Source organism: Crotalus tigris, unplaced genomic scaffold (assembly GCF_016545835.1).
Source record: "Crotalus tigris isolate CLP2741 ecotype Arizona unplaced genomic scaffold, ASM1654583v1 scf7180000024370.6872682, whole genome shotgun sequence".
NCBI lineage: Eukaryota > Metazoa > Chordata > Lepidosauria > Squamata > Viperidae > Crotalus > Crotalus tigris.
The window spans coordinates 2,652,499-2,856,117 of NW_024100540.1; the positions used below are offsets into that span (position 1 = coordinate 2,652,499).

General features: G+C 39.4%; 5 protein-coding genes across 12 annotated transcripts in view; 1 reads left to right on the forward strand and 4 right to left on the reverse strand.

The window, feature by feature from the left end:
• The first annotated feature begins 354 nt into the window (after nt 1–354).
• Nucleotides 355–76,472, forward strand: UNK (unk zinc finger). Of its 3 annotated transcripts, XM_039327959.1 has the most exons (17): nt 366–1,497; nt 38,247–38,456; nt 40,651–40,827; nt 42,635–42,765; nt 42,898–43,033; nt 43,906–44,023; nt 46,252–46,336; nt 47,891–48,033; nt 48,904–48,951; nt 49,514–49,714; nt 51,727–51,795; nt 53,078–53,252; nt 55,718–55,819; nt 57,978–58,166; nt 64,172–64,353; nt 67,798–68,055; nt 70,361–76,472. In XM_039327959.1, exons 1-17 carry the CDS (start codon nt 1,400–1,402, stop codon nt 70,514–70,516), a joined length of 2,478 nt encoding a protein of 825 aa, XP_039183893.1. In that variant the 5' UTR covers nt 366–1,399; the 3' UTR covers nt 70,517–76,472. The 3 variants fall into 3 exon arrangements, with proteins under 3 accessions (XP_039183895.1, XP_039183893.1, XP_039183894.1); XM_039327961.1 differs by lacking the exon at nt 70,361–76,472 and having other exon boundaries at nt 355–1,497; nt 67,799–67,998; XM_039327960.1 differs by lacking the exon at nt 55,718–55,819 and having other exon boundaries at nt 368–1,497.
• UNC13D (unc-13 homolog D) lies at nt 74,047–143,400 on the reverse strand. Of its 4 annotated transcripts, XM_039327956.1 has the most exons (35): nt 143,279–143,400; nt 139,851–139,991; nt 135,788–135,833; nt 124,506–124,538; nt 122,774–122,881; nt 121,587–121,646; nt 121,267–121,333; nt 119,444–119,636; nt 118,429–118,473; nt 117,338–117,406; nt 117,110–117,179; nt 115,688–115,792; nt 115,081–115,173; nt 112,447–112,550; nt 111,408–111,525; nt 110,621–110,745; nt 108,946–109,036; nt 108,443–108,499; nt 107,289–107,386; nt 102,741–102,792; nt 102,030–102,160; nt 101,449–101,569; nt 99,990–100,133; nt 97,793–97,891; nt 97,501–97,707; nt 96,113–96,181; nt 95,420–95,499; nt 93,068–93,173; nt 92,896–92,967; nt 90,711–90,794; nt 88,630–88,750; nt 86,518–86,641; nt 86,036–86,241; nt 82,696–82,843; nt 74,047–82,448 (listed from the first exon to the last, which is right to left on the reverse strand). In XM_039327956.1, exons 4-34 carry the CDS (start codon nt 124,536–124,538, stop codon nt 82,737–82,739), a joined length of 3,159 nt encoding a protein of 1,052 aa, XP_039183890.1. In that variant the 5' UTR covers nt 135,788–135,833; nt 139,851–139,991; nt 143,279–143,400; the 3' UTR covers nt 74,047–82,448; nt 82,696–82,736. The 4 variants fall into 4 exon arrangements, 3 of the variants coding, with proteins under 3 accessions (XP_039183890.1, XP_039183892.1, XP_039183889.1); XM_039327958.1 differs by lacking the exon at nt 135,788–135,833; XM_039327955.1 differs by lacking the exons at nt 135,788–135,833; nt 139,851–139,991; nt 143,279–143,400 and adding an exon at nt 129,832–129,982.
• A 3,264-nt stretch (nt 143,401–146,664) lies between these two features.
• Nucleotides 146,665–165,120, reverse strand: WBP2 (WW domain binding protein 2). The gene is made up of 8 exons (XM_039328049.1): nt 164,947–165,120; nt 163,645–163,753; nt 162,215–162,350; nt 156,171–156,263; nt 154,201–154,338; nt 153,542–153,661; nt 150,066–150,142; nt 146,665–148,300 (listed from the first exon to the last, which is right to left on the reverse strand). Exons 1-8 carry the CDS (start codon nt 165,003–165,005, stop codon nt 148,247–148,249), a joined length of 786 nt encoding a protein of 261 aa, XP_039183983.1. The 5' UTR covers nt 165,006–165,120; the 3' UTR covers nt 146,665–148,246.
• A 2,818-nt stretch (nt 165,121–167,938) lies between these two features.
• Nucleotides 167,939–189,196, reverse strand: TRIM47 (tripartite motif containing 47). Of its 2 annotated transcripts, none has more exons than XM_039328022.1 (6): nt 188,284–189,196; nt 179,166–179,261; nt 177,117–177,347; nt 175,740–175,935; nt 172,169–172,243; nt 167,939–171,695 (listed from the first exon to the last, which is right to left on the reverse strand). In XM_039328022.1, the coding sequence occupies exons 1-6, from the start codon at nt 188,947–188,949 to the stop codon at nt 171,070–171,072; spliced, it is 1,890 nt and encodes a 629-aa protein (XP_039183956.1). In that variant the 5' UTR covers nt 188,950–189,196; the 3' UTR covers nt 167,939–171,069. The 2 variants fall into 2 exon arrangements, with proteins under 2 accessions (XP_039183956.1, XP_039183957.1); XM_039328023.1 differs by lacking the exon at nt 188,284–189,196 and adding an exon at nt 179,442–179,614.
• A 2,203-nt stretch (nt 189,197–191,399) lies between these two features.
• TRIM65 (tripartite motif containing 65) overlaps nt 191,400–203,619 on the reverse strand; it is a 23,920-nt gene continuing 11,700 nt past the window's right edge. For both annotated transcript variants that reach the window (XM_039328052.1, XM_039328051.1), the window contains one exon: nt 191,400–192,291. In XM_039328052.1, the coding sequence (XP_039183986.1) occupies nt 191,747–192,291 (545 nt within the window). In that variant the 3' untranslated portion in view covers nt 191,400–191,746. The remainder of the gene's footprint in view (nt 192,292–203,619) is intronic.

Consider the following 203,619-nt stretch of genomic DNA (forward strand, 5'->3'; position numbering starts at 1 on the left):
GGAGAACTACACTGGAGAAAGCTTGACCGTGATAGTTAACTTAAAGAATACAGTATATTTAAATTATTAAAGATGCTAAAGAACTAAGAAAGAATATCAAAAGTCTTGCTTAGATGTTTGAAAATGGTTCAATTCTAAAAATGTTTGCTTTAGAAACAACCAAACAAAATATCTATTTAAGGGGAAAATACATTAATGTCCATGAAACAAAACATCACAGTCTGAGATCTCAAATAAATGCATAATTTAAACTCAATATGTATACTAGGACTTACTTTCAAAGAACACAGATGGAACTTGGCAGTATACAGATAACATGGTATTACATGCTTATTGGAAAAGGGTAAATGTTTTGACTCATGCCTTAACTATAGGGACAAAGTAAGAATTGTAAAGTATTTTATATGTAAAGTATAACCATATGATTAAATGCCATCAAGTCATTGTTGACTCTGCAACCATACAGATTTTTCTGTGAATAACCATATGAGTAATCAAATACTGTCATGACATGTTACAACAAAGATGAAGTATTGTTGTGGCAGAAATTTGTCAAGGTATGGCTAACTTATAGTATTATCGGCAAGTCTTGTGATACTACTTTTATTATGGCAAAATACTTGATAGATCAGAATCCAGTATTAGATATATCAATTTTAACAACTCAAGTTTATCAAATTAAACTTTTGCTTTAGGATCAACAATCCCTCTATTGTTTTTATAGTAACATACACAATTTGTAGACTTGTGAGATAATTTTGAGGGCACTGTCTCTCTGTGTTGGAATACCAATCTATTATCCAAAGAAAAGATCACACCTAGCCTGTTTTTTTTTCTTTTTAATAAATTGGACTTGTCCTTAATTTGCAATTACTTTAGTATGACAGCCTATCCATCATCGTTTAGCATAATCACCTACGGTACATTGCACTCTTAATTCACACTCAGTAGGAAACCTTACAGCATCTAACGACATTTACTTCCAAATTAATAATGCTAACATCGCGAAATAGAAATAATTGGGGGGAGGAAATGTAATTAAACGATCCATAGCTGGCGAAACAGCAACCCTGCTTACGTTTTCTCGAGGGCAATCCATGGACGGATTGCTTCTAACTACTACTCCTATAAATCCCTGCGCTATTACAATATCCGGGACAGCAAGTGCAGAGCCCCTCTGTACTTGTAGTTTCAAGGGCCGGAAGCCTAGTAGAAGAAAAGGGGGATTTCCCGCCATCACCGGGACTACAAGCCCCAGCATGCTTTGGGTAACCCGGGGCGGTAATGGCGGCGGCAGCGCCTGCGCATTGCGGTCTCCGTGCGGACCGCGCAGAGTGAATAATAAAGCTCTCCTCCTCGGTGGTAGCGGGCGGTGGAGGAGGGAGCGGAGGGCAGGAGCATGTCGAAGGGCCCGGTAGGGACCGGGCCTCCTGCGACCGGGCCGGTGGCGCCCGCCAGCGCGCTCCAAGCGCAGCCCGAGAAGCCGCAGCACTACACGTACGTAGCGAGAACACCCGCAGCCGCTTCTTACTGCTGCTGCTCCCGCCGCCGCCGCCGCCGCCGCACCCCTCCGCCCGGCGCCCGCCCGCGCGCCACACACGCCTGACGTCAGCGGGCAGCGTGCGGCACGCGCGCACGGAAACAAACGGCCCGCCAGGAACCGGATGAAACCGGTTGTGGTCGGCCTGGGCCGGAGGAATTTCGGCTGTGGGAGGGGGCAGGGAAGGAGCGGACACCCCCTCGCGCTTTTGGTGCGGACGGGCGCGCGCGCACCTAACCGCCCCATAAACACAAACACACCCCACAGACAGGCGCGCAGTGCCCATGATGCGTTGCGACGCGTTCGCCCTACGGGTCCTCTGCTCCTCCGTTGGTTTTTGGGTGGATGGGGGGTGTCCGTCTCGTTTCTGTCCCTTGAGAATCCCCTTTTTCGCCGTCACCCTCTTTTTTTTTTGTTAGCCAAAGGGGACGCTTTTTTTTCGTTAGCCAAAGGGGACGCTTTTATGGCCGAACGGTTGACAAAGTGATTTTTGTAAAATGAAATTCTACTCGGGTACTCAGAAAGTTCATGATCCGAGGGTCCTGGTGCGGAAAATTGGGGTGTCTGTCACCAATCTTAATAACGGTCTTTTCTATACTAATGGTCTGTCTCATGGAATCAAGAGCATCCTAAGTGAAACACTGTATACAAAACTACTGTGACTTTTTACTCGCCATTTTCTCTTGCTGATGGTTGTCATTAGAGGGGGTGGTGTTTCTGGCCAAGCCTACAAATTAAAACTTAAAGTATAAATGGAACTGCACTGAGTTGCTTTTTTTTTTTTTTTGGTTTGAATCCACTGGAACAGTAGTTCCTTAAGGAATTTTGAGTCCTATGGCATATCATGAGGAATAATTCAGCTTGTTGTTAAAATAGATGGTCTTTGCAAAGTAACAAGCATAAATAAATATTGTTCATAGAAAATATTTTAATAGCAACAATATAAAGAGTTTCATTAAGTATTAGAATAAGTTGTCTCTTATATTTATAGGTTGCCCTCTTCTGTTCAGAATTCCTAATAATTTCGTATATCTGAGAGCAGTTGCTGTAGCAGGTACAAGTATTTTAGATCTGTTGGTAAATACTGTGCTACTTGGGGACCTTGTAAATACATTATTGGTGACAATTTATGATATTGTTATTTTGTAGAATAATTACTGTACTAGCAACACCTATTCCTACATCTATTTTATTGTATCAGGCAAAACTTGTTTTGCAATGAATTGATCATAAATATGAGCCAGCAGTGTGCTGCAGCTGCCAAAAAAGCCAACACAATGCTAGGCTGCATTAACAGGGATAGAATCAAGATCACGTAAAGTATTAATACCACTTTACAATGCCTTGGTAAGGCCACACTTGGAATACTGCATCCAGTTTTGGTCACCGTGATGTAAAAAAGATGCTGAGACTCTAGAAAGAGTACAGAGAAGAGCAACAAAGATGATTAGGGGATTGGAGGCTAAAACATATAAGGAACGGTTGCTGGAATTGGATATGTCTAGTTTAATGAAGAGAAGGACAAGGGGGGACATGATAGCAGTGTTCCAATATTTGAGGAGCTGCCAAAAAGAAGAGGGAGTCAAGCTATTCTCCAAAGCATCTGAGGGAAAGACAAGCAATGGATGGAAACTACAAGGAGAGAAGCAACCTAGAACTAAGGAGAAACTTCCTGACAGTTAAAACAATTAACCAGTGGGACAACCTGCCTCCAGAAGCGGTGAATGCGCCAACACTGGAAGTTTTTAAGAAGAGACTGGACAGTCATTTGTCCGAAATGGTATAGGGTTTCCTGCCTGAGCAGGGGTTGGACTAGATGACCTCCAAGGTCCCTTCCAACTTTATCATTATTATTATTAATCTGAGGAATTCATTACTATGTGATGGCCACTGATTCGGATGGCTTTGAAAGGAGTAAATAAATTTATGGGGACATTCAAAAGCTATTTATAATGTTATCTCCACGAGGGCACCATGCCACCAAATAACAGCTGGATGTGATTGGAAAAAGAATATGAAGAACTCCATGTCATAATTGTGAGCATCCTAAAGACTTTTGGTTGGAGGCTGTGAGAAGCAGAATGATAGACTAAAATGGGTCTTAGCCTAATTCTGCAGGGTTATTCAGATCAGTTGTGCTGCTAATGTCTCAAACCTGGTAAAAGCATAATAGAAAACTTTTAAATACATGCAATACTGTGTGTGTAACAGGATGATATAATAATTACTTAGTTTCAACCTGTATGAATGAGATTGTCCTTAATTGCAAAACAGGAAGTCTTTCTATAATTAATCTCATGTATCTGCTGTACGTCATCACAATTTTGAATTGTTGATAGAGATCATGCATGTGATTATCAGACAGCATGCAAATTGCATTTGTAATAAAAGTCAATATTGTGTTAGCTGGTTTTTTCCTGGTTTCCATCACCTTCCTCACTTTCCTTTGTATTCTCAAAATGTATTGGGATATTGGGAGAATTACACAGAGATGACACTTGGTATATATGAGGAGCTATAGAAAAGAAAAACTCACTCTCTCCTTGCTTTCACTAATTAAAATATCAATGAAAAAATCTGATTGAATTTCACTCTGTTTATTTCACAAAAATAACATAAACAGTGAAATAAATATGTTTAAGAAACAAAAAAGAATAGCCATATGAGCTGGTAATAATCTGATTCAAAGCAATGAATATTTTATTTATTTTTTAATATGTTTATGCTGGATTCTATTACTGTATTTAATTTACTGTTTGCAAATGTACAAATTAAAAATGAATTTCTTGTTAAAATTAGCTTTGACAAATTTGTGATGTTGTAAGAAGCTGATAGTACTAAATCCAATTATGTGCATCTTCTAGTGGAATAACATCTGTACCATAATGGGTTCTCATTCATCCCAGTGTCTTCCAGAATAGTTCTAGAAATTTGGGAGAAAATCTATAGCAAATGTTGGAAGTATATAAGGAACTTCAGGATTAAGAGGAGGAGGGTGGGAGACTAATATATAACCAAATGGACACATATATGGAAAGTGTGTAATTAATAGTTTGGTAGCTTTTTCAGATATTTATACACATTTGGATCACACTTTCAAATGCAACAGATTCTAGCTTTGATGCAGCAAATGTATTTGCTTTCACAATTTATATTTTGCTTATGTTTTTGCAAACAGAGAATGTGTCTTCTGTCACTTCCAAACCATACCAATGTAGTGTTGCTGCAATTTGTCACTTATGCTTCTTCTGTCCGAATGCTGCTGAGGCATATTATTATAGTCATAAAATATGTCCATGTGTGTGGGATAATTTTTTTTGATAGTCTTGTTTCTTGTAGGAATATTTATGAATTATTACATACAGCATTACAGTGTGAATGATACCAATCTTAAATAAGAAATTCAGTTCATGTACCAAATTTGTGTGTGTACCTGTGTGCTGACTCCTGGTGACTGCCTGATCTAGTCCTTCAGGGTTTTTTAGAAAGGTTTTTTTTTAATGGTCTTGAATTGCCTGCTTCCTAGGGGTGAGAGAGAGTGACTGGTCCAAGGTCACACAACTGTTTTTGTTGATACTAGGATTCACAGTCTTCAGGTTTATAGCCTGGTGCCTTAATCACAATACAGAACTGGCTCTCATATGCCATTTACTCAAGACTATTACTGATTTGTAATTTTTGTTATTCTCTATATTTTTAAAGTAGAAACTTTCAGTTGTGAAATAATTATGAATATACAAGATGCATACTATTGAGGGAAGAATGTCCTTATAAAGAAAAACTTCAAAACTTGACTTCTTCAAGCCAGATACAAGATAATAACTAGCCTGATATCTACATACTTAATGCAATATTTTGATTAAGATTATATTTAAAGTTGAGTACAAATATGCTGATCTACTTCTACAGCTTCAATATAATTTGTATTTAACTGTCAGGCTGATGCATATTTTGTTAAGGCTTTCAGAGGTGAAAATTGAAAGAATTTTAGATATCAAAATAAGAAAATGTGTGGAACTTTTGTTTGTAGCTTACTGTATTTAAAAACAAGACAATGTAAGTAGAATGCTGCCCATAGCTACTGTCCTTTTTGGGCTGATTTTAATTAGACAAGAAAAAAAGGACTTTTCTAAGAATTTGATACTGTATTGAAATAGTGAGAATGGGGGGGGGGAATAGTCATGAAGAATCTACTAATGCTGAAACTGTTATACATGTAATTTAAATATGTAGGCAATTGTGTTTCTTGTATGAAAAATATTTCTGAGCTATCAATTTTTAAGTCATAAATTTAAAGTTGCAGTGCATGTCCACTAAGTCAAGATTCAGACTCCTTTTTTATGTGTAGTTGGCTTTTTTCCTTTCTGAGTTTAGGCAAATCATATCTTATTTGTAATGACAAGATAATAGTTTGTGCTATTCTGCAAAGCATATTAAATACATAAATAAAATAATTGGAAACCAGGTTCAAAGCACACTTCTAATCAAGAAGGAAGCCAATAGAAATGCTGTAAATCACGGGTGTCAAACTCATGATGTCATGTGATGTGTCACGCCATATCGCGACTTTTTTCCCATTGCCGGCAATTGGGTACGCGCAGTTTTGGTGTGACGCATCCTGCCTGTGGGCCGGCAGTTTGACATCCCTGCTGTAAATGATTGTTAATGTAATGTCATGGGTTCTTATTTTTACCTGGAGTAGACTTCTTATGATATGTTCCTGTTTAATATAGCTCTTACTTGTATATAAAAGTCTTTTAGTGACCATAAAGAAAGTTTCTTTTTCATCTCAATATTTTTTTCCTATCATCTGAAAGTAAGGCTAGGATATTATGAATGTTAAGGGTTTTGAAAAAAACCTGCAATAATTAAACTGATTTTATTTGACATAATTTATCTTTTTTGCTATTGAAAAAGTAATTGTACTGTTTTAGATCATGGAGAAAAACAGAGTACTGGAATGCATTTATATCCTAGCCACTTATAAATAGGGTCATAGTTCCTATTTTGAATCTGAGTTTTCTTGGAATTTAGCTGCCTGTTTTCAAGAGCACCTTCACATTGCAAGTATTAGAAATAGCTTTTTTCACTCTCTTTACATAAATGCTAAACTTCGTAAGAAATTGAATTCTGCTATAATGTCATGTGGTCTAATGTACACTTCATGATTCATTAAACTATAGTTTATTAGATAAGGAATGGTTGTGGATTGCATGTTCTTATTTATTGTGATATACTAGTTTGTAGAGAATCAGAAACAGCTATTGTCAATTGTACTTTAAAGAGATCACAACATTCAAAGCAGAAGGGTACATGCAAGTTTATGATGATCCTACAATCATAGTGTATTCTGCATAGTTGTGAAATCGGCATATGAATATGAATATGCTAACTGGAATCTGCATCAGTTGGCCATTGACTAACTCATTTGTAATCCACAGAGCAGGTTTATGTAAAAAAAAAAAGTTTGTATAAGAATAGAATAGCGCTGGTAGGGACCTTGAAGGTCTTCTAATCCAGACCCCTGCTCAAGCAGGAGAACCTATTCCATCTCAGACAAGTGATTGTCTGGCCTCTTCTTAAAAATCTCCAGTGATGGAGCGCTCATGATTTCTGGAGGCAAGCTGTTCCACTGGTTGATTGTCCTCACTGTCAGGAAGTTTCTCCTTCATTCTAGGTTGCGTCTCTCTTTGATCAGTTTCCAACCATTGTTTCTCGTCCTTCCGTCTAGTGCTCTGGTGAACAATGTGATCCCCTCTTCCTTGTGGCAGCTCCTCAGATACTGGAATACTGCTATCTTGTCTCCCCTATTTCTTCTTTTCTTTAGACTAACGAAACCCAAGTCCCGCAGCCATTCTTCGTATGTTTTAGTCTACAGGCCTTTAATTGTCTTAGTTGCTCTTCTCTGAATTTTTTCCAAACTCTCAACATCTTTTTTGTGATATGGTGACCAAAATTGGCTGCAGTATTCCAGCTGTGGTCTTACTAGGGTTTTATAAAGCAGTACTAATACTTTGCCTGATCTTGATTCTATGCCTCTGTTTATAAAACCCAGGATTGTATTAGCTTTTTTGGTTGCTGCTGTACACTGCTGGCTCATAGTCAAGTGATCGTCCATTAGGACCCCAAGTCCCTCTCACAGTTAAGCCAGATCTTGCCCAATCTGCACTTGTACCTTTGATTTTTCCTGCCCTCTGCAAATTTAATGAGTTCCCCTTCAATTTTCTCATCTAAGTCATTAATGAAGATTTTGAAGAGTACTGGGGCTAAGATAGAGCCTTGTGGTACCCCACTGCTTACTTCTCTCCATGTTGATGTGGTGCCATTGAGGACTACTTGTTGAGTACAGTTTGCCAACCAGCTACAGATCCATCTGGTGGTGATGCCTACTTTATCAAATGCCTTACTGAAATCTAAGTATACTATATCCACAACATTTTGCTGGTCTGCTAGTTTAGTCACTATCAAAAAATGGAGATTGGAAAAGCTTTTGATGGGATAAACTATAAATGGTAGCAAGATTAAAATGATGATATTTTCATAATATATTTGAACTCTATAGTTACAAAAGAGTTATAGTAGGATGACTCAAAATACTGTGCAAGAGTGATCAGAGTTTATGTTCTTCAGAACATTTCCTCAGGCAAAGTGATATATTTGATAAAATCCTTTCTGCTTTCTGTCCATCTTCTGGGCAGGTTGTATATTTAGTTATTTATTACTCCGCGCAGTGTATAGTTCCCCAACTTTTTTTCTAAAAACAAAAACCAGACAAAATAATTGTCTTTACTGTAGTAAAGTACAAATATTGCACTGAATTCTGGAGAATTTGAAAGTGGGCCTGCTTATTGTGGTAGTTTGGTTGATCATAAGGAAGCTATTAACCAATTAGCCAACAAATAATTTTGTTTAATGTAGTCACAGTATTTGTTTTTGTTTTTGTTTACAAAATTCTTATTGTATTAAAGATTTATAGAAAAACAATTACTGGCATGATATGTATGCTTCCTAGTGATACAGTCAAATAAAAATTTTATTTGACAGAGATTTAACAACGTAAGCAACTAAAGATTTCACTACTACTTTAGCTAGATTTCTGCTAATGGCTTGAGTTCTACTTAGTATTTTGTGAAAAAAAGAGTTCATTCCATCTGTGGAAGGAACCCTAACAAGAAAAGGCTTTCAGCAAAGAGGTGCGAAGTGTGAGGCAATGTTCATAGATTTATCTTTCTCTGGAGCTTTCTTTGTTACTTCTTATGCCAATGGTGGCGAACCTATGGCACGGGTGCCAGAGGCAGCACTCAGAGCCCTCTCTGTGGGCACATGCGCCATTGCCCCAGTCTTAGGCCTTCAGCTGGGTTTTATAAAACCTTTTCGCTTTAGGCCTTCGCCACCATTTACAAAAAAAAAAGTTCAATCAACCAGTCAATTTCAACTTCTTGCGGGGGAAAAAAAAAGATCTTGCAAAGTTGGAATTGACTTATTGAACTTTTTAGTCCCCTCCAGTCTGCTGTTACCACCGCAGCCATGCCCACCCACTGGGCCACACCCACCCGGCACCGACGATGCATAAGTGGGTTTTGGGTTGCAGTTTGGGCAATGGGTCTCTAAAAGGTTTGCCATCACTGTCTTATGCTGTTCTAGTCAACCTTAATTTCTAGTCTTATGGAGCAGATTTTCAAAGATGCAAAGCAAGATCTTGGAATGTTTTCAGGCTTTGAGTTCTCAAAAATTGTCTCTAGTTAAATGAGTCAAATATCACGAGATCACCAAGTTTGGTAATTTTTTTTCCTGTAAGATCTCATGAGATCTCACTCAAGAACACTGAAATTGTATGCAATTTTTTAGCCATGTAAAAAGTGGATATTTTCCCCCTAATGTTAGGGGGATTCTGTAAGTGCCATTTTGATGTACTATAGATTCCCTGACAACCATTAAGGTAAAGTTATTATTTTTGGTGCATGGAGATAGGAGAAAACAAAAATGCAACCTTTCTTTATCAATAGGAATGACCCATGTCTGACTTGGTACAGTACAGTACCAAGTATTGGTACATTACAGTATCTTAAGGAAGGTAACTTGAAATGAAGGTCAGAACTACTGCCTAGCTGCAGAATAAAGCACATCAGAATTTTGGATAGCTCAGTGTAGGAAACTGAGGTAATCCTCAGTATACTAGCTCTATTGTTTCACCAATTGTCTAAGTTTAACTATAATCCTAAACTAGAAGAAGCAGGTGGTTACCTTGATGTATGTTGCTTACTGTTGAGTTTGGATTTAAAGACCTCTCCACCCCCAACAATTTCTGAAATCTGAAGTTCCTATGTTGCTGGATAATCCCAGAAACTATGGAAATTTCCAAACAATGGGGATGAGAGGGGGGATGGGCCATATCCTTAGTCTGGCAAAGATTGCATTCAAATTAAGGTAAACTGAATTTGTTATGAGCATTGAAATGTTGCTGGGCTCCTAGTGACTCCAAAGCCCCATGAATAAAATGTCTACTAGCAAAACATTAGGGTCCACAAACAATGATGTTTAGGTATGAATTATTAATTCAGCATGGCTTCCTTTTAGATTTTGACCTTAATATATTTCCCTTTATCTAGGAAATAATGAGCATAGCTACTCAGAGTAAATATAATATTTATAGTATTATCTGCAAGGGATGATGGTGACAATCTTACACATTTAGTCCCATTGCTGCACATAGGTTTAATTTTCCCATTGTACATGTGGATCAAAATGCTTCACATGTATGGTTTTTTTGTCACTGGAGTAAAATAATTATATTCAAATTACTTATTTCAAGATTACTGTCCAATAGATGTTTTCCTGCAAGATCCTTTTATTTGAAATATCTCAATTGATTGCATTTTAGGCTACAAGACTCAGACTTAGATTTTAATTACTGTAAACTATTGGAATTATTCTGTAATAGTTAGGTTTTATATTAAGTCAACATTGTTTACATATTATATCTTGAGACTAAGGTAGTATTGGCATTTGTTTAGTGCAATTTTGGCTGTAATATACAGAAGCATTCTTCAATATTATGTTGGAAGTAGAAGTACATACAGTATTTCTTGTGAATTGAAATGGATCATTGTGCTAGACCTAGCAGAACTTCTCATTTAAAGAACTGGCTTGTAAGAGAAAGAAGTACAGTGGTGTAAATTCTGCTTTTCTGCTATAAAATGTTTGCAGAAGTAGGAGTGAATAAAAAAGTTATTTATAAAACTGTTGTGACTGTTTGAAGATGCAGCGGCACTGAAAAAAGTGACTTATGACTGTTTTTCACACTTATGAGCGTTGCAATATCATAAAAGGTCATAAAATGGGGCAAAATTCACTTAACAGCTGTCTTGCTTAGTAACAGAAACGTTGGGCTTAATTATGGTCATAAATCAAGAACTACCTGTAGTAAAGTTAGTATTCATGGTCATGGTTTTGGTTTCTTATCTGGGCTACCTTGGAGGTTTGATATCAGTCTTGCAGATCCCCTCCTCTCTTTTTAGAGACAGAAGACCGCCACCCCCTTTGGTCTTTAGTAATCTGCCTAGAGTACTCTGCCAATCTGCCAAGCACATTGTTTAGCTGAGTGTTGTTACAACATCAGCAGCAAGTGCATATACAAATTACCAATTTACATAATGCCATGATGCAGCTAACATAATAGTTGGAACCAAATTTACTCAGTGTGAACTGTTTGTGGTTGGCAGAACTAGCGGAATTTCCCACAAATTGGAGCAAGATAACTTTTGTGCTACGTTTGTGAACGGAAGGAGCAGCTAAATGATCCATACTGATCATTGAAGGGCAACAACCTGCTGCTGGACAATTGCCGAGACTTCATGCAAAAGTTCAAAAGATACAAGAGTAATTTGGAAATAAATCTCCATTTGGTTATCAATGACAGATGCGAGCAGATACAGAACTTTTATTATACACATTAGAAAACTACAACATTACATTATTTTTGATATAATTGCCATTCAAATTGAGGCACTTGTCATAATGTCTTACAAGGTTTGAAATTCCTTTTGCAAAAAAATCTCCTGCCTGGAAATGAAGCTACCCTGAAACAGCATCGTGAGGCGCACTGTCATCGTCAAACGGTGTGACAAAAGCCACCGTTTCAGGTGCCTGAAGAGGTGGTAGTTGCTCAGCACAGAACTTGTGGTATCCCAAATTTTTTGTCACTATCTCGTACAAAACAGTCCGAGAAATTTGGGGAAAGTGTAAAGAAAGTGCAGATATCGTGAACCGACAGACTTCACGGACCTTTTTGTCAATTTCCTACATGAGTTCATTGATGAACTCAGCATGTCCATCTTTAAACATGCGACATCATTGGCGTACGGTATCTTCTCTCATCATGTTTGATCTGTAAACATTACACAGTTCGTGATGAATTGTAGCTGCCGAAAGTTTTTCTGCAAACAGGAATCATATTGCATGCACTTCACATTTGGTGGGATTTTCTATAACAGGGTTCATTTTCAATTGACCTAGCAGACGAGTCAACTGCAACACAACCTTCTCCTTCCACTCCTCACTGCCTACTAGGCTGCCTTGCTAGGCTGCATTAACAGAGGGATAGAATCAAGATCATGTGAAGTGTTAATACCACTTTACAATGCCTTGGTAAGGCTACACTTGGAATACTGCATCCAGTTTTGGTCACCACGATGTAAAAAAGATGTTGAGACTCTAGAAAGAGTACAGAGAAGAGCAACAAAGACGATTAGGGGACTGGAGGCTAAAGCATATAAGGAATGGCTACTGGAATTGGGTATGTTAGTTTAATGAAGAGAAGGATGAGGGGGGACATGATAGCAGTGTTCCAATATCTCGGGTTGCCACAAAGAAGAGGGAGTCAAGCTATTTTCCAAAGCGCCTGAAGGCAGGACAAAAAGCAATGGATGGAAACTAATCAAGGAGAGAAGCAACCTAGAAATAAGGAGAAACTTCCTGACAGAACAATTAATCAGTGGAACAACCTGCCTCCAGAAGCAGTGAATGCTCCAACACTGGAAGTTTTTAAGAAGAGACTGGACAGCCATTTGTCCGAAATGGTATAGGGTTTCCTGCCTGAGCAAGGGGTTGGACTAGATGATCTCCAAGGTCCCTTCCAACTTTATTGTTATTATTATTATTATGGATCATCGCACAGTAAGCTAGATGTTCAGACTGGATTTGGCATTTTGTCTACCTATTGAATCGTTACCTAGGACCTGGGATAGGCAGATGTGGATGTTTGATGGTATTACAGATATCGTCGCAGGATGGAAGCAGTTCCTAGTAAGGCCGCCTTTTGCAATTGACTAATAGCAAATTTGTCAATGCCATTGGTGTTCAAGTGGTGCTCCAGTTGTTTTAGGATTGCACCCAAGGCACCTATGACTATTGGTACTACCCTTGCTTGCTTTTGCCACAGTCTTTCTATTTCTGTTTGTAGGTCTTTGTATTTTGTTATCTTCTCCAGTTCTTTCTCGTCTATTCTGCTGTCTCCAGGCACTGCCACGTCCACTACTCAGACTTTTTTGTCTTTCTTATCGACAATTGTTAAGTCTGGGGTGTTATGTTGCAGGTGCTTGTCTGTTTGAATTCTGAAGTCCCAGAGCAGTTTAATTTTATCATTTTCTATGACTTTCTCTATTTTATGACCCCACCAGTTTTTGCTTACAGGCAAATGATATTTTTTGCAGATCTTCCAATGCACCATTGTTGCTACTTTTTTTTTTTTTTTTTTTTTTTTATTGAAATTTTTCAAAAGTTTTACAAATAAAAATCCACCCCCCCCTCCCCAACCACCCCACCCCCCCCCGACTTCCCAGAACTGAATATAGGATTATTTAACAAATATTTTAAAAATAAAATTTGCAATTTATAAAATAATTAATAATAATAATAAAAATCACAGTAATAATATATATAGAAATAATATACATAACATAAACTTTAAAATGAATAATATATACTAAAAAAGAAAAAAAAATAAAAAATAAAAAGAAAAGAGAGAGAGAGAAAGAAGAAAGAAGAAAGTAGACGAAAAATAAAGCATATATATATAAAAAAAAAAAATATATGAATAATAATACATTAAAAATGTATATATATAAAAAAGAAAAAGAAGAAAGAAAGAAAGAAAAAACACTCATTACAAATTATAAAAAGGCTAAATAATATTTTTCCATATCCAAATTATGTTGTATAAAATTTATCCATTTTTCCCATACCGCAAAAAATTTTTCTTGAGATTGCTCCTTTAAGAAAGCCGAAATCTTTGCCATTGTTGCTACTTTGTCATGCCGCTGCTTGTAGTCAGTCTGTGCAATCTTCTTGCAACAGCTTACCAGGTGGTCCACTGTTTCTTCAGCTTCTTTGCATAGGCGACACTTACTATCTGTTGCTGTCTTCTCAATTTTGACTTTATATGCATTTGTCCTTAAGGCTTGGTCTTGTGCAGCCAGAATTAGTCCCTCGGTCTCTTTCTTCAATTTTCCTGCTCTTAGCCATTGCCAGGTCTTGTTATTATCTGTTTTCCCAGCTATTTTTTTAATGTATTGGCCATGTAGTGCTTTGTCTTCCCATGCTCTGTTCTGTTCTTCATTTGGTCTTTCTTGTAGGCCAGTTTGGCCTCTCCAGTAGTCAGTAAGCCTTCCTGATATACTAATTAGAGTGCATCTTCATCATTGTTCTTCAGATATTCTTCCAAAACCATTTTTTCTTCTTCAACCATCTGATGTACTTGTAGCATTCCATGCCCACCTATTTGCCTTAGTAGATAAAGTCTGTCAATGTCACTGCGTGGATGAAGGGCATGATTCATTGTCATTATTTTTCTGGTCTTCCTATCCATTGCTTTTGTTCTGCTTGAGTCCAGTCCACTATTCCAGCTGTGTACCTAATGACTGGAATTGCCCAGGTGTTAATTGCCTTTATGGTATTTCCTCCATTGAGTTTGGACTTTAAGATCTTCTTCATTCTCTTTGTATTCACCGCTAATCTTTTTCTTGACTTCAGTGTGCTTGATGTTGTCAGCTTGAAGGATACCCAAATATTTGTAGTAATCTTCCTCATCTAGACTCTTAATGTTATTTTCGTGGGGCATCTTGATTCCTTCAGTTTTCACTATTTTTCCTTGTTTGATAGTAAGTGTGGCACATTTGTCCAAGCCAAACTCCATAACAATATCTTGGCTATATATACAGTGTTGAGCAGCGATTCTATTTCAGATGATGTTTTTCCATACAGCTTCAGATCATCCATGTAAAGGAGATGGGATAGTCTGGTAGATGTTTTTGATGTTTGATATCCATGTCCTGAGTTATTCAGTATTGTTGACAGAGGAAACAGTGCAATAACAAATAGTAATGGTGATAATGAATCTCCTTGAAATATTCCTCTCTTGATATTAACCACCACCACCACCACCACCATTATTATTATTATTATTATTATTATTATTATTATTATTATTATTATTACTACTACTACTACTACTACTACTACTACTACTACTACTACTACTACTACTACTACTACTACTAAACTGCGCACAGCATCATAGGACAGGTGTTGCTATCCCCACCTATTTCTTGTACATGCTGAAACAGAGTTTATTTCCAAATTGCCCTCGTACTTTGAAGATCCAGTACGAAAACTCACAGTGAATTAAGAAAGAAAGATAGAGGAGAATGAATTATTCATTTTAGATTTTAAATTATTTGCCAGAGATGTGGGATGCAATGATATGTGGGATGGAAAGCTGTCTCTCTCTCTCTCAGAGACCAGTTCAGAGAAGGGCTTGCTGAACACCTGAGAGATGAACTGATGGGCAAGACACCTCAGATAATTTGAAAGACTTGGTTCAATATTGTGTAATAATAGCAAGCTGAAACAATTGAGACAGGGAAGAAACCATAAAGATCTTGGTTTATTCTGAAAATACCTCCTTGCAGGAGTTGCATGTCGAAACACCCTACAAAGGCTCTGTGAGAGCAAGCCATTGGCCAAGTTGGTGTGCATTTGACCTGCCTCAATTAGACTATTTGGGGTATAGGATCTCAACTGAAAGCATAGAATTGGATCTTGCAAAGATACAACATATGTATACACATAGAACAGATGTGCAGTGTTTTCTGGGCTTTGCTAACTTATACTGGAAGTTCATTCCTAATTTTGCTGACTATATAAAACCACTGTCTCAACTTTTTAAAAGGGGTTGGGAATTCTTGTAAACTATTCAAGAACAGAAGGCATTTCAAGAGTTAAAAGAACTTTTTGTTTCACAACTTCCTCTAAATCTAAGGCTTCCTCTGTGGCCCGATACCAGGCCATGGCATGCCAGCAACTGGTCCACACAGACAAGCAAAGCCCCATCCATGGGATGCAGGCAGCACACAAAACCAAGCACTGTCCGGTCCATGGAAAAACCTTTATGGAACTGATCCCTGGTGCCTAAAAGGTTGGGGACCTCTGTTCTAAGGCACCCAGATCCTATCCATCCATTCATAGTTCAGACTGTCACTTCAGATGTAATAATAGGAGCAGATAACACTTCAAAGAGAGAAAAAAGCAGGGGTCAAATCTACTGCCGGGTGCCTTTTCTCTGGGATTCTTCTCCCAGCAGAAAATGAACCATGATATTTTCAACAAGGAATTGGTTGCAGTGAAAACTGCTTTTCAACAATAACTGGCCAATACATATTCATACAGGTCCTAAGAATTTAGAGGTTTTGCAGAATGCACAATCCCATCACCTCTTGACAAATCAGTTGGGCACATTTTTTCCCCAAAAACCATGCTGCAGCCAAGTAACTTCTGAGTCAATTGTAAGTCATACCTCCTTGAAAGTGTGGGAGCAGAGACTTTTGATCTCGTAAGACAGATTAGAGCAGTGGTTCTCAACCTTTTTAATGCCGCGACCCCAACTGGTCGTAAATCGAGGACTACCCAACCGGTCGTAAGTCGAGGACTTTCCCTGCCCGGGAGTGCCGTGCATGTGTGGTGCCGCCCCCTGCGCCGGCCGAGGCGTAGCTGGCAAGGGGCAGCGACGGCGCAGGGCAACCACTGGCTGGGCCACCAGCTGGCCCAGCCAAGGGAGGTAAGGCACCCGCCGGGCCCCACGCGCGCCAGCAACCCTCCCTGCGCCCACCGGCCTCCCACCTCCCACCCCCCTGGCCCGCTTTTACTTACATTTTTAGTAGTTGCTCAGCAGGGAGGGGTGGAAGCTTCCAGACAGCTCGCCTTCGCTGCAGACAACTTGCAGCACCGTTTGCAGAATGGGACTTTTGGCAGGCTCAGCAGGGCAGAGACAGCCTGGACAATTCCTATTGGCTTTTGAAAGCCAATAGAATTAGACTCTATTCAAGAGAGGCTATTCTATTGGCTTTCAAAAGCCAATAGAATAAAAGGGAGTAGCACAGCTAAGGAAAAGGGGGAAAAATGGCGGATTGCATTGTTTGGTGACCCCCGTGAAATGGTCGTTCGACCCCAAATGGGGTCGCGACCCACAGGTTGAGAACCACTGGATTAGAGCATAGCAGCAGCAGGATCTATATGTTAGGGCTTGACCGTTTACTATACAGGAAGGGCAGCTGTTACACAATGGTTGTTTGTACACTCCCCTTCCTCTAAGACAATAAGTATTACAACACTTCACAACAACAAAACAGCAGTACAATGGCAGGGAGGTGTTTAAAACCCCATCAAGTCCTTAGGGGCTTCTTGTATCTAAGGGTAATGACAGATGTTAAGAATTGTGTTTCTTGTCATATCTGCTGTAAAGCAAAACCAATCCCTAGAAAGCCATCTGGCATGCTGCAAATTTTAAAGATTCTGTCATGGCCCTGGGACAACAGATCACTAGATTTTATTACCAACTTACCCCAGTGCAGGTACTGACCAATGATTTGGTAGTTATGAAACTGACCTATTTCATTCCTTTCAAGAGCCATCAACCAACCCAGGAAATAATTTAGCTTCTTTTGAACTATAGGTTTAGGTATAGAGAATTGGTCAATCACATCATTTTGGACAGAAGAAGTCAGTTTACATCCAAATTTTGGAAGGACCTTTTCCACATTAAATATTAACCTTCATTTGCCATATATATGCATCATCCAGTGTTAATTGGAGAAACTGAGAAAATTACCCAATATTTGCAGCAATATTTAAGATGCTACATTTCCTATCAACAAGACAACTGAATTGAAATTCTATCCTTTGCAGAATTTGCTTACAACAGTACATTTTTTTCCAGTATGTCCCCATTTAAGACAACTTTCAGCTTTCACCTCATGTGCTCCCCTCTACCACTCATAAATGCAATTCCCCACATCTTGGATTTCTGCATAACAGGCAAGTGGCCCAATGCCTCTTAAAGGAGTAACTAAAAATAGCATAACTATCTACTGAAATGTAGCAGATGCACACAGAGCTAAAATTGCAGGAGATTTGGTGTAACTTTCTACAGTTTTTTTTTTACATTATTGATTCAAAGTTTATTGGCCCTTTCCCAGAGATTAAACAAATTAAAGCCTGTGGCTTTCCACTTGCAATTGCCAGGATCAGTGAAAGTTTATCTGGTATTCCATTGGTCTTTGCTGATGAGAGAGGCATTGCCCTGCACTTTTCATATGTAGTAGCTCTCCTCTTATGACACAATTCGGACCGGAACTTCAGTTTCTACTCAAGGCAGTTAATTGAGTTGCATCCTATTTTATGGCCCTTTTTGCCATTGTTAGGTGAATCACTGCAATTAGGAAGTGAATCATTAAGTGAATCCAGCTACCCCCATTGTCAGAAACTGGCTGAGAAGTTCGCAAATAGCCAATACATGATTCCAGGACTCTGAAATTATCATAAATACATGCCAGTTGCCAAGTGCCTGAATTTTAAACATATGACCATTGGGGTGCTGCAATGGTTGTAAGTGCAAGGAGCAGTTTTAAGTTACTTTTTTCAGTGTAACTTAGAATGTTCATTAAATAAATGGTTATAAGTTGAAGACTACCTGTAGTGTCTTTCTTTTTGGAACCATGTTACACATACCATTGTTATATACAGGGTTCTCCTGATCATGAATTAATGCCGACATGTTACACTGGGATTCTTGAGACCTGGTGGAGTATTGCATGTCAGGCTGTTTGTGTAAGCTTGGTTGGTCAGCCATTTTAAAAAGGATACCAATGGTGTTGAATTTTCTCCATTTGTACATAATCTAACTGATGGTGGAGTGATAGAGTTCAAACTCTTTAGAAATAGTTTTGTAATCTTTTCTAGCCTGGTACTGCTACCTGCCAACTCCACTGGCTCCATCTTGCTGCCTACTCCCTGACTTGGCCCAGTGACTTCTCAATGGCAGATGAGCTCCACTACTCTGCCGTGATCAGGGCTTGTATCCTGAGGCTGTGGCCTCACTCAGTTCCTTTATCCCAGGCCAGTGGCAAGAAGAAATTACAGTAAAAGTTAGCTGGGGGAGGCAGTGGTAAGTAGTGGCAGAAATTAAGGGGAAGTTAGGTGAATGGGGGGGGGGGAATTGAAGTGCACACTGTAGTTATAAATACAGGCCAACAGGCAGATGCCTGTATTTTGATCATGTAACTGCGTGGATGCTACAATAGCCATATCTTTGAGGACTGATCAACTTCAAACAGTTACTGAATGAAAGGTTATTAAGTGAGGACTACCTGTGGCTTCCTTTTGGCTTCCTTTAATAGGAAGCTCTTCTTAAAATAGTGACTTGCTCTCTTAGTGGTTATTTCAGCAAGAAGAGTAGGGGAACTCTCAGTTCCATCAGTAAAAAAAGCTTTTGTGGCTTTAATTTATAGACAGTACTATTAAGACCTGGCCCTTTTTTCCTCTCTAAGATAATTTAAAGTCACATGAGCCAGAAAAAGAAAAAAGAGTTTTATCTGGTCTTCTGAGCAAATCCCCATCATCCTAAGGAGAGATTTTGAAATAAGTGAAATGTGCATCAGAATGTTTATTTAACTGAATTTTAAACATAAACAACTCTTAAATATAAAAGGATAGAGAGCTTTTTTAAATCACATACTATGTTTGGCAGTGCTAGGAAGCAAGTCTCCAAGTCCTCTATTAGGTGGATAAAAGATTGTGTTATCCTGGGGTATTTTGTCAATGGTTACAGGTACCTTATAGTTAAGGCTGTTAGAAAAGTAGTTCCCATAGTGCTTTTTTTCTTAGAAGAAATTTGCTGAGCACCAACTTGCTATGAAATGTCTACTTTCATTAAACATTGTGAAAGTGATAGATTCATTTTTGTGAATGCAGAACTGAAGAAAATTATGTGCTGTCTGCAAAAATTACTACTCTGTCAATAAGGCAAGTGCAATTTACTTTACCTTACACATAAAGTAGTTCTGTGTACATATATGTGCCTGCCTCACATTGTAGAAGAAAATAAAGTTTTAGACTGAAGGCATATAATGAATTAAGCTGAAGGCTATTGTTTACTCGCTTCTTATTCTTCATGAAAGCAGTTCGCCAGGATTATCTGTCAGTAACCGCTGCTTTGAGTTCTTGTAAATGTGTGCTGATGATATCAGTGATAATATTCAGCGATCATATATTCCACTGGCCTTGTTTTTGATTGCTTTAGATTTTTCCAAACATCAGATTCTTCTCCAGTAACTCTTGCTTCTGCATTATGGGTCCAAAATAGTTAAGCTTTAGCTTCGTTATTATTCCTTTCAGTAACTGGTCTGGTTTTACTTCACCTAATATTGAATGATTTGTTCTTGCCATCCAAAGTAGTCTCAAAAATTCTCTTCAGTACCACTGTTCTAAGACATTGATTTTTCTTCATTCAATCTTTCTGATAATTGAGGTGATTAAAACATATGTTGTAATTGTGAAGACCTTGATTCAGACTTGGATGTTAGTTAAACAGCAGTTGGTTTTATGTTTCAGGACTACAAAGAGATTGTTTCAATGAGAGTGAAAACAATGTTTTTTTTTATTTTAATCTTTAGAATAACATTAAGAAGATGCATAATTAAATGGAATTCTGTGAGAAGAAAATGCAGTTCATACAATGTGTGTGTGTGTGTGTGTAGGTCTTTGCTGAAAACACCAGCCTGAATCGCGAAGACACTTCCAATTTTACGCGGGAGAAAACCCGAATAACCAAAGACGTACATACAAACACCCGCGAAAACCTCAGAAAACATACATACATACATACATACATACATACATACATACATACATACATACATATATATATAGTTTTATTTTTATTTTTCACATTTCTGAACAGCCCATCTGTCTCATTTTAGCACATGTTCTATTCTGCATTTAATATGTTCATTTCTAGTTTTCTGATAGAGTTGCATTACCGCCTGCTCTTTTTTTTATTATTATAGCTGTTTTTCTAGTAATTAGCAGACCAGGGACTCAAAACATTTTTTCTATTCCCAGTTGCAGTATTACTAATATTGCTACTACCGTATTAAGGAGGGGAAGAGGGTAAACTATCAGCCACTGATGTGGGTTTTCCCAAAACAATTTGCACTAAAACATTTTCATTAAATGCAATTAAGGTGCTAAATTTCCAGGAGATTTTCTAATGTGAATTGAATGTTTTTCTGTCATGAATTACCATAACTTAAAAATATTTTCTTCATGCTGCTTCTTTTATTGTCCTGTTTTGTTGTTGTTGTTGTTGTTGTTGTTGGATCATCCTTTCAGAGATATTTCTTTATCCGAAACAGTACATTGGAAGCTCTGTCATTGTTGAAGGCATTGACAGAGCTATCTTCATTGGAAAAACTGGGATACATTCAGAGATGTATCTGCCTTGAAAATAGCCCATGTTGAATAGTCAAACATCAGCACAGGAAATATTTTATTTCGTTTTGCATTACAGGTAGTCCTTGACTAATGCCCACAATTGAGCCCAAAGTTTATATTGCTAAGTGAGGCAGTTGTGGACTTGCATCTCATTTTATGATCTTTTTTGCCACAGTTGTTAATCGAATCACTGCAATGGTTATAAGTCTGAAAACAGTCATAAATCACTTTTTTCAGTGCTGTTGTAACTTTGAACGGTCAGTAAAATAAATGGTTGTAAGTCGAAGATTACCTCTATATGATAAACTGCTCCATGATCATATTTATGTTATAAAATGTTTTATAAAATTTGCCAAATTTCAGTTGCACAACAGTCATGATTCCCAGATTTTGGATGCATTGATACATTTGATGAATCAAAAGTTCAAAAAGTGTTGCCCTATGGTTCACTGTTTCAGCCATTTAGTAGAATATAAATGTATATAACTCCCAATGACTGAACAGCTTTAGAACTTTATGTGTCCTTTATGTGCTACTTTAAGTCTTTGACAGTGAAATTTCAGATGTTTAAACATTTTTATTTTTATTACTCATGCTATCCTTTGAAAGCACTTGCCACTTAAAAGTTGCTGCTCCCGGATGCCGAACCTGAAAATGTTTTGCATGAATGGACAGAAACTTGCTTTACTAAGAATAGCATTAACTTTAAATAAATTTTTATTTCGAGTAATGCACATATGTTTTAGTATTATATCTATGAGTTGTTCCTCATTATTGTTTTGAAGCTCTGAATTATGTCCCGGTACTGAAAATATGTTTTGGGGCTTATCTTGAGATCTCTATATACTATTTTTCAACCGGACTTGTTTACAAAACACTTCCCTGAAAGGTACATATATACATAAACCATAGGATAAAATTGTTCTAGATATTAAATTAAAGTAAAATACAATATTTTTTCATTACCACATTTTTAATATTGTTTCTTGTTTCCTAAATTGGTAAAATTATTCAATATATCTTATACTTTATTGTTTGTAAATATATATTTACTGGGCATGTTCTACTGAGTAGCTGAAGACTATCCACTTCTTAAAATTGTAAATGTTAAAGTCATCATTTTAAATAATCAAATCCAAGATTAAGACAGGCAATTTATTAATCCAGGTCAAGAAATACATCATTTGAATCATGTGTACTTAGGGCAAATACTTCTGAGATGCTTGAAAGAAAAATGTTACACTTCATGTTACTGAGGTAGCAATGAGCTCTGTATTACTAAGAGTTTCTGTTAAATACCAGCTTTTCCCTTCAATTAGTTATTACTAGGTATTTCAGTTTCGTGAATTTTTTTCTCTTGAAATCTGAACCAACAAAGTAGGGAGGAGATAAAAATTCAGAACTATGGCCAAATGAGGAACACCACATGAAGTGTCTCTGTCAGGATCCTGACTTGTCTTTGCTTTTGTTTTTTGAAGAGCAACCACTGAAAGCTGTGAGTGAAGCTGTGGTAGAGGTAAGAGAAGGCTGCTTAAAACATCAATTTTCAAATGTCTTTTTGCTGGGGGAGATACAGGTATTCCGGTGAATTTTTCACTGCAAAACTGTCAGGAAATTGTTACATGTGCCTGTCATATAATTTTTCATACCAATCTTGTGGTATTGATCAAAGCAAATTCTTCTATTTTCTGAAGATAGCTAATATCCAGCATACCATTTGGTATTGCTTGAAATAACCATAGAGGTATTTTCCCCTCTTTTGTTCCTGTGCCAATAAAAAAATAAATGCAGGTAAAATGTTAACAGAAGTGTTTCAATATTAAATTGAAATTAGGGCAGGATGGCTGTATGTCAGATTACTTAAAAGATGAATAGTGTTATATTTTAATAATTTATTTTAAAGCAATAACAGCTCCCTGCTAAACAGATGAATAATGCCTTTGTTTGTTTGTTTGTTTGTTTTGAATAATGCCCACATTTATTTCTTAGTTTGTTTGTTTATTAAATGGAATTCTTCCCAGAATTGCAAGAGGGTCTGACATTCAGTAAGAGGCATGTTCTTTTGATGGTGGCCTAATAGTTTGGAATTTGCTTCTTAGAAGAGGCATTATTAGTACAAATCTTGCTTGTTTAGTGACTGTTGAAGCATTAGAGAACCCTGCTAAGCTGAATGTTTATTATAGATCATTTACTGCTATTTAAGTCATTGTTATAAAATTCATTGAGTACTGATAAGGTCAAATCCCAATATTCTAAGTCACTGGTTCTCAACCTGTGGTCCATCGTCACAGAGGATCTGCGAAGGCTTGAAGAAATGTTATAATTTAAATCTTGAGTTAAGTCTTGGGAGTTGTTGGCTGTAGTTCGTGGCCACAAAAGGTATTTAAAAGGGGTTCACGGTGAAGAAAAGGTTGAGAACATAACATAATGTGAAATTGGGGCAAACTGTAGTGATCATTTTCAGCTGGGACCAATGAGGTATTTGCAGACCAGTTAGAATCCTATGGGTATGAACACAAAAACATTCTTCATATGTTCATGAGCAGAGAAAAGTACTACCTTCAAAACTGAAATTAATATATACCTACTTGAATGGTAGCTACTAAACCAGTGGTTCTCAACCTTTTTAATGCCGCGACCCCAACCGGTCGTAAGTCGAGGACTACTCAACCGGTCGTAAGTCGAGGACTATTCAACTGGTGCAGCACTGTTTGCAGAATGGGACTTTTGGCGGGCTCAGCAGGGCAGAGACAGCCTGGACAATTCCGATTGGCTTTTTTTTTTAATTGAAAATTTTTAAGTTTTACAAAACAATTCCCTACCCCAAACCCCCCCAACCCTCCCATACCCTCCCCCGACCTTCCCAGAGCTGAATACAGGCTTAATTAATTTTTTTTTAAAAAAAATCTTAAAACACATATAAACCTTAAGCAAATCTAAATACATTAATTAAACAAATTATAAAATAGTTAACAATAATATATAAAAAGAAAATACAAGAAGGAAGGAAAAAAGAAACAGGAAAAAAAATCAAATAAGAAAAAAACAAAAAAAGAAAAAGAAAATTAAAAAAAGAAAATGTCTATAAAATATCTTAAATTTTAAATATAAATTATTCAAAAACTAAATAATATTTTTTTATATCCAACTTATATTGTATGAAATCTATCCATTTTTTCCATACCAGGAAATACTTCTCTTGCGATTGATCTTTCAAGAAAGCCGAAATCTTTGCCATTTCCGCCAAATAAGAAACTTTAAGAAACCACTCTTGCAAAGTAGGCAAAGATTCCTTCTTCCAACATTGCCCTACTAACAACATGGCCGCTGTAATTAAATTTAACATCAATATAGTCTCTTTACTATCACAATCAGAAACAATGCCTAACAAAAACAGTTGTGGGGTAAATTTTACCCTTCTTCTGAAAATTCTTTGGATATTCCACCATATCTTAATCCAAAAAGCTTTTATATTTTTACATGACCACCAAATATGATAATAAGTAGCATCCAAACATCCACATCTCCAACATTTAGGCTCCAAGTCAGGATACATACGAGACATTTTTTGTGGATCAAGGTGCCATCTATAAAACATTTTATAAAAATTTTCCCTTAAATTTTGGGCTTGTGTGAATTTAACATTCCTCACCCAAATAATTTCCCAGGTATCTAATGAGACCGGTTCATCAAAATTTTGTGCCCATTTAACCATACATTCTTTAACTAATTCTGCTTCTGAGTCCAGTTCTACTAACACCCCATAAATTCTCTTAATATGAGTTCGTCTTTGATCTTTTATTTGTTTTAATAAATTCTCATCTTCTCTGAGCAAACCCACATTACGATCTATCTTCCACCTCTCCACTATTTGTCTATAATGAAACCATGAATAAATAATATTTTCTTGTGTTAAATCTTCCAAAGATTTTAATTGCCAGTTTTTACCATCCCATCTAAGTAATTGTGCATAGGAAACACTATCCATCTTGACTCCTCTTCCGATTGGCTTTTGAAAGCCAAAAGAATTGGACTCTATTCAAGAGAGTCTATTCTATTGGCTTTCAAAAGCCAATAGAATAAAAGGGAGTAGCACAGCTAAGGAAAAGGGAAAAAAATGGCGGACTGCATTGTTTGGTGACCCCCGTGAAATGGTCGTTCGACCCCAAATGGGGTCCCGACCCACAGGTTGAGAACCACTGTACTAAACCAATAATAGTCTTCCACAATTTTGTCTCATGAGCTTTAAAGCCATCACTCTGTCTTGTACAAAGTTCAGTAGTTGAAGGAGCATGATGCAATGCTCCCTTTATTGTGATCTAAAACTTCTAGTATTCTATTTAACTGTATGCACCAGATTCTAGAAAAAGAAAAAGAAAAAAAATGCATATATAATTATATTTAACTGCATAATTACTTTTCTTTTAAAACATCCCTCAGTGTTGTAACCTTTTTGTAATATAAGAGTCCTTTGATTATCTTGATATTCATTTTTGCATCTTTTTGAACTCTACAATATCAATAAAAAATATACAGAACTGAATGCAGTAGTTCAAATATGGTTTTATCAAACATTTTTCTAAGTTATATTTACAGTTCTAATTTTAATATCAACTTTATGCTGTATCTGTATTTACTCAAACTATCTAGTAGATTGAAAAGATCCTTTAAGGTATAAAAGAATTATTTTCTATCACTTTTATATTTACCACCCTAAAAAAACAATTGCTCTCAAGTGACAAACATCTATCTTGGATTTTATATTAAAACACTTCTAAAATTAAATGTACGTAATTATATTACCTTAATTGCCACCTTAAACTGAAATGTTACATACTAAATATTATAATAATTGTTCTTATGATGATATGTCAAGGAAACATTGGTGAAGTACATTTCTTAAATTGGTAAATAAAGATAACATTGAAATACATTTGAAATAAAGCTTAAGATAGAATTTTAAAAAACATCAGTTGGAAGATTGTAGCAGACCCATGTTCTTTGTATGTAGTTTTTATATAGCATTTTTGTTAACTAAGAATTTCCTCTCTTGATTCTGATTTGCATCATTGGAAGTGGTCTCATTCCAGTGGAATTCAGATAAAAGGCCATCTGTGTCTAAAATTAGGGATACATACAGAATGAGATTCTGGATAGAAAGGGAGGAAGTATCTAAGAGGATAAGTGACTGCCAATCTTTTAAAATATAGAACATAGCATTCTGAATTCTCTAAAATTTAAGGCATTGATCTTTGGGGTAGAAAGACCAGGAATTAAGCAAACCTAAAACAAACATAGAGAAAAGTAGAATTGTGCTGTTAGTATTGCTGGCTAGGTGCAAAAACATATCATTAACCTACATATTTCTACCACTTCAGTACAATCTTCATTCTAGCGTTCCTTAGGTCCGCTTTGTGGATCAATAAATGCCATTTCACAAGATCAGATGTAGCAACCAGGTTCAACTGGATAATTTTCATGTCCCAGTTAATTTGTCCTGCCAGCTTTGTTTTGGTTTTCCATATAGGCATTTGCTATTAATGTTAAACTGGTAGGCAGTGTGGGCTATGGTGTGGGATGCTGCTTTTAGAACTTGGCCATAGAACTATAGTCTTCTTATCCTTCCACAACATTTCTATCGGTTCAGACTTTTTCAAAACATTAACTTTCTTTCGCTTTGATCATTCTTTGGTCATGTGACGTGTGTTTTGGATCATTGCCTTGTTGCTTGACCTCTTTTCTCTTGAGCTTCAGCTCTTTGAAGAGTTTGTTGATACAATTCTGAATTCATTGTTCCAACAATAATGGCAACCTCTTCCTGGTCCAGAGGCAGCAAAGCAGACCAAACCATGGTATTGTCACCCCCATGTTTCACAGATGGGATAAAGTTTTTCTGTAAGAATGCATGTGTATGCAAACATAATGCTTTTCATTCAAGCCAAAAAGTTCTGTTTTGGTTTCATCCATCCATAGAACATTCTTCCAATAGCTTTCTGACATCATGTGGTATTTCATGAACTGTAGGCAGGCAGAGTGGTCTGTTTTTGGAAAGTAGTGACTTTCTCTTGCAACCCTCCTAGGCATACGTTGTTAATTCAGTTTTCTCCTGATAGTGGTGTCATGAACACTGACATTCGCCACTAAGGCCTTTAGTTCTTCAGACATTACTCTGAGGTTCTTTGAGACTTCCCAGAACATTATAGACCTTGCTCTTGATGTGATTTTGGTTGGTTGACCACTCCTGAGGAAAGTAATAATGGGATTGAATTGCCTCCATTTATATACAACTGCTCGACAGTGGGTTGATGTGGTTCAAAATCTTTGGAAATAATTTTGTAATCTTGTCCAGCCTGGTGAGCATCAACAATTATCTTTCATATGACTTTTATTAAAAGTTTTAAAGGGTATGTAAAAACTAACTCAAATACAGAATAAAGAGAACTAAGAAAGAGAGAAAAAGATAATGGTGCAGAAAGAAAGGATAAAAAGAAATAAAAGAAGCTTCTCATTTCCTTTGCAGCAAATAGATGTTTGATTACGAAGTTATCTCTTATTCAATGATTACAAAAAAGCTCACTTTTTTCTATTATACATTTTTTCTAAATATCAAAACCACAATTCATAAATGCATTTTTTCTGTTTCATAATTAAGAAGTTAATTTAGCCATCTCTGCAAGTTCCATAATTTTTACCAACCATTTTTCCTTGTGGGTAATGTTAAACCTTTCCATTTTGAGATTATGATAATCACAGTGCAGTTGTCATATTTAAAACCAAATTCCAGGACTTCTAGTTCTACTCTGTGAGTCCCCCAAGAAAAACCTCAATTGTACCTTTCAATTGTACTTTAGTTTTTTAAAATTTTCTGAATTAATATATTTTTAGTCCATTTTTTTAGGACAACTGTCTTTCAGGGATCCTCAGAAACCTCTATTGTAGAAGCTATGACAAACTATCACGTAGCTGTGTTGTGAAGCTCAGACTTTGGTAGTGAATACCCAGAATTCTGTTCATAAAATAAGGCAGGACCTCCCACATTCCTGATTATAATCTCATTGATTGAAGCCCCTGACTCTAATTTCCCCTTCAAATGAACTGATAAGCTTTGAGTTTACATACTTTTGCACACACAGATATGTAACTTTGGATCATTTTCCTCCAGCCAATAAGTGAACAAGTATAATATTGTTGATTCACTTATTTAATTGGGTTCTCTTTATCTAGTTATTCTAGAATGGAATATTTATATTATTTCAACTTTTGTCTTACCTAGTCATTGGTTGGTTTGGGTTTCCACAAAATTAAGTTGTAAAGTTTTGAATGGTTCCGATAGCTATTTAAAAAGTTTGCTGCATTTTGCCTTTTCTTTGGGAATAAAATAATGGCTTGTAATAAGTGTTACGCCTAGAAAAGAGGCAAGATGACCTTTTAATACAAAAAGGGAGGTGGAAGATTTAGCATTCAGTTACTTAGATGAAGATGCCAATTTGCTTTGGGTGCCTGGCTCACAGATGTTTACTTAGGTGGAATATGAGAATAGTATTTTTTATGAAATTATATATCACAAAAAGTAAGAGGAAGATGTCAAAGCTTAATACAGATTCATATTTTCCAAGCTGAAAGGTTCAACCAATAGGAAATTGGAATCTGCTTGTTCTTGTTATATTTTGCCTTGTTATATATATATATATTTATATTGGAGACCCAGTTTGAAAACTGGAACTGTGGAACTGTGAATTCTAGTCTTGCTTTGGGCACAAAGTCAACTGGATGACCTTAAGCCATTCATTCTTTTTCAGCCCTAAGTAGAAAGCAATGGCAAATTACTTTGGAAAATTTTGCAAGAAAACTGTAGAAACTCATTCAGTCAATCATAAAAGTCTGATTTAACTCAGAGGCACTAACATTTTTATATCTTACCTTTCTTTCAAGATCTTAAAACAGCTTACATGGGGATCACCATTTATCTTACAAAAGCAAGCTTCTGCAATATGTTGGGCTGAGACTGACAGACCTAAAATCACACAGTGAATTTCCTTTACTTAGAAGTGGATTTGAGTCTGGATCTCAGTAGTTCTAATCCAAAACTAACTTTACGTTATAGTGACATTCCACTAATACTAGTGGAAGTTAAAGCTGAATGAAATGTATTGATGATGAAGAATTTGGCCAATATGTTGATTCTGCAGATTATCAGTAGTAAGTCAGGCTTCAGAAGGGTAGCTGATATTGACATTTCCATTTAACCAAGATACTGGAATCTCAAACATTTTGTTGTTGTTGTTGTTGTTAGTTGCGAAGTTGTGTCTGACCCATCGCGGCCCCATGGACAACGTTCCTCCATTTAAGCTCACGCCTACTGCTTCAGTGACTCCATCCAGCCACCTCATTCTCTGTCGTCCCGTTCTTCTATTTCCCTCAATCTTTCCCAGCATCAGGCTCTTCTCCAGTGAGTCCTTCCTTCTCATTAGGTGGCCAGAGTACTTGAGTTTCAACTTCAGGATCTGGCCTTCTAAAGAGCAGTCGGGGTTGATCTCTTCTAGGACTGACCGGTTTGAACGCCTTGCAGTCCAAAGGACTCGCAGGAATCTTCTCCAGCACCATAGTTCAAAGGCCTCAATTCTTTGGCGCTCAGCCTTTCTTTTTTTTTTTTTTTATTAAATTTTTTTCAAAAATTTTACAAATAAACATCCACCCCCCCCTCCCAAACCACCCCACCCTCCCCCCCGACTTCCCAGAACTGAATATAGGATTATTTAACAAATTTTTAAAAAAATAACGTATACAATTTATAAGATAATTAATAATAATAATAAAAATCATAATAATAATATATATAATAATAATATACGTAACATAAACTTTAAAGTAAATAATATATATTAAAAAAAAAGAGGAAGAAAAAAGGGAAAGAGAAAAGAGAGAGAGAAAGAAAAAAGAAAGAGGTAAGCGAAAAATAAAACATATATAGAAAAGTATATAAATAATAATACAAAAGAAGAAAGAAAGAAAGAAAAAAAAACAATCATTACAAGTTATAAAAAAGCTAAATAATATTTTTCCATATCCAAATTATGTTGTATAAAATTTATCCATTTTTCCCATACCGCAAGAAATTTCTCTTGAGATTGCTCCTTTAAAAAAGCCGAAATCTTTGCCATACGCTCAGCCTTTCTTAAGGTCCAACTTTCACAGCCATACATTGCAACTGGGAAAACCATAGCCTTGACCATGCGCATTTTTGTTGGCAGAGTGATGTCTCTGCTTTTTAGTGTGCTGTCTAGATTTGCCATGGCTTTCCTCCCCAGGAGCAAACGTCTTTTAATTTCTTGGGTGCAGTCCCCATCTGCAGTGATCTTGGAGCCCAGGAAAATAAAATCTGTCACTACCTCCATTTCTTCCCCATCTATTTGCCAGGAATTGAGAGGGCCGGATGCCATGATCTTGGTTTTCTTAATGTTGAGTTTCAAGCCAACTTTTGCACTCTCCTTCTTCACCCGTATTAAGAGGCTCTTTAGTTCCTCTTCACTTTCTGCCATTAGAGTGGTATCATCTGCATATCTCAAACATGAAGAAGTAGAATTAGATTATTGTGGTTATTTGCACATTGAAAACTTAGAATCACTTTTTCTAATGAAAGAGATATTAGGGGTAGATTTTTCAGCCTTCTGTATTGGTTCAGAAGCAATTAACACTTGGAATTTTAGCTTCCTAGTCTGGGATTTTAGTTAGCATTTATACTTTGTTGAGAATAGATATGGCCATTAGTTACTATTCTAAGGATGCATGCTAATGATCCTCTTGTTAACGTTGTACTTCACTATTGTCATATTCACGTAATGTTCGCCTTGTAAAAGGGTACTTCCAATTACTGTATATTCTTTGAAGTTGGTCACACAACCAAGTGAATGTACTTTTTTCTCCTTATCATCATGTTCTACAAAAAAGTAAAATATTTTGGTTCTTACTGAAAGCAAATGTCTCAAGCTGTCCTTGAGCTGCTATCTAGGCTTTTTCCTACCTTGTTAGAAATATGTGAGTTTTCAGCAGTCTTCACACTATCAGAAGACTTATTCTTTCTTCCCCTAACCTACATATTTGCTTGTTAGATAAAGCAAATTACTAGAAAGATTTTGATAAAAGTCAAGCACAAGACCAAAGTCCTCCTGTAGAAGACTTGATGACTTTTATGGTTTATCCTCTGAGGCAGAACCACAGTTCAGCTTTCTCTCTCTGAGGCTACTTTAAAAAGCAGTTACTGACCTGAAATTGCTATGCAATTTTTACCATTTATGACTAATTTAGCAAGATGGGACAATTAAAAATGATAACGTTTCTTCTTCTATTAGAAGCTACATAAAAATAAAGATGGATTGGTACATGAGAACGCAAATACAATCTAGATATGAAAAAGATGTTAAAATAGACGGTGTTAGTTTGGGGACAACAGAGTTAGATGAAATACTCACAGGAACGGAAGAAAAATGGATTAAAAAATGTACAGTTATCTACTACATATGGAGTTAGAGGAGGAACAAGTGAAAGAGACAATGATAAAATGGACAAGGAATTTTAGATACACAGTTGAATTACATAGATGGCAGCAACTATGGGAAAGAAACTATAAATTGACAATGGCGACTGCATATAAAGAAAATATGTACAAAATGTTTTACAGATGTCACATGTCTCCAGAAAGATTAGCTAAAATGTTTAAGGACAGGTCTATGAAATGTTGGAAATGTCATCAGATACCAGGTTCCTTCTACCATATGTGGTGTAGAAGCTAAAACTTATTGGAATATAATTAGAACATTAATAGAAAAGATGATACAACAACGTATAGAACCAGAAATATTCCTGTTGGGTATTCTACCAGGAAAATACAATAAAGAGAAAACATATTTAATTATTCATATAATTACGGCAGCCAGGATTGTGTTTGCACAAAATTGGAAAGCACTGAAAGCCCCCCCAGAGGGAGAGGTGATTGGGAAAATACTGGAATGTGCAGAAATGAATAGACTAACAATGACAATTAAAGATAAGACAGAGTCAGACTACTATGAAATCTGGGGAACTTTTTATGATTGGCTGAAAAGAGAATACGGTTAAACGATAGTTAACATCAATTTAGATGGAAGAAGAAGGAGCAGATAAGGAGCGAGACCCAGGCGACACAGTATTGAATAACTGGAGGTTGTATAAATATTTATAGAAGTATATACCGAGAAGGTTAGATAAATAGAAGTATTAATGTAAGAGAAAATTAATCCTATTGTATATAATACAGACAGGGAAATTTGGAGAGAGGAGTTGCTCGGACATTACCCCTGAATTGTATCTGAAGAGGAATGAGAGGGAAGAAAGGAGAGGAGAGAGAAAAGAGTAAAGGAGGGGAGAAGGAAGTAGAAAGGTTGGAGGAGAAGAGGAGAAGTGGGGAGAAAGGGGAGGAGAGTGATGAAGAAAAGAGAAGAGGAGAGGAAGAAGAGGGAAGTAGGGAAGAGAAGAAAGGGAGAAAGAAGGTAGAGAAGAAGGAGTGTGGATACAGTGAAAGGGGAAATGGGCAAGCAACACCAAAAGTCATGTGTATGTATTTATTTCATTTTATTAAAATTATATATGAATGTAAAAAGAATGTATGTTAACATCTGATAAATATCATGGTATATGTATGGGGGAGTTTGGAAAAATAAAAAATAAAAATTATTTAAAAAAAAGAAGCCACATTTTATGTATCCATGATGCTTTTAAAAACTGCTTAAATTGATTCTGAGCAAATGTAGTATAAATATTTTATACCGTGCTTATATGATCAAGTTATTGTTTAAGAAAAAAAAAGTTCTGTAAAATGTTAAACAAACAGAATGCCAGAGTTTAAATCCATTGCAGTTTCAGAACTATTGCTGATTAGGTTCTAACAGGCATTTTTACCAACTTACTTTATTCTCAAAGTTGGGTTTGCTGTTTATTTTGCTTGATATGAAAATAAATCAGACTGTATGTTTTAGATAAAAGGAAACTATTGCTTTCTTTAAGGCCTCTCACTCAGTAATAAGGAGTGCTAATGCATTCTTTTTGGGGGGGGAAAGAACTATTTTTTGCTTTCTTGAAGACTGTGACTTGAGATCAAAATAACCGAGAGCAGAGATTGAATTCCAAAGGTCCATTGTGTCAAGAAATTGTTTTGGTTATTTGGATGTTAGTATTATTTTATTTCTAAGATTAATTTTTGCAGAAATTACAAAAATGGTTTAGCTAAATGCCAAGGACAGTAGAGCTTTTACATCTTTAGGTAGTGGAAAGGATTTTCTCAACCAAGTAGGGTAAGCTCCACCTGTCAACTTTTTCTCTGTACAACTGCATAAAATCCAGGAGGGTGGATTGCAAATTTCTGCTTATTTAGCTTATAAATAATCAGAGTATATTAGACTCAAAGGACATATGTTGCAGCTAACAAAGGAAAACAAATCATTTAGCTTCTCAGATGAAGTATTTTGCTTCTTGCTGACTCCTTCCACTTTGTCAGCTAAATAGGACATAATGCACAAAAAAGAAACTGATGAGATATTCTGGAGAGACATAAAAATCTGTATATGTATGTAAAGACCTTAGAAGTATATTGAGAAATGTAATGTAGATTCTTCCCATATATAAATAAATTTCAGTTTTACACATAGACTTGTAACAAATTATCATGATACTTCTATAACATTTAGTGCTGTTTAGCACATTCATCCTCATGGCAGCTTCAAACTGTGATGAAGAAATAGTACTTCGGGGACAATCTTTTAAACTTGAAATTATTACACAAGAAAAGGGGTTACAACTCTTAGTGATTCTGGGCCTTGTCACTTTGTTTGGTTATTATTCTTAAGAGAGAAATGAAGTGCACCCCCAGGTGCATTCACAAAATATGAAAATGAAAAAAATCAAACTCATTTCATTTTCAGTTACTTAAAATACAGACTGAAAATTTCAGTATTCCAGACTCTAGAATTCCCATATTAGACCGTCAGACTGGGAGATAAATCTTAAATAGAGAGATTCCTCAGTTACCTGAATTAAAAATAAATTAATATACCGTATTCAAGATGTTGAGTCAAAACAAGCAGAAGTTGTATTTCCAAATCAAAGGCAGGACCACAGTCTTGTTTTACATCTTGTGGTATATTGCATTAAGCCAGTTTTTCCCAAATTTGACAATTTTAAGGCATGTGGACTTCAACTCCCAGAATTCCACAGCCAGCGTTGCTGGCTGTGGAATTCTGGGATTTGAAGTCCTCATGCCTTAAAATTGTCAAGTTTGGGAAACACTGCATTAAGCCATAATGAAGTTTGTTTTGTTTGGTTAAGAGTACTGGGTAAACCCAGCCACTGGTATGTTTATTCCTGTCATAAAGTACAATATGAGGCCTTTATGCAGTTCGGAAATGCTATTACTTTGTGGTCCTGAAAACTCTTTTCCCTCTTCAATTGCAAAAAATTGATGGCTCCCTCTATTTTGAGGCAAAAAGTATACAAGAACTGTAGTAGAAGCTTTACAATTACCCCCATCCCAATTCCAGGCAAAAAATAATAATCCCGTTTCTACTCTCATTCAGAAAGCCGTTCTGCTTTCTTTATATAACTATCTTACTGCAGCTTTGCCTCAGAAGTTAATTAAGTGTTGTCCCCAGATAGCAATATGTTATGCATTCCCAGATAGCAATATTTTATGCATTATTTTCTAAGTTTATTTGCAATTCAGGCCACTTCAGCTAGCTTAACAAACCATGGTCTAGTGCAGGGATGTCAAACTGCCGGCCCGCAGGCCGGTTTCATCATACCGGAGCCGCGCCCACCCCATTGCCGGCAACGGTGAAAAAGCTCTGATATGTTGCATGACGTCATGTGACATCGCGAGTTTGACATATCTGGTGTGGTGCAATATGGAAATCCAGACATTAAGCACCAACATTAATATATTATAAGGGATATAAATGTAATAATTAATAAAGCCATGTATCTTCAGAAACAACATACTGAAATATTTATCTGCTACTTTAAAATAATGGAATAAATAATGAACAAAGATTATTTGTAACCAGATATGCGCACCAGCAGGGAAAACATCATAATCTGAGACTTATTTTCCTCACTTGCTTACTTCTGCCATGAATCTCCTGTAACAAAAAGCCTCCTTAGATCTACTAGAATATAGAAACATGGAACAGTTCTGCAAATACTGCATACATCCTGTTTAGATTTCTATAGAAAGCAGTTTACCTGATACATAGTTTGACATTTTTTTCCTTTTTCCTGTTCACATTTGATTATATGAAATATCATACTAGCTTTGTGATTTAATATTTGATTATGTTTAATCATATCAAGAGTCTAAGGAAGTTGTCTTATTTGGGTGGGGTTTGGAGCCTTACTAAGCAATTTATTTACTGTATGACAAGTGGCTCATCCGTGAACATATCTTGTAATGTTCACACTGTAATGCCTCTAGTTGTGTCCATATTTACACATACATTATTTCTTACTTTAAATTTGGACCTGGATCATGATGATGATGGCCAAGCTTAATTTGCATTATTGAGCTTTATTGACTGGCTGTTCCTATGTAAAGTTTGTTAATCCTTTGGGAATAGGTTGCTGATGTAAGAATTCTTTTTCATTTGCAATAAAAGTAGTATACATTATTACATGATGTAAATACTGAAGTATGCTTGCTTGTTTCCCTGCTTTAGTTCAAGCAATATTTTAGATGCTTTTTAAAAAAAACATGTAATTCGTATCCATAAAAACCATTGCAAATAAAGGTGGTTTTTATTCTGGTGGTTAATAATGAATGTGGAATATTAGACTCCAGCCAAATGTTCAAAAACAAAACTGTTCCCTTGTGTTGAGCAGACAAAACTGTTTATAGAATTCTGTACATTCAGAAAACCCTTGATTTTTGACAGTATAGGTAATCCTCGAGTTACAACAGCAATTGTAAAGCACAACATCATGTGACTCCATCGCTTAATGACAGCAATCCTGGCACTCCCAGTTGCTGTCATAACCCCAGCTTGTGTGTGGGTTGTTAAGCGGGGAAAAAGCAGTGGGAAGGTACAGGTGCCATGGGAGAGGTGAAGGTGCTGGAGGCAGGCACCAGAGAGCATGGGCAGGTCAGCAGAAGCTGCAAGGGGGCTGGCAGAGGCTCAGGTGGGTCAGGAGAGGCTGCTGGGCATGACCTCAGGTGGGTCAGCGAAGGATTCAAGAGAGCAAGGCACACATACACTATGGAGTGTAGATGGACGGGATTGCTACGAAATACCAGATTCCTGGAAACGTGCACTCTGTAACAAGCTCCTCAGGAGAAAAAGCAGTGGGAGCAACTTACTAGGGCAACTTGCAAACTTCCCTGCTGGCTTCACCATTGATTTTGCTTGTGGGAAGCTAGATGGGAAGATTGCAAATGGCAATCACACGATGTGGCTCATTGCGATGTAATCATGAGCCAAGCATCTGAGTGTGCAATCACATGACTGCGATGGCTGGAATTTCAAGGAATAGTCATAAAATCACTTTTTCAGTACTGCTGTAACTTTGACCTGTCGTTGAATGAATAGACTAAGTCGAGGACTATCTGTAATCTTTTCGTGCTTGCAATTAATTGTATTCATTTAAAAGCCATGTGTTAATAAGAAGTATTTGAGAATCCGGAATTATTGAATCAGAATAGTGCAGATGGACTCGAGCTTTTAAATCCTTCAGTTTACATTATGTTAGTAAACATTGAAGCAATGCCTCTTCAATTGTTTTACACTTTGTTTTTTAAATAACCTGCCCAGTTTCCTAAGAAAATGCAAATGTTTTGAGTAAACAAAGATGTATTCCTGTACCATGAATGCATATGTTTGCTCACACATACATCAAAGCAAAATTGTATAGAACTGTGTCTAAAATACGGGTATTCTGCTATAAGTGTAGGATTCCCAGTGAAGCTTAAAATAGATGGAATTTCAGGCTATGAGCCATCTACCTCGTTTGGACCAGTTCTCACTTCTCTAGTTTCTTCACTGCCTTCCAGCAAAACTAAATAATATAAGTGGAAAGGCCTGGAAAGCAACAGGGGTTAACAAACAATATCAAATGAAATATGAAAGCAGCATTATCATGAAGTTTTTAAAAATTAATCTACCTTTCCTTATAATAAATCAAAATATTTTCTTGCTTTCTTCTGAATCTCATTTCATATTCTTGAGCTAGGGTAGGGCAGGCAGTTTGCAGACTGCCCTACTCTACCCTGGCAACAAAGTAAGTGCTCCAGTACCAGACCTGGCATCTTTTTTTCTGCTCCTGCAAAATATACTCCTGAGTATTATGAGGACAGTGAGAACTTCAACTGATAGAAATACTCGATGCCTTTCCTTACTCTTCTCATATAGTGCAACTTCTCACTTCTTTGGACTGTAGACTTATTAGTAATTAATGCAAAAAAATTTTTTTATAAACTATCGGCCTTTTCTTTATCTCTTGATTCTTTTGCTCTGGCATTCATTTGACAGCATGTAGCTGCCACAAAGATGGTAATCTAATTTAACTCATCTGAAACAAGATCCAAGAATGTAGAAATTAAACTGAGTGTTTTATTGCTCAACTCAACTGGTTTCCTTGTGGGAAGCAAAAGGCAAATGGAAATACACGAAATTGGGGAAGAAATTTTGATTGCTAAGAAGAGAATAAATAATTTATTCACACCTGCCATATGTTTGCCCAGCTTTTTTGTGAATATATTTCAATTTCAAACTTAAACAAGAAGGGCAGAATGATTTGGTGTGAATCTGTTGTGGGGCTCAGTTGAGCTGTCTGGCTGTAACTCAAACCAGTCTCTTTCTCTTTGCAGATACCTGAAGGAATTCCGCACAGAGCAGTGTCCCCTGTTTGTGCAGCACAAATGTACTCAGCACAGGCCCTATACATGCTTCCATTGGCACTTTGTTAACCAGCGTCGTCGCCGATCTATCCGCCGTCGGGATGGCACCTTTAACTACAGTCCTGACATTTACTGCACCAAATATGATGAGACCACAGGGATCTGCCCTGAAGGAGATGAGTAAGTTACTCAAGGCTGTCTCTTATTTGACCTGACGGAAAGTCCAGCCTGCATTAACAGAAGGAAAATTCATCAATTCAGCTTTTAAAATCTTGCAGAAGAGCTTATCAAGAATGTGGAAAAAGCTGTGGTTCCTCCTAAAGTCAAGGCTTTATTTCAAAGTTTTGTGCTCTGGAATAATTCTGGAAAAATTAGTGAGATTTATCATAAAGTATTTGTTTAGAGGATTGAATCCTTATATACAGTAAAACCTCTGAAAGTTGACCACCCAAGAGACTGAACAAAAATGGTCAACATACGGAACAACTGTACTGATATGTACACATGCCTCATTTTATTGTAAAGCTTTTATTATAGAATGTCATACAGAAACATACATAATGAAAACACAGGAAAATCATTCATCAATACTGTATTACACAAAATTAAAGTGTAGTCATTCTTTCTGGAAAAAAAAGTCAATTTTAATCTGTTTCTTATTCTCTTTATGAAGTTAAGCGGAGAAAGCACTCTCAATGCTGGCTATACCACTCAGCATACCTGGGCATTTTTCCAGGGCAAATGACTACCATGTTTTCCCGAAAGTAAAGCCCACATCAACAATAAGCCCTAGTTTGATTTTTGGGGGGGTGGGCCTAATAGAAGCCCTATCCCCAAAATAAGCACTAGTTTGGAGGCGAGGCACAGAATTAAAAATCAAGCTAGGGCGGGGATAGGGTTGTGGAGCTCCCCCACCTGCCTCGCACCCACTGACCTTACAGCCAGGCCTCTCCTTGCTGACCCACTTCTTCTTCTGAGGCCCCTTCTGCAGCCAGGCCTGCATTTCTCAGTCACAGGGCTTTCCAGAAGGCCTGTGCAACCAAGAACTGAGCTATGGATTCAATCCATAGCTCGGTTCTTCAAGACCTCAGCAGCCGAGTACCAAGGTATGGATTGAGGCCTGACTGCAAAATGCAGGCCCGAATGCAGCTGCAGAACTTCAGTCCCAGAAGAAGTGGACCAGCTGGATGGGGTTGTTGGTGCCTACCCTGAAAATAAGACCTGGTGCCTCTTTTGGAGGGAAAAAAAAAGACCTGGTTTTATTTTTGGGGAAACATGGTATCTGCAATTTCTGTGTCCTCCTCACTTAATTCTTCTGCTTTGTCAGTTGCTTCTAGCACTTTTCCGCAGGGTTGTACCTCGGTTAAGACTGATTGGAAAATTGCTTCGGGGTCAGGGTTTTGCTTCAGCAGAGAGACCATAGGTTTGTGTTTTAGGAATGACCCACTGCAGAAGCTGAGTTTGGTAATGCATTTTGAATGTTTTGATTATGCCTTGGTCGAATGGTTGAATTTTTGATGTAGCGTTTGGAGGCAAAAATTTCAGTTTCATGTTTATAAGATGATTCACTTTGGGATGACTAGGACAATTGCCCACTACAAGGAGAATGGACCATTTCTTCTTCTTCATTTCTTGGTCCACTCCACAAATAGAGTCATCCATGCAGGTTTGTTAGATTTCCAGGTGGCGGGAATATCTTTGGGCTGCAGGTTCTTGAATGAGCAAGGCTTTACCGAAGGTTTATAGCTTCTCTCCGGTTAAGCTAGCACACAACAGAATTCTTAAAAAGTTCTTTAGAAAGTTTTCCACTCCTACATTTGTCACCCCTCGTAATGAGGCTCCTGTCAGGCATCGCCTTGAAAAAGAGTCCACACTCGTCAGCGTTAAAGATGTCATCAACTTTACTGCCGAATCAAAGTCAAAAATATTGTATTCTTTGATATTCTTCTGGAAAGAAATTCATTACTACCAATTCTGCATTTCACTTTTCTTGCCCTTGGTGCAGACTGGACTCAGCTGGTCAAGTTATAGAGAGTAACTTAATATTATTTATCAAGGTCCAGGTTGCCAAGATATAACTTTCAGAGATGGTCAATATAAAGAGGTTGGCTTTCTATTGTGTACATATAGCATGTGTCCGGCCTATGAAAATTAGGTCAACTTAGGGAGGTGGTCAATGTAAAGAGGTATTCAAAATGGAGGTTTTACTGCATGTCTTTAATTTACAAATGGAATTATTTTCAGAAGGAAAAATGCTGGATTTCTCAACCCTGTTGACTGTTCATTTAAAAGGATTTTGATTTTTTTTTGGTTAGAAAGCATGTTTGAGATTTTAAGTTTTTGTGAGCTCTTTCTTTTTTTCCCTTCTCCTTAGGTGTCCATTCCTGCATAGAACTACCGGTGATACAGAACGGCGATATCATCTACGCTACTACAAAACTGGAATCTGCATCCATGAGACTGATTCAAAAGGAAATTGCACCAAGAATGGCCTTCATTGTGCTTTTGCTCATGGGCCACATGATCTACGTTCTCCAGTTTATGATATCAGGTTAGTAGGGAATAAATTCTGTGATATTTACTTGCTGAATCTAAATGGAAATCCTGGAATGTAAAATGCTAATCAATGCGAAGTTCTTCAACATTAGAATATTTATTGCGTTAGATTTCTCTCTCTCTCTCTCTCTCTCTCTCTCTCTCTCTCTCTCTCTCTCTCTCTCTCTCTCTCTCTCTCTCTCTCTCTCTCTTTAAGAAAAGATGTTTAATCCAAGTATTCTAACAAAGGTGCTTTTTTGGACTGTTATGCATTGAAAGGTGACTTTGGCCATTACTTTAGGTAAAGAGCCTTATGAATATGGCTATTGTGAATGGAATGAATACAACCCAATGTGGCACATTACAGAATTTAGATAAAATTCAACCATTGCACTGACTATAGGTGTGATAACACGTTAGCTAGAGAGATATTGAGCCTCTTTCTGAGGCAAATACTTTTGTAGATGCCTGACAAGAATCAAGTTTCAACCGAAAGAAAGTAAAAGCAATTGTGGATTTGTAAAAATACTGTAAGCAACCTAAAGTATATGTAATGGCCAAATTAGATAACTCGTAGTAGGTGCTGGTCTGGGACTTGTAGGGCTTTTCCCACACCCCTGGTGTTGTGCCTTCCTCGCATTCTCAAGATGGAAAGAACACATACAGATCAAGAAATCACTGCCTCCTTCTTGCTGCACCTCCAAAATGAGAGCAGCAGAGTTTCTGCCCTCTCATGAAGGCAGTTCTGTGGCTGTTGAGGACTGCTATAAAAAGCAGCTTGGAGGTAAGAGCAACTGCAGGAAAGGGGAGTGGAGTAGGGAAGGCAGAGGAACTCTGTCTCTCTAGATTTTTTTCCTTTCCAAGAGGTCTTTACACCTACTGGAAGAGACATATTGTCACCAGTTTTTCCTCTTCTCTTGGATACTGAAAACTAAGCAGTGGAGGTTACTAGTAGGAATAGCAACTTCATGGAATATGTTCCTACCTGAGCCTAAAAAAGAGAAATAGTTTTGCTTGCTTGGCCTGTTTTGTTTTCTCTTAACAGCCCAACTAAAAATGGCCATGGAGTTATAGAGCTCTAAGGCAGAGGTCCCCAACCTTTTGGGCACCAGGGACCAGTTATGTGGAGAGAGGTTTTTCCACAGACCGGAGGGGGTGTAGTTTTGTGTGCTGCCTACATCCTGTGAATGGGGCTTTGCTTGTTTGTGCGGACCAGTTGCTGGCATGCCACGGACCAGTACTGGTCCACGGACTGGGGGTTGGGGACCCCTGCCCTAAGGCGTGCGTAGGAAATTGTACTCTGTTTTCCATTGGAAAACATCACTTTTTCCCCAGAACAACAGGTTCGCATTGAGATGGAGTCCATGGTAAAAATATACAGTACACTCAATAAACAGCACACCATTTTGCCACTAGGTTGAGGCAGATGTGTGAATGAAGCCAAATAACCAAAGGGTTAAGCATTTCTCCCCCATGCACCTCTAATCTGTGAAGAAATGCTTAACCCTTTTTCATTCTCTTCATCCTACTGCTTCTTCCATGATGCAGCCAACAGACACCTGGGATCTGAGGGAGAGGAGATACCCAAGGGGAGAGAACAAAATCAGGGGAAACAGTTAAGAACGATAAGCTCTGCAAATCACACCCTTTTCCATTGCAATTTTGGCAATGATGTTTTTTTTTTCCCTAGGCTGCCTTTTACCTCAGCTTTTAGTAGGATTCTCAACATTATTAGAAAGATTTTTTCAAAAAGCCGATAGGCACATATGTTTTTCTTTAAGTATCTGTACCTGCATATTGCTAATTTATCTTTGTTCCCTAAGGGAGCTTCAGGCCATGGAAGCTTTGCAGAATGGTCAAACCACATCAGAAAGTGGCATAGAAGGTCAGTCTGCAGTTGCCGCTAGCCATGCTATGATAGAGAAAATACTCAGTGAAGAGCCAAGGTGGCAAGGTAAGTTCCTTGGGGTTTTACACAGTACTGAATCCAATTATGCTTGAATTAGTCTCTCCTCTAAAAAAAAAGCCTTGTATAGAAATAAGTATGCTTAGGATTTTAATTAATTAATTATACTTATCTTCACAGACACAACTTATGTTTTGGGAAACTACAAAACAGAACAATGTAAGAAGCCCCCACGCCTCTGTCGCCAAGGTTATGCCTGCCCTTATTATCATAATAGCAAAGATAGAAGAAGGAGCCCTAGAAAACATAAATACAGGTACAGTGCTTCAAAACCTGGTTATAAAGGGCCAAGGCTTGACGTTTCCTTCGTTGGGATAGTAACTTTAATCTCAGTGTAATAAATACATCAGTCATAGTGGGAAGACTGTATTTCACATTAAGTAGTTAATTCATGGGTCAGAATTACATCTGTGTAAATGCTGCCATAAGTAAGGGTAAGGGTGCATGTGCTTTAAGCCTGTTGCACTCTATTACAATGTCAGCATGAAAAAGAAAATAACCCTTGTTGCAAAATAAGTTCACATATAAGTAGGTGGCTTTCTATGATATGAGGGGATTTCTCAAGTTGTAGTTCTCAGCCTATTGCCACATTGGAGTTACATTCTAAGAATTAATCAGGGAATACTTATCGAGATGCAGCTATTCTGTTATGATGTTCAGAATATTGTTTCCTCAGGAAAACTGGAATGAACATCAAACCGAATGGCCTCAGAATGAAGACTTTTTGAAACAGCACCTTTCTGAGAAGTGTATTTCAAGAAAAAACATTATACTTCCTAATCATATGCTGATTAGCAGTTATTAATCTCCTTTGCTTATGTTCCTGCTGCCATAAGCTTTCCTTTTCTAAACATTAAGCACTCTTTTGGGGACTGTTTCAGGGCTCAGCTATAACCCAACTACATATTTATAATCTACTTGTCCTTGACCAATTTGAATTAAATAGAAGTGATTTGTATTAGCGTTGTTTGATGAAATGCAATTTGTCCTTCTTGAGGAAGACTAGCAAACAGTAAAGGTACTCAGTGTCAGAAATAAAGCTATACAACTATTGTAGATACGGTTTTTCTGTTTGGCTCAAAAATTAAATGACTTTCTAACTCGTTCTTTTTCTACTTATTGCTACAGATCCTCCCCATGCCCTAGCGTGAAACATGGAGATGAGTGGGGAGATCCTAGTAAGTGTGACAATGGAGATGCATGCCAGTACTGTCATACCCGCACAGAACAACAGTTTCACCCAGAGGTAAAGACTCTTCCTTGTTGGTCATTTACCTGATAAATGCAGAGATTACACAATTTACTGGAGATGATAAACCATACAATTTGTTGTTGTTGTTAATTGCAAAGCCATGTCCGACCCATCGCGACCCCATGGACAACGTTTCTCCAGGTCTTCCTGTCCTCTACCATCTTCTGGAGTCCATTTAAGTTCACACCTACTGCTTCAGTGACTCCATCCAGCCATCTCATTCTCTGTCATCCCCTTTTTCTATGATTTATACCAGAAACTATTTGAGAGAATACATCTGACTGTCTTCTTGATGGCTTTTGATATCATCTGGCAAAATTGGGCCTTGGAAACATTGCTCTGCAGCAGTTTTGGTCTTTCCTGCCAGAAGGTGCCACAGGGGGACTATGGTTTGACCTCCTAGGATGTTGACCTATAGTACCCCATAGGACTTGGCTTGTCCTTCTGTGCTGTTTAAAGCTACACGAAACTCCAGAAGGAACTCATTCAGAGCAGGAATGTGTTGATGACAACTTGCTCAATTGATGACAGCCTGCTCAATTGCTCCCTACGTTCTAATTCCAAGAGGCAATTGGTCTCTTTGAAGTTTGCTCATTATGATAATAGACTGGATGATGACAGAGAACAAACCGAAGTTAAATCCAGAAGATGGAGGCACTCTTAATAAGGAAACATTTTGGTTAAGGAGAAAGCTAGACTCTGAGACTGAGGTATTCTGTAGCCTCATGAAGATACAGAGGCTTTACTGTCAGGGAAAATTTTTCTCTTGTGTGCTTCCCAGGCTATGGAATGAGCCCCCCCTACAATGAGTTGGGTTTTGATTTTAATCTTGTTATGTTTTATATATGAATGTTTTATTGTGTGTTTGGAAATATAATGTATAGATGCAATAATATATAAAACACAAATTCAGTGCATCCTGTTTACAAGCCTTTCTGTTGTTTAGCTATTGTGAAATTGCTTAAATTCTCACTAGAAAAATTTAAGCTTGGACTCCCTAATAAGGGTGCTTCTGAAATGTACTAGAGGATTCCAAGTTAAGGAGGACAAGGCAGATTGAAGCAAAGTTTGGTTGATGGGAAAACAGCTTTCCAAAGGCCACAAAATTTCAGCAATTGAAAACAAAGTTTGTGATGTGAAATGTCTCACGAGGAGTCAAAAAATAATCAGCTCAGCTGTCCCGGAAAGAAAATGGCATGTGATCATAGTGACATATAGGAACTGTGCCAAAGCCATATGTGGAAGTGCCAGGAGGATGTGGCTAGCAATTGGTGGGGCAGTGCATCTGGATTGATTTCCAAGTATTTGAAAAGTTTTCTTCCGAATTACTTCTTTTGCTGAAAATGCATTGCCTAAACTGAAGTAGGGTTCATGGATAGTTCCATTTGATGGGACAATCTTTGAGTAAATTGCAAAGATAATTAATACTATAGTCCTATATGCACGTTTAAGGGTAAGCCGTTAGAGGTTCTGTGTGAATAAGAGTAGATTATGCTATAATTCTGCCCATATGTTATGTATATGCGTGTATCACTGGAAACAGTTCTTTGAAGATCTAAGGTACAATTCTGTACCTCCAAGCATAGGCTGGGGTTCAGGATTATATGCAGTCCTCAGTCCACCAGAATCCTCTAACTTTTATTTTTAGAATGATTTTTTTTTTTGCCTTCAAGTTAGTCTTTGATTCCTGGAGACTTCCTGGATAAATCCCTGCAATTTTCCTAGCGATATTTTTAGAAGTGGTTTGCCATTGCCAACTTCTTAGATCTGGGGGAGAGTGACTGCTCTATGATCACCCGATTAGCTAGAACTAATTAGACTAGGACTAATTAGACTAGAACTCACAGTCATTCAGTTTCTAGCCTGGGGTCTTAAACCATTACAACACAACTGGTTCTTTTTTGGAATGGCAGGCAGGACAAGTTATTGGAGTCATATTATCCATATCTAACTGATTGAGTTAATTAAATTATATGAAACTAAAATTATATTTATTTTAGATCTATTTTGGGTTTTTTTGGAATGCTGCCCATCCCAGCATGCTACTCTAAGACCCAACATAGCCTCAGTCTCCACAGATTTATTCAGTCTACATGCAACCGAAACGTCAACTATCTATTATACTTCTTAATACATTTCTCTCTTTCTAAATCCATCGTAAGCAGCTGAGTTTGAGCAGCTTCATCTTGTCCCAACTTTCTTTTTATTTGTATTTTTCCCAGATCTACAAATCAACAAAATGTAATGATATGCAGCAGTCTGGCAGCTGTCCCAGGGGACCCTTCTGTGCCTTTGCACATGTAGAACGTAGGTGGTCTTCTCTTTATGTAGCAATAATCTGTCTACTGAATGTTATTCCGAGTCTTGTTTAGAGTACAACATTGCTTGCTATATTAAACAAGGCAAGTACAATTTTAAGCAATCAAACTTCCTTCCTCCCCCATAATTAGTCGCATAGGGGGAAAAAACCCAAAAATAATATATAGTGAATTTTATTTCAAACTGCATATATTTTTTTTAAAAAGTAGTCTTCAGTCATCAGATGGTTGATAGCCCTGCGCTTTGTTCTCAAAGCAGAAGTGACACCCAGTGGCTAGTTAAAGATACTGTGAATGCTACTGTGTACTACTTATTTTGAAGTTGTAATTTGCTATTGGTATGATCTAATTCTATGGAAGAAAAGGGGACAAGTTTTTTACTATATTGTTTGTCATGCTCTTCCTTCAACTATAAAACAAGGGCACAATGAAGAAAAAAAATGCAATTTTTTAAAAAAAACTTTTGACACCGACTTCTTCCCAACAATGAACATATCCATAGTTGCTTTTAGAAATGCCTAGAGCATCCAGATATTATTATTCAGTCATCTGTTTATATTGTCTGTTTTTTTTCTTTCCTTTTAAACAAGGATAATCACTTGAGACAGAACAACTTGGAACGAAAGCACAAACCTTCTAGAGGTTACTCCCTGAACACTACTTGCCATCATAGACATGGATGGTTTTTTTCATTCCTAAATGTGCATCGCTTTTTGTACACCCCAAATTCCAGAATTTTAAATTAGTATACATCCATGATTTTCAGATTAGGCCTCTTCCTGTCAACCTTTTGCATTGAGAGTGGGATAAAGGTGGTCGGCCTTTTCAAACAAGCTATGGTGTAATATATGCAAAGCCAAGGTCTCATGAAAGAACTACAGATAGAGCTTGTGTTTTGAGGTTTCAGCTATTTTTAAGCTCAAAAAAATAAAAATAAACAGTCTACTAACTGGTAACCAATTCTGTGATCATATTATGTCTACATTTAAAGATCAATTATTTTTCAGTCATAAATAAAACTGTTTCTAAATTTTGAAAACATACATAATTTCAGAGTTGATTACATTTTTATTTCAATCTGAAGCTGTTTTTATATTAAAGTTACCCAGGTGATATGAAAGGAATTTCAGCCAGATTTTCCCAATCTGATTTAGTTAACAATTATTTAAAATGTTTATATTTTATTAGTAGTTGTCTTGAAGGCCGTTTAGGGAGAAAGGTGGAATATACATTGAATAAATAATCTTAAGTGTAATAAACTAGGGCAGCATAAAGCCTAATTAAAGCAGCTACTATGAATATATATCTGCTATTCTTTAAGACTATCGATATAGAAAAAAAAGGAAGATGTTACATTCTCTCCCTTAGTCTTATGATGCCTTCTTGTTTTTTCTATAGTGATTTGTAGATTGCTGCAGCTGGAAGATTAGCCCTTAGAACTGGTGCTAGGCATTGCCTGTTTAACCTTTGTTCTTATAGAGTTGTTTGTGAACCCATTTTTGTAACTGCATTTATCCTGTGGTTTGTTTTCTGTTTCTTATAGAACCTCCACTTAGTGAAGATTTACAGCCAACATCTGCTGTCTCTAGCCCAACGCAAACTGGCCCTGTAATGTACATGCCCTCAGCAGCAGGCGATTCTGTTCCTGTCAGCCCTTCTAGTCCACAAGCCCCAGACCTTAGCAATGTATGTAAAATTGTTACAAAATTCCTCACTGAGCATGTGATACTGCAGTTCTCTCTAAATATAAGTTCTTTCTAGATAGAAGAACATTGCTGATCCTTTTTTGATCCCAAAAGCTTGAGCTTGTCTTTGTGAATAATGGCAACTGCTCCTACGTCATGGGTATTCAACCTTTTGGCTTGTCTGGGCCACATTGAGTGAAGCGGAATTATGTTGGGATGCAAATGAAACATATAATAAAGTTAGTATATATAAATAACAGATAATAATCTTAAAAGTTTATGATCTTGTGAGGCTGCATTATTAGCTGTCTAATAACCTGTATCCAACCTGTCATGGCCCACAGGTTGGATACACCTGTCCTAGTTAAAAGCTTAAAATAAAATAAAATAAAATAAAATAAAATAAAATAGATAAAAGCCAACAGGATCGCCAACATGATTCTGAACATCCGATAACAGGTATGGCACAAGAAGAAGAAGATAAAAGTTTAGGATTACAGGCTCAGAGCTAGCTCAGCATCTTTGTAGCATTTAAATTGCATAAATTATACATTAGTTCTAGTTCAACAGAATCTTGCCACTTTTCAATTGAATAAATCCAACCAATTCTTAGAAGTGATATTGCTACTACCTAGCATAAGTTTTCACCTTGGGGGATTTTGAAAGGTAGATTATAATACTGCATGAGATCTTACACATATCTTAGTCCAAATTTGTATCATAATGTGACACTGTAAATGTAATATAGCTGACAGAAAAAAATAAAGCTTATTTTAAGTAAAAATATGTCCAAGTGAGTAAACCTGTGTGTCTCCCAGAAATCTGTAGCCCATGTCACATATGATATGTTTCATTTATCTTTGCACTGTAGGTATGGAATAAACCAGGAACTCTACCAACTAGCCCTACTTCTGCTACAGTAAGTATTCTCTCTAGGGGAAGAGGCATTATTTTGAATTGGGGAACATATTCACTCCATTATTGTGATAAGCATCTCCAAATTGCCTGCTCTCTGAAGCAAAAGCAGGACATATTTCATGGGTTTACTTTTTCCACTGTGAAAATTCCAAACCACTTTAAATATGAAAGCATCAATTTACAGTAAGAAATGTACTTGATTTTGCATTAGAAATTTGTATGATATATTGAGATTGTGGCAGTTGATGCAGTATTTGGATCTCTGAAGGTCACAGAAAGCTGTTACAGCATATGAACTACGGAGAACAATCAAAATTGCAGTGAAGATATTCTCATCTTTAATAATATGGCTTTGTTGAAAAAAATGCTCAATATTTCTAAGACACTGAGGCAAAATATAATTATTTGGACTTTTATTAAATTGTGGCTTTATATATTTCAGTCACCTGGTTGAATTTAACAACTTAGATTTTAGAAGTTTACTACCAGCTGTGGTACAAAGGTAGAGAGTGTTACAATCTAATACACAAATTATCATCTTTTTTTCTTCCTGCTTCTGTTAGATTCTCTGTAGAAATAGCAGTCTTGGAAGCCCATCTAATTTATGTGGATCCCCTCCTGGTGCAATTGGAAAACCCCATAGTTTGGAAAGCATTGGTTTTCCCACAGATTCAGTAACTAGTGCAAGTAGCTATAAGAAGGCACCTGGATTTGAGCGGGAAGACCTGGTTGGAGCAGAGTACCTAAAGAATTTCAAATGCCAGGTAGGTCTAAAATACTAGAAAAGGGTATGGGATGTATGTATGATAAACTGTTATCATTAATGATATGGTATATCAACAATATATTAGCTCTGGAACCAATTGTTGATACTTCATGCTAGATGTGTAGTGCCTGTGGGTGTCTTAACACCTGCTGATAAATCCCTTGGGATCTGCCTGTCCATCCTAATTTTATAAAGCTACATTAATATTAGTTTTTGTTCTATTGCAAGTTGGATGCACTGCAAAATGAAGAGATGCCTTGCAGTATGCTTTTTACTTCCTTGGAATATCTCTTGTATTCCATAAATAGAAAGCCTTTACATTCCACATGAGCATAGTGGCGTCATTGTTAGGAAATGACTATGATGAATGAATTGAAAGGCATACATTCCTTTGAGGTGTACCCAGGCATTGAGAAAATAGTGTGGCAAACACCTCCCTGTCTCTGCATTGGTGATTGCTATAAAAGTACTAACTTATGTAGATTGGTTTTAGAGCTGACATGCAATCAAGTAATGCATATATAATTGTTGCAAGGTTCGTGTCATGGATCTCTGTATAGTATTGTGGGAATCCAAGAGGTGCAGGTCATGAAAACATAAGTAAATACAAGCAAGTATAAAGAGGCTTTTGAGGAAGAGATAATGACACTGCTGGAAAGGTTTTGTATTTTAGAGAAAAACAAATCTCAGAAGAATTGGAAGTCTGGGATAGGAGATACTCAGAATAAATTTTATATTTGCTCTGTTTAGTGTGAGTTAGACTTGGAAGCTTCAGAAATGATTCATAAAATGTACCAAAGTAAAAATTATGCAAATATAAATGAATTTCTTAGATAAGCAAATGAGAATTTACTCAGAATATAGATAGTTCTTGCTTACTGAGTGCCTGATTTAATGTCCATTTGAAGTTACAGTGGTGAAATAACATAGCTTTGCATCCAATCCTTGCATTTATGATCATCACAATGCTACTGACTTGCAACAAGCAAAGATCATAGAGAAAGTGGAAATAAAATTGTAAGCTGCAGTTATGTAATGTTTTGCTTAATAACCATGTTTATTCACTTAGCGAAGTGAGATTGTGAGCCTGTTGCAGTCGCATGAAGTTGTACAGCGTCAGAATTTAGTGACTAGAGTCACTAAACAAGGACTACTTGTAAAATCAGTATTTCCTTAAAGTTCATTTTTTTTGTCCTGAGACCTGTTTTTGATTTTACGTGTACACTAAACCCAATATTACAGAAATATAGATTCTATTCTATCCAGCATGTGTCAATTATTTCAGTTAAATTATTTTGTCAAAAATTCAAAGCAGCAAACGGCATATAGCATGGGTCTTCAAACTTGGCCCTTTTATGACTTGTAGACTTCAACATGCCTGGCTGAGGAATTCTGGGAGTTGAAGTCCACAAGTCATAAAAGGGCTAAGTTTGAAGATGCCTGCTCCAGGCAAATCCTCTTTCTACTTCTGTTGTATCAGTGCCACACCAGGTTATAATAATGGCTCCTATTAATTGTTTTCAATTAAATGAACTGTTTTTTCTTCAACAATTATGGCCATACCTCAAGCCCATTTCATTGATAATACAGTAGTATTATCCTGTATATGCAAAGGAAACACTGTTTACTTTGAAGTAAATCATACTGTTTCTAAAGTAATTTGTATCTTTATGCATAGCATATCCAGATTTTCGTTCTCCTTTACAGAACTTTTTAAAGTATACAAACAACACTGTCTTCAACTTGTTATCCCCTTGTATTTCCCTACCATTTATCCCATCTCTTCTAGTTTTTTAAAAAATAGATGTTAAAGAAAAGAGAAAATGTTGGTACAATATCTTTCAATTGCTAGTTTCAGGAGTCCCTTACATGAAGCACTCTAGCCCTTTTCTTTGTAGAATCTGATGTTACCAAAAGCGACAAAATAAGAGGTAGTGCTGTAAACATCTGAAGAAGTTGATAATTTCTGTCGTATTTATTGGGTTTTTTTCCCCCTTCTACTTACTGCAGCAGGCAAAAATCAAATCCCATTCCATGGAACATAGAACCCAAGAACAACCTCTGTTACAACCCAAGCAGGTATGCTACTCCAGAGGATGCTGTTTAGTTTCTGAAGGTTCATATAGTCTCATGTGTAAATTTCAGTTGGTGAAATATGTGGAAAGGAGGGTTGAAAGGGTTTTTGACACTTTCCTAAGTGTATAAGAATCAGTCTGGTTTCTTTCAGATAAAAAAAAAAAATTGAAGTTGATGTGAATAGAAAAGTATAAAGTCAGAATTTTTGAATACTACTTGAACTAGATGGATCAGTGATGGCGAACCTTTTAGAGACCGAGTGCCCAAACTGGAACCCAAAACCCATTTATTTATTGCCGGGTGCCAGGTGGGCGTGGCTCACTGGGTGGGCGTGGCTGTGGTGGTCATGGTGTGGACAAGGTGGGCGTGATCACCTCGATGTTGCTCATGGCGAGGAATGCTTGTGGGGGCCGGGCAGGGTTGGGGAAGATCCAGGGGGTCTCTGGCAGGTGGGGCGGTGGGCAGGAGACTCGTCCTGCTGGGTGAGGCGAGGCAAGGCGAGGCAGGGTGGGGGTGCCATTGTCACAGGGCAAGGTGAGGCCAGGGCGGCTGCTCCTGATACCATCGGCCCCTGCACACAGAGGCCAGCGAGCGCATGGGTGCAGGGATGCATCTGGCAAGTTAGTGGACAGCTGGTTGAAGAGGGACGGTTGCCATCTTCGGGGCATGGCGCGCGTGCCCACAGAGAGGGCTCTGAGTGCTGCCTCTGGCACGCGTGCCATAGGTTCGCCACCACTGAGATTATTGGAGGAAGGTTCACTGCAGTTTACAAATCTTCTTTAGTTTGAGCCTCCTTTGATATTCGAATGGCAAGATTACACACAGACATCTTGAATTATATAACTTGGTGATGTGATGCAGCTGACAATATACAAGAACTGTTAACAATTAATCAATGGAACGACTTGCCTCCAGGAATTGTGGGGGCTCTGACATTAGAGGTTTTTAACAAAAGATTGGACAGCCATTTGTTACATGGTTTCCTGCTTGAGCAGGAGATTGGACTAGAAGACCTCCAAGGTCCCTTCCAACTGTTATTCTGTTCTAAAAGAGTTCCAAACAGTCTTTATTGTGTTGTGTTGTATTGTGTTGTATTAAATGCTAAGAACCAATCAGCTGCCCTAAGTGTACCTTAGAATTGAAGGGTGAGATATAAATGTTAGGAAGAAATAAAACTTATTTATGACAATATATCATTACTTCTCTCCGAATATTCTGTTGCCTCATAGGAATACATGAGTGTATTTTCAATACATCAATACATGAATGTATTTTCCTCTTTCAGGATATATTAGGGATTCTTCCAGTTGGCAGCCCATTGACATCTAGCATCTCCTCTAGCATTACTTCTAGTTTGGCAGCAACACCACCAAGCCCAGCAGGCACCAGCAGTGTACCAGGCATGAATGCCAATGCCCTTCCTTTCTACCCAACTAGTGACACTGTGGAGTCCGTGATAGGTAATACTGCCTATGCACATTGATGGTGCAGGGAATCCAGAAGAAGAATATCCATTATGGGTGGGAAGCCTTTGGTTGTTTTATTTAGAGAACTTACAGTAGAAATTATGCTTTATTGCTTTGTGACTTGGCTGATGACTTGCATTTAATATGAACTCTTTCATATTTCATAAATTAAATTATAGAACAATATTACACAACAGCTCCCATAGCTGAATTCTGTAAAAATATGACAAAAACCACAAGGAGTCCTTTATCTTCTTAAAGGCTAATAAATTTATTGTGATATAAGTTTTTATATAGCAATAAACTTATTGGATTGTGACATGGCTCTGCTGTTTTTGCTAGAGCAGACAATGTGGCAGGATAGTCAATGAAAGATCATGATTGCTTCTAAATCTCTGTGTATATGTGTGTGTAGATCTTGTTTGATGTTCTTCATCTTATCCTATATTTTCTAAACTCATAAGTCACCAAATTGGCTCAGTGTACCATTGTGTGGGTCAATCCACTAAAAATTCAGTCATGTGGCATGCATAATCTGTTACTGAGCAGCTATTTTATAAATATTAAAAAGATGAACATTTCCATTCACGATAGCAATAACAAAACATTTCAAATGCAGATTTTTAAAAGATTTTATTTACATTTCTGTTTAAGGGCTCATGTTACCATATTTAAATTTCTAAATTTAGTGGATTTCCAAGAAGAATAAGAGTGCGTATTGTACAAGGATGGGCATTTCTCTCTTTTTTTAATGTATTATTGTCATTTTTATGGTTGATTGCACAGTCAACCAGATTTTTAAAGTGGATTTGGGATTTTTGTCCATTGAGTCCTTCCCAAGGACCTGTGAGAGGCAAATATTATTTTATAATATTAAAATATCATTGCAGGATGTATGCTGTTCTGAGTAAAGCCTTTTGCAATTATTATTATTATTGATATTTAGCATTGTTTGATACACGTCTCTTATTTTCCAGGTAATCTGTTACCATTTTTATTAACTGTTGGTGTTCTGTTACAGGCCTGGAATGATACAAATAAAAGAGACAACTCTTGCCACTAAATTAAAACACTTATGAAGGATCTGTTGGGGGGGGGATATGTTTCTTAATTCTAGATGGGTACTTTCTTAACATTTTCTAATAGGAAATTGTTGAGGAAATCTGAAATTCTTTTATTGCTTTCTGAATGCTCAAGAAGTAACCTTCTAGGCCAGTGATGGCGAACCTTTTAGAGACCGAGTGCCCAAAAACTGGCCCCACCCCCGCTCTGCCCCACCCCGCCTGACCGCGGGGCCACTCACCGCCTCCAGGGCCCGCTGCTGATCATCCAGCAGCGCCATGGCGGCCACACCCTCTACCCACATCCCACAGCATCAACTGTGCAGGATAGGCAGTGAGGGCAGAGTCTTGTCTATGCTGCCTGGCTGCCATGTCCTTGGCTACACTGCTGTGCATGGGCCATGCTCTCCTCCAGGGGGGCTGCTGGTGAGGGGGTCATGGGGGAAGCAAGGCTGGGACAACAGCAAGTGTGCCCACAGAGAGGGCTCCAAGTGCCGCCTCTGGCACCCGTGCCATAGGTTCGCCACCACTGCTCTAGGCAGTACTTCACAACTGAAGATAAACTATGCAGGAGGGGGAGGGGAACATCCATTTTCAGCATCTAAAATTGTTTATTATTTATATTATAGTCTTACCTTTCTGAAACCACAAGAATGTCACAAATAGAGCACAACCCATGTGATGCTTTATGAGACAACATTTGACAAGACATAATACATTGGCTAGGAATACCCCCAGGGATGATCCTGTGCAGGTTTGCTCCATCTCATCCCCAACTGGCAGTGTCCGTGCTACGTGGCTGGCTCATTATTGGGCCACTGCTGGCTATAGCTTGTTTCATAGGATATGCTCATTCATTTTCCCCTTCCTCCCCCCTACACACAGCCTCTTATATTACTGCCATACACACTTCCCTTCTTTGCACTGTCATACTTGCACCTCATTCCTATTGTCATCTCCTCTGTCATTAATTGCAATCCAAGTTGCTCTCCACAGTGGAATTCCTAACTATAGCAATAGTGAATTCCAATCACTATGCATCATGGACACCTAGGTTGCCAGGTGACTGGGACGGGCACCTGTTATTAAAGCCAACCCTGGATGTACTTCTACCCAAGGTCAAGCTGTACAGCAGGTGTGCAGGGAGATCTGTTTTGCATTGCTGTTATTTCCAGTGTCAATCTATGGGATCAGCCTGATGCTGAAAGACCTAGGATTCAGATCAGGCCATAGGAAACAATATTGAAAGCTGATTCATTTAAACAACTATTGGCAGCCTTGCATTGTAGATTCTCCAGTCCAGAGCAGTGACATCTCTTTGTGAACTCTTTGGACTTCCCTTTCCCTTGAAGTTGTTGGTCCTTTTTGTAATATATAATTGGTGCCTCTGTCTGGCAGAGTCTGCCTTGGATGACCTGGACCTGAACGAATTCGGAGTGGCTGCCCTGGAGAAGACATTTGACAGCAGCTCGGTGCCCCACACGAGTGGCATCATGATAGGTACATGAAAGCAACAGAGCTTTCTTTGATCTTCTGCCAAGCAGGGTTTGCCCCATCAGCTGGCTGAAGCAGCCTAGCAAGCTCTCAGAACCAGCCCTTACATGACATATTGGTTAACAGCCAATGGGAGACCTTAGAGCCAAAGGGCCCTCATTGGTTAGCGAATTGGAAATATCTTTCACTGGTTTCTGATGTCCCAATTATGTTTACGAGATAGGCATGGCTTATTTTGCTTTACAATATCTTAACAGTGGCACACTAAACATGTTCACAAAATTCTGACACAAGACTATCATGGAAGAGGGGGAAAAATCGGTTTAAATAGTAGGAAACAAATTGGATTGGTATCACTGTTCTGCTGTCACAGGATCATGGCAAGGCATGTCGCCACACATTGACAAACTACCGCTTGTGTATCTCATCCCTTGTATGTGGTCATTTCAAACCAGTGTCTTCTTTTTTTTTTTTTTTTTTGCCCCATGTCTTGTTTTCAAGTGAATATAGTCTATGCAACCTTGCTATATTCTAAGTGTACATATCCCATTAGTAATTGACAAAACTTTTCTTTGGGAACTGAAACTGTGTGCAAATTGGTAAGTGCCTTACTCACTGCTGCCACTACACTTTTTTTAAAGGCACATCCATTAGCTTAAACCACCTTGGTATCAGGTGTTTTTCTATTGCAAAACAGTTTGCAACTGTCTTTCATCAACACATAGTTTTATTTCAGCATATCCTGTTTTTAGTGTTGTTGCTTCTGATTTGAGTAGCTGTGCAAATTAGAATTAGCCTACCCAGCATATTTTCTGCTTTCTCAAAAAGTGGTTCTACTTTGAGGAGATAGTATTCAACATAAAACCATTTGGCAGAAATGCTATGGCCATATTGGTTTGGGCTAAGATCAGTTTGGAAATAAATATGGAGAATGTGGCCCAGTGCTGTTTTTCCTTTACAGTTAGGCCTTGTTCCCATAAGCAGCATCTTCTTTAGTCTCGTATATATGAATGAGAAATTGGTTTTTCAGATTATCAGAAAACTTCGTCGTCATGCAAGCCAGCTCAGTATACCATAGCCAGAAGAACATGTTGGTTGATCTACTGTTGCAACTTTTAGGGTAAAAGAAGGATGGGAAGTTCTGTGCCACATAGGAGACCCTTTAATCTGAAGCTTTCAAGGCAGTGCTATGTGTTCTCAAGCATTATTAAAACTGAGAAAAAAAGTATTCTTGCAACACTAACAACTTTCATGGACTAGTGAGTTTGATTTCTTTTCTGTGCCATGCAATTGGGAGTCCTCTAGCCAAATGGGAAGGTGATTTACCCTGCTCCCTTTCCTGTAGATGAAGCATAAATAATTGCTGTGCCACCAGTTTACTGATCTCTTCTGCTAGAACATCTTATGAGTGTGTTTCTGCATGTAGAAATTAAGCTCCATTTTTTTTCCTTTGGCACAGTGCCTGAATACAGAACTCTGTCCCATTTGCTGTCTCTTAACAAATTTTTATCCTTACTGTGGAATGGGAGGTTCAGCTTGCAAGAATATCTTTGGCACAGTCTATAAAAAGTGGAGTTGCCATTTAATTCGAACGACTGTCCTTGAAAAATGTACTTCTTAATCTATATGATTTGATGAACACATCTCTTCTGAAAAAAAGCATAAATCATAATTATACTCTAATTATTATATATAATCATGATAATCATTACTAGATACTATAGTTGTCATAGAAATGTAGTTTCTTGCACGAACAAATAATGGGGATAGTAGAAAATTAATTTAAACATGTATATAAATAGTGTCATTATGGAGCTACAAGAATTGAAAATCAGCTATCTAACTATCTCTTAGATTGTAAGCTGTCCTTTGCGTACTGGAGAACTTCGGATTCTTAACTCTAATCCTAACCCTGGCTCCCAGTGTTTTGCAGCTAACATTCAATAGTTTACTTTTTAACCTTCCTTGGCTACAGGGACAATTCTTATAATACCAGCTCTGAAGGTGTAGAAAGATATAGATTAGAGGAATATTCTGGATTCACCCATCCTTTTACTGGTGCAGAGAGTGAAGCAAACACCTGCTGCTCAAATTCCTGTGCTGTGCTTCCACTCATAATTCATGGCTTCTACATTCCCATACTTTCTGTGTGTTCTTTGTCCAGGTGGGAGTTTGCTGCAAAGTTCTGCTCCTGTAAATATCCCTGGGTCCCTTGGAAGTTCTGCCTCCTTTCACTCTGCCTCTCCTTCTCCACCGGTCAGCTTATCATCGCATTTCCTCCATCAGTCCCAGGGACACTTAAGCCAATCAGAAAATACTTTCCTGGGGACATCAGCTTCTCATGGATCATTAGGTAAATGCCCAATGTAAGCATGAGAGTATATCTGTTAACATGTTCACTGTCTATGCCATGTAAGTATTTTCCTTTTTTTTTTAAATTAACTTTCATTTGAATGTTCACATTTTTGTTGCCATCTAACATAATGTATTTGTCCAGTCTCTGTAAAATCAGAAAAGATTAATTAGATCTAAGTTATAAGGATTTGACTTTTTTGAACAGGACTTTGTTGCAGACGAAAAACCAATCAAATAAATTTAGTACAGGTAATCCTCGACTTACAACAATTTGTTTAACGTACGTTCAAGGTTACAATGGAATTGAAAAAAAAAGTGACTTACAAGCAGTCCTCATACTTACAACTATTGCAGCATCTCCTACCGTCACGTAATCAAAATGTAGACAATTGGCAACTGACCTGTTCTGTGATAACTGCATTGTCCCAGGGTTGTGTGATTGCCATTTGCAATCTTCCCAGCTGGCTTCTAATAAGCAAAGTCAGGGCGGGAAGCTGGATTCACTTAACAATGGCATGATTCTCATAACCACTGCTGTAATTCACTTAACACTCGTGCCAAAAAGGTCATAAAGTCGGGCATGACTCACTTAACAACCACCTCGCTTAGCAACAGAAATTCTGGTCCCAATTGTGGTCGAAAGTCAAGTATGGCCTGTACTGTAGAAGACTAGTAATAAAGGATAATTACTAATTGGGCATGGATTTCAGAGGAAAGGCTGAGTCTTTGAACCCACATCTGATTTAGCTTGGATAGATGATTTCAGATTGCAACAAAGTAAATTTCAAATATGCAAGTAGACCCATTCCACAGACTGAATGTAAAAGTTCAGTAAGTATATGAACAGCAGTTCAGTTCCCCTGAATTCCATACTTCAGTTCTTGACTGAGTGTTTGAACTCCATAGGAAGATCTGTGGCAATATACATTTAATGAGTCCCAAACAGGGTGAAATTGGTTTACTGATATGTATATTAATGATTTATAAAAAAAAAACCTGTACAAATATGAAATGTCATTAGCTATCAGCTTTTAATTCACTCAGAACAAACTTGTGATGCCTACATTGCTTTCATTTACATATATGATTCCTATAAACAAATATTCTGACAGCACCTGAACAAAATATTTCTCTTTATATGTCAATTTTAAAGCAGCATCTGTATTATTTTTGTGTTTATCTTACATAAGTATGCATAGAAGCATTCATTATTTGATCAGATGTTCTAACATTGAACTCTGGCATTAAAATGAGGCCTTGGGGCACATTTTGTGTTTAGTGAAGGAAGTACTAATAACTGTAGCGTGCTTTGCAAATTTGAGCGATGTGCTGCTTCTATTATATTATATATACTATGTATGTTAGACTGAGAAATTGAAGAAACATCCCAGAAGAAAACAGTGGCAAACCAGTTCTTTATGTTACCAAGGAGACAACACAGACATATCCATATAATTACCAGGAACTGAGTTTGATTTGATGGGAACTTTATCTCTTTCATTCTATTTAACCAATCAGAGTCAGATGTAGTCATTCTGTGAAATCAGCAAAGGAGTTGTGGATAGCTTAATGGTTTCAGTTTACTAATTTAGTCTAATGTTTTATATCCACAAGCCAATATTTACCTAATGTCCTCTACGTAACCGATTTTTATTCCACAATAGGTAAGATATATGAATTAAAGATTAAGAATTGATTAAAAATTAAGAATTGATAAAGGAATAAGGCAGGAATGTTGTTTCGAGGGTGGGGTGAAGAGACCTTAAAATCTGTCGTATGTTTTCACATGTTCATTCATACGTGCCTGTCATATTTGTAATCATTTACTTTGAACAAACTCATGCTCCATATATTGCAACACTTTTGATTTTCAGCACTGTACAATTTACACACTTTAGTAACTAGGGATGGCAGATCAGGCAGATTATAAGAAATGATTGCAGAAAAGACAAATGCACCCCATTGTTCAAGAAAAAACAGAAAGTTTAGGATATGATTGAAGGTCCTAAACAAATATATTACTCTGAAATCAATACTCAAACATTCATTTCCCAGGATTCCTTATACAGTAATGCAACTGCATTGATTTTTCTATAAGGTCATTATACCCAGTTTGGAAAAACTCTTTTCCCTGAAAGAGGTCCACATATATATCATATATCTGTGCTCGGTTTGTATCATCCGTTATTGCATATATGCAGGGATCTCTAGCAATGAGCATATGAGCTATTCTTATTGCAGTTGTATACACTGTGCTTGTCAGAGTATATAGCTATCTGTTCAGAGTATATAGCTAGCTTAGGAATTAAGAACTGTCTCCTTAAGGGATGGCCTTCTGGATAATGTAGTTTATGTTATCTGGTAGGTCCTAATTTAATTAAAATGGAACTGATTTCTAAACTGACATGTAAAGATTGCACTGTAAAAGGCATCTCATGAATGGGGCTGCATAAAGCTAATGGAGAGAGGAAAAGATTATCTTCAATGAGTAATTTTGCTCTAGAATTTTTGTTCCTGCCAAAAACATAAACAGCTTTCATGCTTACAAAAACAGTGTCAGCAGTAACATGATAGCAAATCAACATGATGAATGTCCTAAAATATGTAGAATTTTTAAGAAGTAAATTTTGTTATAAGCATATTTCTTTATGCTTTGGGTTCTTGGGTTCTGCAATGTTGTGTGCCTTGGATTTGGCAATTCTGTTGTGGTCAATTTATTTCAAAAGTATAGCCATGCTTTTTATATTGCAGCTTAAGCATTGCTGCTGAACAGCAGCCTTAAATTGAAAGTAAACTATAATTTAAATTCTGTGTGGAAAAAAAACCCATTTTCCTATGATGCAGAGAGATACCTACAAAAACTCATTTGATTTACAGCATCTTTCCTTATCTGAGCAAATGTTTGGTAAGAAATAGATTCTTCCTCATTAGAGGAAGGAGTCTCCATTGTTCTGCATACTTGCTGGATCACTCTTATTTTCTAAAGCTAAATACTTCACTCATAACCTTTCATTTTTCTGCATGATTTCTGGCAGAAAACAGAAGAAAAATAGTTTACAGTGAGGGAAAAGATTATTTGATCCCCTGCTGATTTTGTACATTTGCCCACTGACAAAGAAATGATCAGTCTATAATTTTAATGGTAGGTTTATTTTAACAGTGAGAGGCAGAATAACAACAAAAAAATCCAGAAAAACTCACTTCAAAAAAGTTATAAATTGATTTGCATTGTAATGAGTGAAATAAGTATTTGACCCCTTCGCAAAACAAGACTTAGTACTTGGTGGCAAAACCCTTGTTGGCAATCACAGAGGTCAGATGTTTCTTGTAGTTGGCCACCAGGTTTGCATACGTCTCAGGAGGGATTTTGTCCCACTCCTCTTTGCAGATCTTCTCCAAGTCATTAAGGTTTTGAAGCTGACGTTTGGCAGCTCAAACCTTCAGCTCCCTCTACAGATTTTCTATGGGATTAAGGTCTGGCGACTGGCTAGGCCACTCCAGGACCTTAATGTGCTTCTTCTTGAGCCACTCCTTTGTTGCCTTGGCCATGTGCTTTGGGTCATTGCCATGCTGGAATACCATCCATGACCCATTTTCAATGCCCTGAGGGAAGGAGGTTCTCGCCCAGGATTTGACAAGTACATGACCCCATCCATCGTCCCTTTGATGCGGTGAAGTTATCTGATGCGGTGAAGTTATCCTGTCCCCTTAGCAGAAAAAACACCCCCAAAGCATAATGTTTCTACCTCCATGTTTGACGATGGGGATGGTGTTCTTGGGGTCATAGGCAGCATTCCTCCTCCTCCAAACACGACGAGTTGATGCCAAAGAGCTCGATTTTGGTCTCTCCTGACCACAACACTTTCACCCAGTTCTCCTCTGAATCATTCAGATGTTCATTGGCAAACTTCAGTCAGGCCTATACATGTGCTTTCTTGAGCAGGGGGACCTTGCGGATGCTGCAGGATTTCAGTCTTTCATGGCGTAATATATTACCAATTGTTTTCTTAATGATTATGGTCCCAGCTGCCTTGAGATCATTGACAAGATCCTCCCGTGTAGTTCTGGGCTGATTCCTCACCATTCACATGATCATTGAAACTCCACGAAATGGGATCTTGCATGGAGCCCCAGACTGAGGAAGATCGACAGTTATTTTGTGTTTCTTCCATTTGCGAATAATCGCACCAACTGTTGTCACCTTCTCACCAAGCTGCTTGGCAATAGTCTTGTAGCCCGTTCCAGCCTTGTGTAGGTCTACAGTCTTGTCCCTGACATCCTTGGACAGCTCTTTGGTCTTGGCCATGGAATCTGATGGACAGGTATCTTTTATACAGGTAACAAGCTGAGATTAGAGCACTCCCTTTAAGAGGGAGTTATCTGTATAAAAGACACCTGGGAGCCAAAAATCTGACTTGATTGATAGGGGATCAAATACTTATTTCACTTATTAAAATGCAAATCAATTTATAACTTTTTTGAAATGTTTTTTTCTGGATTTTTTGTTGTTGTTATTGTGTCTCTCACTGTTAAAATAAACCTACCATCAAAATTATAGACTGATCATTTCTTTGTCAGTGGGCAAGCGTACAAAATCAACAAGGGATCAAATAATTTTTCCCCTCACTGTATCTCCACCAGATACGGAATGGTTGTATGCTGTGACTTAAATGGAATAGATCCAGAAGCCTACTTTATATCATTTTCAGCAACAAACCAATGTCTCTCAGCAGAGCAAATTAGCCAGTCCTTGCTCTCTCAGAAGTATCTCTGTGTGATAATGGATTTTTACAGTCACACTTTAAATACTATAAAATATAGTGGGTGGTATATCTTTTCCCCTTAATAGCAGATTCTGTGCCTCATTCCCGTGCCTTATCTAAAGACATATTGGTCTGTTGTGATGAAAAGATTTCTCAAATTAGTTGAGGGCACTCTCTACATTATTTTAAATTAACTGATGCTGAATAACAACACAACAGAAATAACATTACTATAGTTTAATATACTCTATTATAATTTTCCCTTGGAATGTCCAGAGGGAACTTTGGTCTATTAGCAATTGTGTATTTGAACTGAAAAGGAAGATACTGTGATAATAGCGGATGTAATACTAAGAAAAGTGTGTCGAGTGTATTTTCAAAATTAAATGGGTAGAGAAAATTTGAATAAGTGCCAACACATATTCAGATCCAAGTTTTTAAACTTCTGGTTGCATCATGAACTAGCTGTATGCTGATGCTTCCTACTTTAACTTGGCTTCTGCCCTTAGGAGCAGCTAAACAAACTCAGATTCTTCCATCTCTCATTTTCTTAATGTGTGATCTGAGGTGTCTTTATTTCTTTTCTAATAAGACATATCAACCATAGTTTGTTATATGTTATGATTCTGGCTTCTTTACAGCTAAACAAGTCAGAATTTTCAATTGGCATTTAATGGATGGATCTCAGTGATTTCTTTAACTGTTCCTACTAGCAAGAGTAGGCAGTCAGGATTGGCCATGTAAAAGACAACAGATCATGCCAGAATTCTAAAGATATCTATCTTAATATGGCATCAAATGTCGTCCTAAAGATATTAACAAAGTACAAAATAATGGGTGACTGTTTCATTTTGTTCTTAAGCATCTGTGTGCTGATTGCTGTTCCCTGAAGCCTAAGCCTTTACCGAGAGTTTATGGTATATTCGTTCCTCATGTGCTCTGTGTGAATCTGCACTAGGTAATCCTGTATCTATCTACACTGCATTTGTGGATTAAGTGTACTACAGAACTGCTTCTGGGCATCGTTTGCACAAGATTGTCAGCTGCCATTCTTTTTTGCTAAAGCTGAAGGGGCAGACTGACAGTGCAAATGCATGCATATCCCTCCAAACGGTTTTCAAATGCAGTGTTGCCCAGTAAAAAAAAATGGCAGCATTCTATTCTAGTTTTCAAAAAAATAGTTTGGGACGAGAAAAAGAAATGTGAAATAACATGTTTTTCTTATCTCCACACGAAACAGGTTTAAATGGAATGAACAGCAGCATATGGGAGCATTTTGCTTCAGGAAGTTTTTCACCCAGTACTTCACCTGCATTTCTGTCAGGTCCAGGTGCTGCTGAGCTGGCCAGGTTGCGGCAAGAATTAGACGAAGCTAACAGCACGATAAAACAGTGGGAAGATTCTTGGAAACAAGCCAAACAGGTAGTGTGGTTGGCAGGGTGTATGCGTGTGTGTGTGTTTGTGTGTGTTTGGCTGGTTGGTTTCCTAAAGCATTAATAGCAGCCCTAAACTAATGAGTAATTTGGGATCTAAGAAAGTACTCAGCTGGCCTAACTGATTTTTGTAATGTAAACTCGCCACAGATCTTTTTACTAATGGACAAAGAAAAAGACGGATATCTTAGGTGTGCAGAGGAGTAGATTTCAAGTTGTGATGCTCAGCACAAACATTCTTGAGTTCCTCTATGACAGAGTTCCCCAACCTTTCTGGCTTTGCGGACTGATGGGGGGGGAGGGGATGGTTCCGTAAATGGAGCATGGATGCACACACTTGCCTGCTGCTTGCACAAGTGGGGATGTGCGTGCATGCTTGCCCGCCACTTCCGCAACCCAGTTCTGAATGGCTCAAAGCCCGGTAGCAGGCTGCGGGTTGGGGACCCTGCTCTATGAGTCTTAGCTTTTCTAATTTGAATTTGGATTCATCTGCCTAAAGGTTTCATGCAGCTTAACTTGTGCTTCATCTCTAAAATGATACTCTCTTTTCCTTCACAGTCTCCAATATACTATTTATTTTATTTATTTGTTAATATGCTGATGCAGTGAGTGATATTACTATTGTTGACCTAGGGCACAGGTCGGCAACCTGCGGCTCTGGAGCCGCATGCGGCTCTTTGAGCCTTCCCCTGTGGCTCCCAGCCTCCTCTGCCTTTGCAGAGAGAGACAGAGACAGAGAGAGGCAATTGCGCTTCCCTGCTTCTCTCTCTCTCTGTTTGTGTTTTTGTGTGTGCGTTTGTGTGTAAAAGAGAGTGCACTCACAGTGTTCTCCGAGGAGCTGAAAAGCTTCCTGGGCGGAGCTCCTCCCTTTGCTGCGTCTCTGCAGGAAGCAGGAAGCAGGAAGGGCAGGAGAGAGCTAGCTAGCCCAGCTAGGCTGACTCAGGAATTCTGGGAGTTGAAGTCCATGAGTCATAAAAGAGACGAGCTTGCTTACCCGAGCTTGTTGGACAACAGCTTGAAGCTTGCCAGGTGAGCAGCAGATAGGAGGGGGGGGGAGAAAGAGAGAGAGAGAGAAAGAAAGAAAGAAAGAGAGTGGGGGAAGAGGAGTGGCAGACCAAGGGCAGATAGAGAGGGAGGGAGAGAGAGAGAGACAGACCCTTTTGACATCTAAAATGAAGATAACACTGCATATATCCTTTTTTTTACCTGTGTGTGTATGTAATTTTATTCTCTTAAAGTATTCTCTTGGTGATCATTGTTTTAATAGTATGAATATTCCCAAGAGTCATATTTTTACTTTTATTTTTAATGTGTGTGTGTGTGTGTATACACACACACACACACACACACACACCTATAATAAAGGTAAAAAAGGATATATGCAGTGTTATCTTCATTTTAGATATCAAAAGGGTTTTGCGGCTCCCAGTGTTTTGTTTTTGGTGGGAAACGGGTCCAAGTGGCTCTTTGAGTGTTTTGGGTTGCCTACCCCTGACCTAGGGGAATAAGAGGGTATGAAGTGGCAACTCCTCTAGAAACATCGGCTAATATTGATTATTTGAACTATTTAGCTTTAGATAGGCCAGTGATGGCGAACCTTTTAGAGACCGAGTGCCTAAAAACTGGCCCTACCCATGCTCCGCCCCCTGCCCCGCCTCCATTCCTCACCACCTTCCTGCAGGGCCACTCACCTCCTCCAAGGCCTGCCGCAGATTGCCCAGGCAGCCCAGCAGTGCTATGGCGGTCATGCCCTCTGCCTGCGCCCTGCAGCATCAACTGTGCATGATGAGATGTGAGGGCAGAGTCTTGTCTACGCTGCCTGGCTGCCATGTCCTTGGCTGAGGTGCTCCGCGTGGGCCATGCTCAGGGGCGACTCTCCTTCAGGGGGGCTGCTGGAGAGGAGGGGTCATGGGGGCAGGGGAGGCTGGAGCAACGGCACATGTGCCCACAGAGAGGGCTCCGAGTGCCGCCTCTGGCCACCACTAAGATAGGTGATGAAATTAAGGCTGTTTTGCCAATTTTGGTAGATAACCTTTCTGGGAACTGGATGCAGTGAGTACTGCACCATTGGTTCTCTTGGAATTGTCAACCATAGTTGCAGCGTAGTGGAGTTGCATCCTCAAAGTCATATCCTGTTGTTAGATTATATCCAGAAGATGTTGTAAGGTGGTCTTAATTTATCATCACAGAAGTCTGACCAATTCTTTAAGTGAGATATAGATATATAGACATACAGGTAGTCCTTAATTTACAACCATTTGTTTAATGATGGTTCAGAGTTACGATGGCCCTGAAAAAAGTGATTTATGACCCAACCTCAAAATTACTACTCCCACATCACCACTACTATCACATAATCAGAATTTTGGCACTTGATAACTGAATGACGTTTATGACTGTTGCAACATCCTGTGGTCTCATAATAGTGATTTGTGACCTTCTCAGCCAGCTTCTGACAACCAAATCAGTGGGGGAAGCCAGATTCATTTAAGAACAGCATCATTCACTTAATGATTGGGTGATTTGCTTAATGCGCAGTGACAATGGTCTGGCCATGTGATGACTTGCTTAACCACCCACATAGTGATCAAATTTCTGGCCCCAATAGCAGTCATAAATTGAGGACTACCCGTAGACACAAACTAACTGCTGGAAGTAATCAACTGCAATTTTGAACTGAAGTGCCTTTATTTTATTGTTTTGTGTTACCCAAATAAAGGGTAACACTTGAACATTACATAGATTCAGAAAAAGATTTTTCGCGAAACTGAATGAGATTACACTTTCTCTGAGATCAGGTGATATACTGTGAAAGTACTCCTTGATTCTTGCTATGTTGGGGGAGAATCACATGGATTCTTCTTACCAGATTGATCCCTGGACTAGCTGGAGAAATTGCTGCCTGTCTGCTGCTGTTCTTTTCTGTTGAGCATAAAAGTTACGTTAAAGTTTAGGTGTTTCTCTTAGATAATCTTGGTGTCCATTTTGGTTCACAGACTGAGAAGGTGCATGTCCACAAAAGTGTGCCAATCACCTCTGAGCAATTGCTATCCCCCCAATGAGTAAACGCAAATGGAGTACTTATTCTAAAAATGGTTTGAAGTGCTGGCCAAGCTCTAAACCAATTGATGTATATACACTTGTAAGACAAAAGGCAGAGTTAAATGTGCTTCTCCTGTTGATATTTTGCTCCGCAGATTTTCTTAGAAACATGCCCTGCATTTATCTGATAATATTCACGTTTGAATGGGTTTGCTTTGCAGAAATTTGTACAGATAGGAAAATTGATCTGCATACAAGGTATTTGAAAGGATAGGCATAGGATGTGACAGAATTCTGTCCCCAAAGTACAAATGGCTAGAAATAGCTATTTTTTTTCTCATATGAAATGATTAAGAGAAGCTACTAATATTATTTTACTTTGGATGCACAGGCCTGTGATGCATGGAAAAAAGAAGCAGAGGAAGCTAATGATCGTGCTAGTACAGCAACCCTAGAATGTGAGCTTGCCCGGGAGCAGAGAGAGAACTTGGAACTGCAAGTCAAGAAACTCCAGGAAGAAATCGAGCAGATCCATACTGGCCAGGACCCCCAGTTCCTGCACTCATTCTCTGATTTAGATAATCTCTCCTTGTCCACACTCTATAATCTCCAAAAACAGTTGCGTGCCAATTTAGAAAGAGTTGATAAGGTGAGTTTGAAATGGAGGTACGGAAGTTTTACTTCACATTTAACTCATGATGGATTTTTAATAAATTAAATAAACAATGAAGTTTAAATGTTGGGCCATATTTTTCTGGAAGGAATACCGTGTTTCCCCGAAAATAAGACTGGGTCTCTTTTTTTTTTGCCTCCAAAAGAGGCACCAGGTCTTATTTTCAGGGGAAGTCTTTTATACTCACCTCCGGCACCGACAGTCCCACCTAGCTGGTTCACTTCTGGGTGAAGGAGCAGCTTCATTCTGCAGCTGCATTCCGGCCTGCATTTTGCAGTCAGGCCTTTCCGGAAGGCCACTGCAGCCGAGTACCAAGCTATGGATTCAATCCGTAGTTCAGTTCTCGGCTGCAGAGGTCTTGCAGAACTGAGCCATGGATTCAATCATGGTGATGTGACCATGGAATGCTGGAAATGGCATAAAGGTGAACCAGGTGAACCATTCAGTTCTCGGCTGCAGTGGCCTTCTGGAAAGGCCTGTGACTGAGAAATGTAGGCCTGGCTGCAGAAGATGCTGCAGAAGAAGTGAGCCAGTGAGGAGAGGCCTGGCTGCAAGGTAAGTGGGTGTGGTGTGTGTGGGGCAGCTCCACACCTCCACCCCCACCCTAGTTTGATTTTTAGGTGCCACTCCGCAAAACTAGGACTTATTTTTGGGGTAGGGCTTATATTAGGCCCACCCACCCCAAAAAATCAAGCTGGGGCTTATTTTCAGGGGTAGGCCTTACTTTCGGGGAAATACAGTAGCAGAAGATTTTTCATCAGGAGGCAGCTCTTCTCAGCAGAAGAGGGAATTGAGGTGGTGGTTCTTCAGGCATGATGAAATACAAGGAAGTTGCTCTTCAGATCAAAGGCCTTTTACCTTGAAAAACAGGCTCAAGTACAGGAAGGCCTCAATTTACGACATGTTATTTAACTATTGTTCAAAGTTAAGATGGACCTCCTGTAAACTACTTACAACACATTTTTGGAGTTACAACCTGATCGCATTTTGGGCACTTGGCAACGGGTTCACTTTATGCCATTTCCAGCATTCCACAGTCACATCACCATGATTTGCACCAGTTTTGGTTGGTTTCTGACTTCTTGGTGCCAACAAAAGTGCTTATTGGAGAAAATGGATTCACTTAACAATCACCATGTTCATTTCATAATGGCAGTGTTTGATTAACAACCCTTGTAAAAAGAACAGTCCCATGATGCCTCAACTTACAACTGCAACAACTTAAGTCTTTAATTCCAGGTTCAATTATGGTCATAAGTCAAGGACTACCTGCAGTGATTAAAATCTTCTCTCTAATGGCAGAGAGAAACCAATTATTTGGTTTCTCTCTGCCATTATTTTAAGAGACTAAAGGCAAAAAAAGAGGGACTTTTGTCATAAATTTTAAAAAGAAAAAAAATATTATCCTTACAAAAAAATTTCTCTGTCTCCAGTTATATTATATTTTAGTAATGTGAAATGTCTAGTTAGTGTAAATACTGTAGGAAAATCATGTGAAAAGGTATGAACCTCTTTCACCCCAAACTGTAAATAGTCAAAAGATAAAGTATACATTTTCTTTGCATGTGCTTCCCCTCAAGCCTTTAGTTTATTTTGTTTGGAGTTGAGGAGGATGAGGATAAATTCAGTCATCTGCTGATTAAAAACAGTCTGCCAGTCTGCTTTTATGCTTGGCAGTAGTTGGTAACCTATTCTGCATCATGGAGTGGTAACTCAGTCTCTCAAGCTGCTGGTGGCTTTTCAGTGGTGACATTTAACCGTGTGTGTGTGTGTGTGTGTGTGTGTGTGTCACGCGCTTGTACTCCCATTTTCACTCAGACAGCAGAAAGCTCCCCAAATCAAGCAAAAACTGCATCGTACAAACCCAGCAATTTTCACCTTATTTTAGGGGTTACGATGGAGTGCCAAAGTGGCTATGGATTGCCCATCCCTCATATTCTTTATGGTTCCAAACCAGACCATTTTTCATCTAATAGTTTCCTGGATCAAGGGGTTAGTCCATTTATTTGACAGCTCTGCTAAACTGCAAAATAAGTTCCAGAAAGAGGATAGAGAAGGAGGAGGAGGAGGAAATTATCTACTCCAGCTAGAGGAATACACGACTGGACTGCTACATAGAAGAATGGGCTAATGAAACGTCCTTCTCTTTTAAATCCCCCTCCCGCAGCCCCTTGGACTGCTCCTTCAGGAGTTGCCTATTGAGCATAGAACAGTTGTCCTGTTTTACTAACAATCCCCCTTGCTTCTCCTTTCTCCCCCACCCCACTTCTTCTCTTTTCAGGCAGTGTTTCAAATGCAGTCGGTGAAATGCCTCAAGTGCCAGGAAGAGAACCGGGTGGTACTACCGTGCCAACACACTGTGCTGTGTGAAACCTGTGCCGAGGAGGGTGAATGCCCCATCTGCCATCCCAACAGGCCACTTGCTCTCCAATCGTGACTGTACTAGGACATTTGTTTAGCATATCACATAGAATTTTTAAACTTTTCTCAGATATATATATATATATGTCTATATATATCTGTGTGTGAATGTGTGTGTATATATGTACATATGCACACACACACACATAAAAACAAAATATTAGTTGCAGAGCACTTTTTAAATACTTTGCATCTCCCATTTAAAGGATCCCTGCTCCCCATCCCCACGGTCCCATTAATTCTAATTCATTAGGGACTTTTAGAGCAGTTTTTTAATATAGATCGAAGAGCCATTTGCAAAATCTGTTTCTCCTCCCTCCCTTTTTTATTTAGGAAATAATCTTTTTTTAGCCTTTTCTGGAGAGATATTTAGAGGGAGGACGAAGAGAGTTTGCAAGTGATTTCCAACCTAAGGATTGGGCTTTGGGGGAAGAGAAAAGATAGAAATCAATTTTCGATTCATGTCTTCATTTCCTTCTTTCATCCTATAGTATTTTAGTATTTTTATTTGTATCACAACCATTACAGGTGTGCAAAGCCTTTGAAGCAACTCTTTTGTAATGCCCCAAAAAGGCAAGACATTTTTCTTTGAATTGCTAAAGCAGCTTTTGCAATGCTCACTTCAGGAATGGCTTTCAAAGCTTCTGGGTAAATCTTGCAAAAGATTAATTTGCTTTAACAATTGGAAGAGCAGTGCTTTCTTCATGCTGTGTGCTTTCTGAAACACTGCTTTCACAGGCTTTGTGTAGCCATAATAATTTTACCCATGCCAGTCAGTAGTCCCTGCTTATGAGCCTCAATTATTCAGCATTCTCGTGGCCTCCAGTATCGTGAAAGTTTCTTGACTTGTCTCTTGGAAAACCAAAAGCTCCTCTTTTGAAAGTCATTTTGCATACTTCTTTAATTCTGTCTGAGGAATAAAAACACAAAACACACTGTAGAGGTAAGGCCAATGTTAAGATACTTTTTGTCATCGCCACTACTCTGCAGTAAGACTTTGAGAAACATCTGAGTGGGACTTTGTAAAGAGAAAAGTTCAAATTTGTAATCTGCATTATCATGGAAGTGGAGAAGGGCTTCAGAATCAGGCTTTGACGGTGGAGCCACTTGGAGTTCTTTTTGGTCTGTCTAAGAGACATTTGTAACTCACCAAACAAATTACAATCCATTAAATTTCCTAGCTTTTGCTTACCTGCAGAAATTGAGCATTCTGGTTTAAAAAAAAAATCAAATTACAGATTGCAATACATAGTGGGCTGTGCTTGGCTCGGTTATCCAACTTGTTTAGTATTGAATACTTGGTATTTCTTGTCAGTAGACAGAAACAAATCAACACATTTCCTTTATCATTCTTATCTATGAATGGTGCTGTTACAAGTGTTGTATTTAAAAGCAAACTATTCTATAGTTCAGAGAAGGATGGCTCTTTGTGCATTCAGAAATGGGGAATATGCAGATTCGCAGCACAAAATCACCTTTCCTGAACTGTGCAGCACTTCATATTGTTGGTAAGTTGTCACCAACACAAATATAGGCAGAATGTCATAGAGAAGATAGTTACTTGCTATATTTATATCTGCCTATCATAAGGCAAAGTGGTTTCTTTTCCTATCTTTATCCACGTTTAATACAAGAAAGCATCTGATAAAGTTTACATAGCATAGCTGAGGACTTTTGTTAGAGTTGCCAAATGAACTAAACTTGGATTCGTTAAACTAATAATTTCTGCAAAAACACAGAGATTGTGGTGGGAAAAAAAAACAGAAAAAATACACTTTTTCAAATGCTTAGAAGCCTTTGTATGTGTTTGGTTGCAGGATGCAAGTTCTCAAAATGTTTCATACTGAACATAAATAGCTAGAAGAGATTATTGCAACAGTGCAGGATAAAAATGGATGAAGAATGTAAGATGTTATAATATCCTCCCGTAAGATTAGTTAGCTGTTTAGTAATTAAAGTTCTTGTGATAGATTTATCATGAATACCACAAGGCCACATTTCACCACATGTAAGAGAAGAGAAGGGAAAATTGTGCTCAGAATCCACACTGCTTCAGTTCCAAAATACATTCCTTTTTCCTTATTACTAGGAAATTTTCTCATTTCCTTCAAGTTTCTAAGCTTTCCTTGAGCATCTACATTAGGTGTTCTTCAGGGATCAATTATGTTAATCCCATGTTTCACTAGTCACCTTCTTGTGACCATTCTCTTGCGTATGGGAATATATTTTGAGCCTGCACAGGATACCCTGTGTTTGGAGAATCCAAAGAATGATTCTAGAGAGGAGAGGAGATGGGTCTTTGCTCTCCTGCACTTCTGTTTTGGCATTTATACCGCCAATGAGAAATGTTTTCTTTCCTACTGCTCTGCTTTTCTTCACAAAGTATCTCCTAACTTCACCCTTAGTTTAGCATCACCATTAACTTCCCTGGTTAACTTGACGTAAGTGCAAATTCCCTTCTTGGCTGGGTACCTGCCATCAAACAACTTCAATGAAGATAGTGTATGTCATCCCCAAATGACTAAAATGTCTGAATCTCTAAACATGGTGCTTGGCATGGACTTACTAGAGAACTATATAAACCAAACAATATGGGCAATCTTGTGTCTTAGATTGAAATGACCATTTTTATCATCCACTTTCTGGATGCAGTGCATCCAGTCCAGAGGAATACGTAAATTTGGCTTGTTGTTAAAACAGATGGACAGTAACTAATTGTCTTGAGTCCCAGGCAACAGTCAGCTGGGTTTGCAGGTGTAGTCATTTATTTCTCATGCTTTTGTGGGCCAGCATGAGTCAAAAACTTATTGAAATCAGTTTTTTAAAAAAAACGTGGAGTAATTCTAAGCATGTTTACACAGAATTTAGCCCAACTGAACTCACTGGAATTTGCTTCTTAGTAAATGTGCTTCAGATTGCAGCACCAGCGAATCACTTCCTTTGAGAATTCATTTGCACTCTCTCCAGAGTGTTTTACAAAGGAACGTCAACTCACTGATTATGTTGATGGTTCAATTATGTGTGTTAAAGTTCTAAATAATGATACTGGGGCCTAAATCCAACTGACTTTCATTGAAATTTAAGGTTTGGAATATTTCTGTTTTAAAACTTGTATCCAGTGAATGTGTTGTCCTACTGTCCCTGAGTGGTAGAGCTCTCACTGCAGTTCGTTCTTATTCAGACAGCGCAACAGCTTCCAGACAATAAAAAGCAACAGTCCAGTCTAGAAGGACTCTAATCTGCCACTTTGCACTGGGAGTTGTTTCATGTGTAAAAGTGTAATATTTAGAATTTAATCTCACTCCCTTGCTCACCAGTCTTTGCTTTGTTTGCAGTAGCTGACCCACTTTTCCCTAACCTGAAAAAGCACTGGAAACTCTGTCTTCATAAGAGGGATCCAGCCATTCACCATCAAGATAGCTTTTTCATACGTAATTCAAGTACATTAGATTTGCTTCCATAATTCCACCCTTCTATATTTGTGGGGGTTAAATATGCATTCCCAGATAATCTCAAAGTGCAGCTCTGGTTAGGTTTTTTTTTTAATTAACTTTTATGTTTGATAAAACTGCTTTTTTCAATGTGTATGTTGTACTAGTATCTGTTGTTTTCTTCATTTTTTAAAAAAAAACACTTAATTGGCTTTTTTATGTATGGAGAGACACTGCTGGCTGACTCTTGTAGCTGTGTTGTTTTTGGTTATAGCCTTTGAATGTCTGTGCCATGAGGCATCCCTGGTCTCTGTGGTCAGGACACATGCTTCAGTCTTAAAGAAAGCTTGTTTGTTTAAAATATGTGAACATTTTTTTAAAAAAAATACATACAGATACACATACATTTAAATTATGGGGAATAATACTCTGCTGGAAATGTACTAAACTATTTTGGTAACTAATTTAAAAATAATAGGAAATAAAATCTTTGAATCGGGTCTATAGTGTTTATACAGAATTGCAGCCATTTGCAGATGCTCTGGTGGTGACTGATTTGTAACACTTACTTTTGTAAACATTGTGTTTTATTGCTTCCTCTGCCTTTCTATGTGATTGTCCATAGTGAATTGTTGACTTTGTGGGATGATCTGATTTACCCTGAACTGCCATAATTTTATTAAATTCAGCAGAATTCTTTGGGAAAAATGTATCACCAATACACTTGGTGTCACTTAAATTTAGATTTTTTTTAAAAAAAATTTTTTTCCCAAGAACTGACAACTCTATACAATATTGTTGATTACCCTATTCCTATCCCCAACTCCATTAGCAAGTTGCTGGTGGAATATGAAAAAGAAATTGTGTGTGAAGCCGGCTATTTACATCCATGCCACAACTTACTCTGTCTGTCTTATTTTGAAGGACCAAAGAATACCAGAAAATTTGAAAATTTCCCCATTCTTATAAATAGCTTAACAGATTCTTATCCAATTATGTCCCCTTCACCTGCCTCATAGATATCAGTATTATACTTGGGCAAGAGAATATAACAGTAGATTGGTTTTATCTAATAATCAGAAGGACAAATATATCTCTATCCCACTCTTTTAAAAAGCACTTTTTTAAAAAAATGCTAGATTTCTATGAATTTTAATATTGAAAATGAAATACCTGAAATGTGAATGTTTTATTAGTTATCAAGTGGAAAAGCAAAAATGGCTTCTCTGTTTTTTAAAGATTTAATTCTGTATTAAATTTCTGTATAGGCAGTTTTGTTTACTGGGGTGCTTGAGAGCAAGTCTGCTGTATCCTGCCAGCAATTGTCCATTAGAGGATCTGCGCAGTTCCTCTATTTTAAACCAACAGATTCTATAGTTTCTGCCTGTCAAAAATTGGGTTTGTGAGTAAATCAACCCTAATAAAATGCCGAAGGAATTGTGTTTGGATTATGGAATTCCCCACACAGTTGAGTATAAAGCCTCTCATCTCCCAACTCTGGTTTTTGAGCAAAGTCTTTACTAGAAAAATGTAATGCATTTCCACTCTCCAAAGGTCTTATGGAGTTGGAGGTCCAGCTATTAATACTATTCACCAATCCAAACTAGACATTTTCGTCTTGCTCTGAATATGAGAAAAATGAATACTGTAGGTCAGTAAACCTACTATAGGAGGTATAGGATAATTGATTAATTGAAGAATTAATAGGGAAGCCTCTAAGTGCCCACATGTGTTCCTTCCTTTTAAGATGAATGGTTTCGTGAAGATGAGGGATTGCACCTTTCAGTCAAGCATTGCTCCCTATCTGCAGGGTTCCAAAAGAAGAAATAGTGGCTCCCTTGCCTATGTTCAATGCTGCAATTCATCCATGGTTTAATAAATCCAAGAGGTGCATACCCTTTCCTCTTCCTCTTCTCCAGTGCAACTATGAAAAGGAAGTTGACCTCATCTACATCCATTTGAAACACTCACAGCTTGCTGTGCTGTTTGAACTTCTACAACTGCCTTTAGTGTTAATTGTGGTTAATGGAAACAAACCATCACTCAAACATAGCTTGAGAAACTAATTCATTTTTTTCACTAAGGTTAATTGCAGATTCGTATTTAGACATAATACAAAAATGTAATTAATCAAAACTCAAAGTAGAACCTTTGAAGAGAAATACACAAGCTCAAAGCTAATGTGGGTCACCTTGTTTTATTAAATCACAGTTCAGTCATAAAGACAGAGCAGAACAGAGACTCCACATAGAAGCCTTGCAACTATTTTCTAAATATAGGCAATACATTTCTTCTTTTTATGACCAGTGTGTGTGAGGGAGTTTCTTCATCATAATTTTTAATTCCCCCCCCCCCAATATATCAACCTTTGGAGTAATGCAATGAGAACATAGATGTTTCTAGTGAAAAGTATTATAAGTGAAGTGTTCCCTCAAATCTGGTAACTATGGATCAAAAATCTCTATGGGGCTTCCCCACTTTGTAGCTTCCAGTGTTTTAAACAGAATGTAAATAATACAATATAAATTCTTAAAAACTACACACTGCAGTATTTTTGGTGGTGCTTCTTGACCAGTCTCTTTCCTTGGATTTTCCATGGCTGGGAGGGTGGCTGGTGGAGGGAGAGCCATTCCTATCTGTGTAGAAATCAGCCAAAAGATAATAATAATAGATGGTGTGTACAATGTGGTGTTTGATTACATTATTATAGACTGTAATGCGGAACTGTGATTTCAGCTATTGTTCTTTCTCGTACTCTGTATATATGTGTGTTTGGCTGTCCAGAAACCTAATTTTAGACACACTTTCTTGGCAAAGTGAATTTGCATGTGGAGCTGAAACAAAATGCTGCAATCTTATGTCACAATTTCCAAAGGCAGGATGGATTTTTTTTAGAAGACAATAAATTTTTTTATTTTTTTGCTAAGAAAAAAAAAGGTAGCCATTTTGTTTGTGCACATGTTTGTCTGTATTAGAATGTACATGTAATGTCCCTTGGATTTTAAGAGAATATTTACTTCACGTTTAGAAGGTAGGGAAGTAAGGAACTATTCCCTGCACATCACTGATAAAGTATCTCACTAGAACGGTTTTTTCTATTCAAACTTCATAGAAGTAAAAAGATAGTAAGCGATGGCAAAGCTTGACAGAGCTTGTGGCTGAAGAGTATTTTGTGGGTTGTATGCCAAGAAACCTACCTATCGCCTTTTTAGTTTTTGATACTATGGAAACCATAATACAGTTTTGGAGACTTCTGAAGACAGTGTACAGTAAAATGAGTTAATATTGTATTCGTATACTAAAATGAGTTAATATTGTATTCTATAATTCATTCCCCATTCTGTATAATACAGATGATAGGATTTTAGGAAGTTTTCTAAAAAAAATATGTTTATGGTATAAAGACAAAATTAAAAGAGACTTGAGCTTTTTCTCAAATCCTAAATTCTCATTCTAAAAAAAAGGTCGTTACTGCCAGTATTCCCATTCCTAAGAGTCCACAGGGAAAACAATTCTAGATCTAAGAAAGTCTTCCTTCTTGGTGCTTTGTAGTGAGTACCTCTTTTTTTTTCTTCACACAGTAATAACTTTGGTACTGCTCCCGGAGTGCAGCAGATTCTGTACTAGCTGATTCTGTAGGCAAGCTGATTTTCTTTCATCCAACTGCCTAAAATCTCAAATCACACATTTTAATTTTGCTATTTGAGACATTAGAAGTTCTTTAGGTTTGGGAGTGGGCTGGTTTTGGGCTTCATTGTAGCAGCTTTGTGCCTTCAGTCAGGTCTTTGGTTGAAGTTGGTCCAATAGCAATGGCTTTGGCTTTTTTCCCCTTTTTTCCCCTGCCATAAAAATGAGATATGGACAGGGACAGCAATTTTGGCACTCCCCTTCACTAGTGGACTCTAGTGAATCTTTGTAATGGCTGAAGATGAGACAATTGCAGGCTGTTGAAGACTTAGCTTGAAGGACTTAGAATGGTAAGTGGAGATGCTGGCTTTCCGGAAGTTTACTCAAGCAGTTTTTCCAACATCCAATTGTAAATAGTGGAGAAGTCTGCTAACAATATTAGCTAGGAATTTTTCACATTTCTTCATTCCAAACTGGTATCCCATCTATCTGCCCATCACTTTTGAAAAAAAGAAAACAAAAGGCAGGCCTGTTTAATAAACAGATTACTGCACTGTAATATCTGTCTCTTCATAGGAGCTGGACAATTCTTACTTAAATAATTGCTGCTAATTTTAAGATCGGGGATTTAAAACTGAAGGCACCATCACGGAAATTTAGCAATCATAAATTTAATCATACTGAGATTTATTGATAGCAGAATAAATCAGTCATAAATAACTTGAGAGTCAGTAAAATTAGGTGCAGTACAGTCATTTTCTCTGGATTGAGCTACACTCCCTAATGATATTTGTACTTGCACTTGTCCAGATTGTCTTTTATTTCTGTCTATAGTGACTCCGGTTTGTCTTCCTTGGTGTGATGATATAATTTGAGGTGCTTATCTTTGGATGAATATGGTCCCATTTCATACAAGGCTAAGAATAGCTGGTGGCTAATTGGACTGTGGGACATTCACTCTGCATTAGTAAATATAGCTCATGGAATAGGGTTTGTAAGATGGATAGCTCAGGAGAGGGCCAATCAAAAATACCACAAGACACTATAAAATTAGTATGAAATTATTGAGTTGTTTCTATAATAGTTTCACATTCTCAAAGCTAGGACTATAGCAGGTCGGAGTACCATGGCTTTGCTTATTTTCTACTGAGCAATTGCAATTCTTAAAGTAAATTCTCAAGGTGAAAGAAGCAGGACTGTATTGACTCCATTTCTTAAGTAGCTGGATATCAGTCATTTTGGTCCCTAACCTTTTCTTAGTGCTATTGCAAATGATAGGGAACATTCATTCATTTATTAAATTTTTATTTATTCTGCCTTTATTACTTTATAAGTAACTTGAGGTGGCAAACATACCTAATATTCCTTCCTCCTTTTCCCCACAACAACAATCTGGTGAAGCGGGTTTGGCTGACAGCAAGTACTGTCCCAAAGTCAGCCAGTTGACTTTAATGCCTAAGGCGGGTTTAGAACTCATAGTCTCCAGGTTTTTAGCCTACTGCCTTAACCACTACACCAATCTGGCATGATTGCATTTCCTGGTGTTTCTGGAACTTGTAATCCTAACGTATCTGGAGGTTATATGGCTGAGGAAAAGAAATTCAACTGACCTTTTAAAAAAAAGGGAAAATTATTGGTTCAAGGTGGTTGTGAAAATGAGATAGCCAAGCTCTTAGAGGAGCAAAGTTCTTATTGCAAGTCTTCTCAAAACTCTGGGAAATTCTTGGAGGGGGGGGGGGGGAGCAGAGGAGAAGGGAATTTTCCATCTCTTCCATGGTTTCCCCTTCCAAAAATTAGCTGAAAATGCTGATGTTTTGGCAAAAATAGTTTATTCCTAAAATCACCTGCACTGAATGTTGCATTAATTTTTTAAAGGAATTGCTGCAGAGAGAACAAATGATCGGCTTGATAGTTAGGATTAAATCCATGGCAGGTCAATCTATAGATGGAACTGTATTATTAGCATCATTTCTTTGACTGAGGAAAATTTCTGTTCATTAGAATTTTTCTCCCCATTTAGACATCAAACAATTGGCTTTTCAAAATATTTTTGACAGTTTTTTCCTGTAAAGACTCCTGCATAAACGAAGCATTCATGAATTAGAAAGCTGTCTTCTTAGGAATCAGTAATTGATTAAAGATGACATAGCAGTTACACATATTGATAACATTTTCAGTCAGTAAGAGGTACAGTACTATATTGGACAGATGATTTAATTTATTCTTAAATTATCTGGAATGCACCATTGTTTTGGAGGACACCAAATTATTCAGAATGGTGGTTTAAATCAAAGCAGCCTGAAATTGATTTCTCTATGCAAGGTAAACAGACAGCTGAATTGAAATAAAATCATATTAAGCATAAGTTGAATCACATTGACGCTAGGGAGATTCCTAACTTTTCATATACACATATCGTAAGTAATGGGAAGTCTCCTGGAAATAGGTCTGCGGCAGTGAAAGGCAGACCAAAGATGATAATGCAATGGGTTGCAATACAGTGAATCCATCTATATCCCACTAAAATTCATTATATGTTTAACTGGGCAAAATGGTGCATTTTGGGCAATTCTTGAACCAAGATACCCCAAATGGGCTTACTTACAGAATGCATCCAAAATCTGGGACACATGACTTCTAAGGGAATGAAATTTGGGGATGTTTTGGCTGTTCCAGTGGTACTGGTTGCTACTGTGGTCATATGATGTTCATTTCCAACATTCTGTGACAGTTTCCCAGCCAATCTCACAGTCCCTCAGTCCCTCCTCCACCCAGCAACAGCCATTATCTGCCTGCTAGGTAGGGAAGGGATTAAAGATTTCTGGTGCTCTCTGCTCTCTGCCAGATTTCCTCAAGAGACTCAGTGAGGAAGCTGGCAGAAATCAGAAGCTGCTGCTGCTCCCACTGCTTTTTTTCCCACCCTTGGTCATCTGTTTCTCGTTTGGATAAGAAAATCTCTCTGAAACAATGATCCCATGGGGTACATATCTTGTATTTTAAAAGGAAATGGAAAATAAAACCCCTAGTATAACACTTTTGTTTTAGAGCTATTGACGCTGATTGAACTTTTAAGTAAGGATGTCCCAGTTGGCAAAGATGCAAAAATACTGTCTTACTGAGGGCAGAAAAATACTAAGTAGCAGGAACACGTTATATTTACAAGTAAACTCGGGATGGTAACTAGCTAAAGATAAGCATTTCACACAGCATATGAGTTATGGAAGGCACATCTGCAATACACAGCTGTGACTTTAGCGTGAAAGCAGATTTATTTATGAGGAGCAGATTTAGCAAGTGAAGGGGTTGACTCCTAACCCTGAGGCCCAGCTGTGCTCTCCACACTTCTGCTTGCCTGCGAATCAGAAGAGGCCTGTGAGGCTATGCCAATTCCCAGAAAAATAGTAACATCTGCTCTGGTTGCATCTGTAGCGATTTAGGCAGCAAGTCTTTCTGGAAGCAAATCTGCCTCCAGTGCCTTTCTGTGACTTCCTAGATAAGTGGTTTAGAGCAATACATTTTAGCCTGCCTGAATCTTATTAGTGAAAAATGTGCTCTAATTATAGGTAGGAATGTTTAAATACCCTTAAATGCATTCCAGGCCTGAGTAGCCACATCTACACTCTTGTGGAGAGGATAAAGAGAAGTGGATCTAAGGCAGTGTTTCTCAACCTTGACAATGTTAAGGCATGTGGACTTCAACTCCCAGAATTCCACAGCCAGCAATGCTGGCTGTGGAATTCTGGGAGTTGAAGTCCACATGCCTTAACATTGTCAAGGTTGAGAAACACTGATCTAAGGCTACAAATATGCAATGCTGTTTTCTAGTCCTGTGAAAAATCTTTGAAGTATGACGGCTTTAACATACTTGAAGCAGCCATCATGAGGCTTTGAACTTCCCCTTCCCCCGCTTCTTCCCTACTCCTGAGGCCTTGATTCCTTTCTCACACGGTGAAACAGTGTGCCCTAGTTTTATTTAATCATTTTGTAGTCTTGCTGTTTCTGATGGGAGAGGGGAAAAAAAAATAGCTGAGAACCTTAGTCTATTAAGTAATTTTCTTTTTTTATGGAAACCTTGTTTAACTTTGGACCCGGGGACATGAAAATGGGACCTCTCAGAAGGAAGAGCACACGAAGCTGTAATATCGTCATGGGAACACGGGTCCTGGCACAGAAAAATTATAAACTTTGAAAAAACTGAAATGTATTTCTGAAACATTGTTACTTGTCTTCTTTCCTGCCCCTGAATTTATTTACCTGAGACTAATTCACAGCAGCATGACTTTTCCTTCATGCTGTGGAAGCCGAGACATTTTGTTGCCCTCGTCCTCTGAAATTCTGCTTTTGTAACACATGTCATCTCCAGCCCCAGTGATCCCCTAAGAGAAAAGTAGCTTACAGCTATAGCAAGAACAGCACTGTTGGTAGAGGTGAGGATTGTACAATAATTATTCATTCATCCATTGCTTTCAACCACATGGGGTTTTCAGACTTTGCTGAGCTGCCTTTGCAATTATGAAAACGGTACCCTGGATATAAAGAGACCTGGGAACTGTTACCAGCAGTTTTTCAGGGTTTTTTTTTTTTTAATCAAGCTGCTTAAGCAGAAGGCAGTCCCAGACTCTGTAACAGGATAGATAACACACCCATTTTTTTCCTCTTCCAAAATGTTTATTTTCTTTCCCTCCGGAGCCCCTTTCCTGTGCCATCTGGAGCACAGAGTAAAAATTTCCTGCAGAAGGTCCACAAGAGGCTCATCACAAGCTTCACTACTCAAGCAGTCTGGTTCTTCCCAGCAGAGCTGCATTGCACACATAATGACGGGCATAGATCAGCTTACGACAGCCTGCAGCAGGTTTCGACGTTCCCCTTCTTTTCGTACTTTTCAAACTCCTGCAGCAAAGAAAGAATATTGAGTGGGGAGTGGGCTGGGTGGGATGGCTCCTTGCTATTGTCTCTTAGATGAAAATACATCAGTTGTTCATTGAAACACAACCGGCAGTTTCAATTTGCACAGATAAAGAGCCTCCAGTGTCTGGTTTGTTGCATCAAAGCCAACAGGAGGAAGAACAAGAGCCTCATGGCTTCCTACACTCCCATATGATCAGCTGTTGCCATGGCAGCAGAACTTCTGCTGTACCTTGGTTCAACCTGTGCTTTAACCCATTTTGCTTGACTGCATCATGCCAGCTCCTTGGAATACTTTGCTCTTTGTCTGCGTAGCTTCACAAAGGCTTGTGCTTCCTTGTCTCCTTTCCGGGTCCCCAGGAGCTTCAGGATGTCATTGCCTAAGAGGGAAGAGATGATCTGCATTTCATGGAAGTATAGCAGTACTACTATAGTATACCTTTCTCAGAAAATTAATACAAAGTCACTTTCCTGCCAAACAAAGTTCCATTGTTCATTACCCAGCTGTCAACAGAGACGCTGTCTAGATCAGTGGTTCTCAACCTGTGGGTCGGGACCCCATTTGGGGTCGAACGACCATTTCACGGGGGTTGCCAAACAACACAGTCCGCCATTTTTCCCCTTTTCCTTAGCTGTGCTACTCCCTTTTATTCTATTGGCTTTTGAAAGCCAATAGAATAGACTCTCTTGAATAGAGTCTAATTCTATTGGCTTTCAAAAGCCAATAGGAATTGTCCAGGCTGTCTCTGCCCTGCTGAGCCCGCCAAAAATCCCATTCTGCAAATGGTGCTGCACCAGTTGAGTAGTCCTCGACTTATGACCGGTTGAGTAGTCCTCGACTTACAGCCGGTTGGGGGTCGCGGCATTAAAAAGGTTGAGAACCACTGGCCTGGATGCTTCTGAGCAAGGCTTTTAGAAGAGAATTTTTATTGTATACCATGATAAAAAAAGATGCTGAGGCCTTAGAAAAAGGGCAGAAAAGAGCAACAAAGATGAAAAAGGGCCTGGAGGCTAAACTGTACAATGAACATCTAAGGCAGTGGTTCTCAACCTGTGGGTCGGGACCCCATTTGGGGTCGAATGACCATTTCACGGGGGTCGCCAAACCACGCTGTCCGCCATTTTTTTCCCTTTTCCCTAGCTGTACTACTCCCTCTTATTGGTGGCCACACCCACTTGGGGGTCAGCACAACATGGGGAACTGTATGATGGGGTCACGGCATTAGAAAGGTTGAGAACCACTGATCTAAGGGAACTAGGTATGTCTTCCCTAATGAAGAGAACACTTAGGAGTGACATGATAGTCCCCTTTCAATACCTTGAAAGGTTGTCATGGGGGAAAAGGGATCTACTTTCCAAAGTGCCTGAGGCAGGACAAGAAGCCATGTGTGGAAGCTCATCAGAAGAATTTCCTGGCAGTGAGAACAGCTAGTCAATGCAACAGCTTGTCTCACGGAACTGTCGGTGTACCATTCCTGGAGGTTTTCAAGAAAAAAATGGACAACCATTTATCTGGAATAGTAAAGGGTTTCCTGCCTTGGGTTGGAGAAGACCACCTCCAAGGTCTCTGCCAGCCCTATGATTCTGTGTGGAAAAAATGACTTGGCTTCTTCCGTGCAATCCCAAGAGGACAACATTGCTCAATTTGGCCTTCAGTATTATGCCTAACTCACTACAAATTTCTGTTTGTATGTATTCTGTATCTATTTGCCTACTTTTTTCTTCTTCCTATGGAAAAGTCTTTTAAAGTAATACAACTTTTGTGCAATTTGTTTTGATCGGGGATGCTAGGTTCCTTGTGAAAGCATATATTCTACGTGGATGTCAATCACAAAAATTGAGAGGGATAATTTGGGGAAAATACTTCTGTAGAAGTAAAAACTAGAAATATTTAGTGGTGGAAAAATGTGTATTAAAATAATGGACATTAGTGAATAATACATATAGCAAACAAGACATGGTTTTCTTTAAAAAAAGTTGTTTTGATTTCTTCCTCTAGCCCTAAACATTTTCTTCTGATCCTCTTTAGTCTTGAATTAATCCATGTTTCAGCTTGGGAGAATCTTAAAGTACATTTTTTAAAGGGGTGGATAAAGTGAGATTTAATTGCTAATCTAATGTCTTGAATGCAAGGAACTTAAAATGCACAGAGTCAAGAACCATAGGAAATCTCTACTTTTTCTATGAACTTTAAGAAAATTCAAAAGCAACCACTGATACAGGCTGGGATTTGTAACAGTCACTTGGATAAGAAGGAAAGAGCTAAGAAAGAAAGAAAGAAAATACAGTAATCAGCAATTTGGAATCGTTTTTGCAACATGCCCCGAGTTTATCTTTCTCTAAAGGCCAGTGCAAGCCTTAATCCTCACTTCATTTCATCATGTGCTTCATCCTTACATCAGCACTTCTTCAATGCTCAGCCAACAGAAGAAAATGTGCTCATTATATAGAAAGAGCAGCAAAACTGACCCCCTAGAGCAATTGAGGAGAAGCAGGTGGTGGGCACAAGACTCACAAAGCATGGCCAGAGGAGTCAGGGAGAGATGAAATCCCAATCCCTACCAATGGGAAATCACTTTATCTGCTGCTAAAGAAGGCAAAACTGTTTCTGCAATTGCTGAGGCAATAGGTAATCAGCTTATCTTTCCAAGCCCATGGTGTGCTAAGAATTTAAAACCTGGTATCTACTGAAATCTTCAGAAAATATCCATTCTCAGTTTAATAATGCAAAGCTTAAATCAGGTTTTAACCCATTAACGAAAAGAGAATTGCATGTAATTTCCCTGTGGATGGAACAAGAACAAGATCCAGGAAGAGCGAATAGTCCATTTTCAGTAAAACAGATGAAAAGCAGGCCAATAGAATTTTCTTAACTCTACCTTTTTTAAAGACATTATAGGGCAAACTTTTCTAAGGTTTCATCTCATCATTACAACAGGTTACTCAGAACATACAAAACACGTGTGGCTCTTGATGCTATGTCACTTTTCAATATTTCAGTATTTCAATATTTAGTGGTATTAAAAAAAACTGGAAGTATATTAAAATATTACAGCCAGTTTCTTTTCCACCTTCACAATTACTTGAGAGAAGTGGTACAGTAAGATCTTTGTGGGCAAGAAATTCATCTGATATTTCTTCTTTTTTGATAATGTACATCTCCAATTGCTATTCTACATTTTATAGTGTTATAAATGTAGCATCCTATATAATTGTAGAAGGGCATTTACTTTACCCAATTTTTTTATGGAAGTTTCAAAACAAAAGATATTTCATGCAAATCTATACCATTGCTTGACAAAGGTAGAAGAGCCACCAGCTAGATTAAAATGACTAATGAATTAATTCCTCAATTTAGCATGCTATAATTATAATCACTTCTATTTTAATTCACAGCCTTCTCTCCCTTTCTGTAGCAAAACATAAATAATATAATGAATATTCTGACTTATTAATAGCCTGGTTTGTGCAACAGAATAAATAAAATTGTTTTTTGATCCTGTTTGAGATGGATTGTTAACCAGAATGTTTTCGTTCCAGAGGATAGCATGAAGGATGAGAGAGATAGTTACCAGCAGTTCCCGGATGAGTTAAAGATAAACGGATCTGTGGTACTCTGGATGGGTTGATTGACTCTTCGGGCTCATTCAGTCCCAAGACCCTGCAGAGTGGGAGGAAAGCTTCTCCTTCCAGGTCATTTTTTCCCAAGGTGTCATAGTCAAACACTGTAAGCAGCAGACATGCTCCCTCTTGCTGACATTTTTCTGGAGGAACCAAACTGTAGGGAAAAACAATATGCCAATGGTGAAGTCATGATACGGCAAGTCTTCAAATAGAAATAGGACAACTTAGTATATTATCCCCACCTCCACCTCCAGTGGGGAACAGAGCTCGACCTCATAGGCAGCTTTCTTAACAGTACAACTGTGATATCTACAAAATGTCACCCAAAGGAAGGTGAGGAACATATTAAATTCATGCTCTAAGTAAGATAGCTGTGTAATCTTGGAAGATGGCTGTAGTACAGGAAAGAGGAGTGGCTCTTCATACATACAACTCAAAGTCTTCATCAAACAGAGGGTGGAGATTGTTCTTTATGCACTCAGTTGTCCGTGTTGCAATCTCAGGGAACTCATGATGTGGCTCCAGAGTGAGTTGGATGAAGGGGTCACTTAAGCCTATATTGGGGAGAGGAGAAGGTGTAGAAGAAGTAACAGAGCAACAATGCAAAACCTATTCATCTATCATGAACATTTGTTTCTCAGAAAAGCTTCCAAAGTAAGCCACATTCTATTCAACATCTTGTAATACACAAGATTAGGACAGAGGTAAAGTTCTTATATTGTTCAGTTTTATTAGAATGTTTGTAAACTGAGTTCAATGGAATGGAATAGTTCGTTATTGGTCAAATATGATTGGACAACCAAAGAATTTGTTTCTGGAGCACATGCTTTCAGTATACATACAAGCAACAAGTGATAAATCATAAATCATAAGACACAACCAACAACGTTATAGTCATAAGATATCAATAGGAGTAGGTAATAGGAAAGAAGAGAAGGATAATACCGGTAGATATGGTTAGATATCTGTAGGCATAGATAGTGCTATGGGAACTATACTTTAGCAGAGTGATGGCATGGGAGGGAAAAACTGTCTTTGTGTCTAGTTGTTTTGGCATGCAATGCCCTGTAGTGGCACTCTGAGGGGAGAAGTTGAAACAGTTTATGACAGGATGTGAGGGGTCTGTAGATATCAAGTATCACTTTCTTCTCCAGTCCTTTCCTGTATGATATGGAGTAGATGGAGCTACTGTTTTCTGAGTCATTCTATTGGTCACTCTTGAGTAGGGCTGTCTGTTGATATGCAACAATCCTCTAACATCTAAATCAAGAATCGGGGGAAATTCTTTCTCACTCCTGTTAACTAATAATGACAGTCCTGAACGTTACGTACATTCCAGATCTTCACAACCTGATGCTCCCCAAATATTGAGAACTGCAATTTCCTATCTTCTTCTATGCCAGGGGCAAATTATCTTCATTGCAGTGCCGAGATATTTGGATAATGTGAAGTTGGAGAAAGTTGTATGTGCTGTATTGCTAAACTCTGATCATTCTTAAATTCAACTTTGTATTTTCAAATAAGCGAATCCTCTTTTCCTTCATGATCTTTTTTCCCCCTTTTGATCTTTTTCATCATCATCATCACTATTATTCCAAGCTCCTGGAGCACAACGTGTGATTCATAGCAGCTTTTTAAAAAGACAAGCACAGCCAGAAATGCACTATTTGCAGAGTTTCAGCAGCACTCAGTCAACATCCTCCTCTTCTGGAGAGCTGAATGAAATGCAGGCAGCCTATTCTTTTCTCCATTTAAGAAGGCACCAACAGGACTTTTGACAGCTTGGCATCTTTCCCTAACTGCGTGTATTGACATCCTTAGAATAGACACATCTACAATTAAGAAATATAATGTTGGAAGTGGCTTTCTTTGCCTTTGATTTTTAGTGGCTAAGATTGACTGAGATAGGAATGTGCTGAACATTCATTTTTAAAACTTTCCTTCATTTTCTCCAATACTGATTTTATTGGGAAAGATAAAATACTGCATTCGTGCTCCGACAATGGCTAACACATCCAGCTCCTTGCTGGCTAGAATGCCACAGCAGAGGAGAAAATCTACAGTATGTGTTTGCACAGAGCAATATACCGTGCAACTTGACATTGACAAAAAACCTAGCGATAGTATACCAACCTCCACCACACATGCACCCTTGTAATAACCATTTTTTAAATTATTTCTATACAAAAAAAACATAACAGTACAGAAGGCTGTGATAGTTCATTCGTAAAATATATGATCTAGACTGAGTGGGGGTATTCTCTGCAGAACAGATTAACGTGATCCTAGAAAATTCAAAGCTATTTTTGCTGTCTTTGAATTCTTGACCTGTGACTAGATTCTACAGTAAAATCAGTTCCATTTGAATCAAGTCTGTCCATAAATGTCAATAGGTGGCTACACTCAAAACTAAACAGCAATATGCTAAATAAGTGTATCTTTAAACTCAACAGTGCAGGCAAGGATCAATTTCATGCCCCACACTAATGAGGCTAACAATATATCTCAAATTATTCAGCAATTTACCCAAAAGTTCTCTTACCATTCGAGTCCATGGGAAGAAGATTAACCGCATTGAGTACTTCAACATACAGTTTTTGTTCTGAGTGACGGTAAAAAGCTTTGATAGTCACAGCACCATATTTTTCAGGAGTGGCCTCTTCCTAAGAGAAGAACAATGAGAAAAACTGTCAGGGAAAATGATGATGTGCTGTCAAAGATAAAAAGGCCAAAGTATTAAGGAAGCCAGAAGATAAACCATCTATCCAAAATCAGAAAGTCTGATACCATTGCATTGTTCAGTTTTATAACTCATATTACCTGTTCCTAAATAATGTACAAAATAATTAACTGCATAATTTCCCATATTAAAACTATTGATCATTGGATGTCTTAATTCCTCTTTGGCTAGCCGATTATCAAAGGATTAAATTCCAGCATCCATTATTTATAGCCAGCACGGACTATGATGAGGGAATCTGATATCTGGAAGGTCACATTGTCCAAACTTCATTTTGCTTAAATAAGTATTTTTCCTTTTCTATATAGCAATTTGTGCATGTTTTTCTTTCAGAGCATTATCAACTGTGATGGGTAGATTTTAATTCCATCCTGAATAGTAGTAAAAATTTAATATATTTCCTACAAAAATATTTAACATTTGCCACTGATCATGTGGGTCTTTTTCAAAATCAAACAGCACTGTGATTTTTAAATATAGTGATCAAATTTTAAGAAGCCTGAACCACTGCTGTATCTCAGACTGTAAATACTGTTTGATAGTAGTTTCTTCTGATCTATGCAACTAATTTCAGAAAAAAGTGCAGTTTTTTCATATATATTTGAAAATGTGTGCATCTTCTCTTAATTTACATGTTAACATAAACTGCCCAATAACAATTTTTAAATTGGAAATAAATTTCATTTTGTCGACAGTCTTATTAAACATGTCTTCCTGATAAGTTATTTTCTAACATAACAATCACTTTCATATAATTTTACATAGCTTCCTCCCTAAACTTAAACTAAGAAGGGTGGGAAAATGTATGCTAGTGCAGAAGTCCCCAACCTTTTGGGCACCAGGGAACGATTCCGTGGAGAGAGGTTTTTCCACAGACTGGAGGGGGTTGGTTCTGTGTGCTGCCTGCATCCCACAGATGGGGCTTTGCTTGTTTGTGTGGACCGGTTGCTGGCATGCCGCAGCCCAGTACTGGTCCACAGACCAGGGGTTGGAGACCCCTGTGCTAGTGGACTTTGTTCAATGTTAGTATTTTCTTCACTGTGAAATATGGCAGGACCAAAATGCCCAAATTGTTTCCACCAGTATCATGGCAGAATTTTTATCACTCTATAGTGCTTCAGCATACTAAGCTTGAATAGGAAGCAATACAATTCTAAAAGAAAAAAAATTCTCATGGAAATTTCAAATACCAGCTCTGGCTCTTGATGATTCTGGCCAATTCTAACACTTCAAATTTGAAGATGTAAATCAGTGGTAGATAGCCTGAAGTTCCAACATCCATTGTGGTTACCTTAACTTTTGTCTGTGCTTGTGTGCTGCACATTATTCTGAAAATCGGAGGTATGGTTTACCACCAGTTAAAGGTAAGACATCAATAACAACTAAATGTATAAACTCTACAAGAATTTTCAACATGTTTAAAAAACAAACTATTCCAGCCTACCTTGCCAAACCCAGAGAAAGCAACAACTCCTGCCCCAGTTTCTATAAGTGCGGTCCTCCCACTTCTAAAAAAAAAAAAAGTAAGCGCTGCTCCATTTATGAAAAGATTGTTTGCCATGCTGTAAATCAATAGTCATGGCTGTATCAACAACTGAACTCAATTAGATGAGCAAAAGGAAGGAACAAATAAAAAGGAGCTATAATGGTGCAGTGGTTAGAATGGAATATTGCAGACTAACTCTGCCCACACACGAGGAGTTCGATCCTGACCGGCTCAAGGTTGACTCGGCCTCCCATCCTTCCGAGGTCAGGAAAATGAGGACCCAGATTGTTAGGGGCAACATACTGACTCTGTAAACAGCTCAGAGAGTGCTGTAAATCTAAGTGCTATTACTATTGCTATTATCATATTATTAAACCAGAGCTAGGATCGGCCTCACCTGCTGCTGGATTCGAGCACTGAAATACTTTTCAATAAGTTTTCTGCTGGTGGAGGAGCAAAGATCCAACTCTTTCTCCAGAGCCTATGAGAGAAATGAGTTTCAGCAGAAACACCAGACTATGAATAAAATAATTAATACATGAGTAAGAGAGAGAAATAAAAATCGAAGTTTTCCCAGATAGGAAGTATTGCTACATTAGACACTTTTGACGTTGTGATCTTGTTTGTCCAATGTCAGGCCACACACAAAATTGCAGTTGAATGCATAGTGCTTTTAGTAATTCCTTCTTCCTAGGGCTGAGATAGAATGACTGGTCCAAGGTCACCCAGCTGGCTTCATGCCTAAGGCTGGACTAGAACTTACAATCTCCCAGTATCCACCCTGATGTCATAACTACTATACCAGACAGGTACCCTATTAGTTAAAGTAGAGTTTATTAAATTATTTTCATATAATAAATCTTTGGGGGTTTGATGAACAATCTGAAACTTCATGAAGAGGTCAATGAGCTGCAGAGTTTGGGACCCCCTGATCTAGAGCCATTTTATCAGCACGTTTATGTTTAACGTCAGAGTGAAGTGAATACTTTCACCCAGTGATTCTGATAATTTCAATCAACAGCTACAGGAGAACAGTACAAATGACCTCCCTGTTCCATGCACAGAAGATTACCACTGGCTTAACACTATTTAAAATGAAGTGGCATCTTCAAAACGCACAAAAGCTTTCCTTCCACTTCACATGTGAACTAGATTCATAGTTTGAACAGGATGGATATTCTGACGGGGCAGCACGTATGATACCACAACACAGGTGGGCAACTTTTGCGTAAGTCATAATCTGCATTTTTTTAAAAAAACTTGTTTATGTCTGGCTAACAGATGCAGTATTTGTGGTCCTTAAGGGGTTATGTTATGTGAGTCAGCAGGGAACATATGGGATGTTCATGTAGGGGTTTTGTATGCAAAGGTAGGTTGATGCAGGAATGGATAGAAAAGGTAGGTTATGTCCTATTGTTTTTTTAAATGTATTTAGATATGTAAAGCCAATGTTTGTGCATGCTTAGAGTGCCTATTGCTCAGACGTTTTTCTGTAAAGCAGGCCTGTACAACATGTGGCCAGCCAAGCAGTCCCATATGGCTCATTGGCATTTTTTAAAAAAGTAATAAATTAACCACCACCACTGTTGCTGGCTTGAGAGGCACACTGCAGAATATCTCAAAGTCTCACCACTGCTGCCAGTTCCAGGGTTGCCCATTTCACTAAGCCACGGAACAGCTGATCAGCATGCTAGCTACCGCATTACTTTGGGGGCAGTGGTGGGATTCAAATATGTGAACAACTGGTTCTCTGCGTGGGTGCTGCTTCCAGTAGTCCATTCTGGGCCTGGGCAATAAAAAAAATTAGCTACTGATTCTACCGAAGTGGTGCGAACCGGCTGAATCCCACCACTGTTTGGGGGCCAGAAAGATTTTAAATCTATCGATGTGGCTCTTTCTCCTTTGCAAGTTGTACAGGCTTGTTATAAGGGTAGTGTTCTGTCCCAACCTACGTACGTCTTTGTTACTTCACAAAGACAACCCCTCTTTTAACAGTAGACTGGAAAATAAACCCTTTTTATTTGAGTTACAGACCTGATAATTGTCCCAGAAAAACAAAAGCAACAGAACACTTTTCCAATGGAGACCTTGTCCAAAAACAAAACGGAGCACGAGTCACAGGCAAAATAAACACACCATGGTCTCTTGACATTGAAGTTTTTTGCAAATGGTTGCCTCCAACAACCAGCCCTGCCCACACATTCCCTTTTTGTTACACAGCCCCCAAGGCATGGCTTCTCCCTGCTTTCTCCTCCTTCCCTGGAGTCGTCCCATTGCCTCCCTCTGTCCTACTCGTGTGACCTGTCTACGTTTACGAGCGTCTCTGAGGTCTTCCAGCTGTGCTTCCTCCAAATCTGACTCAGCTTCCCAGCACAGCTGGCTCTGAGCTTGATCACGAGTGGAAGAACCAGCCTCTTCATTAGTTTGTAAGTTCTGCAGCACATCAGAGTCTCCCTCTGACTCTGATGGCTCTCCAGGCCCCTCCTCCTCCTCCTTCTCCTCCTCTGATTCCCCAGACTCAACTACCGGGATCACAGGCTGGCATGGAATCACAACAGGTAGCAAGGGCTTCAGTAGCTTACTATAAAAGCTGGTGTGTGAAGGGCCTCTTTGGATAGTCCACAGCCTTCTCCGTAAAAGCAAAGTTCCAAGCTCTGTGGGAGAGATGGAGAAAAAGAGAGAAAGCAGCAGGGTGCTGGAGCACCCCATAAGTCATGCCTTTCCTCCTTGGTTTCACTTTACACCCCTAGGTACCTGGAGGGCAAATTGGAATTTCCTAAAGTAGTCCAATTTTCCAACTTGGTGTTTTGTAGCGTCTTTTAGCAAGTCCAAGGTGTGATTCCACAGAAGCTCCAGAAGACTGTTTGGGAAGAACCAAAAGAAGTAGAGTTGTACAACAGATTGCTAGACAAGGCAATTTTACTAAGGCTCAGCAAAGTCTAATACATTTGACTCTGGAGCCGGACCGAAGCTGCTCAAATTAAGGATGAGTGGATTATAAATTCAACTTTTTCTCTATTTCTAATGTTTAAAGATCTGTAATGTTTAAATCTGTTTTATCTTCATTGCATTTTAAAGTTCCTTTTATCCCACTCTATTTGAGCTATTTTCTTCATTTTGTGTTGAGAAATGTATCATTTTGGCAGGATGCATTTCTTCAAACGCATGACTTTGGTTTGCAGTTTTATCTAAGGGGGGCAGATTTTGCAACCAGTGTTCTCATTTCTGCGTAACATTTTCATAAATAAATCGCCTTGGAAAATTTAGAGAATGACTTTGGAAAGATAGCTAAATTTCAGTGTGCATTGGTTAAAACATGTGATATCAAAAGTTTGCATTAAAAAAACTACAGTAATTAAATTATATCCCTCCTCCCTAATTCACACCCATTGGTCCACCTATATTCTAACACACACACATACACACACACACACACACACACGGTCTCAAGAAGGATTAATTGGGGGCAAATGAATACTAAGGAAGATAAGGCAGCAAACCAACAGTTTACCAAGTTTCTAATTCATAGAGGTTTAAGAAATATTCCATAGGAGGACAACATAAGACAGCCAAAAGACTGATATTAAAAATAAAACATGCAGATTTTTAGTGGGCCATGAAAGAGCATCAGTTATTCTAAACCCAAAGGAAAAGTAATCACAGAAAAGGGACATTAATATTCAAAGGACAAAATAAGATGCCAGTACTTTGTTTTAACCATTTACAATATTTATACTTCTCTTTTCCTGCATTCCATTCACAGCAAATGCTAGTACCTAGCCAACTTTTGCTCATCTCAGAAAACCAAACAGGGCTAGACTGGGTTAGTATTTGTCCCTTTCAATAGGACACCATTAAGACATACCATGGCTTTAAGTTCCATTGAGAATTTACACAGAAGAATTCAAAAGCACTGTTTTATTTAGTTAAAGACTTTATTGAATTTAAAGAATGCTCAACTCCGAACAATTCTGGGTGACTGATGTGGTAAACTTACATTAGAAGGAGGAACCAGAGAAAGAAAAGGAAAAGAAACACATGCATCCAAAGACATTGGTATTGTTGCTAAGGGGGTCACCAAAAGCTGGTCTCGACTCAAGGAAGCTCTGTGTCTTTTCCATTTTGACTAATTTTGTTTCTCATGCCCATCGCATCCTAAAAAGCCCCAGAGACAAGGATGCATAGATAAAGAAGTGAATGTCAGAACGTGGAGAATGGCCACCATGTCCTAAATAAACACAGTTAATGCCTTCTTCGTCTAGGATGGTTTTTGGATCCTACCAATGATTTCCTAATGTACTATCTATCAATTTAGAAATCAGAGTTCTCTTTTTTTCCCTCTTGTCCTTTGATCCTATTCCTCCTGTGCTTTACCCTGATTTCCACAAACTGGCTCTTTCTTCAGTTGGATGACCTCAATTGTTATGGCTTGTTCAGATGCTTTCCTTCTCCCTTTCCCCCAGCATTTGTTATTTTTAAATAGTAGACCAATTACACCAAACTGTGGCTTAAGAGAGATAAGAGCCTTGCTCTTCCTTCTGCAGATGCCCTAACTCAGCGGTTCTCAACCTGTGGGTCGCGACCCCATTTGGGGTCAAACGACCATTTTATGGGGGTCGCCAAACAACGCGATCCGCCATTTTTTTCCTCAGCTGGCGGCACCGCGCATGCGCACCGCGCATGGGGGCGGCGCTGCGCATGGGGGCGCCGCCATGCATGTGTGCTGTGCATGGGGCAGGGCCATGCATGCGCGCCATGCATGGGGGTGGCGTCGCACATGCGCGGCGCGTCCTTATGACCGGGGTCGCCGGTATAAAAAGGTTGAGAACCACTGCCCTAACTAGTGCCAACTATGATCCTTAATTCATAACATGGCAAGACATCTCTGCAAAAGCCATTTTCCTCCTTATGTGAAATCCTTTTAGTCTAGGAACACATAACATGTGGTTCTGTTTGTATTGCTGGAATGTAGCTCTCATCATTCCTTAACATCACCATGTTGTCTGTGGCTGATTGGAGCAGATGTTCAGCAATAGTTGGGCAACCACACACTGCTTTTTATGTAGTTGAATAAAAGATTCTCACCACGCCAGCATCCTGCTTTACCTGTTAAAATTTTCCTGGACAAGGTTCATGTTTAGATACTGAAGCTCATACATCAAGAATCTCATTAAAGGTGTGATGCACTAGAAGAGGCAGAAAAAGATCTACAAAAATTAAGTGACGGGAAATAACATTCATCAGCTATGAAACTAAATTATTACATATGAAACTTTCAAGGAACATGACACAAGAAATACAAAGTACATCATCACCAGGATAACATTTTAAGTTGATTATATGCTGATTACTGACCCAAATTCATCCAGGATGCTTTCAGATCGAGATATTTATTGTGCAATTATCCTGTTATAAAAGAATTTTGTGGAAATTTCCAACAAATATTTTTAAACCATTTTTAAATGGTTGCAGTGTAGAACACTGTTTAACTCCTTTTCACAAACTCATGTGGAATATATAGGTTTCTCCAAGTCTGGATTCTTATCAGTGTCTTACCAGATTCTCCCCCATATGTAACCAGATTGAAAGCCAGGAAGATAAAAGAGGGAAAATATGGGATATCTTAACAATAATAATATTTTATGGAGAGAGAAAGAACAGAGAAGTAGATACAGATGTGAGTAGCATATCGGTTACGGTTATGGCTTTTTGTGAATCACCCCCAAATAGTTAATATAGGAACAAACCAAGAGGAAAAAAGTGATACCTACAATATTTAGCGAGCAATTAAATACTCACATCCTCTGGGTTATCGGTGTCACTGCAAACAGACAGTTCCTGGATGTGTTGGGCAATTCTAGCATCCATCTATCAAAAAAAGAAAGAAAGAAAGAAAACTCCACATGTTTTTAATGCCATTAAGTGGAAATACAATATTGTATAAATATTAAAAGTTCTAGGCCGGGGTAGGCAACCTTGGCTCTTTTATGATTCGTGGACTTCAATTCCCAATTTCCTGCTGGCTCAGGAATTCTGGGAGTTGAAGTCCACGAGTCATAAAAGAGCCAAGGTTGCCTACCCCTGTTCTAGGCCATTCATATCTACATCATTTCAGGCATTCCATACTGCATCTTAGAGATTTTTGCAGGAACAATCTAAAGCTGGGCCATTCGTATTTTACACATTTAAACTCCTTGAACGTTTAAGATAGAAGGTATGAGTTTTCTCTCTGTTCTGTCCAATGCCATTGTCACACATCACATATACCATTACAGACAGAATTTCTTCTGTAGGGTTGAGTTTCATGTAAACAGGCTGGGGGATTCAGCAACTTGTATGAAATATTCTAGTACAGATAGTCCTCAAATTACAATCACAGCTGAGCTCAAAATTTCTGTTGCTAAGCAAGATGGTTTTTAAGTGAGTTTTGCCCCATTTTATGCCTTTTTTGTCATAGTTTGTTAAGCAAATCACTGCAGCTGTTAAATGAATCATGCGGTCATTAGGTGAATCTGCCTTCCCCCACTGACTTTGCTTGTCAGATTGCAGCTGGGAAACTTACAAAGGGGGATCATGTGACTCCAGAATAGTGCAACCGTCATAAATATATGCCTGTCGCTAAGCATCCAAATTTTGATCATGTGACCCTGGGGTTTCTGCAACGGTCATAAATGTGATCTATGGTCATAAGTCACTTTTTTCAGCACCATTGTAACTTCAAACGGTCACTAAACAAATGGTTATAAGTCAAGGACTACCTGTAGTGTAAAACCTAAAGATCTGTAATGGGTAAAGGAGGGAATGGAGTAAGGTAGGAAAGGGCATCAGTGGCTAATTGGCTCCTTGAACATTTAGCATGCAGAAAATGCTAACAATGACCAGCTCTGGCCAGTAATTCCCCAAAATGAAGCAATCCTGCTGTTTTCTTTTTTTCACAAGTGCCTTTGGTTTTGGCATTCGTGTTTTTTCCACTGTCTGTCATTCCAATACCACTGACCCCCACTTCTCAGAGGCATAAAAACTCAGTGAGTTTTGTCTCTGAAGAGCCAGTGGTTCCTTATAGGAAGCAGACCAAACAAATGTGGGATGGCACTTTGTCACTGGACTTTCACCGTTCTAGTCACGCTCTTCCCCTGACCCTTTAATGCTGCTGGAGGAAAAGAGGAAGACTGAGCCTGTGAGGTTACTTTGATTCCCAGAGTCTGCACCACTCTTCGGATCTCATTGTTGAGGCAGGAAATAGAAGCCTGAAGCTGATGGTGCAGCGTGTGCTGGATCTGCTCGGGGGTAATGACAGGTCCGGCGTTCTGTTCCAAGCTTGCCCAGTTCAGCTGATTGGGCAACTTCAGGATCATCATCCGAAGCTGCTCAATGTTGTTCACCACAACACAGAGCTGGAGGATGGGAGGAAGGTAGAATCAGGTCAGTCCTTGTGTTCAACCTTGTTTCTCATAGCCCAACTCTGGTTCTACCACTTACCCTGTTTGCTGCTTGTCCTGCGTCATTTTGATTGGAAGACAGTGCCTCTGCCCTTCCTTTGATCATCTGACAGTACATCAGAGCAAGTTTACACGTATCCTAAGAAGTCAGAAAAGAGAAAACTGTTACTGATCAGTCAATGCTGTAGGTGGGCTTCGCTGCCTCCTCCAAGGACCCTTGACCGTCTTTGGTCCCTACAATGTACAATGTAATCAAGCAGAGTTGATTCTTTTGTAAGGAAGCATCAGTGACTGTTCTGTAAGGAAACCTCAGGGATGACTGAGTCATACAACTGGAATGTAACAGGTCCTGAATTCAGAGGTTCTAATCTTCTAATGCTGCAACTGCACAGTCTTTTTTTTTTTCTCTAAGAAAACGAATCTGCCTTTTGTTCTTCAATGAAAAAGGAAACAAAGTGAAGGACAAATAACATAACCTTTTGTCATTGCTTGATTGGCACATTCCCTGAATGTATTAAGAGTCTTTAATTAAACATAATTCCAATGATCTCTTCCCTGTGCAATACGTGGTCCCTGGAAGGAAAAGTTATTACTAGTATTATAGAAGATTTCGAGCACAATCATAATATTCAGCAGAATAATACAATTTTTTTGAAAGCATGGTAAAAGGCATATTAATGACATCTGGGTTGCAAAACCAATTCTTCCTTCTTTCTAATGTCTAATGGTCATCTAATCCTACTCTGCTGTCCCTTGTGAGACAAGCAGAAATAACTGAAGACAAGCAATTCTGCAAATAACTCAACTCTGTACCGCGAAAAGTTTTGTAGGTAAAAACCTACACTTCGAAATGCACCCAGAAGCCTTTGACAGAGCCAACATAGCTCACAACGTAGTGGTATTACATGGTCATACTGAATTGCACCCATAACTACTTCTGCCATTGTATTCAGGAACGGCTGCAAATTCCAAGAAGTTTTCAAAAGCAAATCCTACGTACAGCATATTGCAGTAATTTGGAGAAGAGATGACTAAGGTGTAAGTGACCATGAACAAGGCCTCCCAATCTAGAAAGAGGTGCAATTGGCACACATATTTGCAATTTCTGCAAAGACACTCCTAATCACAGATTTAATCTGTTCTTCAGACACGTTGAGAGTCCAAAAGTTGCTCCAATTGCAACCAATTCCACCCCATCCAGAAACAATGATGGCAAGTACCCAGATCTAAAACCACAACCATTAGGCTTCGCTACATTGAGCCTAAACCTGTTCTCCTCTTCCAATTCCCACAGCTTCCAAACACAGAGAAAGAATCTTAGTGGTCTCAGGTGATCAGTCAGGTGTAGAGATCTATAACAAGGCATCATCAGCAAACCAATCCTGTGCCAATGGAGGATTTCACACAGCAGCTTCATGTAAGTGTTAAATAGGAGGGAAACGAGTACCGCCTGAGGAATCCCACAAAGCAGAGGCTTTGGACCAAAACCTCTCCTTCCAATGCTAATTGCAAGTGACTTGAAAGAAAGACCCACTGCAATGTTCCTGCTCCCTGAGCCAATCAAGAAGGATATCATGATTGATAGTACTGAAAGTTGAAGACAGATAAAGGACAGTCAAAATGGTTGTACTACTACCAATTACTACAATTCAATCTTGCCAGGGGTAATCCACAAGCAGTATCAATGTTTCAGCACTATAACCAGATCTGAAACTTGACAGAAAGGGATACAGATAATCCACGTGGTCCAGAGTCTTCTGTACCTTCAGTCCAACCACCTTCCTCCTACTGAAGACAGGCTGATAATTGTCCAATATCATTGGACCCAGTGATGGTTTCTAAAGGAAGGGACCACCACTGCCTCCTTAAGTGCAGACAAGTTCATCCTCTCACTCATGGATGAATTTATCTCCATCTGGATCAAACTGCACATTCTCTCATGGGGGGGGGGAATCTTGACCAATAGGAGAGACATGAATTTGACACAGAGCTGGTCACACTTACAGTAATCTTTTCAACTTTCCATATAGTCTTCAGCCTTAAAGTTTTCAAGGTGATCTCATTTATCCAAATTGCTTTAAAAGTTGTACGGCACATTGTATTTGTACAATCTGCAATTTTCCAGTGTGGTTTTTACACTGATTTTTCTTTAAACTATTGCAGATTAATAAACAGTGAGATAGAAGTGACTTCTAGCACAGATTAGAATGATCTGAGCTTCCTTATTCTGCACATACCTCGACAAATTTCACCATGATCATAAAGGCCTCCTCAGGATCAGGCCAATCCAGCTGTTGCCAGGTCTTCACCATCTGAGCATAACAAGTGGATAGGTCAACAATGGATGTACTGTGTTTATTCAGGTCTCCCAGTGGTGTCAACTGAACAGAAATGAAACCAGAGAAAGGGAGCAACATCAGATTATTAGGGTCAGAATTTAATCTGGAATGTTACAGGATGAGCTTTTGGCTTCGATTGGAGTTTTATCGGACCCTGAATATCCCAGACAGACAATGGGATTTTAACACCTGAATTTTCCTTCTTCCAATTACTGGACTCAGAACATCGTATCTACAATTTGCTCAGTACATCTGGAGTAAGTCTGGAGCAATCAGACTTTTGGAGTGTTTTGTTTTTAGAAATGTTGCATAGCAATTCTGTGCAGAGATGCCTGAAAGGGTAACATCTCTGCTGCAAAGGCCTCCAGTATGTTCATGGGAAAAGTATTCTGGGATCCAGGGATACCTCCTACAGTATTTTCATGAGTAGTAAGAACTCCCAAAATGGTGTTGTGGAAGTGTGTTGGAGGCAGTTGCAGATCCCAAAGTGGCCTAGCCTGAAGCGAGTACCATTTGTTTTCTGTTCAGTGGGTTTCAATGGGAGGGAAAAAAATCAAAGAAATAAATTTTCAAGACATTCTAGAAAATGTTGGCCATTTCTGATTCATTATTTCTATCTCTTTCTTATATCCTGCACTGCCCATTGTTAAAGTTGTGCATTTTGTCTTTTTTCCAGGATCTTAAGATTTCTCTCTACACTTTTTTACCTTTTACTAATATATATTTTATTAAACAACATGTCATCTTTTCTTTTGTCATTTGAAAACCGCCAAGATAAAAGAATAGAAACAATCATTGACAATTATCTGAGTTAAACAACATTTTTTAAAAAGTATCTCATAAGAATGAACATCCGTTCTCTTAACCAAAGTAGCAGTAGTGTCTTTATCTGAACAACACAGGCATTGTGAAAGCATTATAAAATGATTAGCTGTCTTCACACATTAGCTAATGTGTGAAGACAGCAACTAGTTCAAGGGATCTGATATAAGCTCAATAAATCTTACATGGATCTGATGTAAGATCAAGTTGCTGAATTCATTGCTGGATAATTACTCAGATTCAGATAATTCCATAATTGCCAGCCACAGGTGTCAGACTGGATTAAGATATGTTAGCAAATAATTCACATTAAGATACCTGCTTATCTGTAAAAAAATTATACACACAATGTAATTCACAACTTTCATTTGTTAATCCACAAGCAAAATTAAGTGATGGTAGTATCAGGGGCTGATATGAAAGTGGTAGATATTATACATCAACAATTAAGTGTATGAAAGTAGAAAAACATTATCCAGGAAAAACTGGGAAATAAAAACAATTGAGCAATGCTTTCCTTTCTGGGTGGGATTACCTGGTCTACTTGGATGGCTCTTTGGGTCCTTTCTAGAGCTATTGTGTAGGTCTTCTGTAGCCACAAGGGAATGGCTTCTTTAAACCATAAGTGGAAACCAGTCAATGCAAGAGGGGTATCCCTGGAAATACAAAACAGAAGTGGCTTGAAATCTCACGAGGAACTAGTTCTTCTTATTTCCCAAACATTCGACTTAGTTTTATTCGAGAGGATATTTTTGTTGTGATGATCAATCACAAACCTGTCTCAACAAACCGTCATTGGTTATAAACAGTCAGCAATTCGTCTACAGAAGAGTTCACACAACACGCTAAGCCTTTGCTTGTTTAACAGTATTTTACCAAATGAATCATAATTAGTCTATACAGCACACTATGCTTAAACTGGGCTTGCAACTCACACTAACTCAAACCCAAAAAACCCACATTTTTTTAGTGAAGCTCACAAATCAGGCCCTAGTTTTGGCACTGATGATTCAGTGATAACAATACTTTATAAGAGTAATCTCAAAACAACCGCCATAATGTATAAAACAGCCTAAAGACTGAAGGCCAAGGGTTGCTCTCTGCAGAGATAAACACCTGCTGCACACAAAATCCTTCATGCGATAGAGCTCCTTCATGCTGAGATAAAGTTGGAAAAGGCTCTCTGCTGTTAATTGGGACATGCCGCTGTCAATCTTGCTCAGCTGCTCTTTGACATAACGAGAAACCTGCAGGAGCATTAAAACAAAAAAGTATAATGGATCAAGTTTTTGGACTGGATATTACACATTTTGGGTTGATACACTGAAACTGAATCAGAAAGATACCACTAGTGCAGTGTTTCTCAACCTTGACAATTTTAAGGCATTGCTGGCTGTGGAATTCTGGGAGTTGAAGTCCACATGCCTTAAAATTGTCAAGGTTGAGAAACACTGCACTAGTCGGTCCTGAGTAGAAATCTGCAAAAACTGGCTCAGGAACTAGTTTCATCATCAAAGTGAAACTGATGAATCCTCACCACTGATTAGAGTGGCTCATACAAAGACGAGTTCCTGTTCTTTTCCTTACTCCGGATGTACTCCAGATATATAGACTTAGCTTCTAGAATTCTCCAGCCAATATACTGTATAACCATTGCTGAGAATTCTGTAAGTCCGCATGGCATCACTATTGGAGAAAGCTGCCTTAGAAATTCTGAAGTAATTGGCTTATTCTTCCACTAGTCATTTACCCCAGTATCTTCTGAACTTGCTATAGGATATAAGCCTGAGGTCCTCTTTGACACAAAGCAGTGGAACAACTACTCACCAGTTCCTGCATTTTAAGATATGCAATTGAGAAGAGATCTAGTCTCATGGTGCTGCATTGGAGGAAGAAGGAGAAAGACACGATCAGAAATTTGTTCATGGGTTTTATCTGCTAGGTTTATCATTATGTACGAAAGCAATTTGGAAATAAACCTCTGTTTGGTTATCAATGACAGATACTCGCAGATACAGAACTTTTTTTTTTTTTTTTTAATTGAAAATTTTTACATTTTACAAAAACAAATCCCCTTCCCATACCCCCCCCACCTCACCCCCCCCCTTCCCAACCTCCCAAACCCTCCCCTGGACTTCCCAGAGCTGAGTACAGGCTTAATTAAAAAAAAAAAAAAAACTTAAAACACTTTTAAAACCTAAACAAATTTAAATACAATCATCATTCTATATAAGCTCCCTCCAAAAACACAAATTTAAACATTACTTTCTTTGAATATCTATATCTATAATATAAAATCTAATTTCTCCCTCTTTCTTTATCCTAAAACGAAAAAATAAACATACAAATCTTTGTTATACCATTAAAGCTAAATACTCTTAAAGAACTTAAAGTAAGTACATATTTCCTTCAATCTTCATAATCTTCTCTCCTATCCAAAAAGAAAAAAAAAAAAAAAAAAAAAAAACAAAAACTTAAAAAACCTATAAGTCCTAAACAAATCTAAGCACATTTAATTAAACAAATTATTTTGTCTTAAAAATATTAATAATAATATTTAAAAACTAAAAACACTTTTAAATCCTAAACAAATCTAAATACAATCATCACTCTATATAAACTCCCTCCAAAACCACAAATTTTTAAAATTTAAAACATTAGAATCCACTCACTAAAATAAGCAAATTATAATCCCTTCAAAACACAAATTTAAACAATATTATCATTAAAGGTTCAAAACTTAAAACAACAAAGTTAATAAACACATTAAACATTTCAATCTTCACCAATAACTAATTCCATCCGTAAAAAACTACATCCTTATCAATCTCAATTATATTAGTATTATTAATTATTCACATTCCAGTTTTTTCCATTCTCCATTCTTCCATTCTTCCATTTCCCTTCTCCATTCTTGTATCAAACTCGTAAGAAATGCTGCAAGTTCTGCCTTAGGAGACTGCTCCAAAATTCCTGAATCTCCCATCGACTCCGAAGCCAATAAGGGTTCCTTAAATTCCTCCTTGTATTGATCTTTACAATTGTAAGTTGTACAAGTTATCCTCTGCCCGTTCCTCTCTTGTTGATGCCCCTCAGACTGAGATTTCCCAGTTTCCATTTCAGGCAACAATTCCACCCTTAAAGATTGCTCCAAAGACTTTGTAGGTCTAACATCTCCCAGAGATTCAGAAACCACTAAATATGAAACTTCCTTAACCTTCTTCTGTTGCTGCTTTTCTTTGGGATTATATACTGCACAAGTTGTCTTCTGCTCCTCAACCTGGACTTGTTGAGGCCTCTCACACAAAGATTCTCCAGTTTTCATAAATATAGGCTCTTCAAACTGTGATTCTACATTCTTTTCTTCCAAAGCTTTAAACTTAATTGATGGCGATGCACATACCCCCAGGACCGAAGTATAAAAATCTTTTGCTTGAGAAACAGTATTAAGTCTATAACATGTCCCCAGGTAATTCACCACCATTCCAATCGGAACATCCCATCTGAATGAAATTTTTCTCTTTTTAAGTTCATTTGCTAAAAAAGCAAACTCCTTTCTTCTTCTTAAAATTTTAGATGGGATCTCTTTAAAAATTATAACATCTTGTGAAGCAATTTGAAATCTCTTCTTATAATAGGCTTGCACAATTTCATTGCGTAAAGATCTTTTACCAAAGTAAATTACCACATCTCTTGGCAGATTCTTCTGTGCTGCCACCACAGAGTTAACCCTAAATAATTTTTCAATTTCATTAAGTATTCCCTCTTTTTCTTTATTCAAAATCAATGCAAAGTCCTTTGCAACCATCTCCTTCAGATCTCCTTGCAAAGACTCTCCCAGGCCTCTAATTCTTAAGGCATATTCCATTTGTCCATATTGAAGCATAAGAATCTCATTTTCCATTTCTTTTTCCATACTTTCAATTTTCCCCTCCATTATGTCCACTTTTTCAGCTACCTCTTCCACATGGGAGTTCACCTTTTCAAGAACAGAAGCAACACCTTCTAAAGCCAAAACAAAATCTTGTCTCAAGATCTTATTGTTTTCCTCTAAAATCTTTTTCATTTCTGCCCTAATTTGAATTATAACATCTCCCATCATGTCTTGCAAGTCCTTCATAGTTATTAGCTGACCCCCAGAAGAGGGTGAAACTGTTGATTTAGAAACTGTAGAAATCCCTGGACGCTTTGGAGCCATCTTAAAGAAAAACCTTTAGTCCTTCTTAAGAAATTATAAAAATTCCTTCAAAAATCATAACTCCCTCCAAAGAAGGTCATTATAATAAAAAGAAAAAAGGGAAAAAAAGGAAGAGAAAAAGAATTAAAAAAAAGTTTTACTCCTTCTTAAAAATTACAAAAAATTAAACAGAAAAAAAGTCCTTCAAAAAAGGGTCATTACAATAAAAAAAAAGGGAGTTCAAAGGAAAAAAAAAGGGAGAAGAAAAAAAAAAAAATAATTAAATAAAAAAAGTCCGTTCCAAAAAAAATACTTAGAGATACCAAAAACAACCATTCCAATCATAAGGAAATAAAAAGAGAAAGGGAAAGGAAAGAAAGAAAAACACCAAAAAGCCTGCCGGTCAGCATTCTAACTTCCAGAAAAAAAAACACCGAGGAGTTTGCCGATCGCCATTTTACTTTCCCTTTCAACAAAGAAAAAAAATAAAAAGAGAGAATAAAAATAGAAACAAATCTTAAAACTTAAAATCCAAATAAGTCAAAGAAAGCAAAAACTAAATCCTCTACTCAGCTCTGTCCATTTAAAAAAAAAAACTCACCAGTTCTCTTTAAGCACGGAGGTGTTTGCGGCGGCTCGTTTTGTCCCTGAGGACAAAAACAGCTGGGAAGCGGAGACAAGTCTGAACTCCGTGGGAGCACTCCTTTCACCCCCCCAAAAAAAAAACTTGGGGGGTGCGAAAGAGGCTCTACCACTATTCAGACACTCTCTACCCCCCCCCTTTGCCCGGGAGGGGGATTTTGAACCGCTGAACAGCTGATATCTGCTGTTCATAGCGGTTCTTACACTTACCCAGGAGGACGGCTACAAAGTAGCCGCCATCACGCACGCAAAATCCCCATCACTCAGATACAGAACTTTTATTATACACATTATACCAATGCCACACCAAAAGTTAGCATGCCTCAACACTTGCTATGGATGGCTCGTCTGAGTTTTCATAACATTTCACAGTAGATGTCTGAACTGATGGTCGAACCACGCTTCATGAACTTCACTAGCAGTACTTCTTTGGCATCTTCACATTTGGCAGGATTTTCTATGGCACCACTTCCGGTGTGATGTTGGTTCACGATAATGCTTGCCTGCACACCGCTAGATGCACCCAAGAACTTTTGAAGCAGTTGCGTTGGGATGTTTTTGATCAACCCTCCTATAGATTTGGTGCCAAGCAACTACTACTAAGGAATTTCAATCCTTGTAAGATGTTATGACAAGCGCTTCAATTTGAATGGCGATTATGTCGAAAAGTAATGTAATGTTATAGCTTTCTAATGTGTACAATAAAAGTTCTGTATCTGCGATGTTTTTGATCACCCTCCCCCATAGCTCAGATGTGGTGCCGAGCGACTGCTACTAAGGAATTTCAAACCTTGTAAGACGTTATGAAAAGTAATGCAATGTTGTAATTTTTAAATACGTATAATAAAAATTCTGTATCTGCGAGTGTCTGTCATTGATAACCAAACAGAGGCTTATTTCCGAATTGCTCACGTATTTGAAACTAACAGCACTAATTTAATTGATGCATCCACATATAACAGATTAGTTACTATAACAGCCCAGAGGCAACCCAGAACCAGCATTCTCACTATTGCTAGCTGAATTCTCATAATTGGCAACAAGAAAGACAACCAGGAAGTTGAAACTTTGACTTGCTGACAAGCCTACTTGGGAGGATAAGAAGAGACCTAGAGGCTTGTCTTCTCAATTAAAATAATCCACCCACAAAAAAATAGTTGCTGAGCAGGGAAATACAATGACAAAAGTCTCTAACCAACCACAAGAAAATTTCTAGTACAGTAAATACCGCACAGAGGTCTGATCTAACCAGTTTTATTATTTCTTCCTTTCTTTAAGCCCAACAGGCACATGTATTACAATGTGCATTCATTTAAATAACCGAAGTACACAGCATCCAGATCCTCTGGGTAGAACTAGCAAGCAACCATATCATTAGAATGGAATTTTGTACTTGCTAAGCTTGTTCTCTTATCACTTCTGTGATCTGGATTCAGCCACTCACTTTAGTAGCAACTCTCTGTGGCCCTTAGAAGCTACATAAACATCTGAAGAAGCAGTTTGTGACCAATTGGCCAAAGCTGGGAATGAAGGAAAAATTTCCTTCAGGGACTTGCCTGATGAAATATTTGTTCCAGGTTTTGTGGCACTCTTGGAGATCTGCATTCACCTCCAGAAGAAGACAGACCAGAGCTTTGCCACATTCCTCCATATTCTATGGGTAGAAAAAAAAGAGAAACATGGGCAGAGAGCTAGCATGACCTTTGTGTCTCCCCAGAACCAAGACACTTTCAGACTAATGAACTTCTCCTAGATTTCTATACTATTTCTCCAGGGCAAGAAGAGGCTGTTTCACTCTTCTGCCAATTACTGCTATTGTTGCCATTGCTCATTAGTAATTCTTGATGTTAGAGAAGTTGGCTTAATTTACTCAGTGGCGTCCTGAGCGAGTACAAACTGATTTTCCATGTTACAGAAGGGCCTGGTCCAAAAAACGGAGTTCTCGATTTTAGGTGACATCATTCTGATATAACTTCAAGCTTCATGTTCTGAGAAAAGTAGGAAGAGCAAGAATATTAAAAGCCATCAAGAGGCTTAAATGGCAATGGTGGGTGGGGATTAGAGCCAAATTACCTGGATTCTAATTAAGTGAGCAAGCAATGCTAGTTTGACCAAGCTTTTTCTCTGTTATTGACATTAGGAATTATATGCCATTCCACATACTAGGGATTGATACTCTAATAATTAGTCTTTTTATTCTTTTGTAATACAGTGCTGTAAAATAAAGTTTCTGTCATTTACTCTGCAGAGTTGCTTTCCAACCAACTGTTAAAACAACTATGGTTTTTCTCCCCTTTTAGTGAGAATATAGTTCAGGACTGCTAAGTATGTTTCATAACTCTAGGAAATATCTATACAGTTGCATATTCATGATAACATGTCTCATGTACATTTATGAGGGGGACACAAGTAGCAGCTAAGTCTTGATTTTGACAAATTTAATTCCTTATCTAAGGTCAAGCTACAGCAGCCATATCTGTGTGTTTGGGAGAAAAATGTTGCCATGGTCTTTATCCAAAATTGTTGTAAAAATGAATATGATAGATTGTGCAAATACACAATATAATACAGGAGCATTTTTATCCTGGCTGGGCTAGCAGACGTTTTGCAAATGCTAATGTTATGCCCTTCTACAATCAATAGGAAACACAGTTCAACAATCCCTAGAAGATTCTAACATAAACTCTACTAGAATGTCATGAAGACCTACCTTTACCATTGGCTTCAAGTGTTGCTTCTTCATGTAAAACCACTCTGCTGTTCCAGCCTGAGAAAATAAATAAGAGAATAAGTTCCACAATAGCCCTCCCTATGCTTGTCTGCATATTAAAACATACACACACACACAAAGGCAGACATTAATCATATCTATACCTATCTATCTATCTATCTATCTATCTATCTATCTATCTATCTATCTATCTATCTATCTATCTATCTCTATCTCTATATAAGGTCCAAGAATAGAGGCCCTGAGATCACAGCTAGATCTTCAGAGCATTCTGCGAAATATAAACTGTAGCTGAAGAAAAATAGAACTGTGCATTTCTCCATAAAGAGAACCATGTGTAAACCCAGATGATGGATTTTAACAAAGAAACAAAATTTAAAACTGTTTCTTTTTACCTGTCCCTTGAAGACCTCAAAAAGCACTAAGAGCAAAACTGTAGGGCTGAGAAAAGACAGCACAAAGATAACAAGATGGCTTTGTACCTTAAGTGCCTCTATTATCATTTCTTCAAGATCAGGAGTCGGAGTACAAAGTTCTTTGAAGGCTTTCATTTTACACATTTGAACCAAAACCCTGTGAAGATGAAAAAATCATGACTGAAATCCAATGCAATTCAGAGAAACGTTTTGTTTCTCTTTTTCATGTCCCACATGAAAAAGTTACCGCTACTTTTTTTTAAATCAGTCTCAAATGCAAAGATCCTGAATCCATTCACTGACTACTCTAGGGAGAGCTGAGGAGAAAAAGAAAAAGACTTCTAAAGACCCAAACATTTGTTGATAAACAGCACAGAACAATACTAAGAAATATCAGTGTCCCCCTATAAAGCAGCTTCTTATGTTCCTGTTGACCCCAACATTGTTGTTCGATCCCTTTCTTTAGGATATATTATAAAGAGATCAAACAGCAGCCTGATTTCCAGTGACATGGAGGTGAATATTTGTCAGCCCTTACAACATAGACCAAACTAAGAAACTAATGACAGGTAGGCCAAGACTACTTTTATTGTAATAACTACAGTAACAGAATCATGAAAGTCTGACTGTAGTTCCTCTCTCCCTTACTTTATCTTCATGTAAACTGGGACGAGTTTATCTCAGAGTTCCAAAGGTGCTTTTTTCACGAGGCAACTGGACTTTCTTGTCTTTCTTTGAAGACGTTTCACTTCTCATCCAAAAGCTTTTTCAGCTCTGACTGGATGGTGGAGACCTGAAGAAGCTTCTTGGATGAGAAGCGAAACATCTTCAAAGAAAAACAAGAAAGTCCAGTTGCCTCACGAAAAAAGCACCTTTGGGACAACCATGACCTGGATGGCTGAAAATCTCCATAGATGTTTATCTGAGAGATTTTCTTATTATTATCTTCATCTGGGCTCAAGACTCTCTTATCTGAACATTGCCTGCCTGACTGAGGTTCTTCCTCCTGTCCTTCAAGGCCATTCTCATCTTTTCTGTAGGAAACACTTCCAGGAAGTGCTCTGGAGAGACTTTTGCTCTACTTCTTATCTGCTTCGAGCTTCTCTCTTTTCCTGATGCTCAAGGAGATATCAGGCTCTTTCTCTTTTCATCTTCTGGTCTCACAGAACTGGCAGAACTGTTGAACACATATTTTAAAGTGGTTCTTGGAAGACAGGGATCACCAAACTTGACCTTCATTCAAACAAGACAGAGGTAGGGAAGACTGCTAATATGACTGGAGGTTTAGAACTGATCTTGCAAAGAATACCAAAATCCAGACAAATAAGACCGATGCTTTGTTTTGTTTCACATTTGCTTTCTGTTCACCATTTCCACTAATATAATAAAAAGTAGCCCCTGCAGGGGTCTTGACAAGTGCCAAGGGATGGATACATTTCTATCTCTTGATACTATTTGGGGGAATCGGGGCATAACATACAAGCTTTGGTTCATGAAAGCTTCTATCATAATAAATGCTTTGGTTCATGAAAGCTTCTATCATAATAAATGCATTAGGTTTACAAAGTCTTAGGTGTTATGTGAAGGAAATATAGTATCAGTATTTCAAATATAAATCATGATTCATCATTTATGTCCACTTAACAAAACAGTAATGCTACTGAGAGAATATCCATGCTTCAAAACTATTGGTAGTTTTCCTTCTGACTATGTGCATCCCAGAAGGTTTCTGATAGCTCACCTAAGCAGTGACTGCAGTCTCTGTGTAGATTTGGGTGAGGAGAGTGGGAAGACGATCCGGAACCTTTGAAGAAGAGAAATCCCATAGTTCAGTAAGGACTGGAAAGAGTCTTCCAATTCAGCTGTCTGCAGGAAGTAATCAACATGCCGTAGATGTAAGAAGACTTAGTTCTGCTCGGTAATATCTGTATCATTTCAAGATCATGATCTACTAACATTATGCTAAGAGAGATGTATTTCAATCCTGTTTATTGGACAGGGCACTGCAAAACTATACAACGCACATAATGGATACGTATCTGATGTTAGAACCAAGGATGTCTTTACCTGGACAGGGAATGTTCCACCAGCCCTATACAGACAGTCCTCAACTTACGACCACAATTGAGCCCAAAATTTATGTTGCTAAGTCAGAAACTTATTAAGTGAGTTTTGCCCTATTTTACGATTTTTCTTGCCACATTTGTTAAGCGAATCATTGCAGTTATTGAGTTTGTAACACAGTTGTTAAGTGAATCTGGTTTGCCCATTGACTTTTCTTATCAGAAGGTCGAAAAAGGTGATTGTGTGGCCCTAGGACACTGCAACCATCGTAAATGTCATAAAAGTGAGTCAGTGGTCAAGCATCCAAATGTAAATCATATGACCACGGGGATGCTGCAACAGGCGTAAGTGTGAAAATTGGTCATAAGTCACTTTTTTCAGTGCCGCTGTAACTTCAAACGGCCACTAAGTGAAGTGTTATAAGTCGAGGACTGTCTGTAGTTCCCCAGCTCTTCCTTTCTTACCTGCTCAGATCGTAATCGGCCTTGAATCCATTGATATTCTATGCTGGTAATCTGATGGAGCAGGCAGCTGCTGTTGAACTCCAAGAACTGATAGAGCTTGCTGTAAGCCAACCAGTGCCTAGGTGAACAAGGGAAGGAAAGCAGCATTGAACACTCAAGGAAAAACCTGCTAAAAGTACAATTAGAAACAAAAGCATCTCGCATTAAGTGGCCTAAACAAACTACAGGTAGCCCTTGACTTACAACAGTTCGTTTAGTGATGGTTCAAAGTTACAACGGCACTGAAAAAAGTGACTTATAACCATTTTTCACACTTATGACTGTTGCAGCATCCCCAATGGCCATGTGGTTTACATTTGGATGCTTGACAACTGGTTCACGTTTATGACGGTTGCAGTGTCCCGAGGTCCTGTGATCACCTTTTGCAGCCTTCTGACAAGCAAGGTCAAGGGGGAAGCCAGATTCACTTTACAACCGTGTTACTAATTTAACAACTGCAGTGATTCACTTAACAAACGTGGCAAGAAACGTCGTAAAATGGGGCAAGATTCATTTAACAAGTTTCTCACTTAGCCACCTAAATTTTGGGCTCCATTGTGGTCGTAGGTTGAGGACTATCTGTATATATAGATTAGGTATCTAGTCAAATTGGCAGGTTTTGCCAGTTTGCTGGGAAACATCTACTGGTTTAGAGGCGTAGTGCAGAAATGGAAGTTAAAAACGGCAGAAATTGTAGCATGCGATTCCTTGGCAAAGCCCATTGCAAGAATCACATTCAATAGGCAGGATGTAGTAAAGCATTAAGGAAATCCCAGTTAAAAAGAAAAGTCAAAATTATTGAATTCATGGACGGAATTCTAGGGATAGTACTAAACCTGGTCTCATGGCATGCCTGCACATTTTAATAAAATTTCAACACTCTCAGGCAATAGAAAAGAACCCTCCCAATTTTTTTTAAGGGGGTGGGTGGACAGAAAGTGCCAGGAACTTTTGGTTTCCAGAATGTTGCCCTGCGGGGAAGCATGCAGGTGATATTTACACCAAGTCTTGGTGGAAATCCGAAATGTCTTTTTGAGTAGCGTGTAGATACAGGATAGTACCGGCATATTTGCTTAACTCTCCATCCCACGAAGTGCTGCCAGCCTGCAGTGAAAAAGAACAATGAACGGCTCTCTGTGATATCAGATGGGGGGGGGGGGAAGACAGTATATCCATTGCTTCACCGTTTTGCAAATACAACAATTATTTGTATTATGTCCAGGTTTTTCTTTCTTCTGAAATTTAGTTCAATGCAATTCCTATCTACCTAGCATTTTTAATTGACTAAAGAGTAAATGGCTCCATTTCAGCTTGGAGGAAATTATCAGGATGATAAGATATCTGGGAGGAGTGACTGATATTTTAGTGGAAAGGGAGAAGATTCAGCGGGATATGGATAGGCTAGTATACAGTAGTGGCCAAAATTGTGGAGACCTTCTGGGAAAAGTGTATTTTTGAGGTTTGATGGCTAATAACACCACTTTTTTTTTAGTAGTACCATAAAAATATATATCAATGGAAATATAATTTAATCAAGAATGCAATGCAACATAGTTTGTTCAATTATCTGTACTGTATTCTATGAAAAGTTATAGCCAAATAGCCATCAAAAGGAAGCATAACTTGCTTAGGTTGGTATCAGGTAGCTTTCCTTCATCTGATTGTAGCCAATGAGCATGAGTGTTTAGAGAGTCAATCAGGTGTCATCTTGTTTTGGCAATGAGCCAATCAGATCACAGTAGGATTCAGTTATTGATGTCATGTATTGAAGCTGAGAGGAGGACATTTGTTAGTGTGTTATGTGATCACTATCAACTTGGTTGGGTTTTTTTTCCCCTTTCATTTAGTGAGCTTGTAAAATGTAATAAAATTAAAGTAATGGTGCAAATGGTGACTGGTTGCCCAGAAAGTGATGTAAAATAGTATTATTAAGTGAACAAGGTTACTGTTATAAAGAAATTAGAAGAAAAATTGGTGGAAACTTAACAAAGGTGGCATTTCTACTGTACACTTTTCCCAAAAGGTTTCCACATTTTGGCCACTATGCAATTTAACAGGTAGACATGTAAAATCTGGCATCTCTGCAGGAAAAATGAAAGGCACAGGCATAGGATAGGAGAGAACTGGACTGGCAGTATTAAAGTTAAATATGAGCCAGCACTTTGAGGCAACTGCTATGCAGGGTGCATTAACAGGAGAATAGACATGAGCTTACAGGATGTAATTCACTCCACACTGATTCCACTTGGAATAGTGTGTCCAGTTCTCTGTACCAAAAAAGACTATCGATAAACAGGAGCAAGTTCACAGGACAGTGACTCAAATGGTGAAGGGTCTGAAACCAAGTCCTATGAGGAACAGGTAAAGAATCGGAGTATATTTAGCCTACAGAAAAGATAGCTAAGGGGAGATATGACAGGAATCATCTGTCGTAACAAAGAAAGGGGAGTAAACTTATTTTTCCCCAAGGGAGCAGGTCCAGAACAAGGATCTGAGTCTATTTAGCCCATAGAAGAAACTCCTGAAATGAGTCACGAAAGATATTTTCAAATAACTTAACACTTGACAAAGAAGAAGTGGCCTTATTTTCCTGCTGCCCCAGAAAACAGGACCAGAACCAACAGGTTAAAACTACATGGGAAGTAGATTCAAGCTAAATGTCTGTAGGAATGAGTTCTCAGTCAGTGGAACAGACTGCCACATGAAGTGGTGAATTCTCATTCTCTGAAGGTTCTTACAAAGGGTGGATGGTCATCTGTTAGAAATGTTCTAGTGGATCTTGCATTAAGCAGCATGTTGGACTAGATCAGTGATGGCGAACCTTTTAAAGACTGAGTGCCCAAACTGCAACCCAAAACCCACTTATGCATCCTCGGGTGCTGGGTGGGTGTGACCTATTGCGTGGGCGTGGCTGTGGTGGGACAGACTGAGTGGGACTAAAAAGTTCAATCAATCCCAACTTTGCAAGATCTTTTTTTTCCCCACAAGAAGTTGAAATTGACTGATTGAACTTTTTCTTTTTTTTTGCACACAGCGGTGGAGGCCTAAAGCAAAAAGGCTTTATAAAACCCAGCTGAAGGCCTAAGACTGGGGTGACGGCACGCGTGCCCACAGAGAGGGCTTTGAGTGCCGCTCTGGCACCTGTGCCATAGGTTCGCCACCACTGGACTAGATAGTTTGTAAGATACTTTCCAACTCTGAATCTTTGGTTCCAAAAATGGGAGAGCAAGTAAATTGCATAAAAGCAATTTAATCACTCTCAGGAAAGCTATTAGGATTCAAATAGGAAAGATCTATTGTGCTATTCCAAGATTGTAGGAATCTGTTTTGCAATTGGTCGTCCATGGAACAGATACAACTTCATCAACTCAGAGTAAAGTTTCTACAGTATCTTTTAGATGTATGAATCAGTTTACAGTCCTGAAATTTTGCCCTAAGTCTTCCTGTGATTTCAACTGAGGGCAGAGCTTGGGCTTCAAACCAAATTTGAGTCTTGACTTCAGAGAAGAGCTGAAAAGGGCAAACAAGTCAGATGAACTGACTGCTATATGGAGTCCACTTGTCTTACAGAGAACAGCTGATTATATGTCACTCTGTCATATTCCACTTAATAGTTTCTTGTTTATCTATTTACCTGGTACTGAAGAATCTCATATGAAACAATCTGCTGAAGAAGTTGCCGATGAACTGTGTAATTTGTCTGTGTCTTGCTGGCTGAAGTAGCTCTCTAAAATTTTTTTTAAAAAATACACAGATCAAGCTCTTAGAAGATATTAGAATACTTACATATACATCCATGTTCACAATTACAAAAACCACATATCATTGAACATTTAAACATGGTAACAATAAGTCCTTGATGCATTAGTGTAAGATATATTTATCTTTCTCCAAAATGTAAGCTAAAGCAGACTCCAAATTTATAAGTCAATCTTTCATCAACACAGTTTTAATTGGCTCTTAAAGTCATAAAATGTCACACCAGAAGAGCAATTTAGAATATCTGAGTTTCTTCTTTCTTTGTGAAGAAGGGGGGGAAGAGTTTCCCAACCAGCTTCCTACAAGAAAAAAAGATCCTGTCCTATCTCAATGATAGGCCAACCTTGTCTCAAAGATTGCAGCAAATGAAGGCAACTGTCCTGAACAGGTCTTAAAATTTAAATGAATCAAAACTGTTGAAATAAAAATTTATAAAGTACACTTCCTTTCTGTAATGGGAAATTGATTCCTCTTAATCCTACCTTCTTATGTACCAAAAGAAACTGCAGGTGGCAATGCCCTCGGTTGGGGTAAGTATCAGTGCGAGGTTCCAGCCTGTACCAGCGATCCTCCCGACAATGCAGGTCCTACACAAGTGTGGTGAAAAGTCTTAGCTCAGAAGTAATGAACCACGTTACTTCTTCAAAGTGCCGTTTCTCCATTTCTACTACATTTCCATAAAATGGTTCTTCATGTAGTCCTCAACTTTGACCACAACTGAGCAAAAATTTTCTGTTTTTAAGTGAGTTTTGCCCCCATTTTATGACCTTTTTGCCACAGTTATTAAGTGAATCACTGCAGTTGATAAATTAGTAACGTGGTTGTTATGCGCATCTGACTCCCCCATTGATTTTTGCTTGTGAAAAGGTTGCCAAAGGGTATCACACAACCTTGAGACACAGCAACGGTCATAATGCATGAACCAGTTGCCAAGCATCTGAATTTTGATCACATGATCATAGGGATGCTTTAAAGATCGTAAATGTGAAAAATGATCATGTCACTTTTTTCAATGCTGTCGTAACTTTGAATGGTCATTACATGAACTGTTGTAAGCTGAGGACTGCCTTACTTTCATCAGGAAATGCAGTGTCTCAATTAATTTAGAAATTAAGAAATTGAGCAAGCAAGAGGAATCTCTCAAATGGACCCACCTATTTTACCTCATTGTATTGTAATTGAATTTCAGCACAAGAATGAATGGCTTCAACTGGACTTTCTTGTACTCTCAGTTATATCGGTAGTAATGATTGATTCATGAAAGTTCTGCAGATATATTCCCTAGTAACAAGCACCACATTTGTGGTTTCCAGCCCCCCCCCCATTTATTGCACTCCAGATATATTAAACCAAATCCACAATTCTGATGCTAGCTGGGAACTGTGGGACCTGGAGTCCAAGATATCTGTATGGCATCTGGCTAGGAAAGATAAATCTGTTCTTGAATTAAGTTGTAGTTGGCATAGCTGAAGATCTTTATAGAGTCACTCAAGTTCTCATAAACCCTGGTCATGTACTATCCAGAGACCAAATAGAAATTGACACCGAGGCCTGCAATATAGGCCTTTTCAGTATTTTTCAGTTTACTCCAGCAAAATCTATCGTTTTCTTACAGCATTTTCATCAGGTCTAGTGTTTGTAAAAGGAGTCTCAGATTTATTTACAGCAAGGTGACATATTCTGCTACCAACTTGTTTCATGTCACATAAAAGCCACACTTCACTTGAAATTTCAGTTTACCTTTTCATTTAATGGCATTTATGTTGCCGTCTAAGTGTCTAAGGGCCTAGACAGATCAGAGCTAAAGAAATATTTCTCTGCCCAAGATCGAGGTGGTGGTGGTGTGTGTGTGTGTGTGTGTGTCTCCCAGCATTATTCTGGCAACATGCTATTCCCTTTCTTACCTGCAGACGAATGACCACATTCCCCAGGAAATCGTCTTGTCCTTTATTTTTACGAGCGTCCTTAATAATTCTGAGTAGAAAAAAACAGAACAAGGACAAAGATGATAGAACATTTCTCTCGTACCAAAGAGAAACAGAATATGCTGCCTTACTCAAATGTTTTGTTTAGCCTTGTCAACTGAATTATGTAATTAATAGAATTTAATATACAAAAGGCTCAGCCCAAACCTCTTCAGTCCACGGAGGTCAGTCAGTTCTTCCAGTTTCTGCCGTACAGGTTCAACAGCATCAAAATCCCTTTAAAAAAGCAAATAAAAATATGCTGTGATACTCCTTTTCAATACCTCTGGGAAACAGAAAGAAAAGAAATCAAGCAAAAAGAGCAATTGTTTGATTATATGCTATCAAGTGGGGGTTGACTCTCAGAAACCACCTAGATATCTACCTTCTCCAAAATGATCTGTCCCCGAGCTGGCACTTCTTCTAAAGGTGGAGAAGAGCAATATCTGGACTTAAAATAACCTCTTCTTATTTTGCTTACTTAGGGGAGGTTCCAATCCCTCAGAGATGTTTAAAAGTGAACCGTTTGCAGCCCATAATCCCTTGCCCCTTTTCGAAGACCTTAGAACATCCTCTGAGTAATTTTTGAAAACTGACAGCACAGTTCTTTGATATTTTCAGAGGGGAAACAAACTATAGCTGACATATTAGAAAAATAAAGAGAGCCCCTCCTCCACAACTATTGCTTTACTTACATCTGTGATAGCCTCGCTCACTTTATGGCTGTTAGCCTATAGGAATATTAAATGTTCATCTAGGCAGAAAAGTAGTTCCCTTAAGAATTTCCTTGTTTGAGACATAGCATGAAAGAAATGTAGTGAGAGGTTCCGCTTACTCAGAAAAGGATTTATTGACATTAAGCATATTTTTTGGAGATGATTGACAGTTCTAGGGCACTATAGTGCCTGCCACAGGATGAAATATCAAACCAATCACTGTTATCTGAAAAATATGTTTATATATTTTTATCTTGTGAAATCATTAAATAACTGGAGAAAGGATGCAGAGCCTGGTTGATAAAATCCTTTCCAACCCCTTCATGAACCGTGGCCTTATACTTGTGGGTGCACACATGCACTGGAAGCTCAGTCAGGTTGCATATGCTCCACTCTGGTCATCCCTAAGTGGTCTGCTGCTACCCCCTCATTATGTTGGACTGTGTTTGCCTGATGAATCTGTCACCTTTCTGGCTTCCGTTTCCTCAAATTTTAATGAGATATAATGAAATTCCGTAGGAATGAAGAGCTAGTTCTGCTTACCATATATCTAGCTGGAATTCAGCGTTTTCTATATCTTCAAACTCCCTGGAAGAAACAGTTTAAAAAACATGACCAATGCAAAGGAACGCTGGAGTGGGAAGGTGTACACAATCCCCTTACCTGCAAAAATAGATCAAATAGAGCTAGACCCACCCACTGTCACATGCCAGCAGGAACAATTATCCATTCACTGAGCCAATGTAACAGGACTACGTCCGCCTACAGATGTACATCAGGATCCTTTTCTGCTAAGTGATAAGAAAAGTGCATTTGGGTGGAGCTAGTGGATGAATAGGCTTATAGAGATGATGGTCAGCAAATATGAACATAATTATATGAACAAAGAATGAATGAGAAGAATGGATTCAGTTCACCATCCCCTTTCATAGCTAATGATAGAAATGAAAGGTTAGAAAATATAGCAGCTGATCTTAAAAACCAAACATACCAAACTTTCCCAACCTACGTTCTCTGGATACCTCAAATTATGACTCCCAGAAGGTGAAGTCCAATCCATCTGGAGCAGTATTTTTCAACCATGGCAACTTTAAGACATGTGGACTTCAACTCCCAGAATTCCCCAGCTAGCATGGAGAAGTTAAAGTTGCCAGGATTGAATAACACTGATCCAAAGGCTTTCAGGCCACCCTATACTACCAGCTTAAAAACCAATGGCTATTGTACAGGAAGAGGTCTAACAGTGTGATTACACTTTCCCAATATCTGTACTGTAACCCACGAAGGCCTCACTTCTCTCAGGCCTTGGCCATAAAAAAAAGCTATCAGATGCCATTTGCCTTATGGTAAACTCTTCCTGGGTTTTTAACTTCAAACAACCACCTGTTCATCTCTCTCACCTAATTTTTTTCCCCCAATAGTCAATCAAGAGCTTTTCCTGGATATAGCATTACATCATTTTCCAGCTTTAAAATTATCTTTGAGTTTCATTTTCTAATAAGTCCAATGTTCTGTTAAGGCCAACACAAATCAAATATGCTAAAGAGATGGGACATACAGAATGAAGGTTTCATCCCACACTGGATTTAATGTCTGATGGATGACTTGTGTGCGATGGGTCTGGTCCTCTGGCAGCAGGTTCTTCACCACACCCTTAGATCGCCTTTTGTTCTCCTGATGAGGAGAACCGTGGGCTGAAGAGCCCTGTTTTTTTCTTTCTATCCCTAGGAGGCAGTATGGATCACTTAATCCTGAAAGCAAAGAAGAAATTCTAAAATGTGCAGGGGCCATGCACTATGTTAAGGTTTTATAATGAGTAGCAGAACTATGGCAGAAGTCCTCTAAACTTTTCTTTCCCCATTCCACTATTAATCTTGATATTGTGCATGGTCATTATTTTCCACTATCCCTGGAAATCCAAGAAAAAAAATGTTGCATTAATTTGCTTCATTCATTTTCCACCGTCAATTAATTTACACCATGCAGGCAACTTCTTTTAATCAGAGGGATCATCATCTACTTCCTCTTTCTTCTGATAATTACACTCAGCCTCCTCTAAATACTTCAGGCAACAAAAGATTGCTCACTGTTATAGTATGGCTTAATTGTACTGTGTGAACTAAGTTCAGGAATCATGATTAAAACAAGGCAAGGCTTAATGGGTATCAACCCATTAAGATCACGTGAAGTGTTAATACCACTTTACAATGCCTTGGTAAGGCCACACTTGGAATACTGCATCCAGTTTTGGTCACCACGATGTAAAAAAGATGCTGAGACTCTAGAAAGAGCACAGAGAAGAGCAACAAAGATGATTAGGGGACTGGAGGCTAAAACATATAAGGAACGGTTGCTGGAATTGGGTATGTCTAGTTTAACGAAGAGAAGGATGAGGGGGGACATGATAGCAGTGTTCCAATATCTCAGGGGCTGCCACAAAGAAGAGGGAGTCAAGCTATTTTCCAAAGCACCTGAAGGCAGGACAAGAAACAAAAGATGGAAACTAATCAAGGAGTGAAGCAACCGTCGTAGAACTAAGGAGAAACTTCCTGACAGTTAGAACAATTAACCAGTGGAACAACCTGCCTCCAGAAGCAGTGAATGCTCCAACACTGGAAGTTTTTAAGAAGAGACTGGACAGCCATTTGTCCGAAATGGTATAGGGTTTCCTGCCTGAGCAGGGGTTGGACTAGATGACCTCCAAGGTCCCTTCCAACTTTACTATTATTATTATTATTATTATTATTATTATTATTATTATTATTATTATTAACCCAATCAAAGTGTTGTTTAGGATTACCATGAGAACTATAAGCAAACTGTCCAAATCATAAGCCTTTCCCTTATGCTCCCCAACTAAAATAGTAAGCTGCCTTGTGGGGAACAATTTGTAGAAGGTGATATAACAGAACAGGCAGAAAAGCATCCTTCCTCCAGACTTGAAATTTTATATTCATTAGTATTGTTTTAATAGCATAGTAATATCTCTCTCTCTCTCTCTCTGTCTCTCTCTCCGTCTCTCCATCGTCTGTTGTCTGTCTCTGCCTCTGTCTCTGTCTGTCTCTCTGGCTGTCTGTCTCTCTCTCTCTGAATTTGTCTCTCCCAAGTGGCATTATATGAAATTTTGTACGTTCCATTTAGGAATATGCCTGATACATGTCAACGATTCCTTAAGATTAGTGGGCAAATCTTACTCAACTTGTCAGAAGGCAGAAAATGCCCATGAGTATGCAAGAAACGAAAGGATTTAAATTTCCCTTCCTAGCAGACATCTCATGTACGGTAGTATCTTCTCTCCACAGATTCCTTCAAAATGTCCCTCCCTCCCTCCCTCCCTCCCTCCCTCTCTCTTTTGAGCTGTGGTATATTTTTTCTACTCACCACTGACATCTTTACCCAGAATATTTCTGGCTTGCTTCACCGTGGCTTTAAGACAAAAAATTGGCCTCTGAAAAACGAAAAGAGAAGATCTTAACATGAGGACCTAGCTAGCAGGTGAACAGAAGGGATCTGGAATGTCAAGGTTGATATAATCATTAAACTGAGAAAGGCTAATGATGAATAATCATAACATGAATAATTTAGACTAATCTGGAATATAAACAACAAAACATACTTGGAAACCCTTTTGTGACAAAATGAATAGAACAATTCCATAATAACAACCTACAAGTGAATGGAAAATTGGAGTTAGATCTTACCTCTAGCTCTTTGACCCTCTGTAATATAATTTGATGCTCTTCTGGATCAATACTGAAGGCCTGATTTGGATGTTAGGAAAGAAATTTTCAAAGTGAGAATATGATTTCAATATTACCCAAAATAGGAAAGCCCCCAAAGTAAAAGCAAACACACACTAGAACATGAGTTTCTTTTAACAAGGAATTAATATTCTGTATCCTGAAGTCATATCTCCCTCATAATTTCAAAAGCCCTTGGTTTCTAATCTATTAAAGCAGTGGTTCTCAACCTGTGGGTCGGGACCCCATTTGGGGTCGAACGACCATTTCACGGGGGTCACCAAACAACACAATCCGCCATTTTTTCCCCTTTTCCTTAGCTGTGCTATTCCCTTTTATTCTATTGGCTTTTGAAAGCCAATAGAATAGACTCTCTTGAATAGAGTCTAATTCTATTGGATTTCAAAAGCCAATAGGAATTGTCCAGGCTGTTTCTGCCCTGCTGAGCCCGCCAAAAGTCCCATTCTGCAAACGGTGCTGCAAGTTGTCTGCAGTGAAGGCGAGCTGTCTGGAAGTTTCCACCCTTCCCTGCTGAGCAACTACTAAAAATGTAAGTAAAAGAGGGCCAGGCGTGGGAAGTGGGAGGCCAGCGGGTGCAGGGAGGGTTGCTGGCGTGCGTGGGGCCCGGTGGGTGCCTTACCTCCCTTGGGCTGGGCCAGCTGGTGGCCCAGCCGGTGGTCGGCCTGCACCATCTCTGCCACTTGCCAGCTACGCCTCGGCTGGCGCAGGGGTCGGCACCATGCATGCCCGGCGCTCCCAGGCAGGGAAAGTCCTCGACTTACGACCGGTTGGGTAGTCCTCGACTTACGACCGGTTGGGTAGTCCTTGACGTACGACCGGTTGGGGTCGCAGCATTAAAAAGGTTGAGAACCACTGTATTAAAGCTTTTGGCAAGAAGGCCAAAGACAGGGTGATGGGGGGGCAGGAGGAGAGGAAGACAGGAAGGGAGAAAAACAGAGGCATGGAGTATCCTGCCTACAAACATAGTTACAGGACCATACTGCAGAGAGCAGCTATTTGTTTCATTAGCACTTGGAGAGAGAGAAAACACACACACTGAAAAAGAAAGAAAAGAATGTAGTCTTAAGTGCAGCCTAAAGCCTTGAAGATGAATAATAAGATACATGAATTTGGTTCTTTAACCCAACCTTTTGCACATATTCATAGAGCTCATCTGAATCAGTAACATGATTCTGTTCCACTTGGCCCACACGATGGAGAATGGTGTAAAGGACCTCTTCGTACAGCAGGGTGAGCTGCAACAATAATTAAACAAAAATTAAAAACAGATCAGAATCAAATCAGCATAATTTGGATTAGCAGGGTTGCAAACTATTTTACAGTTTGCAAATATTTTTTTACAATTTAAAAGCAATACAAATTTAGAAAAAAAAGGAAGGACAGTAAAGAGATAAGTAAACAAGAAAAAAAAATTGAAGAGTCCATCTAAAAGCATGAGCATGTGGGAGTACAAAAGCAGGCTAAGATGGACTAAAACAATGATGTGTCAAAATCCAGCAGAAATTCAAAATATGCCTAATGGATAAAAATATAAGAGCCGCCCAAGCAAAACTAGACTCCTCAATTTCTCTTCTAAATTGTAACAATAGTCTGTGGCAAGATGGACGAAAACTAGCTGATCAGAGTCCAATACACTTAGATTAGGAAATGAAGGGCTGGGGGGAGAGAAGCATGAGAAATGTGTAACGATAGGTAGGTAGACTGGAAGAGATTCTCTCTTCTATAGTTAACTATTTTATTTTTGTCTGCTATTTCTTTTACTATCTTTTCCACATTAGGAAATCTTTCCTGAATCAAGGTACTACAAGACAACTTTTGGTACCTACTTGATTATTAAATCATTAACTGGATTACTAATAAGATAACCTGCCTTCTTTCATTTATTGGGAAGAATTGTGTTCATCCGTGATGGGTATCTCTAAGTAGTTGTGCTGAAAAGAAGGAACGTACTAAAGAGATAGTCGTATTCAAGCTTTTAATTCAATTGATACAATTGTAGTGTGCATTGTTGCCTCCTGTGCTGATTGTGCCCACCAGGGACATAGGGGAGGACATAAATTCTCTAAGTTCACCCCTCCCAAAGGTTACCATTGCAAGCCAACCCAACATGCTTTCTAAATCCCCAGCAGCAAGCAGAGAGGAGAAATACAGTATGAGGTCATTAGGCAGAAGGGAGTGGGAGGGTAGTGACTGAGAAGCCAGATCGCCTATATTTAATATGGTACTTGCTAGGCATTCTTTCATTTAAACCTGTCAAATTGTTCCTGGGGACCTGCTTATTGAACCAATCTGTGACTGATTTTATAATAATGGTGGTTTACTTTATATTGCATTTCACATAGTGGAAACTAGGTGCTTGGGCAGAACATCTAGACTCTAGAAATTCAAATACAGTACAGCCTTTCTTTTTTAAAGGAGCAAATAATTCTAATCAAATGTTTTCATTAGGAGTTTACCCAGTGAAACTGGCAGGACAGTCTGAACTGAAAAGGGTCAGCATGATTTAATGACCGTTCAAAATTATAACGGCACTGAAGAAAAAGGACTTTTGACTGCTTTTCACATTTATAACCGTTATATGGTCACATAATCAAATTTTGGGTATTCAGCAACAGGCATGTATTTATGACAGTTGTGGTGTTCCATTTGTGTCCCATGTGACCACCATTTGTAACCTTCCCAGCTGACTTCCAACAAGCAAAGTCAGTGGGGGAAGCCAGATTCACTTAAAAAGCAAAGCTCAGTTAACAACTGAGGGAAATTTTGGGCTCAATTTGTCTGTAGGCCAAGGGCTACTTTTGATCTTTTCTCTGATCCAGTAGAATACATCTTATGTTCAGTAATGAATGAGATTCTTACCTGTCTCTTAGATAATTTATGGGAGAGATCCATCTACAGAAAGGAAAAAAAACCAATTTCACTTGATCTGCTGTAAATTCAGTTTTTAACACGCCTATGGTGTAATAGTTTTTTGGTGCAAAAGAAGAAATACCATTTCCCATTACCAACCTGCACATACTCCCTTATCAGCAGCACATCTTGTGGGTGTAAATGAGAAGGCTTTTACATCCAAATTGTACACTGGAATCAATTGCTGGCTTTCAGGCACCAGCTTAAGGCATTGTTTATTTACCATACATTTTAAAATATTGGTGGCACTTCTACATGCTTTTTGTGCTTTTATTTGCTGGTTTTATTTATTTGTTACATCTATCATATAGAGGTAGAGCAATTTATTTTATATCAGCAAGGAACCAGATTTAATGATGGATATTAAAATTATTTTAAATCAATCCCTCAAGTTTTCTTGAATTTAGTTTTACTATTTTTTAACACAGATACACCAAAAATAGCAAAGTTTCACTTTATAAATTTTATATTAAATTATTGAAGCAAATGCATTATGCTTAGTACTGCTTAAGTACTACAAATATCTATCTTAGGGGAACATATTCTATACAACTTTCTCCTCAGGAACACCATGTTATATATACTATATATATTATATATACCTAATTTAACAGCTGTGAACACATCATAGCTATTTTAGCCATTGCTAACAGATAAACTGCTACTTTCTTTGTGCTAATTTAATGTAAACGATATGATTCAATTATTAAATCTTCTGGAATTTCACATCCCATGATGCCAAATGTATGGCTTAGGACTGTTCATAATGAAAAGTAACATAAAAATGCTTTGAATACATACATTAAAAATACATACATAACCATCATATTCCATGACCGAATAAACAGCATGATATAATGTTCAGAAGAGGATTCAGAACTAGTAAGCAAAGAAATTTAAATACATAATAGAAAAAGTCGCTAACTTTATTTTAAACTCACTTCATTTATTGTAACTCTCCATACAGTATCACCTTATATTGCCTTTTGTTTCTTAAATTTCTCTGTTTTTGATGATCAACCACAACTTTCATGGTCTTCCTTTTGACCCCCCCAATTCTTAATTACATAATAGAAAAGATCACTAACTTTATTTTGAACTAACTCCATTTATTATTTATTCTTCCTTTGCATCTGTTTTGCAATTCATTCCTCGTGACAAACCATCTCTGCATACTCCCTTCATCCTTTTGCCTTCAGTCCACTTTCATCTAATGCCCTATTATCCCTAACCACCGTCTTGTACGTCTTAAGCGTTATCAGAATAGTATAGTCCACCTTCCTTTAAAGTTTCAGAGAATAGAGATACAAGTGTGACATTATAGCATGTCTCCCTGTACAGGATTTTATATGACTTCTATACCCTTTATTGGGACTCAGACATGGTGGAATGTCATAATGTAGGAGCTTAAAGGAAAGTAGATTATATAGACAATTCTGATAGTACTTCTAATTATCTCTTCCTGCAACTGGAAAGGACTTGTATTGCTTGTAAAATGAAAGCATATGTATATGATCATTTAAAGTGTAGAACTCTGAGTTGAAATTCTAGGTTTGAGTTCTACTGAGTACTATCTATCTGTATCTGAAATCCTGATATGGATAAAGCTGGTCACAACATGTGCTCAGTTCATTTTTCTGTTTCTTCTAACATATACATCTTTCATTTCCATATAAAATAGTGTGCAAAAGCCTACTTTTATACACATTTTTTATTTTGAGAAACACTCATTCTCAAAATATACTATTTGCTACTTTCTACCAGCACTTGGTCTGATGGGATGTTAAAAGTGACCTCATTTTCTGAGGTTGCATCCTGGTCCTTAAGAGTGGGGCTCCGTGTGCAGAACCAAATACGGGGATATCTTGGGTATATTTAGCAGACAGTTAAAACCAGAGGTTATGATTCCAAGACAGATCTAGAGTTAGCTGTATATCAGAATCACGTTAAAATTGGATTGGGTTAACTTGTATCTCATCTGCTGTCAGAGCTACAAGTTTTGAGATATAATATGTAAGACAAAAGAATACTTTATTTTTTATAAATCACCAGACAAGAAATTCTAGAAATAAATATTTATTGCAGACAGTCTTAAGGCATCCGTCTGCAGGCACTGGGAAAGTTGCCCAGAGGGCCCACAAGATGGGGAATTTACAAATATAATCCATTGCATTGCATTCTACAACTTGCAGAGTAAACTTGTTGGGCAAAAAATAAACACACAAAGACTCAGGACAGGAAACACGTTTAGCTACAAGAATTGTCAGCTATAACAAGTAGCTTTAAGAGCTGGTATTTAGTCATGAAGACTAATAAAAAGAAATCCTGTGAAGCTGTTCTTAAAATTAATAGGACAAAACATGTTTGGTGTGTGCCTCCCATCATAGTTCAAACCTCTCCTATTAATATTGCTATTAGCTGCACATGGGCCCCTCCCAAAATGGGTCCTGCAAATAATTCTGGATTTTGCATTCTTTTATAGCAGAATAACCCAAGCCCTATTTTAATTAAATTTGTCCTCCCCACCCCTGAAAAAGTAGAAACCTCCCACTCTACTTGCCACAGTAAGCATCAGAATTTATTTTGTAACTCTTATAGGTAGTCCTTGCTTAATGACCATTCAGTGACCATTTGAAATAATAACTGCATTGTACATGTGATAGTTATGACTGCCCCTCAAAATTACTATTGTCACAGCATTTCCCATGTCACAGTATCGTGAGAGCTTCCCACAACCAAAGTCAATAGAGAAGCCAACAAGAAGTCAAAAATGGTGATCATATGTAAGCCTCACTTAATGCCCTGTGGTGATTTTCTTTAGAATGGCAACAGGGGACTGCCTGGGATTGCCATTGTTAAGTGAGGTGGTTACATGACATTGCACTTTACCCCCCCCCCCCATCACTTACCAATGGAAATTCTGGTCCCCATTATCTTCATTTTAATTATCACCATTAAGTGAGGACTATCTGTAATACATTGACACTACCAAATTTACAAAACAAGGTGGGGATGAGTTTTAACTGAGTGAGGAGAATTCAAAAAGGTAGAGTACTTCTAGCTTAGCTCTTGGTGACCACAGGGATAAAGCTGCATGGTTGTCTTGGTAACAAGTGGCTTGCCTTGGCTTTCTTTTGGGATACATTAATTTCCCAGTCTAGGCAACAGCCCTGGAATCTCTTAAGACATCTCCCATTCAAGTACTCAATATCTCACTCTGATTTGGCGTTGTTGTTTTTCTGAATCAGTTGATATCAGTTAGATGCTGTCATCTGTGATGAGCAATTTGCCTCTATTCACATTCTTCAAGATTTGCACTCACAAGTCAAATCAGACAACTTTCTTCCTCTACAAATCAAGCCAGGATTAATACTGCCATTGAAAGACAACAGGGCTGTGCAATGTCTTCTTACATCTAACCTGTACAGTCCATCTATCAAAAATTACCCTAGTTTGTTCCTTTAAACTCCATGCTAAAGTAGGAAGTGGAACCTGCATCCCATCAGATGCAGCTGAACTACATTTTTCCAGCATCTCACACTATATGTTCATATTAGTCATGTTTAAGAACCAACTAGGGTGGGGGTCTAATTCTAATTTTCTACAATTGCAATCAAGAGATGAAGCTGTCTCTTAATTCTACTTCCAGTTTAAGAGACAGAACTAGAAAAAAATGGTTTCATTATCTCTGTATGTTCCTTACCTTCTCCAAAACTTTTTAATGTTTTCAAGCACATTTCTTTAACAGTCAATATTATTATAAGGATCCTGAGGCATTCCATGGAATCTACTGAAGTGTGACTTTAAGTGTGATTTTGTTTAGAAACAGAAGTGCCTTAACACCTCCACAATGAGTCAATATTTATTTTAAGCAGACTTACACAATTGAATTTGTTGCAAGAAAATATGAGCAACCAAGACGCTATCAGGAGATTGGAAAAAAATAGCTTGAAAATGGGAAGGAGATTTTTTTTTGATGGAGTAGGCTTTGCCTTACATTATGCAAAAGATAAAAAGTGCAGCAATACATTTGCTACTTCTGTAATTAAGACAATGAGGGAGGCTGGAAGGAAGATTGTGGACTCTTGGTGCCCTACCCAATTATATTTTGCTTTTTGAATAATAGTTAAAAGCCCAATTTGGAAGCTAGTCTTCCAATTTCTATCTTTCCCACCTCAGAAATCAGTAGTTAAAAGAACAATAATCAGATAGGCTGACCATAAAATTGTTTGATGAACACAGAGTTCAGATGTCATACAAAGATAGAATGTGGTTCGATTATAATTACTATTTAGTGTGAACTGACTACTGTGGCTTGCAAATTATGGCTTACTGCTTAAGAGCCATGCTCTCTAATCCCTTTGTGGTTTATATGATACATCACAGTTAAACCATGATTTAGAGCAATGTGCAAACTAAGATGAGAGTAACTAACAAGGCCCTGAGCAAGTTAGTCACTATTTATTTATCAGAGTCATTGAGGAACCTAGAACCAGAGGAAGTTAGCTATTGAGAGGAATTCCATACTCAGAAATGTTTAATAATGGTTAATAATATAAATAAAAATGCAATGGAGTGTGAATCTACTTAGCCAACATTTTCAGGACAGGATAGTAGTGTTCCAATAGCTAAGGGACTTCCATAAAGAAGAGGGATCAACCTATTCTCCAAAGCACCTGAAGGCAGAATAAGAAGCAACAGATGGAAACTAATCAAGGAGAGAACTAACCTAGAATTAAGGAGAAAGAACAATTAATCAGTGGAATAACTTGCTTCTAGAAGTTGTGGGTGCTCCAACACTGTAAGTTTTTAAGAAGAGACTGGACAACTATTTGTCTGAATAGTAAAGGGTCTTCTGCTTGAGCAGGGGGTTAAGCTAAAAGACCTCCAAAGTCACTTCCAGCTCTGTTATTCTTTTCCATGCTTGTCTGATTGATCACATTTTCAACATTCAGGTTTGCATGTTGTTTCTTTTTACTAAAAGAAAAACAATATGCCCCTCTCTAGATAGGAACCAGCAAGGCTACAGTATTGGAGCAGGTCCTAATTCTGTTCTGAGCCTTATTAAATAGCCTTTGGCAAGTCATGAGCATAGCCACCTCCGCAGACTTTGGTATACTATTTCAGAGGTCAAACCAAGAAAGCAGCTTAAAAACCATTCTGGTATCTAATGCACTCCAAAAGGTTTTAGCATATTTTCAAATTAAAGCAGAATGTGAAAGAGAAAGAAAGAAAGAAAGAAAAAGGCCGGTCACAGTTAAGCAGCACCACCTACATTTCCGCTGTCTTCTTGGGGGTTTTCCATCATTGGGGTTTCACTCTCAGGCTCCATGCTGGGATGGACTGGGGAAGGGGTAAGCTGAATGGAGGAGGCCATCAGAACATGGTCATGTTTTCAGACAGAGACTGACATACAAAGTCAGAAATCTGCCTTTCCTAGCTTGAGACTCCCATCGGCTCTCACATGCTGAAGAGGAAACCACACTCTTTTATCACTCTGACCATTGTAGCAACAAACGGAAATTGAAGCAGGGCTCTCTTTCTCAGCTCATACCTTGCAGTTCTCTAAACATGGAGTCCTCTACCCAATGCTGAATATACCCTAAAAAAATTACTTATCCTCCTCTGAGGGCTTCTCTGCAGTCACAATTCCTTGGAGCTAAATCTGGATGCAAACTCTCTAGAGCAGGGGTCTTCAAACTTGGCCCTTTTATGACTTGTGGACTTCAACTCCCAGAATTCCTCAGCCAGCGTGTTTCTCAACCTTGGTGACTTTAAGATGGACTTCAACTCCCAGGATTCCCTAACCACCCATGCTAGCTTGGTAATTCTGGGAGTTGAAGTCTACAGACCTTAAAGTTGCCCAGGTTGAGAAACACTGCTCTAAACAGATTAATATAAATTAATATAAATTTGCAACTCACATTGTCCCAAGTAGAAAGGACAACAATGGTTTCTAAGAGAGCACTAAGAGAGCACTTCCAGAATCTAACCAGACCAAGCACCTCAGCCATCCAGTGGCACCGCGAGCTGCTGTGGATGGTCGCCTGCTTGGTGGAGACCGTCCCGGTCCTCCAGCTGATCGGCAGCTGGCCAAGCAGACCTCCTGGCTGTTTGGCAGTGCCGCAGCTTTGCAGGTTCCATCCTAAGCCATCAGCTGATCAGCAGCATCAGAGATGATGCTGTAGGTCTCCTCTCAGTGGTCTGCAGCTGCGCGGAGGCCGTCCCAGACTGCCAGCTGATCGGCAGCAGCAAGAATGGGCCAACGGACCTCTCAGCTGGTTGTCTCTGCTGGCGGAGCTGCCTTCGGCATTGTGCTGGTTCCCCCCTCTTCCCTTGAGTGTCGAGCACATGGGGCTTGACAGGCAGCTCCCTCTACCAGGGACTGGGGTAGGTGTAGCCATACAATCACTGGGTTGATGACCTGTGTGACCTGGAAGGGCCCTAGGTACTTGGGAGTACCTAGAGAGGTTTTTGAGGCCTTCGCTTCCTGTCGGCCTGTGCTTTTGTGTTTTGCTCTGCTTTTACCAAAGCCCTTTTTGCATTACCCCACACACCCCTGATGTGTGTTATCCACTCTTGGGGCTGGCAGGGCGAGGGGTCCCCTTGGTTGTATTCAGAGATTGGGACGAAATCCAGGCCGTGCATCACCTGAAAGTTGGCAAACCTGGTGCTACTGTGCACCGCATTGTTGTATATCACTTCCGCAAATGGCAGGAGGTCAACCCAGTCCATCTGCTGGTACACACGTAGCTCCGTGGGTAACGCTTCACCACTGCATTCACACGTTCTGCCCCTCCGTTGGTGCTGGGGTGATACGCTGAACTAAGACCCTGAGACGACCTGATGGACCAGATAAATGTTCGCCAAAACCGAGCCATGCATTTCCCGGTCTGAAATGATCTGCCAGGGCACTCCATCAAGCGATAAATGTGTTGAATAAAGAGGTTGGCCAGAATTCGGGTGGACAGTAGCCCCTTACATGGGACGGAGTGAGCCTGCTTGGAGAAGAGATCTATGACAGTCCAGATTACGGTGTAACCATGACTCTCTGGTAGCTCCACAATAAAGTTCATCCTGATATCCTCCCATGGCCGGGTTGGGTCCGCTACCAACTGTAACAACCCTACCGGCTTCCCCGTTCAGTGCTTTGTGGTGGCACAAACATGGCAACCCCACACGTAGGCCTCTAGGTCCACTTTCATGAGCAGCCACCAGAATTGACGCCGTACCAGGTGTAGGGTTTTTAGAAACCCATAATGTCCCGCTTGCTTTACATCATGGCACCGTCACAATACCTCTTCACATAGGGCTGTGGATGTACAGCTTGTTGCCTTTCCACGCTAGGTCATGCCTGCTACGTTACTGGCGTCAGCCTGCTACGTCACTGGCGTCAGCCTGTACCACAAATGGCATGTTGGGGTTTGGGTGGACCAAGACCAGTTCCCTTGCGAACAGGCCCTTTAGGTCCTCAAAAGCCTTTTGCATACCATGGTCCATGCTAGTGGCTGACCAGGCCATGGCTTCATTGTGGTTTGTCATGTGTGGAGCAGGTCTGTCAGGGGTAGAGCTACCGCTGCAAACGAGGGGATGAATTGCCTATAAAAGTTGGCAAATCACAGGAAGCTCTGCAGTTGATGACGGGTCTGTGGCGCTTGCCATTCCAGCACGGCCTTGACCTTGTTGGGGTCCATTTCCACCCCTTCCCCTGATCCTGTAGCTCAAGAAGTCCAGTCGGGTTTGATGGTAGTTGCACTTGGAGAGTTTGACGAACAGGTGTGCCTTCAATAGTTTCACCAGCACCTGTCTCACCAACCGAATATGTTCCTCCATGGTAGCGGTGTATATTAAGATGTTGTTTAGGTAGACTAGCACCTCACAGTACAGATGTTTGTGCAGCACCTCACTGAAGAGCTGCATAAATACTGTGGTGGCTCCCTGTAACCCAAATGGCATCACCCTGAACTGGTAGCTATCGTGGGCAGTTGATGGCCATCTTCCATTCATCCCCTCATTTGATGCGGACCCTGTAATATACCTTCCATAAATTCAGTTTGGTAAACACCTTCCCCTTCGCTAGATGAGCCAACAGGTCTTTCATAAGGTTACTTACAGGACCGCATACTGCCGCATAGTTCCCAGAGGGGTGGGGTCCCACAGATTGGGCCTCCTTCGGGTCCCGTCGGCCAGACAATGTCGGCTGGCGGGTCCTTGGGGAAGGGCCTTTTCTGTGGTGGCTCCGACCTGGTGGAATCAACTTCCCCCAAGATTCGAACTACTCCCACCTTGCCGACCTTCAAGAAAGCCATTAAAACTCTCCTGTTCCGGCAGGCCTGGGGTTGATGTCCCCGGGGGGGGGGGGGCGGGATACGATTGGGACATGCTGTGTGAATGTACTTATTTTTATTGTTATATTTATTGTTTTAATTTTGTACGCCACCCTGAGTCCCTAGGAATTGGGCGGCATATAAATTTTATTAATAAGTAAATAATCAGCAGGGGGTACATATTCTCTTTGTTTCTGGTGTCAATATTTCTGGTGTGTATTTATACATTGCCTTTGCAATATCGTGTCTGTTGACACATGTTCATATTAAACATTAACACCTGGTGTTAGTTTGTCTGTCTCACAGACCATGACACAAGTCAACATCTTTTCCACTACCACCTCAGGCTTCACTGTAACCCCTTGGCTTTTGCAGCTTCTTTTTTCTCACTCGAGTGCCCCATTGACCAAAGACACATGCAAATGAGCAACAAAAGTGAATAAAAGGCATTCAGCTGCCAAAGACTGCTCACTCATTCTGATTTATCTGCCTAGGGGCAAAGATTAAGCATAAACCTGTGTTCCCTGGAGATATGTTGAGCCAACTATTATATACACCTATTATATTGCACTACACTGATTGGAGGGAGGAATCTGTTAGCATTGACATTTTAGCACTACATGACTTACTGACCACAATGGGACAGTGTGATATGGAGAGTTAAAGATTTCCTCTGGGTCTGTAGTGGCGAACCTATGGTACACGTGCCACAGGTGGCATGCAGAGCCGTCTCTGTCGGCATGTGCGCCATTGCCACAGACAGAGGGATGCAGGACCGGGCTGCTCCCCTCCCCTTTTCCACGCATGCGAGTCCAGGAACAGCTGTGAGAGCTGGGCGAGGTGAGCAAAACCTATAAAAGGAGCAGGTTTTGGCGGGAGAGTGAGTGAGCGGCCTTTGGAAGTGACCAGTGGTGGGTTTCAAATCATTTAACAACCGGTTCTCTGCCTAGCCTTCCCTCCGTTTTGATTGGGCTGGGGTGCTCGGGGTGCTCAGCTGGGGTGGGTGCAGGAGGGTGGGCGGTCATCAGGTTCTGGCTGGGGGAAGGTGAGGGGGTCTGGCTGGGGGAGCAGGAGGGCCAAGATGCCTCCGCGGAGGAAAGACGCCCCCCGCCGGCTGAACCTTTCATTCACACTGCAGTCATGTAGGATTGCATAGAAGGGACAGAAGGCAGGGGGCTGGGGGGGGCGGCTGGCAGGGGGAAATCAGAGCCACCATCTTCCTTCCACAGTGCAGCCCCATCGGTGTGGGCAGAGACAGCCCCAGGACGACCGGAAAGGAGTTCTCACCCGGTGTGGGCCCTGTCTACATGGTGGCTCTGATGGGGGGGGCTGCTGCTGCTGCTCCTGCTGCTCTGAGCCCCTTGACCAGCCAACCACACAGGGGAACAGGAGGTGGAGGCCAGGTGTCTGGAGCTGTCTCGACTGCTCGCTGGCCGCAGCCGATCCTGCCTCAGCAGCCCAACAAGGCAGTGGATCTTGCACACTGGTTGCCCAGCCTTGTGGGACAGCAGCACCTGGGCAATGTGTGGGGCTGGGCAGGAGGCGGTGGCAGTGATCCCTGCATCGCCAGGCCCAGCCAGCACCAGATCTGGAAGTGAAGCTGTGCCACTCACATTCGCGCTGTTGGAGGCAGCAGTGGGGGAAGGTGAACTGTGGCGCACACCCACCCCTCCCTGCTGCCATCCCACATTGTCCCACATGCACATCCTGGAGGTGCACATGGGAAAATGTGGAGCAGCAGTGGCAAAGGGTGGGCGCATGCCAGATCCCACCTTCCCCCTGCCGCCGTCCCCACCAGCGCGAGGATGGGTGGCACAGCTTCGCTTCCAGATTTGCTGCCTACACCATCGACCCCTGCACACAGAGGCCAGCGAGTGCATGGGGGCTGATGGTATCTGTCAGCAGCCACAGCCTTCTGGCTCTCCTGCATCATGGTGAACTGGCCACATAACCCCATCAGCACGGGTGGAGACAACCCCGAGACGGCCAGAAGGAAGCCCTTCCCCAGCCTAGGCCCCATCCACTCGACGGTTCTGACAGGGGCGGCAGCTGCTGCTGCTCTGACCGTCCAACCACTCAGGGACGCAGGAGGAGGTGGAGGGGCAGATGGTGCGCAAGATCCGCTTTCTCGTCGGGCTGCTAGTGAATTACAATGGCACTGAAAAAAGTCACTTAGGACCATTTTTGACACCATTGCAGCATCACATGACAAATTTTCAGACGCTTGGCAACTGACTCCTATTTATGATGGTTGCTGCATCCTGGGGTCATATGATCACCTTTTGCTACCTTTTGACAAGCAAAATCAATGGGGAAGCCAGATTCACTTAACAACTATGTTACTAGTTTAACAACTGCAGTGATTCACTTAACAACAATGGCAAGAAAAGTCGTAAAATGGGGCAAAATTCTTAACAACTGTCTTTCTTAACAACAGAAATTTTGGCCTTAATTGTGGTGACAAATTTAGGATTATCTGTAGCTAGCTAGTTGATGGACTTAGCTCATCTCCATTATACTCTAGTTACTATATAAGACCTATGATACTTTATTAATCGTTGCTCAGGGCAGATTCCTGCTCACATGTGGGATTAGCAAAAATATGTAAATGTGTTTAAACTCCATTAAAGTCCTTTGAACATGGGTACTGTGATACCTTTCCTAAATTCACCAATCCGCTACTGAAAAGCCCCACCTCTACCTGACAGAGCCAAGAGCTTTGACATTTTTTTATAATTCTACCATCCATTAATAATATTTCCTTGCTGGCATAATTATTGTTATAACAGCCTGCATATATTTGGAACCTCTTATATACACAGCTATTAAGAAGAATCCTTTTTTTATACTACATTAACCTGAATTTTTGAAAAACTTGTGGGGTTTACACAAAATTTGGCTTACCTCTCTTGTGTTGATTGTCTGCAGATCTGAATTTTCTTAGATTTTTCTAAAAATAGTTAGAAATAGAAGAATTTGGCTTTGTATATTCTCAGTCATATCTCAGTCATATATGGGAAATTTTTCAAAATGATTCACTTCTTTTTAGCCCGAAGCTAGAGGGGTGGTGTGGGGGTGGTAAGTTAAATGTGATAATTACGCAAATGTCAATGATACTCAAGGGAAAACTTTGCAGTGTAAAAACCAAAATCACCTCATTTCACAATAAACAGCAGATGTTGAAGAAAAGCCATTTATAAGAAACCAAAACGTTTTTCACTGCTTCACTACATCTTCAAAGGGAGCTATATCCTATCTCCTGAAAGCCATATTATTACTATTACTATATTACTATAAAACCAAACAGTGTATAATTTCAGGGCATGTCTAATTTTGAAATGAATTGGGTTGATTTATATACTCTTAGCCACCTTTATGATGGTCGTTCATTGTAAAGCCCAGGTGAAACCGCTACTTTCAAGAGCTGGAAACGTGGCTTAAAATTATTTTCATTTGAAGGAAGTATGACTTCGAGAAGAAGGAATGAAAAATGAAGAATAAAACAATGTTTAACATATGTATCCAATAAACATATTTACAATAGCTAGCCAGCTACTCTAATTTCTGGGTCTGGATGCCCGCCCTTCAAGGTAGTCTAAACAGAAAACTAAAATAGAAATACTAGCACTACCTTTATTGTAAGGCCACAGGAACAAAATCGTGCAAGTTTGAAAGTACTTCTCTCCTCCTTTGCCTTTAATTTTTAGAGAATTGAGGAAGGTCCCTTGAGATGCTTTCTCCATCCCCCATTTCTTCTGTGGGCAGAGAAACTACTTTATCAGACCATTACTCAGGTTGCTGCTCTTCTGTCGCCCAAGCTTTTGTGTGTGTGTGTATGGAAAGTTCAGTTTGCAGATCACTGAATAATAATGACATTCAACCAAGCTAACAGCTGCTAATTGTATAGTAACATGGTTTAACAGCACAGAAAACAATGCTAGAATAAAATGACATAAAATACTATAATATTAAAGTGTATGAAAATGCTAAAGTGTCAATGAAGATGAAGATAAGGAAGCCTGAATTTTTCTCCACACCGTATTTGTCACCTATAACTCAGCTTGGGTCCTGTTTCAGGCTTATGGATCTGGTGTGTGTTTGTATTTAAATTAAAATATATTTATTGGAATTGCTTTCTTTTTTAAGCCCATTTCAATTTCTTCTTTTATGAAGATCCAGGAGCCAACTGGTCTCCTTCAAAGATTGGGGGAAAGATTGATCCTATCTGAACACTTACTTTGGTGTAAAGAGGATCAGTTTGGGGTTTTGGTCTGAGAAAACTGGAGAAAAACTATTTCTGTGCTAAGTTTTAGCTGGAATAAAACAGCATTATTCAGCTTGGAACATTGGATCAAAAAGAAGTCTAGAAAAGAAATATAATGTTCTACCTTCGTTTTTTGAGCCTCGAAAAACAATTTTGTCTGTTATTTGATAGACTGCCCCTGGCCCAATTCACTCAGAACAAGGCTTGCCAAAGACAAATACTGGAGTAAAAAAAATGGGATTGATAGGAGTATCTTGGAAATATGTAAATAATCCATTGGCAGTTTGCAAACTTATACTAGATGTATGATTTCTAGGCAGATATAAAACAGTTTAAATATTGCTCCCCCCCCAAAAAAAAGAGGGAAAAAATTAATACTAAGATTGTGTATGATTGAGACAGAAGGCTGGGCTAATTAATTCCTTGCCTACTTAGAATCTCTATGCTTTCACAATACAGCACTATTATTCATCCTGCCCAGTTGCAGGAATACAGAACAGAAAATCAGAGTGATAGCTTCCCAAAACATCATATGAACAGACCTTTCTTGCAAATGAGAAACTAGGAAGAGTGATAGGCAAACCTCCCCTGAATCTTCTCTCAAAAGCCCCAGAATGTGAAGATGTGTAGTTATTTCTTTAGACATTATCTAACCTGTAGAGAGCCAGATTGGTGTAGCAGCTGCTGACACTGAGTAGAAACTATGGTTGGAGACTGTGAGTTCGAGTCCCACCTTGGGCACAAAGCCAACAGGGTAACCTTGGGTTACTTACTCTCTCTCAGCCCTAGGAAGGAAGGAAGGGCAAACCACTTCTGCAAATGTTATGAAGAAAGCTGCAGGGACTTCTCCATGGAGTCACCAAGAGTCAAGATCAATTTAAAAGTGTGTGTGTGTCTGTGTGTGTGTGTACGAGCACATGCGCGCACACACACATACACAACCCAGGCCTATAAGATATTGCTTAGTACTACTTCCTTCCTTGGCTGAGTAGTCTGTAAAAACCAAACTGCAGCTATTATGTAGTGTAAGCAACCATGTTAAATCAAAACTGATGGCAATTGTATTTTAGTTGCTACCAATCCTGCAGAAGCAACGGATGGAAACTAATCAAGGGGAGAAGCAACCTAGAACTAAGGAGAAATTTCCTGACAGTTAGAACAATTAATCAGTAGAACAACCTGTTTCCAGAAGCTGTGGGTGCCCCAACGCTGGAAGTTTTAAAGAAGAGATTGGACAGCTATTTGTTTGAAATGGTATAGGGCAGCGGTTCTCAACGTTTGTGTGACGGCGCCCCGTCACACAAACGTTATGCGCATGCGCGGCGGCGCCCCCCACGCGCAGCGTGCATGGGGGCGCCCCCCCCACGCGCGGCGTGCATGGGGACGGGGCCCCACGCGCGGTGTGCATGGGGACGGGGCCCCCGCGCACGGCGCGCATGCGCAGCGCCACCCCCCGGAGGTGCGCCGCCGCCCCCACGCGCGGCGCGCATGCGCGTCGCCGGCCCCCAAAGGCGTGGCGCCGCCCCCCAAAGGCGTGGCGCCGCCCCCACGCGCGGCACACGTGCGCGGTACCGCCCCCCGGAGGCGCGGCGCGCCCCCGGAGGGGACAAAATGGCAGATCGCCGCCTTTGGCGACCCCCGAAAAGAGGTCGATCGACCCCAAATGGGGTCGCGACCCATAGGTTGAGAACCGCTGGTATAGGGTTTCCTGCCTGAGCAGGTGGTTGGACTAGATGACCTCCAAGGTTCCTTCCGACATCATCATCATCCTCATCATCATCACCACCACCACCACCACCACCATCATCATCATCGTTATCATCATCATCATCATCATCATTATTATTATTTTAGAACAACAGTAGGACTCTTTCCATATATAACGGAATATTTGGTCTCCCTTTAGCTTGCTCTTGCACATAATCCTTAAGGATCCAGAGACCCTTCCTCCAATTCTTGAAGACCATACATCTTCCAAAGCACAGGCTCTTGCCCCGACACAGTAGACTTGCTTTCAGCTACCATTGTGCTCACGATCTTCCATCTCCATGAGGGCCAGAGAAGCCATACAGCTGCTAAACTGCATGTGACTGCAGAAGATTGGTTTGTACTCTGACTTCTGGAAAGCCAGGGGACTGTCAAAGCCAGGGGGAAAGGGTTGCTCTGTTCAGTCCCTGCCCATCTTCTCCTTCTGAAACTGACCGTTCTGTAGCTGTTGTTCTTCTAGAGAGACCCCAGGACAAATACTCTAGGAATGCACATTTTCCCAGATCAGATCAGTCAACAGGTTTAACTTGTTACCGCTGCAGTTGCTACCATGTGAAAGTGATTTGTTACCCACGATAAGCTGCCTGATTCTCTTTTCCCTCAGGTGATACATGCAAGGTATATGTGAAAGAGGATTCTAACTAATGCATCACCTAGACCAGACAGCCACTTGTCTGAAATGATATAGAGTCTCCTGCTTGAGCAGGGGGCTGGCCTAGAAGACCTCTAAGTCCCTTCCAGCTCTATTCTATTCTGATCTTGATTCTATGCCATCAAAAGTAACTCTGACCATTATTAGCTCACATAGGAGGAAGTTTTTCTCCCCTCTTTCCAGGCATTCATCCATCTCTCTAGAAATATCCAAATAAGTTGAGTTATTGTAAAAGGTACCCACAAAAATAATCCTCTCCAATTACCAAGTTAGTTAATACTTACCTAAAAAAAATCACAGGGATCTATCCAAGCATTTCTGCAAGCAGCAACAGCCTCTCTGACACATTAAACTAAGCGTTGCCCGTTTCCCTGCAGGACTGGTAGGACTGGTCGGCAGCTCGCTAAGGATCATATAATCCCATTCTGTGGAAGGCGGAAACATACATCAATTGCTTATTTTGTTATCAGTTGATTATTATAAAACAGATAGCTAGTCATCTTTCTTGTCAGGAAGTTTGCCCTTGGATTTTGCCAGCAGCCCACCAATTATGATCCTGTGCAATTTCTGTTACTGCTAGAAGCCAAGAAATGAACTAATGCAAATCAATTGGCCGACATTTGGTCTCCTCTTGAATCCTAGCAAAAGAGGGGGGAAAAAATAAAGAGAAAGAAAAAAGAAAGTTAAAACGTTAATTTAAGGTAGCTGCCTGGCTCATTTTCCAAATCGTTGAGTACTTTAACGTTTTTGGGAGAAGGAAGTTACAGATTATACCTCCAAATTCAAAGTATGAGTTTGCAAAAAAAAAAAAAAGAAGCAACCACCGGCAGCTACATGCATGTGACCAAAACCAAGCAAATAACAGCTTGTCTGTTGCCAGAAGGATGCTTAATTTTATTGGCTCCGTACTGTTTATACCAAAAACATATTGCCCAGGCAGAGGCTGATCAGGTCTTTTTTGCTTTTCAAGGAAGAAGCTTTCCCATTTTATGACAGCAAACAGGCAGCTGTCTAGGACTGTACCCCTCAACCTGAGGGATGCCACACTGACTTCTCCACTTAGAGATTATGTCCCAATTGGCAACTCTGTAATCAATGGGCAAGCCCCTCCCCATTCAGTTGTAAATACCCACAGCATGCATCCCAAATACCTGATGATAACCAATAATCAAAATTGGGATGAGATTTGCTAATCAAATCTAATGTATATTGGCCTACTGTTTCAGAATGTACAGTATTTATTCATTCATTCAATTTGTATGGCCACCTCCTCTTCATAGTGACTCTGGGTGACCTACAGCATATGAAAATATGGTCCCTTCCAACTTTATTATTATTATTATAAAATAATTTTTAAAGATCTGCAACAATAAATAACAATAAGATCAGCTCCAAATCCATAATTCCAACAAACATGCCTATTTCCAAGTTTCTTTTTTCTTTTTCTCAACAATTTCAGGCTTTTCTTGGTTCTGTCTGATCCTGCTTTGAGGACTGGTAAATCTAAAATTAGAGCTAATATATCTTGATGTTAAAATCCAGGTGAGTGCTAGATGGCAACAAAGATATACCAAAATGTAAAGTGCAAATATGATAGCTCAGCTGAAATAAAACACTAGCATTCAAGTCAGGGTCACATGAATAATTCAATTCTTACTCAAAATTGAGTCAGGATTTTTCCAGATGAAAACGTTAAAACAAAGGGTTATCAAAAATGTATTACAGAAGTCTTATTTAAAGAACAACAGGGGAAAATCCATATGTTTAATTGTGAAACTTTTGATTCTGCTGCACTTAGATGACTCTCTACCCAAATTTCTGGTATTTTCCATTTCTGGGGGGAAAAAACCCTCTGGAAAGCCACTATCAGTCAAAGTAAACAATTTCAGGTAAATTCATCTATTTTAATATACCCACAAGGATCTGATCTTGTGCTTCTAACAGCTGTTCATCAGTAGATATTCACATTATTGTATACCACTTACCTCCCTGCTCTGAATCAAGATTAAACATTTGCTAAAGGCACAGGAACACATAAATGTTTTTTTTTTCTTGGTGGTTAGCAAACTTTTTTTATTAGAATTACTATTCTCAAAATCCAAAAACAAGAAGTCCCAAGAAGTTTTATGTTTTCACAGCTATTCTCAATGAAATTGAGAATTTGTATCTGTAGAAGCTCCATTATTCACAGGAAAAATAGCTGCACGAGGCTGTGAGGGGCAAGGACTGCTCTCTGATTATCAGTATTTTTCCAGAGAGGGGTTCTGTACTTTTAACATGGAAGAAAGAGGCTTGTAATTTGTAGTTCACACCACAACAAAAATCACTTTTGCTGAAATCTAATCACGAACCAACTAAAAATGTAGAATTTCCTAATAGAAAATTAAACTGGTATCCAAGATGATTGTAAGCTTGGGATATACGGTATCATATCCATGCAAGAGTATAATCAAAAGTAAGATACATCATATAGCATGGAACAATATTCAGTTCTGTCAATTAATTTCCCTCCCTGCTATAAGACTTAAAGGGAAAATAATACTGATTGTAACTAGTCATTCTCAGATATGGACTTTTAGATGAAGACTAAGTACAAATAATTTGATTATTTCACTGACTTCAAGGTCAAGAACAGAAAACAAACTACATTAAGGTTTAATGTGTTATATAAACCAGGTCTGTGAAACCTATATTTATTATTAGCTACCTAACAATTGTTTATGAATGTTCACAGTTAATAATTGGCTTCTTTCTTGCTATCTTATATCCAGATTTCCACATAATCTAACATTTGGATTAATCTGTAAACTTTCATCGACCACAGTCTATAAAGGAAAGTTTATCCTGTGTTAGAATTAAATATAATAATTTTGTATTCCCAGCATTTATAATATTAATACTACTTATTAATTTATAGTAATACAGACATAGCCTGTATTATTAGCAATAATATCAAAGAGAAATGAAAGATAGCAAGAAAGAGGCCAATTATTAACTGTGAACATCCATAAACAATTGTTAGGTAGCTAATAATAAATATAGGCTGCAAGTGTATAAATAGTCAACTTAGCCAAATGTAGTTTGCCCGTTTATGGCTTAGCATATTCTGTGAACTACCCAACAATACTATGTGAGCGCACTGATTTTATCACACAATGTGTGTTAAAAGCCTTTGTCCCCTATTCAAGCCACAGGAAATAAAGGGATGTCCAGGAACAATTTTCTAAAAAACAAACAAACCATTAAAAGATCATAATTAATTTGTCCTAAGGAAATATTAATATCATGTCTTATTTGACAAGAAACATGTTTTGTAATGTGTCTGTAACATTTTACCATTTGATACACGGAAGCAACCTGCTTCTAAAAGTACATTTTGAGATACCTCTGAAGAGGACTAAACCGTATATAAACTCATTTGGCATCATGCTGTTTTTTTTCCCCCCTCAAGCACTTGCATTTTTTTGAAACCTATGGCACATGCTGATTTAATCTGACCATCTGGGTTAAGTAATCTTCTCTTTGCTTGTCAAACTGAAACCCATCCCGCCCTTCTCTAGCTGCCTCATCCAAGCGGCCTGTGCCCATAAGCTCTGCTCTCTTTCAGGCTTTTCACTGCGTCCGCCCTTTAGGGACGATATTCCTGCTTAAAGTCTGAGCTCTTAGTAACAGAAGCAGGCAGGATAGAAAGAAAGGGAAAGAGAAAACTCACCTTGGTTCTGCATCAGGTGCCTTTCCTTCTTAAGCAGAAGAGGTTGACAGCTGTAGATCTTTATTGACTTGTTTTACTGTAAAGGGTTGGGCAAAATGCTATGAGGCAGGAACACAGGCAACCCTACACCAATAAAAATCCCTCTGAGATTATTGGTAGGGAGGAGACAGGTTCGTGTTGCGTGAGTATGTAAATAAAACTTGTGGAATCGTCTATACTTGGCTCTAAATACCCCAAGTAAACAGCAAATTTCTTTACTTTGCATTGAGAATGTGTTTCTTTTAGCCATACAAGTTTTGCAAAAGGTCCCAGCAATGAAAACATTGCTACCCAAGCCATCACTTTTCAAAATTCAGCTGATGCCCGCTTCCAAAAATTGTCCTGGTTTGCACAATTAACTAGGTTAATACATACATACTGTAGTTGCCTAGTTTGTGTCTCATAAGTGCACCTATAATGTTATACAAATTCAGTATCTGTAGTTGCACTATATTTCAGCCTAGCTTATATGAATGCAACCTATGGAATTATTTAGTTACTATGTGAACCCCCAAAACTGACTTAATTATGGATCAATTAACTAGAGGTAAGAGTCTTGCACAATCTTGACATTATCTTTCTGGGTGTATTGCTGATACTTCTCATCTTCTTGGGTGTGTATGCCATTGTTTATCCCACTTACATGATGGAAGAACCAGTAACAAGAGTTATTGGTGTTGGCAATCAGCAGCCTCAGGAGGAACAATTTGGCTTTACTAGTGCTTACATAAGCTTATAGGCCACCAACCCTTCAGTGTACTGCAGCAAATGTCACATGACTCATACCAGGAAATGAAATCAAAGAGCCATGCTATTGAAATGTTGTTTGGCCAACGCGCGGCTTCAGGTTAAGTGCTTTATGGGCAGTGCGCAGCCCCCTCTGAGAGCATTATCAACAGGAACCCTTTCCTTTCTCTGAAGCAAATGCAGAGGTCACTCTATGGTCACTGTGCAAATCAGACGGATGAAAGCAGTACCTAGGACAGTGATGGCGAACCTTTTAGAGACTGAGTGCCCAAACTGCAACCCCAAACCCACTTATGTATCGTTAGGTGCCGGGAGGGCATGGCCCATTGGGTGGGTGTGGTCCATTGGGTGGGTGTGGCTGCGGTGGTAACGGCAGACTGGGTGGGACTAAAAAGTTCAATCAATCAATTCAAACTTTGCAAGATCTTTTTTTTTCCGTGAGAAGTTGAAATTGATTGATTGATTGAACTTTTGTTTGCACACAGCTGTGGAGGCCTAAAGCGAAAAGGTTTTATCAAAACCCAACTGAAGGCCTAGGACTGGGGTGACGGTGCGTGTGCCCACAGAGAGAGCTCTGCGTGCCACCTGTGGCACGCGTGCCATAGATTCGCTACCACGGACCTAAGAGGTGCCAAGTTGGTCCCATGGTTCCCAAAGAAGGGAACTGCAATCTCATGAAAGACATAGGCCATGGGTCTTCAAACTTGGCCCTTTTATGATTTTTGGACGTCAACTCCCAGAATTCCTCAGCCAGCATGCCTGGCTGAGGAATTACGGAAGTTGAAGTCCATAAGTCATAAAAGGGCCAAGTTTGAAGATCCCTGGCCTACACCTTTCAATAAAATGGGTTCATTGAAAAAGGTGCTATCAGGCTTCTCTACATTTTTTGCCACCAAAAATTAACACACCTTTCCTCCTGCAGTGATGTTTTAGGAAGAACCAACATAATTGCTGTGAAAGTGACCAGCAGCAAGGCAAGTGGAGAGTAAGTTGATTGTGTGCCTATTTATAAGCAAAGCCTACTGTAAAATAATTGCATTTATGCCTGTTCAAAAGTTAGTCACTGTGAACATAATGGAACGTCTGCTAGACACAAGGGTAGGGATCCTGTGATTCTCTAAATCCTCCCAGCCAGCATGGTTAATAGTAAGGGAAACTTGAGGACTATAATTCAGCAACATTTAGAGCCACAAGTTCCCTTCCTTTGTGGAGAGGATAACCAAAGGTCAGTATTTTCCAATCTCAGCAACTTTAAAATATGGGTACTTTGACTAGAAGACAAGCCAATACCACCTCTCCGGTCTAAACCCATAGTTTTCAGCTTGTTTTAATCTTCTGTAATTTTAATTATTTTTACTATTTATAATTGTTTTTACTTCCATATGTTTTATTATAAGCCACTCAGAATCATCTCAAACTGTGAGATGAGTGGCATCTAAATTTGATAAATAAAGATTAAAAATAAAGTCCCAGAATTTCCTAGTCAGCATGGCCATTGCTAAGGAATTGAAATTCACTCATCTTAAAGTTGCTGAGGTTGGGAAACAGCCTTAAAAGGAAGACTGGGCTTTAAACTGGCAGCCTCTTTGAAATCTCTAGAAGGCTGATAGCAATTCAAAACATTCTACCTGTCTCATTCAGGTCTGAACAGGTAAAATATTACCGGTAGTCCTCAACGTACGACCACAATTGAGCTCCAAAACATCTGTTCATAAGCAAAGCAGCTGTTAAGTGAGTTTTGCACCATTTTACAACCTTTTTTGCTTTCGCTAAGCGAATCGTGCAGTTGTTAAGCGAATCTGGCTTTCTCCATTGACTTGTCAGAAGCTGGCTGGGAAGGTTGCAAATGGTGATCACATGATCCCAGGACAGTACAAGTATCATAAATACATGCCAGTTGCCAAGTGAATTTTGATCAAGTAACCAGGGGGAAGCTGCAACAGTCATTAAGTGTTGAAACAGATCATAAATCACTTTTTTCAATATGTTGACCCACTGAACCAAAGCAATGTGATGTCATGTATTTTATTTCAGTCTCAGCAAATCAAAAGATAGCCTCACATTCAAGAGAGCCATTTCACATCCATATTAACAAAAATTTCTCCAAAATACATACTGGTTTTTAATATAACAATTTTGTTACATCACTTTCGTTTAAATAGCAAATCTAGGGGAAAAAATGCATGGCTTTTAAAATATATCATAGGTCAGCTAGAAACCATTTGCAAAAACCATACCGTATTAAAGAAACCTAAAATAGGCTATAGTCAGTCTGCAAACCTAGTTATCAGTTAAACGGTGTTTCAGTTTCTAAAGCAGTGTTTCTCAACCTTGACAATTTTAAGGCATGTGGACTTCAACTCCCAGAATTCCACAGCCAGCATTGCTGGCTGTGGAATTCTGGGAGTTGAAGTCCACATGCCTTAAAATTGTCAAGGTTGAGAAACACTGTTCTAAAGGAAAGAGTGCCGGAACACTTTTGCTGAAAAAGCAGCTGAATGTTTATGCTGCAGTACTTCCAACCTGAACTGAGATGGCTGTTTCTCAAATCCACAGACGTGTAGCAGTGTTCAGAGTAAAGCAAATGGGTCATAAATAAGTTTGCTTGTTCACAAATTTTAATAGCAAAATATTTGTGCTAAGTCAGGGAAGCAAAAACTAAGCATTGCAGAAGCATGCAATAAGATCATCCTATTCGGCCATGCTCTCTTTACCATATGCTGTGTTTTGCCCCAGGACAATCTGGAGCAAAAGTCAGGAAGCAGTTTGTATCTACTGTCGAGCAGCAGAGAGCAGAGATGCGCCCAAAGTTGGAAATAACCGGTGCTGCTTCAAGCACTACATACTGTAGAACTTGGACTGAAGCCAACAGCGAAAATATTGGCAGTACTGGAAATGGCAATTTCAATTTTTTTTTATTATCAAGGACAGTAGTTTTAAATAGTTTTGAATCTATTTCATTTCAGCATTAAATCAGATTCAATGTAGATTTTCATTGATTCAGACGGATGAGGGGATGCCAGCACTAGGATTTCAAGTTTTCTGATAAGTTTCCAAAATGTTTGGAAGCCATACATCTAAAGACCTACTGCCATAGAGAATTCCTAAAATCCTACCTCTTCCCTTCCCCCCCCCATTTTGTTTCCAGAAAAGAATTTTGCCTTATTGTGATTTGTGTATGACATTTTACTGATAAGAATTGTACTTGAGGAAAGAGGAAATGCACAAACCCTTTGACTTTTTTTTTAGCAAAGCCTTTGAATTTGTCAAGTTAAACCAAAGAGTTATTGAACTGAAAGATAATCTGATGTTCACCACATCAGTGAGTGATGGCTGAAAACAATAAAAAAAAAATCTGTTCCTTCAAGCTGCAATACACTCAAAATAAAAGAAACAATATCTAGGCAATAATAAATTAAATACATAAATAAGCTTATATATGACTATTTTCTTTCTTAGAAACCGTATCACCTACTACTAGGATGATCAGCCATTTGGTCAAATCAACTACCCTGTTAACTATAGAGGTAAAGATGCTTTCCTGGCTAAAACTACGCAGCCACCACTTTGTCACTGTAAAACTGAAAGAGCCAAGGTATTAAAGGAATAGACAAGACTGTCCATAGTGTGAAGCATTTGTGCCACCATACATGCATCTTGTAGAAGAAATGGCAGAAAATTCCATTGTCCAAGTAGAATCAAATGTCTAATACATGCTGTTAAATTTGTCAGAAGATCAGTGAACTTCTTTAATCACAGGATGGCAGGGTTCATGCAACGAAGAACCAATCAAAAGATCACAGAGATAATTTTCTTCTGAAGCTTCACGGTGAATGAGCACCTAAAATATCAACACCTACTAAATTCAATAGCTGCTGATGAGTTTCAACTGAAGTAGTCTTTCTTCAAGAAAGAATGTTCTCTGGGGCAATTAAAATGTGGGATGGGGAAAAGAATTCTTCATTATATCATACAGAGGAGAACGAAATATTAAGTGTCTGTGCATTATCAATCCAGAAAAATGTTAGAAACACTTTCCTACTGGCCCATATATCTATCATTTCTATCCATGACAGATACATGTACTGGGGGGGGGAGACAAGGCGGCTCTTATCGCTGTCATATCCCTAATCAATATTTAGCCATATGGCAATAAAAGATGCAACGTGTGATGATGTTTCTCTACTGGGTTTTCTTGTCCTCTGGAGGAAAGTAAGGAGGTGGAGGAGGCTGGTCCTAAAATGTTTGAGAGGGGAAACAACAACAACAACTTCAGTTTATTATTACACATATTTCAACTGCAGAACATTGTTGTAAGCTTTATATATATAACAATATATAAATTAGACTTATACTGCATGAACCATGTTCTTGAATTGACAGGGAGATTTCTCTTCTGCTATCATGTAATTTTAAAAAGCTTGTTTTTTGTCATATCTGAGGCACCTTTTACGTCATCTATTCTTGCCTTACTGGAGTCGGGCAGTGTTAAATAAATAAATATGGCTCCCTAATAATTAGGCTCAGGTGCTAAGTGTTCTTGTATATATAGATGTAAGAAGCTATTACGTACAAGTTGGAAGATTATTTAAGGCAATAGGGACATACATGATAAAGGGCCCTTGGATATGGTCTGAGGGCATACATTGCAGCCAACTTGCTGAACTAAGAAATTTAGGCTGAGTTAGTGCCTGGGCAGAAGAGCCCTTGGGAATCCTTTCAAAGTTGCTGTGAGTTCCATGATGAAAGAAAAGATGGTACCCACGAACACTGTCAATCAAGTTTGTGTTAAGGGCTGTTCATGTCCACGAGAGGTACAGCAAAGGCAAAAGCATTGTGGAACTGGATTTTTTTCAAAAGCAAATCAATTCCCCTTATAAAGTCTCTGCAATATAATCTTATTTATTAAAATTAAGTAGATAATTATGGAAAAAATACAATTTCTGTAAAACATTCTCAGGTAGAGCAACACATCTGTTAAAACCAGGGGTCGGCAACCTTAAACACTCAAAGAGCCACTTGGACCCATTTCCCAGAGAAAAGAAAACACCGGGAACCTCAAAACTTGTGCACGCACACACATATGCGCACGAGGGAGGGGGAGCTTGATTGAAGAGTTTAATTAAAAAGAAATAGAGGCTGCTATGCATGAGTTCTCTCTCTCTCCTCCCCCTCTCTCTCTCCCTCTCTTTGTCTCCCTCCCTCTCTCTCTCTCCCCTCCCATCTTCTGCTCACCTGGCAAGCTGGCTTCATGCTATTCTCCAACAAGCTGACACACATTCTTATTGGGCTGGCTCTCTGGACCAGTGTGTGTGTGTGTGTGTGTGTGTGTGTGTGTGTGTGTGTGTGTGTGTGAGAGAGAGAGAGAGAGAGAGAGAGAGAGAGAGAGAGAGAGAGAAGAGAGAGCTGCTGCTTCCTGCTTCCTCCTGAGACGCAGCAAAGACAGGAACCCCGCCCAATAAGCTTGTCAGCTTGTCCGAGAACAGCGTGAGGCTGGGAACCGCAGGAGAAGGCTCAAAGAGCCACATGCGGCTCTGGAGCTGCAGGTTGCCAACCTGTGGTTAAAACTATATACACCTAATCACCACCTGTATCTCCCTCATTCCCCAGCCCTTTCTTTAAAGATCTGAGCATACATATATTTATGTCCTCCACAACAAATATAGACAGTAGATTGGGCAGAAAGCCAATGAAGCTGCAGTTGAGAAATCAGAAAGAAGGAAGTGGAGAAGGCTGGAACACAGAAAAGAAGAAGTGGAGGATACATAGGCAAATACCTATAAAAATTTACAGAGAAGAGGAAATTATCATTGGGATGGGAAAATGCAAAAAGACCCCCAAAACAATAACTCGCCAAGGTTAAAGGCAGAAGGAAAAAAGAAGAAAAAGAGAAAGCAGCGTGTGTTAGGTGCTTTCAAAGAAAGGACATGTGGAAGTTTTGAGCTGCAACCAAGAGACACACTTGCTTAACACTTGCTCTAAATATATTTTTGAAGGTTACCATGGGCATGTAGACATTATGAGGGTTCCCTGGGTTGTAATATGCACTGGCAGCAGCTTCTGCAGCCTTAGCTTCAGCTGCAAAAAAAAAAAAAAAAAGTATTAGTGATTATTATTTAATTGATTTATATAGCTGCCCATCTCACACTTGTGACTCCTAGGTGGTTTACAATAAAAATAGATAAAACAGATACAGTATACCAAATAAAAACACATAGCACCCGAGCATCCCACAATTGTATAATAGCTGTTTTTAGGATGAGTTGCATAGATTCAAACAGAGAGGAAAAAAAAAAACAGAGCACACTGGAGTTTGGAAATAAGAGTTGGGTGTGCACGTTGTACTCAGCTGCTGAATAAAATGATTTGTTTTCGTTTTGGTTAACATGTTGCGTGAATTTATATATATTATGACTTGTAAACCGTGATTTATGTTTAGCACGTGGTAGGAATCTAGGTAGTTTTGGTTTATTCAAGAAAAAAACTTATACATCATATTTAAGTCTGATTGATAACTATTAAAGTGGAAATTAGCATTCAATCTGAATGTACAAATCATTGTCATATGCTGTGCTAGATCAAACCAAACAGATCACACCGTTGTTTAATACAATGTATAATCCCTGTTGTAATTCTCTTGCCATTTTCACCCAAAGCTGCCATATGTTCTTTCCTAGAGGAATGCAATCAGCTATTCAAATTCTGTGAAATCTTCTAAAGCAGGGGTGTCAAACTGCCGGCCCGTGGGCCGGATGCATCATGCAGAAACCGCGCCCCACCCTAGCTCCGGCAATGGGGGAAAAGTTGCAATACGTTGCGACACATCACGTGACGTTGCGAATTTGACACTCTTGCTCTAAAATTATTCAAAGGACAAGGCTAAAACAAGGCAGCAGTTTGTCTCATCCAATTCTTGCTTCAAAGATGGAATATTGCTTTAGCAACCACTTACAGTATTTTAAGTCATCCGCTTACAGTATTTAACTCAATTCTCATTCTTCCCTAAATGCAGCGTAAGTACAGAAAGCCTACTATCCCTTAATCACATAATAGGATTATTCTGTTTAGCTAAAAAGAGCTTGTTTCTACCTACTTCCAATAGCAAACAGAGCACCATTCTATATTTCGTTATGTAGTCCTGCTCAGTATTCAACTCACACCTACTGCAGGAATAGGTTGCAAGAACTGTGATACTTACTATTCTAAAAAACTAGACATTTTTAAAAACTATAGGCAAGATAAAAAGCTGAAGTCTTTCCTGATTCACTTCTTCTCCAAGCAGATCTCAAGTTTTTTGTGCACAAGAGGAAGATTATACCTTCTGACATACTGTCACTTTATAACAATAACGTGTCAGTTGCCAAATACTGACTCCAGCACCAGACACCGGATTTGCCTCTAAAATTTTCTCTCTCTAGTTCTTTGCTAATAGTAAATATTATATAGTGAAAGTTTCCTCTTTGATTTGTAATATTTGTTGAAAATTCCTAGTCTGTGCTGTTGGACAAGATTATAATATGGTGTCAAATGAATAAGGAACAGTTTAACACAGTGATGGCAACCCTTTTAGAGACCAAGTGCCCAAACCGCAACCCAAAACCCACTTATTTATCACAAAGTGCCTGGGCTGCATCAGCATTGTGATGCCCTCGGAGGATGGGGGTGGGGCGTGGCCCACTGAGTAGGCGTGGTTGCGGCGGTCATGGTAGACTGAATGGGCGTGGCCAGGGTGGGTGTGGCCACCTTGATGTTGCTCGTGGGGGGGAGACCTGTGAGGGCTGGACAGGATTGGGGGAGACCCAGGGGGTCTCTGGTGGGTGAGGCAGTGGACAGGAAGCTCGTCCTGCAGGGTGAGGCAGGGGTGCCATTGCTATGGGGCAAGGCGAGGCAGAGGTGGCTGCTGCCTGACACCCTCAGCCCCCACACAAAGAGGCCAGCGAGCACATGGGGGCGTGCTCTACCATCTCTACTCGAGCTTGCTAGCCAGCTGCTTCCCCTCCTTTGTGCTGGGTGGGGCTACCACTCTGGGCACCAGCAATGGCATAATGGACCTGTGTAAGCTAGCAGCGGCAGGTGTGCCCACAGAGAGGGCTCTGAGTGCCACCTCTGGCACATGTGCGATAGGTTCGCCATCACTGGTTTAGGAGAAAAGGAAACCAATTCAAGTATGTAATGTTATTTATATAATAAACTGTCTATGAGGCCTGACTTTTGGCACACTTTATATACATATATACATAGGAATATATGCCCTGCATGCATTTCTTTCTCTTGTACATTTTTTCTTATTCTTCTTTTTTGATAACTGTGTGGTTTATTGTTTTTATTTTGTATTCAATTAAAAACATGTTTAAAAAGTCATATAAATAAAACTTGTGCTTACAAAAGTATACAAAAATATCATATAGCTTTTTCATAAGTTTTATTTTTATATATATTATAGATATCTTTTTTGTATATATAAATATAAAGTTTTTAATTTAATTTTTATTTTTTTTTATTGCTTAAGCCTATATTCTGCTCTGGGAAGCTCAGGGGGGGGGGAAGGGAGGGTTTTTGGGAGGGGTGTGGGGTGGGGTTTTTTTTTTTTATATGTATTGTTTAATTTTCTTTTTCTTCTGTATATGTTGTTTTTTGTTTTGTATTGTCCTTGTTTTTCTTGTAAAATTTATAAAACTTTTAATAAAAAAAAAAAAAATAAAACTTGTGCTATTATTCTGTCTATGTAGAACAGTGGTTCTCAACCTGTGGGTCGGGACCCCATTGGGGGTCGAACGACCATTTCACGGGGGTCGCCAAACAAGGCTGTCTGCCATTTTTTCCCTTTTCTTTGGCCACGCCCCTGGCACCCGGTGATGTATAAGTGGTTGGGGGTCACCACAACATGGGGAACTGTATTATGGGGTCGCGGCATTAGAAAGGTTGAGAACCACTGATGTAGAAATTAATCACCTGCTATCTCTACTGAAAACTCAGCCCTTCCTGGATTTATGTATGATGAAATTTGCTGGATGTTTTGCCTTTTTGTCGGTGATATATAGGGTTTTAAAAAAACCCTTTTCTTTTCTTTATGAACTGGATTTGCAAAGCTTGGCAATAACAAAAGGCAATTCCTTTATAAATAGAATTAGTTTGAGGTCCTACAAAGGAAATTAATAAAGCTTCAACTGAGCCATTGTTAGAAATTAGCCACCTGAGTTAAAATTACATCTCTACAGAATGGCTTTCCAAAATATATTTTCTTTTAAATGGGTTTTATAAACAAAACAAATGCTAATACAGTTTGCTAAGCCTAGCACAGCCTTTCCCAATCTGGTGCCTTCAAAATGTGTTGGTTGGGATTAATAGATAGTATACTAACATTCCAGCATGCACAAGTCAGAAAGGTTATATATGTGAACCCTGATTCAAAGGCTTTGCGCCATTCTATCATTGTTCAGAATATTTCTTACCTTGGCTTTTGTGCAAGCATCTTACCTGCTGGAGTGGTGGGAAGATCTGGGCCAGCAGCAGGTGGTTCCATAGGCCCAGGATAGGGAGGAGGTGGAAGCTGCATGTATCCCATAGCACCATCCACTGGTGGACCAGGATACAATTCTAGGACAATGGAAAAAGACAGCGTAAAGCACTGCAAAAACAATTAGCTGAGTCAAACCCCAGAATCACTGAAATACTTGTTCTCAAACTGACCTTTTTAGGTATTTTAAAGAGCCCAATTTATTTTAAAAAAAGAGGAATTCAGAAATTGATATGTTATATCATAATATAGCTCATGTTGCAATCAGAGCTATTTCAGATTTATTTCTGACCATGATAACTGCTTCCAGCTTATCCAGATTGGCTCCCTAGTGATTACATGGATCTGAAAACTTTAATCAACCTATAAAAGGTATGGAGAAGTATTGGGATGAGAATGAACCATATATTCCTCAGTAGAAACTTTGTAATAACTAAAAGTAAGTTCTTATATACACAAAACAAGCCTTGCTCACACTTAACAAGGGTGTTGCCCATTTGGGTGGCAATTGAAAATAGGATGAAATCAGGATGAAAAAGTGAACCTTATTGGGTTTCCCTATCGTATTTCTAAATGAAACATTAATTAAAAGTTGCTATTGTTTACTTTCAAAACTCACCAGGTGGTGGTGGTGGATAAGGGTATCCTGAAGGAGGAGGAGGATACATTCCATTGGTAGCAAGTGGTGGGAAGGTATAGCCCCCATTTGGCATGTATGAGTAACCATAGGCTCCATTGGGAACTTCCCCTCTTGAAGCTAGAAAACAAAGATGAGTGAGTTAATTCAACCAAACTGACACAAAGTGTTTCAGGAATACAACAGCCAGAACCCACTTCCACAAGACAATGGCACACATGAAGCTCACTGAGATTACAATGCCAATTAAATCAACAATTAGCAATATCAGTAATACAGGTCTTGAGTCTCCTCTAGCACTCTTATACAGATAGTCTTGAACTTACAACCATTTGTTTAGAGGTCATTTGAAGTCACAGTGGCACTGACAAAAGTGACTTACAACCAATCCTTACACTTATGACTGTCACAGCATCCTGTGGGTGCATTGCAACTGCCATGTATTTATGACAATTGTAGCGTCCTGAGGTGATGTAATCACCATTTGCAACCTTCCCAGCTGGCTTCTGACAAGCAAAGTCAACAGGGAAAACTGGATTCACTTAATGACTGCATGATTCACTTAGCAACTACAGTGATTTGCATATCAATCATGGCAAAAGAAGGGCATGCAACTGCCTTGTTTAGCAATCTAAATTGTGGTTTCAATTGTAGTTGTTAAGTCGAGGACTACCTATAGTTATGTTACATTCTTTAGTTCTATCACTTCCTTTTCCATGTTGACAACTGAATTTGGAAGCCTGGTACAGCGACAAAAAATGAAGCCGACAGCAGCGTTAACACAGTTCTGGCCTTACGTTTAAAGGCTCTAACAGATAAAAACAGAGTAGAAACGCAGAGCAAGCAGAACCGCCTAAGTCCAGCATTGAACTAGTTAGTGGAGGAAAACAGGACACCGGAGAAATGAAACTTTTCTCTGTCTCATGAAAGTCAATTTGGTATTAGAAAGAGTTCAGAGGCAGCAGGAGAGGCCAGGGCAAAAGAGGCGGTTCACTGGAAAAGTGAGTGAAAAGGAAGGCTATAATTCTTCCCTCAGCACAGGGGTGTCAAACTCGCTGTGACGCGTGACGTGTTGCGACGTATGGTGACTTTTTTCCCCTTGCTGGAGCTGAGGTGGGCACGGCTTCCGCGTGACGCATTCAACCCGTGGGCCGGCAGTTTGACACCCCTGCCTTAGCAGAAAGGAGATCTGAAAACAGAACCCCCCAACTGATAAGCCATAGGTTTATGGAATAACAGACACAGGTTGTCCTTGACGTCTGACCATAGCTGAGCCCAGAATTTTAGTCATAAGTTGTTACAGTTGTTAAGTGGGTCATCACGTGACCTGACTCAATTTTACAACCATTTTTATGATGGTCATTATAAAACCGTAATATCACTACAGCTGATAAGCAAACTATGTGGTCATTAAATGAACCCAATGGCCGGGGTTTTTTTTGCTGAAAAACAGAAAAATAAAACATTGCAACTTCACAGTCACAGGGACACAGGATGCTGCAACTAATCGTAAATGTGAGCCAGTTGCCAAGCACACAAAATGAAATTTATGTGATGGAAGTGGAAAGGGGGAAGGGGTACCACAGTCATAATTTTGAAGATGGGTAAGTAGCTTTTTTAAAAGCCATCACAACTTCAAATAGTCACTAAATGAGAATTGCCTCTATTAAGTGAGGACCATCTGCATTAACAGCACACATAAGACTTCTGTTGTAAGTGCTAAGCCAAGAGTGAATGTATCTACTGGGGTTCTCGTGATAAAAAGAGCAATTTTGAGATAGGAATACCAAAATAAGCAGTTATTTTGTAATGAGTTTTATTTTAATTCCCTCAACTATTTTAAGTAATCTAGGTACGTATGCTAATCTGAAACACATTTTCAACTCTTCATCAAGGCACACCCGGATTTCTCTCCCACCAGTCCTTAGTAGTTCTACTTCTGTTATATATACCTTGAGATGCTACTTGCAACATACGCTGTCCAAACTCAATGGCACCTCCAGCTGAGAATGTCATTTTGAACGTTGCGGATCCTTCCCAACCACCTAGTAAAATAAGATAAGATAGGTGGAAAAAGCAAAATAAGTTTGTCTACTACCAGGTTTATCTTACAAGGCTCCTGAAATCCTTATAAGGCTCCTCCTCTATCATCTTTCCATTAAGTTTCAGCCTAAGTCTTTTAGAGTAAAAAGCAATTCTAGAAAATGAGGGTCATGTTCTCTTTTTCTCCTCCTTATTGTACCCCAATTTTGTTTTAGACAATATATAGCTCAAGGTGGTGAATCTACCTAATATTCCTGTATTTTCCTCATAACAACAATCCAGTGAGGTGAGTTGGTCTACGACAGCGGTTCTCAACCTTGGCAACTTTAAGACTTGTGGACTTCAACTCCTAGAATTCCTCAGCCAGCAAAGCTGGCTGAGGAATTCTGGGAGTTGAAGTCCACAAGTCTTAAAGTTGCCAAGGTTGAGAACCCCTGGTCTACGAGAAAGTGAACCAGCCCAAAATCACCCACCTGGCTTTCATACCTAAGATGGGACTAGAACAGAGAATTTTCCTGCTTTCTAGGCCAGCATTTAATCACTGCACCAACATGCTCTCTACGTGTTGCTACTTTTAAGAGCAGATACACACTTTCAAACTGTGGAACCAGAAATATTTTTTTTTATTTAGATAATAAAACCTGAGACCTAGCTGATTCTAATCATTTGTGAATATAATTGTTCCTATCTCTATAAAAAAATATAAAAAACTAGTTACTATTTAATGGCAGGGAGAATTGAGTGAAATCTTTTTTCTATAATGGTTGAGGCAAAGTGCAAAAGTGTAATTGAGTAATATACACACACACACACACACACACACACACACACACATACACACACATATATACATACATACATGGGGTCGCGATGGGTCGGACACGATTACGCAATTAACAACATACATACATACATACATACATACATACATAGTGGCATGACACTAACGTTACAGGGAGATGGATTTTAAACAACAAAAAAGATCTGTGCCTTCAAAAGTCATCAAAGGCCAGGAAAGAAAAACAACAATTTGCAAACAATAACATTACACAGATTAAATTTGTTCTGAGAGAGCCAGGGCAAATTTGATTTGTTAAAACATCTTCACAACTACTCTTCAGATAGCCATAAATCAATCTAGAATGGCAACCATATGAAGTGAAATTAAATAACAAATATGATTATATCTGGGCTAAAAATTATATGGATTATATAGGAACAATTTAGAGCTGCATGACTGGAAACAGACCACTGAACATATCATCAACGTGGCGGTAGTCCTTTAAATTTGGGAACTTCCAGAAAAGGGGGCTGTGTTTCAGCCCTTGATCCCTAGGCCTCATCTATCACGTAAAAATCATGATAAAAGTACGTTTCTGAATTATTTAGTTGACCTCAACCTCTATGTATGGAAAACAATGTGATACCCATGGAGGTCCATGTGCACATATCCTGGATATCCACATATCCAATCATCCAATGTGCATTTCAGTTAAAAGAAACTAAATGGGAAGTGCACATACTGAAAAGCAAAACTTCAGTCTCTGCTGTTATCGTTATTAACAACAACATCTTTGTATTCCATATATAAAGGGGTAGTAACTGAGGCTAAGTGCTGGGTTTAGAAGTCTGTCTATCTCCCCATAAAAAGATACAAGTGTATTGGGGGGGGATAAGAAATATCCTGAGGGTCAAGATACAATGAATTATTTTGCCTCCTGGAAAATAGGTATATGTGAGTAGTCATAATCACACATAGACAGCCAGTTTTCAGTAGCCATATCTCCTCTATTGTAGACATTTTCTAACAGTATACACATATAGTATGTTTTCAAAACTCCAAATATGCTCATCAGCCCCAAATCATTGCCCAAACACCACCCTAAAAGTAAAATACTAAAAAAATATAATCAATATAATCAGATACTTTAAAACAGTGGTTCTCAACCTGTGGGTCGGGACACCATTTGGGGTCGAACAACCATTTCACGGGGGTCCTCAAACAACGCAGTCCACCATTTTTTTCCCCTTTTCCTTAGCTATGCTACTCGCTTTTATTCTATTGACTTTTGAAAGCCAATAGAATAGACTCTCTTGAATAGAGTCTAATTCTATTGGCTTTCAAAAGCCAATAGGAATTGTCCAGGCTGTCTCTGCCCTGCTGAGCCCGCCCAAAGTCCCATTCTGCAAACGGTGCTGCACCAGTTGAGTAGTCCTCGACTTACGACCGGTTGAGTAGTCCTCGACTTACGACCGGTTGGGGGTCGCGGCATTAAAAAGGTTGAGAACCACTGCTTTAAAAGATCCTTTATCTCTCAACTAAACTGGCAGATTGGATATTTGAAGCAGACGGATACTGAGCATCACTCAGAAGTAAGGCTCTCAGCTCTTTTAATACAATATAAAATGGCAGAAATGGACATTGTCATATTCCATTCTGCTGCTAAGACATACTTCATAGAGGAAAAAAAACTGCTTAAGAGCCTTCAAGTCAATTAAATATGAAACTTGCAATCAAACAGAACTGCACAGCCATCAAAAAGCAACCAAGATAAGAATCCGGTTATAGATTAATGGACCTCTGTGGGATCTCAGAATGCTGCTTGTCAAAAGCCATTTTACCTAAACAGATGAAGTAGTGTCTGATTTAGCTTTACTATAAGAAATAAAAAATTGAGATCCATTTTTGTGACATCTTGCTTTACCATACTTAATGCAAATAGACAGTGAGGTGGTCGATGTTTTCATTAGAGTTTTTATTAAACTCTTTAAAAGTTTCCATACTCTGTATTATGATTTTTTTTCTAATACTTCTAGTTGAGCTCTATAGTCTGCAAAGAAGTTTGGGGGGGAGTGGAGAACAGATCATGGAAGGGAAATCCATTCTCGATTTAAGACAGGCAGGTCAAACTGCTGGCCTGCGGGCCGGATGCATCACACCGAAACCGCGCCCACCCCATTGCTGGCAATGGGGAAAAAGTTCCAATACATTGCATGACGTCATGTGACGTTGCGGGTTTGACATGCCTGATTTAAGATAAAAATGTTAAAAAGTTCAAAATTAAAATAAAATAAAATTTGAAATATAAAATAAGAATGCATATTTTATACTTCACGTAAGCAAGGAGCACTGGAGTTTCCCTAAATCAGCGGTTCTCAACCTGTGGGTCGCGACCCCATTTGGAGTCGAACGACCATTTCACGGGGGTCGCCAAACAACGCAGTCAGCCATTTTCCCCCTCTTCCTAAGCTGTGCTACTCCCTCTTATTCTATTGGCTTTTGAAAGCCAATAGAATAGACTCTATTCAAGAGACTCTATTCTATTGGCGTTCGAAAGCCAATAGAATCTATTGGCTTTCGAAAGCCAATAGAATAGACTCTCTTGAATAGAGTCTAATTCTATTGGCCTTCAAAAGCCAATAGGAATTGTCCAGGCTGTCTCTGCCCTGCTGAGCCCGCTAAAAGTCCCAGTCTGCAAACGGTGCTGCAAGTTGTCTGCAGCTAAGGCGAGCTTTCTGGACGTTTCCACCCCTCCCTGCTGAGCAACTACTAAATGTAAGTAAAAGAGGGCCAGGGGTGGGAGGTGGGAGGCCGGCGGGCGCAGGGAGGGTTGCAGGCGTGCGTGGGGCCCGGCGGGTGCCTTACCTCCCTTGGGCTGGGCCAGCTGGTGGCCCAGCCAGTGGTCGCCCTGCGCCCTCGCTGCCGCGTGCCATGGCTGCCCAGGAGCGCCTGGGCCTGCCTGCCGCCCCACCGAATGTGCGGTGGCCAAGGTAAGGCTAGCGGGGCAGAGGCGGGCACAGGGAGGGTTGCTGGCACGTGTGGGGCCCGCCAGGTGCCTTATCTCCCTTGGCCTGGGCCAGCTGGTGGCCCAGCCAGTGGTCGCCCTGCGCCCTCACTGCCGCTTGCCAGGTACGCCTCGGCCGGCGCAGGGGGTGGCACCACGCATGTGCGGTGCTCCCGGGCCGAGGTGGTTGCTGGGTGACGGCCTGCGTGCACCCTCGGCCTGCGTGCACCCTCGGCCTGCCCAGCATGCGCTCCAGCCGCAGGAGAGGCGGAGCGTGCGCACCTCCTCCTGCCCCGCCCGCAGAGAAATACAGGTAGTCCTTGACTTACGACCACATGGTTGGGGGTCGCGGCATTAGGAAGGTTGAGAACCACTGCCCTAAATTATTATTATTAGCAGGATAAGACCAGAGTTAGAGAATTGAATGGGAACAATACTGTTGATCTTAGAGGTCCCTCCCATCAGTTCAGGTACTATGGAAGACCATTCCCTTCTTTAGCATAGACCATGGGTTCCCAACCAGGGGTGCTCGCATCCCCTGGGGGTGTGAGACGATATTCCAGGGGGTGCGAAAACTTGGGTTTTCAAAATTATAGTGTATATGCATAATTTGTTGCCGTTATTTCAAACTTTTGTAAAGGGGTGTGAGAATGTATCAGAAGCGTTCTAGGGGTGCGAGGTATAAAAAAGGTTGGGAGCCGCTGGCATAGAAGATTTGATTTAATCATGACTGTTGAGACAAACATGCTTATTTGGTCTTTCATTATAAGTAAAATATCAAGACGAATATTCAGAATAATAGAGTTGGAAGGGACCTTGGATGTCTTCCAGTCAAACTCCTTGCCCAAACAGAAGATCCTATAGCATTCCAGACAAATCACTCTCCAACCTCTTCTTAAAATCCTCTAATGATGGAGCACCCAGAACTTCTGAAGGCAAGCCGTTTTATTGATTAATTGTTCTCACTGTCAGGAAATTTCTCCTTAGTTCTAGGTTGCTTCTCTCTTCGATAAGTTTCCATCCATTGCTTCTTGTCTTGCTCTCAGGTACTTTGGAAATAGGTTGCCCCCCTCTTCTTTGTAGCAGCCTCTCAAATTTTGGAAGCCTGCTATCATAGTACCTCTATTCCCTTTGTTAGATTAGACATACCCAGTTCCTGCAACCGTTCATATGTTTTAGCCTACAGACCCCTAATCATATTTGTTCTTCTCTGCATTCTTTCTAGACTCTCCACACCTTTTTGTATTGTGATGACCAGAACTGGACGCATTATTCCAAGTGTGATCTTACCAAGGCAATATACAGTGATACTAACACGTCACATGACCTTGATACTATCCCTCTGTGGATGTAGCCTAGGACTCTACTGGCTTTTTTGGTAGCTGCAGCACACTACTGGCTCATATTTAAGTGAGTGTCCGCTAGGACTCCTAATTCTGTCTCACAATTACTACTGTTGAGCCAGGTATAACCCATTCTATACCTGTGCATTTGATTTTTGTTGCCTAAGTATAAAACCTTAATTTTCTCACTAGTTATCTGCATTTTTTTGGATAGGGCACAGTGTTCAAATCTATCAGGATCTTTCTAGCTCTTGAGCCTATCTTAGTATTGGCCATTCCTCCTAGCTTGATGTTGCCTGCAAATGTGATGCGTCCCTCTTCTATATCCTCATCTAAATAGTTTATGAAGATGTTGAAGAATACTGGGTCTAAGACAGAAACTTGGGGTACCCCACTACACACGTCCATGTAGTTCCATTGAGGACTGCACTTTGAATGAATCCAGATATGAATCCATCTGGTGGTGATGCTGTCTATCCCACATTTTTCTATCATACCAAGAAGTAATTTATGCTCTACTTTGTCAAATACCTTACTGAAGTCCAAGTATACTATGTCCACAGCATGTTCACCCTCCATGTTCTCTATGTTCACCCTCTGAATATAACACCCACATCTGTTATTACAATGCATAATGATTCTAAACATTTCACTAGCATAAAGTAATTACAGTACTCACAACTCATTTGTTATATTTTTGTAAGTAAATTAAGATGAATTCAGAGTTCATCGCAAAGATGACGGAGCAGAATAATCCCAATAATTTGTGGATTGATTTTTGTAAGAACAGCATAAATCAAATGCCAAAAACATAGGGGTACTTACCTCCTGCCTCTGCTTTTACAATGCATTTGATGTAATTTGCTCCAAACACGGGTTGCTTAATTTCACATTCTTTCATTAAATAAAAGGGCATCATGAAAGACTGCATTGCATCTTTTCCCTTAGATACAAAAATAACCTGCAGACAAAATGAGTATAGATTTTTAATGCTTAGAATCAGAAAAGCAAAACACTAGATTTCATTGCTACACACTAACTAATCTCAAATGATGTAACTAATGTTTCAATTAATGCTTCCAAAATCTTAGGAAAATAGGAACCAACAATTTATTTGATTGATTCTATGAAGCAGCAATATTAATCTATTTCTAAATAGCTTTTAAATTCTCAAGATGCTCAATTGATGTACAGTATTCATCAAATAGCAATAGCAATAGCATTTAGGCTTACATACTGCCCCATAGTGCTTTATAGCAGGGGTCCCCAACCCCCGGTCCATCGACTGACACCAGGCCGCGCAAATAAGCAAAGCCCCATCTGCAAAATGCAGGCAGTACATGAAACCATGACCCCTCCACTCCACAGAAAAACCTCTCTCCACGGAACCGCCCCTGGTGCTCAAAAGGTTGGGGACCTCTGCTTTATAGCACTCTCTGGGCAGTTTATAACATTGAGGCGTTATTTGCATATTGCTCCCTACAATCTGGGTCCTCATTTTACCAACCTGGGAAGGATGGAAGGTTGAGTCAACCTTGAGCCTCATCACGGTGAACTTCTGGCTGTGAGCAGAGTTTGCCTGCAATACTGTGCTTAACCACTATGCCACCAGGGCTCTTATCCAAAGTGCTTGAAATACCCACTGCCCATGGGTATTCAAGTTACTGAAACAATTCAACTATTCCATCACCTCTTTTTACTAGCTTCAGCTTGCTCCACCAACATAATTCTAGTACTGCTCCATACTGCAACTGAGAATTCTCAAACAAGCCACTGGAAATGAAAACTCAACTCATCATAAAGCTTCAAGGGATAAGGGCGCTGCAAAATCATGCCATCTGTTACAAGCCCAAATCTTTTTTGTAAGCCCTCAGCCATTGATTCATGTTGCCTAGAAGATCTGACCTTCAAATTATGGGGCAGAAAAGGAGAAGAAAGGATAAGGCCAGCCTTACAGTTACCACCTTTGCCGCTCCTATTTTACAGTTCAACTCATTTTATATTCGTTTTCATTTGGCTTTTGGACTTACCAAGCATAAAAATGGTAATTCCAAATGTCAGTCACATTAATACGAAAATTAAATGCAATGACCCAGTTTTTAACAGAAGGGACTACATTGATATGTATTCTCCCACATCAAAATAGTTAAACCAGAATACAGAAGGTATAGATAGAAAGAGAGAACTATCAGGAGCTTAAGGATCTTTTTCTCTTTCCAAGCGTGCATGTAAACAAATACAGATTGCTGACTTACTCGATACGGAGTCATGAAGACACTGCCTTTCTTGGTCCCTTTAAATGCCTCTGGCATATGTTCCATATCATGGAATGTCATTTCAATGTGCTCGTAATTCATCAAGATGCTATATTCAAACAAAACAGACAACAGATACTAAGATTTACTTCCTAGAAATTCTTTTACATCTAAGACAGATAATATAAGCTTTAATACCACTGGCACAATAGTTCAACAAATGCAACCTGTAGATTACTAAATACAAACATGCACACAATGATTATCAGTGAGGTTGTCAGCAACCCGTTTTGTTGAAAAACATGAACATGAAAACCATCACCAAAAATGTAAATCACATGACCATGGTGATGCTGCAATGGTCATAAGTGTGAAAAATGGTCATAAGTCACTTTTTTCAGGGCCATTGTAACTTTAAATGATCACTAATGAACTGATGTAAGTTGAGAACTACCTGTAATTCCTGTTCCCCCTTTACATTTACAAATGGAATATTGCCACCTACATCCACTGTCAATGTTCCAACTTTTATTCTCATTTGTTTTCTGAATTTTACTATTTATTCTCCCAACTCTGTCCTTGTTTGCCCCAACTAGTATTCCTTCCAACTTCTTTCTCCAAAGAGTGTGTGGAAACTGTGACTTTTAAGCTGATTCTTGAGCTGGCTTGCATCTATTGACTTGCCAACTGCTCAGATTTGAGCATACTGACAACAATGGAAAAAAGATATCTATATTATTGATATTTATTACTCGTAATATCATCTTGCTATGTCAAAGGGAATACGAAAGAAATCTTATTTATTTCAGAGTATCTTCATGGGAAATGAAGTAATAAATTAAAGTCCTTGGAAACAAAAAAAAACGCTCTTTACCAAATTTTACAAGCTGGGGATATTTAGGAAAATATGTTACGCTCAGGACAAGTTCTATTACACACAATTCTTAGTCGTTTTTCCACTGTTAGGTAGCTAATTTCATTTTCATCTTATTAAGCCCTCAGCCACACAAAAGAAATGTCCAGGAAAATGACCATATTGCAGCATAACAAAAAAGATGATAGTACGCTAAAGATTATGTATGATAGCAAGGATCAAACGAGACACAGAAAAAGCAAGAAAAAAAGAGATCGGGGCGGGGGGACGGCGACGAGGAACTTTCTCTCTCCCCCCCCCCTGGAGGCGGGGCACCTGCGAAAGGGCAGGGCCCCGGGAATCAGGAGCCGGGGAGTAGAGAGGGAAGAGCCGCTGACGCAGTATGCTCAGACCGGACCTTTACGAGCCGCAAATGCAGCCCCCAGTACCTTTCGCTGTTATTGATAATGACGCCGCCTCCCTCCGAATGGTTCCTGTTCAGCGCCATGTCCGATGAGCAACTGCTGACTTTTTACTTAGCACCCGCTGGACTGAGATGCTCTAACCTAGCCGTTAATAAAGCGGCTCTACGCAAGTTCTGCGAGCGACTTCCGGCTTAGAGGAGCTCTAGGCAACAAACCAAACCGGAAGAGGAATAAAGCAACGGGGGCGATGCCAAGGCATGATGGGAAATGTAGTTCATTGGTTGAAAGGTTGCTTTTGACCGCTAAAATTTGCGGAAAAGTGGGAGGGGTGAAATTTCTAATCACGAGTTCCTGTCTGTAGTATATGACATTGGATAAATACACTGGATTCTATTCATAATAGTTGATGCTTTAGTAAACGCAAAAGTGTAATGTCGGAATAAAGTTTAAAGTTACATAATGCTAGTCTCTTAAACTTGCTAATTAGATACAATAGTTTCAGATTCTGATAGTACTAACTTCACATACTACTTATTTCTCTTCATTAAACCTATCGCTGGTGCATTTTGGGTCACTCTTGCCTATTTTGCTGAGTGTGTCTTTGGACTTCTGCAGAAAAGTGTTAATGGCAACTCACATGAGAAGTTGCAAAAATAAAAGTCAAGAACGTAGGACATGATGGAAGTTGCCTGAAGGCAATTTGTAATCTAGACACGTTTATAAAGATAGGTCGCCTTGCAACTCCTGTTCCATCTGGAGAATATTGAGTGAGTACTAAACCTATTTCTGTTACACAGGCACAATTGAAGGTTAAATGGCTTGCAATCTGATTCTCAGAGACTGCTGATGATGCTAGGACAACATCTAGCTCTAGCCCAGGGGTAGGCAACCTCGGCTCTTTTATGACTCATGGACTTCAACTCCCAGAATTCCCGAGTCAGCACAGGAATTCTGGGAGTTGAAGTCCATGAGTCATAAAAGAGCCGAGGTTGCCTACCCCTGCGTCTACCCAGTAAGAGTTACAAGATAAATTCTCTGATGTCCTTTTGTCAGAGACTCATTCAACAGTATCTTGACACATAGAAGAGGGTTTAATTCTTGTATTGCTCCTAGATCGTAAAATGGCTTCTTTCTTCCATTATAAAGGCAGCTCACATCATTTTAAGGCCCATCCAATCTTCATGTGGTCAGTCAAAAATTAGAGATCAAACATAAGTGTCACCATGCATACAATTGCATTTTATTTTGAAGGTGACTTTTTTAATATGTGTGTGCATGCATCTTCAGAGCCCTATTAGTTCAGCCCTCCACAACAGTTCGTTTCTTACAATATCTCTTGGGAAAATTAATTGCCTATCCCTGCCCAGATGCATCTCTAACTAAGCTCTTCTAATTAATGCTTTTTTAAAGTTTTAATGTATACCTTTTGCTTTTTGTTTTGTATTTTTTTTAATTGCCGGATGCTTTCAGGGCTCAAGTAAAAATGTGTAGTTTATTTCAGTTTGGCTCATTCTATTTCATTTCAGAACCTATTCTGTGGTTTATATAATCCTGTGTAGTTTGTCACTCATACATATTTGCTTAGTCACATGAATAATGATTTTCACTTTAATTCTTATACATATTTGTGCTCTTCCTTAAAGGGGCCGTCCATCGATAATATAAACAATAATTTGGCACTGATGCCACATCCTCCTTTTTATACAACCAAGTTGACTTTCTTATGATTTGTCTGTAATGAGCAGGCAAGAGCAAAAAGTCTGTTATCTTTCTGCCACTTTAACAGAAAGAATGTGGAGGCAGATAATTTTCCCATTCACAGGTTGCCTGAACTAAGATCTCTTAGGCAAACTTATCATGAAACCCTGCCTCCATCCTTTTTTAGTTTTATAATCTATATAATAATCCCTATTAGTCCTCTTGGGTTCCTATTATTCTTAGTGGGGCAGCTCACAGTGAAAACTAATTTGTAGTACCTTAAAGGCTTGACAATGATTATTGTATAAGCCTTCTAGTCTATTTTGAATTTCATTCAGTAATTCAAGGGAAGATTTACATACATAAAATCTATTTTATGTACATTTTGTGTATAAAATACAATAAAACCTCAATATTAAATATATTATTAAAATATATTTTAATATATTAAGTTTGCACTTTTTGCACTTTCCAAACTATTTCCAAATTATCACTCTTTACTAAATGGTTATATAATAATGCAATTTAAATTTCCTAGATACATTAAAAATAGGTTTTCAGCTGAAAAGAGAAGTGGGAAAATGATTGAATAGTGAAGGAAAAAACAAGCAAACTCAAGAACCAATAGTGATATCAGTGAACGCGATGATGTCCAATGTACCTGGTGATATTATGTGTTAACCTAAATAAGCTTCTAATATCTGATACAAGCAGGTAACTCACAGCATCTGCATATTATACATGTTTTGTCATTTGCCATTACTCCACTCCTATGGATTTCTCCAATTCTTAAAAAAATGCAGCATTTATATAATGGGAACATAACTTCTCTGCTGTTCTTATTGTGTATAAAACATACATGCTTATACGAGAAGCTCAAGAGCATATATAGAGAATCTATTTGGCTTTACTCTTGTCGTGATGCCAACAAGAATAATCGAATAATGCCCTCCTCTCCCATTTGCTGCTACAACGCTTTGGGGAGGACATTAAGTTAACCATTAATTATTAGTGTGAATGGAAAGAGAACAACTCATGATTTTGAGTCTGACCTTTTAGCTAGCTCAATGATTTTGAACCATCAGATGTCATTAATCAGATTTTTAGTTTTCTCAAACACCAGAATTAACTTGCTCACTGTTTCATTTCATCCTCCTTCAACATTACTGTGGGTTTTTTTTACAATAAAATGGATTAAATCTGAAGGCCACATAAAGGTAGCAGGAAGCACATATTAACTGTTAGACAAGCTTGACTTTCAGTCTTTGCCACATAGAACAGGCACATATACTGCCAAAGCAAAATAAATAAAAACATCTTTTTGTGGTTTTGTGAACTACTTTTAATTCCAGTTTATTGTGGTTTATGCCATGGGTTTTTATAACAAAATTTCCTGGCTGGCCCAGCTGTGGATAAAAAACATTTTTCCAAAGCTTTCTTCCAAACTAAATGCTCTGAGAACCTTGTGTACAAATGAAACCTTATGATCAGATGTGGAAGAATAATTAGGCAATACCAGAATGTAATAAATGAGAACCTGAAATGTTAATTTTTAACCAGATTCTGACAAGATTTATGCTGCATCGTTCTGAAAACTTAGAATACCTGCTGTATTTGATGGTGTCGGAATAATTATCATGTGATTATAAATGATTTCATGCCCTAAGGCTTTGTATTGTTAATCTTTAACCAGGAAATATAAAGGAATTTCCAGTCTGCAGCCTCTCACTGGTGTCTAGCTTCCATATTTCCTTTTCATAACATTTGAAGCTCCCTCTGTATTATCAAACTTGGCAGCATGACTGATAAAATATAATGATGTAGTTTCCTGAGAAGCTGAAGTAGATGACTCAAAAAAAAAAAGCCTACACTTTAAATCACCTTAATGCATTAAAAAAATTCAATTCTCATCCTGAATGGTTTTGAAAAAAGAAAATCCTGTCGCAGTCATATATATGACACAACTCTGTGTTTTGGTAGTATTTGAATCCAATTGAACAAACTTGTTCTCCCAAAAAATTAAGTGTGGCATTGTTCCCATCAACCAGTTGTTCAGTAAATCACAAACTATAGTACCTTCCCCCTTATAATAGCTGCATTATAAAAATGAAGGCACAAAATGTCTACCTCCCCTAGCTGGGATCCTCTCCTCACAGAACTGGGCCTTCTATTCTGTTAGGGGCAATGAGATCTTCTCAACCATCCTGAGTGCCCCTTTGTCAATCCTGCAGTGATGGTTCCATCTATTTTATTAACTAACCATCTTTAAATATTTAAAAAGTCCTAATTTCAAAGTAGAGTAAATTACATCTTACAAATTACAACATGTATCTTTATTAATCCCTGTAACCTTCCTAACACTAATTAATTGGGTATAAATTTAAGATATTAAATTCCAGCATGCAATTCAATACGTACATCATATATGTATCATTTTTCCTTTACAGAAAGATGAAAATTTTCTTTGAAAAAAAAAAAACCACACTACATGTGTAGTTCAGGACTATGTTGCAGTGCTTTCGGAAGGACACACAAACTATAAGGCCTCACTTTTTTTTTTTTAATGAAAGGCAAGAATATTTCAGTAGGGACCAGCAGCAAATAAAATTCTCTTACTAAATTAATTTCATAATTAATCAAATCTATTATACTTCCAGCTTGAATACAGGATATAATGGTATTTATTTTGTAAACAAAACATATTTGGGAGACAAATAATGTACTGATTAATACTGCAAAACCCTCTTGTAACAATGTAATCCCGAGATCATGAAATTAATTAAATGGGCTAGCATTAGATTAATGCTTTAAAGAACAAAAATATGCTGTGATTGCAAAACAAAATCTCTCTCTAAATTTTCTCCTTGTTCAGTCCTAGTTTACATTATACTCACAGCCTATAATCTTTTAGAAAGAAAGGAATCCAATGGATGGTTTATTCAAACTGTCAATCCCATTCTAAACAAAACAATCTTTAAAAAGCCACAAAACAATTTTTAAAAAGCCTAAGCCTAAAGAAAAACTTGGGTCTCCCCATAGGTTAACTTGAAATATTTTTTTTTTAACAATAGCAGTTAGAATTTCCTCACCACTCCTGTATTCTATCAGCATGACTAAATTATGATAAATTTATAAATGTTTACAGTGTCTTCTTAGTATATTTGAAAGAATGGATTTTATACACTTGTATCCTTGTTATACCTGAAAGTTCAATCCCCATTCTGCATCTTAACCAAGGGTCTTTCTTCCATTGTACTCCCATGGATCTGTATTCAAAATACAGTGACAAAATACAGCAGAATATATCATAGAAGTAGGGACCTGAAGTCCTTCAGAGGCTAATAAGCCTCAATTTTCATCAGATTCAACAAGCCAATGACTATTGAATCTCCATTTTTATAATATTTCTGTGCTTGTAAGATGCTTGTAAAGAAAAGAAAACATGCAACCCAGTGTTTAAACGTTCTGCTCTCTTGTGCAGGTACTCATCTCTTGAGTACCTCATGTTCAGATTTGCAACTCGGTTTTTACTTTGTACACTTTTTAACCCAATATTAATAAACAGGCATATAGAGCATTAAAGCACAGTGTACACAGTATGCAATGTGACCATGATGGAAATATGCAGCAACCATTACCTAAACAAAAGTTAACAGGAACACTTTTTAAGTCCAAAACAAGGAGATAACATTTGGAAGCTGCTCAGGCAAATGGCACCCTAATTCACTGAACTACAAAGAGGTGGTGGTATAGTACAATCAGACTTGCTTCAATTATTATAGCTGATCTCAGTAAAAATTTTATCCTTCCTTTGGAGTTCATTTCTTGAACTGGTCTAACTAGTGGGGCTGACACACAGCCACAGATGCTCCATTTAATTTCAAAGTTATATTTCTAATATTTAGACTAGAATTTAGATTTAAGCTAAAAGTCAACTAAAGCTCCCCACAGCCCTGTACGATTTTTCTTGCTATTATAATCCAAAACAAAGATATATTTGTTCATATATCTCATTTGCTATGACGTAACAGTTGACACCAGTTTTCTCCAGTTGTTTTTTTTTTCCAAATGCAGTGGAAGAGCAGCATTCATCTAGCGACACATTATGAAGATGGGTTTCCATGGTATTGTTGATTATTTATCCATGTATTTCTTGTGAAACAGCACAGTCTCTGGAGATACCATTGTTTCATATAGATGAAATGGAGATGCCTTTTGCTTTAGATCAAGCCCTTTGTAAATGATCCCTAATTATGTCCAAGAGAAAAAAATGTTTTGCTGGAAAGTGCTTCTTTAAACTCTGATACTTATCAAATAAGTAAAAAAGTGCAGTATCAAGTATGATTAATTCGCCAACACTAACTCAGAAAGATGACACAGTGCTCCAGCAGACATGTCACAAACTTCCTACTTGTCAAATTCTTTACTCTTGGTCATGCATAGACCAAATTATCGCCGCTTAAGTACTGAAACACAGTCTTTCTTCAAAGGCCCGAGCTGCATGTGAGCATCTACACTTTCGAGAAAAAAAGCTGGCTTGAGGTTGTGTGTGAACAGTGTTGGAAACTGGTGGTTGATCTTATTCTGGAAAGGGTCAAAATGTCCCTTTTTGAAACGAGCCACTTTGAACTGCTGGAGACAAGTCATCTTGGAATCTTTGACTCCATAGAATGTCAGCACCTTCTCTGAATACTCCAGGTACACCCCAATAGTATGAAAAAATGGCTGCTGTATAACACAATCAAATCCGCCAAACCACGCAACATAATTCTGGCCATTCCATTGTAGACAGCATGACTTCTCATTCCTGCCTAGGCGGCCCCGGTCATACGACTCCTGGGAGTTGAAGTTTTCGGTGATTATTCCAATGCTCACCCAACCATCTATGAGCTCCACTTCCCAGTAATAGTTGCCACGGTTCATCAGATTCTCGCCCAGTACTTGCTCACAGTTGATGAACCTAGTTGAAGTCTCAGGATATGCAATGGGATTCAGCACACGCTTAGCCCCCTTCGTCCCAAAGAGTTGGATGAACTTGTCAGCAGTATCACTGTCCAAGTCAATGATGAATGCAGCTGTACAAAAGCAAATATATAAAGTTTGAAAATGATAAACAAGGAAGACATATGGCATAAGCATGTCCCTCCAAAGCAGTGTTCTCATACTAAACCATGGCTTGATTAATCTTGATTTACGAAAGGGATGTTTAGAAATTCATATGTAATATTTGAAGAGGATGTTGCATTTTCAGAGTGGCAGGAGCATTTATTTTAAAATGCTAGTTACTGTATTTAAAATATTCATATACTACTTCCTATTTAGACATCTCAAAATGGTTTGCACTAAAAAAAATCAGCAAATAAAACAAAACTAGGTAACAATTAAAAACATACCTTTAAACATTACATAAAAGCTATAGTGCCAAAAAGTTAAATAAAGATATCTCTCTGCAGACACCGCGGCTTAGAGTTTTATATGATGTTTCAATCCATCAGCCAATAAAAAAGGCATGAAACCAAGAACAATACAGAAAACAGAATGTCCTTACATTTGAGAAAATAATCTCGTGATTCCAAACTGGCAGGATTGATGCTCCTTTCTGAAACCTGTGGTTCAATTGTGACTGTGAAAAGAAGAAGTTGTCATCAATATATACTGTCAACATTGCAGAATTGAAAATATCATCACCATAAAGAAGCCTTTTGTCCCAAAGCAGTAACTACTCCTGGTTTTAGAGGAAGGCAAATTGATATCCAGCCAGATGGGGGCATATCTTATGCCTTACATTTTGTAATCTTCACAGAACATATATAGGCTTAAAAATTGCCTGCTACATAAAACACTTTTAGGAATGAAGGCAAATATACGTGTCCCAGGATAACCTTGCAGGATGCAATCTGGGTCGGTGCAATTCACTTTCTGGTGAGAGAGAAGTTCCCTGAGTATGGGCTCCAGCATGAATCTGAAAGCTCGGAAGACTAAACCTCTGGTCCTGGTGACTGACCCAGATTGGATCCTGAAACATTTTTAAGCTGATAAGGCATCAGAGGAGAACAGCCGTATATGTTAACATGAAATCCCAATTCTAACACTGTATTGTGAACTCTGTATAATTCGCACACTACAGTCAGGGATACCAGCAGGAAACTCAGTTACGCTGGCAAGTTTTCCTTGATTCTATAAGCCAGTGATGGCAAACCTTTTAGAGACCGAGTGCCCCAAAACCACCCCACCCTGCCCATCCCCTTGTGCTCCGCTTGCCCGCAGGGCCATCCACCGCCTCCACGGCCTGCCACAGATCGCCCAAGCAGCCCAGCAGTGCCATGGTGGCCACACCCTCCATCCGCGCCCTGCATCATCTGCGCGTGACAGCGCGTGGGCGGAGTCTTGTCCCCGCTACCCGGCTGCCATGTCCTTGGCAGTGCTGCTCTGCGTGGGCGGTGCTCAGGGGCAACTCTCCTCTGGGGGGACAGCTTGTGAGGAGGCTGTGGGGGGCAGGTAGGGTTGGGGCAACAGTACGCATGCCCACAGAGAGGGCTCTGAGTGCCACCTCAGGTTCTCACCTCTGAGAACCACCATAGGTTCACCACCACTGCTATAAGCACTTGTCCCTTTCTATATAAAATGCACAACTTTTTTAGACTGGGCATAAGTGATGGAGCCAATTTTCAAAGGACTCTGTGGGTCACTGCCAAGACTTTGGCGGAATCAAGAAACTCTAGTATTTATAGGAAAATCTCCATATTCCATGTTCCATTTTGTGTTATGTGATCTCTAGTAGCTAAAAGAATTGCCAACCTGGTTTGTTTTTTGAGAGCTAACAAGTTTAGAGGAGTATGGGGAGATCTTGAATAGGATATGTGGCAAGTATTGGGAAAACAGGACCTTAGCCTGGGAAAGACAAGAGAAAAAGTCAACACGGTCCCACTTTGACTCTCTTTGGTATAAGGGAGAGGAGATGAAAAATGTCAGGTTTTCAAGTGTCTATTAATATAGCCTACAGTTTATCAATAGAGTAGAGATCTACTTATTTCTTGTGCTGCTGTTTCCTGACTTGGCCTACATCCAAGGGCTGACACAGGCTCTGGAAACTGTTTTTACCATTTGCAGGAAAAAAAATTGCCTCACTCTGCTTTCTGCTTGTTGGCCTGAGCAGATGTCTCAGAAAGAAAAATGCTTTTTCATAAAATCCATTTCCATTTTTGTTTTGCATATGATCAAACAAATGTACAAAACAGGATGTAAAGATATGGGTGGGGTGGGGAGAGGAATGCAAACATTTTATTTTCCTTCTTCATGGAGTGTTGGTGATTACATGGTCATGTGATCAACATTCAGATTCTTGGCAACTGGTTCATATTTATGACAGTTGCAGGGGGTCACATGATCCCCTCTTGAGATCTTCTGACAAGTAAAAGTCAATCAGGAAGCCAGATTTACTTAACAACTGTGTTACTAACTTAAACCCTGCAGTGATTCACTTAACAACTGTGGCAAAAAAAAAATGTCGTAAAAATGGGCAAAACTCACTTAACGAATGTTTTACTTAGCAACATAAATTTGGCGGTCAATTGTGGTTGCAACTCGAGGACTATCTGCAGTTCTACCTAAAGGTAATGGAAGGGGGGAATGTAATAATGCTGGCAAGATGGCGAGGTGACAATATATACTGTAAAAAGCTCTGGCAGTTCTTTTAGGTATTTCTATTTAATTCCCTACAGAAGATAAGCGTTTGTTAATTACGATTAAAATCTAAACTTCCCTGCCAGTGGCTGTCAGATGAGGAACAGCTCTAATGTAATAATGTTTTAAAGAGCTGTACAAAGAAAACACAAACAACTGAGATTTCAGACTTAGAAATGAGCCAGCAATCTTCATATTCAACTGAACAAGCAACATGAACTTTGAATCTGTCAGGATAAGAGTCTCAAAATAACTAACAAATAAAAAAGCTTTCTCTATTCTGTTATTTTGGATATAGTTCCCAAACCACCAGTAACCACACCTAGTGATGTCTGTTTGTTGCCTGTTTATATATTTGAGTCATTTTTGAAACATCTGAATGCTATTAAAAGCCTAAATAACTAAGGCCACTTAGATTCTGCCTATCTTGCAATTTTTGTCAGTTGCACCTCTTCACAACACTTTTAAATGGTGCCTATCTTGCTTTTTTTCACTTTGAAAGGTCGGCATTTCATTTTGATCTGCTAATCACAAATGCTAACTCAAAACTGTTTTTGTGCCCCTTCTATACAGCCACAAGGGACTTAGAAAAATAAATTGCTCCCAATGGATTTGAATATTCTTCCCCCATCTAAGTTCTAAAATAAAGACTTATCAAAATTCCACAGAATGGTTTACCATAAAAAGCAAAGCTTGCATGCCTCTGTTGCACAAGAAAAAGAATTAGTACTTTCGAGGGGAAAATCAGAGAATAAGATGAAAGCTATAAATATGAAACTCTGAAAAGTTGCATGAAAGGAAAGAAACAAGAATCTCAGTGACAACAGTTGACAGACCTTCATGTAGATACCAACAAAACTGACATTTTAGGTCAAGTATTATTAATACTTTATCATAGTGTGCTGAATAAGCCACGAATTAAACAGGCAACCCAATGAACTAAGCCAAATTGAACAAACCATACTATGGCTTAGCACAGGGGTCTCCAACCTCTGGGCTGCGACCTATTTGGAACTGGCCATGTGAGTGGCGGGCTGGCACACATGCATAGCTCTGTGCACAAGCAGCGGGCCAGCACGTGTGCACATGCAGGCTGGCCCACCATTCATGAAACTCAAGCTACTCATGCATGTGCACTGGGCTGCTGCTTGCGCGGCCCAATTCCCCTCCCCCCCCCAGCAGCCAGGCCACCAAGCCACAAAGGTTGGGGACTGCTAGCTTAGCATAATGGACAGACTCAGTGAATGGATGCCAGGCTCCAATGCTGATATAGAGCTCCTATTCCATAGCCACATAAAGATCCAGTACTTCAGTTGAAGGGCAACTCTTGAAGAATAAGAATTCTACCTAAGTCTCAGAATGGAACACAAAGGGAGGGCTTCTTCCATTATGAGATAGGTGGTTATAAATATTCAATAAACCAATGAATTACAAACCTTCTGGTATCCCATGAAGAAAAGGTCCATTCTCACCCTTCCCTGACAGTTGGTCCCATTGGTTCTTGCAAATATTTCCCAGCAGCTCTTTCACAGCAAACACGGCCTGACTGGATTTAATAAAACTCAGCTCTCTGGGGAAGTCTGGACACGCAAGGTTTTTTTCCTCAGCTGCTGTTTTTAATGCCTGGAATTCCTGGTCAAGAAAAACAAACAAGCAATTGTTTGACTATAAGGTCTATTCAGCAGACACAGCTCTTCTCAACTAACACTTAAAATCTCCATAAAGATGTGGCAGGAGATAGAGTGGGAGGAAGAAGAAGTATACACAGCTCTACTGGCTGTAACTACAGTCACACTCTGTTCCTAGATCTTCATCTGGAACAGCATCAAATCCAAGAGAGGCTTCTTCTGATACTGTATGGCCCCTTTGCCTCCAAGAGTGAAAGAAATGAGGAAACACTTCCAAGTACAGATGTTGATGGGACACAACATGTGATCTTGGATGAATAAGAAGCAGACAAGTGGTGGGACAATAAAAGAAAAACAAACGCCAATGCAGGGGCACACTCACCCACTCATATGGAACCACCCCCTGGTAGATGCAAACTATTAAGCATACTATATTTCCCTGAAAATAAGACCTAACTTGACTTCTGGGGGTGGCCCTAATGTAAGCCCTATCCCAAACAGAAGCTCTACTTAAGAGCCTGAGCAGCTGACCGCCTGCCCATTCCATCACACCACCTGGTTGCTAGACACGAGGTGGGAGGAGGTAGAGAGAACTGTCCCACACGCCTTGCAATCACTTACCGTGCGAAGGACCCCTGTAGCCAGAACTATGACACCCGACACCTCTTGTGCCTCGCAATAGTGGCATCGCAGCCCCGTCCAGAAGCCATGTGGCCGCCGCAGACACATGTTTGTGCCGCCACCACGAGGCATGACAGGTATTGAGAAAAAAATAAGACATCCCCCAAAATAAGACCTAATGCCTCTTTTGAAGGCAAAAAAAATGTAAGATTGGGTCTTATTTTTGGGAAAACACAGTAGCATCCTTTTTCACTAGCCCTTTATATTAAAAACAAATGCACACAGCTGTTGCTGCCCTATGACTATATTGATGGAGACACTTGGATTCTATTTCACACAATGAGCTTATTAGGTACCAACCAAACACATTTGTACTGTGCAAATAGATAGGGATATGGAGTTGGTTCTTGAGCAGGAGCTCAAGTTACTGCTGACCTTCTCTAGGGAGAGCTACTGGATCCTGGATTTCCTAGTCTTGCCCAGGTGGAGAAGAGATACAATGAAGCCTATGCTGTCTCTCTGCTGGCAGCGGAATCACCTACAACAATAATTCTCGGAGCATACCTGGAGGAAAGTGATGGTGTCCATGCTGGAGACTTTCTCCAGGTTCCGCTTGTGTTCCATCAGCAGGGCACGTCGCTCTTCTTTATGCCGCAGTTCCTCCCCTGCTCTGCCCAGCATGGCTCTTTCATCTACCTCAATGAAACTAAGCACTTCCTTCTTAAATGTTGCCAGGACCTTGGTGGCCTCAGCAAAGAGACTGCTGACCTTTTCCTTCTCCTTCTGAGCAGTAGCCTTAAAAAATAAAGGTGGATTTATTCCAATAAAAATCCTTTGTCATATTATCATTGCCTAAAATGTAAATAAACCAAATCCCTTTCCCAAATAAGAAGAAATGGATTATCACGTGAAACCTACATTCAAGGAGTAGCCTGAGAAAATACAATATGGAACCCATCAAAAGAGGAATCTATGGGGAGAGTAGGCAGCCAATAAGTTTTACCCTTCCTTCCAAACTCTACGTTCAGGTTTGGTTATTATAAGAATCAGGGGAAGCAACTCAGCCTTCCAGTTGCTGAAGGTTCCAGAAGGCCTTCCACTGGTACAGCAATGATCCAGGAGGAGCAGGGCTGAAGATTTGGTGAGTGTTTTTAGAACTTTCAAGCAGGTTAAAGACGGGAATGGGAACAGAAAGCTTCCTATCCTTATTCAGCTTTCCTAATCAGAGAAAAGTATGGCAAAATTGCCAATTTTTATAGATGTGGTTCATTTGGGGGACGTTTATGTGGGTAGGAACGAGGGCACATTTCCTGAACAGGGAAAAAGGGAGAGGGGAGACAAACAGTTGAAATTCAGCTATTTTGCTGCCAAATGTAAGACAAATTATCTTCAGATGTCACTAGCAGCAGATGGAGGGTTGTATGTAACCCATGAAGTCACCTTTACTTTTCAGTGATAAACACCAATCTCACCCACTAACTTGGTTCTTAAAAAGATACCCATTGGATGGGAGGTTTTTTTTCCTAAAACGGGGATTTCATGAGAACATGTTGGAGAAGAAAAACATAAGCTGCTTCTCTCTGAATTTTTTTAATAAAAGCTGCTCCTTAAGTTTTCTAAAAATTCATTTAGGGCTGTATCTCTTGGCAAACTGAGTTCAGCTAAGGTCTTTGTGTGTTTCATTTCTTTCCTTGTCCTTCAGACTCACACAACTTCTTTTCCATCACCCATTTTAATCATTTTTCCTAATTCAATTTACTGCGCTGTTCTCTTTACAGGCTAACCATATTGCTACAGAAAACTTAAAACTAGCATTAAAGTGGAATGTAAATGCTGAAAAAAGAAGAGAGGGATAAGAGAGTACTCCCCATCTCTTAATTATGACTAAGAAACTGGAAGAAATAAAAAACCAACCATGGCTGTTCTAGAAATACTGCAAAAAGTAGCAATTTGGGAATGGCATGTTCTGGAATTATCAGGAACATTCAGTTCCCAAATTGAGGGAATTTTCACAAAGTTGTAGAGTTTTGCAGTTTCTAAGGAACAGTATCCAAACCTTACTACATTTCATAAAATAAGGAAGCTTTTTCCCTGTCATGAAAGTTATCCATGAACTTTATCTTCGCCCTATAGCAGTAGTACTTTTCTATGGATATGGGGTCCCAACTCCAGGGATCAAACATTAAACACTGTCACTATCTACTATTCAGGGAAAGAAACCTCATGTGATTCTGTTGCATTTGTAATTTAGTTCTCGGGAAAATATTTGCATAAGAAATGGTGGAGCAGTACAATTCTTGTTTATTAATATGCAAATTAATAAAAATATGCAAATTAATAAATTAATACAGAAAAGTATAGAAGAGACATATAATCCCCAAGCAGACACTTCTTGAAGACAGCATTCCTCAGATTTTCTAGATATGTTGGGACTGTGGTCTCTTGTCTCTAGCATTCTGATAGTTGCCCCCTTCCTGAGGGGAAGGATGGCCTATTTTTGTTACCTCTTGACAACATACAATAAAGGGAAGAAGGTCTGTGGAAAGGAAAGGTTTCAGGGGAGGGTTCAACATTTTGCTTTTTACTGAGGGTAAAATAAATATGGTGAAATACTTTGATGAGGTCCACCATCCTCTTCATCTGCGCTATTGCGGCTCCCAGTTCATCCAGCTGAGTTTCAATATTGTTCAGGATTTTTGGCCTCTGAGCCTTTCAGGCAGGAAAAAAAGGAGAGAGACTCAGAATCTCAACTTTATAGAAATTTACATTTCACAATTATTTTTTACACAATTTGTATAGAAATTGACATTTATATTTCAATCATCACAACTACACACATATATTTTATAACTGTCCTGTTTTTTTAAAGATTAAAATAAATCCATTTACCTGGAGGTGCAAGATGCAGTCAGAGATCAGGTGTAGGATTGCATTTTCCATTGTGTCTCATCTTTTTCTCTTTCTAAAGTCCTTATTATTGCTTATATACACAACCAAGTGCTCTAAAGCTCTCTTTCTCAATCTTACTTATTTTGTTTTTAAGTAATACAAACATAAAACAAACCCTCTGCGTGGTGAGCAACTCAAAACACATGGAGTTGGTTTAGAGTTGAAATCATGATTGTCATGAATTACTTGGGCAAAAAGCATCGCTCACCTCCCTACAAGGCCTGTAAAACCAGGCTAAATTTCCTCTTTCTTTATCACCCAGTATTTGTTATATTCTGATTGGAATTGAAAGGAACAAGTGCCGCATTTAGACCTCTTCTACTCCATGAGGCCATGTGCTAGACCGAGATAAAAGCCAGACCTGGACAGAGATAAAGACCAGACCAAGTGGGCTGCCCTGAAAAGAACAATTGTTGCATTATCGAGAAAGAACCAGGTCAGAATGAATCAACACCCTTTTTCTTATTAAAAAACAAAGAAATTAGAATGGTAGGAAGAGAGCTTATCTGCTGCTGCCATAATAACCCACTGATCTCTTAAAACAAACCCAGGAGAGGAAAAGAAAGAGATTAAATGGTAAAGCAACCTAGGTTGCCCTTTTCTTAAACAGGTTCTGAAAACACAACTGTTTCCCAGATCGGTGACCAATGTGCTCCTTAGTGATATATACTAACTACAAAGCCTAGAAAATATTTTGCTGCTATCATTAAAATAGTACAGGAAAAAAGGTCATGTTTGCTTGATACTGATCTTGCACGAAGATAAGACTCCCTGGGGATCAAATTCAATTATGCATTTCTCAGAAATAACAAGGACTGCATCTTGCCACTGGATTTGCTGTTCAGTCCTAGGATTTCCTGGTGATTTCCCATCCAAATTCTAAGTCTGTCCCTTGTTTTACGTTTCAACATCAGCCAGGATTAGCAGGTGCTGCCACCTGTTGTGGGTAGCCAAACAGGTAGCAATTCTCTTAGGAAGAATTCTGAATTTTAGGTTGTTTCTGTATGTTTTATATATGTCTCTTATACTCACTCATAAACTACCAAATTCTATTTCAGATTTATCTTTAAACTAAGACAACTTATTTAAGCCTTTCCAAATGCAGTCATCTCTGATTTTGAGCCAAAAGCCATCTATTTTTGCCAAACAGGAAGACCTTTGCTTCCTCTGTTCCACCAGGAGCGATAACATTTTATTCCCGCAAGAAAACAATTAATAGATGTGTTCCTTTTCATTCATCAGCTTCAAACTGTTTTGGTTTCAGAGCTGGAGGCAATTTATGGCTCGCTGGCTTAGGAAAAAGAATTGGTGTCTAGGATACAAAGGACTGTTTTATTTTAACTAAGAAAATGGTCCACCTATTCCAGTAATGCCTACCATGATTAAAAATGGCTTTTCATAGCCTCATGCCAAAGTCTTTCCATGCGTTGCAACTCATGTTTCTATAATTAGAGCTGCTGGATAATCAACCCAAGAACTTCTACATGTCAAAGATATACAATACCACTGAACTATTAGCTTGCTCCTGGTAGGCCTCAGTTAGTGGCTGGAACAATCCAGCCTCTTTTGGAAAATTTATCTGAACGGAATAAGGGATGCAGAAAATATAAGTAGGCAATTTATCAGAAAATATGAGAATCAGAAACAAGGAAAAATCTCTTATGAGAAGGCAGCATAGCAAGAGATTATACAGTGTTTGAGAGTTAACCAAGTATATTACTGTTCCTCCTTGTTCAGGGGCAATCAACTATTTAGTTCCTAGATACCATTAGAGTAATAATCTAGTCATGTTTGTCTCAGTGGTAGCCAAGCAGTCTATAGCAGAAGTACTAACCACATCACACCTGAATTCTCTCTCTTTGCCTGTCTTCTTGCAAGTTTCTGTTATCTGAAGTGGAAATGCAGTATAAAATCAAGATTTTAAACATAGTTTAAAATTCTCAATCTTTCCAAAAAAACTAGAAAAAACCCTGGGCCCTGGAAAATCCTAGTTATCATAGTAGTACATATCATAGCTATATAATTTGTGTCATGGCATTACCCGCTGGGGTCCTTTTTCACCAATACTATGATAACCACAGGCATTTGCTACAGCCTTCAGCAATCTCTTCAACTATAAGCTTATTATAAAAAAAAAGCTGATTGATTTTCCAAGTATATCAATAGCACTTGGACTTATATATTGCTTTACAGTGCTTTATAGCCCGCTCTAATTGGTTTAGAGTCAGCATATTGCCCCCAACAATCTGGGTTCTCAATCTGCTATCATACCCTTCCTATCATGTCCTTACATTTTTGGAGCACAATTCCCAACATTTGAGCTAGTCTGCTTGATGAGCAAATTCATCTGGGCATCCAATAAAGTAAAAGGCAATGATATACATTAGGAACAATGAAACAAATTTTCTTCTCTCTATATCTATGACTGCCTGTTTCTACTATAAAGTTATAATGATTTCCATCTCTATGCAGGAATACTTTCACCTTCCAAGGATGGTGGAAGGTGTCAGTGTGTATAATATAACCCCTTGAAATTATATTAATCAGTTTTACAACCCCGCCTTTTGTACAGAAACTCAGTGTAATGTATATAATGTACTATACAGTAGTGGAGGTATCCTTCTCCTCCATTAGGAGGTAAGTTGGGCCAAGAGCATGACTAAGCCCAAATCACCCAGTTTCTGTGGCTGAGGATGATCTGGGTCTCCCCACTCCTAATCCAATATTTAACCACTACACCATACGGGTACCTAGGTGTGGCCAATTGAGAAACTCACCAACACTTGATTCTCTGATTCCCTGTTAATGCATTCTTTGTTTTAATGACTTATGAAAGTACTCCCTAAAAACCTTTCCAAGTTTAGCAATCCTTCCAAAGTAGTCCAGCACGCCCACAGAATGTTTGGAAATGGGATTTCCCGAGTAACACTATAGAATGATTTAAACTAAAACTGACAGGAGTTTAGTCAGAGCCATCTGGGAGGGGGAGTGTCTGAAAAAAATAACCCCAGTAGTGCAATCTGAAAGACAAACGAACCAAGGACTGGAACCTGGGAGAAAAGCCAACGGAAATAAAGGACCTGGATTGAGACACTGTGGGAAAGAGCTACAAGGGAAGGAATGAACTCCTGCTGCCATCACACTGAAGTAAAGCTATCAGACTAGGCTGGACCCAATTAGCATCAGATGGAATTAATCACAAGCTGTGGCTTCCCTGCTCCTTGTTTTCTTCAGCTTTCTTTACAAATCCAAACAAAATAGATTACTTTTATGTGTATGGTTTGACAAGCCAGGCACAAATCACCAGAAGTTCAAATAAACTTTGGTCTTTGCACTAGAAAGACCTTTCTGATAGTTTGAAACACTAATTTCTGGCTTCTCTTGATCCCCAAACAATTCTTTCTAGGGAGGACTATTGAAAGCTAAGTATTCAACCTCTCTTTTTCCTTCCAAATAACTTCCTGAGTAAAATCACCTTCGTATGCTTTTCCTGATTGTTCTCCACCAAATCCACCCCAAAACTAGGATGTGACCTCAGAAAGGCGCTCAGGACTGATCTATCATTTCATGGCTGGGTACTCACAGGATGCTAAACAAACCTGATTGTGGGTGGCTTAACTTGCATGACCCAGACTATCATCTAAACTTGCATCTAATGATTTATTTTTGAAAATAACCAAACGCCATAGATTACTGCTTAAGAAAACATCAATATGATATTAAAAATTGCAGTTCTGATGGTACTATAGTCCTGACAGTTCTTTTCCCTGATTAACTCTGTAGTCCTTACCTCCTGGGAAGTCCTTCCTTTTCAAATTGTTCCTATCCATATATTGCTTCATCCAGTTATATACATTCCAAACTTTTTAGACAATACTTTAACACAGTGGTTCTCAACCTGTGGGTCAGGACCCCGTTTGGGGTCGAACAACCATTTCACGGGGGTCGCCAAACAATGCAGTCCGCCATTTTTTTCCCCTTTTCCTTAGCTGTGCTATTCCCTTTTATTCTACTGGCTTTTGAAAGCCAATAGAATAGACTCTCTTGAATAGAGTCTAATTCTATTGGCTTTCAAAAGCCAATAGGAATTGTCCAGGCTGTCTCTGCCCTGCTGAGCCTGCCAAAAGTCCCATTCTGCAAACGGTGCTGCACCAGTTGAGTAGTCCTTGACTTACGACCGGTTGAATAGTCCTCGACTTACGACCGGTTGGGGGGTCGCGGCATTAAAAAAGGTTGAGAACCACTGCTTTAACACTTTTTAGATTTTAAAGTTCTTCTTCTCTAGAAGCCCTTTTTACACCTTTATCACCTAACCAAGTTCTTTCTGCATTAGAATATTCTTTTGCAATATCACTTACTTTCTAATAAAACAGACATATGATTCAAGATTAGTCTGCGTGAAATAGATACTATTTCCCTAGTTTAATGCAAACATCCACTAGCATGCCTTTTCTCTAAACTGAAATTCAACATGATCTGTACAGAATTGCTTGTACAGCTGGGAAAAGGTTTAATGGAATTAGCAGCATAATAAAAATACCACAATGGTTGTGACTGACATCCGCTGGCTAGTTCCTATGTTTAATATTTCTTTTCTATGTCAAGTCAGTTTTGGATTTTTTATTCATATTTTTTCAATGTATATAAATGGATGCATATCTTTACAGATCCATTCACAGCCCAATCTTAGAATCTTGTCTATTCAAATTTCTACCTAGATATTTATTCCCTTACAGGTTAGTAAAGTCAGCACTATTTTAAATGGAAAATAATAGCGCAAAATTTCACTTCAGAGGAAAATTGACTACACCCAATTTTTTTCCCCAATTTGTTCCAGTCATTGTGACTTTTGTATTTACTTGTCTGGCTGCCATTCAGAACTCACGAGGCTTTTCCCTCCCAAGCACAGTTTTCCCATTCATCATTAACTACCTTGCACAGGGCCAAACCCCAGGCTCTGTGACTGCAAATACTTCCATATAAGTTAGTGTGCAGTTGCTTTTGCCCTAAACAAAAATTATTCCTGCAACTGAATAATCTGATAAAAATCCCCAAAGACTGCAGTCTAAAACAGGTATCTAAATATCTAAGTCCCTCTGGGTGCTTGCTAGGTAAACTTTCAAAGCCACATAGGGTTGGAAGAGACCTTGAGTCCAAACTGCTGCTGGAGGTAGGAATCCTCAGACCATCCCAATCAAATGGATGTCCTGAAAAACTCCACGGTGGATCCCCAACCCATGACTCCAGGAAGCACGCTTTTCTATTGATTAATTGCTCTTCAAGTTAGGAAATCCCCCATGTTGAGTTTGGATCTTTATTTGTAAACAATTGTTTGGACATTAGTTCTGCCCTATCATTGGGCTCTATGGAGAACACAGCTACCCCCTATTCCCTGTGACAGCCTTTTTTTGCATTAGAAGACTGTTGTCGTTTCTTCCATTAGCCTTCTCTTTTTTAGGCTACACATACCTTGTTCTTTTCTTAGAAAATAAAATACTGCAGCTCAATGCCCAGGGTCAAGGGTTTTGGTTTTTTTGGAAATATGCCAAGGAATAAATCTAAGGTAAGCAAGAATAATTTGCAGTATAGAGTAACTATTCATGACCCTAATAGGAATTATTTTGTGAATTAGCTCCCCTTATCCTGCTTGGGCATTTTTACAGGGATAGCCATGACATTCTCAAAATTCCAAGTGGAAATTCCAGTAGCTCACAAAACTTTGTTTTTCTCTGCAATTCCCTAGCTGTATTCACCCTTTTTCATAATTAGCTTTGGCCATTCTACTAGCAACTGTTTAGGTCACCTGTGCTCCGTTTTCATACACAGATAATCTACAATAACTTTAACACCAATGCTATACTTCCCATGAACAGGTGAGCAAGAGAGTCTTCCATCGTATTTTGTGCCTACCATCATGCTTCTCCTATGCCTTCATAGCAGAATTCCTTCATGGATGATCCTCCCAGTTTGTTGCATTACAACTAACTATCCTTGGGCAGCATGTTGGAGGCAGGGGGTATGATGAGAGCTATAGTTCAACCCATTTGAAGAGGACCAGCTTTGGAGTGCTTTTATTTTGGTGAAAAAAATATCTTCTTTATTTAAATCTATTGATATAGTTGTCCACCTGGCAAATGAAGCTCTAAGCAGCTAACAAATGCAAAGTTATAAAAGAACATCCAATTCAAACAGAAAATGGCAACAAAAGAAGCCTAATCAACAAACATATCATGGGCTCAATTAATATCCTGACCCCTAAACCAATAAAAGGACTTTCCATGCAGGGCCAGGGGTTTGTACCTCTATACCTTAATCTTGCTTTGTAACACTTATTCCATCCATCCTTGGGCACTCTGTGTTCATCATGCAAGTCCACAGAGCTGCTTTATACAAAGATCAACTTCTTAGCTCTCCCAAGGCCTCTGGCAGTTAATCTTTCCCAGCTAAGCTAATCAACTTTCCTTTTACAGATAATGTCAGGATTGAAACCTGCTGCCTTCTTTAGTTTATACTTTGCCTTAAAGTGTAACCCCTTTCATTTACTTTATTAAAAATATATATTGACATAACTACAAACTCTGCCCCAGAAAAGCATAAATAGCAATAAGCAAAACAGAAAATTGAAAAATTATAAACTGACTGACCTAAATTCAATCTTGCAATTATAAAACATTTCGACAAGTCATCTGAGTATCAACTATTAACCAATATACTGTACAGAAGTGAGCAATCAGTGATGGGAGTGGGGGAGGACGGTATGGGACACAGTGTGGTGGGAAGCAGGCCCAAGGCCTGCAGGGAGCTGGAGGATGGGGGCAGGATTGGGGTGTATGTCAAACCTGACTTGACTCCATAGTTGCCTGTATCTGCTTTTGTTCGCAGTTTTGCCAAACAGAGAAGGGAATTCCTAAGAATAGAGGGAAGCTATGGAATGCAAGTGAACTGTCTGTTGCCAGGAAGATGTTATCTAATGAGGCCAAGTGATGAAGAATGTTTCAACTGAAACAGACAGCTTTTCCCAAAGCAATAAAAACTGAACTCAATTGAACTGTGGGTGGCCTGGAGTGGAAAAGGGAGTTATCTATGTGGGTTTTCATGGGAAAAATCCCAGAACTGACTTTGCTTCTGCAGTACCTAGATGGATTTTTCAATAAAGCTACACTCTTGGTTAATCTAAAAAGCTGGGAGTTTTTTTATTGAATGTGCTAAATGGGATGGTGTGGTGGGGGTGGGGGGGGGGGGAAGGTGAAGGGGCAATGCAGTATCCCTGTAGTTGGACACAAGAGAGAATCCACCCAAATTTTGTTCAAGGGACCATGGGGATTTTGCAATGACTTTAATTTCAAAACCAGATTATAGGTAGCTTTTGGGGGGGGGGGTATGCTGTAACTTCAAATGGCCATTAAATGATTGGCCATAAGTCAAGGTTTACCCATAATGACCATCTCAAATTAAAATTAAATAAAAACAAAAAATCTGCTCCCTAATTTGAGAGAGTATAGTTCCTTCATGATGCCAAATGTTCCTAGTACGCCTCCTTTCAACATGCCAGATATGTAATTCCCCAGAACTTTTACCCCTAAACCTCTTGCTTCTCTCTTAAGTTATGTATATAATGACTATCAAGAATCATATGATAGTCACTCCAAGAATGGCTTTGCAATGAAACATTACAAAGTGAAATTATGGTTCTCATAAAGCTCATTCATTCCCATTTACAGTTGACTCAGACCAGCAAAAGGGATGCCCTATGTCACGGCAGATTATTTGTGAGCCCAAAAAATATAAAATGTCCTTTTTATATTTCTCCCTTCCCCTTTTACTCTGTTCAACTTGTGATTCCCCTACCTTGGTAAGACAGTCAATTTTGTAAACCCAATTTCCTTAATGTGGAGCCCTGCATTCAAGTGGGAATTGCTATTCCCAGGATTTCCATTCCATTTGGTTTGGACCCAGCATGCTTGGAAATCAGGTTGAAGAGAACCTTTAACTTAATTAAATCAGCTGCCTACATTAAGCAGGATCCTGCACCCAATATTAGTCTCAGTATCTAAATCTAACTCTACCCCATTATCTATTGGATAAAAGATTATCTGTCTGATCAGCCTTATATAATGAAAAGTAAAGGGAAGGGGTCAATTTCATCCAGAACTGGCCAGCCTGTTTGGGTTCCAAGACTGAGCAGAATGCTTTCCCATTCTTTATCCAACAGAAAAGCTCCCAAGCAGCCAGGACCCCATTCCTCTCTTTTTCACAAGCTTAACTATAAACATCTCCTAATCATCTCTCCTAGAACAATTACAGCCTTCCTCAAAATCCCTAAACTTTGGTAGGTAAAACATTAATCATTAAAGGTTTCTTCTTTTAAAAATTAAGCAGCAGAAATGTGCTTCTGACCATCTGCAAACTACCTTTCATTCCTCTTTGGCTGAACGAGCCCATACCCTTTAAAGTGGATATAGGTTTTTATCAGGTGGACTTTGAGGCAGGTTTTGCAGTCCTCTTCCATTGCGGATTCTCGCATTCCCCAACTCCTGCTTTCCAATCTGTATTGTTTTTCTACCCCCGCTCCTAACTACGCTCCTAAATCCTAACACGTCCAGCAAAAATTTCACACGTCCAGCGCCGGTCGCCGCCAGTGTGCTTATTCTGAGGCCACAAATTGCGAGGGCAGCTTGGAGGCTTGTTCCACCGGCCCCGTCCAGGTTGCGCCCTCCGTCGCTCCTCTGGAATCAGAGTGCACAAAGGAGCCCCTTTGTACCCCGACGACAGCCCTACCCACCTCCACGTGTTCCTGCTCCACCTCCACGGCCACCACCTCATGGCTCCGATGCTCCTGGGTCCGGCAGAGTTGGCAGATGCAGCTGTGGTCGGTGCGGCAAAAGCTCTCCAAGGGCTTGAGGTGCAACTTACAGAGGCTCTCCTCGATGTGCCGCAACGGCGGAACCAGCCGGTGGCTTTGGAAAGCCGGGCTTTTCAGATGAGGCTGCAAGTGGGGGGTGCAGAAGGACGCCAAGCACACCAAGCACGACTTAGCCGCTTCAGCCCTCTCCCCATCGGTGCAGAAGTCGCAAAGCACCTCCTCGATCTGGGCATCGCCGTTGCCCGGAGCGCGCGGCTCCGACGTTTCCTCGGGTGCCATAGCCAGGCCCGGACTGCTAGGCGAGGGCTGTCGGAGCTGCAACAATTCCGCCAGGGTGTGGTTCTTACGGAGCGAGAGGTCGGCTGGGAAGGATTCCTGGCAGAGGGGGCAGCGGGAGGCACTTGGTCCTCCGGCTCCTGTAACGCCCCCGGGGTGATGCCTGTGAGCCCCGATGCACTCCAAGCAGAAGTTGTGGCCGCAAGGAGTGGTGACCGGGTCCTTCAGAGAGTCTAGGCAAATGGGGCAACCGAAAGGACCTTCCTGAAAGTTGGGAGAGAAGCTAATGGGGCCAGAGCCCGCGTCCATGCTGCTGAAGTCAGCTAGTAGACGAAGAGCGCGACGCTGGGTTGGCCCCTTTCCCCGAGGCAGGGCAGGACTGGGGGCTGGAAGCGCCAACTCCGCCCATCGGGAACTCAGGTCGACAACGGGCAGCCGCGCCCAGCCTCCAAAGGCCAGCGAGGGGCCGCTTCCGTGCGCGGCGTTTCTCTATAAGGGGCGACTTAGACAAGAGGCAAGCGCCTGCTTTTATCCGCCCGCCTCAGTTAGAAGAAAAATAAAAGTGCCGCCCCTCCTCGAGGCGCGCGAAATGAACCCGCGTCAAGCTTTTCCCCGCCCTTCCTACTCTAGTTAAAAATGTGTGAGTAATTGTGAAACAATCCCAGGGGTGTTTCGGAACTTGGGAAGTTGACTGTTCCCGCCTGCGCGCCGCCGTCGAATTTTCCAAACAGGACACGATTGCATCATTTTACTCCTCTCAAGTCCCGTCCATTTCAGCAGCAGATAGTCGGGTGATAACACTTAGCGAGGGTATTAGGAGTCATGAATTACTGACAGATTCCTCCTCTCCCCCCCCCCCCGATTTTCCTGCAGTTAAATTTCTGTTTTAACTTTTTTTTTAAACACGAAACCTGGCTTTTTTTGGACCATATTTATACAACTGCGCAAGTTAGGTGTTCTTAATTTCTTCAAAGCGTCCATGAATTGATTTTATTCCCTAGGAAAGATGCACAGGTGAAAGCTTGAAAAGGCAGTTTCTGTCATCTGGCCAGCGTCACCTAGTGCTAGTTTCTCAAAACACAGCTGAAATACATTATTCTTTCCCTTCTCTGTTTTTAATCAATCTGCCACCACTATTATAAACTGAGGGCAGGAATAAATATTTGGAGCCACTCCTCAGTAGTTAAGGCTTTGACAAGCTGGTAACATTGGATTTTGCATAATTGGATGGGTTTGTAATAGTGGAGATACCTGTTGATATTTAAAGCTACACTGCCAACAAATTAGCATATGACATCAAGAGCTCTGTGGCAACATGGCTGATGGTGGAAGATCCTTCAGTTCCAATGGTGCTGTTCCTTTTCCATGCTAATGAATAGAAAGATGGCTTCATTATTACGGTAGCAGGTAGCAGGAGACATGACTTAAAGACTACTAGGTAGGGCAGTGGTGGCGAACCTATGGCATGCGTGCCAGAGGTGGCACTTAGAGCCCTCTCTGTGGGCACGCACACCATACCCCGGAGATGGCAACTGTCCTCTTCAACCAGCCGCCTGCTAACTCGCCAAGGTCCCACATGGCCAGATGCATCCTAGCACCCATGCGCTCGCTAGTCTCTGTGTGCGGGGACCAATGGTGTCAGGTAGTAGCCTCCCCAGCCCCTGCTTTGCCTTGCCCTGCGACAATGGCACCCCCGCCCTGCCTCACCTCACCCCACAGGACAAGCCTCCTGCCCACCACTACCCACCAAAGACCCCCTGGATCTCCCCAACCTTGCCCAGCCCCCACAGGCATCGCTCCCCAGGAGCAACATCAAGCTGGCCACGCCCACCCATCTGCCATGACCACTGTAGCCATGCCCACCCAGCGGCCACACCCACCCAGCACCCGGGATACATAAGTGGTTTTGAGTTGCAGTTTGGGCACTCGGTCTCTCCCTATCACTGAGGTAGGGGAACAATACATAGCATCATTTTTGGAATTCTTCCTAACTCTTTACTAGTGGCCTTGAATTGCATGGAGAAGTGCTTAGAATGGAGGAATTGACAGCAAGCTGAGCAACTGCCTCCTGCCTTTCCCATACAGATTGATTGAAAGAATTATTTTTCCTGGATCTTTTCCCCAAAATCTCTAGCCAGATCTGACTCAGTTTCAACTTTGATCTTTCTTTTTCCAGTTTCTTTTCAGCCCTCATCTCCGTCCCCCAGACACATACCAAATATGGTCCTATTCTGTTCAATTTTGTAAGATATATCTTGGTAATGGACAGTTCTGAGGATCATTACATAACATCATTCCAACTTTCCTTTTGTATGCACAGAATAAAAATGATAATAAACATGACAAGAACCTATAATGCTAGTTATACATGTCATAATTTTCTCCATAGAAAAATAAGCTTTCTTTCCCTGCAAATTTTCACAAACTTAGGAAAATGGAATAAAACCTGCTTTAAATCTAGATTTCCTTTTAAGCTGCTTTTTTAAAAAAAAAACATTAATGCTTGCATTTTTATAATTCTGTTTTCCATTCAAAGATCTTGTTGATCTTTTTAAAGGCTGTAGTCTGTTCTAGTAGGGAAAAGATTACAATAAATTTTAAAAATTGCTTTCTGGAATATGAATTGTTAAGAACTTCTTATTATCCAGTCACCCATATAAGAAACTATATATGTACTTAACTGTTTCACAACATACCTTCATAATGAAGTGACTGCAGAATGCTTGTGAATAATGATCTATCCAGGGCAAACACTACTGTGCATTTTCTTTCTGTCCAACTTGATTCTTTATTGGCTATGACAATTTCCCAATTAAAAGTTAATTATGTTTAAACTATTTCTTTATTGCTATTCATTTCTTAATTTTGTAGCTTGTCAGAAAGCTTTATGCGGCCCCAAAAACACACGTATTAGATTCTGTGCTGTATAAGCATCTAACTACATCTGTACCTGGAATTTACAACTATAAAAGACAGAGAAGAATTGTCTCTTGTACAGCCAAGTAGCTTAATTTTTTTTCAATGTTCGAGAGGTATTTGCTTACTCAGAGTTTTTCCATAGGGGCAGTCTTTGCCTATACTTGTAAACCAGGTGACTTCTCAACAGTTAAATCTGGCTGGGCAGCCTTTGGCAAAGAGTCACGGCTGTACCTTCACAAAGCCAGAAAATTGGAACTAGAGGCTCTGTAAAGGTGGCGTGAAAAACATGAAGGCATTTCATATTATTGTCTATGCTGTAAAAGGATATCATTCCTTGATCACAGTCCAATAGAACTCCAATGAATTTGCACAGAGGTTCTTTTATCTTTGTAGACTTGTCATTGTACCAAGCCATGTAGCTGTCTTCCTGGATATGTAGGCCCCAGGAGAATTTATCCAACCCAATGGTGAACTTCTGATGAGCCTGTTTCAATCTGGTGAATGTTTGGCACACTACGCCAACCATGACGGAGTGGTCAGATAACTCTACTTCCCAGTAGTGACTGCCTTGGCTGAAGTTCTGAGTACACATGACTTGCCATGGCTCAAACCTTTGAGGGTCATTTGGTTTTGGCTTTTGAAAACCTTGGGGATGAGTTGCCTTCTGGTTATTATCAGATATCTGCAGGTATTTGTTGGCTGTGACTGGATCAAATGTCAAATTCTGTTGATCTGCGGGAGTGACAATGATAACATATTAGGAAAAAAGTAAAACTCAAGAATCTTTAAGCATCAATTTACCTCCTCTCTGGAATATTTTCTATTCTGCATGTTCATTGAAGGAAAGCACATGTTACACATCAAAACATGTTATACAGCACGATGATATTATTAAAGTATAGGTTAATTTTAAAAAGTAGGAGTTGTGTTGTTGAACAGATCCTTCATTGTTATTCCGTATTTTCTAAACTCTAGATGATGTAATGTAATTTTGCTTCATGTTTATTAGTGTCACAAGTTACCATTGTTTTTAGATGTGGAATCTTTTAATATGGATTCTAGGAAAAAATAACTTTTTAGGGTTGGAAGATACTAAACCATTACATGCTGTAATAAGTAGGAAAGTAAGAATAATAATTGTTAAATCCGCAGGTTAAAAGCATTGCAAGGAAACTAATGGTGTAACAGCAAGTCTTCTTTATTGATTACTCCAACACAACAGCAACAGAAAAAATGGCGCGCAGACCTTTTATAGTGTTCTTGCAAAAGCCAGCATCAGCCAATGAATGCAAGGCTGTTTTCACGCCTTGCTCATGCGTGCAAGGCTGGAGACAGCCAATCTGGTCCCGGGCAGCCTTGTGGTTTGCCTCAGACCCTTTGCAATATTTCTGAGCCTGCTGAATGATTCAGCAGGCCCTTGACATAACACCCCTCCCCCCTAGATAAAACAATAAGTACCCTTATTGTTATAGCAGCACACATACATGTGTTCAATTGGCAGGTTGATGTTTTTGTTATACATTATGCCTGCACATAGGCAGACCACTCATCCATTGTTTAATATGTACAAGAATACAATCACAATGCTTTTTTTAAAAAATATTTTATTGAGTTTATATGAATAAGGAAAAAATAGGAACAATACAGGTATGGGAAGGGAAGGGAATGGAGGGAAGGGGATGAGGGATTTAGGATGGGATAAGGATAGGTACAATAATCACATATTTTAACAAACAAGCTACTGTCCGGATCATAATAATGAGTAAATATATCATACTCAACCATTTTTAAAATAAGATTAACTGTAGCCATATTACTGACAGTTAATAAACAAATAGATTCATCTATTTAAATGAACATGAATAATAAAATCTCAACAAGTCATGACTATCAACATTAACGGTTAAAAATCACTAAATCACTAAAAATAGAGATATTATCAACCTATAAATTATAACTCAGTTAAAGATCAATCATCTATTCTGAAATATTAAGTCCTTTTCAAATTCTAACGCGTCTCTAACCACTGATAGAATTTTTCCCAAGTTTTAAAATAAACTGAATCATCTTTTTCTTTTATCTCCAATGTTAATCTATCCATTTCTGCACACTCTAACATTTTAGTAATTATAGCCTGGTCAGATAATAGATTCTCATTTTTCCAAAATTGGACAAATACTATCCTTGTAACTGTTAAAACATGCAGTATCAAGTAGTCATTCTCTTTACCATAATTAGGTCTTAATATTCCTAACAAAAACAATTCTGGTTTAAATTCTATCTGTATTTTCATCATCTTTTCCAACCCTCTATGGATCTTAGACCAATATTTCTTAGCATTAGGGCATATCCACCAGGCATGGTAATAGGTGCCTGGCTGTTTACATTTCTAACAAGTATTCAAAACATTTTTAAACACTTTCGCTAAGTGAACTGGTGTCATATGCCATCTGTAAAACATCTTGTATAAGTTTTCTTTATATGCTGCAGCTTTTGTAAGCTTAATGTTTTTATCCCAAAGTTTTTGCCAGTCTTCTAAATCTATAGAATATCCAAAGTTCTTTGCCCATACTATCATTGTTTCTTTCACTTGTTCTTCTTCCATCTTCCAGTTTAAAAGAAATTTATAGAGTTTCTTAATCAAATTATCATCTGTTTTTAACAAGATTTTATCTAATGGAATCTGTTCTTTGTAAAATCCTGTTGATTTTATATATTTTTTGTATCTTGTTTGAATTTGCAGATAGGACCACCATGTTAAGTCAATACCTTGTTGTTGAAGAGTTTGCCTGTCCTTAAGTTCTCCCTCTTTGTCCAAAATATCTTTATAACTAACCAGTTTATCATAGTTAATCAGGTTTGGTAAGCAAATGCTTCCATTGTTGAAAGCCACTCAGGTATTTTCATATATATTTTATGTCTGATTTTCTCCCATTCTGAAAGTAGTACGTTTCTTATGGCATGATTTTGAAAGTATTTATGCGCTTTAGTTTTCTCATACCATATATAAGCATATAGTTGAAGATCATGTCTCTCTAAATAAAGCAATCTTTTATTTCTCAATACAATCCATTCTTAGCTGCTTGATAATAAAGTCTCCAGTCTGGAAGTCCAAAGCACCCTCTATCCTTAGTTTCTTGTAACAGTTTACATTTTATTCTAGCTTTCTTTCTTTGCCATATAAATCTTAGAATCATTGCATTTAGATCATCCAAAAAATTCTTACTCAGTTTAACAGGAACTGTTTGAAATAGAAAAATTAGCTTTGGTAAAATGTTCATCTTAACCGCTATTCTTCCTAGGAGTGATAATTGAAGATTTTCCCACCTTTCCAAGTCTTTTTTAAAAAAGTTTTTTATTTATAGTACAGTTAAAAACAAAGATGGACATAACGTGACATTCCAAAATAAATATTCCTACCAATTTGTTCCTCTTGATACATGTAATTAATACATAGTTCTTGATCTTTATATAAACATATTCTTCTATACAATACAATTATATATACAGTTATATATAATTCTATCTTAACGCTAATTTAAAACCCGAGCAGTTCTCCTTGATTCACACCAGTGATAAAATTTGTTCCAGATCTCGAAATAGTCTGATTCTGTCTTATCTTTCATTTCCATTGTGAGCCTATCCATTTCAGCACACGATAAAATTTTATATATAATCTCTTCTTCTGTTGGAATTCCTTTATTCCTCCAGTTTTGAGCATACAGCAATCTAGCAGCCGTGAGAATGTGTAATATCAAATAAAACACTCCTTTGTTGTATTTCTGCATGGTTATGCCTAGTAAAGAGTTCTGGTTTTAACTCTACCACTAACTTTAATATTTCTTCCAGCCATTTTTTAATCTTATTCCAAAAGTCACAGGCTCATGGGCACTCCCACCACATATGGTAGTGTGTCCTTTTGCCAATTTACATTTCCAACATTTGGAGGAGACATTTGGACCCATTTTAGCTAATCGTACGAGTGGGAGATGCCACCTGTAGAACATTTTGTAGAGGTTTTCTTTGTAAGAGGTGGCCAGAGTAAGCTTCCTGTTTCTTACCCATAATTCCTGCCAGATGTGCAGATCAAAATTGAGATCAAAATCCCTGCTCCACGTTAACATAGTCTCTTTTACCTGTTCCTCATACATTGCCTGATTTAACAAATAGTGATATAGTTTTTTAATCATTTTATCCTCTGTGCCTAATAGTATTTTGTCCAGCCCAATTGGTTCTAATTTTATACCTAACTCTTTTTTATTTTTCCAATATCTTGCCTATAATTGAAGGTATGCCCACCATTCTATTTCTATCCCTTCATCTTGAAGAATTTTCCTGAGTTTCAATTCCCCTCTCTCATCTAGGATATTTTTATATATTATAATCTTTCCCAGTTGGATAAACTTTGGGTGTACATGCATTTCTAACAATGAGATCCAACTGGGAATTCTTTCCAAGTCTATTTTAATTTGTTTCATTAATCTCTCATAATTATCTTCTTTTAATGTGGTATATTTTGCAGTTAAATAAATGTCCAAATATTTGACTTTTTTAACTATTTGAAGGTTTGTCATTTTAGCAAGTTGAATTTTCTGTTTATCTGTTAGGGGTTTTTTTGTTAATACTTTAGTCTTTTCCCTATTTATTTTCAATCCAGCCACTTCTCCAAATTTCTCAATTTTCTGCAAAAGTTTATCAGCTGTTTCCAATGGCTCTAAAATAAAAAACAAGTCATCCGCAAAGGCTATATTTCTGGTCTTTAATCTCCAGACCTTTGATTTCTGTATCTTGTCTAATATTTCTTGCCAGTACCTCTAATGTAAGAATAAATAACAGGGGGGACAATGGACATCTCTGTCTGGTGCCTTTTTAAATCTCAAATCCATCTGTATAATCTCCATTTAAAAGTATTCTTGCTGTTTGTTTCTTATAAATTGCTTGAATTGCTTTGTTAAAATTCTCACCAAACTCCATTTCTTGAAGTTGTTGAAACATGAATTGCCAGTTTAAATTATCAAAGGCTTTTTGTGCATCAAGAAATATAAGTGCCATCTGGTTCCCTGGATGGATTTCATAATATTCCAAGACATTTAAAATAATCCTCAAATTGTTCTTTATCTGTCTTTTTGGTAGGAAACCGTTTTGGTCTGAATGGATGAATTCAGTCAAAAAATTTTTCATTCTTTCTGCCATTATTGCAGCAAAGATTTTATAATCCACATTTAATAGCGATATTGGTCTATAATTTTTAATTAGTGTAAGATCAGTATCTTCTTTAGGTATCAGAGTAATATTGGCTTCAGTCCATGAGTCCGGTATTTTTGTCTGTGTGAAGACTTCATTACATAAATCTTTCAAAGTTGGTGTTATAATATCTTGTAGTGCTACATAAAATTCTGCAGGAAGTCCATCAAGTCCTGGTGTTTTATCTTTCTTTTGCTTTTTTATTGCCTCCGTAATCTCCATCATTGATATATTCTCGTTTAGCCTCTGCCACATATTCTCAGAAACCTTTGGGAGGTTTGCTTCTTTTAAGTAAGTCTGGATTGCCTCTTTAGAGACCATCTGTGCCTTATAAAGTGTCTCATAGTAAGCCTTTGTACTTTTTTTCATTAAGTCATTGTGGTAATGTAGCTCACCCTCTGAGTCCCGTAGCTTACTTATTAATCTTTTTTCTCTTTCTTTTTTTAATCTATATGCAAGCCATCTCCCTGGTTTATTAACATTTTCAAAGAAATTCTGTTTAGATCGTTTAATCTGTTGTGCCATTGTATTTGTCTCAAGTAAATTTAATTTGTGTTTTAATAATTCCATTTGGAGAATACAATCACAATGCTTAATACCTTGAGGTGTAGCACCCCTCCATTTGAGTGTTTGTTCTGCAATTTGAAGAACTAGTAAGATTCCCTTATGCTTGACAGAAACCTCACATAGTCTTTAAGATGACCCTTGGCCCACTGTGACCTTCTTATGGCCGGTGTGTGTGCCTGGCCTGCCAGCTTGCCTGCTAGGCTAGGCAGACCAGGACTTTGGTGCCCCAAAGACCCAGGTGACCCATGCAGCTGCTGACTGGCTGGATCCTCTAAATCCAAGCCAGGGTTCCTTGGGGGGGGGGTGGAATTCCTGAAGTCCAGTGGTGGGATGGAATTCCCCAGTCCACAATAGACTCCTCTTGGGAGCAGTGTTCCCTCGAGCCCAAGACCAGCAGCTGGAGTGGCCTGAGTGGCAGATGTGCCCCAATAACCCATGGCCCCCGTGTATGTGCCAGAGGTGCCAGAGTCAGGAGCCGCCTCCATGGCAAACCCCCTTTCTGGAGACTCCCTGTCTGGAGCAATAGCTGAAGTGTGTGAATGCCCCCTTTCTGCCTCTGGAACATGTGCAGCAGCGTGTGAAGAACCGCTAGAGTGGGGAGACTGTGGTCCAGAATTATGATTATGGTCCTCCTCCCCCCCCCCCGAGAGCAGAGCCAGGAGCAGAAGTGTTGCTGGGAAGTCTCCAGCACAGTTGATCTATGTGATGTTGGATGATGCGCCCATCTTCCAAGGCCACTTTGTATGACAGCAGCCCAGAGACCTTGCATACCACTGCTGTGACCCAGAGATGTCTAGGTCCATAGTTCCTTGCCCAGACCGGATCACCCACCTGTAGTCTCCTAGGTGCCCGCAGCTGTGACACCTGTGAAGCCACCCGGTCTGGGTGTAACCTGTCTAGTTTCGTGATGAGGCAGCGACCCCAGCGGAGTTCTGCTGGGCTGTTTCCTGTGGCTGTGCAAGGTGTGGTGCATTGTGAGAGAAAGAAATCAGCTAACCTATGATGCCAGCTGCCATAAGTGAGTCTCTTGAGGGCATCTTTGGTAGTGTGCACCATCCTCTCTGCCTGGCTGTTGGAAGATGGATGAAACGGTGCTGAAGTTGCATGCCAGATCAAGTTGGTCTGTAGAAAAGCCTGAAACTCAGAAGAAGTGAATTGGGAGCCATTATCTGAGACCAGGACATCTGGAAGTCTATGGGAGGCAAAGATGGATGGTTCTAGTAGTAGTAGTGGAGGAAACAGGTACAGCCTCTAGCCACTTGGAATGGCTGTCAACAAGGACAAGGAAGAATTGCCCTTGAAAGGGCCCAGCGTAATCTATATGTGCCCTTGACCAAGGGGCTTGTGTCTCCTCCCACCTGTGTACAGGGGACTGAGGCATTTCAGACCTTGACTGTTGGCACACTTGGCACCCGTGAATCTGGCCTCAATGTCTTTATCGAGCCCAGGCCACCAGAGATGGCTGCGCGCAAGTGCTTTCATCTGGACTATACCTGGATATCCCTCATGTAGAGAGATCAAGACTCTAGTCCTCAATGAGGCTGGGATGATTACCCTGCTACCCCATAACAGGCACCTTTGAATGTGGAAAGCTCGTGCTTCCTTTGCCAGAAGCTTTGAAACTCAGTATCTGGACATGTATCAGGTCATCCTGACAACACCCATGTCAGCACACGTGTAAGCGTGTGATCAGTGGCAGTTTCTGCAGCCACATCCCTAGCATTGAGGGGAGATTCCTGAATAGAGATAATGTTAATAGCAGGAGCAGGATCTGCCTCTATCTGTTTTAGAGGTAATCTGCTGAGGCCATCTGCATGGCCCATTTCATTCCCAGGTTTGTGAATCAAAGTGTAACCATATGCTGACAGGAAAATTGACCATCTCAGCATTCTAGGAGATATTATGTGAGGGGTCTGCTTGTTTGTGGTAAACAAACCCAGCAGAGGCTTATGGTCTGTATAGACTGTGAAGTGGCGGCCATATAAGAAATCATGAAATTTCTTTATGCCAGCCACTATGGCCAAGGCTTCTCTGTCAATCTGAGAGTAATTGCGCTTTGCAGATGACAGAGTCCTTGAATAGTAGGCCACAGGGACTTGTGTCCCATCAGCCTTCAGGTGGCTAAATACTGCTCCCACCCCATAAGGGGATGCATCACATGCAATGCACACTGGCAATTGCTCATTGAAATGCGCTAAGACCGCATTTTAAGAGAGCAAGGCCTTGACCTCATTAAAACTCCTTTCATGGACCTTTGTCCACTGCCATGGAGCCTGTTTATCCAAGAGCCGGTGTAACGGCTCAGCCACTGCAGCCTTGTGTGGAAGGAATGCATGATAAAAATTTAGGAGTCCAAGAAAAGCCTGAAGTTTGCTTTTGGACTGGGGACTTGGGGCCTGCTGAATTGCTTGGAGCTTGGATTCAGCAGGGTGGATGCCTTGAGCATCAATTCTGAAGCCTAAGAATTCAGTGGAAGTGACTTCAATTTTACATTTATCTTGCTTCAGTTTCAGACCCGCTTGGCAGAAACGAAGCAAGACAGCCCTTAATCTTTCAGCTAAGTTTAGAGATGACTCTCCAGCAATGAAGACGTCATCGAAGTAGGGACAGACCCTAGGAATACCATGGAGCTTGCGCTCCATTACACTTTGGAAGATGCCAGGGGCTACATTAACCCCAAACTGCAGTCTTTTATTTATTTATTTATTTATGAGACTTATATACCACTTTAAGTGCAAGCACTCTCTAAGCAGTGTACACCAGTAAGCAATGTATATATATATATTTACATTGCCCCCAACAATCTGGGTCCTCATTTTACCTACCTCAGAAGGATGGAAGGCTGAGTCAACCTTGAGCCGGTGAGATTTGAACCGCTGACCTGCTGAACACAGTCAGCTAAAGTGGCCTGCAGTACTGCACTCTAACTGCTGCGCCACCTCGGCTTTTGACCTTAAAGGCCCCCCCAGTGCATTACAATTGTTTGAGCCTGAGCTGTTGCCTCATCAACAGGTAACTGTTGGTAGGCCTGTGCCAAATCAAGTTTTGCAAAAGTTTGCCATCCCCTTGAGGGAGGCCAGAATGTGGCTAACCATAGGCACTGGATATGCATGTTGTTGCAGCACTTTATTCAGTGTACATTTATAGTCCGCACAAATTTGGACTTCTCCATTAGTCTTTAGAGGCGTTACAATGGGGGTTTACCATGGACTTGAGTCCACAGGTTCTAATATGCCCTGCTGGAGCAGCTTGTCCAGCTCTGCATCAATTTTGCTTTTGAGAGCAAAAGGCACCCTTCTAGGCTTAATCCTAATGGGTGTGATAGATGGGTCTAAGCGTAAGGCAATGGGAGACCCCTTGTATGAACCAAGCTCTGTGCTAAATACATCAGCAAACTCCTTGCAGACTTCTGCAAGGCCTAACGTTTGCAGGCTGTGAAGCCCAGTCACTTGGATCCCAAGGGCCTCAAACCAATCGAGTCCAGTGAGACTTGTGCGATCACCCCCAACTACCACCACATCTAGCAGGCCTTCAAAAGCCCTACGCTGCACCTTGAGCAAAGCCTCCCCCTTCACGCTGACTCTGGAATTCTGGAAGTCAGTGAGAATTAAATTCGATGGCCTGAGTTTTACTCGAAGGCCACTACTGCTGTAAATCCTTTTGAAGGTGTCATGAGAAATAATTGATAGAGTGGACCCTGTGTCCAACTCCATCTACAAAGGAACCCCCTGCAACTTCACGTCAATGTGAAGCTTTTTTTAAAGTGGCTTATGTGTTCCTATCCTTAAAATGTTCCTGCGCAACGCACAGAAACCCACCCTGTTTTGGCTGGGGACCCTGGCACCTTTCTGAAGCAATTCTTCCCTAGGCTGGACCTTCTGGCGACCCAAACAGATGGAGGCAATGTGGCCTTGCCTGCCACATGCCTGGCAAATGGCGGAGCGGAATCTGCAGTCAGCACACTTGTGGCATCCTCCACACCCGAAACACTGAGGAGATGCTGGGGCCTTGTCTAAACACTCCTTCGGCCTTCTCTCCGCTGATTGGTGCAGCCTATCCACCTCCTCTTCAGGATCCTGGTCTGAATCTTCTCGAGCAACCTCTTGATGGACGGTAACGGTGGCTGGAGGATTTCTGGCGAGCCTCAAGGCCTTCACAGCACTGCCCACTGCTTCTTCAGCTGCAACCTCTTTCAAGGCATCTTGAAACGAAACATCTTCCTTGGTGAAGATCTTCTGCTGCAGCTCACGATTTCTTAGGCCACAAACGAAACAGTCCCGCAGCCTCTCTTCCAGATCCTTGAATTCACAAGGCCTCGCTGCTTGCCTTAAGGCAGCAATAAAGTCTGCAGCAGACTCACCAGGCCTCTGGTCCCTCTGCTCGAACGCGTGTCACCAAGCAATACTGAAAGTTTAGGTTGGAAATGTTCTTTCAGCATCTTCTTTAAATCTGCATAAGACACTGACTCCAAAATGCCAGGGTCACCAGATTTTCTGCTATGTCCAATGTTTCTTGTCCACACACACACAGCAGGATAGCTGCTTTAAGGCCATCTTCTCTTATCTGATTAACCCTGAAGTAATTCTCCACCTGTGCCATGTACGAGTTCCAGCATTCTGGGTGGGAAATATCAAAGTCTGACAACCGGCCTATCTTAGACATCTTAGCCTTCTGCAACCCTTGTCAACGCCTTTGCTGCAAACCTCTTTTTTGCTGGGAAGGGGTCCTTCTGCTGAGCTCACCTCCAGCAATGCTGTACTGGCAGGTAGAGTCGCGCTGCTGGATGCTGAACTTTCCCAGGGCTTCAGGACTTCCTTGGTGAGTCCTATCTTCTTCTGTTGGTAATCTTGTTTGCAACGATCCCACCTTTGTCGCCACTGTTAAATCCATGGGTTAAAAGCATTGTGGGATAACAAATGGTATAACAGCAAGTCTTCTTTATTGATTACTCCAACACAACAGCAACAGAAAAAATGGCGCGCAGGCCTTTTATAGCGTTCTTGCAAAAGCCAGCGTCAGCCAATGAATGCAAGGCTGTTTTCGTGCCTTGTGCATGTGCGCAAGGCTGGAGACAGCTAGTCTAGTCCTGGGCAGCCTTGTGGTTTGCCCGGGACCCTTTGCAACATTTCTGAGCCTGCTGAATGATTCAGCAGGCCCAGGACATAACAATAATAGTTTTACGTCTTCTACTCAATCTTGATTCCTGGATGAGTCCCTCCTGGATAAGTTCCTCTCAATCTTGACTCCTAGATAAGTTTCTTTGGCAACCTTTTCAGAAGTAGTTTGCCCCTGCTTTTTCCCTAGGGCTAAGAGAAAGGGGCTGGCCCAAAATCACCCAGTTGATTTTGTGCCTAAGGCAGGAGTCGAACTCAAAGAGTCTCTTGGTTCCCAGGATATGGTTGATGAAAACTGAAAACTAGCGTCAGGGCCAAGGATTATTCCTAGCTGAAGAGCTCACAAGTTTTTTTGAAATCTATGCCATGATAAAGGGTGTTTGTTCTTGCTGGCAATTCAGGATTCCTTTGCTTAGCATTCTGCCTGGATATGATTGATGAGATAATTATTTCCCCTAGAGATACAAACTAGAAGCCCAAACCCAGGAAATATACAGACATATACACATCACAGATTATCCTGTATTCATTGTTGTTAGTTACTGAAAACAAACACCTCTATGAGAAACAGCTATGGCTTTCCATTTTGATTAGTTTCCATTTTTCCTCTATATTTATGGAAAATTAGATTCAACTTATAAATTAGAGATTTAATTAACTGGTTCCTTGTGTGTTAATTTGCATACAGAGTCGCTTTAAAAGCAGGAACTTTAAAAATTAGAAAGAGAAAATAAAACAGGAGAAGGGTCTCTGATAATTAAACAAAAATATATAAACATAATTCAGCTTACATTGATGTCACAATTGTCTCTATCAACTATGAGATATAGACTGAGGGGCATGTACTGTAAATGGAGTCTTATCAATCAGGTGGACTAGAAGCAACCAAGAATGGTGAATGTGCAATCAACGTTCAGTAAAATAACTTTGCTGGATATACCACAGACAACATTATTGTAGGGCAAGATATTTACTGGGTTATGTAATGTACACACACCTCTGCAGTCATGGAGGTACAACCACATTTTTTTTATTTAATGATACAGACTTTGATTTTTTTAAAAGATGGGAATAAATTACATAAACTGTAAGGAAATCTGGAAAGCATGATGCAGCATTGCCCCTTCAAAGCCAC

Excerpts from the sequence above, each read along its gene's own strand:
- WBP2 (XM_039328049.1), bottom strand. The coding sequence starts at position 165,005 with ATGGCGCTGAACAGGAACCATTCGGAGGGAGGCGGCGTCATTATCAAT. Across the intron at positions 156,264-162,214 it reads TGTAAAAGCAGAGGCAGGAG|GTGGTTGGGAAGGATCCGCA; the intron begins GTAAGTACCCCT and ends TTATTTTACTAG. Across the intron at positions 148,301-150,065 it reads ATAATGTCTACATGCCCATG|GACCAGCCTCCTCCACCTCC; the intron begins GTAACCTTCAAA and ends CAAACATTTTAG.
- TRIM47 (XM_039328022.1), bottom strand. The coding sequence starts at position 188,949 with ATGGACGCGGGCTCTGGCCCCATTAGCTTCTCTCCCAACTTTCAGGAA. Across the intron at positions 177,348-179,165 it reads GGATGGTGGACCTCATCAAA|GCTACTGCTCAGAAGGAGAA; the intron begins GTATTTCACCAT and ends TTATTTTTTAAG. Across the intron at positions 172,244-175,739 it reads TCTTCATGGGATACCAGAAG|TCACAATTGAACCACAGGTT; the intron begins GTTTGTAATTCA and ends TTCTTTTCACAG.
- UNC13D (XM_039327955.1), bottom strand. The coding sequence starts at position 129,933 with ATGGCCTCCTCCATTCAGCTTACCCCTTCCCCAGTCCATCCCAGCATG. Across the intron at positions 118,474-119,443 it reads TGGGATGAAACCTTCATTCT|GGAGTTTGAAGATATAGAAA; the intron begins GTATGTCCCATC and ends TGTTTCTTCCAG. Across the intron at positions 86,242-86,517 it reads TTTGATGAAGACTTTGAGTT|TTTGGTTCCTCCAGAAAAAT; the intron begins GTATGTATGAAG and ends TTTTCCCTACAG.
- UNK (XM_039327959.1), top strand. The coding sequence starts at position 1,400 with ATGTCGAAGGGCCCGGTAGGGACCGGGCCTCCTGCGACCGGGCCGGTG. Across the intron at positions 40,828-42,634 it reads TCTCCAGTTTATGATATCAG|GGAGCTTCAGGCCATGGAAG; the intron begins GTTAGTAGGGAA and ends TTGTTCCCTAAG. Across the intron at positions 68,056-70,360 it reads ATTTAGAAAGAGTTGATAAG|GCAGTGTTTCAAATGCAGTC; the intron begins GTGAGTTTGAAA and ends TTCTCTTTTCAG.